This window comes from Rana temporaria, chromosome 9 (genome assembly GCF_905171775.1).
Source record: "Rana temporaria chromosome 9, aRanTem1.1, whole genome shotgun sequence".
In the NCBI taxonomy this organism is placed as follows: Eukaryota; Metazoa; Chordata; class Amphibia; order Anura; family Ranidae; genus Rana; species Rana temporaria.
Window position 1 is genome coordinate 49,550,779 of NC_053497.1, and position 282,846 is coordinate 49,833,624.

Genomic DNA, 282,846 nt, shown 5'->3' on the forward strand with positions numbered 1-282,846 from the left:
AATACACATTTACAAGAGCCAATGAATGAGACTTTAACAAGCAGCAGTAGCTGACAAGGTCTTTGGAATAAGAAGTCCCAGCACAGAGCAATCTAACTTACTCCTAAAGGGGCGGGACTACAAATCCCAGCATCCTCTGCTGGCAGAAAAGGAGAGACTCCATTTTGATTCCTTGAGGAGATTTCAGTCAGCAAGAGGTGGAAGAAGAGATCACATCTGAGGGAGAGATGCTGTCTCTCAGGTGATTTTCCACGCCTGATTAAGGCCTCCGCTACCAGTCGGGGCATCCATCCTGAGTAGAGTTGCCACCTCATCCCTGTAAACCCGAACACATATGAATTACACAGGTTCTGAGGCTAATTTAATGCAGGAAAGGCACCAAGTGAGTTTAATTACCACCTTAATCAGCCACAGAACCTGTGTAATTAATATGTGTTTGGGTTTAAAGGGATGAGGTGGCAACCCTAATCCTGAGAGAGGGGGATCCCAGGTGCACATCCAGGCGCACCTGCACCGATGGTGAATCGCTCCAGTGTGAGGTGACCAGTCGGGTTACCAGGAGAGCCTGCTGTTCCAGGACATTTCATCACACTGCACCACAGAAGAAGTTAAATAAACACTGTATACAGACATCATTGCTGGTAGTCATCTTGCTGACACTTGTAGTGCCACAGAGATAAAGGATAAAGCCATCCATTCCTGGGAAAACTGTATACAAACATCATTGTCCTTTCACCTTGCTGAGAAATATCCTGCCTGCTTCACTTGATAATCTGGGCTAGTTGTGTTGTTTGGGACCGCTAACCAGAAGTTTAAGTGCACCAATGAAATTGGCTAGCTGAAGACATAAAGTTTTATCTTTAGCTTCAAAGGGACTGAAGCTACTAGTGCCATACAGATCCGCACACACATAATCAGGGCTCTGTATATGCCGTGGGTGTGTGGGGGACAGTTTATCTAGGAAGTTAAGCCATTACATGTTGATATAAATAATGTGTTGGGCCTGTGGTGTCAGGGGACAGAAGAGAGAGGCCTGACACAAAGGGGGTTATTCCTCTGCTCTCCTTTTGCCTGGACTCATAGAGCCAGCCTGAGTAAAGGTAACCAGTCTGATTTAATGTGTCATATTGTGTTTTATTTACCATTTAAGTGTGCCTCTGCTCTTGGGGACATTCTCAGGTTTGGAATCCCCTGAAAGCAGCTTGAATATAGGATTGAGAGCTATATTGCTCTTAAAACTTGGTTATTGATCTCTAGTTGATGAATTGAATATATACTGTTACCGTCTGTTATTCTTCCACAGAAATATTGCTGTAAAGACAATTTCTGTGTTTTATCATAACGTGTGTGTTTTATATATATATTTGAAGGACGTTGTAGCTGTAATATATTCTGAAGAGTAATTTGAACAAAATACAATATTGATTTATATATATGTAAATGGATAATTCATGGTCTATAGGTTGTTGATGCCTGATATAAAGTCTCATATTTTGGTTTTGGCTATGTTTTGGGGATGAGGAAATCCACAACCTAAGTGCATTATTGTTAGCCCTACCTAAAATGGGCCCCTCACCCTTATTGGTTACACCACTGCAGCTTACTGCCAAGCATTCTCCAGCAATGAGGATGGTGAAGATGATGAGGTGACAAATCTTACATAGGAGCCAGAAATTAGAGAGGGGGGGAAATGAGGGTGAGGTAGAACAGCAGCAAGGGAGGGTTTCTTCCAAGGGAAGGTTTCCGAGGACAGGAGGGAGCAGAAATACTATTCTACCAGATGGCACTGCTCCATAAGTACAGATCACTGCTATCTCTAGGGCACTGGTCTCCAAACTGCGGCCCGAGGGCCAGATGTGGCCCTTTGCTAGCCTTTATCTGGCCCTCGGGCACTATCTCTCTCACTGATATGAGGTACTATTCCTTCCACTGACACCAACAAGGAGGCACTATTTCTTCAACTGATACCAATAATGGGATGCTATTCCTCCTACTAATAGGGGCACTACTCCTCCTCCTACTGACCACCAACCCTGAGGCCATATTTATTCTCACTGATGCCAAGCCCCCCCCTCACTGATGCCCCCCCCCCCCCCCGGCTGGCCACAGTCTGGCCCTTCTAAAGTCTGAAAGACAATAAACTGGCCCTTCGTTTGAAAAGTTTGGAGACCCCTGCTCTAGGGCTTCTTCTTGTAGTACTTTGTCCAATAATTCTAAATGCCATAAAAAACTAGCTGTGATGTTGAACAAGCTCATGATGCACAGCTGCCAAAAACCACAGCTAGCAAGGAGGCTGCTGCTTTACTTTGTGGTACCTGTCTCCAGCTCCCAGCACTTACCTGAGACAATCACTGACACATATCATCTCCTTCTGCATTCTTTATGCTAGTGGTTTCTTCAGGCAAGAGGTGGGAGGCAGATACAGGTGCTCATTATCAAAACAGCCATCTTTTTGCTCGCTGCAGTGTAAGGCGACCATATGACAAAGAAGGTGCCCTGTCTGACATCACAACTAGAGTTTTAGGGAACCTAGGAAGATAGGACAAAGTAGTATATGTACTTTGTCCCATCAGGAACCAATCAATGTCAACAAATAGTGATAATTCTTCTTTAAGAGACACATAAATCTGCATCTCAATGGTACATGTCATCAGCAAAAGATCCCCACTCCTCTTCCTTGTTCCTCACTTTTCACACCTCCCCTGCCCACAAGATGGCCTATGCTGCACCGCAGTAGCAGATATCACGCTGCCATTTTTTTTTACCAAAAAGGAATTATAAAGGAATCACTGCACTTTACCAGCACGTGGACTCTGCTGTCACTGGCAGGGTCCAAATGACAAAAGACATGACATCCAGAAAGCAAGGGCAAAGACATTACATCCTTTTCACAGCACACTGGGTACATTTGCTGACTGCTAATAAGGACGCAGGTCAAGGCACACTGCTGGAGCTGGTGGTGCTGCCCCATGCTTTTCACATTTGGTGTATGTGTAGGTGACAGTGCAGCCACCCTACCCCCCCCCCCCTTAATGGCCTATACAGTCCCCCCAAGCACTTCATTGCCTATTCATCAGCCCAGGGAAAACACTGACACACTGTTTTTTCAGATGATATGCCTGGGGGACACGGGAAACCACACTGGGACAGAGATTACAGCATCTCTACAAGAGTAGGATGGGAGGTTGCTGACCTCATGCTATCTAATGCGAGGCAAGATCATGTGTGGCAAAGGCACCAACCTATTAGCTGCACTTCAAAAGAAAAACTTCAAACATGTGCTTTGCCTTACATATATACAGGGAGTGCAGAATTATTAGGCAAATGAGTATTTTGACCACATCATCCTTTTTATGCATGTTGTCTTACTCCAAGCTGTATAGGCTCGAAAGCCTACTACCAATTAAGCATATTAGGTGATGTGCATCTCTGTAATGAGAAGGGGTGTGGTCTAATGACATCAACACCCTATTTTAGGTGTGCATAATTATTAGGCAACTTCCTTTCCTTTGGCAAAATGGGTCAAAAGAAGGACTTGACAGGCTCAGAAAAGTCAAAAATAGTGAGATATCTTGCAGAGGGATGCAGCACTCTTAAAATTGCAAAGCTTCTGAAGCGTGATCATCGAACAATCAAGCGTTTCATTCAAAATAGTCAACAGGGTCGCAAGAAGCGTGTGGAAAAACCAAGGCGCAAAATAACTGCCCATGAACTGAGAAAAGTCAAGCGTGCAGCTGCCAAGATGCCACTTGCCACCAGTTTGGCCATATTTCAGAGCTGCAACATCACTGGAGTGCCCAAAAGCACAAGGTGTGCAATACTCAGAGACATGGCCAAGGTAAGAAAGGCTGAAAGACGACCACCACTGAACAAGACACACAAGCTGAAATGTCAAGACTGGGCCAAGAAATATCTCAAGAATGATTTTTCTAAGGTTTTATGGACTGATGAAATGAGAGTGAGTCTTGATGGGCCAGATGGATGGGCCCGTGGCTGGATTGGTAAAGGGCAGAGAGCTCCAGTCCGACTCAGACGCCAGCAAGGTGGAGGTGGAGTACTGGTTTGGGCTGGTATCATCAAAGATGAGCTTGTGGGGCCTTTTCGGGTTGAGGATGGAGTCAAGCTCAACTCCCAGTCCTACTGCAAGTTTCTGGAAGACACCTTCTTCAAGCAGTGGTACAGGAAGAAGTCTGCATCCTTCAAGAAAAACATGATTTTCATGCAGGACAATGCTCCATCACACGCGTCCAAGTACTCCACAGCGTGGCTGGCAAGAAAGGGTATAAAAGATGAAAAACTAATGACATGGCCTCCTTGTTCACCTGATCTGAACCCCATTGAGAACCTGTGGTCCATCATCAAATGTGAGATTTACAAGGAGGGAAAACAGTACACCTCTCTGAACAGTGTCTGGGAGGCTGTGGTTGCTGCTGCACGCAATGTTGATGGTGAACAGATCAAAACACTGACAGAATCCATGGATGGCAGGCTTTTGAGTGTCCTTGCAAAGAAAGGTGGCTATATTGGTCACTGATTTGTTTTTGTTTTGTTTTTGAATGTCAGAAATGTATATTTGTGAATGTTGAGATGTTATATTGGTTTCACTGGTAAAAATAAATAATTGAAATGGGTATATATTTTTTTTTTTTGTTAAGTTGCCTAATAATTATGCACAGTAATAGTCACCTGCACACACAGATATCCCCCTAAAATAGCTAACACTAAAAACAAACTAAAAACTACTTCCAAAAATATTCAGCTTTGATACTAATGAGTTTTTTGGGTTCATTGAGAACATAGTTGTTGTTCAATAATAAAATTAATCCTCAAAAATACAACTTGCCTAATAATTCTGCACTCCCTGTACTGAACCTGGTGGTGCAGTGGTTTCTGGTTAGGTACCCTGACTTGTAGGATGTGTCGCATCAAGATAGCCACTTTGCAGACATTTTAGGTGGCTATGCCGTGCAAGTTTTCGTATGGCCAAACTTAGTGGCAACACAATCTGTATACCAACCTTCTGACATATGATACACCCATGTGTTGGATCTTGCTGTTAGCCATGCTGCAGCAGTTGCACCAGCAGTAGGAGACCACCAACAAGTATGGGTGTGAGTATGGGAAAAGGGAAAGCTCTGGGGAGGTAGGATTCTTTTTGCGATGTCCGTGATTGCTGATTCAGAACACGTGCAGCATTTAGTCACCATTCAAACAAAAAACAGAACAGTGAGCCACAGCATTTTTTATTGACATGATCCCTCTAGTTTTGCTGCTATACACACATTGCTTGTTGTGATAGAATACTGGAGGCACAGCATCAGGAAGAAGAGGAGGCCTTCCTGCTGTCTCAGACCCAACAGGTTCCTTTACCTTCTACTTGATCCCTGTGAGGCAGAGGCAGGCTTTTTTACCCCCCCCCCCCCTCAAAGTCACATTATAGGGTGGGGACCCTTCCTGCTGTACAATATTAAAAAATATATTTTTGCATTGGCACATGTACCCGATGGCAGTGCTCAGCTACTCATGCCCTTTTTTGACAATGTACTGCAAATTAGCCATCAATGGATTTTAATTATGGTTCTGTTTCAAGGTTTTTAATTTTCAGACTTCTTGATGGGTTTGATAAAAGCCTTGAAACTAAATCCAGACACATGCACTCATCCCTAATAGTCAATAACAACTGATATTTCCAAGTAAATAATTATATGGTAAAGTGATTGAGGGTCAAATCTAATTCTGGAAAAAGATTCCAGTCATTCCAGCTGTATTGAGCTTTTACTGGCTACAAACTGGATCTAGAAAGTCTTGATTAAAATGTGCAGAGACAACCCAATCACTGGGGGTAAATAGAAGAAGCATAATGTTACACAAAATATTAATGCAGTCATGTAAGCAGGTGGTAATACCCCTTTTAGAGAGACCTCTTCCCAATGATATTTGGGTGAAATGTTGTGCCCCTTTTTTTATTTAGGTGTGGGTCTTTATGTAAGAAATTCGACCTTGTGCCAGAAAACTGTGAGTACTGTGATGGGAATGGGTCTCAGACCCAAATTAAGTGAGACACAAAATGGCAGAGTAAGTTCTCCAGAACAGGTATTTGAGTACCCTATCTAAAGAAGATACGTGGGTGGAGCCCCTGGTCAGCTTGGCAGGAACCAGCAGCTAATACAGCTTTCCATTGCCAACAGTCATAAATAAAATATTATTATTATGAACTATGATATCATCCCCACCAAACTGCTGAAGGAATGTGCCGACATCCTGGCACCACCCATCACACAGCTTATAAACCAGTCATTTAAGGAAGGCACAGTGCCATCCCTGTTGAAAGAGGGCACAATCCAGCCCATCTTGAAAAAACCTAACCTGGATCCCAAGGACCCAACTCACCGCCGTCCCATAACAGGCCTAAATGTTCTCTCCAAGATAATGGAGAAAGTAGTGGTACAACAGCTGCAACAGCATCTAGATACCCACAATCTACTGGATCCATTACAATCAGGCTTCCGTCCCGGACACGGGACAGAAACGGCCTTACTCAAAATATGGGACGATGCCCTCGAGGCCGCAGACGAAGGAGAATCTTGTCTCCTGGTTCTGCTGGACCTAAGCGCAGCCTTTGACACGGTAGACCACAAACTGTTACTGATGCGACTAGCCAAGGTAGCAGAAGTCGCAGAAGGTGATTTACCATGGTTTTCTTCCTTTCTTGAAAACCGATCACAAACAGTTAAATTGGGTTGTTTCACGTCGGAAAAGCGCACGGTGTCATGTGGAGTCCCCCAAGGATCCCCCCTGTCACCGGTGCTTTTCAACATCTATCTTCGCCCTCTCTTTGATATTATCAGTAGCCAAGAACTACTCTATCACTCTTATGCAGACGATACGCAACTGTATTTTCGCATCTGCAACAAAAAGGATCATCATCCCAGTTTAGAGAAATGTCTCTCTTTGATAGAAAACTGGATGACTAAGAGTTATCTTAAACTCAACAGTTCAAAAACAGAACTCCTTATGTTTCACGCCAGCCGAAAGAGTCAACTGGCAACAACCTGGACACCCCCGCCCATTCTGGGCCAAATCATCACCCCTAGCTCCAAAGTCAAAAGTCTCGGGGTCATCTTCGACACCTTCATGACAATGGACGCACAAATAGGGTCAGTAGTCAGCGGAGCGCACCATCTGTTGCGCCTACTACGCAGACTTATTCCATTTATCCCCAAAGAAGACGTAGCAGTCGTGGTGGGAACAATCGTGAATTCCAGACTGGACTATGCTAACGCCCTGTACCTCGGACTCCCAAAGTACCAAATCTCCCGTCTGCAAGTCGTTCAGATACGGCCGCCAGACTGGTGACTGGGAAAAAAAAATGGGAATCAATCTCACCTTCGCTGAGATCCCTTCACTGGCTGCCAGTAAAGGACAGAATTGCATTTAAAGCACTCTGCCTGACACATAAGTGCATCCATGGGAAGGCTCCGCAATATCTTTGCGACAAGATAGAACCTCACAATTCGAATCACGTTCTGCGATCCACCGACCAAAATCTGGTCAGGGTACCAAAAACCAAATACAAGTCCAAAGGAGAAAGAAGGTTTGCTTTTCAGGGTCCTAGACTATGGAACGCTTTACCAACCAGCATTCGGTTGGAGGAAAACCACCTGACTTTCAGAAGACGAATCAAAACTCTGCTCTTTTGATGTCATGAGACACGAACAACTAGCGCCCAGAAGCGATTCAGTTCGCATGCGCCGCGCTTTATACGTTTTTCATTCATTCATTCATTCAACTATCATCCTGATTCCCACTAAGCTACCAGCACCCAACACAAATGTATTTGCTAAACTTTAAACTCCACCATCACCTTTGCCTCTATAAGGCAAATACACAACTCACAGAGACATAATACATGCGATCAGAGCCTGTAGGTTGAGGTTAATACACCAGATGTGAGATTCTCAGGGGTAGCCCTGAGGAAGTCACAGAGACGTAATGGTTATGGCAGAGTCTGTGGAGTGACAGTATTATGCCAGATATAGGAAGAGGAATAACCTGAAATCTGAGCAAGATACTGGAGGTTAATTACGAAAGGCAAATCCTCTTTGCACTACAAGTGCACTGTACAGTCGCTGTAAATCTGAGGGGTAGATCTGAAATGAGTGGAATTTCTGCTGACTTTATCATCCAATAATGTGCAAGCAAAAATGCTGTTTTTTATTTTCCTTGCATGTCCCCCTAGGATCAACAGAGACTTGTAGTGCACTTGTAGTGCAACATGGACTTCCCCCACAGTGTTGCTTACTTTTCTTTTGTCAAATGTTGAGTAATTTTCACTTATAGTACACAGATTGTGTAAGTGATTTTTTTGGTGTATATGTAGCGCTACCCCCCTCAGGAGCCGCTGGTTAGATTTGGGACGGCATGATTATGTTACCTCTGTGATGTGTCTAGGGATGATGATGAAGGAGAGGATGGTGATGAGAACAAATGACGGAATGTCCAGACGTCAGGGTGACGTTTTCTGTGCTTTTATTACTGGTCCAACATGACCAACAGTCAACTTGAGGTAGATAGAATTGGTGAAAGGAGAGAAACTTGCAGATTCAGGCCTTTAGATAAGCGAAGCAGTCCTGCTTCAGGATAATAGCTCTTGCTTCGTCGCCACTCCAGCCGGAGTGGGTGTAGTGCCCCTGGACAGGTCCCTCTCACAGGCCTGGCAGCCAGGGCATCACTTAGAACTTCTGGGAAGGAACAAGTCTCTGCCACCGACTTGGCTCCAGTAAGATTTAGATTTGCAGTGAGACCTCTGCCACAGGCCCAATGCTCATGAACATGGACGATAGAGCGAATCCTCCCAGTAAACACAATTTCGCCTGAACCTTCCTCAGGTAGACTTGTTAGCTTGGGGTCACCGACCGACAGTTTGCAGCATACAACCTGTCAGTGTCTGGTCACCCAGATCCCCGATGGATTGTCTAAGCCCTGTTGGATCACCTGCCTCCGGGTTCACCTCAGACCGACTCCCCACCGAACAGCACAACTCGCTTGGGATCTTCTTAATAAGAGGTGGGGGACCCAGTAAGTCACTGGGGCCCCTTGGCAGCATCAGTCGCTCCGGGCCATGAGGGCCCAGAGTCAGGAACTCTGCGTGGCACGTGCCCCCCGGCCTGGTAGGCCATATCGCCGGGGCCCATGATGTGCGCACACCCTAAAGGTGGGTGCCACACCTGGAACCATGAACGGTCGAAGAACCCCACAAAATGGAGTCTGTCACAGAAATACCCTCCCCAGCATGCCCCGCGAGGGAAACACTCCTCTCATTGGCTGCTGGAGAAAGGCACTCCGCCTGGACCCCTCCGGCGCCACCTGCTATCCAAAGATGGGAAGGTATCCTTGGAACACATTCTGACACCACAGGACAGCCCAGGGCTGACAGAAACCCAATTTAACAGATCAACACGGATGAAAGCAAGGTAACTCTCTCATCCCCCAACTAAATTTGACATAGCACCTGTACTGAAAAGTACACAGGCGCTACATGTATTAAAAGATTTTTAAATGGAAAGCACTATTGTCCTGTGTATTTGCCCTGAAAGGCAGATGATGATGAGTTTAAATGCAACCTTGGCCATTTGATGATACATTTCTCTAAATATTAAAGCATTATATGACCTTGCATACGTATAAGAGAGGGAAGGTATGTGTCCAATAAGGGTGAGAGCAATCACTGAAGACATAGGGGGTTATTTTTCAAAAGGCAAATCCACTTTTCACTACAAGTGCAAACTACAAGTGCAAAGTGCACTTGAAATTGCACTGAAAGTGCACTTGGAAGTGCAGTCGCTGTAGATCCAAAGGGGGACATGCAAGGAAAATAAAAAAACAGCATTTTAGCTTGCACATGATAAATAAATAAATAAATAAAATTTGGCATGGAGTTCTCCCTCTCAGGATGCATACCAAATGCCGCAGCTAGAATTGGCGGGAATCCAAGTCGGATCTCCCGTCGCTTCTATGACGCGCTCGCTGGAATGTGCTTTGTCTATTCCAGCAAGTGCGAGATGTCGGCACCCTGTCGCCAAGAATCATCGCGATGCTGTCGTGCTAGAAACACATTCTCGGCAACATGTACTGTAGTTCTCCTTCACTTACCTCATCCTTCAATTTTGCTTTTAAATGTCCTTATTTCTTCTGAGAAATGCTCACTTCCTGTTCTTCTGTCTGTAACTCACCACCGTAATGCAAGGCTTTCTTCCTGGTGTGGAGAAAGCCTCTTGAGGGGGCGAGCAGGAGTGTCAGGACGCCCACTAACACACAGCTCCTTTCTCTATCTGCAAAGTAGAGAGTGTCCTGACTTGCCTGCTCGCCCCCTCCGCCCTCAAGAGGCTTTCTCCACACCAGGGAGAAAGCCTTGCATTACTGTGTGGAGTTACAGACAGAAGAACAGGAAGTGAGCATTTCTCAGAAGAAATAAGGACATTTAAAAGCAAAATCGAAGGATGAGGTAAGTGAAGGAGGACTGCACTAAGGTAAAGGAAGCTATTTAGGGGGAAAAAATGTTTTCCTTTACAACCCCTATAAGACTGTTTTGACACTGAGGCCCAGATTCACCAAAGACTTACAACGGTGTATCTCCAGATACGCCGTCGTAAGTCCGAATGGCCGCCATCGTATCTATGCGCCTAATTCGTAGAATCAGTTACGCATAGATTTGGCCACGATATGAGCGGTGTAAGTCTCCTACGCCGTCGTATCTTGGGGTGCATATTTACGCTGGCCGCTAGGTGGCGCTTCCGTTGATTTCCGCGTCAAATATGTAAATGAGCAAGATACGCCGATTCACGAACGTATGTACGCCCGTCGCAATTAGTTACGCCGTTTACGTAAGACATACGCCGGCGTAAAGATAAAGCTGGTCTCTAGGTGGCGCAGCCCATGCAAGGTATGGACGTCGGAACAAGCGTATCTTTTTACGTTGTTTACGTAAGTTGTACGTGAATGGGGCTGTGTGTAGGTTACGTTCACGTCACAGGCATTGAGCCAGCGTATCTTTGGGCGTAAATACGACATGATACTGAGCATGCGCGCGCATGCGCCCTTCGTTCGGCCATGCATCTACATTGGGTCACGCTTAATTTAAATACAACACGCCCACGACCTGCCTACTTTGAATTACGCACGCTTACGCCGGCCGATTTACGATACGCCGCCGTAACTTAGGACGCAAGTGCTTTGTGAATACAGAACTTGTTGCGGCGGCATAGCGTAAATAAGATACGCTACGCCCGCACAACGTTATGCCGCCCTATGTGAATCTAGGCCTGAATGTTTTTTGCACAGAAATAATCATATTTAAATTCACTTTGCACATTATTGCTGCACTGCTTGTGCCTGAGTTTGCACTTTATTTTGTATTTTCTTGTTTGCACTGAAGAAACTTTAGTACTTTTATTACTTTGCACTCATCCGCATTTGCTTTTATGCACCAAGGAAATTTAATATTTATTTATTTAAGATTAATTGTATTTATCAGATTTTTTGCACAGGTTTTTATTTGCGCAGGGACAGCATTTATTTGCACAGGAATCTTTGCCATATATTTATTAATAGATTATTTTGAGTGAGCGCCATTTCTCCCCTTCTTTCACATCAGCTGATGCTTCTTATAAACAGCAATCTTAAAAAGTGTGAGTGCCTTTTATCAATCAAAGTAGCTCATAACCGCACCTCCAAACTCATTTCATTAATTGTACTGCAGGTGTGCAAACACATGGCTCCAATAAGCTTTTGTTGAAGTAATTATTATATGGGTTCTCTTACTTTTTCCTCCAGTACTGTGAATCTTTAATGGATGTGTTCAATAAAGACACGAGAAATTAGAAATGTTTTTGTGTTACTAGTTTAACCACATTGGGCCGGATTCAGGTAGATCGGCGCATCTTTCTGCCGGCGTAGCGCATCTCATATGCGCTACGCCGACGTAACACAGAGAGGCAAGCAGAGTATTCACAAAGCACTCGCTCCCTACGTTGGCGTAAGCCCGCCTAATTCAAAGTAGGTGGGCGTGATCCATTTAAATGAACCGTGACCCCATGCAAATGATGGGCCGAACGAACGGTGCATGCGCCGTCCCGTGGACGCTTCCTAGTGCGCATGCTCAGAATCACGTTGGAACGAACGCCTAAGATAAATCGAATCACTGAACGTAACCTACGCCCAGCCCTATTCACGTAGTCCTACGTAAACGACATAAAATACGACGGCTGTTCCGTCGTCCATACCTTTGCATGGGATGCGCCTCCTTTAGGTGGAATAACTTTACGCCGGACGTACGCCTTACGTAAACGGCGTATAGTTCTGCGCCGGGCGCAAGTACGTTCGTGAATCGGCGTATCTCCCTCATTTGCATATTTGCAATGAGGCGGCCAGCGTAAATATGCGCCCAAGATACGCCGGCATAGGAAAGTTACGTTGGTCGGAGGAAGCCTATTTTCAGGCGTATCTAGTTCTATGGGCACATAGATACGACAGCGCACATTTACACTTACGCGGTGTATCTGTAGATACGTTGGCGTAAGTGCTACGTGAATCCGGGCCATTGTGTTTGTCTATTGTTTTGATTTAGATGAGGATCAGATCACATTTTATGACAAATTACTGCAGCAAACCAATTAATCCCAAGCAGTTCACATACTTTTTCTTGCCACTGTATATGTTTGAGTTTAGTGTTGAACAGTTATAATAGCTGTTATCACAGGTAATGCTCAATTTTGCTAAGCTATTATTATGCATGTGTTATTTGTCACAGGAATCCATATTTCCATATTTTCAGCCTTGACTGTTATCTTCAACTCTCATTGATATTCATTGCTGATTATAAGAACCTTAATGGCAAATGTGGACCCTAGTAGCTTAGCAAATTATATCTCTAGTGATATGTATCGGTCATTAAAATTCCTCCAATTAGTTGATTTGTTTTCCTATGAGAAAAGTCTGAGAATGTAGTTTACACTTGAGAATAATTTGAAGGTATAAAAAAAAACGAAAAACCAATGAGCCGTCTATTATATGGAAACAATTCATGAAGAGCACATACGTAGATAGGAGGTTTAACATTTATTACAAGAAAAGTAGTATCATTTAGAACAAAAACATTACTTGAGATAAGATTTTTTTGGGGTCATACAGTTAATGTCATAGTATTTTATTTTTTTATATTTATTATTAATTTTAGGGGAGAGCTAGTTGAGAAAGCTTTTATTGCATGGTTGAGTTGAAAACAGTTTATGTCAGTTAAGCTCAGCCTTTCTAGGCTAGGCTAGGTTAGTTCCACAGATTTTAAAGTCCCCCAGTTTGCATCTTGTAAGTATATTTATAAACTCAGATGTATTGTATTTCTGGACTTTTTCATGCCAGTATGTTAAGCCCTGTACACACGATCAGTTTGTCCAATAAAAACAGACCGATGGACTGTTTTCATTGAACAAACCGATCGTGTGTGGGCCCCATTGTTTTTTTTTCCATCTGTGAAAAAAATAGAACATGTTTTAAAGTTTTCCTATGGATAAAAAAACGATAGAAAAATCCTATCGTCTGTGTGGAACTCCATCGGACAATAATCCACGCATGCTCAGAATCAAGTCGACGCATGCTCGGAAGCATTGAACATCATTTTTTTTGGCTCGTCGTAGTGTTGTGCGTCACCGCGTTTTGGCACGGTCGGATTTTTGACTGATGGTGTGTAGGCAAGACTGATGAAAGTCAGCTTCATCGTATATCTGACGAAAAAATCCATCGGATCAGATTTCATCAGATATCCGATCATGTGTACAGGGCTTTATGCACCAAATTTAGTGGAGGTCATGCTTTATTATTTTGTGTTTTCAACAGTATATTTTGGCAGCAATTATTTCATATACACTTTTTTTCTCAATTCCTGTCAAATCCAACTCCTTATCGTCTAAGCTATATTATATTACAAAAAGTATTGGGATGCCTGCCTTTACATGCACATAAACATTAATGGCATCCCAGTCTTAGTCCGTAGGGTTCAATATTGAGTTGGCCCACCCTTTGCAGCTATAACAGCTTCAACTCTTCTGGGAAGGCTGTCCACATGGTTTAGGAGTGTGTCTATGGGTATGTTTTGAACATAGACAAGGTGTTCTGTTGGGTTGAGGTCAGGCCATCGCCAAACCGTTCTCACAAAGTTGGGAGCATGAAATTGTCCAAAATTTGTCCAAAATTTCTTGGTATGCTGATGCCTTAGGAGTTCTCTTCACGGGCCAAGACTAACCCCTGTAAAACAACCCCACACTATAATCCCCCCTCTACCAAATGATTTCGACAAGTGCACAAAGCAAGGCCCATAAAGAAATGGATGAGCGAGTTTGGGGTGGAGGAACTTGACTGGCCTGGCCTCAACATGATGAATTAGAGAGGAGACTGTGAGCCAGGCCTTCTCGTCCACATCAGTGTCTGACCTCACAAATGCTCTTCTGGAAGAATGGTCAAACATTCCCAAAGACACACTCCTAAACGTTGTGGACATCCTTCCAGGAAGAGTTGAAGCTGTTATAGCTGCAGAGGGTGGGACAAATCACGACTAAGCACTAATGTAGTGCGAAACATGTCGGCTATCCCTTTCTGTGGCTGTGTCTTGCTGTGTATGCCTGCTTTTATTGAATAAAGACAACTTTCCGAAGTTCATCTGGAGTGCGGCTGTCCATTTTCTCCCGAATTTTCTTCATGGGACAAATCAATATTGAACCCTACGGACTAGTTGATATGCGTGTAAAGGCAGGCGCCCCAATACTTTTGGTATTTATAGTATATGTTAGTTGTCTGCCATTTAAGAGCCATCCAGCGGTCTTCTCATTCACCCTGAAGCACGGATGTGTCCCTCGCTAAGGCTCTCAATTGGAGGAACTGTTTAACGCTGTTTATTCACCTTCACATGTGAGTTTATTGATTGATTTTATTATTTTATATCCAATAAAAGACGTTATTGCACCATGAGCCTGTGCGCTCTTATTCCCTTTTTTCACAGCTATTAATTTCCCGTTGATCACTGAGCTACAAAGAGTATGGTGCTGGACAGATAGTTTCACATTAAGCATTCTCATTAAGGGATTCCTTGGTCAGTGTGTTATCACTTTGGATTGGGCATTTCTAGCGCAAAGACTATTTTTGTTGTATTTTTTTGTTGCCATTTAAGTGTTACAGCTGACAAATGAGAATGTCATTAGTCACTGACTTGTGATATTAGTTTGATGGATTTAAAGTTTTACTAAACCCACAACAGTAAAATCAGTCTGTTTATACAGTAAATCATGCTTGTTATACTTACTGTGGAACCTAAAGGGTTAATCGTCCACATTGTGTAAAAAGGCTGTTTGATCCTGTCTACTCTGATTCTCCCCTTCTTCCACTGTCCTCATACATCTCCTGATATAGCAGGGGGCACTCTGCACATGCTCAGTTTGATGTGTATTGCTAGAGAGGTTTTTTTTTTTCTTGGGAGGGTGTTTGTGATCGGCACAGGGTCAATCAGCACTGCCCATACAGAGGGTCAAGGGTCCTGTGGCCTCATAGGACAATCAAGATAGAATGAAAACTCCTTCTACAAGCTTTAACCAGATACTGATAGTAGTCATAAGACTGCTGTATACTGCTGATGTGAAAAGGCATTGAGCAGTTTATATTTACTAAAATAATTGCATTTCCATGTTCTGTGTATTATGGGAGACCAGATAAAGTCAATGCAGGATCCTGGGTTTAGTAACACTTTAATTTCAATTTCTTTTTTTTTAATACCTTAAAAATGTTTATTCAGATTCAGTACATATACAGCTGAAAGCCAAAAAATCTATCCTACGGATTAAAGTGATTGTAAATGATCACCTTGTAAAACAACCCAATCAGTTTAAAGTAGAAAAGATGCGCAAATTCTTTTTGTATAAATGATCACAAATCATATGTTTTTTTTATAAATGATCACATTCCCTCTGTTCTCAGATGCATAAGAGCTGTGGGAGGGGGAGTAGCAGCACACTGAGCTTCCTAGGGAATGCTGTGCAGCAGGGGCGTGTCAGGATATGTCTGATCATTGGTGGAGAGCACAATGAGTTCCCACCATAGCTAGAGAACTGACCATGTTGTGCTCTTCTGCTTAGTGTGGTCAGTTTTTAATAGGAAAGCAAGGGGACTAGCAGGAACACAGGGATTTCACATAATGTAAGCAATACAAAGAGGACAGGATACATTCTCATACAAGTACATGGTACAGCAGGCACAGATCAGGAATATGACATGTTGGAGCAACAAACTTTGAAGTATAGCTAAAGCCCAAACATTTTTTTTTTCATTTTGGATAAAGTATGGAATTTTTTTGTATCATTGATGTTATCAAAACAATTGTCCCCATTTCTCCACAATTCTTGTTCTGGTAAAAACCTAAAAACTTTGGGCCAGATTCACAAAAGAGATACGACGGCGTATCTCCTGATACGCCGTCGTATCTCTGTTTTAGGGTCTTCCTAACTATGCGACTGATTCATAGAATCAGTTACGCATAGTTAGCCCTAAGATCCGACAGGTGTAATTGAATTACACTGTCGGATCTTAGGATGCAATACCTCGGCCGCCGCTGGGGGGAGTTTGCGTCGTAAACCAGCGTCGGGTATGCAAATTAGTAGTTACGGCGATTCACGACGGTTTTTCACGTTCGTTACGTCGCTGCTAGTCTAGTTTCCCGTCGCAAAGTTAGTCGTCGTTTTAGCTGCCCTAACTTTACACAGCCCACGTATGTGCTGTATAAAGTATGGCCGTCGTTCCCGCGTCGAAATTTAAAACATTTTTGTTCTTGCGTAAGACGTCCGGGAATACGAATGTATGCTACGTACGTCGCCATTCAAAAAAAATTACGTCACTTCGCGCAAAATTTCAAAATTTCAAAACGGAGCATGCGCAGTAGGTCCGGCGTGGGAGCGCACCTAATTTAAATGGCACACGCCGGCGTAAGTTTTCATGCAAGTGCTTGGTGAATCAGGCACTTGCGATGAAAACTTGCGGCTGTGTAACGTATCTACGATACGTTACGCCGCCGCAGTTCTATGTGAATCTGGGCCCCATCGTTGGTGTTAGTGAAAGGAATGTGTCACATCATTGGTGTGACAGAACCCACTTTCACTGTGTGTTTTGGAGGGGGTTGTGGGCTGGCCTTCTACCCACAGACTATGGCCCAGCAGAGAACCGGAGATGTGGAGTGCTATTTGCCATCTCCAGCAACCAGGAGAAGACATTTCTTCAGACATTCATGACTTTCAGACATTTGTGTCCCCGGTCACAGGTTCATCGGAACCGGGTAAACGTGTCATCTGTGGCCGCTTTTACTTTTATTCCACTGTACTTTTAGGTGATAAAGGCATATACAAGATGGCGGTATGCCCAAAGCATAAGACTACGAGACTTGGGGATAAAATGGTGTTGGGATAATGTAATGATGTCCCTATGTAAGTTGCATCCCTTCTCCACATCCCCCCCTCTTGTTACTGTGTTTAATCCTGTTATGTCATGGGATGTAGACAAAAGGTGTGGAGATGCATCCCAGCAGGGGATGTGTTAGGAGGTTCTGCCTGCTTGTCATAATCCCTTTGTGTTTCAACTATAGTTTCTGTTTGAATGTACAAGCGTCGGGTTCCCATTGGTTCTTCCTTGTCCCCTCTATGACAAGGCTAAGGGGAGTGTCACTAACTGTGTTTAAAGTGGATGTAAATCCCAAATTAAAAAGAAAAAAAAATTGCTGTCACAATGTACAATGTAAGATTTCCTATCATCTGTGCCCAGTCTTGCCACAAAGAGTTAATCCAGCTCTGAGTAATCCTCTTATCTTTTTTCAGTGAGATAAAACAGACAAACAGAGAAAACCTTGTCCGTTCTCCCCCCTGCTGTGAGTAACAGGTGATTTACATATCTCATGCACTAGCCTAAAACAGGCATTATTTTTTAATTCCCACCCCCACTCCTTTTCTGAAGTCATGTTGTCACTTTTCTGGGTTCTGACTGGGTGTTAGTGATCATAGCAGAATTAAGTGTAAGAAATACACAGGAGAAAATGCTGACAAGGGGTGTGTAGAGGAGGGCGGGGAATCTACTGACATCACAACTCCACCCACGAGCTCCGGGCAACAGATCCACTCACAGAATCTGCAGTTTTTCAGTTCTTATAACAGACAGAGGGGAGACATTTGACAGGTAAGGAGTCATGCAGGAGGCATCTATATCCTTATAGATCAGCACTATGGCAGTAGTTTAGAAAGAATGGGAGTGGGTTTACATCCACTTTAACCACTTCCGGACCGCCTCCTGCACATATACGTCGGCAGAATGGCACGGCTGGGCACATGTACGTACAGGTACGTCCTGTACTAGTACCCAGCCGTGGGGCGCGGGCGCACGCCCGCAGCGCGCTCCCGTGACCCGGTCCGAAGCTCCAGGACCGCGGGTCCCGCGGACCCGATTGCCGCTGGAGTGCGGCGATCGGTCCCCGGAGCTGAAGAACGGGGAGAGCCGTGTGTAAACACGGCTTCCCCGTTCTTCACTCTGGCGGCTGCATCGATCGTATGATCCCTTTTATAGGGAGACACGATCGATGACGTCACACCTACAGCCACACCCCCCTACAGTTGTAAACACACACTAGGTGAAACGAAACTCCTTCAGCGCCCCCTGTGGTTAACTCCCAAACTGCAACTGTCATTTTCACAATAAACAATGCAATTTAAATGCATTTTTTGCTGTGAAAATGACAATGGTCCCAAAAATGTGTCAAAATTGTCCGAAGTGTCCGCTATAATGTCACAGTAACGAAAAAAAAACGCTGATCGCCGCCATAAGTAGTAAAAAAAAAAAATTATAAAAATGCAATAAAACTATCCCCTATTTTGTAAACGCTATAAATTTTGCGCAAACCAACCGATAATTGGTTTTACCAAAAATAGGTAGAAGAATACGTATCGGCCTAAACTGAGGAAAAAAAATGTTTTTTTATATATTTTTGGGGGATATTTATTATAGCAAAAAGTAAAAAATATTGCATTTTTTTCAAAATTGTCGCTCTATTTTTGTTTATAGCGCAAAAAATAAAAACCGCAGAGGTGATCAAATACCACCAAAAGAAAGCTCTATTTGTGGGAAAACAAGGACGCCAATTTTGTTTGGGAGCCACATCGCACGACCGCGCAATTGTCTGTTAAGGCGACGCAGTGGCGAATTGTAAAAACCCCTTGGGTCATTTAGCAGCATATTGGTCCGGTCCTTAAGTGGTTAAAGGTGTATGTTTTGTACTTAATAAACAGTTTATGCTCTGCATGTTTAACCCTCAACATCTGTGTGGTTCGCCACATGATTGGGGGATTAAGGGCTTGTTATGGCTAGTCTGCCAGCTGTGGGTGTGTTTGGAGAACAGAAGACTCTAGTTTCAGAGGAAGGAATTGTGCCCCATCGTTGGTGTCATTGGAAACAATTGTGCCCTTTTGTGAAGTCAGTGGGAGGAATTATGCCCTATCATTCGTTTAAGTGGGTGTACTAGTGCTCAAAGGGCCAGATAATAGAAAGTAAAGGGCTGTATCTGACCCCCCCCCCCCCTCGGTCACAGTTTGGAGACCACTTATATAGAGGATAAATATCTTTTATCAGATCACAAACAACATTAAAGACTTGGCTGGGGTACTAACCACTTATGCACCACATACGTTTTGGCTTCATACTCACTTCCAGTTTGTAGAGATGCTCTTTATAATTGCTCCTTTAAAGTGCCAAATATAACCCAGATAGCAAGAAATTGTGCTGCAAGTTTGAAAATGACTTGCTAAGCTATCGCTTGACTTGCCAGGCTTCACAAGTTTGTTGCACAATTGCAGCAAGTTCTGGTTCAGTTATGTTGTACAATAGTCATTCCACCACAGGGGTCACTGTGGCTGAATTTTCATGCTGTAGACTAGACATGTGCACAGCAAAAAATGTTGTTTATTTCTGTTTCGTTTCTGTACGTTTATCGTGATTCGTAACAAGTCGTAATTTCGTAAGACGTTAGTTATCGTATTCGTACTCTTTAGTATTTTCGTAACACTCTTTTTTCCGTTTCCGTTTTTTTCTGTTAGTTTATTTTTCGTTGAATCGAGATTCGTATTTTTGTTATATTTTGTATTCTGCCGCGTTCGTATTTTTAAAATGATTTTATTTGTTCCTTCGTTTTTACGTAAGTTTAATTTTCGTTGTTTTGCTATTCGTATTTACATTATATTTTCTATCATGCCGCATTCGTATTTTCGTAAGAAATATATTTTCGTTGCTTTATGATCATTCGTATTTTCGTGTCTAATTTCCTTTGATTGTAAAAACGTACTTTTGTAGATTTTATTGCATTTGTAATTCTGTTAGAATACATTTTACGTTTATTCGACACGATACTCGTCGTAATTTTGTAATTCGTACTTTACTGTGATTGACTTGACTGTCTTAGTTAGCACGCACACCCTGTCTAGAATGAAGTCTGACGTAGAAGAAAACTAAAATATGTCAGATATTACAAATACAAATCTAGAAATTAGATGCACTGCAGTCTAACACAGAAAAAGACACAAGGAGCCAGGAGGTAATGAGAAAGAAGCTCATTGGGGGAAGGAACAAACCTCTTCAGAGGAAAGGGACAGCGCTCAGTGGCTATTGGTCAATGTCCAGAAATATTTCAGTACTAACGAAAGCTAATTTACATTATTTCGTATTTTCGTTGTTTTCATTTCTGTTTTCCGAAGATTCGTAATTTATTTTTCGTTAGTTTTGATTTTCGTTTTTTATTCTTTATTCGGCATTTCGGTTGTTTTCTTTTCGGTCTTTGAATATTAGTAAGTTTGCATTTTCGTTCATTTTGTTTTTCGTAATTATTATTTTTTTTGGGTTCGGTATTTTCGTTGTTTCTATGTTTTCGTTTCTTTCATCTTTCGTATCTTCGTTGTTTTTCATATTCGTTATTTTGAAAATATCGTTATTCGTTATTAATTGCGCTAAACCGTTCGTTCATTCGTATGTTAACGAATCAACTAAAATAACGAAAAATGACAGAAAACGTATTCGTAACTTAAAAAATTGCACATGCCTACTGTAGACTTGCAGAATTCTTGCTGTAGACTCACCACTGCAACTTTGCTCTTTCTAGACACTTGCCCTGCAACTTTGCTACAAATTGGAAAAGTGTCAACTAGAACTTGTGCTTCAAGTGCTCTGCAAATGTACAACTTGCCAGTGAAAATGTGCAGCAAGTTAATAGACTTACAATTCAACACTTCCACAAATTTGTGGCAAGTTATCCTTGCTATCTGGGAAGCTGACAAATGTATTAACCACTTAAGGACAGAAGTCGTTTTTCAGATTCAGCATTTACAAGACTAAAACAGTTTTTTTTGCTAGAAAATTACTTAAAACCCCCACAAATTATATATTTTTTTCTAACACCCTAGAGAATAAAATGGCGGTCATTGCAATACTTTTTGTCACACCGTATTTGCGCAGCGGTCTTACAAGCGCACTTTTTTTGGAAAAAATTCACTTTTTTAAATAAAAAAATAAGACAACAATAAATGTGGCCCAATTGTTTTATATATTGTGAAAGATAATGTTACGCCGAGTAAAATGATACCCAACATGTTACGCTTAAAAATTGCGCCCGCTCTTGGCATGGCGTCAAACTTTTACCCATAAAAATCTCGATAGGAGACGTTTAAAAAATTCTATAGGTTGCATTTTTTGAGCTACAGAGTAGGTCTAGGGCTAGAATTATTGCTCTCGCTCTAACGATCGCGGTGATACCTCACTTGTGTGGTTTGAACACCGTTTTGAACACCTTTTATTCACTTTTATTCCTATTACAAGGAATGTAAACATCCCTTGTAATAGAAAAAAGCATGACAGGTCCTCTTAAATATGAGATCTGGGGTCAAAAACACTTCAATGCAAGAAAAAAAAAAAAGGAAAATTTGTCATTTAAAAAAATGACAACAAAAAAAATGTCTCTTTAAGACGCTGGGCGGGACTGACGTTTTGACGTCACTTCCGCCTAGAAAAGCTATGAGGACAGGTGGGGGCCATCTTGCCCTCACTCAAGTCCTCACAGACAAGGCAGCAGCATCCGATCTCCTCCGCCGCTACCGACGGCTCCGGTAAGCGGCGGAGGGCACGGAAGAGCGGCGGGAGGGGGGGCCCCTCTCCCGTCACCGATAACAGCGATCTCGCGGTGAATCCGCCGCGGAGACCGCCGTTATCGTTTACACGCCCGCCCACAGAAGAGATGGATATCTCGGTTGTGGCAGCAGCTGCTGCCGTTACCGAGATGTCCATCTTTAAAAAGAGGACGTATATATACAGTGGGCGGGCGTTAAGTGGTTAAACTTTATCAGCCAAACCCTAGTTAGCACACGGAACTAAGGAAACTTTGCTACTAAACCGTTAGTAAGACCTCATGTGGAATATGCAGTTCAGTTTTGGGCACCAGTTCACAAAAAGGATTTCGGGAACTGGAGAAAGTGCGTCTAGTGCGTATTTACGTCTAGAGAAAAAGAGGATTTTATCTTAAAAACAGATATGTGAAAATGTGGAATAGACTAGAAATGGTTCCGGCCAGCTCAGTAGATTGCTTTAAAAAAAGGCCTGGATTATTTTCTGGATACACATAATATAACTGGATACCTATATTTATAGGTAAAGTTGATCTGTGGAATGTCCTATTGTCTCTCGGGGGATCAGCAAGGAATCTTTTCCCCTGCTGTAGCAAATTGCAGCATGCTTTGGTGGGGTTTTTCGCCTTCCTCTGGATTAACTGTAGGTATAGGATTGTGTATATGGGATTGTATGTTGTATTGTATGTTTTTTGCTTGAACTAGATGGACTTGTGATTTTTTTCAGCCTGACCAACTATGTACCTGTAACTATGTAACTATTTAAAAATTCTGTGTACTAATATTTGTTTGAATAAAACTGAGAATTGATTAGCTGTTTATATTTAACCAGGGACGTGACAAAACCAATGTGTCTTACAAACTACACTACACTAAAATACTTCATCATAAAGGGTATTACTGATGTTCCTGAGTTACAAGTTACGATGTTCCTCTTGGTGTTAACAATGTACCTTATCACACTTATAGGTAACTTGACCATTCTACTACTGATTTGTCTAGAAAGCCATCTGCACACTCCTATGTACTTCTTCCTGGGAAACTTGTCTATCCTAGACATAACTTCAACCACTATCACACTTCATAAGATACTTGTTATTTTTGTATCTCATAATAGAATTGTATCTTTCATTGTTTGTATGATCCAAATGTTTATTTTTTCATCATTTTCTTGCAACAGTTTGTTTGTCCTGACAGCTATGAGTTATGACCGTTATGTGGCCATCTGCAAACCTCTACACTATACCATGGTCATGAGTCGTAAGGTCTGCATCATCTTGGCCTTCGTGTGCTGGGTTCTTGGCTTTTCTCAGATTATTCCTATACTCATCTACTTATCAAGATTTACTTTTTATAAATCAAATGAAATCAACCACTTCTTCTGTGACATTGTGCCCTTAATAAAACTTTCCTGCAATGACACATCATCGCTAGAACTCTACATTTTAATCAATGGACTTTTCCTCTCTATTTTTCCCTTTCTTTTGACTTTCTTTTCTTACGTCTTTATTATTCTCTCCATACTAAAAATCCATTCCAGCACTGGCAGGCATAAAGCCTTCTATACATGTTCCTCACACCTCACAGTTGTGGCTCTTCTGTACATCACTTTGGGCTGTCAGTACTTAAAACCAACATGGCAAGGCAATTTGGACTCCAATAAAATGTTTTCACTTTTCAACACAGCTGCTGTTCCAATGCTAAACCCTTTGATTTACAGTTTAAAGAATACAGATGTGAAGTCGGCCCTGAGAAAGACACTAAACTATCAAAGAAATATGTTTCAAAAAATCTTTAAGGTCTGACAAGATAGATTGCCCTTGATCTCTAAATGATTACATGACATAATAAATCTGTACAGCAATAAGAGTTGCTGGCTTTGAAGGAAATCTAGTGTCTTTATGGAAAACGTTAACTGTTAATGATAATCAATGGTGCATTACACTTTGGTAACAGCGATCTTATGCTGCCAGGGGCATGCAATCAGGTCCAGAGGATCCTATACTGCCAGGGGCATGCAATCAGGTCCAGTGGCTCCTATGCAGGCAAGTTACATGCAATCAGGTTCAGGTGATCAGGTCCAGTGTAGGTATACATAAGGCAGCATCAGATGAACAATGCAGGCTGACGCAGGGATCAGTGCAGAGAGATCAGCAAGGGCTGAGTACACAGAAATGCAGTCAGAGAGGAGCTGAGCTGGAGACATTGAAAAAGAAGAAGAAAGGAAGATTGGCACTTAAGGGTGGATTATTGCATATGAACTATTCAGAATCTGTGTGGAAGAACATCATTTTATTATTGTGTGGAAAGAGGACTACATTACTTATATTGATGTATTGTGTGGAAAGAGATTTATTTTGATATTTGCACAAGGATATTGTTTTGCTTTATATCAGGGGCAGCCTGTCCATTAAAGGCGCATGGGGGTCTATCGCTGCCTCCCCCTATTTAGGCGTCCACCCCAGTTTTTTGGGGGATTTTAGAGGTGCCAAAGACTACACAGTGTAGTGTCACGCAGAAGCGTTAATACATTTTTTTCTTTCACAGAAGTGGTGACGATGGAGTATTTATCATGATATGTTTAGCCAGTAGGGGCTTCCTCGGGGGATTTTTTTAGATAGTCAGAAATGAAAGAGGAAGTAAACCCTCATGCATGCCGGAACGGCACAGTACAACTGAAGCAGCGGCACATAGTGCCATTGCTTCAGTTGGCTTAAGTGCGCATTGTGCCGCATGACGTTGGCACATGAAAATACAGGGATATCTCCTAAACCGTGCAGGTTTGGGAGATATCCTTGTTAGCTACAGGTAAGCCTATATTAAGGCTTAACATAAAGTTGTAAACAAGGGTGGTTACAACCACTTTAACTTCCAAAGCCGCTATACAGGGGCCTAAAGAGGAGCGATGCATATGACACAAGGGGTGCCATGCGGCCACAGTGGGTACATAAAGACCAAGAGCATAAATTGCTGATCAAGAGATAGCCAAGGGTGCCTGGTTGAAATTCTAATTATCAAAAAGCAGCCCAACAAAGGCTGGAAAGAGCTTGCAGGATAAGTTAGCACTATTGTGATCACCCTTGGATTTCCAGCGCACATCAGTTCTGTTTTTATAGTTAAATAGAGACATCCAGTTCAATCTGTTTGTGTGCATAGCTCCCAACCTGATTTGACGTGACTGTCCCTTATTTGGAACAAAGTCCCTCTTTCCTCCTCATTTGTCCCTCATTTTTGTCTGATCTATAGAGTTGTATATAAAATGCACTATTTTTTTTTCAATAAGTGTTTCCCAGTGTTAAACTTGTCCTTAAATTTCTTAATTGCTGCATTTGTACATTTCAAAAGCCTGTATAAAGGAATAGTAATGGTAAAAAAAAAAAAAAGCACTTGTGAGTTTAACTAATCTTTTTTTTTCTTTCAGGGGGCATGGCAGGGGTGTGTGTCCTATGCCTACATACTTGCTAATAGGTGATCCTTGTTTTTATCTCTAAAGGTTGGGTGGTATGTGTGTATGTGTATGTTTGTGTTCATGGCAATGGCATTTTCACTAACCCCATGCATTGTGTTTGCTAAGAAACACATCTAAAAGTGTTTTGAATTTATCTACACATCCTGCTTTGCAAATAATACATTATTGATACTCCATTCAATTATATCATAGGTTATAAGTTCTGTTTAGTTCCCTAACATTTCAGATAAGGGTCCAAATAATCGGCAGCCCATCCATACAGGGCACCGCCCCCTTAATCCATGCACCCGGCCCCTAATTTACATGCAGGGAGCTGGATGCATGAATTCCAGTGGGTTTTCTTTTTCTAGAAGCACGTGACTAGAGCCTGAGGCTGTAATTGGCTTCCAAAAAGGGTGGGCTCATCCAGTTGTGTGACAATAGCAAATTCATTTTTGCTATTGTCTTCCTGATTCTGATGCAGGTCCTGAAACCTGATTGGCCAAGAGGATAAGTGATCCTATTGGCTGCCGAGGAGAAGGGAGGAGACGCAGTGGAAGCCGCACCTGCGTGAAGCTGAGGAAGGAGGAGACCCAGTGTGAAGCCACCACCCGAAGGATGCCTAGATGGGGTAAGTGCAGTGACCGATTGACCAACCGACCAGAGGGGAAGGTGCGGGAGAACTGACTGACCACTGGGGGGGTGGCGGCAGACAAATTGCTGCCCCCCCCCCCCCCAAGAAAATATACCACCAGCCGCCACTGGTCCTAAAGTTTGGTTTTACTCCTTTAGAAGAATAATATGTTGAGCACATGGTTCCCAGAGATCTGAAGAAGAAATGCCGGTCTTCTATTTAGCACATAAGAATTTTCTACAATGATTAAAAAATTAATAGTGTACTGTAGATAGAATATATCTAAGCATAAAAAAATACAGAATGCAAGTTTTACAAGTCTTTTTATTTAATTAACCTGGGGTCCCGGGGCCACATACAGCTTTTGGCAATTTCTTCTGTGGCCCTCGGGGCCTCTGCAAACACTAATCTGTGTTTCTCTATCTCCCTGATATAACAGTAATTTCTAGCAATATCGTGTAATGTGTCTTAAGTCTGTGACCATCTCCTGCAGCATGTCCCCAGTCCTGACAATCTCTTGTATCATGTCTGCAGTCTCCGACCATCTCCTGAAATGTACTGGAAGTCTATGAGCATCTCTGCTGTCTCTGAACATCCCCTGTATTTTATCCCGTTTTTGGCAATGTTATGTATTAGTCTCTGATCTGTTGTATTATATCCACAGTATTTGTCCATCTCTTGTATCAGTGGATTAGTGAGAGAGCTTGGAGAAGATTTGTGAGAGAGCTGGGGGGCACCATTGGTGAGAGAGCTGGGGAGGATTAGAGAGAGAGCTGGGGGAAGCATTGGTGAGAGAGCTGGGGGGTTAGTGTAAGAGCTGGGGGGATTAGTGAGAGCTGGGGGAGATTAGTGAGCAAGCTGAGGGGATTAGTGAGAGAGCTGGGGGAAGAATTGGGAGGATTAGTGAGAGAGCTGGGGCAGCATTGGTGAGAGAGCTGGGTGGGGATTAGAGAGTGAGCTGGGGGGATTAGTGAGAGAGCTGGGGGGGACGTGTGAGAGAACTGAGGGGGGATTTGTGAGAGAGCTGGGGGCACCTAGTGAGAGAGCTGGGGGGAGATTTGTGAGCGAGCTGGGGGCACCATTGGTGAGAGAGCTGGGAGGATTAGTGAGAGAGCTGGGGCAACATTGGGGAGAGAGCCGGGGGGTTAGTGAGAGAGCTTGGGGGTATTAGTGAGAGAGCTGGGGGGAGATTAGTGAGAGAGCTGGGGGCAGCATTGGTGAGAGAGCTGTGTGAGGATTAGTGAGCGAGATGAGGGATTAGTGAGAGAGCTAGGGGGAGATTTGTGAGAGAGCTGAGGGGGGATTTGTGAGACGGCTAGGGCAGCATTGGTGGGCATTAGTGAGAGAGCTGTGGGGCATTGATGAGAGAGCTGGGTGGGATTAGTGAGAGAGCTGGGGGGATTAGTAAAAGAGCTGGGGGGATTCGTGGGAGAGCTGGGAGCAGCATTGATGAGAGAGAGGGGGCCAGCATTGGTGAGAGAGCTGGGTGGGGATTAGTAAGAGAGCTGGGGGCATTAGTGAGAGCGCTGTGGGCATTAGTAAGAGAGCTGTGGGGCATTAGTAAGAGAGCTGGAGTGATTAGTGAGAGAGCTGGCTGGGGGGAGCAATAGTGAGAGAGCTGAGGGGGCAGTAGTGAGAGAGAGTGGCATTGGTGAGAGAGTTGGGGGGGTGGCACTGGTGAGAGAACTGGGGGGGCATTGGTGAGAGCAGAGGGGACATTGGTGAGGGAGATGAGGGGCATTTGTGAGAGATGAGAGAACTGGGGAGCATTTGTGAGAGGTAAGAGACCTGGGGGGCATTTGCAATTATGGCATACCTGTGTATGATCTGGAAAAATATGATAATTTACAAATGCAATTAGGGGCGGGATTAGGGGTGGGGAAACTGGTGGCGAGTAACTCTTAAGGCCTGGTGAGTAGCTCAAGACCTTGAAATTTTGACCCCTGTTAATACTGTATATACTAAACTGCCTGCACGCCACAAACTAACCTGCCTAATCTAGCTCAAGTTCTCAATCTGCACGTATCACACTACATACGACCGCTGTGTAAGCAGCCTTATATAGTGTGGGGCGTGGACTTAGCCCCCCAAGGCACTCTGCCTTGGTCAATCATGGCTCTCACAGCATATTGCGCTGTGATTGGCCAAAGCATGCAGGTCAGGTGCATGCTTTGGCCAATCAGCAGCCGTCAATGCACTGTGATCTCGCTGTATTGCTGTATTACTTTTTGATGGAGCAATAAGTTATGCTCACTGTGCTGTAAACCCATTGTATTTTATATATACTGTATATCATGCTACTGCAGTCCACTTTACTACAAAAAATCACCACAGTGTCAAGTGACCCAAACACTACATCCTCAGTCCCCTTAGTGCCATAGCTACTCATAAAATTACGCAATCATTATGCCCCGAAACTTAAATGAAAATGTATTTGTTCTTCACTTACAGCTAATAAACCTTGTACAGCTAGCAGCAGGTTGTACACCCATAGGGCAGTGGAGTAGTTGGTGAGGCATTAAGAGGCAGAACACATCTGCCTTTCTTTTCTGCCAATGGCGGTGCTTTAACCACTTTCCAACCGTAGGCCATCATACGAGGTCCTTGGTTTGCAGTGGATATACTGGGATAATGCCTGCAGCTACAGGCATCATCCCCGTATCAGAATCTTTAGCTGCAGATTCCCTTCAAGGCAGAAGTGATTAGAGTGGCTGAACATTCAACATCCATATATTAAGAAAATTCCACAAAGCATATAAACTTGTGCCAAATGTAAATGTATTGAATAAACACCACCAGCTGTTCATGTTACACCTCTGTGCTCTATATGACCCAAAAATAAATTCTGGTCATATAGCGCTTAATGTTAGATTTAATGCAACAATTTCCAGTCTCTCTCTCTTCAGACTTCACCAGGCCTTTTTCCGGTATCACCAGATATACAGGTGCATCTCAAAAAATTAGAATATCATGAAAAAGTGGATGTAAACCCATTTGTTTTTATTTTGTTGGCTGTCACAATGTAGAGTATAGGATTTCAAATCATATGTGCTAAGTCTTGCCACAATGATTTAATCCAGCTCTAATCCTCTTATCTTTTTTCAGTTAGATATTTCAAACTTACGGAGAAAACCCAGCCCGTTCTTCCCCCTGCTGTGAGTGACAGGTTATTTGCATATCTCATGCACTAGCTCTGCCTCAGCTCTTTATCATCCTTCTCTTGCGATTGCTGTTTCTTCTGCACATGCACAGGATGTCAGGTATGTACTCACCGAGGCAGAGATGCCGAGAGCAGCTCACCTTTGCCACTTGGAGCTCTCCGCCCCCTGGAGGTGAGACAGAGGGAGGATGGCGCGAAGAGGCACCAGTTACCAGCAGGGAAGCTGAAGCTTGCTAGCAGATCAGGTGATGCTGGACAGAGAACCAAGTTGGTTGGAGGTCGCTGAAGACAGGCCGTGGGTCAGGTACCAGAGACAGTTCAGTAAAACTGTGAGCAAGTTCAAGGGCAAAGACTGTAGACAGATTTGAGATACAAGCAGAAGGTCTATGGCTGGAGAAGGTAGCAGGTCCTAGGTGCAAGCCAGAGGTCAGGGGTTGGAGACAACAGCAAATCCAAAGAAGCGAGCCAAGGGTCAGGTTCAGAAGAGAGAGCAGAGTCGTCAAGTCAATCTGGGTCAACCAAGTTCAGGCACAGGTACAGGAAGTCTGGTAGGCATGAGTTGACAACAAACCAGCAACCCATCATGGGTTTCGGGTTGGTTTAAATAGGCTGGTCAGCATTCTGATTGGTGCGCGTGTGTGCGCGTGCCCGTGCACGCGCCGTGCCGCCGGACTGCGCATGCGCACGCTATTCGCGCACAGGCATGCGCCGAAGCGCCGTTCCACCACGCATGTGTGCCATTCGGCGGCTGGTCATGTTGATTCTCTGACACTGGAGTAACATGAGCGCGCCCTAGTTCTTCACAGGAAGCACTTTGTCACTCCTGTACATGCAATTCAGTCTCCCCTGGCACGAGCCTGGTCCTCGCAAAGCTAGCTGGCCAGGGGAGTGTAGTGGTGGGCGTAGGAGTCATCTGATGTCACGACTCCGCCCACCAAGTGCCGGAAAAAACATACGCCCACACATTCGGCAATATTGTGGGGCTCAGGACAGCTGAGGGGGTGAGTTTAAAAAGAAAAGGATACATGCAGAAGGCATGTATTTCCTTATAGATATACCCTGTGTTAATGAATTAAAAATGATGACAGTGGGTTTACATCCACTTTAATTAATTTTAGTAATTCAATTCAAAAAGTGAAACTCATATATTTTATATAGATGCATTGCACACAGAGTCATATATTTCAAGCATTTCTTTTTTTTATTTTGATGATTATGGCTTATAGCTAGTAAAAACCCAAAATGCTGTATCTCAGAAAATTTGAATATTACATAAAACTAATAAAAACAAGGATTTTTAATACAGAAATGTTGGATTACTAAAAAGTATGTCCAAGTACAGTATTTGTTTGGGGCATCAATGTGGTGTGGCATGGAGGCGATCAACCTGGGGCACCGCTGAGGTGTTATGGAAGCCCAGGTTGCTTTGCGGCCTTCAGCTCGTCTGCATTGTTGGGTCAGCAAACTCGCCTGACCTTAACCCCTTAGAGAATCTGTGGGGTATTGTCAAGAGGAAGATAAGAGACACCAGACCCAACAATGCAGAAGAGCTGAAGGCTGAAGGCTGGGTTTCCTTAACACCTCAGCAGTGCCGCAGACTGATCCCCTCCATGCCACGCCACATTGATGCAGTAATTCATGCAAAAAGAGCCTCGACCAAGTATTGCATGCATACTATACTTTACATGGACATACTTTTTTGTAAGCCAACATTTCTGCATTAAAAATCCTTTTTTTAATTGGTCTTATGTAATATTCTAGTTTTCTTAGATACTGAATTTGGCGTTTTTACTAGCTGTAAGCCATAATCATCAAAATTCGAAAAAATAAAATGCTTGAAATATATCACTCTGTGTGTAAAACATTTATATAAAATATATGAGTTTCACTTTTTGAATTGAATTACTGAAATAAATAAACTTTTTGATGATATTCAAATTTTTTGAGATTTACTTGACATGGCAAGATAACAAAAGAACCGCCATAGTGTAATAGATAAAACCACCTATATTTATTCAACAAAAAAAAAACGCACTTACAAGCATTAAATGAAATCAGGCATACCATCAGGTAATGTATCTTTAAGAATACCAGCTCCGGAATGCACTTCTGGTTCCACCAATGATGTCAGCTGGCTTCATCCAAGAAGATTGTTGACATTGCTGACATTTTATTGGATTTTGTTTTGATTTACCTGATACACTGTTGAACTGTGAATGGGATACATTCTTTAAATTGGACACTGTTTTTCATTTTTTATGTTATGTATGATTTTTACTAAGTGCTGTGTATTAGGATTAGCCTAAATGTAATTTATTTAAAAAAATGTAACAGTAGATTGGGCCTAATTACGGGAAGCAGAATCGGGTGTTTTTATTAAAATCAATGCAGTACTTACCTTTTTTGAGATAGATGTTCTCCCGCCGCTTCCGGGTATGGTCTTCGGGACTGGGCATTCCTATTTGATTGACAGCCTTCCGACGGTCGCATACAGCACGTCACAAATTGCCGAACGCCGGTGCGGCGCTATACGGCGCCTGCGCACCGACGTTCGGCTACTTTCGGAAAATGGCGACGCGCTGTATGCGACGGTCGGAAGGCTGTCAATCAAATAGGAACGCCCAGTCCCACAGCCCATACCCGGTACCGGCGGGAGAACATCTATCTCAAAAAAGGTAAGTACTGCATTGATTTTAATCAAAACACCCGATTCTGCTTCCCGTAATTAGGCCTAATCTACTGTTAAAAATTGATTTTTTTTTTGGGTGAACCTTCACTTTAAGTTGGTAATAAACTTGGAAATTTGCATATTTTACAGTGAGTTCACAGAACATCATCATTACTGCACATAAGCAGATTCACAAATAAACTTCTTTAATCTTTTGGGCTTCTATTGAAGAGATTTCTGCAGCTTATTTTCTAAAATTAGTTCACCTGCCAAAGTTTTTTCTAAGCCTCATTTTACCTTATAAGTTTTATTTTATTTACATATATATTTCTTCTACAACCAAATTTACCACTGCTTATATAACTTAATCATGAAAAGTTTAATAAGGTTAAAAAATGTTTAGGTTCATTGTTTTACTTTGGATAGTTAAGTCTGTACTCATGAGATTTAGAAATCTCAGGTGCCATTAACTCATCTTGTCCAAGAGAGGATAAGTAGTTGAATTGTTTTACTCATTGCCTGTATATTATATAAGGAGAGAAGCTGAATATCTATTTTAGTCTTTAATCATTCTTCTCTCTATGATAATCAACAGGTACATTAAAAATTAAAAGAAGATAGAATATAAATGTTAAATGTAATATTATGAGATATTTGTTAGGGATAGCGCTTTTGTTTTAGTACCATGTGATACTTGTAATATGTCAGTTGAATGTTTTTTTTCCGTAAACCTTTAAAAAATAATTTGTTTAAATTAAGTGAAGAAAAATTATGTGTAGAATATTTGGATTTATAATCTAGTTAAAACACATTTCACAATAGTAAATAAGTATTTTCTCTTGTCTTTTTGTCCTTAGATATAGAATTTACTTTATATAGGGGTAAGTTAATAGAGGTTATTGTAGGAGTTATCAGTCTTAAAAAACAACTAGGTTCTGCCTAGTGATAATTATAAGGTTATATAAGTGGTCTATTATTCAGAGCAGAAAATGAGAAACCATTTAAGGCAAAGATAAAATATTGATTCATGAAAAAAGTGGCTTTCCTAATTCGTTTCTGGAATCTCAGTGCTGGTGTCTGCCCAACTAGAATTTCAAAAGCAGCTCAGTCTTTAAAGTGTATGTAAACTCTAAGGCCCCGTACACACGGTCGGACAAAACCGATGAGAATGGTCCGATGGACCATTTTCATCGGTTTACCGCTGAATTGGCCTGATGGTCTGATGATGCGTACACACCATCGCTCCAAAAACCAATCGGGTCAGAACGCGGTGACGTCAAACACACGACGTGCTGAATAAAACTAAATTTAATGCTTCCAAGCATGCGTCGACTTGAATCTGAGCATGCGGGGGTTTTAAACCAATGCTTTTCTGTACTAACCATCGGTTTGGTCCGATCGGGCAGCGGTCCATCGGTTCGGTTTTGAAGCATGTTTTAAAATTTTGGACCGAAGGAAAACAGACCGATGGCCTATACACACGGTCGGTTTGGTCTGATGAAACTGAACTTCGGTTCATTCTCATCGGTTCGATCCGACTGTGTGTACGGGGCCTTACAATGCATTTCTCTTATTTACTCACCTTTTGGTCTGACAAATATATAATTGAAAGTGTATTTTTATATCTGTTTAACAAGTGCCAGAATTCTTTTAGCTATCTACGTGATTCTGATCTATCCTGGTTCTCATCCTACCTCAACGCACCTTTAGTGTCACATACAATACCATCTCCTCTGCTCCTCTTCGTCTTTCTGTTGGGGTACCCCAAAGCTCCATCCTTGGGCCCCTCCTATTCTCTCTCTATACCTCTTCCCTGGGTCAGATGATAACCTCCCATGGCTTCCAATACCACCTCTAAGCAGACAACACCCATATCTATCTCTCCACTCCTCAACTCACATATCAGTATGGATGTCACACCACGTCCTCAAACTCAATCTTTATAAAACTGAGCTTGTGATATTTTCTCCTTCCCAATCTCCACCTTATTACTTTACTAGATCAACTGCACAACTATTGGTCCCTCCACACATGCCAAGGTGCTATCTGTAATCCTAAACTATGACATCTCCTACATCAAATCAATCGCTGCCTCTTGCTGCCTCAACCCCAGAAACATTTCCAGAATTCGCCCTTCTCGACTAACGACACCACAAAACGTATTTACTCCTTGGTTATTTCCTGCCTTGACTACTGCAACTCCCTCCTCACTGACCTACCTTTACACACCCTTCAGTGTATTACGAATGCTGCTGCTAGACTAATACACCTTACTAACTGATCCGTGACTGCTGTTCCTCTTTACCAATCCCTTCACTGGCTTCCACTACCCCACCGTATAAAATTCAAAATACTAACCAGAACATACAAGGCCATCCACAACATCACCCCCAGCTACATCTGCAGATATCACCCAAATCATCCTCTCCACTAACAGGGCCCTCCTATTCCTTCTGTATTAAACTGTATTGTAATTGTTCTGTCCCCCTCTACATTGTAAAATGCTGCGTAAACTGTTGGTGCTATATAAATCCTGTATAATAATAATAATATTGTGGTTAAATATATGCCCAATTCAATATTTAACATCCCCTAGAAAATTATAGAATGTACCAACCTTATCCCTGTATAGGGGCACAAATAATTATTCAATATACATTTTGATCACCTTAGACAAATATCTTAATGTGCATATGAGTTTAAAGACCAGTTCAGCATGCCCTAATAATACAAATATGTTTTTTTTCCATCATTAGCTTAGGACAACATGTTGGCATACATGTGGATTATATATGATCATTTGCTGAAACTTGCATATTGAAGAAGAAACCATTTCCTAATATCTGCTGCTTATGTGTTAGCTAGAAATTCAAAAAGGTTGACATTCCAGTCTAGACTAAAATCTAGACTTCCCTCAATTGTCCACACCCTAGGTGCAGAATTTGAACAAGGAAATCACAGAGGATGGGATTAAAGCCTCAAGCCCTGGTGGACTGCCATTAGGGTATAGAGAAGGTATCTGGACATCATTGCTTCTGTTTTAAACTGGTTTGTATGGAGTTTTTTTTGCAAATGGAACATTACCAATAACTCTGTAAAATGCTACTGTTATATTCCTGCCGAAACCTGATAAAGACCCTGTAGAGTATGTACATATAGTAAATGGAACATTTTAGAGTCATTACTCACTGACAGACAACTGAAAGTATAAGCTATTTCTTTATGATGCAGACCCTTCTTTATCCTTGGCTATTCAAACTATCAAAAAATGTTGGTGACCTCAAAATGAATTGGAAAAAGTCTGTCCTGATGCCTTTAGAGCCATACCCTCTACCCAACTTTAGCCACCTCTTACAACGGTGTCCCCCTATAAAGGTCTTGGAATTGTAACTACAAAAAAACTCTTACAGGCCATCTCAGAAAACACTGGTCTACCACTGCAAACTATTAACAATGCTACAAGAGCCCAAAGAAGAAGCCAGAATGGCTCTACTAGATACATATGTTTTTATATTGCTTGGCAAGGCAACTAAGATACCTAATCACATGGGTCTTCCCTGATGTTCCTCATAACTCAGAGGTACACTTTGCACATGAATGGAGATTGAACAATTTTTAACCCTTCTGGAGGACCCTAAATAATTTATCATAAACACCATCTGACCATCCTAAGACCAGTAAGGGCAGTGTGGGGTTGAGTTACTAAAACTGGAAAGTGCAGAATCTGGTGAAGCTGTGCATAGAAACCAATCAGCTTCCAGAATTTTTGTCAAAGCTTAATTGAACAAGCTGAAGTTAGAATCTGATTGGCTACCATGCACAGCTGCACCAGATTTTTTACTCTCCAGTTTTAGTAAATCAACCCCTGTATGTGGGCTAGAGATAAATGAACTACAGTAAAACCTTGAATTGCAAGCATAATTCGTTCCAGAAACATGCTTGTAATTCAAAGCACTTGTATATCAAAGCAGATTTCCTCATAAGAAATAATGGGAACTCAAATGATTTGTTCCACAATCATTTACTCATAGGTCCTTGAGTTTATAGTCCATATAAAAAGATCATAGCACTGTGATAGGTTGTGTAACCATAAAATGTCCATCCACAAATAGAAGCCTCCACAAGGGGATTAGAAGCAAAATCCAGCAGGATCTACCGAGTATAAAAGAGAAGAGAGGTGCCTCTAAGTGTAGCAATATGTTGCTAAATGTTGTACCTTCATTAAATGTAGCCATATTGCTACACTTAGAGGTGCCTCTCGTCTCTTTTATACTCCATTGTGGCATGACGATATAAAAAATGTTGCTTCTCTTGCAAAACGCTCTCAAACCAAGTTACTCTCAAACCAAGGTTTTACTGTATATTATTCCAGGACCTACCAGACAGTCTATTCTTATGCTAAAACCCTATATTGGAACAGCTTATTGCAGCACCTAACACTGCCTTATGGAGATTCCACAGTATTGTAACCCTCTCAGATTGTGTATGGCGTGTAAAGCCATTAAATGGATGAACAAATTCTTCCCTACTGTAGCCCGGTGGATATCATCAATCAGTCAGGTGATCCCCAGATGATCAGGAGATTAAACAAATTTATGGATGGAAAGAGGAACTTTCCCTTTAAATTCCAGAAAATTCAGGTCCCATTGTGTATTTCCCACTAAAAGATTGGGATGATCTTCCCAGTCTATAAGTTGCAACTAAAACATAACTAATACTGCTTTGTATCATGTCACATAATGTGTGTATGTAACAAAGACATTGATTTACTAAAGATCAATAAGTGGTTCACTTTGAAAAGCAATTTTCACTAGAGCTTAGCGAATGAAGTTTTACTTTGCAAGAAATATCCAATAACATGCAAGGAAAATACAAAAAAATGCTTTCTGTTGCACGTGATTTGATAATGGAAGTCAGCAGAGCTTCATCTCATTCACTAAGCTCTGGGGCAAATTCCCTTGCAACGTGCAACTTACAAAGTGAACAGCCTGATTACCTTTAGTAAATAAACACCAAAAACTCACAAAAGACTATCACTGTTTTTATTTCTTTCTTTTTATGCTGCATTTCTGTATCCAGATGACTTCCTATACTCAGCTGTAACTGTGAATATTTTTTTGCCTGTGTACTACAGTTTGAGTTCGATAAACAGAGTGTCAATTTTTTTTTAAATCCATGGTACCTTGCAGAAGTATGCTTGGGCACATCAAACAAATGTTAGTTTTGGGATTGTTTTCTAAACCTCATTTGAGACATATACACAGTACACAAACATATATAGGATATATAGGATCTCGCTAATTAAACAAATTATAGTAATACATTCTGATTAAAAAATAATAATAAACAGTCCACAAGTGTTGTGATAATATGATATATACCTTGTAGCAGGCCTCAAAATTTCAAGTCCTGAGCTACTAGCCAGGCCTTAAAGTTACTAGCCACCTGTTGCCCCACCCAAACCCTACCTTGCCCCGCCCCTTAAACACGCCCTTGTAAATGATCAGTGGTGACAATTGATGGCACAGTGGCTGTGTTTGATGGCATGGCACAGTGACTGCGTTTGATGGCATGGCACAGTGGCTGCGTTTAATGGCATGGCACAGTGACTGCATTTGATGGCATGGCACAGTGGTGCGAATTGATGGCATAGTGACTGCATTTGATGGCATGGCACAGTGGTGATGATTGATGGCACAGTGGCTGCATTTGATGGCATGGCACAGTGGTGATGATTGATGGGCACAGTGGCTGCATTTGATGGCATGGCACAGTGGTGACAATTGATGGCACAGTGGCTGCGTTTGATGGCATGGCACAGTGGTGACAATTGATGGCACAGTGGCTGCGTTTGATGGCATGGCACAGTGGTGACAATTGATGGCACAGTGGCTGCGTTTGATGGCATGGCACAGTGACTGCGTTTGGCATGGCACAGTGGTGCGAATTGATGGCATAGTGAGTGCATTTGATGGCATGGCACAGTGATGATAATTGATTGCACAGTGGCTGCGTTTCATGGCATGGCACAGTGGTGACAATTGATGGCACAGTGACTGCATTTGATGGCATGGCACAGTGGTGCGAATTGATGGCATAGTGACTGCATTTGATGGCATGGCACAGTGGTGCGAATTGATGGCACAGTGGCTGTGTTTGGCATGGCACGGTGGTGACAATTGATGGCACAGTGGCGCGAATTGATGGCACAGTGGCTACGTTTGATGGCATGGCACGGTGGTGACAATTGATGGCACAGTGGCTGCATTTGATGGGCACAGTGAGGCTGCAATTTTTTTTTGTTTGCGCCCCCCCAAAAACTCCAATTCCGTCCACCTGCCCCCATTCTATCACATCTATGCCTCCAATTCCGTCCCCCTGCCCCCATTCTATCACATCTATGCCTCCAATTCCGTCCCCCTGCCCCCATTCTATCATACCTATGCCTCCAATTCCTCCCCCATCTATCATATGGTATGATAGATGGGGGGGGGGGGCAGAGTTGGAGGAATAGGTATGATAGAATGGGGGGAGGGGGACGGAATTGGAGGCATAAGCATGATAGATTGGGGGGAGGGGGGGGCAGAATTGGGGGCATAGGTATAATGGATTGGGGGGATGATTTAGTGTTAATCTGCAATTACCAATACACCACCCCCCCCATTCCAGCAAATAGGTTCCTTGTGCCTCCAGAACATCACATCACACCGCACATCTGTTTTAAACATACCATTTACTGCACGGTGCACTTCCTTGGATGTGTGGGAGCCTGGGAGGTGGAGGGGGCGGTCCGAGGTGGAGAGGGTCGGTCCCGGGTGGCGTCTAGTATCGTAACGCTGTGAGAGGTCGGTTCCGGGCAGGAGTTGGAGGCACATTTCCATTGGACAGTGGGCGGTGAAGAGGCGGTCCCGGGCGGCATGGTAACGTTTTTACTGGCCTATGGGAGGTGAATAGGGGGGGGCCCGGGTGGGCGCTTGTGTCCAATCAGCTGCTAGCCTGTGCTAGCATGTGAAGGGACGGCGCGCCAGCCTGTGAAGAGACTGGCCGCAATGTGTGTGTGTCTGAGCGGCGCTCGCACGGGACATAAAACTCCTCGCCAAATGCGAGAGGCGACCACAAATTTTGAGCCCTGCCTTGTAGTATTCTTAAACATCAGTGCCTCCACCAACAGCTGAAAAACTTGCTAACTAGCTCCTGTGAACCCCTCATTACAAGGGGTCATTTGTACTTATGGGTTTAGCCCAGCCAAGGCCTTTCTCCAGATCCGGATACTCTCCTACACAGGATCACCACTTGGCACCATGTTACATGTGAGGATTTCTCAACAAAAATGAATGCTCCACATGGTGTAAAATTCCTTTAAAATTTATTGGAATATAAAATATTGTACTTACAGCATCAGCTGATTACATGAGTCTTAGGTTTAATGTGTCGGCCGGCACACAAACAGAACCCATCCTTCTAGGACACGTGTGGTATTGGCGACGTCAGTGAGTCACTCCGCCCTACACGTTTCATCATAAGTTGACGTCACCCTGGACACGTGTAATCAGCTGATGCTGTAAGTGCAATATTTTATATTCTAATAAATCTTAAAAGGATTTTACACCACATGGAGCATTTTGTCTTTTTGGAGAAATACTCACATGTAACACAGTGCCAAGTGGTGATCCTGTGTAGGAGAATAACTGGATCTGGAGAAAGGCCTTGTCACAAATTAACCCCTTGTAATGAGAGGTTAACAGGATCTAGTAAGCTAATTTTTCAGCTGTTGGTCGAGGCACTGATGTTTAAAGTGATTGTAAACCTTCTTTGTTTTTTGTTTTTCAAATAACAAATATATCATACTTACCTCCACTGTGCAGTTAGTTTTTGCACAGTGTGGCCCCAATCCACCTATTCTGGGGTCCCTAGGCAGCACTTGCGGCTCCTCCTCGCATCGGTAAACCCCCTGGGAGAAGCGCTATCCCTGGGGGTCACCTTGCTCCTGAGTCCAGCATTTGCGTGCATAGACACAGAATGCTGCTGGACTCGGCCCCGCCCCTGGCGGCCAATGCTATCAATCTATCTAATCAAGAGCCAGTCAGTGTCAGTTTTTTCACTTTAATAGGGTGCGATAAGGGGAAAAAACACAAGGGTTTACAACCACTTTAAGATCACTACAAGGTGGTGAAGATCGACACTTTTGGACTGTTTATTATTATTTTTAATCAGAATTACATTTGTTTGATTAGGTAATAGACCTGAATTATTTCTGCTGCATTTAACACCTTGTTCACACAGGATGGTTTGATCTGTGCCCCGTGCAGGGATGTGTTTTAAGGTGTTCTATGCAGCCCTATGCCAGCAGTCCCACGGCTGTCTAATGAGATGCAGTGACTGCAAGTACACAGCCTCTGCTCCCTGCCTTATGGCATCCGTGTAGGTGCATATCCCCAAACTCACCCTGGATGTGGCTGCGGCACGCATGTCACATTCGGAGCAGCAACTGTATCCAGGCAGCTGCTGCGTCCCAATAGTGAGCTATGGGACTGCCAGAAGAGGGATGCACGGAACACCCTGTGCATGCTTGTTCTGGTAAACATGGCTCTGCATGGGGTATGGATCAAATCACCTCATGTGAATGAGGTCTAACTCTTACAGACCTTATTCCTCCCCAAACCTTTAACTGGACAGTTAAAAGAGAAGCAGCAGACTAATGCCCTGTACACACGACTGGATTTTCCATCAAAAAAGTTGGATGCAAGCTTTCCGCCAGCAAAAGGTTGAGAGCAAGTTCTCTATTTTTCCGACGGAAAAAGTTCTTGTCGGAAATTCCGCTCATCTGTATGCAATTCCGACGTGCAAAAAAAGACACATTCTCGGAAATTGAACTTCATTGATGTCGGCTCGTCATACGTCTTGTACGTCACCACGTTTTTGCCGGTTGGAATTTCAGACAAGATTTGTGTGACCGTGTGTATGCAAGACAAGTTTGAGCCAACATTACGTGAGAAAAAATCCACGGTTTTCTTATCGGAATTTCCGATCGTGTGTACGGGCATTAGAAACTCTCTCTGTAACTCTGCCCTATTCTGCTAGCAGTATGTCTGCTGTTAGAACATGAGCTGAGTCTGAGCTCTGCTGTATAGAATATTGCAAAAGGCTGATAAGGTAAAGTAAGATTCAAAGTAAGATTCAACTACTTGAATGGTTCGCATTTAAAAAACAGTTTTAAGGATATATTAATCAATATGGAGCTGCATTTAATTATGTTTTTTATATCTTAATAGAGTTCAATTTAAATGTTATCTATGAATTTTACGATATGGACTTCACCAGACTATTTTGTCATTAAAGGGATTTCAGTCACTCCAGAACTGCAGGTTCCAATCTTCTTTCTGGTTCTTTTTATTTATGTAATCACACTTGGTGGAAATATGACCATTCTTCTCTTGGTCTCTATAGATCATCATCTTCACACGCCAATGTACTTTTTTTTGAGTAATTTATCAGTGGTGGATATTATATCTGTTACTGTTACATTACATAAAATGATGTTCACCTTCATAACAGGCAACAGGAGGATGGCTTTCATACCATGTGTGGCACAGATGTATGTTTTTATATCATTGGTATGTGTTGAGCTGTTACTTCTGACCACCATGAGCTATGACCGATATATGGCTATATGCAACCCATTACATTATCATTTGGCCATGAACCAAGTAGTATGTGCTTTGCTGGCTATGTTTTGTTGGGTGCTGAGTTTCCTAGAAATCATTCCTCATCTTGTAGTCATTTCGGGGCTTACATGCTTTACATCAAATGAAATAGACCATTTCTTCTGTGACATTATGCTTCTGGTGAAACTTTCTTGTAGTGATACTTCGATTATAGACCTTCTCATTTTTACCTATGCCCTAGTCCTTTCAACTTGTCCCTTCCTTCTAACTATTGTGCCTTATGCTTTCATCCTTAATGCCGTAATGAGGATAACATCCAGCAGTGGAAGACGCAAAGCTTTTTATACATGTTCCTCACACCTTACAGTCGTATTCCTGCTCTATGTGACTCTCGCCAGCCAATACCTAAGACCAAATTCCATGAACAACTTGACTTTTAATAAACTTTTCTCTTTGTTCAATACAGCTGCTGTCCCATTACTGAATCCCCTCATCTACAGTTTAAAAAATGAAGATGTAAAGAGGGCTATGAAACAAGGATCTAAATGTTGTAAGATTAGTAGATGAAAAATATTTCAGTATCTTTGTTTGCTCCTTAACTCAACAGATTTCAGGGAACACCCTAAAATGTTCATTCACATAACAAAAAATTCCAACTGTAACCAAGATTCTGTGGGTACCTTGCTACACAGAATAGCTTTAAATCCCATCAGGAATACTATCTACAAGGAGTTTGTGAGCTTTATTCATGTGTGTATGGAGATTACAAAAATGCTTATATTGACCGAACATGGCTGTATATGAGCATGCCAAATGTATTAGATTTTATGCTCCCTCATAGGCATGGAGTGATGTGTGCATTTCTATGTAACCTATAAATCACTAATAATAAAATGTTTCATAATACTTAGAAGCCCCCTTTAACTTCGTATTTTATTTAACCTCCCTGGCGGTATGATATTTCAGAAAAAAAGTGCTGAAAGCGATACCATTATTTGCAAGGAAATTTGGCGTTTTATACTGTAGGCCTGTAATTCTTAGGAATAACTCACTTAAATCTGACCAAACAAGAGTCTAGTAGGCATCCCGGGTATGAAATTTTTTTTAAAAACAAAATTATAAATTATAATATAATAAATAATTATAAATAATTATAACAAATAATAATATAATTATAAGAAAAAATTATTCAATAATGTAATCAACTCAAAATCACTGACATTTGCTCAGTTGCAGAATTGTCGCTGTCATTACTTTTATTTTTTTATGACGAATTTCCCCACAAATCACTATCGCTCAATTCTGCAAGTGATTATAATTTATTATCGCTGTTTTCTAGCTGCTCTAAAACCATTTTTGACATAAAGGGACACTTTTGGTTGCTATGGACAATCTACAGTTTGCAGGCAGAAAGAACAGTTTTTATTATATAAAAGTACATGTAGGGCACTGGACAGACCACTAGGGACAAGGGGGGTGTGTATTTTTTACATACAGTACTGTAATCTATAAGATTACAGTATACTGTATGTATTGTGTTTGTTTACCTTTTTGAGATTGGCACCGTTCTCCGCTCCCATGCGTCGTAACGTCGCAGGGAACGGAGATCGGCGGCACACAGAGGCACTGTGTGAATCGAGCAAAGGTCCCGCTCGCTCACACAGCGCGGTGGGATCGCTGGATCCAGGGACAAGGTAAGTAAACCAAGCCTGTGGATTCAGCTAGGCGAGCCCGAGTCTGACTCAGGGTTACCGATCGTAGCCAAAAAATCTCACCCCGAGTCAGACTTGGGAATACCGCCAGGGGGGTTAAAGAATACAAACTTTAAGCAAAGAAACCCAAAGAAAGACCTGTGCCCGTCCCAGGGCATGTGGCTAGGAATTTGCTGAAGGCGTTCCAGACGGTGCGGTAGGCCTTCAGCGTGCTGGGTGACAGTGACCGGTTTATGAGCAGCGTAGCATTGTGAAGGTGGTCTCTTAGCCCATCGCTAGCTGCGAACACGGTGGGATAGAAAATGTGATTTGGATGGCTCCAGGTGAGAAATACAAAGGAAGATTGAGGCGGGATATTGTGTCTGCTGTGAGATTGCACTTGCCAGGTATGTAAATACAGTGCACATTGAAATTGTAGCAGAGGAATATCTGCACCAGTCTGAATAGGAAGGAAATGATGGCCAGGGACTTGGACCTGCCTTTGTTGACAATCTCAGCCGTGGCTAAGTTGTCAGTGGAGAAGACCATGGTGTGACCCCCTACCTGAGCTGCCGCAACGATTGGGTAAAGCTCAAACAGTGAGGACATCTGGCTGAACCCAGGGACCAGGAGGATTTCCTGTGGCCATGGGCCTGTAAACCAATGGGTGCCAAAATTGGCAGTGAAGCCTGTGGAGGCTGCTGTATTTGTTACTATATGAAGTGAGGAGGCTGAAGCTGCTGGGATGAACATGGATAAGCCGTTCCAGTTCTCAAGGAAGTTGTTTTACATTGATAGATCTGCAGCAGCTGCCTGGTCTAGCCTAATGGTTTGATCGGGGCCTGTGCGTGGGAAAGAAGACCAGGAGGCGAGTAGACATGTGCAATTCGTTCTGTTTCTAATTCGTTTTTTTACGAAAATTCGGAAATTCGTGAATTACGAATTTTCGTATTTACGAATTTTTTATTTACGAATTTTCGGACTTCCGAAAATTTTGAATTTACGAATTTTCGTATTTCCGAAAATTTTGAATTTACGAATTTACGAATTTTCGTATTTCCGAAAATTCGAATTTACGAATTTACGAATTTTCGTATTTCCGTTTTTTTACGAATTTCGGAAATTCGTATTTTCGGAAATTCTGAATTTTCGAATTTTCGAATTTTCGAATTTTTCAATTTTCGAATTTTCGAATTTTCGAATTTTCGAATTTTTCAATTTTAGAATTTTAGAATTTTCGAATTTTTCAATTTTCGAATTTTTCAATTTTCGAATTTTCAATGTTTCAATTTTCGAATTTTTCAAATTTCGAATTTTTCAAATTTCGAATTTTCGTATTTCCGAATTTCGAAAATTCGAAATTTCGGAAATTGAAAAATGTTTCAAATTTCGAATTTTTCAATTTCCGAATTTCGAATTTTCGAATTTTCGTATTTTCCGAAAAATTCGAAAATTGAAAAATGCTAAAATTGAAAAATTTTACAATTTTCGAACTTCAATTTTTTAAATTTTCGAACTTCGATTTTTTCAATTTATTTTTTTTTAATTTTCGAAATTTCGAATTTTCGAGATTCGTAAATACGAAAATTCGAAATTTCCAATTTCTCCATTTTCGAATTTTTCAATTTTTCAATTTTTCAATTTTCGAATTTTCCAATTTTCGAATTTTTCAATTTTTCAATTTTAGAATTTTTCGAATTTTCGAATTTTTCAATTTTCGAATTTTTCAATTTTCGAATTTTTCAATTTTCGAATTTTTCAATTTTTCAATTTTAGAATTTTTCGAATTTTCGAATTTTTCAATTTTCGAATTTTTCAATTTTCGAATTTTCCAATTTTCGAATTTTTCAATTTTTCAATTTTAGAATTTTTCGAATTTTCGAATTTTTCAATTTTCGAATTTTTCAATTTTCGAATTTTTCAATTTTCGAATTTTAGAATTTTTCAATTTTCGAATTTTCAATTTTTCAATTTTCGAATTTTCTTTCTAATTTTCGAATTTTTGAATTTTCGAATTTTTCAATTTTCCAATTTTCCAATTTCGAATTTTTGAATTTTCGAATTTTTCAATTTTCAAATTTTTCAATTTTCCAATTTTTGAATTTTTGAATTTTTGAATTTTCGAATTTTTCAATTTTCGAATTTTCAATGTTTCAATTTTCGAATTTTTCAAATTTCGAATTTTTCAAATTTCGAATTTTTCAAATTTCGAATTTTCGTATTTCCGAATTTCGAAAATTCGAAATTTCGGAAATTGAAAAATGTTTCAAATTTCGAATTTTTCAATTTCCGAATTTCGAATTTTCGAATTTTCGTATTTCCGAAAAATTCGAAAATTGAAAAATGCTAAAATTGAAAAATTTTACAATTTTCGAACTTCAATTTTTTCAATTTTCGAACTTCGATTTTTTCAATTTATTTTTTTTTAATTTTCGAAATTTCGAATTTTCGAGATTCGTAAATACGAAAATTCGAAATTTGAAAAATTCGAAATTTCGAAAATTGAAAAATTTGAAAATCGAAAAATTCGAATTTTAGATTTTTTCAAATTTCAAATTTCTCCATTTTCGAATTTTTCAATTTTTCAATTTTCGAATTTTCCAATTTTCGAATTTTTCAATTTTTCAATTTTAGAATTTTTCGAATTTTCGAATTTTTCAATTTTAGAATTTTTCAATTTTCGAATTTTTCAATTTTCGAATTTTTCAATTTTCGAATTTTCGAATTTTTCAATTTTCGAATTTTCGAATTTTTCAATTTTCGAATTTTCTTTCTAATTTTCGAATTTTTCAATTTTCGAATTTTTCAATTTTCCAATTTTCCAATTTCGAATTTTTGAATTTTTCAATTTTCGAATTTTTGAATTTTCGAATTTTTCAATTTTCGAATTTTCAATGTTTCAATGTTTCAATTTTCGAATTTTCGTATTTCCGAAAAATTCGAAAATTGAAAAATGCTAAAATTGAAAAATTTTACAATTTTCGAACTTCAATTTTTTTCAATTTTCGAACTTCGATTTTTCGAGATTCGTAAATACGAAAATTCGAAATTTGAAAAATTCGAAATTTGAAATTGAAAAATGTTTCAAATTTCGAATTTTTCAATTTCCGAATTTCGAATTTTCGTATTTCCGAAAAATTCGAAAATTGAAAAATGCTAAAATTGAAAAATTTTACAATTTTCGAACTTCAATTTTTTCAATTTTCGAATTTTCAATGTTTCAATTTTCGAATTTTTCAAATTTCGAATTTTTCAAATTTCGAATTTTTCAAATTTCGAATTTTCGTATTTCCGAATTTCGAAAATTCGAAATTTCGGAAATTGAAAAATGTTTCAAATTTCGAATTTTTCAATTTCCGAATTTCGAATTTTCGAATTTTCGTATTTCCGAAAAATTCGAAAATTGAAAAATGCTAAAATTGAAAAATTTTACAATTTTCGAACTTCAATTTTTTCAATTTTCGAACTTCGATTTTTTCAATTTATTTTTTTTTTAATTTTCGAAATTTCGAATTTTCGAGATTCGTAAATACGAAAATTCGAAATTTGAAAAATTCGAAATTTCGAAAATTGAAAAATTTGAAAATCGAAAAATTCGAATTTTAGATTTTTTCAAATTTCAAATTTCTCCATTTTCGAATTTTTCAATTTTTCAATTTTCGAATTTTCCAATTTTCGAATTTTTCAATTTTTCAATTTTAGAATTTTTCGAATTTTCGAATTTTTCAATTTTAGAATTTTTCAATTTTCGAATTTTTCAATTTTCGAATTTTCGAATTTTTCAATTTTCGAATTTTCGAATTTTTCAATTTTCGAATTTTCGAATTTTTCAATTTTCGAATTTTCTTTCTAATTTTCGAATTTTTCAATTTTCGAATTTTTCAATTTTCCAATTTTCCAATTTCGAATTTTTGAATTTTTCAATTTTCGAATTTTTGAATTTTCGAATTTTTCAATTTTCGAATTTTCAATGTTTCAATGTTTCAATTTTCGAATTTTCGTATTTCCGAAAAATTCGAAAATTGAAAAATGCTAAAATTGAAAAATTTTACAATTTTCGAACTTCAATTTTTTTCAATTTTCGAACTTCGATTTTTCGAGATTCGTAAATACGAAAATTCGAAATTTGAAAAATTCGAAATTTGAAATTGAAAAATGTTTCAAATTTCGAATTTTTCAATTTCCGAATTTCGAATTTTCGTATTTCCGAAAAATTCGAAAATTGAAAAATGCTAAAATTGAAAAATTTTACAATTTTCGAACTTCAATTTTTTCAATTTTCGAACTTCGATTTTTTCAATTTATTTTTTTTTTAATTCTCGAAATTTCGAATTTTCGAGATTCGTAAATACGAAAATTCGAAATTTGAAAAATTCGAAATTTCGAAAATTGAAAAATTTGAAAATCGAAAAATTCGAATTTTAGATTTTTTCAAATTTCCAATTTCTCCATTTTCGAATTTTTCAATTTTTCAATTTTCGAATTTTCCAATTTTCGAATTTTTCAATTTTCGAATTTTTCGAATTTTCGAATTTTTCAATTTTCGAATTTTTCAATTTTCGAATTTTTCAATTTTCGAATTTTCGAATTTTTCAATTTTCGAATTTTCGAATTTTTCAATTTTCGAATTTTCGAATTTTTCAATTTTCGAATTTTCTTTCGAATTTTTGAATTTTTCAATTTTCGAATTTTTCAATTTTCCAATTTCATTTCGAATTTTGAATTTTTGAATTTTCGAATTTTTCAATTTTCGAATTTTCGAATGTTTCAATTTTCGAATTTTCAATTTTCGAATTGATTTTCAAATTTCGAATTTTCGTATTTCCGAAAAATTCGAAAATTGAAAAATGCTAAAATTGAAAAATTTTACAATTTTCGAACTTCAATTTTTTTCAATTTTCGAACTTCGATTTTTCGAGATTCGTAAATACGAAAATTCGAAATTTGAAAAATTCGAAATTTGAAAAATTCGAAATTTGAAAATTGAAAAAATCGAAGTTCGAAATTTCGAAAATTGAAAAATTTGAAAATCGAAAAATTCGAATTTTAGATTTTTTCAAATTTCCAATTTCTCCATTTGCGAATTTTTCAGAAATTTCGAATTTCGAATTTTTCAATTATCGAAATTTTGAATTTTCGTATTTCCGAATATTTTCGTATTTCCGAATTTTCGTATTTCGAAATTTCGAAAATTGAAAAATTTGAAATTGAAAAATTTGAAATTCAAAAATTCGAAATTTTGAAGAATTCGAAATTTCGAAAAATTCGAATTTTCTTTCTAATTTTCGAATTTTTCAATTTTCGAATTTTTCAATTTTCCAATTTTCCAATTTCGAATTTTTGAATTTTCGAATTTTCAATGTTTCAATTTTCGAATTTTTCACATTTTGAATTTTTCAAATTTCGAATTTTCGTATTTCCGAATTTCGAAAATTCGAAATTTCGGAAATTGAAAAATGTTTCAAATTTCGAATTTTTCAATTTCCGAATTTCGAATTTTCGAATTTTCGTATTTCCGAAAAATTCGAAAATTGAAAAATGCTAAAATTGAAAAATTTTACAATTTTCGAACTTCAATTTTTTCGAAAATTGAAAAATTCGAAAACTGAAAAATCAGAAAATTACAAAATTCGAAAACTGAAAAATTCGAAATACGAAATTTCGAAAATACAACATTTCGAAATTTCGAAAATTGAAAAATTCGAAATTTGAAAATGGAAAAATTCGAAATTCGAAATTTCGAAAATTGAAAAATTCGAAATGTCAAAAATCGAAATTTCGAAAATTGAAAAATTCGAAAATCGAAATTTCGAAAATTGAAAAATTCGAAATTTCGAAAATTGGAAAATTCGAAATTCAAAAATTGAAAAATTCGAAAACGAAAAATACGAAAATACGAAATTTCGAAAATACAAAATTTCGAAATTACGAAAATTGAAAAAATTTGAAATTTTTCCGAATTTCCGAAAAAAAAAATTTATTCGTTTTTTTCGTTTTTTACGTTTTTTTGCTTTTTCGGAAATCCGAAAATTTCCCGAATTTACGAAAAAAGCAAAAAAAAGAAAAAAAAAATTTTTTTTCAAAATTTACGAATTTCCGAAAAAATAAAAAAAACGAATAAAACAAAAACGGAAAAAAATAATTTTTCGAATTTCCCGAATTTACGAATTTACGAAAAAATAAAAAAAACGAAAATAACATAAACGAAAAAAACGATTTTTTTGGCAGTGCACATGTCTAGAGGCGAGACATGAAGGAACGCCCCTGAGGGACAATCCTCATAGCAAAGTTCAGCATGCCTAAGAGGGACTGCAGGTGTCTCTTGGTGCAACTTCGTAAGGTGGTGAAGGCGTGAATCAGGGACAGGGGGTAGGCTAGCCTACATGGAGCGAGTGTCAAGAGTGATGCCTAGGAAGGTGATGGACTGTGCTGGGCCTTCCACTTTATGCTCTGCTATGGGTGCATTGAGATTGCCACATACTACTCTTAATTTGTCCAAGTCTGATGGGAGATTGCCGGGTGGTTCGATCAGCAGAAAGTCATCAAGGTAGTGGATGACTTTCTGGTACTGCACTTGATGAGACAGGATCAGGACAGGACAGGAGAGTGTAGAACAGCCACGGACTGCTCTTAGAGCCGAAAGCCAGTTTGGTAGCAGAGTCATATGAGCCTTTCCATTTGTTGCCATGCCACTGCCAGAGGGAGGGCTCGATGGGTAGCAGTATGAACGCTTGAGAACTTGCCCTTTACAGATCCACACACCCCCCAGTGACAGGACAGGCCATCCCAACTTGTCCATCTTGGGCAGCCGCATGCCCTGGAGAGCACTAGAGGTGGAGAGGAGGATCAGGAAACGTCTGGACTCCACATTGGAACACCACTATGCTGGCACTCAACTGACCTAAGAGAGGAAAGACGGACATGCAAATGGATGGCCATGAACGTGTGCCACTGGTAGATGATTAGCGGCCGTGAAGACGAGTTGCAATAACGTGTTGCAAAAGACACCTCATGAGGGAGGCAGAAAACAAGAAAGCAGAGAAACTGGACTCTGTGTGGGGAGGAACCATAGACCATGCTAGTCATTTGTCTTGATTGTATGTTTGTAACATGAGAACGGAACGTGCCGACTTGTTTCGGAACTGTGAACCGAAGTGTTGTATGAGTTGCAAGTGAGCGTGAGCGTATGAATGAGTGGTATGAGTAGCAACTGAGTGCTTGTGGCAGGTGCCTCAGGGGAAGGCTGAACTGTGGAAGCGTGTGGTGTATGTGTAAGACAGGATGTGTTGAATCGTGCCAAGGATTCAAATCGATGTGCCGCAGAAAAGACCGGGATTCAAATCAGGCTATGGTGGGTGAGCGGAATTGAATTTTATGCTCTGCATGTTTAACCCTCGACATCTGTGTGGTTTATCTCGTGATTGGGGGGGGTTAAGGGCTGGTTATGGTGAGTCTGCAGGCTGTGGGTGCGTTTGGAGGACAGGAGACACAGGACTGGTGGAGGTGCCCAGCCAGGGTATCTGAGATCTGTCACAGTTCCATAGCAAGTTTGGGGATGGCCCACCCCCTCAGGGGGTTAGTGCAGCCATGCTCTGAACCTGCTGAGGGTGACAGAGGGGCGGAAGCATGTGTGTAAGAAGAGCCGACTGGATGCCATAGTTGCAAAGTCCTGGTTGAGGCCGAGAAACCTAGTCGGCCGAGAACCTGTAGAAAAGGTGACATAAAAGTCTAGGTTTTAACCTGGAAAAATGTAAAGAAACTGCGCTAAAAAAATACCAAAAAGATGAGAAAAGGGGAAAGAGAACTGCAACGTGGTCACAGTCTAATCCCTCTAGGTGCTGCGATTATCATGTAAACAATAACTACAAGAAACAAACATAGGAAAAATAAGAATGGAAGAAGTAAGTTTATTAGGAAACGGACGTATGGCGAGCGGCGTGCTGTCGTCACCCAAGAAGCTCCCGACGTTCCCCCAGTGGACGGGTGCCTGAGAGTTTTGTGTACCGGCCGGCACATTAGATTCAAGGCAAAATTTAAACTGCATAATTGTAAGTGCAATTTTAACTTTTTTAAATAAATTTCTACACATTTAATGCACTATGTGTAGCTGTCACTGTTTTTACATGGTGGGCATTGATACTGTTGAAATTTCTTGAAGAACGAGATCCAACAAGACTGCATATCTGAAACTGCGAGATTGGGACCTATTACATGCTGTTTCTGATCCCCTGTAAAAAGGGATCGTGGGAATTCGGTAAGAGGCCAATTTATAAGGTTGGTGGAGGAGATATCACGTTTTCCTTTGGACACGTTTACAACCAATCTGTAATGTGGCACAGATTCACGGGTGTTTGACATACTACCTGCTATCTAATGGACTTTCTGCTGTTAATATTTTGGACTATTAACTCATTCATAGCCAAAGTTTATATCTAGCTAATGTCTTTTCGATTTAAGTGTTTTTTGTTTGTTTTTGGTTTTCACTTGTAAATCACCATCACCATCACTGGTGTGGGATTCTGAGGTGGCTGCATGCTGCACCCTAGTGGCCAATATAGGTCGCTCCTGACATAGCAGCCAGCTTTTTATTTATATCACCATAGATCACCCACTTGCATATGCTTGTGTCCGGCAAGAAGGGTGGTTGAGGTAGAGCGATTTATATTTTTCCTAGGTTTTAACCTGGCCTGGAATGAATCCTGATCCACCGCCTAACATGTGACTGACCCCACTGGGTGAAGATGCAGACCCTATGCTTGTTGTGTGTTTTTATTTTTATTTTTTAAAGTTTTTTTTTATACTGTATATATATATATATATATATATATATATATATATATTTTTTTTTTTTTTTTTTTTTTTGAGAAAACAACATCCAACCTGGTGCAGGATGGAACAACCTGAACTTGACTTACCTGATGGAGAAACGACAGACAAGAAAAGCGTGAGTGGCCGGGTTGTATGCCACTGGAAACGATGAGTGCCCAGATTGTGTGCCACTAGATACGTGCTTGCAACAATTGCAAGATGTGGCCTCATCAGGGAGGGACAGCAGAGAAATTTGAGCCATGGTCGTGTGCAACCATGAGTCGTGATCGTATGTTTGTGGAAAGGAACGAATCATGCCAACATGAGTCAGGGTTACAAAGTAGGCTTATCGTATGCGTTTCTTTCTGTTTGTTTTTTCTTTTTTATAAAAAAAAATTGACACTGAAAAGAGTGTGTTGGTTCATGTCAGAGTTAGCGACCCATGAGTTGTAAGTGTGAATGGGTAAATGAGTGGTATAAGTGGCGACTGAGAGCTTGTGGCAGGAGCCTCAAGGGGGAGGCCGTATTTGAAGAAGCTTGTGGTGCCTATGAACGGGTAAATGAGTGGTATAAGTGGCGACTGAGAGCTTGTGGCAGGAACCTCTATGGGGAAGCACTATTGGCCCATATTGGGTGTCACATGTCTGGTAATGAGAGTTCTGACCTATGTGTATTTAACTGCATGCTTGCGTCAGCTGATCACATCTCTGAAGACGGCCTATTCGCTGAAATGCATGAGGTGGCCTGCTGATGCCATAAGCACACTACAAACCGTGGTATTTTGGGATTTTTATCTGTGATTTTTATGAAGACAGTTGTATTTTGCATTGGATTTTAATAAATCACTCATGACTACATACTTCACTATGAGAGTTTTATTTTTATGGTGGTGACTCTTTGATCCATCAAGTTTTTTATGATCTGTGAAAACTCTGGAGTCCTGGAAAGAGGAGGAAGAATCCTGATGTCCATCCTGTGGCTGGGTTTTCTGCTCTGCATTAGAGGGTGTAACGGGAGGGCCTGTGGAACACAAAAGCTCTTGAGAAGTATGAGATACCCTTGTTTCAGCTTCCCCGACGCCTCTTATGTCTAAAATCATCCTATGTCTACTAGGGGCATAGGATGACTGAGAAATTATATCTTGGACTACCTGAGATGGGGCAGTAATGATTATCCGCAATATACTCCAGGATATCTTTAAAGAACTAATTACTGTTTGTTGATTCTGAACTCAACAGGTTAATTGAAAGATGTTAATGGCATCACCTCCAGCTACCTGGCTGCCTGTGTAATGTAAATTGAATCCAGACTAACTTCTAAGGATCTTTCATTGTAGCTTGTACTAATTCACCCTGTATTGTGTGAAGGAGTCCTGTGATAATGTGTATTGTAAGTTAACAGACAACCAGACTGGGAAGCCTAAAGGTTAGGTGTCTGAGTCATCAGCTGTGGTTAATTATCTCATGTAAATTAGGTCAGGTCGTAGAGTCAGGGTGTCTGCTAAGAGATGTATTGAGGATGATGTGTATTGGGGGGGCTCATTAGGTAACCATTGGCTGATGTTGTGGGTGGATCCGGGCCATATCTCTTGCGGTATCCTTAATTATATATAAGAGCCTGTATTTCTCATTAAAGTCATTCCTGTTGAACCTCAAACAGAGCAGTGTGTTTTGTTAATGGGGGGAAGTCTTATGGGTCTTGTTTGCCTGATTGTGGAGTGTCGGCAGCTTCCTTGTGTTCGGAAAGGAAATATCCTAAATGGCCTTAACCCCTTTCCCATTTGGGGTGCCGTTACAATTGGTGGCAGCAGTGGGATGATTGCACAGCCTTAAAGGATAGTTGTGTAAACGAAAATGCCTTGTTGATGTCCAAGGTCAAAGGAAAATGGGCAGACTGGTTCAAGATGATAGAAAGGCAACAGTAACTCAAAAAACTCGTTACAACCAAGGTATGCAGAATACCATCAAGGAATGCCCAACACATCGAAACTTAAAGCAGATGGGCAACAGCAGCAGAAGACCACAACGGGTGCCACTGCTGTCAGCTAACAACAGAAAACTAACGCTACAATTCACACAGGCTCACCAAAATTGGACAATAGAAGATTGGAAAAATGTTGCCTGGTTTGATGAGTCTCAATTTCAGCTGTGACATTCAGATGGTGGGGTCTGAATTTGGCGTAAAAAACATGAAAGCATGGATCCATCCTGCCTTGTATCAATGGTTCAGACTGGTGGTGGTGGTGTTATGGTGTGGGGAATATTTTCTTGGCACACTTTGGGCCCCTTAGTACCAATTGAGCATCATTGGAATGCCATGGCCTACCTAAGTATTGTTGCTGACCATGTCCATCCCTTTATGACCACAGTGTCCCCATCTTCTGATGGCTCCTTCCAGCAGGATAATGCCCATGTCAAAAAGCTCAAATCATCTCACCACTGGTTTCTTGAACATGATAATGAGTTCACTGTACTCCAATGACCTCTACAGTCACCAGATCTCAATCCAATAAAGCATCTTTGGGATATGGTGGAATGCGAAATTAGCATCACGGAAGTGCAGCCGACAAAGCTGCAGCAACTGCATGATGCTATCATGTCAATATGGACCAAAATCTCTGAGGGATGTTTCCAACACCTTGTTGAATCTCCAGTGTCAGAGGTGTGACATAAGATAAGGTAAGGTAAGAACGTTCTCCTCAGTGCACTCTGGACATTAGCTGAATCTGTGCAGACATAGATGGACCAATAAATCAACTGGAATAAAGTCAGTTCCACTTAGTCCCATGCCAGTGGATTGGAGTCACCTTAAACAATGGGGAAGGGATGCTACCAGATGGGTAAATTTGGGAGAGTAAGTTCACCAGTGGCGGCTGGTTCTCAAAATGTTTTGGGGGGCGCAAACAAATGAAAAAAAAAAAACATCAATTGCAGTCTCACTGTGCCCATCAAACGCAGCCACTGTGCCCATCAATTGCCGCCACTGTGTCCATCAAACGCAGCCACTGTGCCCATCAAACGCAGCCACTGTGCCATAAAATTCTCACCACTGTGCCATAAAATTGTGGCCACTGTGCCATGCCATCAAAAGCAGCCACTGTGCCATCAATTGTCGCCACGGTGCCCATCAATTGTCGCCACTGTGCCATGCCAAACCCATCCACTGTGCCATTCATTTTTGCCACTGTGCCATATCAAATGCAGCCACTGTGCTATCAATTGTCACCACTGTGCCCATAAATTGTTGCCACTGTGCCATCAATTGTCGCCACTGTGCCATGAATTTTCGCCACTGTGCCATCAATTGTCGCCACTGTGCCATCAATTGTCGCCACTGTGCCATGCCATTGTCGCCACTGTGCCATGCCAAACGCAGCCACTGTGCCATGCCATTGTCGCCACTGTGCCCATCAATTGTCACCACTGTGCCATGCCATTGTCGCCACTGTGCCATGCCAAACGCAGCCACTGTGCCATGCCATTGTCGCCACTGTGCCCATCAATTGCCACCAGTTTGCCCCGTAAAATGCCACCAGATTAGATTGCCTTTCTTGGTCAGCCATCCTCCCCCACGATCCCTCGATGTCTTCTCCCGCCCTCGATGTCGCTTCAGCCAATCAAATTACCGGTAACCAGACTCGGTGAACCTGATTGGCTGAGATGCGTGTCAGTGCCGCTGGCTCTGATAGACACTTCCACAGCCAACCAGCTGCCGTTATTCAGATGGCTGATGCTCACCAGGGGCCCGGCCATCTGAATAGTGGGCGGCAGCGACAATACATGCAATGCATGAATCTATGTATTGTTTTCGGTGGCGGTGCAGGAGCGAGAGGGGACGGTGCTCCTGCACCCACTATGGACGCACCGCCACTGAATCTCTGACTAGGTGACCAGGCCCCCTGTACCCCCAAAAACGCAAACAAAACTATATTTATACCTTAAAAGAAAGCTCTGATCAGAAAAACCTGAGTTATAAAGTCCAATTTCCTGTTGAAAATGCTAGTTGCCTGTCTGTCATATTGATTAAATAGTTTCAATTCTTACTGAGGCACAGACCTGGAACAACTATGCAGAATAAAAGTTCTGACTTAAGTGTGGAACTAAAGGCAAAGCTTTTTTTTTTGGATAGCCAGTTTTTTTGCTATCTTTATCCCACTGGGGAGATATCCCTTCACTATTTGGATTTTTTTTATTGTCTCCCCCCCCCCAAACACCTTCCCCCCTCCCATCCTTGTAATAATGGTAAACAGGACAAATAGAGAGGGTGAATCTCCCTTACAGGAGCGCCGGCAGCTATAAAAGCTGACAGGTGTTCTAATCCCTCTCCATTCTATCCAAAGCTAAAACAAAAAAAGTTTAGTCTTTAGTTATACTATAAAGCCAAAATCCAGCTTAGACAAAAAGCAAAAATTATCCACCAGCAGCTCTTAAAAACAAGAAAGCAGCTCTGACCATTATACTCACCCCCACTTATAAGCCCCAATGTAATAGTAGTAAATAGAAAGGAAAAATGTAAATCATTTAAAAATGTACAAAAGGAAATAGAAAATGTTAAAAAAAAACATGATCTCTCTTTCTCACGCAGGTTTAAGCACACGCACACACACAGTCATAACGCACATACATATACAGTATGTAGTACCACCCCCGAAGGAGTGACTTGGTAATTTGGGTTCTCAGTTTTGGTCCTTAACTCCAAGAACAACTTCACCCTCCTGACACGCCTGGTTAAACTTAAATCCCTGGAAGCACTTTTAGTAACAAAAAAGTAAAGTAAAAATATATTTAATTTGGCTGTGAATTAGTACCAGGAAACAAAAACAAGACAGTTTAGTGGTAAATTAATTGGTACGGGTTAGAATGTATGGTTGAGCATAAATGAGCATACAGAAGGTAGGTTCATACACAGTATAATCACCATGGCAAAGTAACTTAGAATAGAGTTCTGTACCACTACACTGGAATCAACACATAAATCAGCAAGTCCGTTATAGGTAGTGCATATAAGTATTAACTGCAAAGTGTATAATAACCCTATAACTAGTCTAGAGTGCACTCTAGGAGAATGGCTAGAATATAATGCAATGTCTCCTGAACAGTACCTGTGGGGCCCCGTACACACGGTCGGACAAAACCGATGAGAATGGACCGAGGTTCAGTTTCATCGGTCCAAACCGACTGTGTGTATAGCCCATCGGTCTGTTTTCCTTCGGTCCAACATTTTAAAACATGCTTCAAAACCGAACCGATGGACCGCTGCCTGATCGGTCCAAACCGATGGTTAGTACAGAAAGCATCGGTTCAAAACCTGCGCATGCTCAGAATCAAGTCAACGCATGCTTGGAAGCATTGAACTTAATTTTATTCAGCACGTCGTGTGTTTGACGTCACCGCGTTCTGACCCGATCGGTTTTTGGGGACATTAGGAACATTGCGGCTCCTTTATCATCCTTCTTTCTAAATAGGCACGAATTTTGTGCCTCAATTTAAATATATAATATAAAAAATAGAAGATAAATGATAGTGGAGCTTTCCAACAGGTTCTGCCCTTGACACATACCGCTGCGTCATTTCAGGTTTGGTTTTTGTTCATCATGTAATTTTTTGAAGAAAGGGTTTTTTTTTTTTTTGGAGCATATATATTGCTTCCTTTTTTCTTTCTTTTTATATAGACATTACAATGACTATATACGTTTAATAATGACATGCAAACCAGAAATGCGCAGTGACATAGTGCATGGTATCATAATCACACATATAGCATTTTAATTAAAATATTGTATTTTTATACATATAAATGGTGTTTGTTTTTAGACATACAAAAGGCTGCAGTCTTCAGAATCTCCACATTCTTTATTTATTGCCTATTTCACCCTATAGCCACATATGTCTACTTCACAACCTTTTTATAATGTCACACAAAATGTATTATTATTTGTTTTATTTGTTGTTGTTCATTCATCCTTTACACTGGTTATGACATATATATGTGTCTCACACATGGGGTCTCCCCTCTTTTTTTCTTTCTCTTGTTTGGTTTCACCATCAAGAGTTTGAGAAATGAGATATTTTTTCATTCACAAATCTTTTTTAATCTCATACACAGGAGCACCTCATGTGTGATACATCAAGGAAAATAGTGTTCCTTTGACTAATGATCACCTGGGAGTGTTTGGTGAAACGCCCCATTCACCTCTTTCCCTCCCCTATTTAAGCACATTTTGGTCATTTGTTCACTAGCTACGAGTAAGCATCACAGGATGCGAAACATGTCAGCTCTTTTTTCCTAATCCACTTCTTGGTTGACTGCATGAATTTTGGCTGTTTTTTCCATTTGAATTTTTGTTGTTTTTTCATGTTTTGAATAAAGACATCGTTTTTTGAGGAGTGCGGCGATCCAGGATTTTTCTTTCATCCGATCGTTTTTTGGAACGATGGTGTGTACACACATCAGACCATCAGGCCACTTCAGCGGTGAACCGATGAAAACGGTCCGTCGGACCATTCTCATCGGTTTGGTCCGACCCTGTGTACAAGGCCTTAGTATATGCAATAGGTAAAGGTCTCTGTGTAGCAGCTGTAAAGGTGAAGACTTTAGTCCTAACTCTAGCCAGCTAGCATTGGGGCCCAGTTGTACTATTGGTGCACATATAAATTTGGGGCCATCTTTTTGGTTTAACTCTGAATTGATGGGCTGCCACAGCTGTTACAGAGTTGTTATGCAGTCATCCAATGCTTACTGAAATTGTGCATGCTGAATTTTGAAAGAAGTTTCATAGACTCATGATCATGAAAGTGCTAGGAAAACAAAAAACACTAGCTGCTAAAGTCACAAAAACTGTTCTTTAGTATCCACTGCCCTTTCTTCAACCAAATACAACATGTTAAGCCCTAAAGAAGGCAGTATGGTTTAAGTTCCCAAAATGTGTTTGATTTTTACAATGGACCTCCATGATGGAACAAATGTCTTTAGAATCAAGAACTATTGGATTGGCACCTTTATTTAGTTACTATATCTGGACCAGTGTGTGTATGATACTAGTTTGCATGTGTTGCGCTTTACAAGTTTCTCACTCACTCACTCACTAGTAAGGTAACTATCAGGTCTGTCCACCTCTGGTCCTTTCCACTAAATACAAGCCCAAACTTCTGGGCAGATAGAGTGACACTTTCACCTTGATAAATGTTCCTTATGTGGTGATAAAACATTAGTACCCTTTCTAATGACTACTATGCTGATTAGATAAAAGATGTTCCTTTTTAAAGCATGGTATGCTGGTGTGTTCCCATCTCTTATTTAATGGTCATCTTTTAGAATCAGGAAGCAAGTTGGACACCTTTGTACAGATGTAAAAGCTCTGACTAAGAAAAGTATAAGAAGTTTGTAAAAAGTTTGTTAAACCTACCGAATACGTTTCAATAGTTGTCTAAGTTTGAGCTCAGGGGATTCCAGGATCTCAGGGGATATTGACTCAACTTAGCTAAGAGATCATAAATAATTCATAAATAATTCAACCACTGACTGTGCATCACAGAGGAAGAGTTGCTGAATAGGTTTCAATTGTATTTGCCAGATTTCTGCACAAATACAATAGATGTGATATGGAATATATTGCAAATGATTTTTTTCTAAATTTGTTTTCTAAATCCAGCCTTTTTACCATCATCATTTTGTCTTCTTTTAGTAAAGCATATTAATCATAATACTCATACCATACTGTATCTTTTTTTTTTTTTTTTTTTTTTTTACTTTTCTTTAGTGGTCGGTAAGTGCTTTTAAAAAAGTTTCGCAAACGTAGTAATTTTCACAGCTTTAAAGAGATGTTATTATTATATACTATCATTAATCATGAAAATCTGTGCTTACATATTCATTTTTATAAATTACATCTTAGCAAATAATACCTCATTAGCAGCTATACATTTTGCTTCCAGAAATCTTATTTGTAAAGAAATAAAGATTACCTGGATGTTTAAAGTAGATCACTTAACTGTATGCTTTAATTTCAAGATTTGTTTCAGTCTTTTTTAATATACAGATTTAATTAAATGAATATCTAGTGATCCTGCCATTAAGGTCCAGGCACTTCCAGGTTTAGGGTCGCAGCTGTCTCTCATTTAAACCCCTGCATTGTTACCTGTCACATGTGATTCTGGTTGGGAGTACAGGTGGCTGTGCTTCCACACATTGAGCAGGCATGGTCCACCTTAGTCACATAGCCCATTGTGGGCTTCCTTAATGTCCAAGCACAGGTTCTCATTTACTGCTGCAACACACCAGGAGCATGTTTAAGAAATCTTAAAGAGCTGAACAATGTTCGTATCTAGGTTAAAGCTGGAAAAGGTCCCAACTCCATCTAACAACTCACATCAAGTATATCTGTAGATGGACCCCTGAGATTTAGGCTGGCCATACACTATACAATTTTCTTGTTCAACTTTCCTTTAGATTCACTAAAACAGGGCCGTCTTTAAGGCAGGGCAAAAGGGGAAGCTGCCCTGGGCCCTGTCATTGTTGTGGGGCCCAAAGCAGTTGCCTCATACTTGCCAACTATCCCAGTTTAAATTCCTATGTCCCCACTCCCTTGAAGTTTAAGTCCTTTGCTGTGTTCTGATATCTCAGTGTGAAGTTGCTGCTCAGCTCTGCCCTATTGTTGTGTACAGATGACTCACCTGCAGACCCTGTGTTTACATGTAAATTACCACCATTCATATGTAAATTACAGGAGCATTGATATGTAAATAGTTGAGACTGGCGGCATTGATATGTAAATAAAGGCGGCATTCATATGTATATCATGCCCCTCTGCAGTGAAGAGATGATGTGCTGTAACCTCTAGCAACCAATCAGTGAGTAGTATTACTGTACAGTAATCTCTAGCAACCAATCAACAAGAAGAAATCGTGTGCTATTACCTCTAGCACTAATCAGTGAGCTGTAATGTGTGCTGTAACCTCTATCAACCAGTCAGTAAGTGGTAATGATATGCTGTAACCTCTGGCAACCAATCACAATCACTGATCAATCTGATACAGTAAACTGATTTTAAGTATAGCTGATATTTATTGTATGTCTCAGAGCAGATGGAGAGCAAAATTGAATGGGGAGCCCCAAGAAAATTTTTGCCCAGGGTCAAATCAACATTAAAGACAGCCCTGCACCAAAACCATATAATATGAGGTCAAAGCTAAACCCTTTCAATTTGTATGCAGTCAGGCGGGCCTTTGCACTACATAGTTGAAGGTAAATCTAAAGAAAATTGAACAAGAAAATTGTATAGTGTATGGCCAGCCTTAGAGAGCCCTGCGCAGCTTCACAGTCTGTGCAAATAGTATGTTTGGAGCGAGTACATATAGACAAGTAAGAATCTGCAGAGGATCAGCAGTGCTGTGATGAATAAAGGACGGAAAAGAAGTGAAAATGTGTTTAATTTAAAAGAATTGACAATTGTTTATGATGTGTTTAGAAAACTAAATGTCATCCAGTTTTGAGTTTGGATCTGTTTGAACGGAATCAGTCAGTTGGGAGGCTTAAAAATGAAGTAAACAAAGAATAATCTTTATTTTGTAAAGTGCTGCACAAACTGTTGGTGCTACATAAATCCTATATAATAATAATAATAATAATAATAATAATAGCTACTTTCTATACCACTTAAATAGACCTAGGCCTTATTCACATAAGTGGCACCTGCCAGCTTTAAAGGCTAATTTTAACTTTAAAAAAAATAAAAATAAACAAGACAGTGGTTTACATATGTGCGGGGCTGGTTTTAGTGTGATTTTTCAAACAAGTCTGGTGTGGTTTCGTTCACCAGTTCTGATGCGATTCAGGTGCAAATTTTTAAAGTGTATGACACTTGAAATCGAACCTGAACCGGACTAAAAATCGTAAAGGACTTTTTTTAAAAATGCACTGCTGTTCGCCTACAAATATGTAGGCGAATAAATAAATAAAATGAACAAAACGTGGCGCTAATGAAATGATTGTGCACATACCACTATACAAAGGAAGGGGGATATGTGTCCGGTAAGTGATGTAGATATGTGCAAACAAATAGTACAAGTAAATATATATAAATAATGATTCTAAAAAATATATACTGCATCAAAAAAATCGCATGATTAAAAAAATCGCATCGCACTAAGGTGCATAAGTGCATAAATATGCATAATAAGTAATAGTGGTAAACTGTCCAATCCTTAAAATTGACACACAAGTCCATATAAAAGTATTCGAAGGTGCTTCAGTGTGGATAAAAAATGGATGAAAAATTCCACAGTGCGTTAGTGCATGTAACCAGTAGCAGCAATCCAAGGTGATGTATAATATAGTTCATACAACAACACACAGCCCAGTGAGTGATCCAAAAGTCGTGCCAAGGTGTAGTCACACAGTTGTTCTCCTATGGTAATGTACGCTCACCTTAGACCATAGGGGAACACCTGTGTGACTACACCTTGGCATGACTTTTGGATCAATTTTAAGGATTGGACTGTTTACCACTATTACTTATTATGCATGTTTATGCACTTATGTACCTTAGTGTGATGCAATTTTTTTATGTGATTTTTTTGATGCAATACATTTTTTTAGAATCATTATTCATATATATTTACTTGCACATATCTACATCACTTACCAGACACATATCCCCCTTACTTTGTATAGTGGTGTGTGTGCTATCATTTCATTAGCGCTGCATTTTGTTCATTTTATTTAGTCTTTGGCACGATTTATGAGACGTGTTTCACGCTAGCAGCTTTATTTCTATACCTTAGCTGATAGGAGTGATGGCTCGCAGGATTGTTGCATTTTTATCAGCTCTATAGAAAGCCGGTTTGGTTCACATGTCATGCAAATCAGATTTGGTTCAAACCGCATATGTGTGAACAGGGCCTTAATCCACATTTTTCTGCAGGTAAAAAGGTGCATTTATTCTTTTTTTTTTTCTAAGAAGCTTGCAGAACATTGCACTAATGATCAGCAAATCACGGGTGAAATCTCAGGCTCTCAGGATAGCTGTCTGCCTGCACCTTGTACACCTTGTTGCCTGAGAACATTATGATCAATGGACTATGAGGATGCTTACCAGAGCCCTGATAGTTCATCGAGAACTTCAAGCCATCAGCCGCAATGGCTGCTAGTACTTGTAGTCTATCCATTTACAGGAAACTTTGAATAAGCTACACAGCCATGTGGGTGCAGCCCCACTATTTTAAAATTGTGACAGCAGGGCGGAGAAAAGATCCCCCACCCGCTGTCACAGGGAGAGGGTGATCAGGGGGAGATGTTACATGTTACATCCTAAAAACAGGAGGAACAAGTGACATGTACCAAAGGTGAACTTGACCTTTATATATTAATATTATGTAGCGCCCCCTTACTTTCAGTATGGGCACTACGCTAAAGTTGGTAGGGAATGGGAGAGTTACTTTGCTCCCATTCACAATTTGCCAAATTGCAGGGCTGCTGTCCTTTCAGAACTGTCTTGTAGGTCAGTCTGTGTTTCAGGGGTGCGTTTCCATCCTGATGATGAAAGAGTCCCCAGCGACTTGCTGGGTCCCAACCTTTGCTTAGAGGATCCTAAGCTGAGAGCTGTGCAGTGGAGAATCGGCTCAGGGAGAACCCAGAGAGAGGTTATCCAGGAGGCCTGAACGAACCATCGGGGATTCGGTCAATACGATACTGACAGGTATATTGCAGCTGGGAGGATTCGCTCAATCCAATTATTGCACCTTGGATCGCTAGGCCTGTGGCAGAGGTCCAGAGTCAGGCCTGTGGCAAAAGTTCTGTTCCTCCCAGCGATTCACAAGTGACACTTCGGCTGCCAGGCTTGTGGCAGAAGTCTGTCCAGGGGCACTTTGCCCACTCTGGCTGGAGTGGCGACGAACTGATCTTATTATTCCTAAGAGCAGGACTGCTCTTTTCATATCCAAGACCTGATACTAAAGTTGTTCTTATGCTTCATCAACCTTTCCTATCTTGTCTTATGTTGATGTTGGCCATGTTGGGCCTTGGAATAAAGCATTGAAGAAAACCAAACTGATGACTGGACCTTCGCTCATTGCCTCAACTCACTAGTATCACCCCTAGACACCCTGCAAGGTAACTCAATACGCCGATCCCACAAACAAACCAGCGGCTCCTGCGGGGGTAGCGCTACAATTAAAAATAAGAACTGGCGCAATTAACACTCCATTCTTCTATGTGCAGTGTGCCTACCTACATTGAACATGCCTTCTATCAATGTTTTTCTTATTGTACACCAACTGCCAAGCATGTTGAGTTCAGTGAACTATCCCAGCATCTAAAGGCCTGTACACACGATCGGTTTGTCTGATGAAAACAGACCGATGGACCGTTTTCATCGGACAAACCGATCGTGTGTGGGCCCCATCGTTTTTTTATCCATCAGTGAAAAAAAATAGAACCTGTTTTAAATTTTTCTTATGGTTAAAAAAACGATAGAAAAAAACGATCGTCTGTGGGGAAATCCATCGGTCAAAAATCCATGCATGCTCAGAATCAAGTCGACGCATGCTCGGAACTTAATTTTTCTCAGCACGTCATAGTGTTTTACGCCACTGCGTTGGACACGATCGGATTTTTAACCAATGGTGTGTAGGCAAGACTGATGAAAGTCAGCTTCATCGGATATCCGATGAAAAAATCCATCGTATTAGATTCCATCAGACATCCGATCATGTGTACAGGGCTTAAGAGTTCTTTGCTGAGAAAAATGAATTCCTGTGCTGTGCCCAGCCAATGGAGAACATTAAGTGAAGGCTGAAGACTCTGAACCCACAAGAAGACGTAGAGAAAATTGCAGTGGTGGCAACAGAGCATTAAGGGGAAGCACAGGCATTGTATCATTGGAGGAGGGTGCAATAAAAGGTAGGTCTGTTACAATATTTTTGCATACTTACACATTATGGCAAGAGCCCTGTGGGATCTCTGCAGCAAAGCCACTGATAGGAAGTACAGCCAGCTTTGCAGTACCTAACCGGGCTCCATTGGATCAGCAAAGGGACTGGGTTTGGCTTTGAAGCAGGATGAGTCCCACACAGTGCAGAGCATAGACTGTATATCAGTGGTTCTCAACTCCTGTCCTCAGGACCCACTAACAGGCCAGATTATGGGCTGTAAGTATTACTGTGGGACATGCAGACTAGAATACTGCAATCACTGAGCAGCAAATGATATCACCTGTGATGTATTTCAGTTATATTGCAAACCCGGCCTGTTAGTGGGTCCTGAGGACAGGAGTTGGGAACCTCTGGTGTAGAGTTTAGGCACCTCTCTTGCAGCTGTCGCACGATTGTAAAGGGAATGCTGTACATCCACCTAACTCGTTAACTGTCATTGGAGCATCGGGGACAGCCAGTGAATAAAGTGGACATGCAGCATTCCTTTTTGACCCTCCTATGACAGCCTACCTCACTATGCTCTCAAGCTCATCTCTTTTTTATCTAAAGGCAGAGGGAGAGAGCCACATGCTCTGACTGGTCAGAAGTGCCTTCAACTAGACTCATGCCGCCCATACCCCTGCTTCTCACTCAGCAGCTTACAATGTCTCAGTGAGTGTCTGGGACAAGAATCGTTGCATTCCCTGGCCAGAGATATCATCATTTTAGTGTCCCCATCCAAGAGATGGGGGAGGAACCTAGGCTTTGGGTATTTAGTTGGGTCACCTTCTGGTCTCCCTCTGATTAGCTGTCCAGCCCCCTGATTATCTGGCCTGGGCTTACCTGTATCTTGGTCACCCAATATCCCTATCATCCAAGCAGATGTCTGCACTGACATCTAGGGCCTGTTCACACTATGGCATTGCAGCAACATATGTTACGTGCCTTGGTGCCATGTGGTGCAATTAACTTTGTAATGGATGTGTGTTGCGCTACTAAATAATGGTCCATGCAGTATATTTTGGGTATGCATAACACATCAGTTGTAATGTGTGTTGGGGTGCCATTCAGAATATATTGTGTTGCATTGCACAAACTCATAGAATGTGTGTTGCGGTAAAGGACGCTATAACGCTGTGGAGGGGGGATGGACAGCTTCCATGTATATTTCAATGTATAGTGGCATGCAAAAATATGCTTTTTTTTTTTCTTGCTTGACCAAAAGGAAACTTCAAAAAATTCTATGGAATTGGTAAATACCAAAGCCACATATAGTTAATATTTCGTGTAGCACTGCTTAGTTGAATCACCATCACATACAGCAGGTTATGTTTGCTACAAAAGGTAAAAGCTATGAAAGATCAATTCAAGAAGGACACTATTATTATTACATTATGCAGAATATATCTGGAGGTGTTACACCACTACTTGGTGCACCTGGGGACTCTGATGGGGACATCCACAGTCTCTAAGGCCTTGTTCATACTTGCTCATAATACAGACGCTGAACAAACACACCTATAGGGTTAATGCACGTTGTTTGGCGCATTTAACGTGCTGTAAAATTGCTCCCCAAACACCCTATACTTTTTTGTCGTGTGTTAAAGATAGGTTAAAACACACCCCAGACGCCTATTTTTTATTTATTTTTGTAGTTGTGAGCAAGGCCTATTTATTGTGCATAACCATAGACTTGAGTAAAAGGAGTTGAGATGCTTCAGCTCCTTCAAAAACTTGACATGTAGCTTCATTTTTGAAGCACAGCAACGTGTTGCAATGCAAATGTTTCATGCTTTGATAATGTGAGCATCTCTGTGTGCTATCCATATTATCCAATGCAGACTTCTTTACTAGGTGTCTTAGGAATGTTAAATACGCTTTTAATGCCAGTGTTACCAGGGCCAAACAAGTATAAAATATCTGCATGTAATTTAACTTTGCAAAAATTTATTTATTTTGCTTATTGGAAATGACCATAAAAGTGACCACAACTACATCCAAAAGTTTTATTTTCCTTTGTATATAGCAGGTATGCATTACAGCCTTTGTCAGGTTTTAATTGGTATCATTATATGGCTATTTAGAAGATTTAGGGCCCTATCAGTTGCAGTGTGTTGTGGTAACAGCAATGCAGGATAACACATACTGTAACAAACATAACATAAATGAGTTCATATGATTTGGTGCTATTAATTTTCACTGGTACCCCAATACACTAAAGAAACACACCAATTGCATTGCACTACAACAAATGATAAAGCACTACTGTATGTGGCAATGCACTGTGTCAGATGTTTGGGCAATTTTAGTGCATTGGCAGCCCATTTGAATGGGCCATTTTAATGCAATGCATGTTATTTTATGACCTAATGCAGATTGAAGCATCGCATTGGACAGCCTAGTTGTGAATTGGTGCTTACATTAACCACTTGACCACTGGGCACGTAAACCCACTTAATATCAGACCAATTTTCAGCTTTCGGTGCTCTCACAATTTGAATGACAATTACTCAGTCATACAACAATGTACCCAAATGACATTTTCGTCCTTTTTTTCACACAAATAGAGCTTTCTTTTGGTGGTATTTAATCACCGTTGGGTTTTTTATTTTTTGCGCTATAAGAGAAAAAAGACTGAAAATTCTGTAAAAAAAAAGAATTTTTCTTTGTTTCTGTTATAAAATTTTCTAAATTTAGTATTTTTCTTCATTCTTTTGCATAAATGTGAAAGATGAAGTTACACCGAGTAAATAGATACCTAACATGTCACCCTTCAAAATTGCACACGCTCGTGGAATGGCGCCAAACTTCGCTACTTAAAAATCCCCATAGGCGACGTTGCAGGGTATTGCAGAGTATTGTGGGGTATTGCAGAGTATTGTGGGGTATTGCAGAGTATTGTGGGGTATTGTGGGGTATTGCGGAGTATTGTGGGGTATTGCGGAGTATTGTGGGGTATTGTGGAGTATTGTGGAGTATTGTGGGGTATTGCAGAGTATTGTGGGGTATTGTGGGGTATTGCGGAGTATTGTGGGGTATTGCGGAGTATTGTGGGGTATTGCAGCAGAGTATTTTGGGGTATTGCAGCAGAGTATTTTGGGGTATTGCAGCAGAGTATTTTGGGGTATTGCAGAGTATGGCTGGTACTGCAGAGTATTGCACAGGGAGGGATAGATGGCTGGATCTGTGACTGCATGTGTCGCAGATCAAGCCCGCAGCAGCTGCTGCTGCTTCCGCTCTCTCCCCTCTCCTCTCTCACACTGTACCGTTCGGTACAGAGAGGAGAGGGAGGAACCGGCGTCATCACATGACGCCGGTTTGTTTACAAGTGATCGCTCCGTCATTGGACGGAGCGATCACGTGGTAAACCGCCGCTATCAGCGGCGATTTACCGTGATGCGTGATCAGCCGGGTCCGGAGGACCCGGTGGTCACGGAGATTCCCGTGTGTGCGCCCCAGAGGGCGCGCGGGAGCGCGATTCTGGGAGGACGTACATTGACACCTTCCCAGGGTTAAGCAACCGCCTTGTAGACGTATTTCGTCTATAGGGCGGTTGTTAACTGGTTAAGGAAGGGTTAGAACGGTCAATATTTTTATTGTTGCTAGTTTTTCCGGTCTTGGTGATAACTGCATCCCTTATTTCTTGTACCTGTGTCATTGGGAAAGGAAATTAAGGTAAAAATCATTATGGGTCAGAGATAAGAAAACCTGGCAGGAATGTTAACTCTTTCCAAAGCTAAAAAAAAAAAAATTGTCTTAAGTTAGGTTTTAAACACAATTTATGAATTTAATGCTTGGTTTGCACAGGTATTTCTACAGTAAACAAGTATGGGCCTGATTCTCAAAAGAGATACGCAGACTTAACTGCTGTTCAGCCTGCGTATCCCTGTGCCTAACTTTGGAAACGATTCTCAAAAGGCTTTTTCCAAAGTTAGGCAGAAAATCTGACATGTGTAAGACACTTACACGGTCAGATTTTAGGATGCAGTACCGCATCCGCCACTGGGGGCATTTCTCATTGAAATGCAGCTTTGCGTATGCAAATGAGGACTTAAGCAGATTTTCAAAGCATTTCATCACTGTGATTTCTGCCTAAGTTCCGAATTTGCCTGCGCAAAACTAGGGCTGGTTTTATAATGTGGAAAGTTAGTCACACATTGTAAAGGCCCATTCCAGCGACGGCATTTGGTATGCATTCCCGAGGGAGAACTCCACGGCAATTTTAAAATTCAAAACCGGCATGGGTTCCCCCCCAGGAGCATACCAGGCCCTTAGGTCTAGTATGGGTTGTAAGGAGACCCCCCCACGCCGAAAAATCGACGTAGGGGGTCCCCCTACAATCCATACCAGACCCGTATCCAAAGCACGCTACCCGGCCGGTCAGGAAGGGAGTGGGGACGAGCGAGCGCCCCCCCCCCCCTCCTGAGCCGTGCCAGGCCGCATGCCCTCAACATGGGGGGGTTGGGTGCTCTGGGGCAGGGGGGCGCACTGCGGGCCCCCCCACCCCAGAGCACCCTGTCCCCATGTTGATGAGGACAGGACCTCTTCCCGACAACCCTTGCCGTTGGTTGTCGGGGTCTGCGGGCGGGGGCTTATCGGAATCTGGGAGTCCCCTTTAATAAGGGGGCCCCCAGATACCGGCCCCCCACCCTAAGTGAATGGATATGGGGTACATCGTACCCCTATCCATTCACCTGGAGGCAAAAAGTAAAAGTTAGTAAACACACAACACAAGGCTTTTTAAAATAATTTATTATTCTGCTCCGGATGCCCCCCCTGTCTTCTTTATTAGCTCTATTTGCAGGGGGGGCTTCTTCTTCCGCTCTCCGGGGGTCTTCTTCCACTCTCCGGGGGGGGTTTCTTCTTCCGCTCTCCGGGGGGGGGCTTCTCCGCTCTCCGGGGGGCTTCTTCCATCTTCTCCCCTCTTCCGCTGTTGACTCGGCGAACCCCGGTTCTTCTCCAGCTGTCCGGTGCCTTCTTCTTCAGCGCTGGCTGCCTGCTATGTTTGTGTGTTAGCTCAATTAGTAACAGGCAGCCGGCGCGGTCTTCTGTGACGTCAGGGTCTTCTGTTCTTCTCCCCTCTTCCGATGTTGACTCGTCGCCTGTTGTCGCTGTAATGATGGAAGCGCGCCTTGAATCCCATTTATATAGGCATCACCGTCCCATCATGCTTCGGCAGGTACCCACGTGGTGGGTGCACGTGGGTAGGCACCCACCACGTGGGTACCTACCGGAGCATGATGGGACGGTGATGCCTATATAAATGGGATGCAAGGCGCGCTTCCATCATTACAGCGACAACAGGCGACAAGGCAACATCGGAAGAGGGGAGAAGAACAGAAGACCCTGACGTCACAGAAGACCGCGCCGGCTGCCTGTTACTAATTGAGCTAACACACAAACATAGCAGGCAGCCAGCGCTGAAGAAGAAGGCACCGGACAGCTGGAGAAGAACCGGGGTTCGCCGAGTCAACAGCGGAAGAGGGGAGAAGATGGAAGAAGCCCCCCGGAGAGCGGAGAAGCCCCCCCCCCGGAGAGCGGAAGAAGAAACCCCCCCCGGAGAGTGGAAGAAGACCCCCGGAGAGCGGAAGAAGAAGCCCCCCCTGGAAATAGAGCTAATAAAGAAGACAGGGGGGGCATCCGGAGCAGAATAATAAATTATTTTAAAAAGCCTTGTGTTGTGTGTTTACTAACTTTTACTTTTTGCCTCCAGGTGAATGGATAGGGGTACGATGTACCCCATATCCATTCACTTAGGGTGGGGGGCCGGTATCTGGGGGCCCCCTTATTAAAGGGGACTCCCAGATTCCGATAAGCCCCCGCCCGCAGACCCCGACAACCAACGGCAAGGGTTGTCGGGAAGAGGTCCTGTCCTCATCAACATGGGGACAGGGTGCTCTGGGGTGGGGGGGCCCGCAGTGCGCCCCCCTGCCCCAGAGCACCCAACCCCCCCATGTTGAGGGCATGCGGCCTGGCACGGCTCAGGAGGGGGGGGGCGCTCGCTCGTCCCCACTCCCTTCCTGACCGGCCGGGTAGCGTGCTTTAGATACGGGTCTGGTATGGATTGTAGGGGGACCCCCTACGTCAATTTTTCAGCGTGGGGGGGTCTCCTTACAATCCATACCAGACCTAAGGGCCTGGTATGCTCCTGGGGGGGGGAACCCATGCCGGTTTTTTCTTTGAAAATTGGCATGGAGTTCTCCCTCAGGAATGCATGCTGAGCGACGCTGTCATTTTTTTTTATAATTATTTGTTTTCCCGGCGCGTCTTTTTTTTTTCACCCGTCGCAACTTTAGTGTCCCGTCGAAATTCTCAAAGCCGCCCGGCGTTAATTACGTTCGCGCGCTGCACGTCGGGAAAATTACGTCACACGCATGCACAGTACGGCCGGCGCGGGAGCGCGCCTCATTTAAATTTTAAACGCCCCCAGGAGAGGAGGACCGCCTTACGACGGCGGCACTTAAGTTACACGGCCTGAAATTTCTAGGTAAGTGCTTTGACGATCGGGCACTTAGGTAGAAATTTTAAGTCTGTGTAACTTAACTGCTGAAATTTAAGTTAGGCAGACTTTTTGAGAATTTGGCCCTATATTTCAATAAGTACACAGAAATTTAAGCATTTCTAAATACTAATACTAAGAATGTTTATCTGCGCTGTGCAGATTTTTTGTGCTTTTGTTGCATGTGATTAAGGTCATATATTTATTTTTTGTCAACTAATTCAACACTAAAGTCTTTTCTTGAATGTATGAACTACACAATAGTTGAATTTATACAATGAATACAACAGGATCTCAGATGTTCCCAACTAAGGTTCTGATCTTTCTTCTTGTTCTTCTCTCACCCCCTTGATGGTAACATAAAAACATAACCTCCCTTTTACTGGTGTGCCTAAATTACCACTTTCATACTTCAAAATACTTTTCTTCATCAAAATATCCACTATGGGGTCACAGATGAAAAATAAAGATCCATAGAAAATTGTAACTTCTTATAAAAAAATATATATATATATATATATTTTATAGTTGTTTTCCACAAGAATTTCTATAGGAAATAAGCATAATTAATAAAAATACAGAACAGAAATGATCTCACCATATTAAAAAAATAAAACATGTATTGTTAACAATTTCTGTACAAATACTCTGCATGATTTGTTTTTTACCCTGTTATCAGGCAATAACTATATTCTGGTGAATTGATCCAACAATAAACTAATTCATTTATTTAAATGCATTTTTAGATTGTGAAATAAGGAGAGACTATGGCTTTTGAAAACCACACCATAACAGAATTCATGCTAAAAGGGATCTCAGATGTTCCTGAGTTACAATTTCCGATCTTCCTTTTTATTTTTCTCATTTATCTCATCACACTTGGTTGTAACATCAGCACCCTTTTGCTGGTTTGTCTAGATCGCCAACTTTATACTCCAATGTACTTTTTCTTGGCCAACTTATCTATGTTAGACATGTCTTGCTCTACAACTGCTCTGCACAAGATATTTACAATATTTATTTCCAAAAAAAGATCGATTTCATATATTTCCTGCTTATCCCAGATACATGTTTTATGTTCATTAATGTGTGATCAGTTTTGGATTTTGGCAGCCATGAGTTATGATCGATATGTTGCCATCTGCAAGCCTCTATACTATTACGTGATCATGAGTCGGAGATGTTGTGTCCTCTTGGCCTCTGTCTGTTGGATGTTGGGTTTCATAGAAATGATTCCTCTAACTCGTCTACTATCACTCTTCACTTGCTACAGGTCCAATGTCATCAATCACTATTTTTGTGATATTTTTCCACTTCGAGAAATTACATGTAGTGATGCAACCTCTTTAGATCTTTATGTATTTATAGTTGGACTTTTACACCTGTCCATTTCATTTTTCTTGACCTATATCCCATACGTGTACATTATCTTATGTATCCTCCATATAAGCTTTGAAACCAGAAGACTCAAAGCCTTCTATACATGTTCCTCGCACATAATGGTAGTTCTAGTGTTCTATATAACAATTATCTTTCAGTATATTGCATCAGCCTCAATGAACAGTAAAACATACAACAAACTATTTGCCTTGTTAAATACAGCTGTCGTCCCTATGCTGAACCCAATGATTTATAGTTTAAAAAATAACGATGTAAAATCAGCTTTACAAAGAATGTTTAAGAGAAAATAAAAGGCTGACATTTTTTTTATCTGAATGTGTATCCAATCATAAAACAAAAAACAAAGAACAAAATCAACTAATACTATTTGAATGTAAATAAAACATTATTCATTTATAGGAGAGATCCATGGAGGATAATTAATTAGAAGAGATGGTAGGGAGTTAAGTTTAAAGAATTAATTACATTTACCACCAAGATGCAATTTACGCAAGTTACGTCTCTGAAAACTGTGAAGCATTGTGGCACTCCCACAGACTTTCACTGTAGTGACTAAATCCATAAAAAAAAAACAGCAAGGACAGTCCACTTAAACATTGGGCCTGCCTTGACCCTACCAAGGGGTCCATGGAAGCTTAATGCTTTTTGGCTAAACCTCTTTACCACTCACGACAGGGTTGCAGATGAGATTTCTGCTTACTGACAGAGCAATAGAGATCACTCTGATCCTCTTGGTGCCTAAGATGCTTTCAAAGTATTCCTGAGCGGCAGATTCATAGATGAGGTCAATAATATAAAAAAAAATACTCAGGTACAGAAAGAACAGCTGGTACATCGACTGGAGGCAGAGTTTATTGCCAACTCCTCTGATGCCACTAGAGAGTCTTGGATGGCCGCTCAAGCTACAGTGGGCTGCTTAGTGGCATCATCGGCCGATAAGAAACGCTTGTTCAGCAAACTGGCCTTCTATGAGGAAGAGGAACAGATGGGAAGGTTGTTGGCCAAAATGGTGCAATCAAATCAGAGTTCCCCATCTATCGCGGCACTATGCACCCATATGGGGAAGGTGGTAAAAAAAAACAAATTCTATTACACAGTAGCTGGTGGAGTTTTACTCTGATCTGTATTGCTCTAGCAGGGCTACATGTCAGCGGACTTATAGGATTTACTACAAGGGATTGAGTTGCCCTGCCTGTTGGCATCCCAGAGGCAGCTTTTAGATTCCCCCCATAACCATGGAAGACCTGCATCTGGCAGTCAACTCCTTTCCTAATGCTAAGGCCCCCGGGGATTATAGGCTTCCAGTGGAGGTAATTTTTTTTCTTCTTTTTTTAATGCTGTTTTTGGGTATCCTGTGCCCCCAATTCGCTCTCCCTTGGAACACTGAGCCAATAACATAGCAAAAAAAAAAAGATCAATACGTTTGAAGTCTGTCTATTGCTGTCGGTAGATTGGCGAGTGTCTGGGTGCAGCAAAGGGGCATATTACCAGTAAAAAGTCTAGAAGGGCCCATAAATACCAGCAACAACTTCTACTGTCATTGCTACATCTGTATAGAATTGTTCCCATGTGTTTTTGAAATAGTTTGTTTGTAGATGATAGAATTCACAAGCACAAGTGATTTAATAGATAAAAGAGTGCGGTCTGCGAGTGCATGTGTATTGTCTTGTTGAGTGCATGTGTATTGTCTTGTTGAGTACCTGTATATTGTCTTGTTGAGTATTAGTGTCAGGAAGCTAGTTGTTAGGTAATTTGGACAAGGTATAATTCCTTATCTGCATTAAATTAGTAGGTACAATGCCCGGCGGGTGTTGAGATGCAACTCAGTGTACATCTTGCGGCATGTATGCGTTCCTTGATCATCCAATCAAGGGCGAATACTGCTGTGCAAAATGTAAGCACATTGTTTCTCTGGAAGCCCAGGTTCTGAATCTGGGGAAGCAACTGTCAGCACTGAGAAGACCCTCCATACTAAAGGAGAGCCAGGAACGTACATGGAAGGTTCCGGAAGGGGCCAGCACAGAGGCAGGTGGAGACAAAGGGGTGCAGGCACTAGGAAAGAGCGGATGGGTGACAGTCAGGAAGGGTAGAGGGGGAAGTGCCAGGGAGGCTGATCCAGGGCTGGAGCATCCCAATAAGTATGCTCCATTGAGTGACATTAGTGAAACCAGTCAGGGACCAGCACTGCTGGAGCTGAGGGACTCTCCTAGCTGCCATGGGAAGAACTTCACCAGTGAGAGTGGGGGGAAGCGAAGGGAAAGGAAAGACAGATTCTGGTGGTATGGGACTCAATTCTTAGAAGGACAGGGGGGGCAATCTGTAACAAAGACCTGAAGCGCCTAACTGTATGCTGTCTACCTTGTGCTTTGGTTCGGCACATCACGGATCTGGTGGACAGATTACTGGGAGGGGCTGGGGAGGACCCGGCTGTCATGGCGCACGTTGGCACCAATGACAATGTCAGTGATCCGAGGGGTTCTAATTAAACATGGTTCCCGAGTTAAGAAAGCAAGAGAAAAACAAATAAAAGAAATATTAGAAAAGATACAGAGATTGGAAATACAACATAAAAAAAAGACAGAAACTGGTATAGGAACTGAACTAACACATTTAAGAAGACAGGTAGCGGATCTCCTTAGATATAAGGCTGAAGCGGTTTTACAATATGCAGAGAAGATGACGTATGACTCAGGTGATAAATGTGGGAAGTTACTAGCAAAAAAAATGAAAAAATTACAGTCAAGGTCATATATCCCATTTATTAAAACTAAAGAAGATCAAAAACTTCATCTTTCAAAAGAAATAGCACAGGAATTTAGGAAATACTATGCCTCGTTATATAATCTAAAAGGGAAGGAGAACCCCCCTGGGTCTGTGGAGAAATATATATCCTCAGCAGGTCTGACTAGATTAACATCCCCAGAACGAAGGGACCTAGAAAAACCAATTACTATGGAGGAAGTGCAATCAATAATGAAAACAATAAAACATGGTAAAGCCCCTGGCCCAGATGGGTTCACTATACAATATTACAAAAGTTTTAGTACACTACTGGGGACCTATATGACTAAATTATTTAATACAATAGGACAAACTAGACCGTTACCCCCGGAGGCGTTATTAGCACATATCACGGTTATCCCAAAAGAAGGGAAGGACCCAGGGGCATGTACTAGTTATAGACCAATATCATTAATAAATGTAGACATTAAAATTTTGACAAAGATTTTGGCATCCCGCATACAGCCCTATCTATCAAAACTGGTACACTTAGATCAAGTTGGGTTTATACCAACTAGAGAAGCGAGAGATAGTACCATTAAAGTGTTAAATTTAATAAATCAAGCTAACAAAAATAAGATATCGAGTGTTTTCCTGAATTCAGACGCAGAGAAAGCATTCGACAGAGTGAATTGGGAGTTTATGCTGGGAACATTAAAACAAATGGGGTTGGGAGAACGGATGTCACAATGGATAGAGGGGGTGTATGCGGGATCCAGAGCCTTGGTAAAAGTGAATGGTGTATACTCTGAGCCTCTGGCAATTACAAATGGTACTAGGCAGGGCTGCCCCCTGTCGCCTTTACTATTCGCCCTGACGTTAGAACCACTATTAAATAAGATTCGACAGAACAGAGATATAGTGGGTATTTAAGTAGGAGGAAGGGAATACAAAGTATCGGCTTACGCGGATGACATGCTCTTCTCCCTAGTAAAACCACAGATATCCCTTCCAAATTTAATGAAAGAAGTAGAACTTTACGGGAAGATGTCAAATTTCAAAATAAACTATAGTAAATCTGAAGCGATGGGGGTCGCTCTGCCGGAGTCGATTAAAAACAGTTTAGAATATAGCTTTAAGTTTAAGTGGACGACGAGGGCATTGAATTATTTGGGGACACAAATGCCACCAGATTTAAAGGATATTTTTGAGTTAAACTTTAAACCACTACTGGGTACAGTTAGAACAATGCTAGATGGATGGAGTAGAGGAATGCACTCTTGGTTTGGGAGATCTAATATTTTAAAAATGAGTGTAGTGCCAAAATTTCTCTATCTCTTTCAAGCTCTACCAATTCAGATCCCCATGTCGTACTTCAATCAAGTCCGGGCTTTATTCACAAAATGTATATGGGGGAGTAAAAGGCCAAGGATCGGTAGGAAACTATTGATCCTGCCCAAGAAGGCTGGAGGAATATCAGCACCGGATATGCTAAAATATTATCAAGCAGTTCAATTGGGAAGGATAGCAGACTGGAGTAGACATGGGGATTATAAATTGTGGATCACTATAGAGCAACAAATGTGCCCTGTACCGTTGAATAGGGCAATATGGTGTTATTCAGCATTACCCCTTACAGTTAAAACCCATCCAAAGATAGGCCCAACTTTATGGACTGGAAATAAAGTATGTCATAACTCGAATTTTTCGACTAAAAACTCCCCCCTCTATCCGATAATAGGAAATCCAGAATTTCAGCCAGGCATGGATTCTCAAATATTTAAGAAATTAAAAGAAAATGGTAGATTTCAAGCCTCCCACTTTTTGGGAGAAAGTGGGTGGATGACAATAGGAGAAATAGTACAAGGGGGAGGGAGTTGTGGGATACCGATATGGCAATGCGACAGGTACGACATTTTCTGGAGACTCTGGGTGGTGCAGAAAAGTACAAACGGGCACTCACAAAATTTGAGGAGTACTGTGGAGGAAAGGAACCATTAGCCCATATGGTTGCTAAAATGTATACACTGCTGACTGCACCACCAGAAGACTTTAGAATGTCGAGCCTGGTCAAATGGGAGAGAGATTTAGGAGAAACCTTCTCCCCAATACAAAGCCAAAATATTATAAATTTAGCACTAAAATCTTCAAGATGTACGAAAATACAAGAATTAAATTAAAAAATATTAACAAGATGGTATTATACGCCAGCGTGTCTAAATATATTTTTTCCTGAAATGTCAGATAGATGTTGGAGAGGTTGTGGGGAGAAAGGGACAATGTTGCATACATTCTGGGGATGTCCAATAATACGACAATTCTGGGAAACGGTACGGAGAATTACACAAGAATTTACGGAATACCAGATTCCAGATGACCCCTCGTTTTTCCTTTTACATCATACTGAAATTCCTCCGGTAGGATATATGGGATCAATGATATGTCATTTGATAAATGCGGCAAAAAGTTGTATCGCAACAAAATGGAAAGACTCCATGGCACCTCCAATATCTATGTGGCTGAAAAAAGTAAGGAAAATAGGGATAATGGAGAAACTCCTCCCAAGAACAATAGATAAGAAAGAGCAAATTAAAATGATATGGGCACCCTGGGAATTATTTGTACAATCGGAGGAAGGCAAAAAGTTATTAGGGGAATAAGGATAAAGATTAACAGATGGAAGAAAGAAGGGAAATAGAAGAGAGATTATATTGCGTTCGGGGGGAGACAGCGGAGGGGGGGGGGGGGGGGGGGGGTATGTTTTTTTTTTTTTTTTCTCTCTCCTTTATTATTGTTATAGTTATATTTAAAAAAAAAAAGATTTTTTTTTTTTTTCTCCCCGGTCTATGGATATCCACGGCCGGAGGAGGAGATGAGGTGGAGATGGGGGTCTAGAGGTGGGGATAAGAGGGGAGGGAAAGGAGGGGTTTAAAATGAGGAAGGAAGCGTGACAGGGATACTGAGGGAATTAGTCCATTATATAGAGAATATATGGATAATTAGGGTGGAGATGGAATACTTGGGGAAGTCGGAAATTTAGTTAAAAGTAGTGAGTATTTTTGAATAGAAAATAAAGTTGAAGAGAGAGAACAAATGTAATATCCATATATATGTTGATGTATAGGACTGTGCCTAGTGCTTTTCTTATGTTTTCTGTATCGCTTTCTTGCTCTTTGTTTTTCTTTTTGAAAAGAAACAAAATGAAAATAAAAATATAGAATTTAAAAAAAAAGACAATGTCAGGGGCAGATGGAGTGTCCTAAAGAACGATTTTAGGGACTTGGGAGCTAAATTGAGGAAAAGGACCTCCAATGTAGTATTCTCAGGAATACTACCAGTACCATGAGCCACACCAGAAAGGCAGAGAAAGATTAGGGACTCAGACTTATCCAAAGCGACTTGGAGCTGTGATAGCCACAAAAGGTTGCTCTGCAAAGTGTTGACTTTAGGGGGGGGTGAATAGTTATGCAAATTGACTTATTCTGTTATTTTGTCCTATTTGTTGTTTGCATCACAATAAAAAAAAACATCTTCAAAGTTGTGAAATGTTCTGTAAATTAAATGTTACAAATCCTCAAACAATCCATGTTAATTCCAGGTTGTAAGGGAACAAAATATGAAAATGCCAAGGGGGGTGAATAGTTTTGCAAGGCTCTGCATGTGAAAAAAATCCTGCCCACGGGCTGATCATCCAGTTTTGTGATCAACATTTCTGTGCCATGAGGCAGATGATGCCAGCACTTCCTGGCAGAAAGGTATTTCTGGCAGTGCAGATCACGAGACTCGCTGAACAGAATAAAAAGTCCTTGGCAGTACCCCTGCATGTATTCCCAGTTGTGCACTTAGTGATTTGCCCAATGTTTCATTTGAACTGAAAGGCTTATTATGTCACATCCAATGGCGGCCAGCTGCCCGGCCACCAAACAATTTATATTTTATATTTGACCATTCCACAAAGATATACTAATAATCTGCTTGAGAGGGCATAATCATGTAGCAGGATAGTTAAGGGGCTAGATGCCTCTGGTGCTGTCTAAAGGAACAAAAAAAATAGTCTGTTGCTTAAAGATCCAGGAAAGGATTGGGCTGGGTTGTCCACAGTTCCCATGGATATAGTGACTGTCCCATTTTTCATGACCACCTTTCCTCTTTGGCAATCAGGAAAAATAAAAATGAGAGCCCGGAACCTGCACTGTTAAATCAAGTCACCAATGGTAGCTCCCATATTTCTACCTTGATACCTTCCTTTCAAGACTGCCCTAAATGTTTTCAGGTAATGGAAAAAACATCCATCAGTATGAACTTTGAGCTGGCAATACATGGTTGGATTTTGATTGGGCAGCTCAACTCTACTATTTATATTAAAATATATGAGAATTATTTACTGGTTCTTAACCAAATGGACTATATGAAAGATCAATTGCAATTACATGCTAGCAGTAAAAGCTGGCCATACACTAGTAGATGTCAGTTCGAAAATTCTCAGTACATTTGATGGTTTGATGAATGTTATTCGAAAAAACTTCAAAATTCAATTTGCTTTTAACATTTGAATTTGCAACGATTGGACTTTATCAAACGAAAATCACATTCACCGTTAGAAATTGAGAAACAAAATTCATTCTGTTACTTTGAATTTTCTCATAACTGCAGTAAAAGTGAAACGTTGATTTGGCCCAACTAATGTAAAGAAAAAGCCAGCAAACATTCTAAAAATTTAGAATTTTGAACAAAATTCTACTAGTGTATGGCCAGCTATAATTTGAAGCAGTGGCCCATACAAATATTTCTGTGCAAGACCACCTCTGTGACCACACTAAAAGCTGATTTCTGATGTGGATGAGTATGAAAAAACATAAAAAGCAAATGACACAGTATCTGATTAACCATCAATAGTCTGACTCCAATGAAAAGAGAAATTTGATTGGCTGTTGCACTTTGCCCCTCACCACTGTGCTTAGCACATTCTTATAGCAAGTGCCATTTTCACATTATCTACATCCCGGCTGTTCCAGTAAAACGATGTGTATTATGTGCTATAAAAAAAAATTCAGATGAGATGTAAATGAGGAACAGCTCATCAGTCCATGACCTGTAAACTTAATTATTGGTGGAGTGAACAGATCTTCATTATGGATATAGAAATTGTCCAGAGTTTGCAAGCTCAGGATAAGGCTGAGAGGATCCTCCCCAGATGAAAGAGGATGGAGTCTCAGAGCAGGGAGTGCCTTCTCTTCCTCCTCCAGCTTCAGCTTTTCACCGGGATCCAGCAGCTGCTGCATATAACACAATGTACCTGGGAGGACATGGCCCGTAGCCTGCATAGTGTAGAGAGTCCAGCGTAGTCCTTCTTCGGTCCCCCTTCATTACTCGCTTTGCACTGTAGCACTGAAGATCATAGGACAGAGTGTACTTTCTATAGAGTGTGGCTTTGATATTGATGCATCCAATCAAATCCTGTGGGTGATTCTTGTACAGGTCGAAGCTAATCCAAAACATTGATCTTCAACTGTGGCTTGCTGGACAGGGAAATGTGGTAGCCTGCTGTCTGGGAAGGTTTCTATGTCTGCCCTTTGATCAGTGCCATGAAGACAACTCTGTTATCCACTGACTGAAAGAAGTCCTCGGTGTCTACTCCGGTTCCATCTTCCTCCAGAACCAGCATGATAGCATTACTCAAGAGCAGAGCCTACTGATCGGGGTGGTGCAACTTACGATGGCAACTCTATACGCCCCTAATGAACACCAGGACACGTTTATTAAGGCCACCCTGGACAGGCTGACAGAGTTTGCTGAGGGCCAGTTAATCCTAGGAGGGGACTTCAATGTCCCCTTGATCCCCACGTCCGACACATCATCTGGCCACTCCTCCATTCCCCCGAGCCACAGGAAGCGCATAGCCAACGCGCTACATAAAGCGCAGCTAGTTGACGTGTGGCGTTTGCAGCACTCGGGCGAGCGTGACTTCACGTTCTACTCGTCTCCACACAAATTGTATACCAGGATTGACTTCTTCCTGGTCCCCCACGGCCAGTTGCATTCAGTAGTGAACACCTCAATCGACCACATCACTTGGTCCGCCCATGCGCCGGTCTCCCTCACTTATTCACTCGCAGGAGGCGCCTCGCCACGCTCCCGCTTTTGGCGGCTGAACGAGAGCCTTCTTCAGACTCCAGAGGTTCTAGCAGAGGTAACCAGAGAACTAACTTGTTACTTCCAGGAAAATGACACCCAAGATTATGAGCCTGGCTCACTGTGGGAAGCACACAAAATGGTCATCCGCGGGGTGCTTATTAAGCACGGAGCGCGTATAAAGAGAGAGAGAACTGAGCAGCTGGTCAAGCTGCTTGATAAGCTAGCCTCTTTGGAGGCCCGACATAAACACGCCCCGGCGCAGGCCCTGGAGGCTGAGCTGGGGTTACTTCGTGGGCAGATCACAGATCTTCTGCACTACAGGGCCAAGGCGGACCTACAGAGATCCCGCAAACTCACGTACGAGTCAGGGGACAAGTGTGGGAAGACGTTGGCTAGAGCGGTGAGGGAACAGAAACAAGCATCTTATATTCCGCATATTCAGTGCGCAAATGGTCAGATAGCCACACTGCCGGAGCAGATATCGCAAGGGTTCCGCGACTTTTATTCTTCTCTCTACAACTTACCAAGCAGTTTACCTTCGCAGGCCACTGTGGAGGAGTACATTGCTTCTTCGCAGGTCCCCTCCCTTCCAGCGGATATACGGGAGGAGCTAGACGCTCCAATCTCGCTTGAAGAGATTCAGAGTGCGGTGGGGACCATGAAACCGGGCAAAGCCCCAGGCCCAGACGGGTACACCACTCAGTACTACAAGACCTTTCTCCCCCTGATTGGCTCACGCATGGCGGCCTTCTTTAACGCGGTGGGCTCAGATGCCGCCTTCCCTGGGGACACGCTGCGAGCCCACATCTCCCTGATCCACAAAGAGGGCAAGGACCCGGCATCCTGTGGGAGTTACAGGCCCATTTCCCTCCTCAATGTGGACTTAAAAATCTTTACGAAAATCCTAGCCTCCCGTCTGGCACAACACCTCCAGTCGCTGGTACACCTGGACCAAGTAGGTTTCATCCCTACAAGAGAGGCTAGGGACAACACCATTAAGGTGTTGAACCTTCTCCACGTGGCGTCCTCGGGAGGTACTCCCTGTGTCTTCCTCAGTACAGACGCCGAGAAGGCTTTCGACAGGGTGAATTGGGCCTACATGTTCTCAGTACTTCGCCACATAGGGCTGGGAGAGAAGATGATCACCTGGATCAAAAAGATTTACTCTAACCCGACGGCACAAGTTAAGGCGAATGGCCTGCTCTCATCTCCGTTTCCGATTGGAAATGGAACACGACAAGGGTGTCCTCTCTCTCCCCTCCTCTTTGCCTTGTCACTTGAGCCGTTCCTTTGCAAAATCAGGCTGAATCCGGACATATGTGGGCTGCCAGTGGGGGACTCCCAATGCAAAATCTCAGCGTACGCGGATGATCTCCTCTTTTCGCTGACGAATCCCTTGATCTCCCTGCCAAACCTTCTTAAGGAATTCGAGGTCTACGGGGCCCTTTCGAACCTAAAGATCAACTTCGCAACATCTGAAGCTATGGGAGTGGCTATGCCCCCCCAAGCTCTGCGATCACTGCAATCTAGCTTGCGGTTCAAGTGGACGGAATCGGCGTTATCTTACCTCGGAACGTACATACCAAAAGACATCACACGTACGTTTGCACTGAACTTCCCGCCTGTCCTTGCGAAGGCTCGCTCTCTGCTGGAGAGGTGGAGCAAGGGCCTACATTCGTGGTTCGGTAGGGGAAGCCTAATAAAGATGTGTATCTTACCCAAGTTCCTTTACCTATTCCAAGCCCTCCCTATAAACATCCCACTCTCTTTCTTCAAACAGGTTCACGCGCTCTTCACCCGCTTTGTCTGGGCAAACAAAAAGCCCCGCTTACGGCGCGACTTGCTCTCGCTCCCCAAACAAAACGGTGGCCTGGCCCTACCTGATATCCGACAATACTACCAAGCCACCCATTTAGGCCGGATTCTGGACTGGAGACGTAACAAGACGACTAAATTGTGGGTGCACCTTGAGCAGTCACAGTCATCGGTTCCCCTGGGGAGCGCGCTTTGGTGCCAGGACGGCCTACATTCAAGACTGAAGTCGCATCCAACGATAGGGGCCACCCTGAACCATGGCAATAGGGCGGCCATGAGAGCATCCCTTACGTCGGGCTCCTCGCCGCTCTATCCGATTCTGGGTAATCCCAACTTCACGCCGGGACTGTGTTCCGCGGGATTTGCCACTTTTAGAGAAGAGGGCGTCGTGTGTGCCTCCAGTTTTGTATTGAGGAATAGATGGCCAACTATTGTGGAACTGACAGAGGAGTCAGGGACTTTTCGGCTCCCCTTCTGGAGCGCAGTGAAAATACACCACTTTTTACATTCTATCCCCGACCCCCAGGCTTACACGCGTCAATTGACGACGTTTGAAGAACTCTGTTCTGAATCTGGCCCGGTATCGCGGGCTCTCTCTACAATGTACTCTTTACTGAACACTCCGCCCACGCAGCCTCACCTACCCTTCTTGGAGAAGTGGGAGAGAGACCTGAACCAAAGCTTTTCGGCGGCACAACAGCAGCACATCATTAGCTGCGCACTTAAAACGTCAATCTGCGCCAAAATTCAGGAGACAAATTATAAAGTCCTGACAAGGTGGTACCTCACGCCGGCCAAACTCCGTAGATGCTTCCCGTCCGCCTCGGATTGCTGCTGGAGGTGCGGGAGTGAGGTGGGCTCACTCCTGCATGTCTTCTGGTCGTGCCCAAAGCTGAGGGGCTTTTGGGAGGAGGTGCGCCGCATATCTCAATCCTTCACGGAATACGAAATCCCAGACGATGCAGCGTTCTTTCTGCTTCACCTCTCGACGATTTCCTTCAAATCATACAAGAAATCGCTGCTACATCACCTACTAAACGCTGCCAAGGCCTGTGTCCCTCTGTTCTGGAAACAGCAGGCTCCACCGACCGTCTCTGGTTGGTTGAGAAAAGTGGAGGAGATAAAAAAAATGGAAGATCTGGTCCTCACTGCACGGCATGAGCACGAGAAATACTCTGAGACCTGGACCATCTGGAACGTATTTATTTTCTCTGATGAAGGGATGGCCCTGATGCGACAGTGACTCGGCGGGGGTTTCCCGCCTGATATTGGCGTTTTTACCGGCACCGGCGCCCTCTCTCTGGTCTGACTCCCCCTCCCTTGTGTGCCTACCCCCCCCCCACTCCCTGTCCCTTGCTTTCTCTTTTCTTTTCCTCTCTTTCCCTGTTTTTCTTTGCTCTCTTACTTCTCTTCTCTTCCTCCCTCTTCTTCTTCCTACCTACACCTTACTCGCTCTGAGACTCTACGAGGAAAAATTAAAAGGAAGTGGAGAGGTCCTATATTTTCAGTCGTCCTTTTTAAGATGATAACCTTCACCCTAGCTGTTAGGGTACGATTGCGCATAGATCCACGTTCGTACACTGTTTTGCCGACACACTTGTAACTTGTTTTATGTGACTGTAATGGCTGTAATGTGGAGACCTCTCTCCTTGGTGTTATTCAATAAAATTTATATTTGAAAAAAAAAAAAAGAGCAGAGCCTACTGGGCCTTGTTCAGTATATCTCCCACACTATCCACTTTAATGCCCTTGAAGATGCTGCGATCCCAGTTACACACTCTGAAGGGTCGAAGCTTGGACGCTGGGTAAGAGAGGAACTGTTGAGTTATAGTAGCACTGATCGAGACACATTTGGAAAGAGATCTGGAAGAGAGGAGACTCAGTGACTTCATGGTGTATGCCATATTTGTAAGAACGATCTGTTCTACTCGTCCAACTTCTCTTCCACATGCTAAGGATCCCCCTCTGAACCACTTCTGGATCCCAGCAGCCTGCGATACGACTTTAAGGATGGATTAGCGTCAGTCTGTCCTCCTTCAGCTGGCTGTCAGCTGTTCTCTATTACCTGGCTGGTCAGTTTTGTTTGTGTGGTGGGTCGCCTCCCCTTCCTAAAACTGCTCAAATGTAATGAGTGAGCTCAGGTCATGACAATACAGTGCTCACCCACCATCAGGGTGGAAATAAACAGGAAGAGAGGTCAGTAGTCATTAGTCCATCCCTGCATTGCATTCCTGGTTTATTGCCACAGGCTCCTGCCTATCTCCCACCCCCATCTCAGCCTGCTATCACTGGGATGTTGCAATGGCTGCACTCATAGCCGAATCATAATTGCATCATTATCATCATCATCAGGCTGCATATGTGACGGGTGTGATTAGCTTCTGCTAGGTTTGTAGGGGAAAGGTCACCAGGATCTAACAACTGCCATGCCCTTTGGTTACACACACAGAAAGATTGGATTGGGCTCCAGTGGAGGTATTTAGGTAGTAGGGGGAAGTAATATTGCTGCACATATTCTCAAGGTTTTTAATGCAGCCAGGGAATGTCAGACCCTCCCTGACTTTGTGGCTAAGGTTAACATAGTCCTATTACTCAAACTGGGAAAAGATCCGCTGGACCGGAGCTCCTACATATCCCTTTTGCAGGCAGACATTAAGATTCTAGCCAAAGTGCTGGCCCTGAGACTTAATAAGGCCATATCGTCAATTATCCATCTGGACCAATCAGGCTTTACACTTGAGAGGTCAACTGTGATTAATTTGCTTAGGCTATACATTAATATACAGTCCCAGGCTGACAACAAAGGAGATAGGGCCTTGCTGTCGTTGGACGCCCACATGGCTTTGGACAGTGTAGAATGGCAATACTCGTGGACAACGATGCACAAGAGGGGAACGTAGACCCAACTAAAGCTCTGTTACACTACGTCATGAGGATGCACATTGTGGCCATGGGATTAGAGGCTCTTGCCTACACTAAATCCAACAAGCTTTTTCCCACATTTGTATTGATGCAGAAGGTATGTAATAAAGTCAGGCATTTACAGGATATCACTGGTTACAGCCCTATTTGAAACAATGGGTACTACAGGGAGTTTCAATCCTTGCCATGTGGTACAAGATGGAAACGGTATGGTGTCACACGTCTTGTACACATCTTTTCCATCGGCAAACTGAACTCCTTTACAGCATTGCAGACTAAATTCAGCCTTCCTCAATCAATGTATTTCCCCTATGTGTATCTACATCATGCTGTTAGGTCACAATCAGATGAAGTATTGTGGGTACAATCTCCGGCCCCTATTTCTCACTATATGACAGAAGTCTCTTACTACAAGAGATTTATATCCCAGTGCTTTGCCATGCTTGTGTCCACATACTTAAAAGGCTTTCCGTCCGAAGTGGTACCTAAATGGGAGAGTGATGTGGGCATATTTGAGGAGCAGTGGGAGGAAGCTCTGCAGGCAGTTCAGCTGTGCTCTCTTTATGTAGCGCAACTTCTGTCCCAATTGTATATCATCTTGCGGGTGCATCCCACCCCTGCAATATTGTATAGCATGGGACCAAGGGAAAATTCTGAGTGTACTAGGTGCTCTAGGGACCATGGAGACCTTATCCACCTACTGTGGTTTTACCCCAAGCTACATCTCTACTGTTCGGGAGTTGTTGCCACCATTATTAGGGTATTTTCGGTCAATATCCCGATGGACCCTAAGCCCTGCATATTTCAAACTCTAGATGACCTTCCAATTGGAGACAACCCTAAACAAGCCATAGCCAAGGCACTTTTTCAGGCCCGCAAGCCTGTTCTCAGGCATTGGAAGGGGACAGAGCCTCCAACCCTACGAGAATGGACTACTCAAATGGGGGACACCCTGCGGCTGGAGAGGTACATTTTCCAGCACCAGGAAAGTTCAATGCTCTATGGTCTCCATGGTTAGATACTCCCGGCCTTTCCCCCAGTGGATTTGGTCATACTACACCTATCTAAAGGAGTTAGGTGTAAGTCGGGGGAGGGGGGCAAAACAGGGCAAGAAAAACATTAAATGTACAAGAATTTTTGAACAGGTGGATTGTGATGACATGTCGGATTGTGCATGACAAATTTTTATCTGGAACCTAGAATGTTTGCTTGTATGTCTTGGTTTGTCAAAATATACTCTTTTGAGGGGGGAAAAAAAGCACAAGGACAGGAAGTAAAGTAAAGCACAAGGATTTGAATCAGTAAATTTAAAGTGACACTAAACTCTTCTTAGAAAAATCTATTCAAGTATTTATTCTTAGTTCATAAATACATTAACTTGCTCTCAGGCTCCAATTTTTTATTTTGTTTAAGTGCCAGGGACTTCTTTCCCCATGTTTCTGAACCAAGACAAAATGAAAACCCAAACTTAGCACAGAACCCCATTGAAGTTTATAGGAGGTGATCTTGACTACCACTTTCAAGGCTAATAGGCAAGCAATTATCAAAAAGGGTATAGGGGGCTTGGCATTGCCAATAGACTACAAGTACCAATACAATTTTTTTGTTTTTAATAGTGTGCAGATTGGTCCCATATCCAGATCAACACTAAAGCCAGCTTGCATACAGTACTGGCTACTGAGACCAACTACAAGGTCCTTACACAATGCTATATAGTACCTGTTAGGATCACCTACTTTGTACCTGTATAGTCTCCCCTTTTTTTTTTTTACAAGGTTGCAAACACTGGATAAATATCCAATAAATTGGTGGACATGCCCTGCGGCTTAGCAATTTTGGGTAGAAGTGCTCCATATATTCACAAAGTTGCTTGGAGCTGACATTTTCCCTTTGCCAAATATGAGCTTTTGACTATCCGATGGCCCAGAATTCTCACTGTACAATTTCACTTATTCGCCAAATTCTCACTGCTGCCAAGCAAACTATTGAAGAGCATGGAACTCAGTTACCCTCTCCATTGCTGGGGCCAAATATAGAGTCACACAAGTCATTAATGAGAAAACCAAGGCTGGAGTCTCTGACCAAATAGGTAAATACACGGCAATGTATGTATGGTACCCCTTGAGTATGCAATTTCAGGATAGAGACTTTGCAAGCCTGTAGGAGCTTTAGGGGGAGATTTTCTAAAACTGATGCACACAGAATCTGGTGCAGCTTTGCACAATAACCACTTAACTTCTAACTTCAGCTTGTTCAATTAAGCTTTGCCAATAAAACCTAGAATGTGATTGGTTACTATGCACAGTGGCACAAGATTATGTGTGTTCCAGTTTTAGTAAATCTCACCCTTAGGGGGTCATTTACTAAAGGCAACTCCACTTTGCACTACAAGTGCACTTGAAATTGCACTGAAAGTGCACTTGGAAGTGCAGTCACTGTAGATCCAAAGGGGACATGCAAGGAAAATAAAAAACAAAATTTTAGCTTGCACGTGATTGGATGATAAAATCAGCAGAGCTTCTCCTCATTCCAGATCTACCCCTCAGATTTACAGCGACTGCACTTCCAAGTGCACTTTGCACTTGTAGTGCAAAGCTAATTTGCCTTTCGTAAATAACCCCCATGCTATCAGAAAACAATACAAATTGTATGAACAATCTCAGCAACATACACTGGCAGTGCATATTTGGCTGTGCAATTGTTATTGATTTTATTTTACAAAGAGCTTGCGCATGAGCATCACAATATGATTAATTTCAGTTTGAACATAGTAGTTAATTATTTAATTAATTAATTTTAAATAAAACAGCATGGGGTTCCCATTAGCATCCCAACCAGACCTTCTCCAGGCATGCAACCTATATGACAAGGAAAGGAGGGAAGCAAGCATGTGGCCTCCCTTCCTGTACAAAACTAGGCCATATGTCATTCAACATTGTGGGGCGAGGGTCATTTCTAACTCTATACAAAATATGGAGGGCTCTATTTAAATAGGACACATGCCTAATTTTACCTAGCATTTATTTGTGGGTCAAATATATCAGGTGAGAGCACATTCGTTGGAGGTGGACCACTTACAGAACCAGAGGTGGAAGAGTGGAAATGTGGTGGAAATATGGTTTATATTTAAAGTGATACACAGAAAGTGGCACAGAGACTGATGCACATGAGACATTCTTTTGGCATTTCTATGTATTTGGTGGTAACATAATTTTATATGTTGTAATTGACAGCACAACAATGGTTATATAAGCGCTACACTAATTTTGTTATTGCAATTATGTAACATATATAAGAGTGTTATATGGTGGAAGCTGTTAAAAATTCCCATAAATTAAATGTTGACCATAGCAGCAAACAGGTTTGTGTATATATTATTTTTGAGGTTGTTAGATACTGTTTATCAGGAGAACAAAAGTCACCATTTTGACACATTTTCTAAGCTCTCGGAATGCCCATTCTCTGGCAATGTCTGCATGCCCATGCTCAAAGGCCAAATCTGACTAAAAATGCAATAGGCAATTGCCATGTATTGGTAAATTTTTCTATTTACTCCTTAAATTTTCCTTTATTTAGCTTGTTCTTCTGAGTATACCAATCCCCTTGTGAGATCATCCCAAAGCATTATTTAGTTATATAATCCTCTACGTGCTATGATAAAACAAACACTGTGTTCTGTGTTTTATGTTTTGCAACACTAAGAGGGAAAACTGCAAAATAAAAACCAAACCTTATCCATGGTTGGTAAAACCAAACCTTATCCTTGGTTGGTATTGCTATCGCCAGTTGTCCCTGCTATTTTATTATTTTCCAAAAAATACTGTACAATATTTTATCAGGATAAAATAATGTGCATAAAAAAAAAAATTTACGCACAATTATATCTACAACATTTGTAAATTATCATATGCTTCTTAATTATTTTAGGAAATATGTATATTTTTTTTTAGGATACATGCATTTTTGATTATTTTAGGATACATGCATTTCTAATATGACACTGTAATAAGTAGATACAATACTTGTCCTTGCTGTGTGTTTTTTTTTTTTTTTTAATCGTTAAATTAATTAATAATAATGCAGCATATATCCACTCAGGCATTCAACAAAAAGTTAATTTGTTAATGTGATGTTAAAAATGCACAGCTTTAAAATTTCATATTGAAAGCCAGAAAACAATGTTATGTTCCAGTTAAAGGGCAAATCTAACAAATATTTGAGAGGGGCACAGGTAAGTTGAATAACCTCCTATGTTCTTGGACATCACAACTTCCTAAAAAATCTCTATAGATGGTATCGTAAAAGCTAGCTTTTTTTTCTTTTTTTCTTAAAACCACTTCAGACTCAACCACAAGAGACTTGTTCATGATTTTATTCATTAATATCGTCTCTACTTCGGGTTTGCATCATTTGTGGTTTTCCACATGCAAATTTATATATTTATCTATTACTTCATTAATTTTATTGTTTGTCATTTTACCTGTCAAAGTTAATTATAAATTAATTATAACCCCCCCCCCCTCCCTCCCCTAGTGGTTTGTTCCCTCCTTTTTATCTTATTTCATCTTCTATTAGTATTTCTCTGTTGATTTAAAATCTTTCCACTGTCTCCATCTCATGTTATATTTATTGAGTTGGCCCACATCGCAACTACATAAATATTCCATTTTATTATAATTTTCCACTCTTTCGAACCATTCTGTTTTCTTGTACTTAGCCAGTTTTTTGGTATCAATCCTTTTGGTGGGATTATTGTTTTGCTACAGTTTGTATTTGGTTCTTTTAATTCGTGGAACAAACAAGCTTGTATGGTATTAGATATCTTTTCTCCAGTTATCGCTTCCACATATTCCTGTATTTCCTGCCAATATTCCTTTATCTTTGGACAGTCCCACCATATGTGTGTAGTTGTTCCAATCTGACCACATTCTCTCCAACACAGTGGAGTTTTATCTTTGCTAAATTTATAAATCACTTCAGGTGTCCTATGCCATCTCAAAATGCATTTATAATTAATTTCAATTGTATTCATATCAGTTGCGGTGCTATGTACGGCTTCTATTATTCTTTCAACTTGTTGATCCTCAAATTTCTTGTTTATTTCTTTTTCCCCATTTCTCTATAAAGTAGGTTTTTCCTTGTACCTCTAGTTCTGTCAATATCCGATATACTCTTGATATCACATGTCTTAGTGGTGTTTGTATAGTACATGATTTTTCTAGTGCTGTTAATTTCTTTCCGTCTCTGATAGGTGAGGGTATTGAGTTTACCAGATGTTTTAATTGTAGATATTCCCATTCATTGATATCCCAACTGTTTTTTTCCTTTATATCCTGGAGTGTTTTTTTATCTTTCCCTGTTCTGTGATATCCTTTATTTGTGATGTCCCCATTTTATTTGCAAACCGAGTGCCTTTCCCAGGTTTAAAAAAAAATTGTTTCCGTGAGTGAAATTAAAGGTGAATTTTAAGTCCATTTATTCTGTCTGTAAATTAAATTCCATATCTTGAAAACATTTTTTGTTAGTTTGTGCATGTCTGAGTCCAATACTCTGTGTTTTCGTGGTATCCATGTGTTTTTGTGAAGTACTGCTTTACTTTTAGTATTTTCCATTCAAACCCATTTTTTCTCTTTCTCTTTATCTTTATTTTCCCATTCCACCATTCGTGCAATAATCGTGGCCTTGTAATATCTATTTATATCAGGTGCTGCTAATCCTCTGTGTTTTTTTTTTTCTCTCTCTGCTTTTTATTTTTCCATATGTATTTTATCAGCATCATTTTAATAATCTTAAAAAAACTCTGTGGTATGTCTATGGGTACCATCTGGAATGTATGTTATTTTTGGCAGAATAGCCATCTTGAAAAAGTTTATCCATCCTAACCATGAAAATAGTCGTGTTGTGCTCTTTTTTAGATCTATTTTTATCTCATTTAGTAGAGGAATATAGTTAGCGAGGTACAGGCTATCTACTGTTGATGTAAATTTAACTCCCAGATAGGTCAACTCTCCTCTCACCCACGTAAATGGATATTCTTTTTGCAACACAAGTTCTTATTTTTTCCCCACCCCTATATTTATAATTTCTGTTTTTATAGGATTTATTTTGAAATTTGGAAGTTCTTCGTACTTTTTTATTTCCTTAATTATATTTGGCAAGGTCACCCTTGGATAGGTTATATACATTGAGATATCATCGGCATATGCCGCTACCCCCTTTGTGTTCTTCTTCACCTATTCTCGCCCCCTCTATATTTTGGTTATTTTGCAACGTTGCCAGAAAAGGTTCCAGCGTTAGTACATATAGAAGTGGCGAGAGCAGGCATCCTTGCCTAGTCCCCATTATGCATTTCAAAAGGCGATGACATCTTACCGTTGACCTTGACCATTGCCATTGGTCCACTATAGAAATTTTGGATCTAATGTCTAATTTTAGGTCCCATTCCCAGGTGATAGATAGTGTCCCTCATAAATCCCCAGTCTACCCTGTCAAATGCTTTCTCAGCATCTATTGACACGACTTTGATTTTCCACTCTTATTTTTCTGCAACAGTAATATAGTTTTTAAACTATTGTCTCTACCTTCTCTTCCGGGTATAAACCCTGTCTGGTCTGGGTCTACCCAATCTGGCATTAGATTCTTGGGTGGCAAGGATTTTTTCATATAACTTTGTGTCAGCATTCAGTAATGCTATGGGCCTATAACTAGAGCATAATGTCTTGTCTTTTCCTGGTTTTGGTGTTATAGTGATATGGGCCATTAAAGATTCACGTCTTATTTCCTCATCTTCCCCTATTTTATTAAGGTAGTCGCATAGTCTTGGGATCAGTTGGCTCTGAATTTTTTTATTAGTATTTGATGTTGAACCCATCTGGTCCAGGGCTTTTCCCCGTAGGTGTATCTTTCAATGCTCTTATAATTTCTTCCTGTGTAATTACTGCTTCCAAAGCTGTCAACCGTTCTTCATGTATTTTTGGCAATTTTGCATCCTTTAAATATTCTTGTATTTTTTTCCCCTCTTCTCCTTCTATGTATCTTCCTTTCTAATTGCATATAATGCACTATAGTATGTTTGAAAGGCCATTGCAATATTGGCTGTTTTATTCACCAATTATTCTCTTTCATTCTTTATCCTCTCTATATAGTTTAATGACTTATTACGCCTTAGCATTTTTTCAAGATATTTTCCAGGCTTGTTTCCTCCTTTATATCTCTCTTTTCTAAGTCTGTTAAACTCCTTTCTTATTTCCTGCTCTATGAGATCTTTCAGTAGTTCCCTTTTTGATATTAAGGCTCGTTAGGTTTCCTTTTCCATATGTCTTATGTTTTTGTTCCAGGTCATATATTTCTTTTAAGATTTTTTTCATATTAATTTCTCTTTCTTTTTTCTAGTCCTAATGGCTATCAATTGGCCCCCTTATAACGACCTTATGTGCTTCCCAAATTGTTACTTTAGATAGTTCTGGTGTGTCATTAATCAGGAAATACTGGTCAATTTCTGTTTTTATAATCTTCTCAACTTCTTGGTCTTCAATTGTATCTTAATTTATTCTCCATGTTCCTCTCCCCGGCGCTTTCCTTTTTAATTTTAGTGTCATTGTCACTGGAGCATGATCTGATAGTGTAGCTATTTGTATTGATGTCTCCATAACTACCTCCAGTGCTCTGTGTTCGATCAATATATAGTCCAGTTTGGAGTACATTCCGTGTGCTATTGAATGGTATGTGAAATCTTTTACACTAGGATTTTCTTTTATCCTTCTTAGTTATTTTTTTTCTTTATCTACAGCCCCGGTAGTGGAATCTAATTTACTATCCATGGTAAAGTTTAGATCTCCAGACAATATTAAATAGCCTTTCTTAAATTCATCCAATTTCTTTAAAATCTATAATGCCGATCGGTCAAACCGATGAGAACGGTCTGATGGACCGTTTTCATCAGACCAAACCGATCGTGTGTAGGCCCATCGGTTATTTATCCATCGGTTAAAAAAATTCAATCTTGTTTTAAATTTAACCGATGGATATCTAACCGATAGAAAAAACAAACAGTACCCCGCAAACAGTCTCTCGCTCACGGTGAACAAATCTCAGATGGCCAGCACATAATTAGACCCTTTTATTCATAAAAAAAAAATACTCCAAGGGTGGGGGCTTCTCTTTTATAGTAAGCGGGTGGAGGCGAGGGCTACTGTGATATTAATTCCCCGGGCACACATCCTAATCTTGCCCACTCTTCACCTCCTCTTACCCCCCTTATAGTGCGGCTCCACTATTCCTCTTTTGCTCCCTTCAGTCTGATCTTTAGCCGTTCTCGACTATTTTCGGCCACCCTCGGCAGAACGCCGTGGTCCTCGGCCAGCTTCGTTACTCCCTCCCACCTATTCCGCCTGCTGCCTCTCCAGGCTTCCCACTTACTGTCAGAGGCACCCCCAGCTTACCACCGCTTCCTACGGCTCCCAGGGTCGTCCACTCACCCCTCCAGCAGCTGTCCGGCAGCCGTCCAATGCTTCCTTCACTCCGAACCACGCACGGACACAGATAAAAGCTAGCTTTCTCAGTTATTTGTCTATTATATACAGTATCTCACAAAAGTGAGTACACCCTCACATTTTTGTAAACATTTATTATACCTTTTCATGTAACAACACTGAGGAAATGACACTTTGCTACAATTAGTGAGTGTACAGCTTGTATAACACGGTAAATTTGCTGTCCCCTCAAAATAACTCAAAACACAGCTATTAATGTCTGGCAACAAAAGTGAGTACACCCCTAAGTAAAAATGTCCAGTATGGGGCCAAAGTGTCAATATTTTGTATGGCCAACATTTTTTTTCCAGCACTGCCTTAACCCTCTTGGGCATGGAGTTCATCAGAGCTTCACAGGTTGCCACTGGATGTAAGAGACCTTGTGCTCCTCCACCTTCAATTTGAGGATGCCCCACAGATAATCAATATGGTTTAGGTCTGGAGACATGCTTGGCCAGTCCATCACCTTTGCCATCAGCTTCTTTAGCAAGGCAGTGGTCACCTTGGAGCCCACTCTCCGAAGGGAGGGGATCATGCTCTGCTCCAGTATGTCACAGTACATGTTGGTATTTATGGTTCCCTCAAAGAACTGCAGCTCCCCAGTGCCGGCAGAACTCTTACTCCCACCACCATGCTTGACTGTAGGCACACTTGTCTTTGTACTCCTCACCTGGTTGACACCATCTGAACCAAATAAGTTCATCTTGGTCTATTCAGACCACAGGACATGGTTCCAATAATCCATGTCCTTAGTCGGCTTGTCTTCAGCAAACTGCAGGCTTTCTTGTGCATTATCTTTAGAAGAGGCTTCCTTCTGGGATGACTACCATGCAGCCCAATTTGATGCAGTGTGCGGTGTATGGCCTGAGCACTGACAGGCTGACCCCCCCCACCCCTTCAACCTCTGCAGCAATGCTGGTAGCACTCATACGTCTATTTCCCAAAGACAACCTCTGGATATGAATCTGAGCATGTACACTCAACCTCATTGGTCGACCATAGCAAGGCCTGTTCTGAGTGGAACCTGTCCTGTTAAACCACTGTATGGTCTTGGCCACCATGCTGCAGCTCTGTTTCAGGGTCTTGGCAATCTTTCTATAGCCTATGCCATCTTTATGTAGAGCAACAATTATTTTTGTTCAGGTCCTCAAAGAGTTTTTTGCCATGAGGTGCCATGTTGAACTTCCAGTGACCAGTATGAGAGAGTGAGAGCGATAAAACCAAATTTAACACACCTGCTCCCCATTCACACCTAAGACCTTGTAACACTAACGAGTCACATGACGCCAGGTAGGGAAAATGGCTAATTGGGCCCAATTTGGACATTTTAACTTAGGGGTGTACTCACTTTTGTTGCCAGCGGTATAGACATTAATGGCTGTGTGTTGAGTTATTTTAAAGGGGACAGGAAATTTACACTTTTATACAAGCTGTACACTTACTACTTTACATTGTAGCAAAGTGTCATTTCTTCTGTGTTGTCACATGAAACGTTATTATAAAATATTTACAAAAATGTGAGGGGTGTACTCACTTTTGTGAGATACTGTAGTGAGGATAAAATTATGTGATTTTGGGGGTTTGTAAATCCTGGGCACCACAGGAGTCCCCAGGAGCTAAAACCCATTCAAGATGTCAGTAGTCAGTAGTCAGTAGTCATTCAAAACATAAAAAAAACACTACAAAAATATTCTGGTAACTATGAGGTTAATATCTGTAATATTTTTTAAGCACATGCTATTATTTATTAATTTATAAGATTATGTTTACTAGAAAGATACCATCCCCAATCAATGCAGGGATGGACTGGCCATCGAGACTACTGGGAGTTTCACGGTGGGCCGATGGCTCAGTGGGCCGGTTTGAGTGACAGCCTGTCAAAGTAATGGCTGCGTGGCTTGCACAGCCATTACTTTGAGCACCGCTGTACTACCCAGGGATGGACTGACCTATCGGCCGGAGAAGTTGCAGAAGGAGGAGTTTTCTCCACTCAGCGAAGACCACCTACAGACAGTACCCTCAAGTGGTCATTAGGAACGCTGCACCTCGCTTGCCTCTTCCTTCTGTGTGCTCAGTGCAGCAAGCTGTGCCCTGTGTTTCTGTCAGCTCCCGGGAAGGTGGCCAGCGAGGAGGGGAGTTGGATGTAAAAGCGGAGGAGGGAGAAGCGTTCCACCCCCTTCCTGACCACCGAAGAGCTGAACAGGAGCGAGCGTGGCCACCCTCGCGCTCCCAGAACTTGGATTCCTCCACCTCCTCTCTGCTCCATGAACCGTGCGGCTCGGGCCGGAGGACAGGCTGGGAGCCCAGAGGAAGACAACATGCAGGAGGCAGAAGGAGGTGCAGAGCAGCAAGAGAACCCCCCGATCAAGAGAGACTTGGTGCTGCCACTGCTGGCCATCAGGTACCCGGCATCCTGTACATACATGCCAGCACACTGAGAAGGGGGAGGGGCTGCAGGAAGGGACAGTGCAATCTGGTCTGTCTCTCAGCCCTCCCCTCCTCTGTCTATCAGCCAGCCCCCCTCTTTTGTCTCTCAGCCAGCCCCCCTCCTCTGTCTCTTTCACTCCCTGACTCTTAGGTTGCTTTCACACTAGGGCTGGCGTTGACGGTAAAACGCTGCTAGTTTTCTGCTGCTGAAGTGCTTTGCAGACGCTTCAGCAGTGGTGGCCATTTATTTCAATGGGCAGGAGCGGCATATACACTGCTCCTCTACCGCCCCAAAGAAGCTGATTTAATGACTTTTTCTTAACTCCCTGCCAGCACACTCTGGCTTTCAAACTGGGTCTGCAGGGGAGCCGTTTTTCAGGTGCTTTACAAGCGCTATTTTTAGCCCAAAAGTGCCTGAAAAATGCCTCAGTGTGAAAGGGGTCCTACACTTACTCCCTTTTCCTCAACCCCCCCCCCCTTCCTCTCACCCTCTCATGATATACAATATTGGATGCAAGGGCCTTTTGGTGGGCGTGATTTTTTTTTTAAAGGGGGGTGGGGGGCAGCATTTTTTGTAATTAAAGTGGGCCGGTCTGGATGAAGTCCAGGACCAAATTTTTGTCCCAGTCCAGCCCTGAATCAATGTCACCATCAAAGAGGCTTTAGATGTTCCTGTTACAGGTTTTGCTTGTGACGGTTCTCATTCAACTCATTATTTATTTATTTATTTTTACTTATATGAATGCATTTGAAGCTACAACAACACAAAGAGAATTCATGTTTCATCTAAATCACACTCCAACAGACTTCATCATCGAAGGAATCTCGGATGTACCTGAGCTACAGGTTCTGATCTTTCTTCTGGTTCTTCTCATTTATCTTGCCACTCTCGGTGGTAATGTAGCAATAGTTCTACTGGTGTGTCTGAACTCTCATCTTCAAGTTCCAATGTACACCTTCTTGGCCAATTTATCCATCCTAGATATGTCTTGCTCGACAGCTGCTCTACACAAGATATTTACAATGTCTCTCTCAAAAGAGATCTCATATCTTTCTTGCTTGGCTCAGTTATATATTTTTTCTTCATTAACCAGTGACCAATTTTGGATTTTGGTTGCTATGAGTTATGATCGATATGTGGCCATCTGTAAACCTCTATATTATCACATGGTCATGAATGGTAGACATTGTGCTCTGTTGGTTTCTGTCTGTTGGGTGTTGGGATTTTTAGAGGTTGTTCCTCATATAACTACACTGTCACGCTTCACTTGTTACAGGTCCAATAAGATAGATCACTTTTTTTGTGATGTTTTGCCAATTAGAGAAATCACATGTAGTGACACCACATCTTTGGATCTTTGTCTTGTTATAATAGGACTTACACATCTTACATCAACTTTCACCTTGACCTTAATTCCGTATGTGTTTATTATCTCATCCATCCTCAATATAAAGTCCAACACAGGGAGACAAAAAGCATTCTACACCTGTTCCTCACACATAGCAGTGGTCCTCATATTCTATATGACAATTATTATTCAGTATATAGCATCCAAATCAACCAAAAGTAACGCATCCAACAAAGTGTTTGCCTTGTTAAATACAGCAATTGTTCCCATGCTGAACCCACTGATTTACAGCTTGAAAAATAAAGATGTAAAATTAGCTTTGAAAAGAATGATTAAGAATTGATGGAAAGGCTGCATTTTCTGTTATATAAAAATTTTAATCATGTTTTGTTTTGTTTTGTTTCATGCATTTGGAAAAAATAAAATTATACAGTTTGCATTTTCATATAGAAATGTATTAATTTACCCATGTTTTATTATTTGAAACGGTTAGTCAAGCCAGGAATTACAGTATATAAAATATACCTTTCATTCTTTTCTTTTGGGGAGGGGGGGGGAATAAAAATGTAGAATGTGATGGGTTTGTGATACAGAATTGTGCAGCAACATAAAAGAATCTTTAAATAAAATATGAGAACACCTGAAAGGTGGAGGTATAAATGGGTGGGGTCGCCTGACTTTAAGTGTGCAAATCAGGAGTTTAAACTTTTTATAACTTTAAAAAATTGCAATCTGTTTTCCAAATGTATTAGTGTGAAGTTGGTTTTGACCAGCTTCATCAAACCTGCATTTCTTCACCCACTAGACCCTATAGCTAAATTATCACAGTGTATGTAAACTCTAAATCAGTTATTTTTAGTAATAATTGGCATTGTATGTTTCCTTAAGGAAATCATCTTTTGGTGTTGCAAAATTTCTTACCCAGAGTTCCTGCCAGTAACATCACTTCCTTTTGCATGCTGGCAATGTTAGGTCACAGCCTCAAAATTAGCATCAACATTGCCAGCCTGCTGTGAGAGTTATTTGTATTGGCTCTATATGATAGGCCCGATACGCAGGTCAATAGCCAACCGAAGGAGCACACACGGCAGGTTGGCAACACTGCTCCTAATTGTGGGGCTATGGCTTAGCATTGTCAATCTGAAACAAGTAGTGGTATTAGCTTACCTCCCAACTGTCCCGGATACTGTGGGACCTTCCCCGAATATCAACCAAGTGTTGGAGACCGGTCTGGGCAATATTCCGGAGCCCAATGCAGGAACAAGTTCCGGCACTTGGCTCCCCTAACTAAATAATCCAAGCTGTCTATAAATCAATATTCTTGGCCAGCACTGCCTGCAACCTCTAGGATGCTACACACAGAACGGCCCTGCCCTGAGGCTCTAATGAGCAAACAGGAAAGCAGGGCAAGGAAGGATTCAAGGAGGGTTTGGGGTGTAGAGGTTAGCACAGAGAGCGTGGTGCATATGTGAGCCAAGAGGGGATTGGGGTGTGGAGGTAAGCAGAGAGGGGGGATCAAAGGTGCATAGAGGGGGGTTTAGGGAGAGAAAGAGAGAGGTGGGTGCAAAGTTAAGCTCGGTAGGGGGGTTGGAAATCCAACCTTTAGCAGGACAGGGTCAGGTTGCAGAGTTTAGTAGAGAGAGTGGGGTGCAACAGTAAGCAGAAGTTGTGGTGCAGAGGTTATCTGAGAGGGGGGTTGAGGTGCAGTGGTTAGAAGAGAAAGGAGTTTGAATGTACAGGTCAAAAGTGAGAAAAGAGGGGTAGGATGCAGACATGAGCAGAAAGGGGGGAGTCGAGGTGCAAAGGTAAGTGCAAGTAGAGAGGGGGTTTGGAATACAGAAATTAATCGGGGGGGGGGGGGAATAGGAGTTAGCAAAGGGAAACGATTTGTGGTGCAGAGTATAGCATAGAAGGGGGTTTTGGGTGTAAAGGCAAGCACATACCTCCCAACCATTATGGAATGTGCGGGACCATCCCAGGATTTCAATGAAATCCTGGGATCCTGGCCAGCTTTACTTTACACAGTGGGCCAGATTCATAGAGAACTGCGGCGGCGTAACGTATCGTCTTTAAGTTACACCGCCGCAAGTTTTCCTCGTAAGTGCTTGATTCACAAAGCACTTGAGTATAAACTTGCGTCGGAGTAACGTAAAGACGTCCGGCGCAAGCCCGCCTAATTCAAATGGGGCGTTCTGCGCATGCTCCGTTAGCAAATTTCCCAACGTGCATTGCGTGAAATTACGGCGCCCCGACGTGTTTTTTTGAATGGCAACGTGCGTAACATACTTTCGTATTCCCGGACGTCTTATGCAAAAAAAAAAAAAAAAAAATAGAAATTCGACCCGGGAACGACGGCCATACTTTAACATGGCTCGTCTAAAGTTAAGCCATGAAAAAGCAGGCCTAACTTTGAGACGGGAAAAACCGGCTAGCGACGACGTAACAAACGCGCGTACCTTCGTGGATCGCCGTAAAAGCTAATTTGCATACCTGACGCTGGAAAACGACGCAAACTCCACCCAGCGGCGGCCAAAGTATTGCATCCTAAGATCCGACGGTGTAAGTCAATTACACCCAGGGCCGGGACAAGGCAGGGGCGGGCGGGGCGAGTGCCCTGGGCGCTACCATTCCGTATAGGAGGGGGGCGCAGTTCTGACAAACAGGCAGCCACGAGCGCCGCCCGCCAGACCAGTACACTTGTGTGTCACTGTCTAGTACTAGTAGTAAGCGCGGGCAGCGGCTGACGAGTGCGCTCCTCACCTCCTGGCTCCCTTTCCTCTTTGTTTACTAACTCCCCCTATGGAGTCAGTTGATCCATTCCAGCGCCGAGAGCCGCGTGACGTCACGGCCGGAGGCGGGCTGAGAGAGGGAGGACTCGGAGCAGCACTGCGCAGGGAGCTGTGTCTGCTGAGCTGGCTGGCAAGGACTAGTCACGAGGGGCCCGAGCGTGCCTAGGAACCTAGCAGCAGTGTGCTACGCTACAGTCAGTACTGCAAAGAAGACTACTGACTACTAAAAAGTAAGCAGAACAGAACCTGTTAAAGCAAGTAATTAAATGGCTGTATTGGGGGGGGGGTAAGCTGACTGAGGTGATCAGCACTTTGTGTTATTTTGAGCCATGCCTTCTCTGACTAGCAAAAAAAAAAAAATCAATTGCAGCCTCACTATGCCACCAAACGCAGCCACTGTACCAACACACGCAGCCACTGTACCAACACACGCAGCCACTGTGCCATCAATTGTCGCCACTGTGCCCATCACACGCAGCCACTGTGCCATAAAACTACCCCCTATTTTGTAGACGCTATAACTTTTGTGCAAACCAATCAATAAACGCTTATTGCGATTTTTTTTACGAAAAATATGTAGAAGAATACGTATCAGCCTAAACTGAGGAAATTTTATTTATTTTTTTATATATTTTTGGGGGATATTTATTATGGTAAAAAGTAAACAATATTCATTTTTTTCTAAATTGTCGCTCTATTTTTGTTTATAGCGCAAAAACTTAAACCTGCAGAGGTGATCAAATACTAGGGCTGCAACTAACGATTATTTTCATAATCGATTAGTTGGCCGATTATTGTTTCGATTAATCGGATAATAGCCTTAAAAAAAAAAATTGCATTTTTACATTTTTTGGGGCCAATTTGTTGTTGGGCAGATTACAAAACACAAATTGCCGCAAAAACACATTACATGCTTTTCTGCAGCTTCTCCATTGAAGTATATTGAACCAAAAAATAAATAAAAATAGCACCGTTTTGCGTTAAGTCCTCGCCCTTTCCAAATATGCAGCACCTGAAAGAAAATCATGGATGTGAACGTGTCCCATAGGAAAACATGTAAATGAACTGTAGTGTGTTTCGGCAAAAAGCACCAAAAAACAGAGGTGTGACCCAGGCCTGAGATGTTTAGTAACATAATGGGGTTAAAAAAAACAAAAATAAGTACAAAAAGAGCAAATAATCGCTAGCTGTAAGGGGTTCATTTTTTTTTTTACTGTGGGACAGTGAAAGTAATATTTACAGTAGCGATTTGCTTTTTTGTACTACAAAAGGCTATTTTTTTTTTTTTTTAACCCCATTAGGTTACTGGCCGATTAATCGATTATGAAAATTGTAATCGATTCATTTCATAATCAATTAGTTGTTTCGACCCTATCAAATACCACCAAAAGAAAGCTCTATTTGTGGGGAAAAAAGGACGCCAATTTTGTTTGGGAGCTACGTAAACAAAATCTATAAAGTCAATCTACAGTGATCTCCCCGCTGACAGGGGGACTGTCCTCTCTGCTAGATCACACCGGTCAGTGCTCGCAGCCATGGACTGAGAGCACTGATCGGATGCCAATCGTCAGACGTTTTTTGAGCATGCCCCTTCAACAGAACCCGAACATGCTGCCATATACACAGGCCAAATGTTGTCCGGTTTCTGTTGAATCAGCGGATGTTCAGCCCGTGTGTAACTGTTACTTGCCAGATTACCAGGTGGAAAAAAAACTAAAAACATATAGCTTATAAAAAAAGGCGAAAAAAAAATAAATAAGCCACATTTAAGGATTGGTAAACTGCAATGCATTTAATTTCTGTTTTTTGATTTAGGTACACTTAAAACTTTTTTTTAATAAAAGGCTGGCCACAGAACAGATGGGGTCAGTGTCTGAATAATGTATGTTTATTTGTATTGAAATATGTAAAAGATTGTAGTTTTCTTTTTCTTAACAGCAGTAGCATAGGAAGGGTTAGAAAAAGCTTGATAATTGAGGCCCTTGGATATAAAATGCTATTATTGTTATAAGCTCCCTTATGACTACTGAATAATGCTTTTAGTCTTGTAAATAATTAAATCCGCAGACAATTCCTGTATTCCCTACTTGGAATAGTAGAGAATAATGAGAGGTAATGAGATCTCACTCATTAAACATCATCTTACCAAAAACATTGGTAATTAAATCTGTAGATACCATCCCTGCAAACACTGATCCACTGGGATTTCTAATAAGGTAGTATGCTAATAACAAGAAGAGATTTAGATTATGTCATCCAGTTAGTTAAATTTACTTTTTATATGTGCCATTTTGCTTTTTGTCTATTATTTTTAAAAGTTCTGTTTCTAATGTGAGCACATCCTTACGTATAGTACTTAAAAAGGTATGCATGCAATTAAGTAGACATGGCTTTGGATGTATTCATATGTATGAAAAGAAAAAATATTGTAATGATTTTTTTTCTGAAGGGTCTCCAGGTCATGGTATAGCTAGTAGTAGTTCATTACATACAACTGGACAATCCACTTTAACTGATACAAGCTACTTCTTCAGTTGTAACGAGTGTCAGGAATTCAGGAACATGCCCCAGCACTCATAGCGACATGCGTAACTCTCCTACATCCAATCAGCATAGAATGAGTCCAAGGTGCAACTTATTGTGCATTACGTCTTCCACATGCACTTATCCTACTGATTATAGGTTGATGAGCTACTTGCTGTATATTTTCAGATGCATGCTATAATTAAAGAGGAGTAACGCCCCCCATCTAAAAAAATTTAAGTCAGCAGCTACAAAGACTGTAGCTGCTGCCTTTTAATATTAGGACACTTACTGTCCCGGGTTCCCGCGTCGCTGGCACCCCAGCTGATTTTTGGATCAGCTGTCAGGTGCCGACGCCACCGCCATTTATGGTAAGGGAAACCAGCAGTGAAGCCTTTTGGCTCCACAGCCGGTTCCCTATTGTGCATGCGCAAAGCTGGCTAACTGGCCCAGCAGCGGAGGAAGGAGGCCGAACTTCCAAGGAAACTTCCAAGGGACGGTTAACCATTCCCCCTTCCCTGAATAAAATGGCGGTCATTGCAATACTTTGTCACACCGTAATTGCGCAGCGGTCTTACAAGCGCACTTTTTTTTGGGAAAAATTCACTTTTTGAATTAAAAAAATAAGACAACAGTAAAGTTAGCCCAATTTTTTTTTATATTGTGAAAGATAATGTTACAAGTAAAATGATACCCAACATGTCACGCTTCAAAATTGCGCCCGCTCCTGGAATGGCGTCAAACTTTTACCCTTAAAAATCTCCATAGGCAACGTTTAAAAAAATTGTACAGGTTGCATCTTTTGAGTTAGAGGAGATCTAGGGCTAGAATTATTGCTCTCGCTCCAAAGATCGTGGCGATACCTCACTTGTGCGGATTGAACACCGTTTTCATATGCAGGCGCTTCTGCGCGCGAGCTCGTCGGGACGGGGCGCTTTAAAAAATTATTTTTTGTTTTCTTATTTATTTTAATTGATTTTATACATTTTTACACTGTTTAAAAAAAAAAAAACATGGGTCACTTTTATTCCTATTCAAAGGAATGTAAACATCCCTTGTAATAGAAAAAACACGACAGGTCCTTTTAAATATGAGATCTGGGGTCAAAAATACCTCAGATCTCATATTTAGAATAAAATGCAATAAAAAAAAAAAAAAAATTGCCTTTAACCACTTAAGACCCGGACCAAAATGCAACTAAAGGACCCAGCCAGGTTTTGCGATTCGGCACTGCGTCGCTTTAACTGACAATTGCGTGGTCGTGCGACGTGGCTCCCAAACAAAATTGGCGTCCTTTTTTTCCCACAAATAGAGCTTTCTTTGGGTGGCATTTGATCACCTCTGCGGTATTTTTTACTTTTTGCTATAATAAATATCCCCCAAAAATATATAAAACATTATTATTTTTTTCCCCTCAGTTTAGGCCGATACGTATTCTTCTACCTATTTTTGGTAAAAAAAAAAAAAAAAAAACACAATAAGCGTTTATCGGTTGGTTTGCGCAAAATTTATAGCGTTTACAAAAAAGGGGATAGTTTTATTGCATTTTTATCAATTTTTTTTTTTTACTACTAATGGTGGCGATCAGCGATTTTTTTCGTGACTGCGACATTATGGCGGACACTTTTGACAATTTTGAGACATTTTTGGGACAATTGTCATTTTCACGGCAAAAAATGCATTTAAAATGCATTGTTTACTGTGAAAATGACTGTTGCCGTTTAGGAGTTAACCACAGGGGGCGCTGAAGGGGTTATGTATGACCTCTTTTGTGTTTCTAACTGTAGGTGGGTGTGGCTGTAGGTGTGATATCATCAATTGTACATTTATGTGGATGTGCCCAGCCGTGCCATTCTGCCGACGTATATCGGCGTGAAAGGGTCCTTAAGAAGCATGGGCGGAAGTGATGTTTTGACGTTGCTTCCGCCCTGCTATGGAGACGGGTGGGGGCCATCTTGCCCTCACTCGTATCCCAGCAAAGCAGTTTGAAGGACCCGATCGCCTCCGTCGCTCCTGACGGCTCCGGTAAGGAGGGCATGGGAGAGCGGCCCCTCTTCCCGGCCGATAACGGTGACCAAAGCCCCACCATTTTCAGACACTGAACAGTATGGGGAGTATTGACTACTCAGGGAAAGTCAGTTACCAACACACACACACCCACCACCACCTTCCTTCCTTGCACAACCCTCTCCTCTTATGGGAGGGTCCGATTACTATCTGTGCTGACTCAGTTCTTCAACCCGACCCCTTACTGATAGAACTTTTATTTTCATACTATATAGAAAATCATGGCTATAGCAGTCAGGAGTGTGTTTAAAATCCTGTTCACAAGCCATCGTTCATACCGTCACTGGTAGACAAGTTTTTAATGAACATATATACTTTTATAGGTAGATTGTTAAAGTGGTAGTAAAGTCAATATCTTAACTTATACCTAAAGGTTAGCTTACAATCAGGCTTACTGTACCTGTAGGTACAATGAATATCTCCATATGTCCATTGTTTAGGAGATAGTCACATCGGCAATAGCAGATAACTTTACCTCCGCATGCGCAGTGATGCTCTGCATTCCAGGGCACGCAGTATGCCATGGAATGCAGAGTGCCGTGGCTCCCGTGCGTGGAAGTGACATCATTGCAGCCCAGGCAATTCAAACAGCCAGAGCCTTCAAATCTGCAAGGAAGACCGGGTGAAGATGGAAGCGTTAGGGAAAGCCATGACAGTGCTGCCCCGGAGGGCTCCATTTGCAGGCAAGTCTGTCATAATGTGCTAGTATGCAGTGCATAAAAACAGAAACTGCTTCTTTACCTTACATCCAGCAATAATGTTCATTTATCTTTACCAGGGAAGAGCTTTGTTTAAACATTGGGTCAAGTAATGATACTATTGCGTCCTGTACAAAACATTGGTATGGACGCAGATTTCAACTTTAAAATTGCGATTTTAATATTGCTACAAAAAAAACAAAAAACAAAAACAAACAAAAACAAGACAAAATTACATAACTTTACAATATCAACACTTAGACTGGCTTTTTAGAAACGTCATATAGACATGATAATGCTATAAAAGGATATTAGAAGTGCAATTAAAACAGATAGACCTTACTATTTAGCATACAGAAATACAAGGTAAAGTTATCAAGCAACGCCACGAATGTAGAGCATTGTGGTTCAAGTGGTTTTTATTTAAAGACTGAAAACGTGGTCATACATTGCTCAAATTTCAGCTGAATCATCAGATAACACGCAACAATTATTTGATCAATGGATAACCCTCAGCACCCTACTACCCAATAGTCTTAATAAAAAAATAATTAAGGAAATGGGTGGACACCTCTCAGTCAAGCAGTGACAGCACCCAAATTACTTGCCATCATCGTTTGGTAGCTCCCACTGTATCCTCGTCTCTGCCAGTGCTGGCTATCAGAATATAATAAGTTCAATGGGAGATTCGTCCATCTCAGCGGTTAGATTTCTCCATGGCCATGCATAGGCAGCTTAACTTCAGAACTGCGGGCATTCAAAAAATAAAACAAAGACCTAATAAGAGATAAACTCAGGCGGTTTCAGACACAAGTCCAAACCAACCTGAGCTATCCTGCCAGAAGGCAGTCAAAGACCACAGCCAATCACAGGCAGCAGAGGGTCAACAGGGTCATGGGCATCCAAGGCTCATTGATGCACGTGGGGAGGCAAGGCTGGCCCATGTAGTCTGATCCAATAAAAGAGCTACTATAGTTCAGATTGATGGAAAAGTTAATGCTGGGTTCCAATAGAAAGGTGTCAGAACACAGAGCATCACAGTTTGTGGGGCCAAGTATCCACATACCGGTCAGTGTGCCCATGCTGACTCGTGTCAGCAGCCAAAAGCACCTACAATGGGCACGTAAGCATCAGAAGTGGACCACAAGAGCAATGGAATAAAGTTGGCCGGTCTGAAGAATTTAAGAATGGTTTGAACAACAAAACAAGTTTAAGGTGCCGACTTGGCCTCCAAATTCTCCAGATCTCAAGCCAAATCAAGCATCCGATTCATGGAAGCATTCACCTCACAACTTAGGGGACCTAAAGAATCTCCATTGATGGCTACTGATGGCTTGGTGCTAGATACCACAACATACCTTGAGAGGCCTAGTAGAGTTCATGCCTCCACAGATTATGGTGGATGGTCATAATGTTATGGCTGTTCTGTATTAAATAATTATAACTGGGCAGACATAAAATTATAAAATATTTTCCCCTTTTCTGAGCCAGACACTTTAGCTGGAGTGTCAAGGGTGAGAGCTCACTTGAAATGTGTAACCTTTACATTTGTAGGTAGCAGATGGTTGCCAAAGAGCTGTTTGTGTGTGTGTGCGCGTGTGTGTGTGTGTGTGTGTGTGTGTGCGTGTGTGTATATATCTATATTCTATGTAGTGCAAATAAAAGCAACCACCAAATACTGGATCATCTTCTTTTTTTTTTTTAAATACAAAGCAGCCTTGGTGGACAGCTTTGGAAAGCAGTCATGTTAGTTGTATGATAAATTAATGAAACAGAAAAACACACACACACATACACATATATATATACACACACACACACACACACACACACACACATACACATACACATACATATATATATATACACACACACACACACACACACACACACACACACACATATACATACACACATATACATACACACACACACACACATACACATACACATATATATATATATATATATATATATATATATCTCAAACATGCAACGTCAGTAAGGAGCTAGTGCACAACATTTTCAATGGTGTGTTGATGCTGAAGGGTTGAAACAGTCTTCTACAATATGGATCTCAACCAGCCCTTTTTCCCTCACTAGGTAACATAGTTAGAAAGGAATGACTAACAAGTAAAGTGTCACCCCTAGAAATGGTCATAGCAGGTGGAAAGACCCCCCAGAAACTGGTATAAGCAGGTAGGCAGAGCTGGAAAGCCAATAGTTGAGATTATACTAGAATCCAAGGGATAATAAAATATGGCGGATGATTCAACACTGACATCTATCAAAACTATCAGTTGTGGTAAACAGGGCTTTTACGAATACAATTACGGTAGAGTGAACAGCCCAACAGGATCGTAGTATGGTCATAGGAGGCCCAGGCTTTCCGAAAAGGTGTCACAGTGCAGTGCTGTTAATCTTCTCCTTTACGATCTGCAGCATCATTTCTGAATAATGTTCCAGCAAGTGAAGAGAGGCACTGGTTGTGGCACTGGTTGTGGCATTTAGTTTGCCATTAGGTGCCATTCTCTGGCTTATTCCCAACAACTCCATTTCGCTTTGAATATGGTTGAAGGCATCAAAGAATATCGATTTGAGATGTGACTTTTCTTCATGAGATCCATTGAAGTTTTCAATCTGCAAGAGAAAAAAATATATACATTAAAATTAAAAGATGGATTCGTTTTTTTGGAACTTTCTAAGATGATATATGGAACTTTAAATTTTTAAAAATATAATAAATATCCCCAAAAATGTATTATGATGTATTATGTAAAATGAGCTCTCTTGTTGGAAAAAGATAAAGAGCAGGATCTCACCCCCCCCCCCCCCCCCCCCCCATCAAGAAAAAAACTGATTGGAATTTCCAAAACTCGCAAAATTCCCACGCATGCTCGGAAACAATTCGATGCATGCTCAGAAGCATTGAACTTTATTTTCTTGGCTTGTCGTAGTATTGTAAGTCACTGCGTTCTTGGCAGTCAAAAGTTCACCGAACTTTTGTGTGACCGTGTGTATGCAAGGTAGGCTTGAGAGGAATTCCGTCGTAAAAACCATCCAACTTTTTTTCAGACGGGAAAACCGATCATGTGTAAGAGTGGAAATCTTCCAATGGGGATCTGGTGTCAACCAGGAATTTCAACTCACTTCTTGTGTGTCTATGGGACAGGAAGGGAAGGGAAATCTCCTCAATGGGACACACGGCAAGAATAAAACTGACAGGGGTTATAACCAGGGCCATCTTAATAGCATCATGGGCCCCTGGGCAAAGTAATGCACTGGGCCCCTACCAGCCTGCCCCAATTTACGCACTTACTCTCAAGAATCAGTTGATAGAATTAAAACATATACTAGTATGTTCAATAAAATACATTTTAAACAATGTAAAAACCATTTGATAAATCAAAAACAAATCATTACACTGGGCACTTAAAAAAAAAAAAAATATTTAAGTCAGTAACTACAAATACTGCTGACTTTTAATATAAAGGACACTTACCTGCCCAGGTATCTTGCGATGTCGGCACCCCTAGCCAATCCGTCCATAGCCTTCGGGTGCAGGGGCCGGGATCCTTACTAAGGGAAACAGGAAGTGAAGCCTTGCGGCGTCACAGCCCGTTTCCTACTGCGCATGTGCGAGCTGAGCTGCGCTTTCTGAATAGTCCCGCTGTCTTCTGGGACCTGTGTGTCTACTGGAAAGCAGCTGGGGCTGAGGGGTGGGGATAGGAGAGGCCAGACATTTCATAGATCGCTGTGTGAAGATCTTATCCGGAAGTGGGAGCGGGTACCTGCACACCTCCACAGGTGTCTACCCCCCCCCCCCCAAAATGTGCCAGAAGTGGCAGTGGAGGATGGGGGGGGCTGCTTTAAATATCATCCTGTTGAAAAATCTCATGTGAACATATTTACCTCTTTATAAGTCTTCAGCGTCTTCTGAAAAGTGCTGTGCAATTCCTCAATCATCGTCTCACACTGCCCCATGAGTACCTTCATACCCTGGGAGGAAGCATCTAAAAAAAAACACCAGAAAGAATGGAAGTCAATACTAAAATTTGCAGCAAGACCGAGTTAAATTATGGTGCGAAATTTGCATTCAAGTTATATTTAAATCAAAAAAGGATTGCCAGCATCTGACACAAAAAAAAAAAAAAGTCCCTTTAACTACTTGCTGACCAGCCGCCGCAGTTATAACTGCGTGCGTGCCCCCCGCTCGTCCCTGACTTCCGTGCGATTGCTCGTTACAGAGCGAGGACCGGGGGCTGTGTGTGTAAACACACAGCTCCCGGTCCTGTCAGGGGAGAAATGCCTGACCGTCTGTTCATACAATGTATGAACAGCGATCAGTCATTTCCCCTAGTGAGGCCACCCCCCCTACAGTTAGAACACACCCAGGGCACATACTTAACCCCTTCCCCGCCCCCTAGTGTTAACCCCTTCCCTGCCAGTGGCATTTTTATAGTAATCCAATGCATTTTTATAGCACTGATCGCTATAAAAATGCCAATGGTATCAAAAATGTGTCAAAAGTGTCCGAAGTGTCCGCCATAATGTCGCAGTACCAAAAAAACAAAAATCGATGATTGCCGCCATTACTAGTAAAAAAAAAATATTAATAAAAATGCCATAAAACTACCCCCTATTTTGTAAACGATATAACTTTTGCGCAAACCAAACGTTTATTGCGATTTTTTTACGAAAAATATGTAGAATAATACGTATCGGCCTAAACTGAGGAAAAAAATTGTTGTTTTTTTTATACATTTTTGGGGGATATTTAATGTAGCAAAAAGTAAAAAATATAAAAAAAAATTAAAATGTCGTTCTATTTTTGTTTATAGCTCAAAAACTAAAAACCGCAGAGGTGATCAAATACCACCAAAAGAAAGCTCTATTTGTGGGGAAAAAAGAACGCCAATTTTGTTTGGGAGCCACATCGCACGACCGCGCAATTGTCAGTTAAAGCGACGCAGTGCCGAATCGCAAAAAGTGCTCTGGTCTTTGACCAGCAATATGGTCCGGGGGTTAAGTGGTTAAAGCCCAGCTCAACCCAAAAGACTAGTTGGTAGCAACAGGATAGAGCATGGGAGATCGCTGGAGAAAACTTACTAAAACCAGTGCACACAGAATCTGGTGCCGCTGCGCTAGATTGTATTGTCAAAAGTAAATTGAGCAAGCAAATTAAGTTCACTTTTCAGTATTCTTTATCTGAACCCATCTACATGAGGATAAATTAAATGCATTTAACTTACTAGGCTTTTCGACATCATTGGAACAAGGGGTTGGTGAAGTGGACAGACGCCTGCTTGGTGAAAAAGCTCTTTCACTGCCGTTTCTGGTGGGAGAGACACTTAGAGCTGTATGAACTGTACACTCAGCTATAGAAGCTCTTCTGGGCCCATTATAGACATCTTGTGACTTACAGGTTAGAGATAATAAGCCTTTCCTATCCTGAAGGTCAGAGGCGATTCCACACTTCTGAGCATCTAAAGCTTTCGACTTGACCACAGTGCTAAAAAGTTCCTCTTTTCGCGATGTCTTTGACAGATTATTTATAGACTTGGCTTTTTTCTTTAGACGTGGGATAACTCCATGACCTGCTGGAGGTGGCATCAAAAGTTTATCCGATATGGAGTTTAAGCTGGTGGTAGATTTAGTCTTGGCTTCTTGCGGTCCTGAAGCGACCTGTCCACAGAGTGCAGAGGAAGAAGGCGATTTGTTGAGTTTTTCCTCGGAGGCTTTCAACTTAATGTTTTCTGAAGGCAAGTCAGTAGTGGAGAGCGGCCGGAATAAATTAGATGGGCTTTTTTGCTCTTCCCCTGTATTAATGCCTTCTCCCATTGATGCACTTCTTAGTATTTTTGCCTTTGAACTAGCAGTGGCCTCCATGTAAGATCGCCCTTTGTTGGACTTATTTATTGAATTGTTCTTATTTGGCCAGCAGCCAGGGAATGATGATCGAGAGGCAGATTTATCAGCGACTTGTGCCTTCTGTAAATTTGGGACCAATATAGCGATATCTGCATAGATCAAAGAAATATAAGCCATTAGAAAAATAGGAAAAAAAAAAAAGTGGTGTTCAAGTTGACAACAGTGTTGGATTTAGAGATGTACAGATACCGGTGCCAATATCAAGCAGTGCAATTTGAGCCCATACAAATTTAAACGGGCTCTAATCCCACATGGTTTAAACAGGAATGCAGGGCGATTAGGTTCACACAGGAGCAGTGTGGGAAATGGCATATGATTCAGACAGGAATCACACCCAATTCCTGTTAAAATCACATGCAATTCCTTGCAGTACAATTTGAGCCCATTCATTTTGCTCAACCAGCCCCCCCCCCCACCCCAATGGCTTATGCACCCTTTAGTGATGCAAGAAATACAGAGAGCAACATACCAGAGGTTTCAGATTTCTGCAGTATCAGGAAAGCAGCAAAGTGTCAGAATTTAAAAATTGGACTGCAGTAAAGCGGAGTATACACGATCTACAGCCTTGGCATGGCAGCAAAATGCAGTACATATCATAAATATTTAGACCGATGCGTTTTATATTCACTTGCTGGTCATTGACAGGAGCGCTGTCATGCTGATGATGAGCATGCGTCTATACAACACATCAGTCCAAAGATTTACTACATTTTGCTCTAAAGTCCAAAGCACAAATGTTCCCTTTTTTTCAAGCTCCGATGAAGACCTGAGATTCCCAAACGTATCAGGGTGTATGCAACGGTCATCTGATTTTACTCTTAAAATATACTAGATTTTAGTATTCTGGTGTTCTGCTTCAATTTAAAATTTACTCTATAATTTCTTTACATGAAGAATCTCTCAGCCCAGTCTTCAAACAGCATGCCAAATGAGTTTAACCCAATTGGATGCCAATAACGGCTTCAAGGAATCCAGTGCCATCTATCCACTTCCTGAAGAAGTTCTGGAATATGCAGGTTTTCATCCCAAACATCTTGCTATTGTAGAACTGGTCACCAGTACTCCATTATGCTTTTCTGACTTCATTCAAACATCCCTGCCACTATAATAAAAAATAAAAAACAAACAAACACACACACACACACACACACACTACTATACTACTATACTAGTACACAAACACACACAACAACCACATATAAAGTGCAAAGAAAAGTCATTGCATTTCTTGCAAAAAATGTTGGAGTATGGCCTCAGATAAATAAGGTAGTTAATAATAAAAGTGTACCATCATCCCGATTAATATATGAAAGAGGGGATGGGGGTTACCCCACCAGGGTTGCCTAATACCACACTTCACCACCTAATTATGGGTGAGCTTTTTTCTTTTGTTTTACCTTTATCTTGTTATTGCATTGCATTACTATGGCTATTGTTGAATTTATCATATTTGCATAACATTAATTGTATTTAATTGCTTTATAGATTGGTTCTCTTGAGAAAGCGGTTTCACCGCGAAACTAGTCGAGGCATAGACCAGTCTATATGTTTGCAACAACAGAATTGCCCGGGGGTACTCCCTGAGGTCCTGTTTTTTCAATTTTACCATGTATTCTTTGTTCAACAATTGTATGTAATAAAAAATATTTTTATATTATATGTATGTTATTTTTTACCCAATACCGAGATAGTCCCACAAACGCCCCCTTTTTGGGGGGAGGGGATTCTTAGAGGACCAGCCCTAGCCACTGTCCCTCGTCCCCTGTCCCCATCCCCTCTTTCATTGCATTTCTTGCTAGTTTAGTACTTGCTCATAAAACAAAAAAATCATAAAAATATAATTATTGTATATCTTCATTATGAATATAAAAACTCACCAGCACTGGTTGAAGATTTTCTCCTTTCTGTTCCAAGGGTAATTTTTTCCATTGCTTTCTAGGAAAAAAAATAAATGTATATGAATCTTTGTAAAAGACACAAACAACTTGCATGAATAAAAGGGAAAGAGAAAAGTTCAAAAGTTTTTCACCCCCTATTTTTTTTTATCATTAGGCAAATGCAAACCGATGCCAGCAATTTTCGGTGCAGTGTTGCTGATCTGCCTGTAGCAACGGTGGCAAAGTATCTAAATGGGCAAAAATATAACAAACTCATTACATCTTTCCAATACATACACATTTCCCTCTTGTTTTGTCTCTTTAAAAAGGCAGCACGTAAAGAATGCGGTGCATCTCCTAATTTACAGTAAATATGCTGACAAACCGTACAATAAAATCCCAATGTTATCAGCCTCTCTTTACCTCTCCAACCCCCTCTGTATATCTCTATAACCTAAGGCTGGCTATACACTGTGCAAATTTTAATTCTCTGAAAGGGGAATCCCTCCTGCCGAGCAATTGTTTGCTCCCGGAGGGGGAAAGCTGTCCCCGCCAAGAGAAGACCATGATAGCAGCCGCTAGCGAGAATCGTTAGATAATCCGGCAGGCTGGTTTTACCCAAGTTGATCGACCAACTTGCTCTATTCAGCCTACCCATTAACGGTTCCATTCTCAGCCTGTCCCTGCTGAACCGGCCGAGATTTGAACAGTCTATAGCCTCGTGCACACGATTGGATTTTCCGACAACAAATGTGCGATTGCAAGGTTTTGTCGGAAAATACGACCATTTGTATGCACCATCGGACAATTGTTGCCGGATTTTCCGTCAACAAATGTTGGATAGCATGCCTTCAATTTTTAAGACAAATAAACGTGTGCCGTAGGATTATCCAATCGTGTGTACACAAGTCCGTCGGAAAAATATCCAAAGTACAAACATGCATGCTCTGAAGCAATGTTAACCATAGCACAACATTAGCAGAAGTTGCCCAAAGGGGGTGCTAAAGTGCTGAAAAACCAAGTTGTTTTGCATTTGTTGGCTGACAAAGTTTTGCTGTCTGTATGCAGAACAAGTTCACGGCCAACGCCCTTCAAACAAAATTACATGGCTTTGTCCGATGGAAACCCGATCGTGTGTGTATGAGGCTTATGGCCGACCCAAGGGTAAGAAAAAAAAAAAAAAACACACCTCCTGCGCATGACGACACGCGTTGGATGGAGCCGACGGAAGCCTGTCAATCAAATAGGAATGCCTAGTCCCGAAGACCATACCCGGAAGCGGCGGAGAACATCTCTCTCTAAAACGGTAAGTACTGCGTCGATTTTAAAAAAAAAACACCCGATTCTGCTTCCCAAAATGAGCCTCAATCTAATGTTAAAAATTGAGTTTTTGGGTGAACCACCACTTTAAATTGCACCAATAAATGGAAGATTGCACTGGAAGAAATATGTGATCACTGGATGTATACATAGCCGTTTTTTTTAAAAGACTTATTTTGACCTCACTTTATAAAAGACTAATGCAATGGAGATACAAGTTTATATATATATGAATTGCATTTACGTACAATTTGCACATGTTATGCACTTTAGATGAATGAGGATTGTAAAATGTTATTATGTTAGGGTATATACAGTGGGGCAAAAAAGTGTCAGCCACCAATTGTGCTCCCACGTAAAAAGATGAGAGGCCTGCAATTGTCATCATAGGTATACCTCAACTATGAGACAAAATGTGGAAACAAATCCAGACAATCACATTGTCTGATTTGGAAAGAATTTGCAAATTATGGTGGAAAATAAGTATTTGGTCAATATCAAAAGTTCATCTCAATACTTTGTTATATATCCTTTGTTGGCAATGACAGAGGTCAAACATTTTCTGTTAGTCTTCACACACTGTTGCTGGTATGTTGGCCCATTCCTCCATGCAGATCTCCTCTAGAGCAGTGATGTTTTGGGGCTGTCGCTGGGCAACACGGACTTTTAACTCCCTCCAAAGGTTTTCTATGGGGTTCAGATCTGGAGACTGGCTAGGCCACTCCAGGACCTTGAAATGCTTCTTACGAAGCCACTCCTTCGCTGCCCGGGCGGTGTGTTTGGGATCATTGTCATGCTGAAAGACCCAGACACGTTTCATCTTCAATACCCTTGCTGATGGGAGGAGGTTTGCACTCAAAATCTCACGATACATGGCCCCATACATTCTTTCATGTACACAGATCAGTTATCCTGTTCCCTTTGCAGAGAAACAGCCCAAAAGCATGATGTTGCCACCCCATGCTTCACAGTAGGTATAGTGTTCTTTGGTTGCAACTCGGCATTCTCTCTCCTCCAAACACGACAGATGGTTTCATCTGAGCATATGACATTCTCCTAATCCTCTTCTGGATCATCCAAATGCTCTCTAGCAGACCTCAGACGGGCCCAGACATGTACTGGCTTAAGCAGGGGGACACGTCTGGCACTGCAGGATCCGAGTCCCTGGCGGCGTAGTGTGTTACTGATGGTAGACTTTGTTACGTTGGTCCCAGCTCTCTGCAGGTCATTCAGTAGGCCCCCCCCCCCCCGTGTGGTTCTGGGATTTTTGCTCACCGTTCTTGTGATCATTTTGACCCCACGGGGCGAGATCTTGCGTGGAGCCCCAGATTGAGGGAGATTATCAGTGGACTTGTATGTCTTCCATTTTCTAATTATTGCTCCCACAGTTGATTTTTTTCACACCAAGCTGCTTGCCTATTGGAGATTCAGTCTTCCCAGCCTGGTGCAGGTCTACAATTGTGTTTCTGTTGTCCTTCGACAGCTCTTGGAGTGTCACTGTTTGAACTTGTTATCAGTATAAAAGACATCTGTCCACAACCTCAAACAGGTGCCATTAATACAGGTAATGAGTGGAAGACAGAGGAGCCTCTTAAAGAAGATACAGGTCTATGAGAGCCAGAAATCTTGCTTGTTTGTAGGTGACCAAATACTTATTTTTCACCATAATTTGCAAATAAATTCTTTCCAAATCAGACAATGTGATTGTCTGGATTTGTTTCCACATTTTGTCTCTCATAGTTGAGGTATACCTATCATGACAATTACAGGCTTCTCTCATCTTTTTAAGTGGGAGAACTTGCACAATTGGTGGCTGACTAAATACTTTTTTGCCCCACTGTATTTGTAATCACGCATGGTTTTGAATTATTGTATTGCTGCGCATGAGTGTAGTGGTCTACCATCAGATCTTCCTACACATCCATTTCTTGGCTGTAGATATAAAAGCGTACCACGCCATACTGCTCTCAGGACTGGAGGGGTCAGCATACTGGGAAAAAATAAAAATAAAACAGAGGGTGCACCAGACTAGCGCATTATCCCAATAACCATTGATCTACTTAAAACTAAAACAGATAAAGCTCAAAGTCAAATGCCACATACACACGGTCGGAATTTCCGACAACAAATGTTTGATGTGAGCTTGTTGTCGGAAAATCCAACCGTGTGTATGCTCCATCGGACATTTGGTATCGGAATTTCCGACGACAACAAATGTTTGAGAGCTGGTTCTCAATTTTTCCCACAACAAAAGTTCTTGGTCAGAAATTCCGATCTACTGTAGCCAATTCCGATGCACAAAAATCCTACGCATGCTCGGAATCATTGAACTTAATTTTTCTTGGCTCGTCGTAGTGTTGTACGTGACTGCCTTCTTGAGGTTCGGAATTTCCGACAACATTTGTGTGACCGTCTGTATAAAAGACAAGTTTGAGCGAACACTCTGTTGGAAAAAAATCCACGGTTTTGATGCCGGAACGTCCGATCTTGTGTGAAAAAGCTGTTCTGTCCATTCTGCATGCCCCTAGGTTTGGGAGGTCTCCAGATGGATTACACATTTCAAAGGGTAGTACCCTCTTCCTCAGAGCCAAAACCAGAGGAAGAGAATACTATTCTAGAAATGCGCAAGCACAATTAAATCTAGGCAATGTCCACCGAGGCCTAGGAGATCACAGAGAAGACAGAACAACTGTTACTTTGATGATCTTTGTCCGTTTTATCGTTTGTAAGTAGATAGACGCTTATTTTTACAAATAAATGGTTATTGGGATAATGCGCTAGGCTGCTGCACTCTTGTGTTATTTCCAGGGCCGACAACACTGCTGGGGGTATCAATGTAGTATGGACACACTACAGGAATTTAGGAGCTTACTGAATTTATGGCAAGATCAACAGGTATTTTTATGTAGTTTTTAAATGAGAAAAAAAAACACCACCACAGGAAATGTATATGAATTGAAGAGATGTACTGCATATGTTTTTTTCCCCCCAGACATACACTTTTGGCATCGTAAGTACAAAAGTAAAAAACAAGTTTATTTAGTACGTTGGACACATCTTGTCCTATTTTAGGGTGTACAGAGCTTGCATTATTTATTCTTACATCAGAGAGTTTCCTGGTAAGATGTGGTCTGGTCGATTCCTCATTTGCCTCTGGATCCATCGACATACACGTTATTTGGGGTGGTAGCACATTTTCTAGTCTAAAAAGGAGAGCATAAATATATATGATTTTATACATGACATAACCCAGTTACATATTTCTAAACCAAAATAAATAAAATGAACATAAAAATTGCTTTCGATGGTCTCTCACTGCAGATATACAAGGCACAGGGCTCAAGGCACAGGAAAAGTAGTTCTAACTGAACATTTCTCAATGTTCCTTAGAAGATGCCAAAACTTTACTTCTTGAATTCAGGCCTACTAGGATTGAGAGAATAATAGGATTTTTATAACAGCTTACCTGTGAAATCCTTTTCTTGGAGTACATCACAGGATACAGAGCATCCATAGTAATTACTATGTGGGTTACACGCCACCTATAGGTGAATGGACACTGGCACACCCAAAGACCGGAAGTCTCCCTCTATATAACCCCTCCCATACAGGAAGTACCTCAGTTTTGTAGCAAAGCAATACATATCCCAATAAGAGGGGAGGGACCTCTGTGTCCCGTGATGTACTTCAAGAAAAGGATTTTACAGGCAAGCCGTTATACAAATTATATTTACTTTATCGTACATCACGGGACACAGTAATTACTATGGCTGCTCTATGTGGGATGTCCCAAAGCAAAGCCTCTGAGGGGAGGGAGACACAAATAAAAGCAGGCCGCCATCAGACGTAAGGATCTATACTGCTGCCTGCAGTACACTGTGCCCAAAAGCGGCATTCTCTTGCCTCCGGATGTCCAATTGATAACATTTTGTAAATTTATGTACAGGCGACCAAGTCGCGGCCTTCCAAGAGGCGTGGTGATGCACTGCCCACGAAGCACTCACTGCCCTGGTATAGTGCATCAACTTGAAAGGGCGGAACCCTTCCTTTCAAACCATAAGCCTGAATTATAACCTGACAAATCCACTTTGAAATAGTTGATTGCGACGCTGCCTGCCCTTTCCTGGGGCCTTCTGGCAACACAAAGTATCAGTTTTCCGTATCTAAGCTGTCACCTTCAGATTGTAGTGAGAGCTGTTAGGCTCTCACTACATAGAGAGAATGCAATAATTTTTCCTCCGGAGAACAAGAATATGGAAAAAAGGAAGGCAGGGAGACATCTTGGTTCAGGTGAAAACTGGACACTACCTTAGGCAGAAAGGTTGGGTGAGGACACAACACCATCTTGTTCTTATTAATAAGTATGAATCTTTACATGAGAAAGCGGCCAATTCTGATGCAGGTGTTTTTTTTGACACAAAGTTGTCCAACTTCTTGTTGAACCTGGACACCGATAGATGTCCGGGGTGCCCCATTTTTGGCATATGTCTGAAATGTTTTCTGGGATGGAGAGACTATTCTACCGGGAACAATTGAAGGCAGCTCAAGAAATTCACCTGCCAATTCTCCACTCCTGGAATGAAGACTGCAGATAGGCAGGGTACATGCTTCTCTGCCCAAGCCAGAATATGGTTCACCTCCCACTTATGGTGCCCCCTTGGTGGTTGATGTAAGCCACTTCTGTGGCATTGTCGGATTGTATCCCAACAGGACAACCATGCAACCTGAAAGTCCAGGCCATTAGGGCCAGACGCACCACCCGAATCTCTAGACTGTTGACGGGCAAGGCTTTTTCGGACTCTGACCACTTCCCCTTGACAGTGGTCTCCTCCAGAACTGCTTCCCAGCCCAAGAGGCCGGCATCCGTTGTTACTATTTTCCAGATTACTGGTATGAAGGATTTCCCCTTCTGCAAATTTTTGGCCATCAATCACCAACTGAGACTCTGGCGCACCCTTGGGACCAGATACATTGGGTGATCCAAGGCTTGGATCCTCTTGTTACAAGCAGACAGAATACTGTTTTGCAACAGTCTTGAATGAAACTGGACATAGGGAACCGCTTTGAATGAAGCCACCATCTTTCCCAACAACCTCATGCAAAGGCGAATGGAAGGATCCTTCTTTGCCTTGACCACATGGACCAGATCTCTTCTAGCCCTGACTTTCGTCTGAGGCAAAAATATTTTCTTGGGCTGTGTCTATAACCAGACCCAAGTACTCCAGCTTTCTGGCCGTAAGGTCGACTTCTCTAGGTTGAGAATCCAACCCAGGTGAAATAAGTACTTGACCGTGTTGGACACAGTCTGGTCTAGCTGTGCAACCGACTGGTCTATCAGCTGCAGGTCATCTAGGTATGCCATTACTGCTTTAACCTGGACCCTTAGTCTTGCTAGTACAGGTGCCAGAACTTTTGTAAACACCCGGGGCGCGTGGCTATCCCAAAGGGCAAGGCCATGAACTAAAAGTGACGCTGTTCTACCACAAATCGCAGAAACTTCTGGTGAGCGGGGGAAATTGGCACATGCAGATATGCATCTTTGATGTCAGAAATGTATGACTCCATGCGAAAAGAGCGGATGGTCAGGAACCGACTTCCCTTGAGCAAGGACACTTTTAATAACCTGCTTAAGCTGGTCTTTTAGGGATTGATAAATGCCTATTGCCGCTACTACAGGCTGTGCTGCTGCACCTGCTACAGCAAACAAGGCTTTAAGCAAAAATTCCAGCTTCTTATCGGCTGGATCCTTAAAAACCGGGACATTGTCCACTGGACAATTTAGACTCCTTAGTGAATTTTTCCTAAAAAGGATAAAGATCTTTATCTTCTAGGAGGAAGAAAATAGCTATCTGGGTCATCCCAGTCAGCAAATATCAGCCACTCCAGCAATGGGTGTACAAGGAAAGCATGTGGACCCTGTGGAGACCTTAAAAAAACAAACAAAGAGGAAAAGGGGGCCTCAGCCACTTGCGCTGGGGGCAACTTGTATCCAGAAGTATCCGGATAGACAAGCCTACGAATAGACACTTGGCCTTCCAAGCCCTCAGCAGGACGCTGCCTTAATCCCAGCCTGCGTTCCATGGTCAGGGAGTAGGGATAGGCTTTTTGTGCCCTGACACCCCCCCCCCCTCCCCTCCCTTTTATATATTTTTTTGTCTGTTCCCCTCTTTTTCTTAGATGTCCTAGTTTCTTCTTTTTGCTCCTGGGAACTGGATATCCCCAGCTTGTTGGTAAGCGCTTCGACGCAAGTTTCACAACACGCATTCGGTGCTCTATAAGCATTTATTCCAATCCAATCCAATCCAGAATGGACCAACTCCATAAAGGATTGAACTAGCAATTTGAGATTGCGAGGTTGAGAGGGGCTCTTCTGAGACTGAATTCTCAGAGTCGTCATCATCTGCCTGCCCTTCTTCCCGGTTACCCAATGGTATGGCAACATCATCTTCCCATACCTGTTCCAATAGAAGAGGAAGAGACCCATCATGTTTTTTCCCTTACAAAGGACAACCTTTTTGTAACCAAGGACCTGGATCCCAGGATCCAGCGCTCAAAAGAGGAGCATTACAGGCAATAGACCTTGCTTTCTTCCTTGAGGCTTGGGTACCATCCATTTTGGTCATTCTTTTTTGGCATCTTGAATGGATCTGACTACATAGCCCCTTGATCCTGCCAAGGATTTATCCAACGGGGCTCTTCTTTAGAATAGCACCTTGAGACACTGGCGAAAAAAAACTGAGGTACTTCCTGTATGGGAGGGGTTATATAGAGGGGGACTTCCTGTCTTTGGGTGTGCCAGTGTCCATTTACCTATAGGTGGCATATAACCCACATAGCAATTACTATGGCCGATTTTTGTCCCCGTGATGTACGATAAAGAAATGGACATTTTCCTTCAGTAGTTGACGCTGGGATTATGTGCCCCAGCCCAAAAGCTTGGTATGGCCAACAAAAATCATGGACATTCCCCAAGTATAAAGCAGAGATGAGATTCTTTACCTTTTTTTCCCTTGGCTTCCAGACAGAAATTTGGCAGAGAAACTAAGCCGATGGTTTAGAAATGGATCATTTTCATCCTCATTGGGCATCAGATCCTTCAGACAGTTATCAAATTTTTCTGTAAAAATAGAAGCAAATACCGTATTTATCGGCGTATAACACGCACCCTAACTTTAATAGGGAAGTTTTAGGAAAAAAACTTTCCACAGCCCCCTGCGTATAACATGCAGGCACAGTTTACCCTCTATTTTCAGGGTAAAAAAGTGAGTGTTATACGCCAATAAATACAGTACATTTTTGATCATAAAAATTGTTAGTAAGCTGTAAAGAGAGAAGAGTGAAGGAGAGGAGAGGCCAGGAGAAGGAAGAAAAGAGGCCAGGAGAAGGAAGAAAAGAGGCCAGGAGAAGGAAGAAAAGAGGCCAGGAGAAGGAAGAAAAGAGGCCAGGAGAAGGAAGAAAAGAGGCCAGGAGAAGGAAGAAAAGAGGCCAGGAGAAGGAAGAAAAGAGGCCAGGAGAAGGAAGAGGAGAGGCCAGGAGAAGGGAAAGGAAAGACAGGGAGGGAGAGGAAAGGAGAAAAAAATATATATTATTATAATAATAATAATAATAAATAATAATATCATCAATTTTCAGTTACCAGGATTTAAAGCAGTATGCATACCGATTGATCCTTCATTAAGGAAGGAAGGAACTGGTACAAAATATCATTCTAGGTGTCAGCTTTAGGACTGCATGCAAGTTGCCCTCACTGTACAAGGAACTATGAAAAGGTCTTTACTGCAATTTTTTAGAGAGGTCATAACCTCATTTTAACTACTAGACACCCACATAGGGTTTACCACAGGATTTAATGACTGTAGTCTTTCCTCGTAACGGAGATCCTCCAGCCCTCTTTATTAGCTTTGTTGCCCTTCTCAGGACTCTTTCAAGTTCTAGTACATCCTTCTTGAGAACTGGTGACTGGAACTGGATGGCAGACCTAAAGATGTGGCCGACCCAGAGTTTTGTAAAATTATAGACTTATACTTTAATCTCTCAAGTAAAACCTGGAGTTTTAAGAAAGCAGTGTGAAACACTTGACTCATCCATCCCTCCCCGCAATTGCATAAGTGGTGCGATTATGTACTGTTTTTTTATACAATAACGCATTCCTCTGAATTTACATGGGTGTACAGTTGTCCAGAATGTTTTTTTTTTGGAACTAGGATTTTTGCTTTACTGAGCAGGGCATTCTGTCTTTTTTGTTTTTGCCAGTATCCATTCACCTGAAGGTGTCAGAAAACCAAGGTAGTCATGAACAAGTCATGTCATGTCCTGTGATGCTTAATCAAAAGATTACATTTTCTTAATGCAAAGTGGAAGAGTCACTAGGGCAAGAAGGGATAGGATTTGTTTCCAAAAAAAAGGAAGAGGACTCAAGTTATAACTTTTCCCCCATTGTATGCAACATTTTGGCTGTAGGGCCATTTAATAGTAGGATTTCTTTACAAAAAAATAAATAAAAAAAAGGCCCCCTTGTTTAAAAAGATGTACAAACCATCAACCCAACCAACAAAGTCAAAAGCCTCGGAGTCATCTTTGACTCAGACATGACTATGGACGCACAAATAGGAGCAGTAGTCAGCGGTTCTCACTACTTTCTCCGCATGCTACGTAGACTCATTCCCTTCATCCCGGAAGAGGATAAAGCAGTAGTTGTTGGCACAATCATCAATTCCCGACTCGACTACGCAAACTCCCTCTACCTAGGACTACCCAAATACCAGATTTCGTGTCTACAAGTCATCCAGAACACGGCAGCCAGACTGGGAACAGGTAAAAAAACGTGGGAATCTATCACCCCGGTCTTGAGGTCCCTCCACTGGCTAGCCGTAAAGGATCGGATCACATTCAAGACACTATGCCTCACCCACAAATGCGCACAAGGAAGCGCTCTGCAATACTTAAAACGAGAAAATTAAACCCTACATCACCAATCGGGTGCTACGATCAACTAACCAAAACCTTCTCGAAATCCCCACAGCCCGATACAAATCTAAGGGAGAACGTACATTTTCAGTCCAAGGACCTCGGCTTTGGAATGCTCTACCCACAACCATTCGCATGGAAGAAAACCATCGGGCTTTTAGGAAAAAACTGAAGACCCATCTCTTCTGAAGGATCAGCACGACTCTGGATACAAGCGCCTTGAAGCGATTTGGTTTTCATTTGTCAGCGCTATACAAGTTACTCACTCACTCAGAGAGCCACCTCTGTTTTCATCTCCTATTCCCACCTCAAAAACCAATCACATGTACAGCAAATCGAATGCTTAATTACCTTCTGCAAGTGCATCTGTTAAGGTGTCGAAATGCTTCTGAATGAAGGATTCTTCTGCACTCTCTGGGTGGAAATTCTCCTCACCATCACTCCCTTCCAGGTCAGAGCAATTACCAGAAGTTTGCGAGTCCTCATCTGTCCAAAATTGGAAAACTTTTAGTAACTTATCAATCAATATATATTTAATTATATAAACTCCTTTCTTGGAGTACATTGAAGGATGCAGGTCTGACCCGTTTATGCGAATGATCAAGTTCTCAGTACTACTTGCTGCAAATCTGAACCTTTATTAAGAGGGGTTATCCTGTGCTGGTCTACAGGGGCTTTTTTCCATGCCAGTGTCCAATCTTCCTGTAGGTGGCAGTTTAACCTGAAGGTCAAATACTTTGAGTTCCATATTGGAAAGGTTTTTAAAGGCGAGTACAAACATTATATATTTTCTCTCATTCATTCATTGAGGGTCATTGGAAATATTTCACTATTAGGACACCCAATAGAGGTCCTGCTGAGGAGGGGGCAACACCTGATAGAACTTAATGAATGTGTGAACAGAAGACCAGCTGGCAGTCTAGAAAATCTGGGAAACAGTAAGCAAGGGGCAGTAAGGGCAGTGCCAGGAGCTGGAGTGACAAGGAGTCCACGTGAGGAGCCCTGACCAATCCCCATCTGTAATTGGCAGGGGGCAGGCCTCCTACATAAGCTCAGGTCCATTCCACTGGAGGGGAGTTGTCGGGCTGGGAGACGTGAAGAATGGAGTGCTAGATCACAGCAGGAGGCCCATCCCCATCTGAGGGGGGTAGGAGCCGGGAGGGAGCCTCATCCTTACACGGTCATTGAAGAGGCATCCTGGAACAGAGGGGCTGGAGAAGTGATTGGAACATATGTCCAGTTAAGTTCTTCATCATGGACTCAGGGCAGAGAGTGTGGCACAGTGGATATCTGGAAGAGGCATGCCAGGGGAGTTGAGTGTGAGGCAGGAGGAGAGACTGGGGTTTTGTGTCAAATCAATGTGGCCTGCGGGCACAGTATTTGCAAGTCGGGCTAGCTGGGATCAGTAGTCCACCAAATAATACATGCTGCTAAACTACTAGGCCACAAGAAGGGGTACTGCAGGCCCCTGGCCTATTAACAGTTCAGCAAGCATATAGGACCAACGCTGTATTCTGGCCTAGGCCAACAAGGCCCAGGACTAGAGCAGCACTTTGCAGGGGGGCAGCACGGAAAGAGTACACCGTTAGTGTAGCGCCAGTCTTATGGGGCGAACTGGGCTGAGAGGCAAATAAGTCTAGTGCCCCCATAAAGCGGCCAAACTGCTTCCAGAATGCGGGCAGCCGGCATTCCGCAACTGTGTGAGGGAAGAGGGTGCTTCCAATTTTGACTGTCCTATCATCCTGGACCACAAAAGTTCCTCACTGTGCTGTATGTTTTCTGCTGTACCATTGGCATGGTTATATCTTCTTAGTCTTCTCCATAAAATTAATCAGAAATTTCTGCTTAAAGTAGAACTATAGGCAACACCCCCCCCCCCCCCATTTTGGATTGAGTAAGGGAGGGTTATTAGGCCCTGCCAGTTAATTTTTTACCATCCTTGTCCCATTGCAGAGATTTTCCTTCACTTCCTGCCCCATAGCCAAAACAGGAAGTGAGAGGAAATGTATGCAAATTAAGGGAATCCATTCCCCCCCAGGCCCTCAGAACTAGTGTCCCCACTCAAAAATGTCAGGGCAGGTCTGAAACAGGAAGGGGTGTGGCCTTGATATGAAGGAGTGGGTCATATTTAAATTAGGGGGTTACTCAGGCCTAGGGCAGCACAAAACCTAAATACACTACTGTATAGGACTATTCATAGTAATCCTTTACGTAAAGTAAAGATGAGGCTGGAAGACTAATAGTTCACAGTGAAGTTATGTGCAGGAGGAGAGGAGTGCTGGGAGCAACAGTCTGCAGGAGTTAATACAGAGGAGGAGCAACAGTCTGCAGGAGTTTATGCAGGGGATGTGACCGAATATTAGAGTCTCAGTTCTTCAAAAGCTCAATTCTTTAAACCAATTAATCAAATATGATGGCAAAGTGATTTGATCTATGGGCATCCCATATCCCCAACCACGTTATATCCCCAATAAATGAAAACAAAACAAAGCAAATGACTGTTCATTGTCCCGGAGAGTGATGTATGGAGGTCTGGCAGCAGGGTGATATGGTGGATGTTCGTATCTAGTGGCAACCATCTGCTAGAATGAATATATATATTTATTTATTTTTTTATTGCATTTTTAGGACATACATGAACAAAAAACACAGTACTGAATGATCCTATTTCCGTGCATAATTGAAAGGGAACTGTGCATTGTACAAACATCTTGAACATGTCAGAAATCAAGAGAACAGAATCTTCATCCCCGAAAACAGTCAGCAGAGGGGGATAGTCCCATTTTATATATTCTGGCAGGGGTAAGGTGCAAATGATGGACAATATTAAGTTGAATGACCCTGTCCCTGGAGGAAATAAGAGGTTTTAAATGTGTCACAGAATTCAGACCAGTCTTCTTCTGTAATAGTAATATCTAGAGAGGCCCATTGCTCTTGAGTTGTCCGAAATCTAGGGTTGGTGCCTGTCATGAGGGCAGAAAAATAAGTGGAGACAAGTTTTGTCTGGTCCAGGGATCTCAGGAGTTTTTCTAGGTCTGGTGTCCTGATAGGGCTATCAAGGGTGCCAAACTGTGCACATACAGCATGTCTAAGCTGGTAATAATAAAATAAATCGTAGATAGCAAATCAAAGTCTACACGCAGTTGATAAAAGCATTTGAAACCCTGAGATAGATTATATATTATATATATATATATATATATATATATATATATATATATATATATATATATATATATATATATATATATAATAATATAGGTACAACTCCCCTGGACACCCATCTCATGGGGTTAGGCAGGGAGTACAACTCCTTAAGGATAGGAATAAAACCACAAGGGACTATTGGGAGAGGTCAGCCAGGAGTCTGTTGAAAGCTTTGCTACCACAGTTTGGAATAGGGAAAGGGAGGTGTGTATAATTGACATGCCCGGTCTAGGTGGTGTGCATCTTCTCTAGATAATGTTGTGGAGCGTTTCAAATGAGGAAACTACGGCTCCCTCGGTAGTGGTACAGGCATTATCAGAATTGGGATGAAGCCAGTCATGAATATGAACCAGCTGAGATACCAGGTAATTAAAAAAAGGTAGAAGCTGGGGAAGGCCAGTCCCGCTATGTGCAATGGGAGGCGCAATATTTCTAGTGCTACTCTAGGGGGTTGCCCGTTCCAAAAAGGAACGCAATGCAAATAGACTCAATACTTTTAAAATGGATTTGGGAATTTTGCAGAGGGAATTGGCCATGACATCTAGTAGTTTAGGTAGGTAAATCAAGGACATTGGCTCTTCCCATGAGATCCAGGGGCAAATCTTTCCACTGTTTTGGTTTGTGTTTGCAATTGGAGCAGTAAGGGGCATAAATTATTGGTTGTATATAAAGATAGTGGTAGTTGAATTGCGATACCCAAGAAGGAAGTGGCGACTTGCAGTCTAGAGTCCGTTTGAATCACCGGTATAGCGGTTGGGTCTAAAGGAAAAAGGATGGATTTATCGAAATTTTCACCCAGAACAGTCACCAAACATGTTAATTTCAGATTAGAGGTTGATAAGGGAGTTGTGGGGATCTGTTAGGTAGACTAGGGTGTCTTCTGCATATAGGGAGATTCGCTCCTCTATATTGTTTATGGGAAGGATTTTAATTCATGCAAAGCTACGAATCCGTACAGCCGTAAAGGGTTTCATAGCTAAAGCAAATAGAAGGGGTGATAGAGGTCATCCATGCCTGGTGCCCCTGGTGATTGGGGAAGGTCTTCGCAACATGAGAATGAATCAGTATTCGTGCCAGAGGTGAAGTATAGAGAAGACGTATCCATGCTACGAGTCGGGGGGGCCCAAACCCATATAAATTGTAATACACAAAATAGATAAGGCCAATCTACACTGTTGAAGGCTTTACAAGTGTCTAGGGACACAAAAAACACAGGTAGATGGACAGTCATGGGGGTAGTTCAGTTTGTGGACTATCCTGCGGATATTCAGTCTGGTTGAGTGGCCTGGTATAAACTGTTTTGCATTTTAGTTTATGGTTTTTAATGAAGAGAATTGTTCAGTGCAGCAAAAACAAAAAACAATAATGAATAAAATAAGGAAATCGTGTACAATTGATAATTTCCTTGTATAACTGGTTAGCATTAGAGTAAGTAATTGGAGTTACCTTGGTCACAGGCTGATAACAGTTCATTAGTGTTGGCGTCATGTCCTTTATCAAAGGTGTGCTCTTCAACAGCAAAGTCACTATGGGGAAACAAAAACACAAAATTATATGCATGCATGTAAAATAGGACTACGTACAAGGGTTTCATGTTACGAAGGCATGGCAAGAAGAAATTTTATTTTTTGCTCCTAAAAAAAAAAAAAAATTAAATTCGAAAGTTTTTTGTTTAGAGGCCTGAACTATAGAAATTAGTGTTTGAAGACAATTGGTTACTCTGCTCACAGATCCTCTGCTGATTGGGGCAGAGCATGCCATGTAGAAGGACCACATTCTGTCACAAACTACGGTGAACGAGAGTGAACCACAACTGTGGGTTAGGAAAGATTTCAATGCAGCTCTCTATGCGATGCGAATATCAGTATTGGACCCCAGGCGTCACTCCAATCAAAGAACAGGAGTTTGGGGGGTTCACTACATCATCTTTCACATATAAGAATGCATTGAGCTACTAAGGGTGGAGGTATTACAACATGCCTTCAACCCCTAGCGTTGAAAACGTACAAGGAACATGTTCAGTATTTTAGGGCGTAAGCCCGTATACAATTAACAACAAATGTCAAGCACGTAGGATATGAAAATACTGTATGCAATTACTTGAGAGAGGTAACTTTAGCTTAAATGATCTGAAAGTGTATGTGCCTTTAAGATATTCCACAACGGTTACTCGAAAGCACAACAAGTAATGCCAAGCAGCATAGTAGTATAAAGTAGAGGCAGATTCAAATACAGTACTTAGTAAAGCTATATGTGAACAGGTTAATTCCAGAGCAATAAACACAACGTAGTAATGGCACTTATCGGTTTGCAGAGGATGAGAGTAAGCAGAGTATTGTAGCAGCAATGGGATTCAGTCATGGAGGGTCTCCTGGTGCAGGATATCTTAGGGTGGCCCCAGCCACAGCAGTAAGATTGGCAGCGTGGATGGAGGCAGTGGATAACTAAGAGGTAGCATGGATCCAGGTTGCACTACTATTCTGTTGAGGGGATATGCCAGTAGTTTGTATGTAGCGTGGTCCGGCTATGGCCGACAATAATAGGACAGCGTGTACTATCCACGCTATCCTGTTTATAGGAGGGAGGCATGTGTAACAAATGAGCGTCAATTTTCGCTCGGCACTTCCGCGTTCCACGCGGCGCCGGGCGATGACGTCAGTGCGCGATTGCCGTATGCATTCCAGTGTGTAACGGAATACGGCGACAAGCGCCGTTTACACATTCTCTGCAGGTTTTTTTTGCCTTCCTCTGTTAAAACTGTGGGTATAGAATTGGGTATATGGGATTGTACCATATTTTATATTTTATTTACTAACTATGTAACTGAACAAGCTGCTCCAGACTGGGTCTGTTCCAGATTTGATAAAAAACACCCATACTGTGTTTTCATGTCAAAGAAGGTACGAGCATACTATATTTCTAGCACATCACCAGTTATTTTTCTGAACTTGTGCAATCTTTTTACCCTTTTTGAAAACACATTGACATGTGCTTTAAGGCTGAATTCCAGATGAACAGCTAAATGCACATATAAAATACATAAATCGGGGCAGAAGACCCAATTTTTCTCTGCTGCAAATTATGTAAATCTGGCCACACACACGCACACTGTAAGACTTCACTTGTTACATGGAGTCATCTCCTCTGCTGGCCATTGTAGTCTGATAGCCATCACCTACAATTGTCAGAATACCAAAAGCAGTGCCTGCATCTAAATGGATGCAGCTGCTGTTCTGTTGACAATTTTCCACCTGGCTTCTTTAATGTTTAGAAGGATATTGGGCAGGAGTGTACCGACAGGGCCGCCCACCTTGAATTTCTGTTCATTGAGAATCAGCATTCCATGTATAGCCAGCTTCAGGCCCGGATTGGCCATAGGGCAAACCGGGCATTTGCCCGGTGGGCCGCGGCCGCCGGGCCACTGTTCTGACTTGCGGGGCCAAGGCAGGCTGCTCTTTAAGCCCGCGCCGGTCCTCCGACCTTTCCGCGGCCACCCGGCTGCCTGTTTAGCTTCAGGCTCAGCCTTCGGCGTCGGCATCAGCAGCTCCTGAAGGGGGAGGGACTAGAGGAGACACCGCAGCCACCAGTGAAGTTCAGCCGTTGGTGCCGGGGGGCGTGACCAGGAAGGGAGAGGAGCCTGTTACAGCCTGTGTTCTGCCGATGGGATCTCTCAGCAAAAACGTAAGTGCAGCCCCTGTAACCTGAATAGGAGGAGCGGTGGCTGCATATAGAAGAATAATTCTCTCCATCGTTCCCCCCTCGGTCTCTGAATGCCTGCTTCTGCTCCTCTCCCTCTCGCAGGTATTCAGGTACTGCGGGAAAAAGATGGAGAGAATGATTCTTCTATATGCAGCCACCCCACCGCTCCTCCTACCCTGCTTATCTCTGCTGTCCCCCCAGTGCTCTCTAGTCTCTACCCCCCACAGTGCTCTCTAGCCCCCCCAGTGCTCTCCACCTCCCCCATGCTCTCTGCTGCCGCCCACCTCTCTTCCTGTGATATCCACCTCCCCCATGCTCTCCGCTGCCCCCTGTGCCCTCCACTTCTCCCCCAGTGCTATCCAGCCCCCCCTGTGCTCTCCACCTCCCCCATGCTATAGGCTGCCCCCCTGTGCCCTTCACCTCTCCCCTTGTGCTTTTTACCTCCCCTTGTGCTCTCCACCTCCCTACATGCTCTACGGTCTCCCCCTGTGCCCTCCGCCTCTCCCCCTGTGCTCTTCACCTCCCCCAATGCTCTCCAGTCCCCCCAGTGCTCTCCACCTCCCCCCATGCTCTCCACCTCCATCCTGTGTTCTTCACCTCCCCCCTGTGCCCTCTGCCTCTCCTCCTCTCCCTATGCTCTACACTTCCCCCTGTGCTCTTCACCTCCCCCCAATGCTCTCCAACACCCCCAGTGCTCTCTAGCCCCCCCCCCAGTGCTCTCCAGCCTCACCTTCTCTCCACCTTCCTCCTGTGTTCTCCACCTCCCCCATGCTCTACGCTCCCCCCTGTGCCCTCTGTCTCTCCCCCTGTGCTCTCCACCTCCCCCCATGCTCTACGCTGCCCCCTGTGCCCTCTGCCTCTCCCCCTGTGCTCTCCACCTCCCCCCATGCTCTACGCTGCCCCCTGTGCCCTCCACCTCTCCCCCTGTGCTCTCCACCTTCCCCTGTGCTCTTTTCAATTCCCCCTAATTCTCTACAGAATCCCCCCTCCTCCATCTCTCCCCCTGTGCTCTCCACCTTCCCAATGCTCTACGCTGCCCCCATGTGCCCTCCGCCTCTCGCCCTGTGCTTTTCACTGCCCCCTGTGCTCTCCACCTCCCCATGCTCTACGGTGCCCCCTGCCTCTCCCCCTGTGCTCTTTTCAATTCCCCCTAATTCTCTCCATCCCCCCCAGTGCTCTCCAGCTCCCCTCTTCTCTCCACCTCCCCCCATGCTCTACGCTGCCCCCTGTGCCCTCCATCTCTCCCCCTGTGCTCTCCACCTTCCCAATGCTCTACGCTGCCCCCCCCCTGTGCCCTCTGCCTCTCCCCCAGTGCTTTCTAGCCCCCCAGTGCCCTCTAGCCTCCCCCTGTGCTCTTTTCAATTCCCCCTAATTCTCTCCAGCCCCCCCCCCCCAGTGCTCTCTATCCCCCTCTCTATCCCCCCAGTGCTCTCCAGCCCCCCTCTTTTCTCCACCTCCCTCCTGTGCTCTCCACCTCCCCCCATGCTCTAGGCTGCCCCCTATGACCTCCATTTCTCCCCCTGTGCTCTCCACCTTCCCAATGCTCTACGCTGCCCCCCCCCTGTGCCCTCTGCCTCTCCCCCAGTGCTTTCTAGCCCCCCAGTGCCCTCTAGCCTCCCCTGTGCTCTCTAGCCTCCCCTGTGCTCTCTAGCCTCCCCTGTGCTCTCTAGCACCCCAGCCCAGTGCTTTCCACCTCCCACATGCTCTACGCTGCCCCCCTGTACCCTCCGTCCCTCCCCTGTGCTCTCCACCTTCCCAATGCTCTACGCTGCCCCCCCTGTGCCCTCCGCCTCTCCCCCTGTGCTTTTCACTGCCCCCTGTGCTCTCCACCTCCCCCATGCTCTACACTGCCCCCTGTGCCCTCTGCCTCTCCCCCTGTGCTCTCCACCTCCCCCTGTGCTCTTTTCAATTCCCCCTAATTCTCTCCAGCCCCCCCCCCCAGTGCTCTCCAGCCCCCCCCAGTGCTCTCCACCTCCCCCCATGCTCTACGCTGCCCCCTATGCCCTCTGTCTCTCCCCCTGTGCTCTCCACCTCCCCTATGGTCTACGCTGCCCCCTGTGCCCTCTGCCTCTCCCCCAGTGCTTTTTAGCCCCCCCTGTGCTCTCCACCTCCCCCATGCTCTACGCTGCCCCCTGTACCCTCTGCCTCTCCCCCAGTGCTCTCCACCTCCTCCCATGCTCTACATTGCCCCCCTGTGCCCTACGCCTCTCCCCCAGTACTCTCCAGCCCCCCATTGATCTTCACCTACCCCCTGTGCTCTCCACCTCCTCCCATGCTCTCTGCTGCCCCCCCTGTGCCCTTCGCCTCCCCCCAGTGATCTTCGCCTCCCCCAATGATCTCCGCCTCCCCCATGTGCTCTCCTGCCCTCCCTGCCCCACCCTGTGTTTTTGCTTCCCCCTGTGCTCTCCAACCCCCCACTCCATGTGCTCTCCAGGCCCCCATGCTCTCCTCTTCCTCCCTGTGTTCTCTGCCTCTCCCCCGTGCTCTCACCCCACCCCATGTTCTCAAGGTTCTTCCCGGTGCTCTCTGCCCCCCGCTCTTTCCCTGTCATCTTGCCCCCTGCACCTTTGCAGGGTTTCCCCCTCCCCTCTCCCGGGGGATCCCTCAGGATGAAAAGTGGAGAAGGAGCCGGTTAAGATGTCATGGGCTGCTCATTTCAAAATGCCCGGGCCTATTTTTTGTGCCAGTCCGGGCCTGGCCAGCTTGACACCTACAGGTCTTCTCTCACCCTAAGCTTGTGACTGGACAGTGAAAGTAGAAGTAGCAGAACGATTATCTCATCTCTCCCATTAGCATGTTCCTAAGCAGCATTTGAGCAGTACAACAGAACTGCCTGCTTGTATGGCTTCTCATTCTCGCAGTATAATCTCTATGGTAGGGGTCCACAACCACTGGGCCCGGGCCCATCTGCAGTCAGGCCGCAGGTGCAGTGTGAGAAAGAAAGGCAGACAGGTGCACAGATGAGAGCCGGGTGGATCAGAGAGGTGGGCGGGGGATGAGAGAAGCGGGCTGCCTGCCCCACATCTCTGCTCTTCCCCTCTCACAGCGCGGGCCTCTTCAAAGTCGGAGCTCCAGTGGGGAGCAGAGAGATGACATCTCTCAACGCCTGGCCCGCATCACCACTCTTCCACCCTCACTCAGAAACTACCACTGCACAGAGCCCTGCCTCTGTGCTAAATGGACCAGTGCTGCCATCAATGCAGTGACAAACCACATCTGGTGGCACTGGCAGATGTGGAAAGTGACATTCCTCATCGGGTGGTGTAGCAAGTAACATTCCTCATCTGGTGGCAGGCAGCGTGGCAAGTGGCACACTGGGGGCTCCCACGGATTCTGCATTATGATGAGTTGAACTATTTTAATTTTATATTACAATGCAATAGAAATAATGCGCTTCATTCATCCTGACACCATATGAACCATGGTGATGCGATGATTGGAGAGCCAACCATTGCCCCAAAAAATTGCCAGTGAAAATTCGCTTAACCCCCCCCACGTTTCCAAACCCCGCCCAGGCACAATTTTCTTCCACGCAAAGTTTGGGGACCACTGCTCTAAGGGACTGCAAGAGGCCGATACCGTGTCCAATTCAGGGACTTACAAATGCTTACATTTAGGAAAAATTCATCTAATGCTGTATTATTAGGCTTCTCAACCAAAGTTCCATCGAACCCTAGAGTTCCTCCAGAGGTTGCTAGGGGGTTTCTTGAGAAAGGACAATTTGTCTCTCAGATAAGTTCCCACTGACAGAATTGATCTTTTTAGCAATCTGTAAGGGGGAATTCTTCCCAATGACCACACGTGTAAGGAACATTGCTGTGATGTTCAGTGGGAACAATGTATCATGAGTTGTAGATAGTAATTTTTAGCAGGGGGTTCCCTGAGACGGGAAAGTTATTTCAATGAAATAAAGAAAAAACTGCGCTAATATGGAAATAGGTGCTAAGCTGCTACATACAAACAAAGCCAGCAAGATGATAAACAGAAAATGTAGCGCTAACAAACTCAAAAATATATAGTACCAAATAAGGTAACAACTCTCATTGTGTAAGAGCATATATGTAAACCATTGGCATGGATGAAAGTAGCTCAAACAGTGCTCAATATAATACAAAAAAAAGTATAAAGAGTATTAAAGTCTATATTTTGAAGATGAGTGAACATCAATGGAGTGATTGGTGCAGGAAAACAGGTGAGCTGCTATCCAGTGATTAAGATGCAACAGGTGTACAAGTTGTCTGTAGAACCCCGTGAAGATCACAATCACATCAAGGTACGAAATGGGTAAAACACGCTTACCAGATGGTGTTGGACTCTACTACTGTACAGCAAAGAGTCAGCCAGACATTATGGTCTTTGGAAGCCGGGACCACTAAAAACCGGACTTAGATCATGTGCAGGACTGAAACTCCAATGGAATGGACAACAGGAACCAGCAGTGCTTGAATTATGTATTGCGTCAATGCCACAGGCTCTGAATACGATCTTTGGACCATCGATCAGGAGATGCAGGCAGAGGACGTAGCTAGAGCTCCAAAGAAGCCATAGGATGGATGATATAAAAAAAAGGCTCAGTAAGCCTTCAACAGGGGCATAAAGATGCACCCCCACATTGCTTGCTTAAATACACATAATGGTTACAGGGCCCTCCCCCAACAGGGTGGTGCCCTGAGACAGGATATGATGTAACAAGTATGCATTGTAACAAACATATAAATAAATAAAAAAGCAATAGATCTCCAATCTAATATGCATTAAATACCGATATCACATGCAACACATACAGTAAATCTCAACATAATGCATATGTCATGTTAGTCAGAGCAAATATTCTGCAACACTTTATAGTTCAGCAAGAGACAGCATGACTTATACTGTGTCACCAAACAGGGAAACTCTCTAATTGGTGTGTGTGGGGACACTACACCATCGAGGTATATTATGAATAATTCACACTCGATAAAGCGCCACGATAGAGCATCAACAGACTGCCACCTATGTATAGTAGCCCTCGTACTTGAAGCTATAAAATTCCCCATAAGTAGATTCACAAATGAAGACATTACATACTACGACATAATGCAACTCTGAATGATCTGCAACATTTTATAAATCAGCAGAAAGAAACATGGCTCATAATTGTGTCACCAGACAGGGAAACTCTCTGATTGTTATGTATGGGGACACTGCACCACCATGTTGTGTTATGGCCATTTCACAATCAATGTAGTGTAATAACGGACCATCAGCAACCTGTCACCAGTGGATGACGGTGCTTATACGTGAAATTATAGAGTCCCCCATAAATGGATATATAAATGGGGAACAGCCCCGCATTTTCTCTGATCGGTGCAGCGTTGGTACATGTAAACCGCGCGTGCACCAATCAGACGAGGCGGGGGCGTGGCCAAAAGCCGCGCCGGCCATTCGGCAGATGCCTCCCGATGGCCTATCAGATGTGAGAAGGCGCACATACCAATAGGGTGTCAAGGGGCGTGCCTTGTAATCGTACTATCCGACAGGGGGCCAGGCAACTCACCATGCCAACCGAAGGGCGGGTATACGTCACGCAGCCGCGGCCTCCAATCAGCATACGCCGTGGGGCTGACAGCATGTCACGCGACGAATCACCGCCAACCGATCGGATGAACCATAACAGATCGCTCAGACTAACAGGCTGTGACAGCCCAGGACTACCAAACACACCCAATGGACAAACTCACACCAAGACTCCGAAACGGAGTCATAGATGCCAAGTGCTAAACAAATCAGGCATTTAGATGAATATGTCTCTAACTTAGGGTGGGGTATCAACCAATAGGGCATGGAGGAAAGTGCTCTGGATACTTTCCCATATAAAAAAGGGAAGTGTCAGAGAGGTGGGTGACAAAAAAAAAAAAAATTTAATTTTTTTGTAAAAGGAAATTTGCATGCAATACAAAGGTGACCTCGAATGTCCCGCCCAGACTGGGACAACGCAGGCCACCAAATAGCGCAGTGCTGAAATAAAAAAAATTATAAAAATAGTCTTTACGGCGGAGAAACAACATGGATAATAATTATCAACCACATTGAGTCTGCACCAACAAATGTTAAAAATGAATAGACCTGAACCCGACAATTATCTAAAAATCTAAAAAATGTGGAACTCTCTCCATGGATCCATGACAGATGGAAATAAGCATGGAAACGAGTGTAAAATTGAAACACATATGGGAGGATATAAAGGATATATAAGAGATATCAAAAAATATTACTATATAGAATGGATACAAGAACTCAAAGTGCTCACCCCTGGTTGATGTAACAATTGACGTCCCATTCGACGTTCATACCATATGGGGTATAGCACTTGAGCTTGTGTATCCAATAGCTCGTGTCGGATAGTACGATTACAAGGCACGCCCCTTGACACCCTATTGGTATGTGCGCCTTCTCACATCTGATAGGCCATCGGGAGGCATCTGCCGATTGGCCGGCGCGGCTCTTGGCCACGCCCCCGCCTCGTCTGATTGGTGCACGCGCGGTTTACATGTACCAACGCTGCACCGATCGGAGAAAATGCGGGGCTGTTCCCCATTTATATATCCATTTATGGGGGACTCTATAATTTCACGTATTAGCACCGTCATCCACTGGTGACAGGTTGCTGATGGTCCGTTATTACACTACATTGATTGTGAAATGGCCATAACACAACATGGTGGTGCAGTGTCCCCATACATAACAATCAGAGAGTTTCCCTGTCTGGTGACACAATTATGAGCCATGTTTCTTTCTGCTGATTCATAAAATGTTGCAGATCATTCAGAGTTGCATTATGTCGTAGTATGTAATGTCTTCATTTGTGAATCTACTTATGGGGAATTTTATAGCTTCAAGTACGAGGGCTACTATACATAGGTGGCAGTCTGTTGATGCTCTATCGTGGCGCTTTATCGAGTGTGAATTATTCATAATATACCGCGATGGTGTAGTGTCCCCACACACACCAATTAGAGAGTTTCCCTGTTTGGTGACACAGTATAAGTCATGCCGTCTCTTGCTGAACTATAAAGTGTTGCAGAATATTTGCTCTGACTAACATGACATATGCATTATGTTGAGATTTACTGTATGTGTTGCATGTGATATCGGTATTTAATGCATATTAGATTGGAGATCTATTGCTTTTTTATTTATTTATATGTTTGTTACAATGCATACTTGTTACATCATATCCTGTCTCAGGGCACCACCCTGTTGGGGGAGGGCCCTGTAACCATTATGTGTATTTAAGCAAGCAATGTGGGGGTGCATCTTTATGCCCCTGTTGAAGGCTTACTGAGCCGAAACACGTCGGGTATTGCCATTGAGCACCCCACATTGCTACCCTTGAACGTGATCACTTTTATCTTTGTCATATTTATGACTTTTACAAATAAACCTTTTGGTTTTAATTGACCTGCACTATTGGAGTTCCTTTTTCCATTTTTATATCATCCATCCTATGGCTTCTTTGGAGCTCTAGCTACGTCCTCTGCCTGCATCTCCTGATCGATGGTCCAAAGATCGTATTCAGAGCCTGTGGCATTGACGCAATACATCATTCAAGCACTGCTGGTTTCTGTTGTCCATTCTATTGGAGTTTCAGTCCTGCACATGATCTAAGTCCGGTTTTTAGTGGTCCCGGCTTCCAAAGACCATAATGTCTGGCTGACTCTTTGCTGTACAGTAGTAGAGTCCAACACCATCTGGTAAGCGTGTTTTACCCATTTCGTACCTTGATGTGATTGTGATCTTCACGGGGTTCTACAGACAACTTGTACACCTGTTGCATCTTAATCACTGGATAGCAGCTCACCTGTTTTCCTGCACCAATCACTCCATTGATGTTCACTCATCTTCAAAATATAGACTTTAATACTCTTTATACTTTTTTTGTATTATATTGAGCACTGTTTGAGCTACTTTCATCCATGCCAATGGTTTACATATATGCTCTTACACAATGAGAGTTGTTACCTTATTTGGTACTATATATTTTTGAGTTTGTTAGCGCTACATTTTCTGTTTATCAAGTTATTTCAATGGTTCCTCTGTGTTGAAAAGGTTGAGCAAGGCAACCAAGCTGTTGTGTTCAGCTGGGATCTCATAGCAGAATTAGTATGTGTCTGATAATTGCATCCTGTAAGTACAGTGTTCACATTCCCTTACCTTTCCTCCTGCTGGGAGGTCTGCTGAGATGAAGGGTAGTATATACCATTCAAATCATTGGGACGAGCATCTATTTCTTCTAGAGCGGCAGACATATCCATGATAAATGTTGTATTGCTATGGTCCTCATTTTTTTCCTCGGATTGCTGAGAGACAAAAGTATTTACATTTTTCAATAACTTTAAAAATTTGTCTTAGATTTCTGTAGCAGAGTACCCATATTTTCCATAAGCACCCATGCTCCCCTGAGTATATCCACCCATACAGATTGAGCCAGAGAAATCTTCTATATAAACTAGGGCCTAATCGATTAATCGACAACTAATCGATTAATTTTCATAATCGATTACAATTTTTATAATTGAATAATCGGGCAGTAACATAATTGGGTTAAAAAAAAAAAAAAAAATAGCCCTTTATAGTACAAAAAGAGCAAATCGCTACTGTAATTACTTCGTCGCATAGTAAAACAAAAAAATAATGAACCCCTTACAGTAGTGATTTGCTCTTTTTGTACCAATTTTATTTTTTTTAACCCCATTATGTTACTAAACATCTCAGGCCTGGGTCACACCCTCTGTGTTTTTTGCAGAAACACACAGTGCATTTACTGTCCATGTTTTCCTATGGGACACGTTGACATCCATGATTTTTTCAGCTGCTGCGTATTTGGAAAGGGCTAGGCTTTTTCTTTAATGCAAAACAGTGCTATTTTGGTTCAATATACTTCAATGGAGAAGCTGCAGAAAAGCAGGCAACGCATTTTTGCGGCAATTTATGTTTTTTAATCTGCCAAAGAAATTGGGCAAAAAAAAAAAATGTAAAGATGCAAATTGCAGCAAAACATACCTTTTTATAAAAAAAAAAAAAGTTATTAACCAATTAATCGAAACAATAAATCAGCTAACTAATCGATTCTGAAAATAATTGTTAGTTGCAGCCCTAATATAAACTACCAGCAACATTATTTCTACTTGGCATTAATTTACATGCTGCCCAAGTTGCCCATGTATACATTTTGCGGCATAAAAGAAAAAAATGTAAAAAGTCCCTAAAACACATCATTTTGTGGTTTGTTCTAGAACATTTAAAAGGGTTTCAGTGTTGCAAGTAGAGCCTAATTAAAATGCCGCTACCCCCCCCCCCTTCCAGAACCCTCACCATATGTGCAAAAACTGCTCACCCTAGTAACTGCCATGGACATCTTCTCCCATTGTTGGTGGGCAGTAGGTGCCCTGGGTGAGAGCATTTAATGACAATGGGCAGAGCTTAAAGGGGTTGTAAAGGAATTTTTTTTTTTTTTCATAATAAGCATCCTTTTACCTGCAGACATTCCTCTTTTCACTTTCTCATTGTTCGTTTTTGCTCAGAAGTTGCTCTATTTCTTCTCTGTTCACTTCCTGCTTGTCTGATTTTACTGACCACCGTGAAGGGAGGCTTTATTGCGGTGGTCAGTAACGTGCTCGCCCCCTCCTGGGAACTACATCTGTGCGGCAGGACGCTCTCTACGTGTTAGAGACTTCAAGGAGGTGTGAATTGCTGGGCGTGCCGCAATGCATACTGGGAAATGTAGTTCTTACATGAACGAGCGATGCAAACCAGGAAGTGAATGAGAGAACACAAACTAGAATGCCAGAGGTGATATAGATGAAGGAATTTAAAGCGGGGGTTCACCCTAAAAAAAATTCTAACATTACAATGGGCTGACCTGTGACACGGACATTATGCTGGTCGTTTTTTTTTTTTTTCGTACATACCGTTTTATCTGTATTTTCTCCCCATATTTCCCACGGGAGTGGGCGTTCCTATTCACAGGGTAAGTGATTGACGTTCTTCCGACCAGCGCATACAGCGCGTCACGAGTTGCCGAAAGAAGTCTATACCGCGCCTGCGCAACGAAGTTCGGCTTCTTTCGGCAACTCGTGACGCTCTGTATGCGCCGGTCGGAAGAACGTCAATCACTTACCCTGTGAATAGGAACGCCGACTCCCGCGGGGAATCCGGGGAGAAAATACAGATAAAACAGTAGAAAAAAAAAAAGGCAGCATAATGTCCGTGTCACAGGTCAGCTCATTGTAATGTTAGAATTTTTTTTTTAGGGTGAACCCCCGCTTTAATAGGTATTTACTCATTTTGTTAACAGAATCATTACACTATTCTGTCTGTCTACCTTCCAGACATTAATTTTAGGCAAAAAAATGTTTTCCTTTACAACTCCTTTAATCTCAAAGTCTGGGCCCAAGATCCAAGTAGGGTTTACAGGGATCAATTTGAAAACCTGCAAAAAGATAATTGCAGGTACAACACGACACCCACATTTCCACACTGTTTTAGGCCTATTTTAACTTTGATGACGTGGCTCTCAAAAATAGTGGAGCTGTGTCCGCACTGCACAGGCCAACTGATTTTGGTCTAGGAGTTCAGAGAGCCAAGATCTAGTCACCTAATACTTTGATCCTCCCAGTGCAAGACAGGTCCTGCGGTCTTGGAAAGTGGACTGTTTCACAACGACATAATCACGCCCATAGAATGGCTCCGGACATGAAGACGTTAGGAACAGTCCACCACTGGACATAGAGGAGCACAGTTTTTAGGAGGATCGAAGGTTCAAAAGAGTATAGGTGCGGTGTTGACCCCTAGAGAAAAACGAGCAGTTAACACATACAGTGCATCTACCTGCTTTTTCTGAGCTTTTTTTTTTAAACTATTTTTTTTTTTAAGTGTATTTTTGTGCGTGTACTCGAGAGAGGAGCCGGACTGCAGAAGTTGGGAGTAGGCAGGCCTCCCCCAGAGGCAATCTGCCACCTTTCTCCATGCCCCGGGTGGAAATGGCGGGTGTGTGAGGGGGTCCTCCCACACAGCCCGCCCTACCTGCTCTGCTTTGAAGCCCAACGGGGTAGAGGGACTCCCTATAAGGGAGTGAGAGGATCTAGCTCGCTCAACCAGCCCCGTTAGTCCTTCGCCTCTCTTTTTTAGAGACCGCGTGGTCAAAGTGCGTGCATGTTAACCCAATTTCGAGTGCGTGTAAGTGTGGTGTTTTTTTTGTGGGAGGGGGGTGGGCGTACTAAGCGCAGGCTTACCTCGCATAGCGCACCCACCGGGAGCCGGGCTGAGACCACCAAACTCAATTCACATGTAGCCGAGACCGGCTTTAGTTGGGCTTGAATGGATGTAAATTCAAAGCCCCCAAGTCAGCCTCTATTCCACTAGCCAGTGACAGCACTCAACTACCAATAAAGACACTCCAAACCCTAACCAGAATACAGTCAAAAAGAGCTTGAAAGGAAGCCTGTCACAGTCCCTATGTTTCAGCACGGTTTAAAAAGGATTTGGGACAACAGAAGATTGCTATTTAAAAAAGACAATTAGACTTCGCTTCTCTAGACAAAAGGCCTAGTTTACTGGTGCCACTCACCTCCAGCATGTGCTGGAAACTTCTTGGCTCCACACATTCCATGTCTACTGTGTCTTCCAGAAAGGAATTCTCCGATTGGCACGGGGTACCGCAGTAACTCAAATCATTACAGTGCAGGTATTTCCGAAGGACATCTGAATTGTCACTCTGAGCCCAGCGCCCTTGAGGCTTGTAGTGATTTTGTGAAAGGACGATCAATGGTTCATTTGCTTCTCCCTGCTGTAATACAAAAAATGATAAACAACTGTAGTGAAACAAGTAGTGCTTACATCCAATGTATGCGTTTTAATGACACAGCAAGGCCCATTTTCAGGCAGATAGTTTTCAAGCAGAACTCCAGGAGAGATATATATATATATAAGAAATAAAAAAATTGTAACAGAGTGTCTGTCTCACGCTGCATTCTCATTAACCACTTAACCACTTAAGCCCCGGACCAATATGCTGCCTAAAGACCCAAGCGGTTTTTACAGTTCGGGACTGCCTCGCTTTAACAGACAATTGCGCGGTCGTGCGACGTGGCTCCCAAACAAAATTGGCGTCTTTTTTTCCCCACAAATAGAGCTTTCTTTTGATGGTATTTGATGACCTCTGCGTTTTTTATTTTTTGCGCTATAAACAAAAATAGAGCGACAATTTTGAAAAAAATGCAATATTTTTTACTTTTTGCTATAATAAATATCCCCCAAAAACATATATAAAATATTTTTTTTCCCTCAGTTTAGGCCGATACGTATTCTTCTACCTATTTTTGGTAAAAAAAAAAAAAAATCGCAATAATCGTTTATCGGTTGGTTTGCGCAAAATTTATAGCGTTTACAAAATAGGGGATAGTTTTATTGCATTTTTATTTATTTGTATTTTTTTACTACTAATGGCGGCGATCAGTGATTTTTTTCGTGACTGCGACATTATGGCGGACACTTCGGGCAATTTTTACACATTTTTGGGACCATTGTCATTTTCACAGCAAAAACTGCATTTAAAATGCATTCTTTATTGTGGAAATGACAGTTGCAGTTTGGGAGTTAAACACAGGGGGCGCTGTAACATTTAGTGTTCACTTAGTGTGTGTTTACTACTGTAGGGGGGTGTGGCTGTAGGACTGACATCATCGATCGAGTCTCCCCTATAAAAGGGATCACTCGATCGATGCGCCGCCATAGTGAAGCACGGGGAAGTCGTGTTTACTCTCCCCGTTCTTCAGCTCCGGGGAGCGATCGCGACGGAGCGGCTATAAACAAATAGCCGCGCCGTCGTCCCGGATCGCTCCCCGAGGCTTACCGACCGCCGCATGTAGCGGGGGGGTCCCGATCGGACCCCCCACCCACGTCAAGCAGAGCACGTACAGGTACGTTGATGTGCCTGTCCGTGCCATTCTGCTGACGTATATCTACATGAGGAGGTCGGCAAGTGGTTAAGGACCGCCTCCCGCAGATATACGTCGGCAGAATGGCACGGCTGGGCTCGAAGCTCCGTGACCGCGGACCTGATCGTCATCGCCGCCAGGGTCCCACAATCGGTCCCCGGAGCTGATGCATTAAGGTGAAAAAAGACAAACCTTTACAACCCCTTTAGGCTTTTTATATGCAATAGGTAATCATTATTGCTATTGGGCAGTAACTAGTATCAGGGTTCACCCAGGGGGTTTCTTTTAAAGACAGCCATAGATATATATGTTACCACATTCTTACATTTCGTAGATCTTTGTATGGACACTTTGTTCCTTCTATGACCTACCAATATCCTTTTAAATGGCGGCCCATTGACCCGGATAGGTTTTCATACTGACCCAATAGCAGCTTTTGGAGTATTTTCAGTTGACTCATTTTTTTTATGTTACATGAAGATGCTTAATTGATGACATCTGTTTTTTGTCACTATTGCATTTTTGTTATATGTTTTTTTTTCTATACATTGCAGTAAAGACGCTGTACAGACAGCTATAAATCTCCTGAAGAAGCTATACATTCTAGCGAAATATGTCGAGAACAATGTTTATGTACAGTAGATACATCCATAAATACGTAAATTTGAGATTGTCATCTTTTTAACCGGATGTATGAAATAAAAAAAATGAATTACTTTTACCATACTCAACATAGTTTTTTATTTTCGGCACCTTAAAAGTCATCTCATTCCTGTTCTTACATTTTTCTAATAATTTGGAGCCTGGTTCCACCTATCCTTGGCCGATTCAAATATACCTCTTTCATCTTCAGGTTATAGTTCCACCTAGAGTATGATTGGACACTGGGCAACAAAACAAACTTTGTGGGCGAAATTAGAGAGGAATGTCTAATGCAGGGATATGCAATTAGCGGACCTCCAGCTGTTGCAGAACTACAAATCCCATGAGGCATAGCAAGACTCTGAGAGCCACAAGCATGACTCCCAGAGACAGAGGCATGATGGGACTTGTAGTAATTGCATATGCCTGGTCTAATGGGTTTAAACAGCAGCTTCTGAAGTGCAAAAGAACCAGATTCAGATCCCATGGAGTCACAGAGGAATGGACAAGGATATCACATGGTAGACCTCCTGAACAAAGGTCATAGTTAAAGAGCGAGAGGCCTCTTACCCTCAGATTATGGCCCAGAAGAGACTGAGAGACTTGGGGACAAGCTGGCATTGAGATAATGTAATACTACATCCCTTCTCTCCCCCCCCCCCCTTGTTATTGTGTTGGTTCATGGCACATAGACAATGGTCTGTACTGGAGACATCTCTCCGCAGGGGATGTGTATTGAGGGGCTGCCAGCTTACCATAATCCCTTTATGTTTAACTGTAGTCTGTTTCAGTGTACAAGTGTTCAGTTCCCATTGGATCTTCCTTGTCCCCTACCCCCTCCCCTCTATGGCAAGGCTAAGGGGAGTGTCCCTAACTATGTGTAAAATTGTACGTCTGTAATTTTTAACCCTCAACACCTGTGTGGACTGTCTCGTAATTGAGGAGTTAAGGGCTGGGTTTGGCGAATCTGCAGGCGCGTTTGAAGGACAGGAGACACAGGTCTGGCGGAGGTGCCCACCTTGGGTATCCGAGATCCGTCACAGGGACCATTCACATTTATACAGCGATCTGTACTATAAAAATGCATTGATTACTGTATAAATGTGACTGGCAGTGAAGGGGTTAACACTAGGGAGCTAAATGTGTATCCTAGGGAGTGATTCTAACTGTAGGGGGTGGGGATTTACAAGGAGAGGAGACCGATAAGTGTTCCTCTGTACTGGGAACACAGGATGTGGATCTGTGCTTTTACACACACACACAGATCCACGTCTTTGGCGGTGTCTCCGGCAATCGCGGGTGCCCATACATCGCAGCTGCCGGGCACGCGCACCGTGTCCTGGGCGGCGCGCCGAGCACGCGCCCCTAGATGGCAAGGATCCCAGGGCGTCATGACGCCCACCCAGGATGGGAGATCCCTCATGCGAACGTCATAGGACTATAGCTGGGATGGGCAGTGTTTTGCCTTTCATTTCCATTTTAACTACTTGCTTACTGGGCACATAAACCCCCTTCATTCCCAGGCGAAATTTCAGCTTCTGGCACTGCGTCGCTTTAACTGACATTTGCGCGGTCGTGCGACGTGGCTCCCAAACAAAATTGACGTCCTTTTTTCCCCACAAATAGCGCTTTATTTTGGTGGTATTTGATCACCTCTGTGGTTTTTATTTTTTGTGCTATAAACAAAAAAAGAGCGACAATTTTAAAATATATATATATATATATATATATATATATATATATATATATATATATATATATATATATATATATATATATATATATATATATATATATATATATATATATATATATATATTTTTTTTTTTTTACTTGTTGCTATAATAAATATCCCATTTAAAAAAAAAAAAAAAATTTTTTCTCAGTTAAGGCCGATACGTATTTTGACGTATTTTTGTAAAAAAAAAAAAAAAAAAAAAAAAAAAAAAAAAAGCAATAAGCGACTGGTTTGCGCAAAAGTTATAGCGCCTACAAAATAGGGGACAGAATTATGATTTTTTTTTTATTATTTTTTTTTTTTAATAGTAATGGCGGCGATCTGCGATTTTTATTGGGACTGCGATATTGCGACGGACGTATCGGACACTTTTGACACAAATTTGGCGCCATTCACATTTATACAGCGATCAGTGCTATAAAAATGCACTAATTACTGTATAAATGTGACTGGCAGTGAAGGGGTTAACACTGGGGGGTGAGGAAGGGGTTAAATGTGTATCCTAGGTGTGTTCTAACTGTGTGGGGGGAGGGGGGTGACTGATGCTGTGTCCCTATGTACAAGGGACACAGATCGGTCTCCTCTCCTCTGACAGCACGTGGAGCTCTGTGTTTACACACAGAGCTCCACGTCCCTGCTGACTTACCGACGATCGCGTGTACCCGGCGGACATCGCGGGCGCCAGGTACACGCTTCGGCTTCCCAGCGATGCGCCGGGACAGTGTTTACCCGCTGCGCGCCCCCCAGAGGCGCGCGCGGGTAATGCTTTTAAATGACGTCCAAAGACGTCCAGTTGGCACTTGAGAGCCGCGCTGTTGACGTCTTTTGTCAATAGCGCGGGTCTCAAGTGGTTAAACTGAATAGGTTATTTTACAAGGTGAGCGTTTACAAAGTCTTACAATCTTAAATAAAGGAAAAAAATATTCTAGACAGGTTACAAAGATTGTTAATATTAACAAACTAAGCATGCCGGTAGAAGAGGTTATTCTGAGTTGGTCTATAGTTTATTTTTTTAAATGGCAGTAACCAATCCTGTTATAGGTAGCAGTAAAACTTCCTGTGTGCCTCAATGAAGAAATAAAAGTTGATGTATTGAGTACAGAATTGCACTGTGTTTATGTGTTGGTTGTTCAGTTTTAATTGAGCTTAGGTGTTTCTATTAATATACAAAGCCCACATGAGGGGCATTATCATACAGGAATATAAATACAAAATAATCATTTGGTCTTACCAGTTTCTTGGCCCAGAGAGGCATCCTGCCATTAGTCTGCAGGCATGGTAGATCTAAAGAAAAAAAGAAAATATAAAATATGAACAATAAACACATAAGTGAAGGAGATGCCAGTGAAACACTTACATTATGGTGTCACTGCCCAATCATGTATCATATACAGGACCTAATATTAAACTAGCCCTCCTTGTCCAGTTAACTAAAAACCTAATGCAACACGTTAGTCTGTTACATGCAGTTAAGCTGATTATTCCAGGATATTGGAACACAAACAAAACACGGATTTTAACAAACTTTGTTGCAGATTCCTACTTTTTGTCATTCTGAAGAAATAGCTGTGGCTGTGTCATGTGCAAAGTGAACGTGAATGCGGGTGACTTTTTCATTAAAGAGGAGTTCCACCCAAAAATGGAACTTCCTCTTATCCCACTCCTCTCCCCCTTACATGCCACATTTGGCATGTAATTTTTTTTTGGGGGGGGGGGAGTGGGGGCTTCAGGAGAAGGGGACTTCCTGTCCCACTTCCTCCTTCCGCCGAGGGGCTGCAAAGGCGATACGTCATATCGCCTTTTGCCAGCCCCTCCCTGTAGGCGATCGCCTGGGACACATGACAGGTCCCAGGCAATCGCCTGTCCAATCAAACAGCGCGTCGCCGCTGTTTGATTGTGATTCAAAAACGGTGTCACATATGCATGATTTAAATTTAATTTATATTTATATATTTTCACAGATTGTTTGTATTTAGGTTACTCATATTTAAGATTGGGCACATTGTGGCCCTGATATATATATTCCACTTATGGTTGAGGGTGTATTATATTAAGTCACAGCTCACATTTCCAGAGACTAAACCCTCTGGATAATTAGATCAGCGCAGTAAAAATTTTTCCTATGCACTATTAACCCCTACCAAGGGCACACAGTACTGCAGCAGATCACGGTTTATATTCATATTCATTTTATTTTCTTTTGCGCCGGTGACACTCACAACCAAAATCTGACTTGTGTCTCAGAGCAGTCTGGGAAATTCAGTGAGCCAATCACACAAGCAGGAAATTACATTTCTGGGGGACATTCTGTACTCTCCAGTTTGCCATATTGATTTGCATTTTACAGAAAATTAGTATTGCAGATTGAAAAATACATATGTCATTTTTAAGAACTTTATATTACACTTTAAACCATAAAACCATATAAAAACTGAAAAAAGTAAAAAAGGAGAGAAAACACAACTACCCAAGTGTAACATTTATTTTTCATTTCACCAATACGTTTTAACCACTTAAAGGACCGCCTCCTGCACATATACGTCGGCAGAATGGCACGGCTGGGCACATGCACGTGCAGTGCTATTGTTCAGCCGTGGGTCGTGTCCGCGGTGTGCACCCGCGACCCGGTCCGAAGCTCCGTGACCACGGGACCCGATCGCCGCTGGAGTCCCGCGATCGGTCCCCGGAGCTGAAGAACGGGGACAGCTGTGTGTAAACCCAGCTTCCCGGTTCTTCACTGTGGCTCCGTCATCGATCGTGTGATCCCTTTTATAGGGGGACACAATCGATGACGTCACACCTACAGCCACACCCCCCCCCCCCTACAGTTGTAAACACACTTCAGGTCACACATAACCCCTACAGCGCCCCCTGTGGTTAACTCCCAAACTGCAATTGTCATTTTCACAATAAACAATGCATTTTAAATGCATTTTTTGCTGTGAAAAGGACAATGGTCCCAAAAATTTGTCAAAATTGTCTGAAGTGTCCGCCATAATGTCGCAGTCATGAAAAAAAAAAAAACGCTGATCGCCGCCATTAGTAGTAAAAAAAAAAAAAAAAAATTAATAAAAATGCAATAAAACTATCCCCTATTTTGTAAACACTATAAATTTTGCGCAAACCAACCGATAAATGCTTACTGCGATTTTTTTTTATACCAAAAATAGATAGAAGAATACGTATCGGCCTAAACTGAGGAAGAAAAAAAATGTTTTATATATTTTTGGGGGATATTTATTATAGCAAAAAGTAAAAAATATTGCATTTTTTTTCAAAATTGTCGCTCTATTTTTGTTTATAGCGCAAAAAATAAAAAAACGCAGAGGTGATCAAATACCACCAAAAGAAAGCTCTATTTGTGGGGGAAAAAAAAGGACGCCAATTTTGTTTAGGAGCCACGTCCCACGACCGCGCAATTGTCAGTTAAAGCGAAGCAGTGCCGAATCGCAAAAAGGGGCAAGGACCTTTAGCTGCGGTCCGGGTCTTAAGTGGTTAATAAATGTGCACTCACATTTACAAGCACATCAATAAATCTCCAGCAGGTGGCAACTTTCCAGGGCGTCAATGGTTTTTCACGGTACAAAAGAGGGGCGAGCAGAAGCAGCAGACTGACTCTGTATTTCACATTAATAAGAACCACTGTAGACAGCAGGGGAGTGTTGCAGGCCCAAGATGATGTCATGTGTGATGCTGATAGGCGTGGTTATGCATTTCAAGGTTGTTTGACACCCCAAAATGCATAATCACACATGACATCATCATGGCTATTTTGTGGGCTTCAACGCTTTCCTGCAGTCCACAGTGGTCCTCATACATGCAATATACACTCCTTCTGCTGCTTGCCCCTTTCTTTTGTACCCCTCGGAAACATTGACCACCTGAAAGGTTTTTCCTAGTTTTGGATATTGTGTGGCAGCCGTTACTGGGCAAAATAACAGATTTACTGCATATAAAAAAAGGACAATAAGGGCACTGGGGGCATTTACTTAGCTTCCCTTCACTACTGCTGGATAAGAGACAAGTAACATCCCCTGTCCCTTCATTATGCAGCACATGGTAGCTGGGCAGCTTATTGTCTGACCAGAATGTCGTGACATGAGAGGAGAGAGGGCGCCCTGCAAGTCCAAACATACACAGAAATCTTGAGCAGAGGGGGAAGGCAGATTTTTTTGTGTACCCAGGGTTGCTGCCTATGTACCACCACCCCCTTCCCTTTAGAATGCAAACTCTACGAGCAGGGCCCTTCTGTATTCAACTGTACTGTAATCGTGCTGTCCCCCCTCTAGATTGTAAAGCGATGCGTTAACTATACAAATCGTAAATAATATTATTAATAATAATATTATTATTATTTCCCCCATGCTTCATACTTGGTATATGCAATCTACTGTTGAGGTGCAGCACCTACCTGTGTCAAAGCAATCTTTAGAAGGGGTGTCCTCTGATGGCTCATCAGTATTCCCACTTTTATCCAAGAACAAGTCATCCTGAGAGCTCTCATTCAAAAAGTCCAACAAGAACGTTTCTCTCCTAGAAAAAAATGCCAATATCTACTGAACATTTTTCATGTACAAGCCTTATGAAAGTTCCCACTGCCAATTATTTTTAAACTCTTTACTTTTGACGAAAGGAAATTATTACATATATTCCCTAGCCATTTTCTTTTTTTTCAAAATATTTTTTCATGAAAAACAAAAAGGAAGAAGACATTCAAGAATATGAGCACTATGTTCATTACAAATGTAGAGCACTTTGAAACAACCACAAATAGCATGTTATCGCTCGTCCCCACCCCCCTTCCTGACCGGTCGGCTGGGCTGCGTGCTCTGATAAAGGTCTGGTATGGATTTTGGGGGGACCCACGCCGTTTATTTGGCGTAGGGGATTCCCCTTGGAATCCATACCAGACCCAAGGGCCTGGTATGCTCTTGGAGGGGAACCCATGCCGTTTTTTTATTTAAAATTTGGCGTGGAGTTCCCCCTCATGATTCATACCAAATACCAGCTCTGTGGGAGGGAGGGGTTTGCCTTAGAGCCGGATCACACTGGGGCGACTTCCTGTAAAGTTGCCTCACTATGAACGGGGATCCGACTTGATTGAAATCAATGGGTGCAAGTCGCCTAGAAGTTGGATTGAAGCAGTACAAGAACCTTTTCTGACATTAAGACGGCTCCCATTCACTTCAATGTAATTTGACATGTCGCGCCTCTTGGGACAACTTCAAGTCGGATCCCAAGTCGCCCCTGTGTGAACCGGTTCCAACTCTAAATAGAGTAATTTATTCACAGGTTTGGTCCAATATTGATCAGTGTATATATTGCAGTTAATGTTTGTGGTTCTTTAGCTATGAATAAGCACTTTTGAAAGTGTGAAACGCATTGGATCCTGTATTCCGTTGTTTGCTGCGGCTTGCATTTTTTTGGGATTATTACCTCTTTTTAATAAAGGCATTGAATTTGAGTGCGGCTGTCCAGAATTTTCTCCTCACCCAATTGCCCGTGCTTAGTCTGCAACTGCTGTTCCTATTCTGAGGAGAGTTACAATTCCAGACACCCTTCCTAGACTGGCATCTCTTTTCCCTTTGCTCCTGGACTTCGCATAATGGTTGTTTTTTTTTTTTTTTCTTGTTTTCAAAATAACAGACTTTTGTATCTCGTTAAGGCGATATGTCATTCCATGCTGTGCTGCATGACTAGGCAGCAAGGAGGCCAGAGCTTTTTGGTCCATTTACAATTTTGCATGAGGTAAAAAAAAAAAAAAAAAAACACAACACCACACACACACACACACTGAATATGGCTACTTACCGAATGTTACCCGGACTTTGGTCATTCATCACAGCAGTGGTTTTCCCTACCACAGAATTCTCATCTATGTGTTGCCTCATACATGTAGTCATGTTGGGATCCAGCCGCCAAATGAACACACAGCTGCAGGAAACACAAGATGTCAAACAGGGTTTGTCAAGTGGCTAGTACTGTGGTCTGCGGTCCTAAATAGAAGTCACTGGATGACCTCTCAGACTCATCATTTATAGTTATGACCAAGTACATCAAGTTCAAAAACACATCTGGTTATGTTGCCTGTATGCTGAAGTTGTAAATAAAAGATTTATTTTGCACACCGGAGGTTCTGCTGCTTTCTGCGATTTCCAATCAATGCAGAGCAAAGAGGACTGTACTGCCTGAGAATTTGGTGAAACGATTAGTAGAGCTAGTGTCCACACTGGAAGATTTCCCCCCTATTACTTTACTGGGGACAACTCAAAAATTTGGAAAACTTTTAAACTTTTTTGATAATAGTAAATGGGGCAAATAAAAATAAAACAGGTGTTCTGTGCAGATAGTCCCATGCATGTCTTCTGGGACGCAACTGCACAGACAAAGATGCTTAAAAGATAATCCAGGAATTCTGATATTATAAAAGATAAACCATGTCAAGAAAAAATAAATAAAAACATTTCAGGCTGCAACTAACCTGTCACCAGAAACTGTAATCAGCCTTTTGCAGTCATGTGTGAACTTCATATCTGTAACAATATCTGAAGAAGAAGCATAAATATACAGATTTATTGCACAGAGCGACTACAGAATCCACCAATTCAACACCGACAAGAAAAATGATTTCCTTTACATAATTACTAGGGTTGCACCTATACCGCTTTTTTAAGACAGAGTACAAATACCGATACTCCCTTCAAGGGGTATGAATACTTTTCCAAGGCACTGTATGCACGTCTTAAAAGTTGTAGCAACTTCAAAGTAGTTCATGTACTACTTTGGTCTGACTTTTATGCAGCTTCCAAGGGTTAACATTGAAGTCTATGGCCCTCAAGTTGCATGTTGAATGTTGTATAATACAACAGTTGTCCATTATCACTGGTCAAAGCCAAAGTCGTATCCAATTTGCACCCATTCAAAGTTGCACTCCAAAAACGGCACAACTTTGGAGTTCTACAAGTGTGAATGGAGCCTTAAACTGGTTGCAAAAGCAGAAGGTTTTTTATCTTAATGCATTCTATGAATTAGAGTAAAAAGCCTTCTGAGTGCAGCAGCCCCCCTAATACTTATCGGAGGTCCATCTCTGTCCAGAGATGTCCACGAGTCTCTCAACCATCCAAAATTCTCCTTCCCGAATTAGCTGGAGCACAGCAGCGGTGCATCTGGCTCCCGCTGCTGTCAAAGTCAGCTAGCCAATCAGGTAAGGGCTCCATGTCTGAATGGACACAGGGAGCAGCAAATCATAGTAAGCTGCTTGCGGTGTGGGCACTCAGCCTGAGGGATGGGCCAGGAGCACCATCGCCGAGAAGAGGAGGATCCGGGCTCAGGGCTGTCTTAATGAGAGGGCACACCAGCTGCATGAGGGGCCCCTTTACTTTCCCCAAAGCAGCTGGTCTTTGAGCCCACGCTGCCCCGAAATTTGGGGGCCCATGATGGCACCGAGAGTGATACACAGGGGAGGCAGTCTGCCTCCTACATACTTGATGTCTGTTTACCTGCACTGTCATCATTGTAGGGGCCCCAGAGCATTACATTGCCCAGGGCCCCTTGATGCTATTAAGACGGCCCTGTCCGGGCTGCTCTGTGCAAAACCACTGCACAGGAAAGTATAACATAACATGTTTTTTTTTATTTATTTTTTTAACAGGGGAAAAAAAAACACGAGACAAGACTACAAGGACTTTAAAAGCAGAGCTCCACTCAGAAAGGAGAAGCTCTGTTTGTCTGCCTCACCCCCCACCGGCTTCACTGCCGGTTTCACTTATCCAAGATGGCGGCGCCAGCACCCAAGACCCGATTCAAAAATCGGCTTGGGTGAGGACACTGTGGAATCCCTGCATAGGTAAGTGTCCCAATAGTAAAAGTATCTGTAAGTTATCAGTGTTTGCAGCTGCCAACTTTCATTTTTTGAAGGGGGGCTGGAGCTCTGCTTTAATTTAACTCCACATTTGTGGAAGTTCCAACCCCCACCCTCCTATAATTGCAAGGCAAAAGGTTGCGTTTCTCCCACTTTACTTGTGTAGGACCCTAATGTTTAGGCAGGGTTGCTAGTAAAATTTACCTGCCAAGTACAGCGGCTTCGGCCAATTATTAGGAGATCAACTGATTCACCTCAATTGTGGAATTGCTGCACTTCTTTTCGTCACTAGATGGCCAGGTATCTGGTGACATTAGATAAGACAAGGGCATTGCAAGGACAGATTAGGAATGATGGGGTGTCTCAGCCAATGGGCAGGGATTTTCTTGGGTCTCTTTGCCGGCTTGGAGAGCCCATTTATTTGAGCGAGATCAGGTGATCAGGGTTCTGTGCCACCCGGACAGCTGTCTGGCTGGACATGTGTTGAACTGCCCAGGGCTGCTAGGCCAGAGCCAAAGGCCTACCCTGAGAAGAAAGAGCAGCGCAGAGTTGGGACTGCAGCTTGCAGTCCAACCAAAAGTAACGGTTCTGCCGGAGAACCTGTCACAGTCGGAGATAGAGGGGAAGCTGTGGCCACTAAGGGACCATCCACCTTGTTACCAGGGACCAGGTGAGTAGCTGAAGCAAGTACCAGAGCAGAATTCCCAACAAAAGGGGGAAGTGAAGAATTGAGAAACTTCAGCAGGTGTCAAGCCAGGGACCCAGCCAGTGGAGGCGACGCTTGCAGAGCAGTCTTGTGTGTCAAACTAGGAACCAAGCAGGCCAGCGGGGTGACGCTTGAGTAGTATTTGAGTGCCAAGCTACGGACCCAGCAGGGGATGACGCTTGAGGAACATACTCAGAAGGTTAGAAGAGATCAGGAGATCCAGTGACAGTGGATTAGCAGGTCCAGGTGATAGACTGGGAGCTCAGTTGAGTGAAGGTCTAAGGCTGCATTTACATCTAATCGCGTCGTTTTGTCCCGCGAATTGCGGCGACAAATTGCAGCGTTTTGTACCGCGATTTGCGGCGACAAAACGCCGCGATTTTAACCACCATTAACCCCCAGGTCCACATCTCCTATGCCGAACGCCGAAGCCGCCTGAAAAAAAGGGTCCGGGACTTGTTTTGAGCGTCAGGCGTTCGGCGTGGAGATGTGAACCATCTCCATAGAGGGCAATGGTATTTCTCCCCTCCAGCGTATCGAGCGTCGGGCGTAAATACGCCTAGGTGTGAATGGAGCCTTAAAAGGAGATTGTGGAGGAAGTGAACGAGTTTATTGCAACCTTTGTTAGAAACTGTTTAAGATTGTTGCCATAGGAGACAGCATGTCTACACAGGAGTCTGCTAATTAACATTGCAACTACTAAAGGGTGTCCTGGCCTTAGCCCTCTCTTCCAAAGTTCTGTTTAAGAGAAAATAAATCTCTTTGCATTCAAGAAGTGTCTGGCGCCCATTAATCTACCTTACATTGCACCCACCACTGGAATATTTCACAGTTCGCAACAGATAATAAATGAAGTAGGTGAATCAATATTTAACAAAAATATTGGGAATTATTTGCTCAGGTCTTATAGGCGACATTAAAGATATGACATGATAACGAGAACAAACATCCACTCCACTCCCTCCCCAAAAACATCCAAGTAACAGATAGAAGACTGACCAGAGTGTCCGTACATCATGGCTACACTCTCCCCAGTTTGCATGTCGAACAGAGATATGGTTTTATTGGAACAGCTTGTCGCATAGAATCTTCCAGAGGGATCCATCTGCACCTGTAATTGGAAGAAAAGTGATCAGTATTGATATAGAGATGGCAGCATGTTACTTATTGAAAAGAGCCCACTCACACTTGGGCCGGGCTCACATATGTGCGAATTGGTTGTTTTCACCACATCCAATCTGCATGACATGCGAGTGAGACCAGCTCGAAATGGAGCCTGCCGGTTCACGCATGTCCAAGGCGGCCGCAGTGCAAGTTCCAAAAGGGTTCTGTGCATTTTTGGGTCCGATTCAGGTGCGAAATTCAGGCAAATAATTTGGACCCAAGTCGTACCTGAACCAGTGAACAGAGCCGCACTTATGTAATAAACATGGACAAGGAAAGATCCAAACTTACTCACCGACCAGCCCGCTGACAACAGAATCAACCTATCTAATAGTATGCGTTAAAAGAGGGGTTTAGGGCCCTTTCACACTGAGTGGATCAGTAATGATCCGCTCCGTGTGTCCGCTTTGTTCAGCGGGGATCCTCCGTAAAATCCCAACTGAGCTGGCAGCTGACATGGCGGTCTCCGCACACTGTGCAGGGACCGCCCTGTGTTTCCTCCGCTCTCCCCTATGCGATCCGATCTGGCAGACGGAAGAAAAATAGTATTTCTTCCGTCTGCAAATGCGGATCTTTGCGGAGGCGGACAAATTACAGGTGTCAGCGGATGTTTGTCCGCTGACACCCATAATCACATAGGGACCCATGTATGTCCCGTTTTCATCCGCAAACGGACGGATGAAAATGCGGACATACGGTCCGCTAGTGTGAAAGGGCCCTTGGTCTGCACACATTTGCAAATACATGCGTAAGCCACAGAGCCTTGTCACGGCACCCTGGTAATATTAATATATATTTTTTGTACTAATATTACCAGGGTGCCGTGACGAGGCTCTGTGGCTTACGTATGTATTTGCAAATGTGTGCAGACTAAACCCCTGTTTTAACGCATACTGTTAGATAGGTTGAGTCGGTTGTCAGCGAGCTGGTCAGTAAGTAAAGCTTGGATCTTTCCCTGGATTGATCCTTGGCCTTGTTTATATCATATGTTGCCTTCCAATGCTACTTGCTGCAATGGCCAGTTATAGGTGGGGGTAGTGGACACCTTTGTAATAATATCACCACACATATGTAAACCTGGCCTTAGGCTGCATTCACACCTAGGCGTTTTTACGCCCAACGCCCCACGCTATTGCAGCCTGCAATACGCTGGAGGGGTGATTTAACATTGTCGGCTATGGTTCACATCTCCACGCCGAACGCCTGAAGCTCAAAACAAGTCACGGACCCTTTTTTTCAGGCGGCTTTCGGCATAGCCGACAATGTTAATCACACCTCTGGCGTATTGTAGGCTAAAAAACGCTGCGTTTTGTTGCGGCAAATCGCAGGACAAAACGCCGCAATTTGTCGCGGCAAATCGTGGGACAATACGCCGCGTTCAGGTGTGAATGCAGCCAAAAAGCAGGACTACACTGTATCTGAGCACCACAAACTGAAAAGCCATTTAATTCATTTTATTGTTCAAAGTAAACTCCCCCATCAATCCAATGTCTCCATGCTTTAAGTGATTGTAAAGTCTTGTTTTATTTTCCTATAAAGATAACATGTTATACTTGCCTGCTCTGTGCAGTTGGTTTTGCACAGAGCAGCCCAGATCCTTCTTTTCTCGGGTCCCTCTTCTGTGCTCCTGGCCCCTCCCTCTTGTCGAGTGCCCCCCACAGCAAGCAGCTTGCTATGGGCACACCCAAGCCAAGTCACAGCTCTATGTCCATTAAGACACAGAGCCCCGCCCCCCTCGCTCCTAAATGGGTGACCGACTTTGACAGCAGCAGGGGCCGATTTCACCGCTGCTGTGTCTCAGCCAATGAGGAGGGAAAGTCTCGGACAGCCGAGATACTCGTGGACATTGCTGGACAAAGTTGGGGCTCTGGTAAGTATTAGAGGGGGGGGGCTGCTGCTGCACACAGAAGGCTTTTTATCTTAAAGGGTTGTAACCCCTCGTGTTTTCACCTAAATGCATTCAGGTGAAAAAACACCTTGCAGTGACCGCCCCCCCCCCCCCTGTTTTACTTACCCAAGCCCCAAATGTCCTTCGGCAGGGATGCGCCATCCCAGCTCTTGATTGGATAGATTGATAGCGGCGCAGCCATTGGCTTTCGCTGCCGTCAATCAAATCCAATGACGCGGGTGCTGGGGGCGGGGCCAGGTCATACATTCGGCAGCTATGGACGCCAAATGAATGACTCGGGAGCGTGCCCGCAAGGCAACGCCGGGGATCCCAGAAGAGGATGTTCGGGGCCGCTCTGTGCAAAACAAGCTGCAAACCATGATATGTTTTGTTTTTGTTTTTTTAACAAATGATCCTTTACAATCACTTTAAAGCATAGAATGCATGAAGATAAAAAAAACTGACTTTACAATCAATTTTATTGAGAAATCACTTTGAAAAACACCCCCTAGCATTTCTAGATGCAGCCATCCTGAGTAAGGGCAGATGATTCATGTAGCATTTGCTTCCTGGAATCCATTTGCCCTTAGCTCAGGCATGCAGGCAGTAGGGTGTGCTTCGCCAAGAAAGACCCTCTCCAGATTAAATAAAAAATAAAATGTCCATGAAGACTTCTGGAATGTAGAAGGTCATAAAAATTGTTCAACCTATAGAAGGCCACACATTGCCTGTGTTGCATGGATACAAACTTTAGTGTAATAAGAGTGGATGGCAGAAGAGTTATAGTGAGATGAAGGCTGGAGGACCTCTATCTGGGAAGCACTACAAAAGCCAGCCAAGAATCACATAACCAAAAAAAAAATCTTTATCAGCCACAGCGGCACTTTGAACCCTTTTTCGGCTGTTAGCGGGGGAAGAAAGTGATCCCGCCAGCGCCCAAAAAACAACGGTAAAGCGCCACTAAAAATAGTGTTTTACCACCAAGGCCAGGGGGGCTTTCAGTGTAAAAGCACTCTGTGTGGCTATATAAAAAGGAGCCAATATGAATCTTTAAAAATAGTTAATATGCAAATACAGTGCTACCTATTATAAGTAAGGTACCAAATGTGATATTAAACAGCGCTCAGAATGATACGTGAGAATAAGAATCAACACATATAATATTGGTACAGTGACATAGTGAAAAATAAATAAATAAATAAATAATCCACCCTCTAAGTGAGACAATATATAAGTGTCCAAAAATACGTGCAAAAATTACGTCAAAAAATACCAGGTTGGCAAATATAGTCCATAAACTGCCTAAGTGAACAAAAAATATAGTTCATAGATGGAGAACAGAAGAAAAAATCCTTCCCGATCTTCAATACGTGCTTTCACCACACCACAGTGACTGCGTGCTTCCACCACCCATCAGAAATGCAAACTCACCACAACAAATGGCCTGACACTTTCGTGTTTAGGCACACAGGCTTGTTAACTGACCCCCTCAGTTTAGTTGATGAAACTCCTTTTTATAGAGTGGAGCATTCAGTTAAACAGATGGAAATCCGAAGCAAGAAGAAAACTCCAAGATAACAGCCATATGCAATGAAAAAAGAGAGTACAATAGTGTGATACTGTGACACAACTTTTAATAACACACTACAAATCTCCCAAAGAATGCACTCACAAAGGTAACTCTTGTTAAAAGCAGTGTATAAATCCAAAAAATTACACGGTGTAAAACAAAAATGAAAATATCCTCCAGGTGAACTAGTGGTCACAGCGGACCAACGAATAGCCCAAGTGTTACTCACAGCCCTTATGCAGGTGTACTGGAGCCGCTGCTTAGGTGATTAAGCTGGTGGCAGATTAGACCATTCCACGTTCAAACTTAGCAAGTTAAGGTGTGCGGTTGTGACTTTAGTAATCACTCCCCGACATGTTTCATCGAAATGATTTCTTCATGGGGTTGAAATCATTTCGATGAAACATGTCGGGGAGTGATTACTAAAGAAGGAGTTTCATCAACTAAACTGAGGGGGTCAGTTAAAAAGCCTGTGTGCCTAAACACGAAAGTGTCAGGCCATTTGTTGTGGTGAGTTTGCATTTCTGATGGGTGGTGGAAGCACGCAGTCACTGTGGTGTGGTGAAAGCACGTATTGAAGATCGGGAAGGATTTTTTCTTCTGTTCTCCATCTATGAACTATATTTTTTGTTCACTTAGGCAGTTTATGGACTATATTTGCCAACCTGGTATTTTTTTACGTAATTTTTGCACGTATTTTTGGACACTTATATATTGTCTCACTTAGAGGGTGGATTATTTATTTTTCACTATGTCACTGTACCAATATTATACGTGTTGATTCTTATTCTCACGTATCATTCTGAGCGCTGTTTAATATCACATTTGGTACCTTACTTATAATAGGTAGCACTGTATTTGCATATTAACTATTTTTGATTTTATAATTTTTAAAGCAGCAGCTCTTGTATATTTATTAATTTATTCATTTAGTTTATAAATATCACCATAGTTCACATTCATTCTCCAGCTACGCGCAGTGAGGGTGGCTCAAAATAGACGGCCCTTATCTCCACCCCTTTTTTTCAATATGAATCTTTCACAAGCCTGCATTAGTTTACAGGTTCTGGCATAAGCTGGGTGGTGTCTGGTACATTACATTGTGGACAATAGGGCTATCCAAGAGAAACAACCGCAGCCAACTTGATAGCCAATATTCACCAAAATATACATTTGTACCACGAATGCCGACTGTGGGAGTTGCTCAGTGTTTAGTAAATTTGAGTGCATCTACCATTCAGGACCAACATAAAAGCTGGCTTACCTTTAATAAGGCTCCCGCAGTCTGAGAACTTTTGAGAGTCTTCTCTTGCTTACCACTTAGAACATTGTAGAACCTATAAATGTACAGAATAAACGTGTAATATTCCATGTGCCCCATTCTCTACCAATCAGTACCACTGGCCATACAAAATGGAACCAACTGACAATTGCGTGGTCTTGCGACACTGTACCAAAAAAAAAAAGGGTCTCCCCCCCCACAAACAGAGCTTTCTTTTGGTGGCATTTGATCACAACAATTTCTCCAAAATATATATATATATATATATATATATATATATATATATATATATATATATATATATATATATATATATATATATAAATATATATAAATAATAATAGACTTTTTGCTATAATATAAAAAAAAAAAAAACATTTATTCGTCAGTTTACATTCTACATTTTTTTTTTTAAACCACAAAATTTGTAATAAGTGGCCCAGATTCAAGAAGCACTTGCGCCCGCGCAACCATAGGTGCTTACTTGCTCCGGTGTAACGAGTGCTCCTGATTCAGGAACCTTGTTACACAGACTGCAGGCTAAAATCTGCGCGGCATAAGGCTCTTATGCCTCGCAGATTTTAGGCTGCATTCTTGCGGGGGCCGCTCCCATTGTGTATCAGCGTGTAGTATGCAAATTGCATACTACCACTGATTCACAAGCTTGCGCGGGCCCCGCGCAAGCCAGGTACGGAGTTTCCGTACGGCTACTTTTAGCGCAAGGCTGCCCCTTCCAATAGTAGGGGCAGCCAATGCTAAAGTATAGCCGGCCTTCCCGCGCCGTGAAATTTGAATTTCACGGCGTTTGCGTAAGTGAAACGTGAATGGCGCTGGACGCCATTCACGTTCACTTAGAAGCAAATGACGTCCTTGCGACGTCATTTGCCGCAATGCACGTCGGGAAAGTTTCCCGACGGAGCATGCGCTGCACGCTCGGCGCGGGAGCGCGCCTAATTTAAATGATTCCCACCCCCGGCGGGATCATTTAACTTGCGTGCGCTTACGCCGGGCAAATTTGCCGGCGCGCCCTCGCAAATCACGGAGCTACTGCTCCGTGAATCGAGGGCAGCGCAAAATATTTGCGGGGGCGCAGGGCAAAATCGTTGCCCTGCTCCCCCGCAAATATCGCGCAATTCTACTTGAATCTGGGCCAGTGTCTACAAAATAGGGGATAGATTTATGGTATGTGTACTGTTTTTTTTTTAATTAGTAATGAAGATCTGCGATTTGTACCGTGACTGCGACATTGCGGCGGACAGATCGGACACTTTTTGACACCATTGCCAGTTATACTGTGATCAGTGATATAAATATGCACAGATTACTGTGTAAATGTCACTGGCAGGGAAGCGGTTAAACACTAGGGGGCACTAGGAGATTTTTTATATATATATATATATATATATATATATATATATATATATATATATATATATATATATATATATATATATATTTTTTTTTTTTTTTTTATATATATATATAAAAATATGACATTTTTTATTTGAGAAAAAAAAAAAAAAGTACTTTATTTTATATATTTATATAAGCAACAGAATTACCCCAAGAGTCCGATTAAAGTGCGTTAACTATCCTCCTGATTCAAGAAGTCTAGTTTGCTTCAAGATTTTTGAATCTAACCACTCACTGTATTTTGTATAAGAAACGCCACAAGTTACACAGAAGGTGATAAACACTTACCTTACAGTTTTATCCTGACATGCCACAGCTGCGGTCTTCTGGGTGGCATCAATATCCAAGTCATACAAGGTTGTTTTCTCCACAACATGGTGTAAACGCAAGAAATTAATCCCTTCTGGGAGCTAAACATAAGAGAAAAGGTGAATGAGAGAAAAAAAAAAACAAAAAAAAAAACCTTCTCCATCCTGTAGAGACAGAAAGGAGCATTGCTTTCTAAAATTCGTAGGCTCTTATTTTACCGTGGAGTCATCAGCAGCGAGCCCATCAAATAATTTGGTTTCTCTATTACAACATTTTATGATTGCTCACTCTCTATCAGAACAGAAGTGTCAGGCTGAGTGTAAGGTCGACATATCTTCCTCCTTCAGAGACTCAAAACTCTCATTACAAAGTTGCTGACTGAAATACACAAAGCAAAATTAAAGATTTTGCTAAAATTGTCAGTTTACCCTCCATAGAAAGCCCATACAGAGGGTTCTATATTGAGTTGGCCCACCCTTTGCAGCTATAACAGCTCTATCTCTTCTGGGAAGACTGTCCACAAGGTTTAGGAGTGTGTCTATGGGAATGTTTGACCATTCTTCCAGAAGCGCATTTGTGAGGTCAGGCACTGATGTGGACGAGAAGGCCTGGCTCCCAGTCTCTACTCCGATTCATCCCAAAGGTGTTCTATCGGGTCGAGGTCAGGACATGGGGGAAGACTGCCACATGTAGACAGTTCTCCCTGAAGACAGCGGTGTGCTTATGGGCCCTTTCACACGGGGCGGACCGTTTTCAGGGTTCCGCTTTGCTCAGCTGGGATCGTTCCGTCGATCCCCACTGAGTCGGCAGATGACAGGTCGGTCTCTGCACACTGTGCAGGGACCGACCTGTCAGAGCGCCGCTCTCCCCTATGGGGGAATCAGAGGACGACGGACCGTAAAGTCCGTTGTCACCCGATCGACGGATGGAAAATAGGGTTTTCCTCCGTCACGCGTTGGCGGATCGGAGCGGGTCGGATGTCAGCAAGCATGTCACCGCTGACATCCGTGGCTCCATAGAGGAGCACAGAGCGCCCGTTCAGGTCCGCCTAAAAAATGGTCCGCCCGTGTGAAAGAGCCCTAAGTCTTTGCCCTTCCACAGGAGATCGCCTGAGAGTCAGCCGGGTGGGTTGGTAAAGAGTTAGTGAAAGGGGCAGCTGCAGCCAGGTGGTACCCGGGATCAGTGACGTGATAGTACAAGCCGTGTCACTCTACTGTTCTACACTCATAGGGGCTGCAGTCCCTTCCTGTAATGGGCCGTTGCTAGAGACCGTCAAATCTTCCTCCAGCACACACTTGCTTGGTCCAGATCTGTTAAGAAATTGGAGCTGTATATAGGAAGAATGTCTCTAAAGTTTGTTGAAGGGGTCATCCCATAACCTCCCATCCCCATTCAAGTTATTACCCCTCAATAAATCACCACTGTTCTGTCTCTGGGAGTGCCTGGCTTTGGGGCATGCATCAGCGGCTCCCTAGGGAGAGCACAACACATGCAATTGACATTATATGGACATTGATATCACTTGGTTGGTAAGTGAAAGGGTCCAAAAGGTCACTTTAAAATTGTTAGTTTTTCCTTGAAGCTGAACCTGGACAAAAATACAAGTTCCTCCCTTTTATGCCCCCCCCCCCTCCATTACAAAACACTTGATTGAAGCAAGATTTAGGATTCTTAAGGGGTTGTAAAGGTTTGTTTTTATTTTCTAAATGGGTTCCTTTAAGCTAGTGCATTGTTGGTTCACTTACCTTTTCCTTCGATTTCCCTTCTAAAAATTTTTTTTCTTTGTCTGAATTTCTCACTTCCTGTTTCTCCTCGGTAAGCTGTTCTGGCAGACTAACCCCCAGCCAGAACGGCTTGGATGATGGGGGCAAGCTTACTGAGGATAAACAGGAAGTGAGACATTCAGACAAAGAAAAAAAACATTTATAAGGGAAATAGAAGGAAAAGGTAAGTTAACCAACAATGTACTAGCTTAAAGGAACCTACAGTCCTGATCAAAAGTTTAAGACCACTTGAAAAATGGCAAAAAATCATATTTTACATTGTTGGATCTTAACAAGGTTCCAAGTAGAGCTTCAACATGCAACAAGAAGAAATGAGAGTGAGACAAAACATTTTTTGAGCATTCAATTTAATGAAAACAACGAATAAACTGAAACAGGCTGTTTTGCAGCTGATCAAAAGTTTAGGACCACACCTCCAAAAAAAACTAAACCCCCCCAAAACAGGAATCCAACTTCCAAACATGAACTCAGTAGTGAGTAGCTCCGCCGTTATTGTTGATCACTTCAAAAATTTGTTTCGGCATGCTTGATGCAAGCGTTTCCATTTGGTGAGTGGGAACATTTCTCCAAGTGGTGAAGACAGCCGCACGAAGGCCATCTACTGTCTGGAACTGTTGTCCATTTTTGTAAACTTCCCTTTCCATCCATCCATCAAGGTTCTCAATTGGATTTAGATCAGGGGAACACGCAGGATGGGCCACAAGAGTGATGTTATTCTCCTGGAAGAAGTCCCTTGTCCTGCGGGCATTGTGTACTGAAGCATTGTCCTGTTGAAAAACCCAGTCGTTACCACACAGACGAGGGCCCTCAGTCATGAGGAATGCTCTCTGCAACATCTGCACATAGCCAGCGGCCGTTTGACATCCCTGCACTTCCTGAAGCTCCATTGTTCCACTGAAGGAAAAAGCACCCCAGTCCATTATGGCGCCCCCTCCACTGTGGCGCGTAGAAAACCTCTCAGGTGGGATCTGCTTGTCATGCCAGTAACGTTGGAAACCATCAGGACCATCAGATCTGCTTGTCATGCCAGTAACGTTGGAAACCATCAGGACCATCAAGGTTACATTTTTTCTCATCAGAGAATAAAACTTTCTTCCACCTTTGAATGTCCCATGTTTGGTGCTCTCTTGCAAAGTCCAAAAGAGGAGTTCTGTGGTGTTCAAGGAGACGAGGTCTTTGAAGACGTTTTTTGTTTTTGAAGCCATTCAGTCTCAGATGCCGTCTGATGGTTATGGGACTGCAGTCAGCACCAGTAAGGGCCTTAATTTGGGTCGAGGATCGTCCAGTGTCTTGATGAGAGACCCTGCTTATGCAATTCAGCAACTACGTTCAAAAAGGGAGAGTATTTTTGCCTTTGCCATCACAATGTGTGACTACCTGACAGAAAATGACAATGAATCCACATCTTTGCACAGATTTGGCCTTTTAAAGGCATGTGGTCCTAAACTTTTGATCAGCTGAAAAACAGCCTGTTTCAGTTTATTCGTTATTTCCAATTAATTGAATGCTCAAAAAATGTTTTGTCTCACTCTCATTTCTTATTGTTGCATATTGAAGCTCTACTTGGAACCTTGTTAAGATCCAACAATGTAAAATATGATTTTTTGCCATTTTTCAAGTGGTCTTAAACTTTGAGTATTTAAAAAAAAAAAAACTTTTACAATCCCAAGATCCTGGATGTGAGGTCCAGTGATATCAGTTTCAGGAAGCAGCTTCAGATCCTGGGGAATAGGGCAAGTCATTTCGCAAACTGTAATAAAAGGATGGGGGCTTCCATCAAAATGGACCTTATTTTTTGCCAGTTTCTGCGTCTTGTGTCGAGCAGCTGTCCTGCTGCTTTGTGAACAACATTCATCACAGCCGTCATTCAGAGAACACTTTGTATTTTATCAATGGATTCAAAGCATTCTCTGACTGAACAAGGTGGAGATTTTTGATGTCACCACCTTCCCTCTCCCCTGGTCAAATAAGAGAATGCTTTGCATTCATTAAGAAAAATTTAAAATGTTCCCAGATTGGCACCTGTGTGAGCAAGAAACCTCCTCTATTCATTAAAGCGGTGGTTCACCCTAAAAAAAAAAAATTGTTTTTTCTAGCGTGAGCTACAGTATGCCTTTATTTTTATTTTTTGCGCCGTACTCATAGTTTAATTCGTTTCAGACTCCCTCGGGGAGTAGGCGTTCCTATCAAGAGGGGAACATGATTGACGGCCAGCTATGGCGCGTCACACTTCCCGGAAATAGCCGAAATAGGACTTGGCTCTTCACGGCGCCTGCGCAGTCAGCTCCTAGTCTGTGCGCAGGCGCCGTGAAGAGCCGAGACCTACTCCGGCTATTTTCGGGAAGCGTGACGCGCCATAGCCGGCCGTCAATCTAGTTCCCTCTGCATAGGAACGCCTACTCCCCGCGGGGAGTCTGAAATTTAATTAAGGGATTAAACTGAGTACGGCGCAAAAAAAATAAATAAAGGCATACTGTAGCTCACGCTAGTATGCTGCATGGCATGGTAGAAACTTGTTTTTTAGGGTGAACCAACGCTTTAACTTCTTCCAGCCGACCCAGTGCATATATGTGGCTTCTTGGCAGGTGGGCTTTAAACATGGCTGCATATATGTGGCCTTAGGTAAAAGATTTTGCAGTGCAGAGAATGCGCTGCCTGCACAGTAAAGAACGGGTACCAGAAAGCTCCAGTTTCAAACATGCAATCAGGAACTTTCCGATCATGTGACCGCCAATCACATGATTGGAATGCCAGCCTTCACCTCCCTACACAAGAAAAAAAAAACACACACACACACACAAACACACTTTAGATTTAAGGAGTTCAGAATCTCAGAAAAAAACAAGATAAAAAAACAAATCAAGAAAAGATTACTATTTCATTAATTACCACTTGGGCTGGGCGGAAATAAATGCTCTTATCCGCTCCACAGCTGATCATGTGCATCTCCTCCGCATTACCTTAAAGAAAAAGCGAGAGATCTAAAGTTAGTGTATACAGCATGCTGGATGCAAAACTGATAGGGCCCCATACACATTAAGGTGCAGTACGTATGAAAGGAGTTGTAAAAAGAGAGATCCAACTTCTTGACATCATTTAAGTGAGGGAATAATTACAGAGTGCTAATCAAAAGACACAGAGTGTGAAGTGTGAACCTGGGAACACATAGCATGAGCATTACTAAACCCCGGACCCTGCATTCACTATATCTGGTCTCCCACAGTACACAGAACAGGGAAACCCAATTATTTTAGTAAATATAAACTGCTAAATACCCATTATCAGCAGTATATGGCAGTCTTATGACATCTATCAGTGTCTCATTAAAGCTTGTAAGAGAAGTTTTCAATCTCCTGACTGTCCTATGAGGCTGTATGACCGGCTTGCGCACTCGGCTGTGAAGCCGCAAGATGTCAAAGCTGGGTGCCAGCACTAATGATGCCGGTGCAGAGGAGGTGGTGGGGGGGGGGGAGAGAACCGAAGCTTCGGGCAGCAGCATTGCTGGACCGTGGGACAGATGCGTGTTTATTAAAAAAGTCAGCATCTGCACTTTTTGTAGCTGCTGACTTAACCACTTAAGGACCACCTAACGCCGATATACGTCGGCAGAATGGCACGGCTGGGCACAGGCACGTACAGGTACGTCGCCTTTAAGAGCCTAGCCGAAGCTCCGTTACCGCGCCCTCGATCGCCGCCGGTGTCACGCGATCGGTCACAGGAGCTGAAGAATGGGGAGAGGTGTGTGTAAACACACCTTCCCCGTTCTTCACTGTGGCAAGGTCAGTGATCGTCTGTTCCCTGATATAGGGAACGACGATCACTGACGTTGCACGTCCAGCCCCGCCCCTCTACAGTTAGAAACACATATGAGGTCGCACTTAACCCCTTCAGCGCCCCCTAGTGGTTAACTCCTAAACTGCAATTGTCATTTTCACAGTAACCAGTGCATTTTTATAGCACTTTTTGCTGTGAAAATGACAATGGTCCCAAAAATGAGTCAAAATTGTCCGATGTGTCTGCCATAATGTCGCAGTCACAAAATAAAAAATACAATTTTGTGCGACACGGCTACTCCACACCGAGTGGTTGCCCTGCTGCAACCTGGAGGTTGGCCAGGTTCTATGATCAAGGTGGAGTGTCAGTGACATCACCACCCGGCCTCTCCACCTTGTCCCAATCAGGGAACACTTTGCATTTAGAGAATGCAAAACTCTAAAATGGTGTCCTTGCCGATCAACCAACCTCAGAATGCAGCAGGCCAGTCACTCAGCATGGGGACGCAGAAGCAAGTGGAAATACCCGGAGTAGCCGTGTCTACTTCAAGTATTTCCAGCTTCCATGGACATTGGACAGGTATGGTAAATACATAGCTACATTGGTCCAAGTTTTTTGTTTTGTTTTTAAAGAAGAAGAAAGTCCTGCCCAGTTCGTTCAAAAAAAATAAATAAAAAATTTAAGTTGCAGTAAAGCAACACAAGTTATTGCATCATCCCCTCTGTAAAGTGTTGAAGTGCAATATGTTTTTTTTTCTAAATTCTATATAAACACATACATGCATACTGGTATACATGATTATTTCATGCCAATTTTTAAAAATGGGGCAGTGTACTAGTGGTCATGATGTTTGACAGTCCAACTGGAAACACTCCAAATCATGGAGATGAAAACCTGAAACATGGTCCAACCATTTTTTGGTTCTTTGGTACGTAGCACCAGGGACACGACTTCTGCTTAACCACTTTAATACAGGGCATTCCCCCCCCCCCCCTTCCTGCCCAGACAAATTTTTAGTTTTCAGCGCTTTCGCACTTTGAATGACAATTGTCATGCAACACTGTACCCAAACTATACACCAATTCCTGACTGCCTGTGCACCTGGCACTTGCAGTCACACACAGTCCTGCCTCCTGGCCTGGAACTGGACCACTGTTCTGTCTATCACAGGAGCCAGACCAGGTGGCGGGACTGAGCACCGGGTACACAGTTCTGTGTAATATGGCAATGGTGAGGCTGCAATAATGGGCAAAGGTGAGGCTGCATTGATGGGGCTGCAGATGGGCACTGGAGCAGGCTGCATTGATGGGGCTGCAGATGGGCACTGGAGCAGGCTGCATTGATGGGGCTGCAGATGGGCACTGGAGCAGGCTCCATTGATGGGGCTGCAGATGGGCACTGGAGCAGGCTGCATTGATGAGGCTGCAGATGGGCACTGGAGCAGGCTGCATTGATGAGGCTGCAGATGGGCACTGGAGCAGGCTGCATTGATGAGGCTGCAGATGGGCACTGGAGCAGGCTGCATTGATGAGGCTGCAGATGGGCACTGGAGCAGGCTGCATTGATGGGCTGCAGATGAGCACTGGAGCAGGCTGCATTGATGGGGCTGCAGATGGGCACTGGAGCAGGCTGCATTGATGGGGCTGCAGATGGGCACTGGAGCAGGCTGCATTGATGGGGCTGCAGATGGGCACTGGAGCAGGCAGCATTGATGAGGCTGCAGATGGGCACTGGAGCAGGCTGCAGATGGGCACTGGAGCAGGCTGCATTGATGGACTGACTCTAAGGGCTAATTTACCCTTAACTTCAGCTTCAACACACATGAATGGCTAGTTTGCACCTGCTTCAAACAGGCTTTGATAAAGCTCTCTGAACACTTGTCAAAGCTCCTGTCACTAAATAAACAGTCCTGTGTATACCTTGCTTTTGCTTTGCGTGTCCAAAGCCATGTTTTGAAGCAAGTGTAAACTAGCCCTTATTTGCTTCAAGGTTTGCTTTTTTAATAAAAAGGGGAAACTTCCCTCCCAAGATTAAAGGTGTGTGTATATGAAATAGTATATAATAAAACACACACACACACACACACACACACACACAGACACTGAGGTCAACCATAGAATATAACACACCCGCAAACTTCACAGCTGTTATGGACGAAGAATGGTCATCCATCGTCTGCAGCAAACTGTAATTGCGCTCCACACAGAGAACATGGATCAGACGGTCCCTGCTGGCCGATGCCAACAATGTCACACCTGCAGGGAAGGAGGAAACACAAATTGAGATTTAAAGTTATGCAAAATAAATACAAATTCTACACACTAATGGGACATTTCTTACCAGCCAAAGGACGGGAGTATTCCAGACATAGAACCTCTCCATCATGAGCCTCAATCGCCAGCAACTCCTCAAAGTTCTGCAGATTATATATCCTAAGTGGATTTCACAAAAGTAAGTCTTTAGACCACACCAGCTATAGACAAGGCTGTTACTGTTCAGAAATACAGTAAATCGGGAAAAAACTGTTTTAGAGTTACATGTACACAATAGAAAACCCTCCAACAACGATTCCTAAAAATTGAATTTTGCTGGTTCATACATACCCAGGTACCCAAAATCCTTTTTCCTGAAAGAATAATATAATGGGCAACTGCCAGGGGCAATAGTCACCAACTCACAAGGTTTAAATCCTTACTTGCTCACAGCAGTGTTGGGACCTGTTCACACCATGCGTGATGACCGAATAATGCAAGTCAATCAAGGGAACATGGAAAACAATTGTTTTCCCATTTGTCCCGGTCACACCACGACACATGTGTGATGGATGTTTGTGGAAATATACAGACTCTAGGTTTCCACAGTACTTCGAAATGGTGTTGCCGCACAGCAAGGAAGGAACTGAATTGGAAGTGCAACAAATCAAAAAGAGGGAGCAGCACATTACACCGCCCCCCACTTACAAAACGGTCGCCAGTCTGCACACCAAGATTTTATGTTTTAGTGTTCGACTAGCCCTTAGAGAATTTTTACCTTTTTCTTTTTATGAAAATATCCACATACCTAGGAGGTGCATGAAGCAGCTTTAACCACTTCCCGACTGCCGCATGTATATGTACGTCCACAGAATGGCACGTACAGGCAAATGGGCGTACAGGTACGTCCTTGCCTTTCCGTGGGTCCGATCGGGACCCCCCTGCTACATGCGGCGGTCGGATTCCCGCAGGGAGCGATCCGGGACGACGGCGCGGCTATTCGTTTATAGCCGCTCCGTCGCAAACGCTCCTGTAAACACGGCTTCCCCATGCTTCACTGTGGCGGCTGCATCGATCGAGTGATCCCTTTTATAGGGAGACTCGATCGATGACGTCAGTCCTACAGCCACACCCCCCTACAGTTGTAAACACACACTAGGTGAACCCCAACTCCTACAGCGCCCCCTGTGGTTAACTCCCAAACTGCAACTGTCATTTTCACAATAAACAATGCAATTTAAATGCATTTTTTGCTGTGAAAATGACAATGGTCCCAAAAATGTGTCAAAATTGTCCGCCATAATGCCGCAGTCGCGAAAAAAAAAAATCGCTGATCGCCGCCCATTAGTAGTAAAAAAAATAAAATAAATAAAACTATCCCCTATTTTGTAAACGCTATAAATTTTGCGCAAACCAACCGATAGACGCTTATTGCGATTTTTTTTACCAAAAATATGTAGAAGAATACGTATCCGCCTAAACTGAGGAAAAAAAATGTTTTATACATGTTTTTGGGGGATATTTATTAGAGCAAAAAGTAAAAAATATTGCATTTTTTTCAAAATTGTCACTCTATTTTTGTTTATAGCGCAAAAAATAAAAACCGCAGAGGTGATCAAATACCACCAAAAGAAAGCTCTATTTGTGGGGAAAAAAGGACGTCAATTTTGTTTGGGAGCCACGTCGCACGACCGCGCAATTGTCTGTTAAAGCGACGCAGTGCCGAATTGTAAAAACGCCTTTGGGCATTTAGCAGCATATTGGTCCGGGGCTTAAGTGGTTAAAGAGCCTGCAGATACAGCCAAATACATGACCGTTTCATGATGTTGCAGCTTGGACACCATTTATTTAATTTATTTTGCCACTCACACACTCCTATTGGTAAGTAAGGCAGTCCATCATAGTAATGGACTAGTAGAGATATGATGGGGCAGGACTACACCAGAAATGGCAGAACATTGCCTGTCAGCTAGCCATATCTGCATGCTTTTCGAAGCAGTTGCAGGTATGTGCAATTTGTAAAGCAGGAATGTCCAACCTGTGACGCAAAACAGCTATAAATACAGCCCAACACAAATAACAAAAAAAAAAAAGTATAAAATATATTATATATATAAAAAATATTTTCTTTTTGTAAAAATGCATGTAAAAATTGCAAGAAAAAATTCACACCTACATTTGTGAGCAACTATTTTCAAGGATGAAGCACACGAAGGGCAGAATTAAAACGAAAATATCTGATCATTGAGAATTGCTACTACATTCACCCAATCAGATATTGATGCATTCGTTTATCAAAAAAAATAAAAAATAATTATAATAATTTCAACTCATTTTATGTTGCCTTCTTTTATACTTCTGAAGTGAAAAAATAAATAAACCTGAAGTTTTATTACTCAGATAGGTACGTTATCCATCCTTGTGATCTGCCCGACTTTCAGCTCATGAACTATCCTTATAGTTAGTGTATTTTATGTGCCGCCCAAGACGATTCCCCCCCCCCCCCCCCAACGTGGACCAGGAAGGTCACATGTTTGGACTGGCAAGCTTAGTCTGCATTTAACCTGCCTGGCGGTGTTCCCAAGTCTGACTCGGGGTTAGATTTTCCTGCTGCGAGCGGTAACCCCGAGTCAGACTCGGGCTTGCCTCGCTAGATCCACAGGCAAAGTTACTTACCTTGTCCCTGGATCCAGCGATGCCACCGCGCTGTGTGAGCGAGCAGGACCTCGCTCGATTCACACAGTGCCTCCGTGTGACGCCGATCTCCGTTCCCTGCGACGTTACGACGCACGGGGACGGAGAACGGCGCCAAATTCAAAAAAGTCAACAAACACTATACATACAGTATACTGTAATCTTATAGATTACAGTACTGTATGTAAAAAAAACACACCCCCCCCTGTCCCTAGTGGTCTGTCCAGTGTCCTACATGTACTTTTATATAATAAAAACTGTTCTTTCTGCCTGCAAACTGTAGATTGTCCATAGCAACCAAAAGTGTCCCTTTATGTCAAAAATAGTTTTAGATCAGCTAAAAAACAGCGATAATAAATTATAATCACTTGCAGAATTGTGCGATAGCGATTTGTGGGGAAATTCGTCATAACAAAAAAAAAAATAATGACAGCGACAATTCTGCAACTGAGCAAATTTCAGTGATTTTGATTTGATTACATTATTGAATAATTTTTATTATAATTATATTATTATTTGTTATAATTATTTATAATTATTTATTATATTATAATTTATAATTTTGTTTTTAAAAAAATGTCATACCCGGGATGCCTATTAGAAGCTTGTTTGGTCAGATTTAAGTGAGTTATTTCTAAAAATTACAGACCTACAATATAAAACGCCAAATTTCCTTGCAAATAATGGTACCGCTTTCAGCATGTTTTTTCTGAAAGAATCATACCGCCAGGGAGGTTAAAGGGGGTGATGTAGTGTTGATATATACCTTATATTTCCCATCCGGTCTCCAGATGCCAGCTGAAGCCCGTCATTGTGGATTTTCAGGACACGAATTCCGCTTTTTGAGTCTTTGGGTTCAGTCTTTTCATTAGTGCCAGAGATGTCCTTCAAATACTGAATATTGCCCTCAACATATATCACTTTATGCAATTCCTTAAAAAAAAAAAAAAAACAACTATGGGCTTCTGCCAAACACATTATTAAACACACACATTTACCAAAATACTCATTACATTACTATAGATGTTCCTCTTCTGAGCCGGGTACAAGCTCCTCTCCAGGTTCCACAGACGAATAGTGTTGTCAGAAGAACAAGTAAAAAATGAGCCTTGGCTTAAATGCGATTTCTTTCCAATGTCAGGATACACCTAAATGACACATATAGACTCAAGCTTAGTCTCAGATCCGGAAGGTTGCTATGCACAGATAGCTTGCCAATTGTAGAACAGCATTAGACAAAACTTGCCTCCATATTCCAGATGTAGGAGCTGTGATACAGAGCCGAGTACACCTTCCCAACCTTTCGGGTGTTGCTGACATCCCACACGTATATACTGTGGTCATTATACACACAGCACAGCCACTGATTGCCTTCATCATATACCAGGGCGCAAGTGTCCGCATAACCGGAATCTGCCTGCTTTACAAACAGAGAGCTGCAAGAGAGATAATACACTGAATATTACAGCTAAAGCATAGCGAAAGCCAAGAACGCATATTGCGGCTTACCACTCCTTAGAGGACAGGACTGCATTCATTTTTCCCCCCTTTTTATCGGTGGATCTTGCCAGTGACAAATTTCCTGTTCCTGGGTGACAACGCTCACTCACTGCACTGTATCTCTGGAGGAGCAGCACTGCCACCCTAAAACAGGACTACCTCTTCTCAATAACAGAGGGGGGAGTGGTTATGCAGTCCTCAGGAGATGACTGAGAACAATGCAACTGCTAAGGGTCCTTTCACACGTGCGGACCGTTCGTCCGTTTACGGACTGCAATGCTTTCCAATGGGAGAGCGTACGTTAGCGAAAGAGCATCCGCTAACGTCCCTTAACATCCGTCTCCGTTAAGCTCCGTTTTTTTGAACGGAAGAAAACACTATTTTTCTTCCGTCAAAAAAAACGGAACGGATGAAAAACGGATGTTAGCGGACGATCCGTTTAACATCCGATCCGCTAACATCCGTTTTTCATCAAAATATGTAATAAAAATAAAGTTCTAACAAAAAAAAAAAAAACGGATGAAAAAACGGATGAAAAACGGATGACAACTGATGAAAAACTGATCAACTGATGATAAAATAGGGTTTTCTTCCGTTCAAAAAAAATGGAGCTTAACGGAGACGAATGTTAACGGACGCTATCCCATTGGAAAGCATTGCAGTCCGTAAACGGACGTATGAAAAAACAGACGAACGGTCCGCACGTGTGAAAGGACCCTTAGAGTGCTGCAGAGCACACAGGGTATTACCAGATCTCTGGCAGGATCAACGGGTATTTTTGATACTTGTCGAACAGATATAGCAAAAGTTTTATAGTGGTATTTTTCTTTAATGCTATTTAATGTTTTGTTAATAAACAGTACAACACAAATAAACAAAAATTACCAGGTATGAAAACAAACGCTGCCTGAAAAAATTGTATTGGTACATCTAAACAGATCAAAATAGTTATAAGAGGTTTGTTGTAAATCAGGCCAAAAATGAATTGAATCTCGGCCAGTTCAGCACGGACAAGCCTAAATTCAGTCCATCTATGGGCAGGCCGATTGTACCCAAGTTGATCCATCAATCGGCTTGGGTACAACCAGCATGTCACTTTAGTATGTGATCACTGTCAGCAGCTATAGCCGCTAGCAATAATCCCTGTGCTCTCCCCGTGTTCTCCCAAGCCCCCCCCCCCCCCACTAGGAGGGGTTCGTTTTCCCCAACAACAGATTGTTTTGATAAGGGAATCTAGCGATTTTCTTTCCTGCAACAACGGGCTGCAGGAAAAAAAAAAAAAAAAAAAAAGATAGATTCCCTTATCAATATTGCATAATCTATGATCTGCTTTAGGGTTTACATGCCCTTAAATAACCCCTCACCTCCTTCCTATGTGTGGCTGGGAATCCAAAGAGCAGAAGCCTGTAAAAGAAGCAGGATTCTACTTACCTGTGCAAGTAATGATTCCCGGCATGGTATGACTAAGCAAGCACTAATCTTCCTATACAGGGGATGTGAACCATATTACAGTGGGGGAGATGTCTGTGGACATTACAGTGGGGGCTGTATATGGTGGTATGTAATTAATCAAAATTAGTTGATTATGTTTTTTTAATCGAACACGAAAATTTTAATAAGCTACAGCCCTAATATATATATATATATATATATATATATATATATATATATATATATATATATATATATATATATATATATATATATATATATATATATATACATATATACATATATATATACACACACATACATACATAAAATTGATTTACTCTTTCACTTTAGGGATGTCAATTTTAATAAGTAACAGCCCTAATAAATTATATATATATATATATATATATATATATATATATATATTAGGGCTGTTACTTATTAACCACTTCTCTACTTTGGGTGTTTTTCAGATTTGGTGTTTACAAGACTAAAACAGTTTTTTTTTGCTAGAAAATTACTCAAAACCCCCAAACATTATATATTTATTTTTTTCTAATACCCTAGAGAATAAAATGGCGATCATTGCAATACTTTTTGTCACACCATATTTGCGCAGCGTTCCTACAAGCGCACTTTTTTTGGAAAAAAATCACTTTTTTGAATTAAAAAATAAGACCGCAATAAATTTTGCCCAATTTTTTTATGTATTGTGAAAGATAATGTTACGCCGAGTAAAATGATACCCAACATGTCACGCTTACAAATTGCGCCCGCTCGTGGCATGGCGTCAAACTTTTACCCTTAAAAATCTCGATAGGCGACGTTTAAAAAATTCTACAGGTTGCATTTTTTTGAGTTACAGAGTAGGCCTAGGGCTAGAATTATTGCTCTCGCTCCAACGATCGCGGCGATACCTCACTTGTGTGATTTGAACACCGTTTTCATATGTGGGCGCTACTCGCGTATGCGTTCGCTTCTGCACGCGAGCTCGTCGGGACGGGGCGCTTTAAAAATTTTTTTTTTTTTCTTATTTATTTTATTATTTTTTTACACTGGAAAAAAAAAAAAATAATAAATGATCACTTTTATTCCTATTACAAGGAATGTAAACATCCCTTGTAATAGAAAAAAGCATGACAGGTCCTCTTAGATATGAGATCTGGGGTCAAAAATTTCATATTTAGGCTTAAATGCAAAAAAAAAAAATAATATTGAAAATGTCATTTTTTTCAAATGACAAAAAAAAAAAAATGTTGCTTTAAGAGGCTGGGCGGGACTGACGTTTTGACGTCACTTCCGCCCAGCAGAGCCATGGGGACGGGTGAAGGAGATTTTTCCTTCACTCGTAACCCCGCTCAGCTGCCGAGCGGTTCCGATCTCCTCCGCCGCTACCGACGGCTCCGGTAAGCGGCGGAGGGCGCGGGAGAGCGGCGGGAGCCCTATATATATATATATATATATATATATATATATATATATATATATATATATATATATATAATTGATTTACACTCACTTTAGGGATGTCAATTTAGCTGCAGCAAAACACATAAGGGATTTAGATTTCCTTTACTCATTGTTTACATGGTTTGTAAACGCACACCACACAGGATTCTACTTGCCTGTCTAGCTGCTATTTTCAGAAACTTTGCTCTCTTGCAGAGCATGCCCTCTATTGGCTGCTGTGGTTCCTCCCAACAAACTATGCTATGCTGTGTCCTTAAATAACTATGGGTTGGGTCGGCAGGAGGAACAACAGCTGTCAGTGGAGGACACACTGACAGCAGATCAGAGGACTAGTTTTCTATAAATGTGATTTGTAGTTAAATTAATTTTATTTGGATTTTTCCCAGGTCGGGATACCTATAGAAATTTTGGCACACTCAGTTTTACATCACAGCTTTGCACTTGCTGATCGAGAAAAATAAAGAAACGGGTTACAGTATGAAAAGTCTTCTGGCCATTCAGGGCAAAGAAACAGGTTTTCCTTAACGTGTGCGAATCATATCACATGACAGCACTGGTGCTTGGTGTCTGGCCTAGTTTATTACATGGTGGTGGAGGAAGAATCATCAGTCACATGCAAGCTAGATGCAATAGGAGCTTACACTGGTTTGATTCCATAGCTCTCCAAGGCAGAGTGGATTGACGGGAGTGTAAAGCAAAGCAAAATACAGGATGTTGGCATTAAAAAGGTAAACTTCTTGCTTTGTCCAGCATGAGCAAATCACAGGTTCCCTTTCAAAAGTACAAAACGTTAGTAATTGCATTACCTTGGAGCAAGCCCCAGAGCAACGTCCACACCCAGGTGATGAGGTCTAGGTAAATCGGTCACGTACTGGAGATTGTGAGCGCTAAAGATTCTGACAACGCCCTCCTCGCAGCCGCAGAACACAAGCTGCTCTGTGACACACAGGCAATAGGACGCAGACACCTGACAATGACAGGAATGGGAGAGTAAAGTTGGAAAACCATTTAACAAAAAATAAATAAAAAAAATTTCACTGGAAAAAAAAATATTGGAAATTGTAATACAACCAAGCGCCTCACAGCAACCTGTCACCCATGGTTTTATTTTCTTGAGCAATCAATTTAACTGGAAATCCATCATTGTAGCGGAAACTTACCTTCCCCGTTCCAGCAGTGTGTCCGCTAGGGCTTGTGGCCATGCACACCCCTGGGTTTTATCCCGAGTGCCACAGCAGAGAGGACAACGTATCACTCAGCTGCAGCCGCAAAGGGCCAGCGCACTCAGTGGAAAGACTCCCAAGCAAGGTTTGTCCCACAAGTTTTTCAAACCTACCCTTGTGTTCCTCTTACGCCTCTTGGTCCATGCAGTTCAAAGCCAATACTCAAGGTTTGGCCTGTCACCGTTTCTGGTACACCCCATCTGTTGCTGCTGGCAATGTTCCCGATACACCTCGTCTGTTGCGCCTGGCACTGTCCCCCAATACACCCTTCCTGGTACTCCTGGCACTGTCCCCAATACACCCTTCCTGTTGCTTCTGGCTGCCGACGCCGTTCCTGATACACCCTTCCTGTTGCTCCTAGCTGCTGGCACTGTTCCTAATACACCCTTCCTGTTGCTTCTGGCTGCAGCCACTTCACCAGCCGCTCCTGCCTAAAGGCACTGTTCATGGTACGCTCTATTCACCCAACTCTACTCCTCTAAGCATTTGCATCTGGGCACAGCTATTCAGGGTACATTCCATAAACTCATCTCTTCTTCAAGAATATGCGAACATTTCTCTTCGATGCTCCCGCTAGCTTCCTCACCAGTCACCTAGCTACTTTCCCCGATGGTCCTATTGCATCTTTCTGGTATGTCTGCCAGTACCCGGGGAAGTGAGCTTGAAGCAGCCAAGTCCATACCATGCGAGAGATCCTTGATGAACACCATCTGTCCCTTAAGCCGGCCACAGATGGTTAAAAAACCCTCAAATCCGGTTCCTGCTGAACTAGCCGAGATTTGATTAATGTATGGGCAGGCTGAACGTACCAAAGTTGATCCATCAATCAACTTCTGTACAACCAGCATGTCTTATATTTTGGCATGCGATTGTCAGCGGCAACCCATGGTTGCAGGAAAGAAAATCTGACCATCTATGGCCTGCCTTAGATTCTGTTGCTCAGCAAAACCAGTGGTAGTTAGGGTCGGGTCCAGTTTGCATCGTTTAACGCCACTCAAATGTGTGTATGAAATGTCTGCTTTATCCTGGTCATGGTATAGCCAGTAAAAAAAACACCAGAAAGAACTCTGCGCTCATGAAAGTTCACCAGTTTGAATCAGCTCAAAATTAATAAAAGAAAAAATAATAAGAGGAAAAATGAACATATAATAGAATCTCTATTTTTAGGAAAGTCCAGTCCTTTTAATCAAAAGCAATTTCCAAAATATCCACAGTGCACTTCAAAATGTATAGTATGCAAAGTAGTTCCCAATACCTGTATAACTCTAGCACACTCTCAGGGCTTCAAAGGGTTAAGACTTGCGGTTTCAGTTTCAGCTGTCTTTCGTGACAGATTCAATGAAGGCAATAGCAACAGTACATTACCCAGCCAGTGCGGACGTGGAGCGAATATCACTCCCCTGAGTGGTGCCAGACAATCCGGGATCCTGGTCGCTTCTCTCTGCGGGTCTGGGAGCGCTGGCAGATCCGATGGTTTCAGCCGCCGGGGACACAGTACAGAGAGGCCAATGACCGGCGACGCTCTCCCTGAGTGAGCGCGCTGACGTCTCACGTCTGAAACGCCGTTCGGATCAACAGGTTGTGATGCAGGGAGATGCTGGACGCCCTCTGGTGGACAGGCTGCAGAAAGCACTTTCTCTAAAATTCATGAACAAAAAGTGGAGTTTTGATGGAAATGAAAAATGTAAAATTCTTATTAATGGATAGGAACTTCCATGATGAGGAGAGGGTAATTAAAAGTGTCCTAGACGACGCGTTTCGCGCTAACAAGCGCTTTGTCACAGCTGTGACAAAGCGCGAAACGCGTCGTCTAGGACACTTTTAATTACCCTCTCTTCATCATGGAAGTTCCTATCCATTAATAAGAATTTTGAATTTTTCATTTCCATCAAAACTCCACTTTTTGTTCACGAATTTTAGAGAAAGTGCTTTCTGCAGCCTGTCCACCAGAGGGCGTCCAGCATCTCCCTGCATCACAACCTGTTGATCCGAACGGCGTCTCAGACGTGAGACGTCAGCGCGCTCACTCAGGGAGAGCGTCGCCGGTCATTGGCCTCTCTGTACTGTGTCCCCGGCGGCTGAAACCATCGGATCTGCCAGCGCTCCCAGACCCGCAGAGAGAAGCGACCAGGATCCCGGATTGTCTGGCACCACTCAGGGGAGTGATATTCGCTCCACGTCCGCACTGGCTGGGTAATGTACTGTTGCTATTGCCTTCATTGAATCTGTCACGAAAGACAGCTGAAACTGAAACCGCAAATCTTAACCCTTTGAAGCCCTGAGAGTGTGCTAGAGTTATACAGGTATTGGGAACTACTTTGCATACTATACATTTTGAAGTGCACTGTGGATATTTTGGAAATTGCTTTTGATTAAAAGGACTGGACTTTCCTAAAAATAGAGATTCTATTATATGTTCATTTTTCCTCTTATTATTTTTTCTTTTATTAATTTTGAGCTGATTCAAACTGGTGAACTTTCATGAGCGCAGAGTTCTTTCTGGTGTTTTTTTTGTGACTGGTACTTCAGGGTACTTGGAATCCTGCAGCACTGACTGTTCACAGCCCATACGAGGGTGTCTATGTATGTTATTGGACAAAAGTTTTTTTCCCATAGAGCGCCAGTGATTTTTTTGTATCATGGTATAGCCAGTAGTAGCGCTAGCCGCTAGTAGTAATACTAGAAACTGAATAGCACAGGATCCTGTGCAGTTTCTGTACGATACACAAGTAGTTCTGTGCAGTGCAATTTCAGTCCATTCATTTTGAATGAGCTGAAAAACTGCTTACACTACTTTTGGAAACGCACTGCAAAAATGCCATGTGAGCCGGTGTGGGAAAACGCACAATTTGCAGCCTGCGTCTGAGGCGTCGTTAATTTTGCACCGACAACCCAGGCAGATCACAAAGGCAGTGCGATTGAAATGCAGTGTGGGAAACCAGCAAGAAACGTGGGTTTCACACAGCATTCTACTGTGAATGGCCCCTAAATGTTGGAGTTTTGCAGTTTATGAAAACTTGTTTGGTTTTAACCAGTGACAGGAACATACCATCACATTTCATGGTGATTAGATTAAGACGACAACTAAAAAAAGGTACCCACGTGGGTGTAAAATATTGCATTATGCTCCCTACACTCAGTAAAACCAAAGAATCAGCTTTAATAAGTAGCTAAAACATCTTCATCCTTGCAGTCCAGTTGAATGTGACTGACTAGCTATCATAAAACGTCTTTGCAATGGTTTTGACCGATGTCCTTTAGTTTTAATTGTAAAACTGCTTCAAACCACTAAAAATCGGGATGGCAGATTGGCGCGGACCTGTGTCAATGTATAGGCCTCGGCCCACAATCAAGGCTGATGGACATAACACGGCTATGAATGAGGAGACCATACTGTATGTGGAGCTTGTGACATTGTCCTTGAGGTTATCACCTCTCCCTCATGACCAAATCGCTAAATTTCTGTACAACAAAAGCAGAAAATACAAAAAAAAAAAAAAGTTCATAGCAGTTATTCGTCTCACCTTTAATTTCAACCATTTGTCTAGGACTCTTTTTTCATTGAACTGACAGAGAACTCCAGAAAACGATATACAGAACGTGCTGCCAGCATTCTTGCCTTTGCCACACGCAACACCACCGAACACGTTATTGTGGAGGTCACCGAGCAATCCAGAGCGGCCCACCAGAGGAACCGTCCCAACCTAAAACACACACACACAGTTAACATGCTGTGCAAGTTCAGATCGGACTATACAAGTGGTTTCAAAGATTTTATCAGATCATAGAGCAAGGTAGTGGGGGACATATTGTGTAACAGACATACATTTTGCATTTACAATTAAACTCTAGACAATGAGCACCAGCATGAGAAGTAGGGTTGTACCGATACCAGTATCGGTATCAGCACCGATACCGAGCATTTGCCCAAGTACTTGTACTCGGGAAAATGCTCCGATGCTTCACCCGATACCTAGGCAGTTAGTGGTGATCGGTACGTGGGGGAGTTACAAGCTTCTCCCCCTGCGGCTTTTAGCTGCTTTAGTGAAATCTACCCGGGTGATCGGCGTTTGTAACTCTCCCACTGATCACCGCTGAATGTCCCCGCATCCTCCTCCTTTTCCGAATGAGTCAGTGATTTATAGTTCCAGAGCTGCACTAATGTTTGCCTTTTATATCTGCCTGAAGTTTAGCTCTTGGGAAGGATATGGATACATAGGCACATCTAGACGTTATAAAATAAAACAAGCGAGAATGAATTTGCACTGTGACGTTTCTGTGCCTGCAGGATGATGCTTTACATACCTGAGATTGCTTGGAAGTCTCCAGATACCAGAACTTGACATGACGGTGGCCCGCGGTTACAAAATAGCTGCTGTCCTCAGAAAAAGACACAGCGCTGACCTTACTGGAGACTTTGTTCTTGGCAACTACATTATTGTTCTGTAGAGATATTGAAATGGCATAGAATGGTTATATATCTATATATCTATATATATATATATATATATATATATATATATATCTATATCTATATCTATATCTATATCTATATCTATATCTATATCTATATCTATATCTATATCTATATCTATATCTATATCTATATATATATATATATATATATATATATATATATATATATATATATATATTAGAGCTGTGCAAATTAACTTTTAATTAATCGATTAATCTTTAATTTTTTTGATCGATCAAAATCTTTTTGATCGATTAAAATTCTTTTGATTGGTACTCGCCTCTCCGCCGGCTTCTGGGCCTTCAGGGAGTTCCGTCGGAGATCCGGTGACGTCACGGACACCGGCGGGGCTTGCCGTGTCCATCTGAAGGGCTCCTTTGCTGTGCCTTCATATCTGCATGCCGGCGGGACCTTACTATCTGCCAAACGCAAGGGCTGTTACACTTCCCTCTATCACTTCCCTCTATCAACCTGGGATTCTACAACCATCCACTGGGAGTTGTGATAGTTCCCTTCATGGGACATCTACATGCCGACTGACTGATGTTAACCTCTCCTCATCTGGATTCAGCAGTGGTATTGTTGTACACATTTTTATACCAGTATCATACTTAGCTACATGTTTTTATGACTGATTTTGGTACCGTTTGGTATTACTCGCACCATTTTTACAGTTTATGTAGCTACATCGATTTTATCTCCAGTGCAATATTTATTTGGTTACCTACTTGACTATAAAAGTTTTAATGCTATTCCCATCGAGTGCTGCCTTTGTGTGTTTTTTGTATCCCGCTATTCATTTTTCCAGTTGTTGGTAGCTGCACAAGGAGATCAGCTAAAAGTAGTTGGATCTGTATGTGCGTTATAATTAATCAAAATTAGTCAATTAATCGATTAAAAAAAAAAACGATTGATCGAACAGAAAAATTTTGATCAGTAACAGCCCTAATATACATATACATATATATATATATATATAATTTGGGGAAAAATTAAAATAAAGAATCACATTTCTAAATCCTCTAGGCTATGGGTGCCCCTAGGACACTACAGGGTCAAAGGCTTCTAATTTTTGGCCTGAAGAAGAGGGGACACCCCTTGAAAACACGTTATCCTTCTAGACCTGCTTGGCTTCTTCCCGTCATAACAAGTTGGTGCAGAGGACCATGGGGGAAAAAAAAAGGGGGGGGTGCACCCCTTTTTTTCCCAGTGTAAAGAATTTTTGTGTTTAGTACCCTTAAAGCGAGCCCATGCTTTTTCAAAGCCACCAAGCCCAAAGCCCATCAACACAGACTCTTAGCCAAATAGTCATGGGAGGAGAGAGCTCGGCCGTGTGCAAGCTCCAAGCTGTTCTCTTCTTCTCTCAAAGGGGGACTGAACAGAGCAGTGAGGGATAAAAGGTATGTGCAGCTGTTTGGACCAGCACCATATAAAAAAAAAAAAAAAAACACACACAGGTTCACTTTAAAGTAGACCTTCACCTCCTTTTACTTGCCATCCTATCCCCCCCCCCCCCCAACTCAATTTCTACCATGCTGGGTACACACTTGGCAATGCCCACTGCATTGCGCCACATCCGGGGGCTGGCTGTAAGAACCAGGAAAAGTCAGACGGCCTTCTGAATATGTCAGATGAGATTATAGCAGCACAGGACCCAGAGTGCTAGGATGGAGCGGTGGCTTACAGCAGATCATGCTGGATAGGCATGTATTTTGCGAACAAACCAGTGGATCAGGTAAAATAATATTATTAATAATAATAAATAGTGTTATATAAAAATTAACACCAGCTTGTCAGCAAGACCAGGAAACTAGAGAAAAAGTCAGCCATAAATGGCAGCCTGATATGTCTTATGAAACTTTTAGTTTACCCTCCACTATAGATATTCCCAGTGCTCAGCTAGCAAGTTTCTTACCTTCCAGTCCCAAACATTGACCACCATGTCATGCTGGTATCCCACAGAAACAACATATTTCATGTTGGGGGAGAAGCAGACGCAGGACACTCCATGTTTGTGTCCAAGTAGCTCAGAGACCTGAACCTTCTCTGCCACATCCCAGATCCGCACGGCTGGCTTGTGGCCGCTCTGAAAATAAATCAAACATACAACAAAAGAAGAAGAAGAAAAGAAAAAAGTGAGCAAGGCTTTTGAAAGATTTTAATAAAAAAGTTTGATTAGGTTCACTGTAACAGAAAGATAGCGTTTTTTTTTTTTTTTTCTTTAAAGCTCAACTCTGGGGGGGGGGGGGTTAGCACTTTTATTCATCCTATGGCTCAAACTTATAACCTAATCTGGCCATATTCTACAGGTATCAGTATATATGCGTTTATAGGAACCGACTTCTATAGGTGGCTTACGCAGCATTTGTTGTCTCCTGGGCAGGAAAATATGCCGGAATTTACATTATACGGTCAGATTCGGCAATGTGACTGAACCTTTATACATCGTTCTCACAGGCCCCTTCTTTCATGCTACTGGTCTCCCGAAACCTCCGTCATCATGGAGTACAATGCAGGAACAGCAGTCCTGCACTGTAAGTTGGAGAGAGGAGGGGAGCACCAGATTTTGATTTTATTAAAACACAGGTGCCCCAGGCACAAATTAGTATTTAACCATTGCAGTGCAGGTGGGAAAAGGGGGACCCCATGGCATGGGTACCATTTTGTATGTCCCCAGGACTTCAGCTTTGGTGCATTCAAAGCGATTCGACTCCAGTGTTATATTATATATATATATATATATATATATATATATATATATATATATATATATATATATATATATATATAAATAAAACACACACACACACACACACACACACAGTAAAACCTTGGATTGCAAGCATAATCCATTCCAGGAGAATGCTTGTAATCCAAAACACTTGTATATCAAAGCATTGTTTTTTTTCAAAGTGTAGCAATAATTTGCTAAATGTTGTACCTTCATTAAATGTAACCATATTGCTACACTTAGAGGCTCCTCTCTTCTCTTTTATACTCAGTTGTGACATGATGCTACCCTTGCATCAAGACATCGCTTGTATATCAAGCCAAAATGTAGTAAAACATTTTGCTCATCTTGCAAAATGCTCTCAAACCAAGTTACTCTCAAACCAAGGTTGTACTGTATTATTAAAAAAAAAAAAAACACACACACACACACACAAAATAGGTTGCTAGAGAGGTTGAGGTAAAATGTATTTCATTGGCTCCTTGGTGAACATTGGAGCAGTGTGTGAATATGTTTGACTGTTCTGGGTCCCACAGGCTGCAGGCTCAACTACTTCTCCCCCTTTTTTTTTTTCTTTTTTTGTGGGATTCTAGAATGTACTGTATTGGAAGACCTAAATATTTGTGATCTCAGCCAATCCCGGGGGCAGGATGCCCAGTAGGTGGCTGAGAAGGGCATAAGTAGTTTAGGGTCTGAAACAGCAGGGTTCTTTTCCAGGAAAAGAAGATCCCAGTCTGAAGGGCTGCTTCCCTTCTGGGCAGTTTAGCTGAAGTCTGCAGAAGTTCATCAAGGTCCCAGTATAGGGCAAGCTGGGGGGGGGGGGGGGGGGGGGGCTATATTTGCTGGAAATGATTGGAGCTGGATCAAGGCGATTCACTGAGCATCTGGCCTGGGGATTCAAAGGAGAAGCATTGTATAGTATAGGACAGTCCTAGAGACTGTCTGCCGTTTAACCCCTTGAGCAAATGCTCCAGTGTTGCTGAATTGGAGTTTGGACTCCCAGGATTGTCTACTCCCCTAGTGTCTGGCAAGAGGGAAGTTACACTGTAGAGAGTAGACATGGCAGAGAGTGTCCTCTGGTTACCGGTTTCCTGTGCACTAAACCCAGACTATCCAAAGCTCATTCTGCACCCCAACCAAGTTCAACAAACATTAAAGCACAAAAAGACATTTCCTGCCCGATCACCAAGTTGCAAGACTGTTGGGAGCTGTTAATTAAGAGATGGGAGAAAGTCCAGCACTGGTAAGGCCGCGTACACACGGTCGATCCATCCGATGAGAATGGTCCGACGGACCGTTTTCATCAGTTCACCGCTGAAGCAGACTGATGGTCTGATGTGCGTACACACCATCAGTTCAAAAACCGATCGGGTCAGAACGCAGTGACGTAAAACACACGACGTGCTGAGAAAAACTAAGTTCAATGCTTCCAAGCATGCGTCGACTTGATTCTGAGCATGCGCGGGTTTTGAACCGATGCTTTTGTGTACTAACCATCGGTTTTGACCGATGGTCAGCCGTCCATCAGTTCGATTTTAAAGCAAGTTCTAAAACTTTGGTCTGAAGGACAAAAGTCCGATGGGCCGTACACGCGGTCGGTTTGGACCGATGAAACTGGACTTCGGTCCGTTTTCATCGGTTTGGACCGGTCGTGTGTACGAGAATCTAAAACACAGGAATTTGACCTACCTCTCCACTGACTATATACTTCCCATCCGGTGAGAAGGATAAAGCACTCAGGGTCTTGCTAGAATAAAAAAATAAAGCATAATTAGGATTAGAATCTCTAACAATTACATGTACCTTACAGACATATTCCACATAAAGCAGAAATACAGATCAATCTCTGGCACCCAAACCCCAAAAAAGAACGAGCTGTTGTTCACCTGCATGTATTGACTATATGACCTTGCTTGTTTTTTCTTGGACATAGAAGGACAATAACACATCTAGAAAGGAAAAACAAATATTCAATAAAAAAAAAACTTCTCTCATTCATGTAAAAATCATAATTATTTTGCTAGAAAATTACTCAGAACCCCCAAAGATTAAATAAATATATATATTTATTTATTTAAGCAGACATCCTAGGGAATAAATTGGCGGTCATTGTAACTTTTTATCTCTTGTATAATGTGAAAGATGTTACGCCAATTAGATACCCAACTTGTCACTCTTTAAAATTGCGCACACTCATGGAATGGCAGAGGAGGTCTAGTGATAGAATTATTGCTCTCACTCTAACACACGTGATACCCCACATGTGTGGTTTGAATGGCGTTTACATATGTGGGCAGGACTTGCATGCGCGTTCGCTTCTGAGTGCGAGCTACTAGGGACAGGGGCGTTTAAAAAAAAAGTTTTTATTTTACTCTTTTTTTTTTGATCACCTTTATTCCTATTACAAGGAATGTAAACATCCCTTGTAATAGGAATAGTGTCTGACAGGTCCTCTTTATGGAGAGATGCGGGGTCAATAAGACCCCACATCTCTCCTCAAAGCTGGAAAGCATGAGACTGGGAAAAAAATATATATATATTCACGATCTCATGCTTTTAGCCACGATTGCGGCTTTGTTTAGTTCTGGGTACATTCTTATGGTGCGCAGAATCACTGGCTGAAGAGAAGGATATCTGAATGATGCTTGTAGCTGCAGTCATTATTCTGATATCCCCCACTAAAGTCCAGGACGTCATATGACATACTATGGTACGGAAGTGGTTAAAGGAACCCATTTAGAAAAAAAAAAAAACCCTTTACAACCCCTTTAATTTTTATTTCATTTTTTTTTTTTTTTTTGGGGGGGGGGGGCACCCTGGAGCGCCTCCAAGTATAGCAGCTTGCTCAATTAACCATAGCTACTATTGATTTTACAAAAGGTTCATTCAGGGCTTGCTAAGAATTAAAAATACCAAGAAAGGGCAGGTCACAAGCCCCCAATATTTTCATAGACATTCGCGTTTCTGTAATACAATATTCACATTCATTTTACAAATAGAAGGTCTTTGTTACCCTGCTGGATAGGCAATCAGTCCATTGTTGGGATCACAAGTTAAACTGCTGCTGCTTGAAACGGTTATTCCCATTACATTCTCTAGCTCCGCCTATAAGAAAAACACATTACTTGCATTTAGGTCAGACTAAAGGTGTGATCAGCACATACTGTAAAATGTTGTTTAAGCCCCCATTGATTGGTGTCTTCTTTGTAAAACAAATGTCACCTTTTCCAGTCTTAGTAACACAAGGGCTTTAACATTTTTGGTCTATCTTCACAGAGTGCCACCTACACAGGGGCAGTGGCACACGCCATCCCACACCCCATACTTTCAACCACCAGTATTTGCCCAATATATACGGCATTTCCCAGCGTATAAGATGACCTTTTATGCTTAAAAATATCCCTCCCAAAAAAATAAAAATCGGTGGTCGACTTATACGCCTGTTGTATTACCCGTATATACTGAGAAGCCGAGACATGCAAAGTCAGACTGCGGGCGTCCAGTTTTAAAAAGCCACGCCCCCGCCGCGTCCTGTTCCGTGATAGGCAGAACACTCAGTTTCCCAGTAAGGATGAGCTCCGGCGTGTTCGCACACTCCATGTGCAGAGCCCGCCAGGAAGTCAGCACCGCGCTGCGCTAATCACAGGCAGGGAGACATTATCCCGATGCTCGGCTGCAGAGCTCGGGAAATGTCTCCCTGCCTGTGATTAGCGCAGCGCCGTTCCGACTTCCTGGCGGGCTCTGCACATGGAGTGTGCGAACACGCCGGAGCTCATCCTTATTTCCCAATAGAGACTGTGTTCAGCCTATCACGGACGTCCTCGGCCGAGAGGACATCCGTGATAGGAGGAACACTGAACACAGAGGCCCGGATTCAGATACAATAGTGTATCTATCGGCGGGCGTAACGTATCTCAGATTCCGTATCCGAGTTCCGTATTCAGAAAGAACTTGTGCCCTAAGTTTCGGCGGCGTAGCGTATGTTGTCCGGCGTAAGCCCGCCTAATTCAAATGTGGATGATGTGGGCGTGTTTTATTTCAATTAATTGTGACCCCACGTATTTGACGTTTTTTACGAACGGCGCATGCGCCGTTCGTGAAAGAATCCCAGTGCGCATGCTCGAAATTACGCCGCAATTCGTCAATGCTTCAGACGTGAACGTACCTTACGTACAGCCCTATTCGCGAACGACTTAGGCAAACGACATAAAAATTTAAAAATTCGACGCAAGAACGACGTCCATACTTAACACAGGATATGCCTCATATAGCAAGGGTAACTTTACGCCGGAAAAAGCCTAACGTAAACTACGTAAAAAAATGCGCTGGGCGGACGTACGTTTCTGAATCGGCGTATCTACCTAATTTGCATATTCTTTGCGTAAATCTACGGAAGCGCCACCTAGCAGTCAGCGTAAATATGCAGCCTAAGATACGACAGTGTAAGACACTTACGCTGGTCGGATCTTAGGGAAATCTATGCGTAACTGATTCTACGAATCAGTCGCATAGATACGACCCCGCAACTCAGAGTTACGACGGCGTATCCGGAGATACGCCGTCGTAACTGCTATCTGAATACGGGCCAGTCTCTGCTGGAAAACTGACTGTTCCGCCTATCAAGGAACAGTACGAGGCAGGGCTTTTTTACACTGGACGCCCGCAGTCTGACTCTGCATGTCACGGTTAATCAGGTATGGAGAAAGTGAGGCATGCAATGGGCACAGTGAGGTGAGGCATGCAAATGGGCACAGTGAGATTTTAAAAAAAGCTGAATAAAGCCTGTTCCTGTCATTGGTTGTACCGGCCACCCCCTCAGCTTCTAGACAGACTAGTCGGAAGGGGATCGTCTTATATGGCAAGTATATCCCAAAACCAACCTTTTAGCTGGAAAATTAGGGGGTCATCTTATGCGCCGGCAAATACAGTACCTTTGTGTAGGAGAAAGGGCTGGGTTAAAATTGGGGGCATCAATAGCAAGCATAAAGAGATGCCTTGTGGGCATAGAACCCAGACCTTAGGGTGCTCTCCCAGGATGCACTTAGTACTATCTTAAATTAGAAAATCTCATACAGCTCATTATTTTCAAATGGTAACCCAGGGAAAGTTATATGATTCTCCAAAGCACCAGTTATGACTTGGCAGGAATTTGAATACTCCAGATCAAAAAGGTATACAGGTCCAGGAAATGGGCAGTTGCCGAGGAAAGCAGGACAGAGAAATCTGGGTGAAGAAGAGAGACCGCTGGGCAAAAAAGTGGGGTGGAGGGAATGCTGTATAAAAAAAAAAAAAAAAACACAGGACAGAGGGTTCTATTTGAACTTCCACGATGTAGAGAAACAGTCACGAGTGGACTTTGACAAAAGTTTGATCACTCCAAAAAGCATCTGGGTTCACCAGTGGAAAGGGGGAGTTGAATCTGGACCCACAAGAGGAAAAGCTGTGATGGTGTGTAAGGCAGAGGCATCTGGGTCCAGTAGAGGACAGCCGTCAAGGAATTTAGGGCCAGATTCACGTAGAATCGCGGCGGCGTAAAGTATCCTATATACGTTACACCGCTGCAATTTTTCATCGCAAGTGCCTGATTCACCAAGCACTTGTGATGAAAACCTACGCCGGCGGCCTCCGACGCAAGGCGGGCCAATTCAAATGGGCGTGTGCCATTTAAATTAGGCGCGCTCCCGCGCCGGACCTACCGCGTATGCTCCGTTTCCAAACTCCCGCCGTTCTTTGCGCGAATTGACGTAATTTTTTTGAACGGCGACGCGCGTAGCGTAATTCCGTATTCCCAAACGGCTTACGCAAACGACGTTATTTTTTAAATTTCGACGCGGGAAACGACGGCCATACTTTACACAGCAATACGATTGCTGTGTAAAGTTAAGGCACCAAAAAAAAAACGACTAACTTTGCGTCGGGAAACTAGACTAGCGGCGACGTAGCGAACGCGAAAAACCGTCGGGGATCGCCGTAACTCCTAATTTGCATACCCGACGCTGGTTTACGACGCAAACTCCCCCCAGCGGCGGCCGCGGTATTGCATCTTAAGATCCGACAGTGTAAAACAATTACACCTGTCGGATCTTAGGGCTATCTATGCGTAACTGATTCTATGAATCAGCCGCATAGATAGAAACAGGGATACGACGGCGTATCAGGAGAAACGCCGTCGTATCCCTTCTGTGAATCTGGCCCTTAGAGGCGAGGGATCTGGGTCCAAAACAGGAAGGGCTGTGGAGTATTGTAGAGCAAAGGAATTTGGGTCCAGTAGGACAGATATTAAGAGAGGAAAAGGTGGATCTCAGCAGGACAATGCTGGATCCACTGGGAGGGCGAGTACCTTAAAAGTGTGGGACCCACAACCAGGTAAGTGGGGGTAAGAGGGGGCAGTAGGGAGCGTGAAGATCCACTTCAATACTGAGAACTTTTACTTCCTGCCCAGGCCAATTTTCAGCTTTCAGCGCTGTCACACCATGAATGACAATTGCACAGTCATGCAACACTGTACCCCTAGGAAATTTGGGGAATTTTTTTTCCCCCACACAAATAGAGCTTTCTTTTGGTGGAATGTAATCACTACTGGGTTTATTATTTTTTGCTAAATAAACAAAAAAATAAATAAATGTAAAAACACATTTTTCTTTGTTTCCACAAACTGATATATTGCAGGGTCCCCAACCCTCGGAGCGGTGCCGGTGACTTGTCCTTAATGTTCCCCTAACGGGGAAGTTCCTTCAAGGACTGCGCAGGCGCAAACTTGCCGACGGAAATCTCCGAACCTCGCCCGGCATCCAGGCTCATTCTTTAACATCCCCGTGGATTAGAGTATGATGGCCACTTACCTCGAAATCCATGTCGCCCTGGATGCCGGCCGAGGTTCGGAGATTTCCGTCGGCAAGTTTGCGCCTGCGCAGTCCTTGAAGGAAGTTTCCCGTTAGCCGGAACCATCTCGGCAGATCAGATTGCGCAGGAACTTCCACGATAGCTGGAACCAGCTCGGCAGATCACTGGTCTGTGCTCTGCTTGCAGCCGGGCCACAAAGGCTGCACTAATCAAGGTGCGGTGGGTGAGCAGAGAGAGGAAATCTCTCACCGCCCGCCCTGCATCACTGCTGTTCTGCCCTCTCACTCTAGGATAGGATGGAACACAGTAGCAACTGCGCATTTGACTATTTCCCGCTCTCTCAAACGCTGTAGCGCTGAGGAGAGGCTGCGAGAAAGACAATTTATTTCACTGCAGAAAAAAAACAAAAACGTAAAATTGGCATAAAAAATTCTTAAAGTGACCAGCTGCATCTAGTAATTTTTGCCGGCAGGCTACAGTGGCATTCTACATCTGGTGGCAAGATAGTGGGAAGCTGCAACTGGTGGCAGTCTAAGGTGGCAAGCGACACGCTGCATCTGGTAGCAGGCGACGGTGGCAAGTGACATGCTGCAGATGTGGAAGGGTACATGTCCAGAAGGCCAGAGAGATCTGGGCCCGGAAGGACAGACACTAAGCAGAGATATGTGGGGTCAGAACTCAGATGTAGAGGGATGCAGAGAGGAGGGGGGGACTGAAGGACATGTGAGACAGGTCAAGGATAGATGTGGAGGGATGCGGGGCAGAGGGATCCGGGTCCAGAACAGATGTGGAGGGATCCGGGACCAGAAGGACACATGTGGAGGAATGCGGGGCAGAGGGTTTTCGGGACCAGAAGGACACATGTGGAGGAATGCGGGGCAGAGGGATCCAGGTATACGGGTACACGCGTGCAGGGATCCGGGTATACAGGAGACACGCGCGCAGGGATCCGAGGACACACGGGCAGGGATCCGAGGACACACGAGCAGGGATCCGAGGACACACGAGCAGGGATCCGAGGACACACGCGCAGGGATCCGAGGACACACGCGCAGGGATCCGAGGACACGAGGACACACGCGCAGGGATCCGAGGACACACGCGCAGGGATCCGAGGACACGAGGACACACGCGCAGGGATCCGAGGACACGAGGACACACGCGCAGGGATCCGAGGACACACGCGCAGGGATCCGAGGACACACGCGCAGGGATCCGAGGACACACGCGCAGGGATCCGAGGACACACGCGCAGGGATCCGAGGACACACGCGCAGGGATCCGAGGACACACGCGCAGGGATCCGAGGACACACGCGCAGGGATCCGAGGACACACGCGCAGGGATCAGGGGACGCGAGGACACACGCGCAGGGATCAGGGGACGCGAGGACACACGCGCAGGGATCAGGGTCCTGCTGGGAGTTGGGTGTCATTCTGCAGCTCATATAGAGCCAGACATGGAAAGTGCTCGGTCAGGGTCTCTTGTATTGCCCGGCTCTACCTGTCTGTTGGCCTTTCCTTGGCCGGCCATGAGTCCCCGGGCAGACCTGCGGCGCCCAGGCGGGGAGTGTTGCGGGAGAAGGCCGGGCTGTAAGCTTAGATATGCGTTCTCTTCCCACATCTTCTGTTCAAATCTCCCGCTAAACCAGCCACAACTGTCAGAGCATTAATTGGCCAGGCGTATTTAGAGGCGGGTATAAGCTGGATAACCTGCAGATACGATTGGTTAGTACATAGAAAAGGCGGAAATCGAAAGTAACAGTAAAAATCAGGGGCGGAGAAAAGATCTTACGTAAAGTGGGCTGTGCTATCAGGCATATGACTCCGAGGTGGGCTTATAATTGGCTGAGAGGCTGGGGGAGCGCTCTACGCTTAGCATGACAAAGGGCGGGGCTAGTCAAGTCAACTCGCGATTGGCGCTTCCAACCGGAGAAGGGACGTTCTAATAATCAATTGAGGGCGGGGTTTCGTATCAACACAAGAGCCGCACTTCCCATTGGTAGAACGGGTTCTGCGCTGTGATTTGCCAGCTGCCAGCGACGTCGCTCTACAGACGACGACCACCGGGGACCTGTGCCGCTGAGGTCACGTGACGGCGGCGGAGCCAATCAGCAGCGAGGCCGTTTCCAAGGAAGGTGAGAGCCCTCATTTGTCCGGCGTCTATCAATTGTGAGGAGAAGGGAAGGTGTGTGACGGAGGGCAGCCTGCAGGGGGTCACACCGAGCTGACAGGGGCTCTACAGCGGTTGTGGAACTACAAGTCCCAGCAGGACAGAGCACACAGGCTGACAGGGCCTGCAGCACCATAAGAACAGGGACAAGCCATAGGTCCCCCTTCCAGTATAACAGTGCCAGGGGGACCTATGGAGGGAGAAACCTGAAATGCCAATGGCTTCTGTCATAGAACAAGCATGCAGCAAGTGAAGGCATTAGGAGGAACTCTGGGCCAGTGATGGAGCCAGCCAGGTCAATAGAGGGAAGCAGGGGCTGCCTATGTATCCCCCTCATTATAGAACTACAGACAAAGCTGTTTGTAGACTAAGGGAGGATTATAACCCTGCCAGGTGTTCTCTTCCATCTGTGTCCCATTGGGGAGATTTCCCTTCACTTCCTGTCCCATAACCAGCACAGGAAGTGAGAGAAAATCCCTGCAAAATAAGGGGATCCCTTGGGGCCTCCCAGGTCACCAGAACTAGTGTCCCCATTGGAAGATTCCCCCCCCCCCCCCCTGTTATTTTTCTTGGGACAACTCAACATTTGAGATTTCCTTTACTTTCAATGATGATGGTAAACAGGACAAATACAGTAAAACCTTGGTTTGAGAGTAACTTGGTTTGAGAGCGTTTTGCAAGACAAGCTAAATGTTTTTTAATGTTGCCTTGATATACAAGCGATGTCTTGATATAAGAGTAACGTCATGTCACAACGAGTATAAAGTAGAAGAGAGGAGCCTCTAAGTGTAGCAATATGGTTACATTTAACCACTTAAAGAGGAGTTCCACCTAAAAATGGAACTTCCGCTTAACCCACTCCTCGCCCCCTTACATGCCACATTTGGCATGTCATTTTTTTGGGGGGAGGAGTGGGGGCTTCAGGAGAAGGGGACTTCCTGTCCCACTTCCGCCGAGGGGCTGGAAAGGCGATTAGCCTAATCGCCTTTTCACAGCGCCTCCCTGTAGGCGAGCGCCTGTCCAATCGGACGGCGCCGCTCGCGCATGCGCAGTGGGTGCCTGGCCGTGAAGCCGAAAGCTGTCACTGCCGGGTGCCCACACTAAGAATGAAGACGCCGGCCGGCGAGGAGCGGAGCTCTGGCCGGCGCGTCGCTAGAGCCGTGGACCGGATAAGTGTCTGTTTATTAAAAGCCAGCAGCTACACTTTTTGTAGCTGCTGACTTTTAATAAACTTAAAAAAAAAAGGTGGAAAACCCCTTTAAGACCCGGACCAAAATGCAGGTAAAAGACCTTGCCCCTTTTTGCGATTCGGCACTGCGTATTTTTTTACTTTTTGCTATAATAAAAATCCCCCAAAAACATATAAAACATTTTTTTTCCTCAGTTTAGGCCGATACGTATTCTTCTATCTTTTTTTGGTAAAAAAATCGCAATAAGCGTTTGTCGGTTGGTTTGCGCAAAATTGATAGCGTTTACAAAATAGGGGATAGTTTTATTGCATTTTTATCAATTATTTCTTTTTTTTTTTTACTACTAATGGCGGCGACCAGCTATTTATTTATTTATTTTTCTTCTTTTTTTTTTCTTTTTTTTCATGACTGCGACATTATGGCGGACACATCAGACAATTTTGACACATTTTTGGGACCATTGTCATTTTCACAGCAAAAAATGCATTTAAAATGCATTGTTTACTATGAAAATGACATTTGCAGTTTGGGAGTTAACCACAAGGGGGCGCTGAAGGGGTTATGTGTGACCTCATGTTTGTTTACAACTGTAGGGGGGTGTGGCTGTAGGTCTGACGTCATTGATTGTGCGTCCCTATATTAGGGAACACACAATCGATGACAGCGCCACAGTGAAGAACGGGGAAGCCGTTTAGCCGTTCTTCAGCTCCGGGGACCGATTGCGGGACTGTAGCCGCGATCGGGTCCGCAAGTCCTGCGGCCGAGGTCACGGAGCTTCGGACCAGGTCGTGCACGCGCACCTGCGACCCACCGCTGGGCTTTATACAATCACGTACAGGTACGTGATTGTGCCATTCTGCCGACGTATGTCGGCGTTAGGCGGTCCTTAAGTGGTTAATGAAGGTACAGCATGGCCAGGGCCGTCTTTACCGCAGGGCAAATGGGGCAGGTGCCCTGGGCCCTGTCACTGTTGGGGGCCCAAAGCAACCCTCCTTAAAAAAAAAAAAAAAAAAATTTTTTTTTTTTTTTTTTTTTTTTTTTAGGGGTCCGGAGGCCCCCAGGGCCCCAGATGGCAACCCCCCAATTTTTTATTTATTTTTAAATAAAAAAAACATTTTTTTTTAATATATTTTTATTTTATTTTTTATTAAAGGGCCATTTTGGTCCCATTAATAGGTCTGGGGGTCCCCAGGGGCATGTAGTTCCCCAGGGCCCCGGATGACAACCCCCCTTTTTTTATAAAAATTTTTTTTTTTATATATTTCTTAATTTCTTTTATATATATATATATATATATATATATATATATATATATATATATATATATATATATATATATATATATATATATATATATATATATAAATATTATTATTATTAAAGGACCCAGAGGGCCCCTGGATGGCAACCCCCCTTTTTTTATAAAAAAACATTTTTTTTAAATTTGTATTTCTTTTTTTTCTATATATATATATATATATATATATTTATTAAAGGGCTCAGAGGTCCCCAGGGCCCCATGTGGCAAACACCCTTTATTTTTTTTATAAATGTTTATATATTTTTTTTTTATTGAAGGGCCCAGAGGTCCCGGATGTCAACCCCCTTTTTTTTGTAATTTATTTTTATTAAAAAACAATTATTAAAGGGCCCAGAGGTCCCCAGGGCCCCAGATTGCAACCCCCTTTTTAAAATATATTTTTTATATATATTTTTTATTTCTTTTTTTCTTTTTATTAAAGGGCCCAGAGGATGGCTACACCCCTTTTTTTTATATATATATTTTTGTTTATTTCTTTTTTCTTTATTTCTTTTTTTGTAAAGGGCCCCCCCGCTTCTAAATTCGCGGCAGCCCCCCCCCCTGCTTCTCAATTTCAGGCGGCAGCACCCCCCCATCCCGTTTCTCTGCTCCAGGAGGACCATGCTTGAAGCTGTGTAAGTGGCCCCATAATTCCTGATGGCGGCCCTGCCGCCCGTTAAGCCCCTGTGCTGCCCACAAATCAGGCTGAAAATCATCAGCGGCACGCAGCCAGTGACAGTACTGCTTCCCTTCCCAGTGTTTTAAAATGTACAGCACCCCTGGCTTCCCTTTAGACGTGCACTTCTCCCTTCCTGCCACTGGGTGCTGCTTGTATATAAAAGTGAATTAGAATGTGATTTTATAACATCCCCAGTTTGCTCTTCCCGAGGCTGACTTCTTCATGTCCTGCTCCTCAAGGTATGTCACTGTTTGCTAATCTATATTGTAAATAGAAGTTTTCTGTAGAGTGTGCCCAAAGTCTTTATAATATTTGATGATTCACTGCAGGTCTGGTCAGTGTTTTAAAAAGTTCCTCTATTTTACACATGGCATGGCATGGGGTCACAGCACCGTCTGTCCATTCTGCTTTAGCACCATGGGACCCCATGCCATGCCATGTGTAAAATAGAGGAACTCTTTAAATCACAGACCAGACCTTCAGTCCAGGCTGAGTAAGGCCTCAGAGCACATGGCATTACTGTCTGTATTTAACTGCTTGATGGGCTTATTTTGGGCCTGGCTGGTTCACATGTATGTGTTTTGGCGGCCCACATTTGCGCAGGCATAGCAGCCCATTCATTTGAATTGGCCGCCATGCCTGCGTTTCCTGCAAAGAAAAGCGCATGCCTCATGTATTAGGCTGCGCACACGGCACGCCTATGCCCATCAAGCACTGAAATACAGCACTGTCTGTCCATTCTGCTGTCTGCTGTGACTTATCTGCAGTTCCCGCAATGTCAAACTTGCTGCATTTTTAGACGTTTAGGTCACGCTTTTAAAAACACAGTGCGTTTGTGTGTGCAAGAACTGCAGGTAAGTAGCATGGTGCAAAAGCAAAAAAATGGATTTCAAGGCAACTGTATTTTTAAAATGCTGAATGCACCTTTTTTCTGCAGGAAACAAAGGCATGGCAGCCCATTCAAATCAATGGGCTGCTGTACCTGCACAAATGAGGACCGCCAAAACATACATGTGAACCAGCCAGGCCCAAAATAAGCTGGAGGGGGGCCCAAAAAAAATGTTTGCCCAGGGCCCAAACCATATTAAAGACGGCCCTGAGCATGGTTGATGATTAAGAGGCACGTCTAAGTATGCAGGCATCTGGGGTAAAGCTGTCCACCATCCCCCGCACCACCATTGATGTCGTCCCTTCCACAAACGGTTCACGCCTCGCTTTCAGATCGCTCTACTGCAGGGTAGTCTTCCCGGTCACGACTGCAGACTGATAAGGGTGAGAGCTGGCGGTGCAGAGGACGATCTATGTGGATCTCTTTACCCCGGATGCCTCCATACTTCGATGTGCCTCTTTTAATCATCAACCATGTGAGTTGCTAAATGTTGTACCTTCAATAAATGTAACCATATTACTACACTTGGAGGCGCCTCTCTTCTCTTTTATACTCTGTAGCTCCTGCTGGATTTTGCTTCTAATCCCCTTGTGGAGGCTTCTATTTGTGGATGGATATTTTATGGTTACACAACCTGGTCACATTGCTATAATCTTTTTATATGGACTATAAACTGAAGCACTTATGAATAAATGGTTGTGGAACGAATCCTTTGCGTTTCCATTATTTCTTATGGTAAATTTTGCTTTGATATACAAGTGCTTTGGATTACAAGCATGTTTCCGGATCGAATTATGCTCACAATCTAAGGTTTTACTGTACAGGGTGATTCTCCCTTAGGCCCCTTTCACACTGGGGCGGGAGGCGAGGTGGCAGTATAGCGCCGCTAAAAATAGCGGCGCTATACCGTCGGAATTGCCGCGGGATTCGGCCGCTAGCGGCCCATAAAGGGTTAATACCGCCTGCAATGCGCCTCTACAGGACCTAATGCGCAAAACCACACTAACCAGAGAAATAATAAAGGGCCTAAGAACAAAAAACGACATCAAATATGCTTAGCAGCAGCCACAACTAAATAGTGTTCACACACGGATAATGATATAAAAGGGGTAATGGCGCTCGCTACTAGAACACTGCTAAAAAGCAGAGTATAAAAAATATACAATATAAAATTAGGCTCCAACTAAAATCCAAGAACTGAAGATAACGAGCCACAAGGAGCAGAAAGGATGTTTCACTCCCAATGTCACCCACCAGCGATCCACGGCATGATGAGGGGGGTAGGTAATAATGATAATTAGTATGATGAATGAGTACCGCCAACTCATAGTGCAAAATAGCAAATAATAAATCACTAGTAGGATCTAAACTAAAAACACACACAAGATTAATATATTAACCACTTAAGACCCGGACCTTTAGGCAGCTAAAGGACCCAGCCAGTTTTTGCGATTCAGCACTGCGTCGCTTTAACTGACAATTGCGTGGTCGTGTGACCTGGCTCCCAAACAAAATTGGCGTTCTTTTTTTCCCACAAATGGAGCTTTCTTTTGGTGGTATTTGATCACCTCTGCAGTTTTTATTTTTTGCGCTATAAACAAAAAGAGAGCAACAATTTTGAAAAAAATGCAATATTTTTTGCTATAATAAATATCCCCCAAAAATATATATAAAAAAAAAAAATCCTCAGTTTTTAGGCCGATACGTATTCTTCTACCTATTTTTGGTAAAAAAAATCGCAATAAGCGTTTATCGGTTGATTTGCGCAAAATTTATAGCATTTACAAAATAGGGGATAGTTTTATTGCATTTTTATAAATTTTTTATTTTTTTTACTACTAATGGCGGCGATCAGCGATTTCCCCTTTTTTTTTTTTTTTTTTTTTTCATGACTGCGACATTATGGCGGACGATTCGGACAATTTTGGCACATTTTTGGGACCATTGTCATTTTCACAGCAAAAAATGCATTATAAATGCATTGTTTACTATGAAAATGACATTTGCAGTTTGGGAGTTAACCACAAGGGGGCGCTGAAGGGGTTATGTGTGACCTCATGTCTGTTTTTAACTGTAGGGGGGTGTGGCTGTAGGTGTGACGTCATCGATTGTGTTTCCCTAAAAAAGGGAACACACGATCGATCACGGCGCCACAGTGAAGAACGGGGAAGCTGTGTTTACACACAGCTCTCCCCGTTCTTCAGCTCCGGGGACCGATCACGGGACTCCTGCGGCGATCGAGTCCCGTGGTCACGAAGCTTCGGACCGGGGCGCACGTCCGCGACCTGCGGCTGGGCACTTACAGAGGACGTACCTGTATGTGCTTGTGCCCAGCCGTGCCATTCTGCCGATGTAAATGTGCAGGAGGCGGTCTTTAAGTGGTTAAAGGACAATACCTTAAAAAACATTACATTTAAAATGTGTGAACCATCAAGTGACAATAATGATCTGCTGACCACAATAAATAAAGTGCAGTATGTTAAGAATGCAAAAACAAAACATACATAAAAAGTGAGTCTCTGTGCACAATCCACACTCAAAAAATCCGTGCAAGAAAAACGATTCATCCAGTGTCCAGAAGGGACAAACAGGGTGCTTGAATCCACAATGGTTCCCAAGGTGCATGTGTGCTCCAAGTGCTCTGTTTCCCCAAGCCTCTCACCTCAGAAAGGCTTTATAAAAGCCTGTAGGAATCTCCAATATTGCCTGCTATATTGCATTACCGCGGTTTCCCATTGTTTTAAATGGGAAGGAGTGGTATACACACCGCTCCAAAGATGCTGCTTGCAGGAGATTTTTTTCTCTCCCGCCAGCGCATCGCCCCCTCGGGCTTTCACATTGAGAAGGCTGGGCAGGAGTTTTTCAGGCGGTATAGCAGCGGGTTCTAATCCTTCTCCACTTCGTCCAAAATTAAAATAAATGTTTTGCGTTTATAGACACTTCCAACATAGAACCCGTTGTTTTCATTTTGGATAGGGTTAAGGGTTATAACCCCTGTTAGGTGTTTTCTGCGTCCCATTGGGGGGGATTTTCCATCACTTCCTGTCCCATATCCAAAACAGGAAGTGAGAAGAAATCTCTCCAAAATTAGATAATCCCTGGTTGTTACCAGAACTAGTGTCCCCAAGACAAAATGTGGGATTTTCTTTCAGTCTGATAATGGTCAGCAGGCCAAATAGAGGATGGGGGGGGGGATTTACTACAACTGGGGAGTGCAAAATCTGGTGCAGTTCTGCAATAGAAACCAATCAGCTTCCAGGTTTTAGCCCAGGTTCAGCTGAACTCACACGATTTCAAACCCGCCTTTCAAGGAGAGTTCAGGGGGGATTTGAAAGACATCTGTGCGATGTCGACAGCTGAAGCCGATCAGTCTCGGTGATGGAATCGGGAAGTGAAGTCCTGCGGCTTCACTTGCTGGTTCCCTACTGCGCATGCGCGTCCTCACTGGTCCCTTCCGTCTTCTGGGACAGTGTAGGTGCAGGAAGTTTCGTAGGTTACCTCAATCACTGAGGTGATCTATGAAAAATAGGAAGGGATCCGCGCTTAGGATGTAAATTAGATGCTGCTGCCTCCCTAAAAAACCTCAGTGATGAGATCAAAAAAGATGTAGCAAAGATTGGGATAATGGCGCTGCAAAATGGGTCACCCTTAGGTTTTCCGAGTTTCTGTGTGTTCACAGGTGTTGGGTAATCTGTTAACAGGAAAGATCCAATCCGATGGACCTCCTTAATAGGAAGCACGATCCTTCAGATACCCTATTTGATGATGGCAATAGTAAAACTTTGTCAGAGAGGATTAGTGTGGGAGTGTCCTATTGTAGGATCTATTATTCAGATGCCTAATGGTCTAAGTTATCCAATAGACAGCTGATTAAAATATATTGTCACTTAAAGATATAAATGTTTCTAGTTGCCAGAAACAAAATAAAACGAAGCTGGAATAAATATACACCTTCTATGAGGTAAAAACACCGATCTCAGGGGGCAGGTAATAATCGCAGGTGAATGGTGAGAAGTGCTTTTTAAAAAAACAATTCTAATGAGCTAGAATGTGTGTATATATATATATATATGTATATATTAGATGTCCTCTGTGTTGTGGCGAGGTGACAAAGGGGCACTAGCCGCCCTGTATAGTGAATATATAAAATGTGTTCTTATTTTAGGTGTCTACTACCATTAGAAATAATAATATTATATTGCAACATTTAGTAGCAAGGAAAAAAGGGTATCAATACAAATAGTGCAACAAAGTATTGCGAGGAATTGAGAGTTAGTGCAAGTCCTCACAAAAAAATCCAATGTGTAAAAATTAATAAGTAGAAATATATGAATGATAAAAAAATTCATATATATACAATTATTCTTTGCAACTTCAGTGAAAAAAATAGGAAAAAGTGAAGGATTACTCCAAAGGCTTAAAGGCCAACACAATTATTAAACAAAATAAGACAGTCTTAGGTTAACGTTTCTTCAATCGGGTTAACCCTCAATTAGCTGGTGACTTGAAGTGCCATTAACGTGCTTTGAAATAATAGTGACAGCAGTGCTTCCCCACATGGGTCCCCACTCACCAGATGTCGTCACCCCCCAGGGGGCAAAAAGCGGGTGGTGGTGGTACCTCGATACCTGCAAGATGATGGTTTCCTGCGATCAGTCCTCGAGTGTCTCCTTATTCCAGGGATCACGGGGTGCTTGAAATGGTTTTTCAGATGCTCACGTGGGATCATTCATTAAGTAAAAAATAAAAAGAAGAAACGCATAGTGTAATACGTTTTGATAGTGTTAGGATATACCCAACAAAGTAATTTATTTAAAAAAAGGGAAAACAATTGTTGATCAGTTGGAATAAAATGTCCAAGTGGATCCCTGCGCAAAGGGAGTTCCAACGAGCAATATATTTAAAAACAAGCACAGAATAAAAAAATTGAATAATTAAAAGAAAAAGAAAAAACAAAGAGCCACAAGTTGCCCTAGCACTCTGCTCTCCGCTGTTAGTAGTTACTTCACTGCTGGGATAGCCAATTTGAAATCCTCCCTTGGCGCCCGTGTGTACTAGAGCAGTGATCAGCTGAGGCAGATAGCGTGCTGACAGGCAGTGTGTGAGCGAGTGTATGAGCGTCTGTCTAGGTCACCTGACGCGTTTCGTCATGTGACGTTCTCAAAGGCGATGACAGACTTCATACGTTGAAGGTTCATATAGCTGCTTCAGATGTGTCCCGCCCCCAGATTGTGGGAGGATTAATTTTGATTGGTGTTATCAATCAAGGGAAATAGCATGCCTGGATGTAATTTAACCCCTTGGCCATCTAATTTTTTGGAACAATACCGGATTCCACACCCACTAGTAACTCCTATCATCCTTGGGGTCACATAGGGCTCTACATATATAGCCCAGAGTTCTAGAGACTGATATCGCATACAAAAAGAGAAAAAACATTATTATTTTTTCTTAGCCGTTTGAGCTGCAATGTGATATCCTCTCCCAGACAGCACAATGGTACATTATATTTATAGACTGCTTTTTGGATAGGTCTCCTAGACCTCAATACCCATGGGAACCTTGGACTTGACTACTGCAGTCTACATACTACTCCCCTAAAAAATAAAAAATATAGATTCGCCTCTTTTTCAGACCAGTACGGTTAATATACTAAACCTATGTTTAAAAATTAAACTAATACACCATAGTGGATGTTTATCTGGGGCCCTGGCTATGAGGGACCTCAGAGGCACCCTTCTCAAGAGTTGTTATAGGACGTTCTTGAATTTGAATTTTATATAATTATCATTCACCCAGCACATTAATACTACTTTCTTCTTTGAGGGTTAATAATAAAAATGCCACATTGGGGTTTTATGCGTTTGTAGACGGATACTGTACCTGGAAACCCATTTTTGGCATTCTTTAGTCATAACGAGATACCCTCTCCTAGTTAGTACAACAGCTTCGTGCACATGCTAATTGGTCCTGAAATATATTTTCTTTGGACCTTTTTATAGTAAACGCATATGGGCATAAAAATTGAAGATATACAACCCATTTAAACATCATATACTAATTAACATATATCCTTTCCCAGATAGTATAATGGCACAACATTTCTCCTTTGACCAATTATAATAGGGTCTTCTACCAATATATTCTTATAATTCATTTACATACAGGTTTTACTATTTGGAATCCTTTGACCTCACATATATCGGATTGTCCTGGGAATTAATTATATTCACTTATATTTTCATAAATATTTCCTTTGTAAATTAACACCTATTTAAAATTTAGCCAGGAGTATCGTTCTATGAGATCTAACTCCAAACTTACTGGTATAAGGTTTATTCACCCTTCGAACAACAGCTAATAGCATATACATTTCACATAAGACTAGAATTTGGGGATACGTCTAAGTCTTGACATTGACCTATTTTTAGATATAATATGCTTACTTCCTTTTTTGTTCCTGAGACAAAATTATACAGCAATACTATCGGATAGAGATTAATGCATAAATGAACTTTTGTTTCACTTGTATTTCACGGCCGCAGCATATGTATATCCCGTCCCCAATATTAGATGGCCAAGGGGTTAAATTACATCCAGGCATGCTATTTCCCTTGATTGATAACACCAATCAAAATTAATCCTCCCACAATCTGGGGGTGGGACACATCTGAAGCAGCTATATGAACCTTCAACGTATGAAGTCTGTCATCGCCTTTGAGAACGTCACATGACGAAACGCGTCAGGTGACCTAGACAGACGCTCATACACTCGCTCACACACTGCCTGTCAGCACGCTATCTGCCTCAGCTGATCACTGCTCTAGTACACACGGGCGCCAAGGGAGGATTTCAAATTGGCTATCCCAGCAGTGAAGTAACTACTAACAGCGGAGAGCAGAGTGCTAGGGCAACTTGTGGCTCTTTGTTTTTTCTTTTTCTTTTAATTATTCAATTTTTTTATTCTGTGCTTGTTTTTAAATATATTGCTCGTTGGAACTCCCTTTGCGCAGGGATCCACTTGGACATTTTATTCCAACTGATCAACAATTGTTTTCCCTTTTTTTAAATAAATTACTTTGTTGGGTATATCCTAACACTATCAAAACGTATTACACTATGCGTTTCTTCTTTTTATTTTTTACTTAATGAATGATCCCACGTGAGCATCTGAAAAACCATTTCAAGCACCCCGTGATCCCTGGAATAAGGAGACACTCGAGGACTGATCGCAGGAAACCATCATCTTGCAGGTATCGAGGTACCACCACCACCCGCTTTTTGCCCCCTGGGGGGTGACGACATCTGGTGAGTGGGGACCCATGTGGGGAAGCACTGCTGTCACTATTATTTCAAAGCACGTTAATGGCACTTCAAGTCACCAGCTAATTGAGGGTTAACCCGATTGAAGAAACGTTAACCTAAGACTGTCTTATTTTGTTTAATAATTGTGTTGGCCTTTAAGCCTTTGGAGTAATCCTTCACTTTTTCCTATTTTTTTCACTGAAGTTGCAAAGAATAATTGTATATATATATGAATTTTTTTATCATTCATATATTTCTACTTATTAATTTTTACACATTGGATTTTTTTGTGAGGACTTGCACTAACTCTCAATTCCTCGCAATACTTTGTTGCACTATTTGTATTGATACCCTTTTTTCCTTGCTACTAAATGTTGCAATATAATATTATTATTTCTAATGGTAGTAGACACCTAAAATAAGAACACATTTTATATATTCACTATACAGGGCGGCTAGTGCCCCTTTGTCACCTCGCCACAACACAGAGGACATCTAATATATACATATATATATACACATTCTAGCTCATTAGAATTGTTTTTTTAAAAAGCACTTCTCACCATTCACCTGCGATTATTACCTGCCCCCTGAGATCGGTGTTTTTACCTCATAGAAGGTGTATATTTATTCCAGCTTCGTTTTGTTTTATTTTGTTTCTGGCAACTAGAAACATTTATATCTTTAAGTGACAATATATTTTAATCAGCTGTCTATTGGATAACTTAGACCATTAGGCATCTGAATAATAGATCCTACAATAGGACACTCCCACACTAATCCTCTCTGACAAAGTTTTACTATTGCCATCATCAAATAGGGTATCTGAAGGATCGTGCTTCCTATTAAGGAGGTCCATCGGATTGGATCTTTCCTGTTAACAGATTACCCAACACCTGTGAACACACAGAAACTCGGAACACCCCTAAGGGTGACCCATTTTGCAGCGCCATTATCCCAATCTTTGCTACAACTGAGGTGATCTATGCCCAGAAGTGGGAGCAAATACCTGTATTACACAGGTATTTCTCCCCCCCCCCCCCCCTAAATGTGACACCGGAGAGGGGGGGACGGTTCTGAAAAGCGGAAGTTGCATTTTTGTGTGGAACTCCGCTATAATGTGGGGACACACTGCAGGTGTTCGCTGCAGCTCAATAAGCCCAAAGGGTGTTTGTTTTTTGTTTTTCTACACATCTAGTGGCAGTGCAGGAGTATACCTGATAGTTTTTATCAGGGCTGTGGAGTCGGAGTCGGGGGAAATTTTGGGTACCTGGAGTCGGAGTCGGCAAACAATGCACGGACTCCGACTCCTACTAAATTTAGATTGGAATAAAAAAAAAAAAAGCAAGTTTAAATGTCCCAATTCACAAAAAGTTATAATTAATGACTTCTCTACTGTAAGAATAAAGACCAATGCATGCAGTGCCTCACGTAACCGCAAAACAAACACGTTAAGTGACCGTGAAGAAGCATGCTTTTCATGTGCTTCACTATATGGCACGCAACGCACAATTAGGAGCTGCAATACTTATACTTTCCATAGTGTTGTGTTCTGCTTTTACAGGGAACACAGCATCCATGTGTAACCTAGCCTCTCACTGATAAGGGATTAAATAAATATGTTTTTTGCAGGACTAGAGAGTGAGACACTTGTATAAGTGAAGGGAATGGAGGGCCAATAGTTCAAGACTGAAGCTGTAAACCATTGGGAAAACTGCTGTCATTTAGCTAAGGCTATAAAAACTTGTAAACTCCGATTGTTAGCTTAAACTTTAAACATGACTATGGGATTCTCCTAGGAAAATCATGTTTTAGAATAAATGCTCCTTCCTTTGTCTTTGTCTTTTGCTTAAACTGTGCAATACAGTAGACTGTTGGCTTCCCAGCCAGTAGTCCTGTGGTAGGTTGCGTTTCTTTCCCTCAAGGAATGTATAAAATACATTTGCATATTAATACAGAGGAGTCGGAGTCGAGAAGTCGGAGTCGGAAGTACATAAAACTGAGGAGTCGGAGTCGGAACATTTATCTACCGACTCCACAGCCCTGGTTTTTATTTAGTTTACTATTTACACTTTACATACTCTACCATGTGAAAGACACTCTTGTTAAAAGTCATCTTTTGTAGGGCTCATTCGGACATTGCCATCCTGGGGCATTGCATTAGGGTTCATTTTAATCAAATGGGCAGCCATTGCACCATTATGGGAAAAAGTATGTGCAGCATTTTGTTTCCCATGCAGTGCAGCACAACGCACAGGAGTACATTACCATGCATTCATTGTGATGTGTCAGGACTGTGTTGCCTTGGTGCTTTAGGGTGCCCATCAGAATTTATGTCCGAGCAATGTGTTACCGTATGTAATGTGAGCTTTACTTCCAAAGCACCTCAAAGGGGTTGTAAAGGTAATCCCCCCCCCCCCCCCCCTAAATAGCTTCCTTTACCTTAGTGCAGTCCTCCTTCACTTACCTCATCCTTCCATTTTGCTTTTAAATGTCCTTATTTCTTCTGAGAAATCCTCACTCCCTGTTCTTCTGTCTGTAACTCCACACAGTAATGTAATGCTTTCTCGCTGGTGTGGAGTGTCGTGCTCGCCCCCTCCCTTAGACTACAGGAGAGTCAGGACACCCACTAACACACAGCTCTTTTCTCTATCTGCAACGTAGAGAGCGTCCTGACTCTCCTGTATTCCAAGGGAGGGGACGAGCACGACACTCCACACCAGGGAGTAAGCCTCGCATTACTGTGTGGAGTCGCAGGCAGAAGAACACCCTTCTGAAATGGAGTGATCCTTTTACTGCATGAGTACCAAGATTTCTCATCAAACCAATCAGACTGAAAGCCTGTTATGAGTGTCACCCTATCTATGTACACTCTCATCTGCCCTTCAGGGATCTCTAACATGTATACATACTCTTGTTTTGGCAGCTTTTAGTTGTTACCATGTTGGACACTTTGGCATCCTCGGCTATGACAATGGGCCACACCAAGGAACAGATATCTGAGAAGATCCTGAACCACGCTTTAGAAATTATCTACCTGCTGACAGGAGAGGTGAGCTTCACTTTGGACTACATTGAAGGTGTTTGAAGGAAACGTATTGTCTTACAATTGTTTTTCAGATATACATAAATAGATCTCCATGATAGAAATCTTTATTTTCCCTATCCGTCTTTCAGGACAGCCACAACTTGAGAGATAGGCTCCTCCTCTTCCTTAGGAAACACTGCCCAGCCTTTAAAATCTCTCCTCCCCCTGCTAGACCTCAGTTCTTAGTGTTTCCTCCGGTGGGGAGACACTGCTAAGGAACCAGGCAGGGCAGTCAGGGGACTGTGGCCATTATTTTTCCTATGTGGGAGGCAAGGGCTTCCTAAAGGAGATTGGGCGAAAAACTTACCGCCAAAAAACGCACCCCAACCAGGTCGAGCGCGACAGACGGTTTGTGGGGGGGTCCCTATCGTGTCCACAGGACCGCGGCGGGGGAACTCGGCTCCGGGCACCCTGATTACAGGCCGCACATTGTTTTTTTCTTTCAAAAAGTGCGGGCCGAGTGGCGGGCGACGTCACTTCCGGTGCGCCTCGGAAAGGATTCCCTGTGACCCGCGACTTCCGGTTCCGGGTCGCGGCGCTGATAAGAGACCCACGCGTCCTGCTGGAGGTGTCGGATACTCGTTGGGACGAGTTAGACACAGCGCAACCACCCCACTATGTCGGTGACCTCTCCGGAACGGGACCCGATTAGGGACGCTACCTCCAGCCAGTCCAAGGTAAGGGTTCCTGGGGAGGGTTTCCCAAAACTTTAGACTGTGTCTTTTTTCCTTCCTCTACTTTCCCTTGGTGGTTGGGGGAGAGGAGGGATAGGCAGCAAGGGCACCTAGCAGTAGTGTCTGTCTAGTGCTTCCCAGAGGGTTGTAACCATGTTGTTGTTTTTTAAAAAAAAAAAAAAAAAAAACTTTTTGTATCTTTGCTTTTTTAAATGTGGGTCCTTATGTCTTCTATTTTTCAGAAGAGCCTAGAAAAGAGCCAAGAAAAAACAGGAAGGACACATAGTTCTAAGAAGAAATGTGCTTCCTGTAGGGACTCCCTTCCTGATTCTTGGGCAAAAGTTTTGTGCAGAGACTGCATAAACTCTCTAGTTAGGGAAAGGGATGCAGAACAGGAGGATAGTCTAGCTGCTTCAGTTAAGGAACTAGCCTCTACCTTTTCCTCTTTCAAAACCTTGTTTGAAAGGGTGCAACCCCCCCTGGTACCCACACAGGTTACAGCCCACCCTGATGTTCAGGGTCCTGCACCTGCCTCTCCTGATCCTTCAGCGGAAGCAGTTGATTTTGCAGGCCCTTCTCAGGGGCAGCACTCCTTAATGGAGAATGTTGCTTCCGACTCGCAGGCAGAGTCAGGTGAAGAAGACCAGGACAGTGAGTCCAAGAAGTCTTCCAGATACAAGCTATCTCTTGATGAGGTTGAGGAACTGCTAGGTGCCATTTACACGACCCTAGGCATTCACACGGATATTAAACCTCTTAGTCTCCATGACCAGATGTACAAAGGTCTAGGGGAACACAAGGGCAGGGTCTTCCCAGTGCACGAACTTCTGGTTGATACTGTTAAGAAGGAGTGGCAGGACCCTGAAAGAAAGCCTTTCTTTTCTCAATCCCTTAAGAGAAGATTTCCCTTTGCGGAAGATTCCACGTCCATTTGGAATAAGAACCCTAAGTTAGATGCGGCCTTTTCACAAGTCTCTAAAAAGACTGATTTAGCATTTGAGGATATGGGCAACCTGACGGATGCTATGGATAAGAGAATGGACTCGTTGTTGAAGAAAGCATGGGAGTCCATAATTGGCAATTTAAAACCAGAATTAGCAGTTACAGTAGTGGCCCGTAATTTAGAACACTGGCTCTCAAAGATCCAGAAACATATTGAGGCAGATACGGACAAGGACACTATTTTGGCTTCCTTCCCCACAATTTTAAAAGGGGTAGCCTACATTGCGGATGCCTCAGCAGAATCCGTCCGCATGTCAGCCAGGTCAGCAGCCCTGGCTAATTCTGCCAGAAGAGCTCTCTGGCTCAAGACTTGGTCAGGAGACATTGCGTCCAAGTCTAAGTTATGTGGGATTCCCTTTACAGGAGATCTCCTATTTGGTCCTGACCTGGAGTCAGTCTTAGACCGCACGGCGGATAAGAAAAAATCTTTTCCGTTTAAACGTAAAACTCCACAAAAAGGGAGAGGGTTTCGTCCCCAGAGACAAACAGGGGTCCCGAAACCAGAGACTCAAAAAAGGATCTGGACACCTAGGGGTAGGGGAAGAGGAGCGATTTTTCGCCCACCTGACCAGCCCCCCAAAAAACAATGACTCCCAGATCAGAGTGGGGGGAAGGTTGGGGGCCTTCCTCCCACAATGGGAGTCTTTTTCCCCAAACAGGTACGTATTGGCGATAGTGAGAAGGGGGTATTCCCTAGAGTTCTCATGCCTTCCGCCACAGAGGTACCTGGTCACTCAGCTTCCCAGAGCCAAGGAAAAAGCAGAAGCTCTAGTGGGGGCCTTGAGGGATCTGGAGGTCCAAAATGTTGTTTGCAGAGTCCCAAAAGGAGAGGAGAAAAGAGGGTTTTACTCCCACGTTTTCGTGGTAAAGAAACCCTCTGGCAAGTACAGGTTAATCTTAAACCTGAAACCGCTGAACAAGTCAGTAACATACAAAAGATTCCGTATGGAGTCAATTTTCACGGTAAGGGCCCTCCTACCACAGAATTGCTTTATGGTCTCCCTGGACCTCAGGGACGCGTACCTGCACGTACCCATTGCAGAGGGGTCTCAGGAGTTTCTACGGCTAGCGATAGACTTGGGAACTTCGGTGGTGCACCTACAGTTCCAGGCCTTGCCATTCGGTCTATCCTCCTCACCCCGCGTGTTCACAAAGGTCCTGGCGGAACCAATAGCTTTTCTGCGTCTTCAGGGAGTGGGTATAATAGCGTACCTGGACGACCTGCTTCTTTTTGCAGCCTCTCCGGAACAAGTCTCCAGGGACCTGGAACTAACCAAAAAGACCCTTATGGACCTAGGTTGACTGTTAAACCTGGAAAAATCCAGTCTAATACCATCGCAGCGCATTCCTTATTTAGGGTACACCCTGGACTCCACCCTGCTAAGGGTCTTCCTTCCATTAGAGAAGGCTCTAAAGTTAGAAAAGTCAGTATCTGCCCTCCAGGGCAGCCATCAGGTTTCAATCAGATTCCTGATGTCAACACTAGGACTGTTAACTTCCACTCTACCGGCAGTCCAGTGGGCAGAGATTCACTTTCGGGCCCTGCAGGCCTTTGTACTCAGAATCTGGGACCACAGCTCAGAACACCTAGACGTCCTGGTACAGGTCCCAAGTCAGGTAAAGAGATCCCTCTGGTGGTGGAGAAAGATCACCAATCTGTCGCAGGGTCGTCTATGGCATATCCGGTCTCCACTGATTGTCACCACAGACGCCAGCGGCAGAGGTTGGGGGGCTCACCTGGGGGTACTTCCAGCACAGGGTGTTTGGGAAGTGGCAGAGCTGAAACATTCCTCCAACTGGAAGGAGCTGAGGGCGATCGGTTTAGCTCTCATCTTCTTTCAGGAGAGACTTCGAGGACACCACGTCCAGGTGAGGTCAGACAATGCGTCGGCCGTGGCCTATGTAAACAAGCAGGGTGGCACCAGGTGTGTAGCCCTGTCGGCCATAACAACAAGAATCTTTCGCTGGGCCGAAACAAACACCCTGTCCTTATCAGCAGTTTTTCTAAGGGGGATAGAAAACAGTACAGCGGATTTCCTCAGTCGAAGTCAACTGAGGGAAGACGAGTGGTCCCTCAATCAGGAGGTCTTCCATCTTTTGGTCAAGAGATGGGGGTCTCCGGAGATAGATCTCTTCGCATCCAGGGAGAACGCAAAAACACATTGGTTTTTCTCTCGGGGCAGGGGAGAGGGAGCAAGAGGGATAGATGCCCTATCCCAGAGCTGGCGATTCGGGATTTGTTACGCCTTCCCACCCCCAGCTCTTCTACCACTGGTCCTGAGAAAATTTCAGCTGGAGAACACCTCACTTATCCTTGTGGCACCCCACTGGCCCAAGAGGGCTTGGTTTTCGGTTCTCAAGCAACTGACCACAGAACCCCCTCTTTTTCTTCCTCTTCGAGAGGATCTCCTCTCGCAGGGTCCAGTTCTATGCCCTCAGGTACACAGGTGGAACCTTGCGGCGTGGTTACTGAGGAGTCCTTGCTGAGGTCCAGAGGTTTTTCGGACAAACTGACTGCCACCCTTCTTAACAGTAGGAAGAAGGAGACACGTTCTATTTATAGAAAAGTTTGGCTTCGTTTTAATACTTGGTGCCAGGAATTTTCCTTTCCAACACAAAGCCACAAGTCCGTTCTGGAGTTTCTCCAGTGCGGAGCGGATAAAGGCTTGTCAGTGAGTACCCTTAAAGGCCAGGTCTCAGCCCTCAGTGTGTTTCTAGAGAGCCCTCTAGCATCCAATCCTTGGGTCATCAGGTTCTTTAGGGCTTTGTCCAGACAGAAACCTACCCAGGGACCTCCCTTCCCCAAGTGGGATCTATCACTAGTTTTACAGGTGCTAACAGGGTTGCCCTTTGAACCCTTAGACAAGTGTTCGTTAAAGGATCTAACATTTAAAACAGTCTTTTTAGTTGCAGTGACTACTGCCAGGAGGGTCAGTGAATTGGAAGCCCTGTCCATTCGTCCTCCTTTTTGTGTAATTTTTCCGGATCGAGTTGTTTTTAAAACCGATCCGGCCTTCCTTCCGAAAGTGGCTTCCAAGTTCCATAGAAGCCAGGAGGTTGTGTTACCTTCATTTTGTTCCAATCCCTCTGGTGAAAGGGAATTTAAGTTTAGTACACTAGATGTTAGGAGATGTATCCTACAGTACTTGGAGCTGACTCGAGCTTTTAGGAAGTCAGACTCTTTGTTCGTTTTGTTTTCTGGGACCAGAAAGGGACAGAAAGCGTCTCGGCGCACAATTGCTAGGTGGCTTAGACTAGTTATTGGGCAGGCTTACTCCTTGACTGGTAGGGAAGTCCCTACAGGAATAAAGGCGCACTCTACCCGAGCGGTGGCTACTTCTCAGGCTGAAAGGGCTGGAGCGACGCCAGATCAAATATGCAAAGCCGCAACTTGGTCCAGCTACGCCACTTTCATCAAGCATTACAGAGTAGACTTGGTGTCAGCAGGTGAACAAGCCTTTGGGAGAAAAGTCTTGCAAGCCGTGGTCCCACCCTAAATTGTAAGTACTCGATTATCCTCTCAAGTTGTGGCTGTCCTGAAAGACGGATAGGGAAAAATGGAGTTACACTTACCGGTAACGTCCTTTCCAGTAGTCTTTCAGGACAGCCCTAGTTACCCTCCCGAAAAGTAGGAAGAAGGGGTTTCTAATCCAGGAACATAGTATGATATTGATGTGTTAACTATGGATTACTAACATGTTCTTGTGTCTCCCCAGCGGACCGGAGTGCTCGTATAAAAACTGAGGTCTAGCAGGGGGAGGAGAGATTTTAAAGGCTGGGCAGTGTTTCCTAAGGAAGAGGAGGAGCCTATCTCTCAAAGTTGTGGCTGTCCTGAAAGACTACTGGAAAGGACGTTACCGGTAAGTGTAACTCCATTTTTTTATATAATTTTCTGTGTTAGAGCTGATCTATGTTGTATTGGGGCATTGTAATCTGTACAATGCACCACGTTGCATCTGGAAAGTCTTCACAGAGCTTCACTTTTTCCACATTTTGGTATGTTACAGCCTTCAGAGTTCCTGTAAAGAAGAATGGGAGAAACTGCCCAAAATAGGTGTGCCAAGCTTGTAGCATCATACTCAAAAAGACTTGAGGCTCTGATTGGTGCCAAAGGTGCTTCAACAAAGTATTGAGCAAAGCAAAGATTTATTTTCAATAAATTTGCAAAGATTTCAAGCAAACTTCTTTCACTTTGTCATTATGGGGTATTGTTTGTAGAATTTTGAGGAAAATAATGAATTACATTTTGGAATAAGGCTGTAACTAGAGCTGCAGAATTTTGGCTAAAATGAGAATCACAATTTTTTTTCTCAGAATAAAGATTAAAATTTTTGCGGCGTAACATCTTTAACATTATACAAAAATATTGGGCTAACTTTACTGTTTTTTTTTTTTTGTTTTTTTTTATTATTATTATTTAAAGTGTAAAATTGTGAGATACTATATGTGAACCAGGTTAAGAGGCCTGTCAGATACAAGCCCCATATTCAACACTGGACTGGATGTGACATGTGTACTAAGAAAGCAACTTGCATGTGACCCACAACCTTGGGTACATTACCAAACTATATACAACTGAAATTTTTGATCGCAGAACAAGAATTGGTACATAAGAAAATTTAAACGAGGCATTGCCCGCACATTGCATTAGTAGATGTGTGGGCAATACGTGGAGACACCAACCAAATGCTCCCATATGAATAGTGCATATAATGTTCAAGAGACTTAAAGTGGAGTTCCACTTTTTGGAACCCTCCCCTCTTCGGTGTTCCATTTGGCCCCTTTCAGGGGGAGGGGAGAGCTCTAATACAGGTAAGAATATAGAGAAAAATACCCAATCAAAAGAGTGGGCAAAGTCAGACTTTGAGGCTCGTGGAAGTATAAAATATAATTTATTACACAAATTTACAAAATGTACACTGACAATGGTATAATAGAATGCAACTGGTTACAATCACAATACAACCATCCGGAACAAAAATAAATGAATAGTGAATGAATCCTATTGAAGTCGCCCTCAATCCTATATTTTAATATATATTTTTTTTTGTGGGACCTCCGCTTTAAGAACGGAGTGCTGTTGTAAGCAGTAGTGCAATAAAAAAAGAACTAAGAAACCAAAGATCACTGTTTACTATTACCGCCATTCCAGTATAGTTTACAGAAGATGCAGTCCAGATTTCTATTATATAGTTATAGCTGCCAGAACACAAGCATTCCCACTGTAAAGTGCTGAAACGAAGGAAAGTTCAAAACCAAAAAGGTGGCCTGTCTCAGCCTCAGCTAGAGATCTCAATTTATAGTGTACTGTCACTAACCATGAGATCATATCCAGTGTAACATCCATCTTTTGCTGCTGAGGCAGCAAATGCAAAGCTTAAAGAGTAGCTATAGTGTGGATCATAACCATTGTAGAGTTAATGCCTGGCACTTGGTATGGAACAACTCAAAGTATCAAGGCAAACGGGTAGATCCCACTGCAAAACATTCACGATGGACGATTCTTCATGATATACCAGTCGTGGGCAGCATTAGTGGTGGTAAATAAGGTGACCTTAACCCCACTGATCACCCTCAAGCTAGCTGAAAAGGACATGGAATAGATGATTCCATTCTCCCTCATCTTCCTCTTGATGTCATTTGAAGGAGACTCTGCTTTTGTAATTTTACAGTGAAATCTGGAAAAATTGAAATCTGTCCCTTTTTTGTCTAGCCTTGCGAAGGATGAGATTTCGATCTTTACAATTCAGCTTCCTAGCAAGTAGTGGCCATGGTGCAGTGCCTGGTGAGGGAGGTTTTGCTGGCACCCTGTGCACTCTTTCCATCACAAATGCAGAGGAGAACTGGGCCTCGGGGAGCATGGTTTTCAGCCAGGCCTCAACAAATTTCCCAGGGTTCTGCCCCTCAGCCTTCTCTGGTAGGCCCACTATTCAGAGATTGTTCCTTCTGAGGCGATTTTCTAGGTCATCTGCTTTTAGCACCAGAATAATATTTGTTTTTGTGCTGCAGCCACCCTATTAAAGATAGGAGAAAAGTCCTCCTCCCCAGGGTAGAGATTCTACGCTCAGTTTTGAACACCCGCTCTGTGACACACTGCATGTTATGGCGCAGTAGCCCTATGTCCACCTTAATCTCTTCTGTCTTTTCTGGGGGAGAGGTGTTGAGCATTAACTTGCTCCAAGTTAAGCTTGCCCTGCTTGTCCCGGCCTTTAGAAGTGTCCAAGGCAGCTGTTGCGGTTCTCCTCGTATGAGCTTTAAAAAAAACTGTACTTTAAATAGCTGTAGAGAAAAGAAGACTGCATATAAACAGTTACAACTTATGTAGGAGGATTTGTTTCATCTCTGTGTATCACCTAAGGCCAGCCACTTTAAATATTATCGTCAGACCATTTTGTTCTCTCATCTCGCACTCTGTTTGTTTCAGAAATACGTCATTGTAAAGAAAAAGTTTCCACACTGCTGTGTCCACCCAAAATCTGGAGGGGTAAGTATACCATTTCACCTTTTAGTTGGGTTTTCCTCTGTTCAGTTCTACCAGACGACAATCTTTTATCGAACAGTGAGAAACCTTCCACTCTTCTACCCTCTACTTCTTCCCAAAAATGAGCTGCTAGTACATCATTCGGACATCACAACAGAAGTAACAAGTGTAGTGCTTATTCTTTATTACATACCCCTATACAATATACAAGTGGAAACTACAAAGGCAAGTTTATCATCCTCCCCTCCAAGAGCTTGCATACTATTGATGTTAGGCTAACTGGTCTGTAATTCCCTGGGATGTATTTTAGGCCCTTTTTAAATATTGGTGCTTCATTGGCTTTTCTCCAGTCCGCTGGTACCATTCCAGTCACTAGACTGTCAGTAAAAATTAGCCCGAAGCTCTTCCTAAATAAGGCTTTCCACCTCCTTCAACTGTAGTTATCCCTACAGGAGCAGGAAATATGTTCCATCTAGCACACTGCATCTCCTGCTTCTCCCACAGATGTCAGGACCAGGAGAGACACCGATTGTGTCACTCCACCCCTCCCGCTAATCTGCATCCTGACAGGGGAGACTAAAACTTGGCACAAGCCATTGTGATGAGAGTTTTATATGTTTGTTGTTGTCTGTGTTGGTTTTGAAGCCACAAATGTCATTCCTGTTACTGTGCACCAACACTGTTACAATGCTGCAGGTACCTGTGAAGTGTGATGATGTTGCCGTGTACTTCTCTATGGAAGAATGGGACTATGTCAAAGGGCATAAGGAAGATTACCAAGATGTCATCATGGATACTGATGTACCCAGCAATACAGTGGAGATTACAGAAAATACTGACCTGGGTAATTGTACATTTTGTAAACTTATACACTTTGAATGTAAAAATAAAAACATTTATAAAAGATCCATATTAAATTCAGATATGTATTCCTTAAAAAGTAAAAAATAAAATAGAAAAAGTGCAGCGCAAAACTCAAATATATAAATGATACTGGTATACTCAAACACCAATACCATAAGTATGAATATGCAGAAAAAATGGAAAAAAAAAAAAAATTATTAAAAATTAAATACAATTCAAACAAACAGTCCAAAAGTCCATAAGTGTCAGAAGATGAGTGAATTAAACGAAAATAAATCTCCAACACGTGACAATCCACCAAAATTTTGAAGTGATCCCTCCACCGTTGTAGATGGCTACTCTCACCTTCATATATGGACCACTGAGTTAACAGATGGTCAATAAAGCAAATCAAATAGGCAGGTCATGAACAGGAACCAGGCTGATGTATTAGATCCTCATAAGACAACCAAACCGCAAAGGACAGGTGCATGTAAAGAGATAATCACAGACTAAGTGCTCACTGTTGCAATGTGTGGATTTATTCTTTAAAAGAAGCAAAAGTCAGGCTACTCACATTTGGCCAGACAAAAAACGGCATGAAGTAACAATCTTTAGGAATGAACAGCAGATGAGCGACGTGATGTTTCAGGCTCCTAAACAGTTCCTTTAAAAAGTGCTTAAATGCATTTCAAAGGATAAATTCACCTTTTTAAAATAAATGCACAATTTTTTTGCAGGTAAAAAAATGTGCATTTATTATTATTCTTACTAGGACCCTGGAAATCATTGTGCCCGCGATCAGCAGGTCACAGGTGCCATGCAAGTCTCCTGCAGACTGTTAGTGTATCTGATACACACTGACGGGAAGAATGGACAACCACATCACTCAACAGCACCCTGGTATTTCACCAAAGGCTGTACTTCATTCTCATGAATGACGCGGCCGGGAGAGAGGAGCTCCACATGGCCGCTTCTTTTTTTAAATGGTGAAAGCCAGCGGGGGGAGAAGAGCCCTGCTTACTGTCACTAGAGGCAGCGAATCAGGGAGAGGCTGCAGGAGTGGGAACGTGTTACATGCTCCACCCTAAAAACTGGTGTAACATGCTCTCAAAGGTGAACCTATCCTTTGAATATTATAAGACCCCAATGTATTTGCCTCCTGTAATCCTTTGTGCAGCCGCATTCAGATTGGGAAAGGACTGAGCCGCAGTGCAGTGGTCTTTAAAGCTAGATCTTTTAAATATATGGGTTTAACAGGGCTCAAAATTTCAAGTCCTGAGCAACTAGCCAGGCCTCAAGGCATACTCGCCACCAGTTGGCCCGCCCAACCCCTACCATGTCCCGCCCCCTAATACCAATCCTAGACACGCCCTCATAAATCTCATGAAATTACACTTAAATGTTTTATGTAGAATTAAGTTATAAAAATAAATATTAACAACAACTTTATCCGTGCCCAAAAATGCAGCCTACCCATGTCTACCAATGCAGCCAGAGTCCCCCCACAGATATTGCAGCCAGAGTCCCCCCCCCCCCCCCCCGCATCCTACCTGTGCTGGATAGGAGAGGAGCCTCCGCAGAATGGTTCAAACCACGGGGAACATTGCAGCTTTCAATTCAATAGCTGTGTTCCCCGCTGCAAGTGTCATATACAGCCCCTCCCCTCTTGTCCGGGAAACTTTGATAGACATATCACCCATCCAATCCTGGGATGGGTGATATGTCTATCAAAGTGCCCGGACAAGGGGGAGGGGCTGTATAAGACGCGCGCTGCGGGGAACACGGCTATTGAATTGAAAGCTGTAATGTTCCCCGCGCTTTGAACCCATTAGGTGGCGGCGGCTCTGCTCTCCTTGCTCCCCCCCCCCCCCCTTGCTCCTTCCCAGCCCTCAATATTTATTCACAAAATGCGAGCAGGCGAGTTAAATTTTGAGGGCTGGTTTTAGAATAAAAAAATAAAACTCTTAACTCTTGCATATGAGTTTAATAATAAATTCTTTAGTACTAGTTTTGCTCATGAAATTTTATTTTGAGATGTTGGTACATAACAATACAAGTATACACTCCCCATATACTCTTTATTACAATATCCATCATGGGTATGGAACCAGTGGGAGGGTGGGAGCTTGACCCCAGGAGCTCCAGTCCAGATTTGCATAATTCCATGTTTGAGGTTCCTGTGTGGCTCTACAACATATATAGCATTTCATGCAAGCGCCTTTAGGCCCTGTTCGCATGCGGTGTGGAATTCTGTGCGGTTTCCGCACTGCATCAAAATCGCAACCCGTTTATGCAAACCACTGCTGGTGTGTGTATATTGAGTTACCGTCACCCCAAAATTAGTTCACAGACCTCAGTGCGATTTGCAGAATCGGATCACATGGGTTTGAACACCCATGCGATCTGACTCTGGTGCGGCAAAGAAAGGGTCCCGCACGATTTTTGAACGGCTCAAATTGCACTGCTGCAGAATAGCATTTGATGATTTTTTTTTTTAACAGGGATGTGGTGCAATTCCTGTTCAAATCGCATGTGGTTCCCACACCAGTGTGAATCGGGCCTTATAGTGTGCAGTCATGTTAGGTTTGGACTGAACAAATGAGTTCCATTTTATTACAATTACAGGAGGTCCCCGGGTTACAAACAAGACAGGGTCTGTAGGTTTGTTCATAAGTTGAATCTGTTTGTAAGTCGGAAGAGGTACATTTTTTAAGTGTAGCTCCAGCCAAAAAAATATATATATTTTTAAGCTTTTTGGATAGGGAAGGGTTAGTGATGTTTGTTTTGCTGTCTGTGCCCCTGTTCAGAATATTTCATCTCCACTTTCTGTCCCAATGACAGATTTTGAGAATTTGTTTTTTTTGTGGAAACAAGGATTGGTGATAAAGCATCAGTGATGGTACTTTATTCCCATAATAACTCTTACAGGAGTGAATTTCCCTTCCCAGGGGTAGATTTCCTCTCACTTCCTGTTGCCTCCCTCCGCTTGTAAGTAGAAGTCGTTTGTAAGTTGGATGTTTGTAACTAGGGAACCGCCTGTATTCCTGTTTCCATATTGTAGAATTGCCAGACCTCCATGCTGGAGAGTTACAGCGTGACTCTTATGATGTCCCGGATGATAACACAGCTGATGCCACAAATGATGCCACGACTGAGGTCTCGCCTGGTGCCTCATCTGCTCCAAAACAAGATGAGGACAATGAAAAGAGTAAAAAGGACAAAAAGGAGAAGGATGAATCTGAAGACAAGGGTAAAAGTGACTCGGAAGACAGTGAAGAGGACACAGCTAGTGGTAAGTCAGCAGGAGTAACAAGTAGCTGTTTATAGACCTCATTCCCTTATTTCTAGTGAGATAACAGAAACATCTCTGCCACGTCCAGCTGTAAACTGGTACTGTGTAGAGATGTAAAAATTCCAGAAAATGTGAAGCCATGAGAAGGGGAAAAAATGTTCAGAAAAAAAGTGTGGCGTACTTTTACAAATTGAAAGTAATTTCCTTATTCAGTACAGCTTATTCGGTATTTTTCTTAATGTCTTTAGGCATGCCAGGATGTGTTTTGTCATCCTTTTCGTAGCATTTAGAAAATTTATATTTCTTCTCCCAATATTTGCAAATTGTAGCTTTGCTCTCAGCAGAAATTGCAGTGTGGAAATGATTCCAAACTCTAGATGTTGGTCTCTCCATTTTACTGACCATTCTATAGGTAAACATTATGCTGTGATGGAGGAGAACATTAATAGGAATCATTTAAAGGTTATACCAGGGGTGGGCAAACTTTTTGACTCAAGGGCTGCAATGGGTTCATATATTGGACCCGGGGGCCTGGACCAAGAGTAGATGGACGGTGTGTATGTGTGAATTAATATAAATTAAATTTGTAACATTAAATGTTTAGATTAATTTACGGTAGAAAAGCATAAAGAGTTATTTTACAAAATCTCTTTTTTGTTAAGGCATGATTTGGCTTTGTTGTTGCAATTCGCACCTCGGACCCCTTTACATTACACAGCACCTCTGGACCCCTTTTACATTATACAGTACCGCACCTCTGGACCCCTTTTACATTATACCAGTGGTCTCCAAACTGCGGTCCTTTGCTTCCCTTTATCCGGCCCTTGGAGCACTATCCCTCCCAATGATACGAGACACTATTCTGCCATCTGACACCGACAATGGAGCACCATTTCTCCCACTGACACCACTAATGGGGCACTATTCCTCCATATGATACCAGCAATGGGGCACTATTCCTCCCCCTAATACCAGATGTTTACTCCCACTGATGCCAGGAAAATTTTCAGTCCCGCTGGCCAAAGTCCGGCCCTGCAAGAGTCTGAAGGAAAATAAACCAGCCCTTTGTTTAGAATGTTTGGAGACCCCTGCATTATACAGTACCGCACCTCTGGACCCCTTTACATTACACAGCACCGACTGTCTGGACCACTTTACATTACACAGCACCGACTGTCTGGACCACTTTACATTACACAGCACCGACTGTCTGGACCACTTTTACATTACACAGCACCCCACCTCTGGTCCATGTTATGGAAACTTGCAAGTGGGTGATACAACATACACATGATCATACATGTAGGTACCTAGCCTCACCTGCTGCTGCAGTGTGTGCTGCTGCGACTGCCTGGGCCTGGCTTTTGGGTTCCTGGTTTCCCGTCACGTCACTCACCGACCCGCTCGGGGAAGAGATGAAGGCGTGCAGAGGAGGGTAGGCGGAGCTTTAGGCTCCGCCTACACTAGCTGGTTAGGATGGTGAATGAAGCAAGCATGGGGGCGCCTGTCACACTTGACTCCTCCATGCTGCCAGACACTGGGGACTGCTGAGCTTTTGTTGGAAGGTGAAGACGTGCCGTGCCACCGCCGAGGCTTGCGGGAGGCGGCCACAGCCGTGGGAATCTTTTTTTAAAGCAGGGATTTCTCTCTTTTTTTTTTTTTTTCTTTTTTGGGCGCCCCCCCTTCCTATAGCGCCGATGGCACTTCTTATGACTGAATGCAATGCAGATCATACACAGACACGCGGCGGTGGGAAAAAAAAAAAAAAAAACATGGTCAGTTTTCGGCCCTGTACCCAGGGCCGGATTAAAAGGTCCGCCGGGCCGTAGTTTGCCCATTCCTGGGTTATACAGATAAACAAATTTGTCAAATTAACCCTCTTACCTGTCAATTTAAAGGATAAGTTCACCTTATAATAAATGCACATTTTTTTTCAGGTAAAAAAATGTGCATTTACAATTTTTTTTTTTTTTTTTTTTTTTTGTTTGTTTGATCAGCCTAGAAAGTATTGCACCAGCTTTCATCAGATATTCTGATGTTATTCAGGTCTCCTGCAGACTGTCAGTGTAAGCTGTCTGCCCCGTACATCGCACATCATGCAGGCAGTTTTACACTGACAGGAAAAATCAATGAACTACCAGAGCGCTCAACAGCACCGCGGTATTTCTTGAGATCTGCAAGCCGACAGCCTCAAAGTTTTTATTTTATTTTTTTATCGTAGGGATCTGTCCAATCAGCTGTGCTCTGTTTGAATTAAAGCAATATTAAAGTCTTTGTTTTTTTCTTTAAAAATAACAATTGCCTGCTCTGTGCGGTGGTTTTGCACAGAGCAGCCCGGATCCTCCTCTTCTTGGGTCCCTCGTTGAAGCTCCTGCCCCCTCCTATCTGTTCGGTGCCCCCACAGCAAGCAGGTTGCTCTGGGAGCACTCAAGCAGGCGTGCTCCCGAGCTGCAGCTCTGTGTATCCATTCACACAGAGCCACAGCTTGGTCCCACCTTCTATGTCTCCTGATTGGCTCAATGGCTGTGATTGACAGCAGCGGGAGCCAATCAGGAGTGCAAGTCTCCAGAGAGCCAAGGCTTTTGTGGACATGCATGGAGGTAAAAAAACATGTGCCTTTCCAACCACTTTATGGCCTGAGAGGACCAGAACTATCATCTACTGTATCCCAACAATCACCCACCTGTAGGAGGTACAAGATGGAGTCCACAAACTAAGACTTTCCCCTGCAGTGCCACCAAGTGGCAGAAATGTATATATTTATCTTGTTTGAGAAGTACGGTGTTGCTTGTATTCCAGGATTTGATTGTCTTCAGCAGAGAGAACTTGCAATAATTTAAAGGGGGTTGTAAAGGTACGTTTTTTTTCACCTTAATGCATTAAAGTGAAAAAACATCTCATCATTAGCGCCCCCCCAAGCCACCGTTTACTTACCTGACCCTTCGAAAGTCCTGCGCCGTGAACACGCAGGCTTCTCGGATGGCTTTTCAGCTCATTCATTGGTAGATTGAAAGCAGCGCAGCCATTGACTCACGCTGCGGTCAATCATATCCAATGACGCGGGGGGGGCGGGCCGAGTGATACAGTGAGCGGCTATAGCCACCCGCTGTATCACAGGAGCGCACCCACACAAACTTTCCACCATGCAAGAGAGTGTATTTTTCCCCCCAATTTTTCAGTAGTGCGTGCGTGCGTGCGTGTTTTTGTTTTTTTGTTTTCTTTTCTAGGCCTTCCCATCTTTAGCTTTGTGTAAAAAGAGATTTTACAATTGATGCTTCTCATTCTAAACATTGTTTTCCTAGTTGTCATTCTGGTCCTCTGGCTTCATTGCTTTGAGTAAATAAACATGCAGTAAAAATCCTGGAGTTCTGCTTTTAAAGATTTTCTTTTGTGCACCTGAAGAACCCCTGATCCAAGGCAAACCTCAACTTCTGCCCCCACACTTGTTTTATTTTTATTTCAGTCTTTCCAATATAATGTGTGTGGTGTTGTGTTTTTTTTTTTTTTTTTTTTCTCTTTTACTAGCTGAATCCATGAAGATGGATGTGGCTAGAGACCGATCCTTTGGAGGCCCTTTCTACCGCGAGGCCATGCGGTTTGAGATGACAGAGGAGATACAGGAAGATGGCACAGTAAGACCCCTCAGCACTGAAGCCACCTTGTTGGATAAGCTCCATCCTGAAATATATCGATACGACCAGAACATCTGGAGCATCAGCCAGAGGTTTATATGCGGCACGAACAACAGACCTTACAACCAGCCTTCCATAATAACCGACGACGATGACAGTGACTTGGGACAGTCAGCGATTCAAGTGCCCAACCTGGCTGAAGAGAAACCTTACCGATGTGTCGCCTGTGATCAACTGTTCAAGTATAAGTCCAGCGTCACAAGACATTACGCCGTAGTGCATGGGGTGAAACCTCACCAGTGCAACGAGTGTGGCAAACGGTTCTCCACCAAATTTAACTCTGTAGTGCACAAGTGCCATCCGCGCAAAAACAAGAGCCCCTGGGGAAATGATCCTTCAGGTTTAAATAGTTAAAAAAAAAAAGCACCCGAAACTTGGAAAGTGCGTTGCCACCTGCTTGTGCGTATGCAAGTAGGCCCCGCCTAGGCGGCAGACAGACTGTTTGTGAACGTGTGTCATGATAGAACGCTTAAAGGGACTTTAGCCTAATTTTTATTTCTTTTCCTCTTTTATATTTGCCTAATGTAGATATTTAGGGGATTAGTGTAGCGGCATACTCCTTGTTACAAGACTATTACTACTTCCTTTAAGCAAGCTGGGAAATCCTAGGACCAGGTAGGAAATTCCTCCAAGAGAATGCAGCCGGTGCCTAACTTTTATTTTTTTGAGCCTTGTTTATTTACTGTTATAAGTGAAACTACATCTCCGGTTCCTTAGCTGAAGCCATCTCCTGGATGGGACTGACTTGCTCCTGAATTATTAATTTCCCCTGAGGATGTAATTTTAAGTTAAATTTCAGAGCTGGTTCTAATGTGTACAGTAGTTCCCTTTCTTCTCACCATGATAATCCTTTTATGTTCTTCTATTGAGGTGTGATTATCACTTCACAGTACAGTAAATTGGAAGATGTGACCAAGGATCAGGCTGAGCTTTGACACACTTGTGATTATAGTCGGGTCCATAAGTTTTATTGGTGTTGAATAGAGCAGAGAGAGGAAGCAAACTCCATCTCCAAGTTTGCTTAAAAAAATGTTCACAATTCATAAAAATGTATAAAGGTATAATATATATTTCTAGGTGCTTGATGCAAGGACGATTTGAGGTTGGCGTCCATTTTTTTTTTTTTTTTTTTTTTTTTTTTTTTAAATGAAGCAGAGAAAACTGAGAACATAAACAGTGATTGGGTCAGTCTCCAGTTGTTACAGAGGGACCAGTTGAAATGTGCTGTGAAATGAACAGGGAGTAAAATGATGGTAAAAGCAGATGTTTGCAAGTGTTTTTTTCTTTATTAGCTTGTGATATTAAAGATTTTGTTTCAGCATGTACACTAGTTTCCATGAAATCAATAATAAGATCAGAGGGCCAGATTCACAAAAGGGATACGACTGCGTTTCTCCTGATACGCCGTCGTATCCCTGTTTCTATCTATGCGACTGATTCATAGAATCAGTTACGCATAGATATCCCTAAGATCCGACAGGTGTAATAGTTTTACACTGTCGGATCTTAGGATGCAGTACCGCGGCCGCTGCTGGGGGGAGTTTGCGTCGTAAACCAGCGTCGGGTATGCAAATTGGCAGTTACGGCGATCCACAAAACTTTTTCCCGTCGTTACGTCGCCGCAAGTGTTAGTTTGCCGTCGCAAAGATAGGGCACCTTTTACAAAGTGTAAAATTACTACACCATGTAAAAGTATACCCGTCTTTCCAGCGTCGCTTTTGAATTTTTAAAAAAAAAATTAATCTTTTTTTTTCACGTCGCGATTCACAAAACGTTGGCGCGTCGTAATTTCGCGCAAAGCACGTCGGGAAATTTGCGTCGGGAGCATGCGCAGTACGTCCGGCGCGGGAGCGCGCCTAATTTAAATGGTACCCGTCCCATTTGAATTGGCCCGCCTTGCGCCGGACGGATTTAGGATACACCGCCGCAAATTTCCAGGTAAGTGCTTTGTGGATCAGGCACTTAGACAGAAAATTTGCAGCGGTGTAACCTAAATCGGTTACGTTACGCGGCGCCTGGGCTACGTGAATCTGGCCCAAAATGTCAGCCACACTTTTGAAATGCATACATTTGTCAAACACTTTATTGGGAACACTACAGTATACTGAATTTTGTGGCCAGCAAGGGATGAGCATGGTCAGCAACAATTGATAACAGGCAACAAAAGATTTATAAGCTAGGATAAAAGCTACAGTGTTCATTTATAACAAGTTAAAAGTATCAAAACAATCCATGCAAAAAGGTACAATAATTGAGTACTCTGTAAACCAACATGATATTGGTGCAAGTATCCTCTTTGTCCAATGCGTTTTTAGAATAAAATGTTTCCTTTTCTCTTATCACCTTCCAGGACGGCACCCGAGAGATGATGGCTCCTCCCTGCAGGAAACACAATCACATGACAGTTTAAAAAGCCCCACCCTTCCCCTTGCTCCCCAGTATTGATTGTGTTTCTCCGAACACAGCGACACGTTTATTTTTTTAAGAAAACCTAGAGACCGGGGAGGGTCGAAGGTACCCCTGTGAGACAGGTTTTAGGGAGGCCGGGGAGGGCTGAACTAACCTGTAGACTTCGGTCCAAACTCACAGGTCGCCCCCTATACACACCAGTGCTCTGAGCTGCGGGGAGGTGAGCCATCACTGAGTGCTGTTGAAACCACCGCCATCGAAAAGGCTGTTCCCGGGTCTTCAAAATTCAAACGCTGCGTTCCAAGCCTCGTTCTGGGAACAGGAACCGCATCACAGGAAGTGGGCGGTTCCCGGCGGCGTAACCCGGAAGTTCCTGTCGGCAACGTGACACAGCGCTGAGCGGTGGGCAGGTCGGCTTGTGGACGACTCGTGTAGGAGTATCGACAGCCAGGACCAAGTCACCCTCCTCATGGAAGAGGACGGAAAGCAGATGCGACCGCTGGCAGATCCAGGTCGGGGGTCGGTAAGTACGAATCCCCCTGGAAAGGGAGGAGGGAAGCAGTGAAGATTTCCCAAACTTTTAGGGAACGACCAGTGCAGGATCTGGCCCTTCTTCTACTCTGCTTTCTCTCCTCCCCAGTACAGCCAGCAGTCTTTGGGGAAAAAAGACAGAGTAATGTGTGTATACCTCATGTCTTTCAGAATCCCCCAGCGGAGCCCAGGAGGCCTCAGCTCAGTCTCCTGCCGCTACAGGGCATAGTTCCTCTAAGAAATGTGGGAATTGCAGAGAGAAACTCCCCAAATCTTACTCTAAGCCTTTCTGCTACAAATGTATTAATACTTTAGCAGGGAAGGAGGCTGCTGCAATGATGAAGAATTTTCTTACATCTATGCAAACAGAAATATTAGCAACAGTAAAAGCTTTCCGGGAGGCAGCTGGTCAGACAGCTCAGACTGGGACAGAGGATCTTACCCCCAGGGAAGGCACTTCCTCACAAGAAAACCCCTTTTCTAGGGGCCCAAGTGCCTTCTTCACATCACCGCAAATTCCCCCTCTGGGGGAGATAGAGGGTGAAGAAAGTGAGGTAGCAAGCTTACCCAGGTCCCGGCACAGCTCAGGAGAGGTAGAAGGGGACCCAATTAGTCAGTCTCAGGAAGACGCACGTCTTAGGAGACACCTCTTTGCCGTGGAAGATCTGGAGGGTCTCCTCCAGGCAATTTACGCCACAGAGGAGATACCAGAGACCCCTAAAGCAGCATCAGCACAGGATAAGGTCTATAGGGGTTTGGGCGACACCCAATCTAAAGTATTTCCCCTACACCAGTCCCTCAAGGAATTAGTCCTACAGGAGTGGAGAGATCCTGAAAGGAGGATTATCAAACAAAAAACCTGGAAAAGAAGGTTTCCCTTCTCCCAGGAAGACGAGGAGGTCTTTTTTAAACTCCCTAGACTTGATGCGGCTTTGTCGCAAGTCACTAAATTGTCTGATCTCTCCTTTGAGGATGCGGGTAACATCAAGGATCTGATGGACCGTAGAGCAGAATCTCTCCTTAGAAAAGCTTGGGAGGCCAACTCGGCAGCACTGAGTCCAGCTCTAGCAGCAGCATGCGTAGCTAGGAACACCGATATATGGGTGGAAACGCTCACCGAGCACATGGCTCAGAATACTGATGCAGAAGAAGTAGTTGAATCACTTACAGTGATAAGGAAAGCGATTGCTTACCTAGCAGATGCAGCAATTGAATCTGCACGAGCATCAGCTAAAACAGCAGCCCTCATTAACTCAGCCAGGAGGGCAGTTTGGATTAAAGCCTGGGAAGGAGATGTAACATCCAAGGGTAAATTATGTGGTATCCCCTTTCAGGGTTCCCTGTTGTTTGGCAAAGACCTAGATGATGTCCTGGCCAGGTCATCAGAAAAAGGCAAAAAATTTCCAGTTAAACCCAAAAAAGAAGTTTTCAAAAAAACTTTTCGAGGCCCCCAGGGGCAGGGTAAACAAAAATCCAAAAAGGAACCTTACAGGCGCTGGAACTTTGGTAAAGGGAATAAGAGGAACAACCTGCTTTTCCCTCCTCCAAAAGCCGGCGACAAGCAATCCAAGTGACGCCGAGATCAAAGTGGGGGGTCGACTGTCCCAATTCCTTCCCCAATGGGAAAAAATTTCGAACAGTCCCTACATTCGCCTAATAATTCAAAAGGGCTATCGTCTAGAATTTCTGACGACACCCCCCTCTATGGTCACGCTTACACATCTTCCCAGGGATGCTCTGAAGAGATCTGCCCTCTTACAGGGCATAAGGGAGTTAGCAGAACAACTAGTGATAGTGCCGGTACCAAAGGATCAGCAATACCGGGGATTTTATTCCCATGTATTCGTGGTTCGCAAACCTTCTGGAAAATACCGTTTAATAGTGAATCTGAGAAACCTGAACAAGTTTCTGGAATACAAAAAATTCACTATGGAAAGTTTTTTTTTTTTTTTTTTTTTTTTTTTTTTTCTTTTTTTTGCCACTTCAGACTTCACCACAGCGAGAGACTTGCTCATGATTTTATTCATAATTCCGTCTCTACATCAGGTTTAGCATCATTTGTGGTGCATTTCTTTTGCATATTTTTATACTTGTTATTTTTATTTTATTTATTTGTTTATTTTTATATTTTCATCTTTTTTTTTTTTTTTTTTTTTTCACCGTTTAGAACTCACTCTTTTATAGTAAGTACGGAATTTTTAAAAGGTTTTATCTGCGTGACAAAGAAATACCCAGCACCCCATCTCCCCCTCCCCAACTAAGTCCCCCCTCCCCCCCCTACCCCCCCCTCCCTTGACCATCCCACGACTCCACTGTAAGAATTCCTTCCCTTAATTGAAAAATGCGTTCCTATTCCTCTCTCAGGTTTTCTGCGAACCTCCAGGACTTTTTAAATTCCATCCAGGGTACCCATATATCCTTTTTCCCTACCTCGTGTTTATAGCTCCCGTATTTTAATTTCTCTCTCCTATAAGTGTCCTCTACGGAGTCGATCCACTCCCACATTTGCGGACTTTTCGCGTCTCTCCATTTGAGGGGAATCAATCGTTTCGCTGCGTTCAATAAATGAGGGATCAGTGAACCCTTGTACTCCTTCTCTGGAATCTCCCCCCCATGAAAGAGAACTACCCATGGGTTATCTTCCACTTCTTTTTTTGTTATTACCTTTATCAGGGCCAAGATTTTTTTCCAATAAGCTTTAATTTTCAGGCAGTCCCACCATAGGTGTGCCATTGTACCCCTTGACTCACAACCTCTCCAACATTTCTCTGACTCTCCCCCTCTGAATTTTGCCATTTTATCTGGAGTGGCATGCCACCTCGTCAAACATTTGAAGTTCATCTCGGCAGTTCTTACATCTACTGCCGAGGTGTGGGTCATTTTCAGGATTCTTCCTATGGTCGTTTTCCCCCTTGGGACCCCTAAGTCCGTTTCCCAATTTTGGATGTATTTTAGCGTGTCCAACTCTTCCGTTTTCTGCAAGTAATTATAGATTTTAGATATATTTCCCTTTGAGCTTTCGATGCTACACAATTGTTCCAATAAGGTGTAATCCTCTTGTGACCTCAAAGGGTGTGGTAGGCGCTTGACGAATGACACTAACTGCAAGTATCTCCACTCGTCGAGCGCCCTAATTCCAATCCTGTATTTAATATCGTGAAGTGTCCTAATTTTGCCATCTAGTGTTATATCTTTTAACTGTGTTCTATTTGTGATCCAATTTCCCCCTACTTCTTTTGTCCCTGGAATAAAATATTCGTTTTCTTTTAAATCAATAAAGGGTGAGTTGAATTCTGTTTTTAATTGTTTGTGAAGTCTATCCCAGATCCTCCATGCATTATGAGTAATTGTGTGTGTTGAAGTGTGTAAGGATCTGTGTTGTGGTGGATTCCAAATTAATCTCCCTAACTGTGCCCTTGCTAATGTGCATTCAATATTTATCCATCTTTTGTCCTGGGATTCTTTAGCCCATTCTATAACCCGTGAGAGAACCGAAGCATTATAATACAATCTGATGTCGGGTACAGCTAAGCCTCCCTTTTTCTTGGCCCGTTTTAGAATTTGAGCAGACACCCTGTGTTTTTTATTATTCCAAATATAGTTCATTATGAGGGAGTTAATTGTTTTAATGAATGACGGTGGTAGGTATATTGGGACCATTTGAAACTTGTATAGGATTTTTGGGATGAGAACCATTTTTACTACATTTATCCTCCCGAACCACGAAATAGGTCTATTGAATATGTTTTTAATTTCCCTTTTTATTTCGTTGAGCAGGGGGATAAAATTTATTCTATATATTTTCTTGATGGTATTTGCCAATTTTATTCCCAAGTATTTTATTTCTTTTTGCCATTTAAAATTATATTTCTTCCGCAGATATTGTTCTTCTTCTTTAAGAATATTGATATTTAAAATCTCCGTCTTTTCTGTATTCATTTTGAAGTTTGACACCTCACCATATTGTTTTAAAGTAGCTATTAACTTCGGGAGAGTGACTCTTGGACTACTTATATAAAATAAAATGTCGTCTGCGAAGGCGGATAATTTGTGCTCATCTTCTCCAACCTCTATTCCATATATTTCTGGATTTTGTCGGACCATTGCCAGCAGGGGTTCCAGTGATAAAACAAAAAGAAGAGGGGACAGGGGACAGCCCTGCCTGGTTCCATTTCTCATCTCGAAGGGTGCGGATAAAGATCCGTTGATCTTGATCCTAGCGCAAGGGTGAAAATAGAGCGTTTTGATCCATTTGATCATCCTTGGGCCAATTCCTATACATTCTAGTGTTTGTATCAGGAACCCCCAGTCTACCCTGTCAAACGCTTTCTCAGCGTCTACTGACAGGAATAGACCGGGGGTCCCTCTTTCTTTGATCTGCTCCATGAGAAGAAGTGCCCTGACCCCATTGTCCTTTCCCTCCCTCCCAGGTATGAAGCCAACCTGGTCTGGGTGGACAATGGTAGTCATCACCCCCTTCATTCGTTCAGCCAAAATTTTTGCATACAGTTTGGTATCTGCATTCAGGAGTGAGATGGGTCGGAACCCTGAACAATTCGTATTGTCCTTTCCCTCTTTTTTAATGACAGTGATCGTAGCTGTTAATGCCTCTCTGCTCATCTCGTAGTCTCGCCCCAGCCCATTGAAATATTGACATAGTCTAGGGACTAAGATAGTACTAAACCTTTGTATGTAGGCCGACGTGAAGCCGTCTGGTCCCGGGCTTTTCCCATTGGGAGTATTTTTTAAGACCTCACTTATCTCCTGTTCAGTAATACGTTCCTCCATTCTTTCTATCTCAAACTCTTCTATCTTCGGTAGATTAGTTTGCCGTAATACTTCCCTGATCTTATCCTGTTTTTCGGCAGGGTCCCTGGTCTTCTGTTGGACATTGTATAGTTTTTCGTAATAGCTTCTGAAAGATTCTGCTATTTTATTTGTCGCGTATACTAAGTCCCCATCCCCATTCCTGATTTTTTCGATAAAATTCCTGGTTTTCTTTTTTCTTATCATTCTGGCCAAGTTTTTGCTAGGTTTATTTCCCCAGACATATCTTTCACTCTCTATCCTGTCTATGAAATTCTTGGTTTCTTGCCCGGCAAGGGCTTTATATTCATCCCTTGTTAAGGTTAACTTACGGAGTGTTTCCCTCTTTTGGCCCTGTAATTTATGTTCCTGTTCCAGCCTATATATCTCCTCTTTTAGTGTTTTTAATTTACTCATTCTTATTTTATTTTTCTTTGCCCCTTCTGCAATAAATATCCCTCTTATATACGCTTTGTGGGCGTCCCACAGGGTTGCTCCTGTGATTCCCTCCTTATCATTCTCCCGAAAATACCATTCCAATTCTTTCTGTACTCTCTCGACCACAACCTCGTCTCTCAGCAGACCTTCATCCAATCTCCATTCAGGTGGAATGCATTTTTGTATGGATGTGCTTATTTTCATGGTTATAGGGGCGTGGTCTGATAGCGTTATGATCTCACAACTTGCTTCGACCACCCTCTCCAAAAGTCTATGGTCTACGAGGACGTAGTCGATCCTCGAGTACGTCCCATGCACAGGGGAAAAAAACGTATAATCTCGTGTCTTGGGGTTAAGGATTCGCCAGACATCCACCATTTGGTTTTGTATCATTTGTTTTTTCAGTAGCTTAAGGTGCTCACCGTTATTCCCCTGAGCATGGGACGTACTATCGAGGCTCGGGCACATACAGAAGTTAAAGTCCCCCATCAACACCACATGTCCCTCTTCAAAAAATTTTAATTTTCTGAGGATTTTACTAATATATTTAGCCGAATTCGCATTGGGTGCATACACATTTGCCAGAGTGTAGTCCTCCTCTCCTAGTTTTATTTTCAAGAACAAGAATCTCCCCTCCGGATCATTCAATCTATCCACCAGTGTGTATCTAACTCCTCTTGCAAATCCTATGGCAACCCCCCGAGATCTCGATGAGACTGTATCTCCATAATACCAGACGGGATATTCAGATGACCACAGCTTTATATTGGACTCTAAGGTAATGTGGGTCTCTTGTAAGTAGGCAATGTCTACTTTATACTGCGTAAGTTCAGCAAGAATTTTATGTCTCTTAATATGGGAGTTTAGTCCTTTTACATTATATGATAAGAACTTAATATCTGTCATTTATCTCTCTTTTTTTTTTTTTTTTTTTTTTTTTTTGAGTTTGAAAAGAATTCCTGTGGAGTCGTTCAGATGGTCTGTGGAGTCGTTCAGATGGTCCCCCTCCCCTTACCCTCTCTTCCCCCACCTCCCTTTTCCCCCCCTCCCAATTCCCCATCCTCCCCTCCCTCCCCCCCCCCCTCCCTGGCCCACTATTGGCCTGGGAGCCGCTGGTAGAAGACTCATCATCTTCATCCTCGGCTCCTCTTTCGTGGTGGTGCTCGATGCACTCCATTGACTCCTCCTCCCTCTCCCTCCCCCCCCCAATCAGCCCCCTGATATTCTAGGCTAACCCAAGCCCCACTAGCCCACCCACTCCGGTAAATCTGGAACGGTCAAGTCCATTTTTGAACAGAAATCTTTGAGTTCTTCCGGAAACCTAAGTCGTGCAGTTTTACCCCCCTTTATGCCTATAAGGCACGCAGGAAAACCCCAATGATATTTTATATTTTGTGCCCGCATCAGCTCTAAAAGGGGTTTCAGGTGTCTTCTCCTTTCTAGCGTTTCTTTCGACAAATCAGAAAATATCTGTAGTTCAGTCTCTCTATATTTCAGGGGGGGTTTCCCCCTAAGCCGTCCCCAAATTTCTGCTCTATCGATATAATTCCTGAAACGTACCACTACATCCCTAGGACCGGATCTTTCTGTCTGTTGGGGGTTCCCCACTCTGTGAACTCTATCGATCTTAAGGGGCTTGGATTCTACTGATCTCTCCAGTAGGGGATTAAAAATTGTGTTCATGATATCTCTGAGATCTTCATCCCTATCTTCTACCACCGATCTGATTCTGAGGTTCTGTCGCCTGTTGCGGTTCTCCTGGTCTTCGATCCTATATGCAGTCAATCGCTGATTTTCGGTCAGGGTCTTAACTTGCTTTTTCAGGGAGTTGATTTCCTGGTCCTGTTCTTCTATTCTCCTTTCCGTTTCGACCACTCTTTCACGCAGCCCACCGAGATCTATTCTTACCTTGTTAATTTCTGTCTTTATAATATTTTCCATAGCGTTTTCCATCCTCTGCAACATTGCGTTCATCTCTGCCTTTGTAGGGGGATGTGTATCTTGGGCTAGCTCCTCAGCATTTGTTTGCTCTTGTTCACTTTCTAGTGTCGTTTCACTTCTAGAGCTCTCCGCACTATCTACCCCTTTCTTTTTATCGCTCTTCTTCTTTTCAGTCTTCTTTGCGAGACCTGGACTTTTAAGGGTCCCTTCTTGAGTCATATATTGCTGAATGGAGCTATTCCCCGAATTATTCTTAGTTGGTTTAGTAGTACCGCCTCTCGTAGCTCTATTCATTTTATTGGAGGGTCTGATTCTCTTCCCCAGTTTGGAAACAGCAACTAGGGAGAGGTCCGTGAAGAGGGGTCAATGGAAGGGGGGGACCCCAGGTCGAGGGTGTCTCCACTGCCAGTCTACCCCTTTTCCCATTCAGGTTTTATCTGTACCAATCACTCAATACCTATTATGGTCGGGCCTGCCGTATCTTCCCGCTTATCCGCTTATCCTCTTATGCTGGGTATGCCAGCGGTGTAGTTTAGGGGTATTTTTCCTCCTTACTCAGGAGTATCCGCCCAACCAAGTGGTAGACTGCTATAGGCCAGCCACCTTTGAGTCCTACTCCAGGTGTATCCTGTAGGGTTGTATAGTTATAACCGCTAAACCGTTGTTACTTCGGGGACAGTATATAACATGTTCTCCCGTGAATCTCGTAAATCCCAGCCCAGAGTCTCTATAATGGGAAATGCTCCACAAATGTCCTGTGTGATTTAAAACTGTGGCTGCACCCTGTATGAGGGTATTACACTCCTTAATCAGTAAAGGCTTACTAGGTTTAATACCGGTAATACCGGTTTATCTCTCTTCCTCTTTAGTCGCAGCACATCATAGTCAGGACTTACTTATCAGAGCTCCCAAGATCGAGGTAATTATTTTATCGGTACTCCCAAAATCAGAGGGGCTCACTGCATTCCATCACAATCACAATTCAACCTTTTCCCTCTTTCCTTTTTCTCTCCCTCTCCCCTTTCTCAGTGTTCCCAAAGTCCAGGCAAGTATTACTCTATATCCCCGGCCAGATTTACTTATCCGTTCGCCCCAAGTCAGGACCGGTACTATATATATTACAGGGGAGACTCAAAAAAAAGCAAGAGAAAAAAAAACAAAAAAGAAGAGACGAAAAAACAGGGAGTTCTTAATATTTCAGTTTCTCCTTCCCCAGTAGCTTTTATGCCCTTTATGTAGCAATCTTCAATACAGGTACTAGATTCAATGCCTATCTCAGCTGATCCTTCATTACCACATGCAAGTTTAATATCCTGACCAATTACCACCTGTTTCTGTCAGTCCAACCAGGGTTTTTTTTTTTTTTTTTTCCAATAGGGGTTTGACCTAGTGCTGTGTCTTTAAATCATACCCGACTGGTTTATACAGTGGGGGGGGGGCGAGGATGTCCCCGGGGGAGAGGGGGGGGATCGGGACGGCACCCGACCCTGCTCGGCTCTACTGAGCGTCTCACCCAACCGGAGGACCCACGCTTTCTGCCCGCCTGACAGATCCGGCTTCCTCCGCTGCTCTCCTCCTCCTCATATGCAGCTGCTGTGTTCCAAGCCGCGCTCGCCTCTTCACACATCCGGGTGCGTCCTGGGTCTCGGCTGAGCAAAGGGTCGTGTTGCGCCGAGCTAGATCTGCAGCTCCAGTTTTCCGGATGTCAGCCTCTCACGCTGTCATCCTCCGGTCCTCCGGTCAGCTGCTGGTGTCCTCGGATCCCCGCCGCTCGCAACCTCGAGCCATGGAGCGCGCGGCACCTCCCACCCACGCACTCGTCACGTCCGCATCCGCATCACGAGGATCGACCTATGGAAAGTATTTATTCGGTAAGAAAGAACCTCATGAAGGAAGCCTTCATGGTGACCCTAGACCTCAAAGATGCCTACCTTCACGTGCCAATTCATGTGGATCACCAGGCATACCTGAGGTTTGCGGTTGTAGTGGAAGGAGAAATCCTCCACTGGCAGTTCAGGGCACTACCCTTTGGGCTAACTTCCAGCCCAAGAATATTCACAAAAATCCTAGCGGAAGCTACGGCATTCCTACACCTACAGGGCATATCCCTTATACCCTATCTGGACGACTTACTGATATCAGGAAAGTCTGCCATTCAGGTCTCGTTGGACACCAACAGGGTAATAGCAGTCCTGGAGGGTCTAGGGTGGATAGTCAACAAAGAAAAATCCTCCCTCAAACCAGAGCAGGTCAAGACCTTCCTGGGATATATAGTGGACACTCGGCAGCAGAAGCTCTTCTTACCAGAAGACAAGGTGCTAAAGCTAGCCTCAGCGGCAGGGGCCCTAAAAAAGAACCCCAGACTCTCCAGAAGAAGTGTTCTGAGAGTCTTAGGCCTTATGTCAGCCAGCATTCCAGCAGTGGTCTGGGCGCAGCTTCATGCCAGGACACTGCATTTCTTCTTCCTGTCCTCATGGGACAAAAAGAGGGAGTCCCTAGACCAGGACATTCTGCTCACCCCCCAGGTCCTGACCTCCCTGGAGTGGTGGACGTTTCACCAAAACCTGAAGGAAGGGCGACCATGGGCACAGTGGAACCCAGTGAAGGTTACCACCGATGCCAGTTCCTGGGGGTGGGGCGCCCACCTGGAAAAGAAAAAAGCTCAGGGGCAATGGGACAGCTCACTAGCTCGCAGGTCATCCAACTACAGGGAACTCAGAGCAGTGGGGGAAGCCCTAATAGCCTTCCAGGAAGACATCAGGGGCAGAGAAGTCCTAGTAAGCTCCGACAATTCCACAGTGGTAGCGTACCTAGGCCACCAGGGAGGGACCAGATCCAGCCCCCTATTAGAATTATCCAAGGAGATCTTGGAATGGGCAGAAGGAAGAGTAGTCTCCATTTCAGCCATACACATAAAGGGGACGAACAATACAGAAGCGGACTTCCTCAGCCGTTACCAATTGAGGCAGGAGGAATGGGAACTGAACCCAGAGGTCTTTCAAACTTTGGTCCAGCTCTTCGGAAATCCAGAGATAGACCTATTTGCCAACCGACAAAACAGGAAGGTGGGAAGGTACTTCTCGATTTCCAGGGAACCACAGTCGGAGGGTCTGGATGCACTATCCCAGACCTGGGACTTCGGGCTGGCCTATGCTTTTCCGCCGGTGATACTTATCCCGCGAGTTCTCCAAAAACTCAGCAGGTCCCCGGGCCAGATTCTTCTGATAGCACCATGGTGGCCAAGAAGAACTTGGTTCGCAAACCTAAGATCCATGGCGATAAGGGAACCAATAAAACTCCCGTACAGGGCAGATCTCCTCAGGCAGGGCCCAGTACTTCACCCCAAGCCGGAATTTTTTCAACTAGCGGCCTGGTTAGTGAGCGCCAGATCTTAGAACGCAAAGGCTGCTCAGAGAGGGTCATTAGTACTCTCCTCATGAGCAGGAAATCAGTAACTCAAAAGATTTACCTTAAGGTGTGGAAGACCTTCTGTTCCTGGGGTAAGAAAAAACAAGTATCCTTAACTTCTATCCCGGTTATCCTGGACTTCCTCCAGGATGGGGTAGACATGGGACTAAAAGTCAGTACCCTTCGGGTCCAGATAGCGGCCCTCTCGGTCTATCTTGACAAAAGATTGGCTAAAGAGGACCTGATTAGACGTTTCTTGTTGGCCAGGGAAAGAGGGTCTCCAGTCCAGAAACATAGTTGTCCGCCTTGGGACTTAACTAGGGTGTTAGAGGCGTTATCTATACACCCATTCGAACCTCTGGAAGAGGTTTCCCTTAAGTTTCTAACTTTAAAATTGACTTTTTTGTTAGCCATTACTTCGGCCAGGAGGGTAGGGGATTTGCAGGCGCTATCCATGAAAGAACCCTTCCTGAGAGTACAGGCAGATAGGATCACTCTTAGAGCAGACCCCCTGTATTTACCGAAAGTGGCATCCTTATTTAATAGGACGCAAGACATAATATTGCCGTCCTTTTGTTCTGAACCAAAGAACGAGAAAGAAAAGAAATTTCATTTTTTAGACGTAAGAAGGTGTCTTCTTAATTACCTAGAAAGAACTAAGAGTTTTAGGAGATCCAATCACCTATTAGTTCTACATGCTGGGCCCAGGAAGGGACTGCAGGCATCAAAGGGCTCAGTCTCAAGATGGATTAGAGAGGCTATATCCATAGCCTACGTATGCACCGGAGCGACTGCTCCCAGTAAAATCAAGGCTCACTCTACTAGATCCTTGGCAACTTCCTGGGCTGAGAAAGCAGGGGCCTCCTGGGAACAAATCCGCAGCGCGGCTACCTGGTCCAGCCATCACACATTCCTGAAGCACTATCGTGTGGAAATGTTATCACAGCAAGACTTAGCCTTTGGTCGAAAGGTTCTACAAGCTGTGGTCCCACCCTGAAGGTAGGCCTGTGTATACTTGATTATCCTCTCGGGTGCCGTCCTGGAAGGTGATAAGAGAAAACCTACGTTAGGCTTACCGGTAACGGTATTTCTATGAACCTTCCAGGACGGCAGGCCTACTTCCCGCCCTATGTGGAGGGAAAAAGGTAAGTACCTATAAGGACTACGTCCCTTGTGAACCAGTTCAGGATTACTCTATTACATACTGGGGAGCAAGGGGAAGGGTGGGGCTTTTTAAACTGTCATGTGATTGTGTTTCCTGCAGGGAGGAGCCATCATCTCTCGGGTGCCGTCCTGGAAGGTTCATAGAAATACCGTTACCGGTAAGCCTAACGTAGGTTTTATCAGGGGCAGAGGAAGGATGGCAGAATGTCTTCATCTAAGGCCCCTTTCAGACGTGCGGACCGTATGTCCGCTTTTTCATCCATCAGTTTGCGGATGAAAAAGGGACATACATTGGTCCCTATGTGATTGCCGGTGTCAGTGGATAAATATCTGCTGACACCCGTAATCACCCGCCTCCGGAAGAAAACCCTATTTTTTTCTTCCGTCATCGGATCGGATGAACACTGACACACGGTCCGTGTTCATCCGATCCCCCCCATAGGGGAGAGCGGAGAAAAGACAGGGCGGTCCCTGCACAGTGCTTATGGACACACAGAGGTGGATCATTACTGATCTGCCCCGTGTGAAAGGGCCCTAAGGAGGACAAGACACCAAACTACTGTTTAAGATAAAAGCAGAGGGTTGTTGTCCACTATCACCATTTGGTTAACCACCAGCAACCAACTCCTAGGGGGGCTCTAAATATCTTGCACCTGGGACCACCCTTTAGCACACCGGCCAATAGTTGGATCAATAGTATCTAGGGGTCTAGTGTAGGGCACTGCGTAAGGTCTCAGATGTGTAGTGCAGGGGTTCCCCATCAAAATCCTGGAGCAGCTCTGCATAGAAACCAATCGGCTTCCAGTTTTTTTTTTTTTTTTTTTTTTTTTGTTAAAGCGTAATTTACCAATTTGAAGTTAGAAGCTGATTGGCTGCCATGCACAGATGCACCAAATTGTGCATTCTCCTGTTTTAGTAAATCGACCCCATTGTTTTATCTTAGCTTCTAAATCTTTTGTTGCCTGTAATGTCCCATTTTACCAATTTGCTATTGTACAATCTGGGGATGTTGGCAACAATTCAGGGGTTTTTCCTTGGTGGATACATTACTATTCAGTAGGGTTGCACCGATGCCGAGTACTTGTACTCGTGCAAATGCTCCCTTGCTGTGGGGGCAGTTACAAGCATCGATCTTCCTGTGTGTCTTTCAATAATGCAGCCGATCGCTTCTCCTCCTCTCCCTCAGCTTTCAGCTGCTTTATTAAAAACCACACGGGGAGATCGGAGCTTTTAACTGCCGCACCGCTGTCCCCTGTGTCCTCCGGGTTAATTAATTTCTTTGGCCAGAATAATCATTTATTCTGGCTATCCAATTGCATGAAAAAGCATATATATATATATATATATATATATATATATATATATATATATATATATATATATATTACATACACACAGGTGTGTGTTTGTGGGTGTATATTTAAACTATATAGATTTACTTGCCCAAATGATTTCAATTCTGTTGTGCCAGTATTGTGATTTACACACAGCTAGCACAGGCAGATCTTTGTGCAGTAAGCCAGCATGAATATTTTTTCCTCAGAGTGTCCTGAAGTAAAGACTGATTACTGCAGCTCTCTCCTTGTACAGAGTGACCGGTCTCGTTTCCACCCCTCTCTGTTGTTTTCTGCAGACATCCTGTTAGGCACCTCCAAGAGTTCTGCTTTTTGTACAGCCTATGCACAGAGTGGTGATACTGCCAATGCTACTCTTACAAGGTAATATGTGGGTTTGTGAAGGCATTTAGTATACACAAAGTGGAATGTGTGTAATATATAATATATATATATATATATATATATATATATATATATATATATATATCTCTCCTTTTTGGCTATTGAGTAAATTGATATCTTTGCTCAGTGTTCAGCTTAAGTCACTATGGGCCAGATTCATAAAGAACTGCGGCGGCGTAACGTATAGTTTTAACGTTACACCGCTGCAAGTTTTCAGTGCAAGTGCCTGATTCACCAAGCACTTGCGTGTAAACTTACGGCGGTGTAACGTAAAGCCGTCGGGCGCAAGCCCGCCTAATTCAAATGGGGCGTGTACCATTTAAATTAGGCGCGTTCCCGCGCCGAACGTTCTGCACATGCTCCGTGTGAAAATTTCCCAACGTGCATTGCGCGAACTGACGTCGCCCGACGTAATGTTTTGAATGGCGACATGCGTAACGTACTTTCGTATTCCCGGATGTCTTACGCCAAAAAAAAAAAAAAAAATTGAAATTCGACACGGGAACGACGGCCATACTTTAACATGGCTGGTCTAAAGTTAAGCCATGAAAAAGCAGGCCTAACTTTGCGACTGGAAAAACCGACTAGCGACGACGTAACGAACGCGCGTACCTTCGTGGATCGCCGTAAAAGCTAATTTACATACCCGACGCTGGGAAAACGACACGAACTCCACCCAGCGGCGGCCGAAGTATTGCATCCTAAGATCCGAATGCGTACGAAGCCGTACGCCTGTCGGATCTTAGCCAAAAGCCGTTGTATCTTTTTTGTGAATTACAAATAAAGATACAACGCGGCAAATTTGAAAATACGCCGGAGTATCAGTAGATACTCCGGCGTATTTCCTCTGTGAATCTGGCCCTATGTGACTATATAGCAAGAATGAATCACAAAACTGTTTGAACAGATTCAGAAGTCGAGAAAGCCGAGCCACTTTAGTGCCACAAACCTAATTTATAATAATGGGTGTATAGAATGTTGTAACTTTTGCATAGAAAAAAACAAATGTAACGGACTCCTGTGCAGGTCTTGCAGCTGATGTGGAGACCAGAATTAAAGAAATGCACTATTTTGTTTATAGCTGTTGACTTGCGTGATTGACTAATGTACACAAGTATACATTGTGATGGGCTGGACAGGTAGCAGAACTAATAATCCAGCAAATTTGTGGTTGGATGTTCTGCCTTGCAGCACTGGGATCCTTGGTTCAAATCATGGACAGAACACTACCATGGAGTTTGTGTAGGTTTCCTCCCACACTCCAAATACAGGTCAGTGGGTTAAATACAATGTACCCTGTCTACATTGTCCCTAATATGTTTGTATATATGTGTGATAGAGACCTTAGATTGTAAGGTCCCTGCTGAACCAGTGATTAATGCGAATGCTTAGTAGGTAAAGCATTTTGTAAACTGTGCTGTATATCACTGAAATAAACCTCTATACTACTTCCCCACCCCACTAGAGCTGAAGAGGGTATTGATTATAAATGTGGATGGTGCTGCGTGGCTACAGTAGAGAATCCTAATATTCCTCCTTCTGTCCTCCATTCATCAGTATGAGGCATAGTAGCCAAGCATAGAGGTTTTCCACTGCCAGATAGAAAGCTGGCCCTTTCTCAGTCACACAAGCCGCATCCTAGTTCCATGGCGGCAACTATGACATCACCACAACATTGTTGAAAGCTGCCGCTCTCTTTCTGGGCCAGCTATTAGTTTCAGATCAGTAAGACTGAACTTTAGTTGTACAGACGGTGAGTCTATACAACTGAAGTTCAGCCTTACTGACTGCAGCTTTCAACAATGTTCACATGTATGGTGCAAACCGTTTGCATATGAATGTCGGTGTTCTATCAAATTAGCAAAATCATCAGAAACCCCAACTATGTAACTTCTTGTTTTTTTAAACTATCAGTAATTGGAGTTTTTGGCTGCTGGTGTTGTGTCCAAACAGCAATTTGTCAAAATCTGCAATTACTGATGGTTTAAAGAAACTGGAAGTTACATAGTTGGAGTTTCTGACGTGTTGGCCATTTTGACAGAACACTGCACCTACATGGGTGTTTCTACATGAGCACATGGGTGTATTTTTTATTTTTATTTTTTTTTGTTTTTTCTCTCCAACTTTTATTGCTATCACATGGGATGAACAACATCACTTTGACAGTGACAGGTACTCTTTTAGAGCCCTAATCCCTCATCTGCCCTTCAAAACATCTGATTAAACACAAACCAGTCCCTGGTTGGTACACAGCACTGAACCTGGAAGTGACAAAGTCCTCATTGCTTCTGGCTTCATTTGTCACAGAGACGATGGGGGAACAGATGTTTTTTTTTTCATCTCCTTTTGTGAGCAACAAACACGACAGCTTGCAGCAGTCCTGGGCTCTGTGGTGGAATGAGAAAGCCTGAGAATGTCAGCGGGAACTCATATCTGGTGAGAGTGTCCCAGAATTAGATAATTTTGGAACAAAACATTTTTTATATGATTTTCAAGGTAACAGGTTGCCAGATCTCGAGATCTCTACCAATAGCTCTCCAGAATGTGCATTTATCGAAAAAAAAAAAAAAACATTCTCAAAAATTAATTCACTTTATTCTTACAGGAGCTAAGCTTACAATTGCCAAAAATTGGAAGAAACCTAAGCCCTCTTTCTCGGAAGCAAAAAAAAAATCTCTTGGATAATAACTGAAGAAAGGTTAGCTAGCATTTTGAATGATACTGTTTTGAAATTTGAAACGATCTGGGTACCTTGGGCCAGATATATAGGTATTTCTCTTACTCAGAATGCCTCTTCGAGTCCCGCAAACACTGTAAATTAGGTATGTAGCTTGTCTTATCCCCTTTCCTCCCTCTCTTCTTTGTCCCCTTTTTTTTCTTTTTTTTTAATCCGACTTTTTTCCCCGCTTTTTCTTTTTTTTCCTCTCCTTTAGGGGAGCCTAGTGATGTTTTGAATGGGGATTTATCCTTTATTATATAGATCATTTTTAGGGTTAAAAAGAATAACCTTTGATTTTAGATATTAAGGCCTGTTTATTTTAATCCAGTAACATAGGATTTGGTTCAGAGTGTAATTCAGTATGTCGAAAGGATTCTGCTCCTGGTGCAGTTTGAACCCGATAGGGGCACCAGGAGATAAGTATCCTTATTTCTATTGAGTTAGCTTATATAAGGAGTCCTTTCTCTCTCTTACATCAATAAATAAATATATATATATCATTTTTTTTTAATTGTTTAACTTTAATACTCACATATTTTATTAAAATGTATGATTTTTTTTTAATTTTATATTTTTCTCTCCTTCTCAAATCTCAAGGGGGGGGGATTTTATATCCCCCCTCTCTCTGAAAGTCTTTTTAGTTCCTGCTGACATTTACTAGGTTATGTCCATATTGATATGTATTGTAATTTTTTTTTTTTTTTTTTTTCTGAAAATAAAATAATTTGAAAGGAGAATGTCAGCTGGAGAGAGGTCCCCTTCTGAGCCATGTAAAAGTGATCAGGTGGCTATGTAGCAGCTTGGATCACTTTTACCTGAAAACCAGTCTTCGGCTGTAAAAATCAATACCAGGATCATGGCTGCAGCATGATCTCAATATAACAGCTTCCTGTCCAGGATGTTTATATACATTGTATAGGAAGTGAGCATTCATGTGATGTGCTGGGTCTTCCTCCTGTACACCTCTTTGGCTGATGTAGAGAGTGACACTGACATAAATCGGCAGCATCACTCACTGCTTCAATGGCATTTAGTAAGACACTCTTAGTATCATTCAACCCAAAAGACTATGGGCCAGATTCTCATACATTTACGTTGCTCCTGGGCAGCGTAACGTATGTGATTTACGTTACACCGCCGCAGGTTTACAGCCTGATTCTCAGAACACTTACCTGTAAACTTGCGGCGGTGTATCGTTAAATCGCTCGGCGCAAGCCCGCCCAATTCAAATGGGGCGGGCACCATTTAAATTAGGCGCGCTCCCACGCCGAGCGTACTGCGCATGCTCCGTCGGGTAAATTACCCGACGTGCATTGTGCTAAATGAGGTCGCACCGACGTCATTTGCTTAGACGTTAACGTAAATGGCGTCCAGCGCTATTCACGGACATCTTACGCAAACGACGTAATTTTTTAAAATTTCGACGCGGGAACGACGGCCATACTTAACATTGGTTGCCCCTCATAATAGCAGGGGCAACTTTACGCGTCGGAATGGCTACGGAAACGACGTAAATTATCTGCGTCGAGCGCGCGTACGTTCAGGAATCGCCGTAATTTGCTTATTTACATAAGCGACGGGGAAAACGACGTCCGCGACACCTAGCGGCGGGAAACAAAATTGCATTTTAGATCTGACAGCGTAAGAGCCTTACGCCTGTCAGATCTAATGGGTATCTATGCGTAACTGATTCTAAGAATCAGTCGCATAGATACCCGGGGCCAGATGAGGAGTTACGACGGCGCAAATGGTGTTGCGTCGTCGTAACGCCTTTGAGAATCTGGGCCTATGGGAATATTGTAGTACAACTTCAGATAAAGGGGGGAGTATTGCAGCCCAAATTGTAAGCTCCCTGAGGGCAAGGACTGATTTGAATGTACCATATATATGTGAAGCGCTGCATAAATTGACAGCGCTCTGTCTGTCTGTGTGTGTGTAAAATATAATAATATATATATATATATATATAAGTACCTGTAATAAATAATTCTCATTCATGATGGTTTCCTTTTAAAGTAAAATAATCCATGGTAGATCCTTTAACGCTGGAGTCAATTGAAGAAATGCATAGAAGATTTTTATTTGCTCTAGATTTGAACATAAACATGTAAGACTTGAGTCAAGCAGTGGTAAAACGCATCATATTAACATTCTAACAATGTATTTCCTGACAAGATGCTTCATATGATTATTCAAAAGAATGCTCTGCTTCCACAGGAGAGGTTTCCTCCCTAACTAATTAGATTCAGAGAGAGATTCCTGCCGTTCTGTATCAAAGTGCACATTTGGTGCCGATTAATTTATTAGAAGTGGAATACCCTTTATAGTGACTGAGAAGCCCAATAGGTGAACCTGTTCACTAGACTAATCAAATAACATTTGTGTCTGTATTCCTATCGCACACGTTCCTGGAAACGAGGCTCATCAATGGTGGGTGCTGTAGTGATTACTCGCTGGAAACATCAAGAAAGCATACACATTTGCCAGCACACAAATGATCATCAATCACCGTCCAAAGGTTTTTATTGCAGAGAGCATATCGCAAAGACAAGTGCAACTTTTCACAGTTTTGCAGGACCCCTTCATCAGGCATCTGACAAAGGGGTCCTGCGTGACTCCAAAACATTGCACTTGTATTTGTGATGTGCTCTCTGCAATAAAAACCTTTGGACGGTGATTGAAGATCCTTCGTGTTCTGGCAAATGTGTACGCATTAATAAATGAACATGTCTGTGGAATAGCCTCCACTGACCCAACATAAGAGATCTGTGAATCGGTCATTGGCTGACTGACTTTAAGTTTAGAGAAAAACCCCAATACCATCTTCAGCTACCCAATAAGGGCCGGATTCTTAAAGCACTTACGCCGACGTATCTACTGATACGCCGCGTAAGTGCACGGATGCACCGTCGTATCTATGCGCCTGATTCTGCAAGTAAGATACGCCTGAATTTTGGCTTCATACGACCGACGTAAGTTTCCTACGCCGTCGTATCTTGGGCGCATATTTACGCTGGCCGCAAGGGGTGCTTCCATTGATTTACGCATCGAATATGTAAATGACCTAGATACGCCGATTCACGAACGTACCTGCACCCGTTGCTGTAATCTACGCCGTTTACATAAGGCATACATCTGGCGTAAAGTTATTCCACATATAGGAGGCGCAACCCATGCAAAGGTATGGACGTCGGAACAGCCGTTGTATTTTACGTCGTTTACGTAGTACTACATGAATAGGGCTGGGCGTAGGTTACGTTCAGTGATTCGAGGTATCTTAGGCGTTCGTTCCGACGTGATTCTGAGCATTCGCACTGGAAAGCGTCCCCTCATTTGCATGGAGTCATGCTGCATTTTAATGCATCAAGCCCACTTCCTTCCTACTTTGAATTAGGCGGGCTTACGCCGACCAATTTACGCTACGCTGGCGCAACCTAGGGAGCAAGTGCTTTGTGAATACTGTTCTTGCCTCTCTAAGTTACGTCGGCGTAGCGCATATTAGATGCGCTACGCCCGCACAAATGTACGCCGCTCTACGTGAATCCGGGCCACAGGCTCTAATAGAGTGGAGTTTAGGAGCTTCGGCAAAAAATAAATAAAAAACACCACTAAACTCAGGTTTAGGGGCTGTAGTGTACACAAAGCTTAAGGGCTGCCAAACACAGGCAAATATCTTACAGAACAGTCAGACACCTGGCTGACTGCCATTGATGGAGCGATTTTCTTTCCTGCAACCCAAAACAAAATTGCTCAATTCCCTCATGCCTCAATTAAATACAGTGAATACTTCTAGCAGCAAACATATTCGCTAGCAATAATCGCATGTAAAATCCGACAGGTTGGTTGTACCCAAGTTGATCCATCAATAAACTTCGGTACATTCAGCCTGCCCATAGATGGTTCAAATTTTGGCCGGTCACTAAAGAACCAGCAGAGATTCGGGCCGGCTTAAGGGTTCATTCCTACCAAGGATGAGCCAAACTGCCCTGGGTATGGTTAAAGCACGGCTTGTAGAACTTTGTATTCCAAACCCCATTGAAATTTACGGAAATTGAATCTGTCAAGTTAAAAATCCTCATTTACTAGGCTAATAGTCAAGGGGTTGTCAAAAAATGCATGAGGGGGTGGGCACAGCCCAGGGGAACATGAACCAATGCATGAGGTCCATTTTCAAATTCATATCCGAATCGTAATCCGGGCATGCAACCTGGCTGGACGCAAGATGGGATGGGGGAAACGAGCGTACCCCCCCCTCCCTCCCATGTTAACATTCCCTTAACATGGGAGGGAGGGGTTCCCCCACAGCAAAGCACATTGTCTCCATGGTGATGGGGACCAGAGTCTCCTTTCCCACAGCCCTGGCCAATGGTTGTGGGGGTCTGCAGAAAAAGACTCATTGTAATCTGTAAGCCCCCTTTAACAAGAAATACATTTACGTTTCTGGTTGTAACAAAATGTAGAAAATTTCAAGGGGTGTGAATACTATTTTAAGGCACTGTACCATATACAGAAGGGGTAAATACCGTATTTATCAGCGTATACCGCGCACTTTTTTTCCCTGAAAATCCGGGGCAAAACCGTGGGTGTGCGATATACGCCCATACCCGCGCCGAGTTTTAATACTGCGCCGGCATATACCGAGCGCGGTACACTCGTGTATAGTCGGGCAGTCTCGGCTCGTACAGGACGTGAGCGCGAGAGGGGCCGAACCTGCCCGACTATACACGAGTGTACTGCGCCGGCATATACAGAGCGCAGTACACTCGTGTATAGTCAGGCAGACTCGTCTCCTCTCGCACTCACGTCCTGGACGTAGCCAGGACGTAGCCTGCCTGACTATACATGAGTGTACTGCGCTCGGTATATGCCGGCGCAGTATTCAAACTCGGCGCGGGAAACGAGCGGGGAGGACGCCACAGAAGGACGTCAGACCCGACGAAGAGGACACCCGAAGCCGCAGACGGACGCCGGACCCGACGAGGCCGCCGCGCAAGACACCAAAACTGTAAGTACAAAAATCTTTTTTCCACAGGAATGCGGGTCCACTTTAGGGGTGCGCGCTATACGCCGGAGCGCGCAATACCCCGATAAATACGGTACTGATTCTATATATGATGTTCGTCGGGGAAATGGGCAAAAGTTCGAACCCAGCTGTTCGTTAATTCCCTCTAGCACATTTCCTTGTGAAAATGGCATGACGACTCCAACAAAGTGTTAAACTTGTACCGGTAAGCGCTCTCTAGAATTAATGAATACACAATTGAAATCTTATTACCCGTTTTTAACTACCAAATGTTTTGCGATTTTTGCTCAGTCAATCCTGTGATCCAAGGATCCCCGCCAGACAGCCACACAGTCAGGTTGGTGACCTCATTTTCTTTTTTTCAAAGGTAATACAGTTTGGTCACCAACCTTTTTGATCATCCTGACAGGACAAATGAGCAGCAGCAAACTGATGAAGTCATCACTCTGCTCCCTCCACTAGTAAGTATAATTAAACCGTTGACTTAAAGTGCCGTGCAAAACAATCCTGATTGACTTAGAATGCAGCTCCTCCCTTTTGCAGTCTGAGGAATGCTTTGTGGGGATTTGCATATTAGCAGATATTCAAGTACTACTGTTTAGGTATAAACAATGCTTTTAAAGTGGTTGTAATGCCTCAGATATACCCCACAAAGTGACTGGCCTTAGGTGATACACAGAGATTTCTCCTGTACGTTCTTCTAAAACGCAGGGGCCAGGGATTTGATGTCAGACACTGTCCAGACTAGAAAGGAGGGCAAAAAGAATGGACAGTTGCAGTACCTTAGGAAAACATGCACAGCTGAGGCGGTCAATCATTTGTTGTGTGGTGGACGGAGGCTATCACCTGGGATTGACTAATGTCACCCAGTACTTTGGATTGGGGCAAGTACACACTACAGAAGCATATGCTTTGTTCATCTTCCCCCTAAGATTTTTACAACCACTATATATATATATATATATATATATATATATATATATATATATATATATATATATATATACTTTATAAATGGATAATATGATGTTTTTACATCTCTTATATGGTGCTAAAAAATGGATATATTGCTTGTGAATACAAAGCTCTTGAGCTCCAGTGTTCATCACGGGTGTCACTTAGCCCTGGTTCACACTGGGCTGCGGGAGTGAAGCCGTGAGAGTTCAGCTGAACTCGCGCGGCTTCACTCCCGCTGGCAGTCCCGATTTCAGCCGCGATTTAAGAGACATCTGTGCAGGTTTCTGCACAGATGTCAATGTAAATCGCGGCCCGAAATCGCAAAAAGTAGTACATGAACTACTTTTTGAAATCGGTGCAGCGTCGCACCGATTAGGACGCGATTTGACATGTGAAATCGCATCTCAAATCGAAGCAAATCGTACCCAGTGTGAACCTGGGCTTAAAGTGAGATACTGCCACCTTGCCCAATCAGGACAAAGTAACAGTGTCTTTGGAAAGGGCTCCCTCACCCATAATACCCAAACCCAACATGCAGTATTTCCTCACCACGCCAACCTCCATCGCAGGCTGTGACAATACCTGGTGTTTCCACGTATGGGTAAGCATATGACCGCCTCCACTGTGGCAGGGCTTGGGTCCAGCAGACAAATCAATTGGCTCAAGTTCGGTCACGTGACTGAGGAAGTAACCTCACCAACACAATGAATTTTAATGCCATGAAATGGGCTGGAGGTGATGGAGAGCTGCTAAGGTGAGTGTCAGGGGTTCAGGAAGGGGGTCCTAATTAGGCAATGGAGATCAATTCACTAAAGCCCTTTTCACACCGACCGCCTAAAAAAATCATGCCCTGCAGCCATCGGGGTTTCACACTGAAGCGGTGCACTAGCAGGACCGCTCCAAAAGTCCTGCTAGCCGCATCTTTTTGGCGTGGTATAGGAGCGGGGTGTTTACTGCTCCTTCCCATTGAAATCAATGGGAAACCGCGGTAATACCACCGGCAATGCGCCTATGCAGAGGCACATTGTAGGCGGTATTAACCCTTTTCGGCCGCTAGCGTGGGTTAAAACTGCACCACTAGCAGCCGAATATCGCGGTAAATACAACGGTATAGCGGCGCTAAAAACCGAGCTGCTATACCACCACCGCACCTCCCTTGCCCCGTGTGAAAGGGGCCTAAGAAGTAAATAACGGGGGGAGGAGAAACAATAGAACACTGAGCTTCCAGTGAGAGGCTGTGCCGGGGAGGCGTGTCAGGACAGGCCTGATCATTGGAGAATAGGGTGAGTTCCCAGCAGCGCTAGAGAACCTGACTACAGTGTGTTCTCCTGCTTGGTGTGGTCAGTTTTGAATAGGAAAGCTGAGGGACTGGCAGAAAAACTAGGAATTTCACACAAAGGAAGCAATGCAAAGAGAACAGGATATTTTTTCATACAAGTGCATGGTACAGCAGGTCCATATCAGGAATATGAAATGCTGGGGTAACAAACACTATAACTGCCTCATCTGCACATAACAAAGCATTATTCCTTTTTCATTTAAGCCTGCCATAGATGGAGTGATTTGGTTGCAAGAAAGAAAAATGCTAAATTTCCCCAACAACACTGACTGTGTTGATGGGGAAATCCCTACCATGGAAATATTGTGTTCTCCCAGCAGGGGGGCTCCGGGAGCTGTCCCTGCCAGCAGAATAAACCGTGCTCATCACCAGCGGCTATGGCTGCTGGTAGTAATTGCATAAAAAAAATCCAACATGTTGGTTGTACAATCAGCCTGCCCATACATGGTTTGAATGTCTTTACTTTCTATTTGAGTCTTTAGTACACCTATGTGGATAGGTGGTCAAGCAAGAATACCATTTTACACAATTGTAACCATAATAATTTTAAACGTAATTTTTAGAATTACATTTTGGATGTTCCTGCTGATTTTTGTGTATTCCAGCTACTCCTGTGATTTTCTCTATAAAATAAATATAAAACTCCAACAAGGAACCTATCACAATCACTGCAGCAGGTATGCAGACCAAGGAATTTAAGCCTAGATACCTTATCAACAGATATGAGCCGTACACACGGGCCGAATATCGGGGAGCATTGGCCGGTTTCTATTGAACATTCGGCCCATGTGTAGGCCATTCGGCATGACAGAAGTATGCCGTTCGGCCGGCTTCTGTTGAAGAGGCATAGCAGAAAAAAGTCTAACATTGGATAGTTAGTACAGCGGCTCCTCGGAGCTCTTTAGTTATTTTTTTTGGTTTTAGCCCTCTGGGTTGTGTACTAGGCCAGGGATCTCCAAACTACACATCCCATCCAAACTAAACTACACATCCCATGAGGCATTGTAAAACTCTGACATTCACAGACATCACCAGACATGATGGGAATTGTAGTTCCTGAACAACTGGAGGGCCATAGTTTGCACACACTTGCAGGAACCTTCTAAATCTTTCCTTCATGGCTGAACCGCAGGGACAGGCCCGTCGCTACAGGACAGGCAAAACAAACAATTGCTTGGGGCCCCCAACTTCCCCTTCCCAGGCTGTAGTGTGGCCGAGCTCCACTTTCTTCCTCCTGGAGTCCTGCTGGGTACCGCGCGTAGTACAGGATATTCAATTTCCTGTTCCCGGCCGGACTGACAGGAAGTGCACACTGAGTGCTCACTTCCTTTCAGTCTGGCCGGGAACACAGGAAACTGAATCTCCTGTACCGATTGGTACCCGGCTCGGGTACTATCTGATAGGGGACTGGGGACCCATAATGATAGAACACCGGACTGACAGGAGGAAGAGAAGCTCGACCACACTACAGCGACAGCCTACAGGGAAGAAGGGGAGGTGAAAAAAAAAATAGGGACTAGGGAGGGGGGAAGGAGTAAAAACATGGGTGTAAAAAATTAGTGTAGCGCTAACGTAGGCTTTGCGTGCGGGAGGGGGGGGGTGCTTGGGGGCCCCCCCATTTTGCTTGGAGCCCCCAAATTTCTTCAAACGGCCCTGCGCAGGGAGTTCTGGGAAGAAAATGTATGAAACATTCCACTAGTGCTAAAGCCAGCTGACTTCTTCCTACAGCCTGCAAATCATAGTGACTGGTCAATAGGAAAATCAGGCAGGAACTTCGCCACAAGCTCCAACACTACCCAAAAATGTTGGAACTTGATCCATCAGAACAGCCTGGCATTTGCCAGGTTTGGGAGGACAGTGTTATGTACAAGTACCTCCAACATTCCCCCCTCCCCAACCACCATGAACTCAAATCAACATACATTTTGGGCAGACTATTCTTTTAAAAAGTGCAAAATGGGCAGTGAACATAAAAAGCAAAGATCAAACAGATTCCAACCCTAGCCTGCCAGACTGGTTGGGCTCATTGTTATGTACTTTACGCTTGTGTTTAGAAAGGGTGGCATTGTCAATAAAGCACCTGTCACACTGAGGACACGGGAAGGGCTTTTCCCCCGTGTGAGCCTTTTGGTGCTTCAACATGGTGGCTTTACATGTAAAGGCTTTGTCACAGTACTTGCAGACAAATGGTTTCTCCCCGGAGTGCTGCCGCTGGTGGACAACCAGACTGGCGTATTGGCAGTAACTCTTTCCGCACTCGTTGCACACAAATGGCTTCTGTTCTGCATGCATCCCAGAATGCTTGACCACGCTGGATTGCCGAGTGAAGCCTTTCCCACACACAGGACAGGAGTATGGCTTTTCACCAGTGTGGACCACCTGATGGAGGACGAGGTGCTGGTGATTGATAAACCTTCGGCCACACTGGTTACAGGAAAAGGGTCGCTCTCCAGAATGACTTCTCTTGTGAGTGTTCAAGTGGTTCCTACAGGAGAATCTTTTGCCGCACTCATTGCAGGGAAATGGCCGCTGTCCAGTATGTATCTGCAGGTGTCTCTCAAGAGATGATTTGCTGCCAAATACTTTCCCACACACTTCACATGGAGGAGACATCGTTCCTGATTTTGACTTGTGTTTCCTGGCCCTTGTATAGTTGGTATTCAGTGGTAAATAGTCCTCGTCTTTGTACATACAACCTGCCGGAAGAAGGACAGTTCAGAATCTATATAGTAATAATGTGCATTATATACTGTACATGCTTTACAAGTCCATCCAGTCATAACTGTAAAGCCTCGTACACACGATCAGTCCATCCGATGAGAACAGTCTGAAGGACCGTTGTCATAGGTTAACCGATGAAGCTGACTGATGGTCCGTCACGCCTACACACCATAGGTTAAATAACCGATCGTGTCAGAACGCGGTGCCGTAAAACACAACGACGTGCTCAAAAAAATGAAGTTCAATGCTTCCAAGCATGCGTCGACTTGATTCTGAGCATGCGTGGGTTTTTAACCGATGCTTTTGCATACTAATGATCGATTAGGCATCCATCGGTTAAATTTGAAAGCAAGTTCCTATTTTTTTAACCGAACGTTAAATATCCTATGGGGCCTACACGCGATCGGTTTTGACCCATGAAAACAGACATTCAGTCCGTTGTCCTCTGGCTATCCTATCGTGTGTACGAGGCTTTAAAGGCCAGAAAAAAGATAGTTCTGTAATACATGGGCACCAGACAACCACTTAAAGTTCTTGAAAACTTCAATGTCACCTTCTCTTTCAAGGCCTTAACCCCTTTACACCGACGTAATGCAAAATATGTGGCCTTCTGCTCCAAGGGGTTGTATCGGGGTGATGCCTGCAGCTGCAGGCATCATCCAGGTACCCATTTTTTAGAGCCGACAGTTGGCTTTCTTGTAGTAAACAACCCATGCGGCTAATCAGCATCAGCTGCCTTCCATGGCTCGTCTGGGCTCTTCCAACCTACTGGGAGGCCCGAGCAACCAGCCGGCATGTCCGTCAGCTGGCTGAAGACCCGAACAAAGCCGGAATCAGCTTTGATCGGGTCTCGGATCTAGTAAGCTGGATGCGACGTCATGACATTACTTCTGGTTTACTGAAGCCTAAAAGGCGCCAGATTTAAAAAAAAAAAATGTCAGCATTCAAAAAAGCCAAACTTGCCATTTTGAATGCTTTTAAGTGCAAATGAGGGATTTGGGGGCTTATAGACCCCCAGATCCCTCCAAAACATACCTGGCATGTGACTATTGCTGTCACAGTGGATGTTTACAGCAATAAAAGTGATCAAAAAAAAAAAGTAAATAAGATTATAATTTTTTTTTTTATCAACACATCCCACCATGCTCGTGCGCAGAAGCGAGCACATGCGTAAATCGCACCCACAAATGTAAACAGTGTTCAAACCACACATGTGAGGTATCCCCGCAGTTGTTTGAGCGAGAGCAATAATTCTAGCACTAGACCTCTTCTGTAACTCTAAACTGGTGACTGTTAAAACAAAAAATGAAGACGTCACCTATAGAGATTTAAGTACTGTATTTTGTCGCCATACCACGAGTGTGCACAATTTTAAAGCTTGGCGTTAGGCTTCTATTTACTCTGTGTAACATCGTTTGGTGGAGTCATGACAGGGCTATGGACTCCCCATGTGACAGCACTTTGTTCCTACTCTGTACCACAGGAGTTGTGGGTGTATATTGATAGGCAAATGTACAGAACATCAACCCTCCTCTTCCTCCCATGTAGAACTACATTTCCCGAAGGTCAAAATGAGACTTGTGAAGCTGTAAGTGCTCCACAGAGGTACACTTGCGGGCAGAGGGTGGAATGCTGCTAGAATATGAGCAACAATCTTGCAGGAACTTATAAGTAAAATAAGGAATGGTGGCAGGATCAACAGGTAAGATCTGCTGCAGAAATATGGAGGCGAGTGTACATTGCCCATTAAAAATGAGCTGCCAACACATTTTAACCACTTACTGACCACCCCACAGCAGATTAACTCTCCTGTGCAGGATCATGTATAAATACGCGATTCTGCACCTCCGCCTACAGCAGTGGTTCTCAACCTGGGGGTCGGGACCCCCTTGGGGGTCAAATGAGGATTTGCCAGGGGTCCCCAAAACCTGGGCTGTTCCTGAAGCCTGTGGCCGCCCACTCAGCCTCTTCACAGCCGCCCAATCAGTTCACGGCATAGCTGGGAGGCAGGGACTAGAGGTCAGCTGACTGGTGAGGAATTGTGAGGTGGGAGGGGCTGGAGAAGACCGTATCTGCTGATTTCAGCATAGGTGTCACTGCTACGAGAAACCACAAAGTTGGAGACACAATGAGTAACACTACCTGTGATTAGAGTTGCCTTTTAAAGCCCCCACTACAGTTCTCAGATCAGCAGATGACCTTGATCAAGAGCTCCTTAGTTGGCTGATCCCAACTCCCCGCCAGCACTGCCACTGAATCCCAACTCCCCGCCAGCACTGCCACTGAATCCCATACTCCCCTCCAGGGAGTAAGAGAAGGAATAAAAATAGAGAATACATGGAAGGGAGAGGAAAAGAGTGGGAGAACAAAGAAAAAGGGAGAGAAAGAATAAGAGAGAGAACAAGAAAGAAGTCTAGAGAGGGATGGGGATAACAAACAAGAAATTAGGATAGAGAGAGATAAAAGGGAAAGAAAGGAGAAAAAAAAAAAGTGGTACATCCTAAAATGTACTATAAGGGGTTCTAATGTACGAGTGGAAGGGACTCAGGGAGCGCTAAATGTCCGTGGGTTAGGGGTGCAAATTACTTGTCTTGCCTTGGGTGCCGACAACCCACGATAGGAAAATTATTTTACCATTAGGGGTCCCCACAACTTGGGAAATTTTATCAAGGGGTCACAGCACTAGACAGGTTGAGAACCACTGGCCTACAGGGAGCACACACGCGCTGCTTCTGCTGTGAATAATCACAGGAAAAGTTGATCTGCGGGTGCCGGGCACTGGATTTCCTCCGGCACCTGACAATTATTGGGCAGAGACTCAGGATGGGGAGCTGCCTATATAAACAAGATCTCTCTGACTGGGGGGGATTGGGGGGATGGATTTTATGTCCCTGAATAAAATCCATCTCTTTCCCTAATAAAAGCAGCACATACAGCACACACAAACACTGGCTAAGCACACAGTTAACCCTTTGATCGCCCTAGGTGTTTAACCCCTTCCCAGACAGTATTAGTACAGTGACAGTGCATATTTTTTAGCACTGATCACTGTATTATTATTATACATTTTTATAGAGCCAACAGTTTGTGCAGCGCTTTACAACATGAGGGCAAACAGTACAGTTACAATACAGGAGGAATATGTGTCGCTGGTTCTTGCAAACTGTCAAAAAGTGTCAGTTAGTGTTCAATTGACCGCCGCAAACCAAATCAATATACGCTTATTGGGATTTTTCAACAAACATATGTAGCAGAATACATATTGGCCTAATTTTGTGAAGAAATTTGATTTTTTTTTAAATGTTATTGGATATGTTTAATAGCACAAAGTAAAAATAAAATAAAAAATTCTTTAAAAATTGTTGGTCTTTTTTTGTTTATAGCGCGAAAATGCAGAGGTGATCAAATACCACCAAAATAAATCTCTATTTGTGGGGAAAAAAAGGACATCAATTTAATGTATGTTTTGCGTTGCATGACTGTGCAATTGTCAGTTAAATAATAGTGTCGTATCGCAAAAAATGGCCTGGTCATGAAGGGGGAGGGGGGGGGGGGTTGGGGTACATCTTCTAGAGACCAAGGGGTTAATGGACATTGCGCCACAATATACAGATAGTTTACAAGCGTGCTGTGCTGCCCTCTGTAAGTGCATTGGAGGTGCCATTCGAAATTAAATGCCACTACAATGTTTACTTGTTAATACAATAGTGCGAACAGGCTCATAGAAATTATATGACATAAAAGATTATAGAAATGCAGACATTATATCAATTTAGAACACGGTCGCCTGGACATAAATGTTAACAAAAGGTGAACTATGCGCTTACCTGGACTGCTCCTGTCTCCAGATACCGAGGCATATGAATCTTTGCTTTCCTCTGGCTCCTCCTCTATGTATTCAATACCACTGTAAACTTGTTCCTCATTAGAAGAATGAGGGAACTCGGGAGATTCTGAAGGGACATAAAAAATAAAAATAAAGCTTTTCAATGTATGAAGAAAAGATTTCCTCTTTGTAGTAAAACAAACTCAACAAGGTTTATCTGTAGGTGGGCATTTTACAGAGTTCAGAAGTCATCATTCCTTCTATAGTCATACAAGTATACCCCCTAATGTACATACAGGGATTTGGTCAGTGGTGGAGGAGATTGGCTTCCAAGAGAAACTGACACATTTTCATGCATGGGCAAAGGCAAGTTTTACTCTAACCACTTCCATACCGGGCCTATTCTGGCACTTCTCTCCTACATGCAAAAATCTAAAGTTTTTGTTAGAATATTACTCAGAACCCCCAAACTCATATATATATACACAGCCCTCAAAATTTACATTTGCCTGCTCGCATTTTGCGAGTAAATTTTGAGGGCTGGCGAGTGTGGGCTGCCTGGGAGCAGGGGGGGCGAGCGAGGAGAGTAGAGTCGCCGCCTGGTTGTTTAGAGTGCGGGGAACATAACAGTTTTCAATTCAATAGTTGTGTTCCCGGGTCATGTGCCGTCATATACAGCCCCTCCCCCTTGTCCGGGCACTTTGATAGACCGATCACGCATCCCAGGATTGGACGGGTGATCTGTCTATCAAAGTTTCCCGGACAAGGGAAGGGGAGGGGCTGTATATGATGGCTAGCGGCGGGGAACACAGCTATTGAATTGAAAGCTGTTATGTTCCCCGCGCTTTGAACAACCAGGCGGCGGCTCCTCTCCTCTCTCTTACCCAGCACAGGTAGGCTGCAATATGGGGACTCTGGCTGCAATATGGGGACACTGGCTCCACTGGGGACATTTTGCTGCAATGGAGACATTTTGCTGCACTGGGGACACGTGGCTGCACTGGGGACACGTGGCTGCACTGGGGACACGTGGCTGCACTGGGGACACGTGGCTGCACTGGGGACACGTGGCTGCACTGGGGACACGTGGCTGCACTGGGGACACGGGCAGGCTGCATTTTTGGGCACGGATAAAATTGTTAATATTTCTTTTTATAACTTAAAGCGGGGGTTCACCCTTAGAGGGCACTTTTCCCCCTTAGATTCCTGCTCGTTATTACTAGGGGAATCGGCTATTTATTTTAAAATATGTGCAGTACTTACCCGTTTACGAGACGCATCCTCTCCGTCGCTTCCGGGTATGGGCTTCGGGAATGGGCGTTCCTTCTTGATTGACAGGTTTCCGAGAGGCTTCCGACGGTCGCATCCATCGCGTCACGATTTTCCGAAAGAAGCGGAACGTTGGTGCGCAGGCGCAGTATAGAGCCGCACCGACGTTCGGCTTCTTTCGGCTACGAGTGACGCGATGGATGCGACCGTCGGAAGCCTCTCGGAAGAATGTCAATCAAGAAGGAACGCCCGCTCCCGAAGACCCATACCCGGAAGCGACGGAAGAAGATGCAGCTCGAAAACGGGTAAGTACTGCACATATTTTAATATAAATAGCCGATTCCCCTAGACCGAACGAGCAGGAAGCTAAGGGGAGATTTTTTTTTTTTTTTTAAATGGGTGAACTCCCGCTTTAATTCTGCATGGAACATTTAAGTGTCATTTCATGAGATAATTTATGAGGATGTGTCTAGGGGCGGGGTTAGGGGCAGGACATGGTAGGGGTTGGGCGGGGCAACTGGTGGCGAGTACACCTTGAGGCCTGGCTAGTAGCTCAGGACTTGAAATTTTGAGCCCTGTATGTGTGTGTGTGTGTATATATATATATATATATATATATATATATATATATATATATATATATATAAAATTTTAGCAGACACCCTAGGGAATAAAATGCCGGTCATTGCAACTTTTTATCTCACACGATATTTGCGCAATCATTTTGGGGGGGGGGGGACGGAACGGTTTCATGAATTAAACAATAACAAAACAGTAAAGTTAGCCCAATTTTTTTGTATAATGTGAAAGATGATGTTACACCGAGTAAATAGATACCCAACGTGTCACGCTTTAAAATTGCGCACACTCATGGAATGGCGCCAAACTTCAGTACTTAGAAAAATCTCCATAGGCAACGCTTAATTTTTGTTACAGGTTACAAGTTTAGAGTCTAGTGCTAGAATTGTTGCTGGCGCCTTAACGCACGTGGCGATATCCCACATGTGTGGTTTGAACGGTGTTTACATATGTGGGGAGACTTACGTGTGTGTTCGCTTCTGAGCGTGAGCTACTGGGGACAGGAGTGTTTTAAAAAAAATTCTTTACTTCATTTTTTTTTATTTTTACACTTTAAAAAAAAAAAAAATATTTGATCACTTTTATTCCTATTACAAGGAATGTAAACAATCATCCCTTGTAATAGGAATCTATTGTGACAGGTCCTCTTTATGGAGATATGCGGGGTCAATAGGACCCCACATCTCTCCTCCAGGATGGAAAGTATGAGATTGTGAAAAAAAAAAATTCACTGATCTCATGCTGACAGCCGCGATTGCGGCTTTGTTTACTTCCGGGTACCTGGGCGTGACAACACAACGTTGCGCCCGGGCCTCCAACAGTCATAGAGATGACTGGTGACCATCAGGTCACCAGTCATTTCTATGCTTCCTATCCAGCACCGGCAGATTGTTTCCCTGGGTCCCCGATGGCACGGGAGAGCCCGGAGAAGCACCGGATGGCGGCGGGAGGGGGGACGGATGTCCCCTCCTGTCACCTATATGAATGATCAAGCGTTTGAACTGCCACTATGATCATTATTATGATGTACAGAATCGCCAGCTGAAAATAGTGATATCTGAATGATGCCTGTAGCTGCAGGCATCATTCAGATATCCCCACTGAAAGTCCAGGACGTCATATGATGTCCTTGGGCGGAAAGTGGTTAAAGCCCAACTTTGAAGTCCCAGTTGCCCCTCAAGATCTTCCTTCTCCCTGTGGGGACCACCTGCTTTATGTTATGCTCTACTCCAGGCTGGTGGCCATCAGTGATACAGAGTCCACTGCTGACTTGATGACGTCAACCATTATACAGTAAATGTAGGGTGCTGTAGTAACAGGGAGTCCTTGATGCCCTGCACTCACAGTATGTCCTCAGTCTTTCCCGTGCAGTGGTGGACTACAGTATACACAAGGACTGTTCTGCTCTGTCAGGAACCTGTTCCCAAAGGCAGAAGTGACAAATGTGAAGAGATCCATTTAAAATAACTGCTTACCTGCATCCACACTGTCAATGGTGTCATCTGAAGACTCTCCACCAGCTTCAGGTTTAATATCACATGAGGGAATAAAGCCGTATCCAGATGTAGTTTGGGTTTCCATAAAAGGTAGGTGAACATTTACAGTAGATAGAGGTTTTCTTTCCGGGCTTCTAGAAGTGAACTCTGAAGAAGGAAGGGCCGATGTCCCATCTAAAAAGAGAGAATGTACACTGCTCATGTTATGTGGAAATGGTTCCCCTCTACCATAGTAACTGTATAGATATATTGGACAAAACTGTTCTGTTCTCAATACAAACCCAATAGACAAACATCTCATGAGTGCAGTATGAGGTGGATATCTTCTATGGCTGTAGATTTGGACCACTGTAACCATCACCCTCCACCCAAGCAAGGAAAATATACACTATATTACCAAAAGTATTGGGACGCCTGCCTATACACGCACATTACCTTTAAAAGGGGTTGTAAGGGTTTGTTTTTATTTTCTAAATAGGTTCCTTTAAAGCGCGTTTTTTGCGGTCCGGACGATTTTTTTTTTTTTTTTTTGTGGTAATTTAACTATTGCAATGTTCTTTAAATTGTACTCACATGTTTCATGTTCTTAGTGCCCCGCATTCTTCCTCGGCTTTAAAGGTGACTTTTGAAAAATTTGTTCTGGCCGTTTCCATTTTGCTTGTGGGCAGCGTGTAGCCCACAAGAAAATGCTTCCGGGAAGCGGTGAATGCGAATATCCCAGCATTCACCGCTCTGCAGTGTTGACGGCGAGCAGCGCCGTCAACACTTCTTCCGGCTTCGAAAAGTTCACGCCCCGTTGTGACGACATGCACAACATCCTCATTTTGTCTTCTGAATCGTCTCCTGGGAAGCATGACGCTTTGCTCCCAGGAGACATTGCGCTGGGAGATGAAGCGACACGCCCACTTGTCTTTTGTCTTCTGAATCGTCTCCTGGGAAGCATGGCGCTTTGCTCCCAGGAGACATTGCGCTGGGAGATGAAGCGACACTCCCGCAGGAGGTAAACCAAGAAGTGCCTGTTACAGACTCCAGAGAAAGGTATTGCAATGATATTTAAAAGTATGGATAACGATCTGTGTATATACACACTGAGATAGTCTGATTAAGCAAAACTTTAGATTTAGGGTGAACCTCCGCTTTAAGCTAGTGCATTGCTGGTTCACTTACCTTTTCCACAAACCAAATCAGTATACTCTTATTGGGACTTTAACAAAAATATGTAGCATAATACATATTGGTCTAAATTTATGAAGAAATTTGATTTTTCAATTTTTTTTTATTAAAAATGTTTTATAGCAGAAAGGAAAAAATATTGTCTTGTTTTTTTCTAAATGATCATTTTTTTTTTTTTTTGGTTTAGAGTGCAAAAAAATTAAAATCACAGAGGTGATCAAATACCACCAAAAGAAAGCTAAATTTTTGTGAAAAAAAGGCCAAATTTTGTTTGGGTACCGCGTTGCATGACTGCGCAATTGTCAGTTAACCACTTAAAGACAGCCGTACACCGATGTATGTCGGCGTGCTCGTGAACGCGCCCGCGGGACCCGCAAACTCGATTGCCGCCGGTGTCCAGCGATCTGGTCACAGAGCTGAAGAACGGGGAGAGGCAAGTGTAAACAAACCTTTCCCCGTTCTTCCTAGTGGCAGTGATCGTCCGTTCCCTGTCATAGGGAACGACGATCAGTGACTTGTCACGCCAGGCCATGCCCCCTACAGGAAGAATCACACACTAGGGCACACTTAACCCCTACAGCGCCACCTAGTGGTTAATCCCTTCACAGCCAGTGTCATTTTCACAGTATCAGTGCATTTTTATAGCACTAATCGCTGTAAAAATGACAATGGTCCCAAAAATGTGTCAAAAGTGTCCGCCATATTCAAATCGCATGATCGTTGCCACTACTAGTAAAAAAAAAAAAATTATTAATAAAAATGCCATAAAACTATCCCCTATTTTGTAGACGCTATAACTTTTGCGCAAACCGATCAATAAGCGCTTATTGCGATTTTTTTACCAGAAAATATGTAGAAGAATACGTATCGGCCTAAACTGAGGAAAAAAAATTGTTTTTATATATTTTTGGTGGATATTTTATTATAGTAAAAAATATTGCATTTTTTTCAAAATTGTCGCTCTATTTTTGTTTATAACGCAAAAAATAAAAACCGCAGAGGTGATCAAATACCAATTTTTTGGGAGCTATGTCGCACGACCGCGCAACTAGTCAGTTAAAGTAATGCAGTGCCGTATCGCAAAAATGGCCTGGTCATAAACCTTCCGGAGGTCAAGTGGATATGCAAGATGGATGTAAGCAGTGTGGTTGGTAGAAAATGAAACCAGGACCCCTGCGCTTCAGCGCAAATCCAAGAAGTCACCAAATACAAAGACATGCTACTACTGATCTCTCGTTATAGTACACCTTCCCCTATTCTATGGAATCTACTAATTAAACACTTACCAGAGACATGATGAGGTTCTTCTTCCGGCTCCTCCTTAATGCAGAGATTGATGGGGTAACTTTTTTCTGTACTGAGCTGCAAATGGTCTGAAATGAAATAAAAGATAAAAGAAAACTTCACATTAAACTGTGATTTCCATAAATATCCTCCATCATTTGGAAGCTACTGCTAACATATATGTATATCTGCTGTGTTCACATTTATATATTGTTTAGAAAGTTCAGATTTTATTAGGAGATTTTCTCTTCCTGGTAAAGTCTGGGCATACAGCCAAGATAGCTAACACTGCTGATTGGAGGAAAGGCACACACCCCCTCTCATTATAGGCAGAGACTCTCAGAGCTGTTTTGTAATAGGAGCTGCTCTCTGCTAATCTATTTTAGCAACCTCTTTTGACAAAAGATTCAGGCTGCTTTTGTCTAAAAAGTCAAAAAATATGTCTGGAGTTCTCAGGCTGATAACAGAGGAACCATTCAGAAGAGAGCTAGAAGACTTAGCTCATTGAAAAGATATAACAAAATACTGCAGATATATGTGCCTAGCTCAAATTTCATGAACCAGGTTTACATCTATTTAAAGTGATATTAAAGCCTATTTTTTTTTTTTTTTGTGTGTGTTAAAAATAAAAAACATGGTATACTTACCTGCTCTGTGTAGTGGTTTTGCACAGGGTAGCCCAGATCCTCCTCTTCTTGGGTCCTTTCTGGCACTCTTGGCCCCGTCCTCCTGTTGAGTGACCCCACATCAAGCAGCTTGCTATGAGGACACCCGAGTCAAGCCACAGCCCTGCGTGTCTATTCAGACATGGAGCTGTGGTTCGGCTCTGCCCCTCCCTCTCCTCATTGGCTGAGTTTGGTTGACAGCAACGGGAGCCAATGGCACAGGAAGGTGCCGGCCGACCGAGGCATTTGTGGGCATCGCTGGATTTAGATGAGGCTCAGGTAAGTATTGGGGGGGCTGCTGCACACAGGTTTTTCATCTTAATGCATCAAGATAAAAAGCCTTCAGCCTTTACAATCACTTTAATATACTTATGACTTTAGAACCATTTTAATTCACATTTAGCTCTATATTTTTGAAATTTTTGAAGTTAGAGTTATTATTGTCCTCACCAATGGTAGAAGCGTCCCGGCTGTTCTTTGATTGCTCTCCATGTCCTTCTGGGTATTCCCATTCATCCTCAGAGAAAGAGACAGAACCATCCTCACACTTTACAAACGCCTAAAATAATAAAGGGGGGGCAACAAAACATTTTATATAAGATACGTCAACTTTGGAAGAACAAGCAGAAAGTAACATAAGGAAACCTGAAGATGCAGAATTTCCCCTCCAACCATAATGCCGCCACCAAGGCATAAAACACATTAACATGCATGCTTGGCCAACACAAGCAGAAATGTTTATACAGTAATAATTCCCTTGAACAACCATTCAAATATTTAAATACATACATTACAGCAAACATAGAGATATCTTTAATAAATAGAACTAAAACTAAATTTGAACAAATGTTAACAGAAGAACAGCCAAAAAATAAATTATCCAGGATATACGGATTATTACTTCCTTCTGGTCCCCTTAAAGAACCAACAGGAATAAAAATATGAAAAAGGAATAGGAAGAACAATATCAGAGACTGAATGGGAATTTTTTTTTTTTTAATAATTCATAATACATCTATAGCGGATAAATATCCAGAACGGAACTATAAAATAGCTATGAGATGGTATTGAAGCCCCGTAGCATTAAATAAAATAAATAATGGTCAAACAGAAATGTGTTGGAGATGTAAAATTTAAAGAGGAACTACGGAACATATATGGTATGAATTTCCCATGGTGAGAAAGTTCTGGGAAATAGTTTATGAAATATATCAGAATGTATCAAGAATAGAGAGGAGTCTAAATTTGGATATCTCACTATTATCTTTGATGCCAGAATTAATAAAGATATTTTTCACCATATGACATCTGCAGCTAGAACAATAATAACATGTAGAGAGAAAAATAAGAGCCTAAAGGTTGAAGATTGGATATGCGAAATGGACGAAATACAATAAATGGCAAAACAAATAAGAGAAGAAGGATATATTAATAGTCAAATGCCAGTAATATGGCAAACATGGGATGAATTTAGGCTTTCAAACGGAATGGAAGAATACTTATGAATTGAAAACTGGGGAACATTTGAATTAGTGTCACAAGGGGGAAGGAAAAGGAGTAAAATTGTACATGGAGAAAGGCAGAAGATAGGGGAATGGGGAGATTTTTTTTTTTTTTTTTATGAGTAACTGGGATGAATGAGGGTGAATGGTAATGAAAGTAGATTGGATGTTGTATATATTGTTTTATATCAAATAATAAGCAAGTATAGATATATAATGTAACAGAATCCTGGATAAATGCTAAAAAAATAATTGTATTAAAGAAAAGAAAAACTTATAATAAAGATATATTGAAAACAAATATTTTAGCCTACATGTTGTATTTATAGTAAACCTGGTATACAGCTTTATGCCAATGGTAACTATACAGGTAGTAGAATTATTTTATACAATTCGCAACCTTGGTCTTTTGGAATTTCCCAGCAATGACCCAGTAACACGCTAGTTAATTTGTAACCTAGATAACTTTTATGACCACTCGTGTTTGCTACAAGATATCTAGACCATCTGTTAGGAGGTCTCAAGGTCACCTCAAAAGCAAGGACTAAACGTTAGAGTCTGGTAGAGAAAATGTTATTGGATTTCCCACCTCCCTAGTCAACAGCCGGAGGATTTTGTTGGCCATTTCCACAATCATCCTTTGGGTCTTGTCCTCCATTCCCAAGAGTGTAAAGAAGAGCTCCGCATATCCTGAAGTGGAGTGACAATCATTGCTGTTGATCTCTGTGGCACGAATGCTGAATCGGGTCCCATCTGATCTCTTCACAACAATAAAATCCTGCACAAAAGAGAGGAAGAGATCTACTGGGAAAGGAAAATGACCACTCAATAAAATATTCTACTCACATCTGTGCCAAAGAAAGGGTATCTGAATGAATAAAGGCATGACCAAATGTTATGATAGCAGAAAGACAAACTCTCCTGCGCTCATTAAAAAAACATGCAGTTTTTACTGCACATTTTTATTTCTGTATTCAATGTATGTTGCAGATTTTCCCTCACTTCCTGTCTGATAAAATGTTGTCAGCAGGATAAGGAGTAAATTCCCTAATGGATAACAGTAAAAACCCAACGGAAGAAAGGAGGAGAAGAAGAATGAGGGAGGAGAAGAAGAATAAGGAAGATAAGGGAGGAGAAGAAGAAGAAGAAGAAGAAGAAGGAGACAAAAGCAAGAAGGCAGGAGACAAAAGCAAGAAGGCAGGAGACAAAAGCAAGAAGGGAGGAGACAAAAGCAAGAAGGGAGGAGACAAAAGCAAGAAGGGAGGAGACAAAAGCAAGAAGGGAGGAGACAAAAGCAAGAAGGGAGGAGACAAAAGCAAGAAGGGAGGAGACAAAAGCAAGAAGGTAAGAGACAAAAGCAAGAAGGTAAGAGACAAAGGGAAGAAGGTAAGAGACAAAGGGAAGAAGGTAAAAGACAAAGGGAAGAAGGTAAAAGACAAAGGGAAGAAGGGAAGAGACAAAGGGAAGAAGGGAAGAGACAAAGGGAAGGGAAGAGGGAAAAAGGGAAGAGACAAGAGACAACAGGAAGAAGGGAAGAGACAACAGGAAGAAGGGAAGAGACAACAGGAAGAAGGGAAGAGACAACAGGAAGAAGGGAAGAGACAAAGGTAGCAGGCAAAGGAAGAAGATAGAGGTAGACCGATATGGGTTTTTCTCTGGCCGATGCCGATATTTAGAAATTGGGGCGGTCGATGGCCGATATACGATGCCAATTTTTGTGGCCGATATTTTAGGCCGATTTAAAAAAAAAAAAAAAAAACAACCTCACTGATTTGCAGTGGCACTGGCAGGTTTCACACTAAGCCGAGTGTAACTGTAAGTGTAAAACTAACAGAGAGGAGAGAGAGAGAGGAGCGGTCAGCTCGATGTCGGGGGTGGGCGGGACCCAGCAGCTAAATTCCACCAGCCAATGATTGGGCTGCTTTAGAAAGGGGGAGGGGCCACATACACGTAGCAGTCCGCCCAGGTACCAACCCATTGGCTGGTGTAATATAGCTGCTGGGTTCCTCCCGCCCACCCCGGACATCGAGCTGAAAGCTCCTCTCTCTCTCCTCTCTGTTACTTGTCAGTTTCACAGCTTGATGCTGCCAGAGCCACTGAGTGTGGAGGAGGAACAGCGGTCGGTGTAAAATATCGGCCTAATTTCGATAATAAATCGGCCGATGGCGATTTATCAAAAATGGCCAAATATCGCCTGATATATCGGTCAACCTCTAGAACGAAAGAGACAAAAGAAGGATGGGAGGAGGAGAAAGAAAAAAGGAGAAGGAGGGAGGAGAACGAATGGAGAAGGAGGAAGGGAGGAGAAGAAGGAGGGGGTAGAAGAAAGGGAGACAAGAGAAGAAGGTAGAAGAACAGGAAGAAGGAGAGGAAAGAAAAATGTCTAATTCCTTTACTCCTTTACTGCTACATCAGCTGCGTGGGCACTAACAGCCATTTTGATTGTGGGGGGGGGGGGGGATAGGCTGTTAGTTCACCCTTTAATTTTTTCTGAAAAGATGAACTTGTACTTTAATTGTGGAACAAGAGAAGGGAGCTCTAAATTACAATTTGGACTCCAAGGCCTACTCAAGTGTTAGGTGAGCTTATTTTTTCAGTACGGCAGGCCCTTTTAATGCTAAATTATAACAGGGCCTGTTGGGGAAAGCACAGATCAGCAGAGACTTTGGGGGAGATTTACTAAAATGTTTACAATTAGAATCTGGTGCAGCTGTTTATTGTGACCAATCAGCTTCAAACTTCAGCTTGTTCAATCAAGCCTTGACAAGAAGCCCCCGTTTACACTGAATCTGACTTTGGAATTGTGCGACTTCAAAAGCACATGTCAGTGTGACTTCAGGTGTGGCTCGGCTGACATCTGTGCAACTTCATGCAAGTCTCACCCAAAATCTCCAAAAATAGTGCAGGAGCTTCTTTTTCAAATCAGTGCGGCATCGCACCGACTTGAACAGTTCCGTTGCCAACAATAGGGTGCAACTCGTCTTGCGATTTGGACCTGTCGGGGGCTAAAACCTGGAAACTGATTGATTACTATGCACAGCTGCACCAGATTCAGTGTTTACAAGTTTTAGTAAATATCCCATTTTAAGTACATTTTCATGCACAAGAAAATCCTACGTTGGGTTCTATTTGTATTCAATATATTGCACTTAAAGGAGACGTCTATTTCAGGTGCTGGTTCCCCTTTGTTACTCCTTCAGCCAACCCTCCTTACCTCCACCGTCAACAAGCAGATGATCTCCAGGGCATGATTTAATATGGCTTCTGCCAACTGCTCTCTCTCCTTCACCATATTAGTTAAGCTTAGCAAGTTCTCTCTCTGGACAGGTAAGGTGTATTTTGAAAAGCTTCATAGCACCCTAAAAAGAGGCAGAAGATAGTTATCTAGGATGTCTTTCCTTTTTTTGAGGGAGACCTCTGTGTCCTCCAGTACGATGTAGGATTGCTGGACCTGCATTGTACAGGATGAGATCAGAGAGCTGTGGTGACCAGTCAGGCAGTGAAGATAAGAGTTTAAGAGGAGGAAGCCTGCGAGAGCAAGGAATAAAGTACATAACTGCATTCATCATCCACTAGGCAAAACAAGTAGTCAACCTTCCAGAATGTTGCATAAACCTAGGTTTACTTTTTATTAAATTAGAATGTTGAGAAACAAATGGAAGAAGAATTACAAAAGTAAATTTTTTCTGAAAAACAACAAAAATAAATCTGCCAGTAGATGATCTGGATCTATGGTTGAAAAACAATGGAGTGAGTTGGTTCTCCCCGTGTGAGCCTCCTCCAGGTTCATCCCACACACATACTGGTGGGTTATCAATATCAGAACACCATAGTGTGAGTACCTGTGTATTTGTTGGCCATACACCGAGTGAATTTTTGCCAAGTCCCGATGAATAGCTGGATTCAGAGAGACAGGCATAACTTTGAGGCGGCGTAGCGTATAGCATTTATGCTACGCCGCCGTAAGTCAGAGAGGCAAGTGCTGTATTCACAAAGCACTTGCCTCCTAAGTTACGGCGGCGTAGCGTAAATGGGCCAGCCTAAGCGCGCCTAACTCAAATGTGGAACGGGGGGGCGTGTTTTATGTTAATCACTGGTGACCCAACGTGATTGACGTTTTTTACGAACGGCGCATGCGCCGTCCGTGGACATATCCCAGTGTGCATTGCTCCAAAGTACGCCGCAAGTACGTATTGGTTTCGACGTGAACGTAAATTACGTCCAGCCCCATTCACGGACGAATTTTCAAATTTCGACGCGGGAACGACGACCATACTTAACCACTTGCCGCCCGCCAATGACAAATTGACGTCGGCAAAGTGGTTGTAGAATCCTGACTGGACGTCATATGACGTCCTCAGGATTCTCAGCCGCTGCGCGCCCCCGGGGGCGCACATCGCGGCGATCGTTGTTGCGGGGTGTCAGTCTGACACCCCGCAACACCGATCTCGGTAAAGAGTCTCTCACGGAGACTCTTTACCACGTGATCAGCCGTGTCCAACCACGGCTGATCACGATGTAAACAGGAAGAGCCGTCGATGGCTCTTCCTCACTCGCGTCTGACAGACGCGAGTAGAGGAGAGCCGATCGGCGGCTCTCCTGACAGGGGGGGTTCGCGCTGATTGTTTATCAGCGCAGCCCCCCCTCGGATCGCCACATGGACCACCAGGAATGTCCACCAGGGAAGGGCAAAACAAAAAAAAAATGGGAAAAAAAAGTCCAAAAAATAAAAATAAAAGTCTGAAAAAAAAAAAAAAAAATGGGAAAAAAAAAAGATGCCAATCAGTGCCCACAAATGGGCACTGACTGGCATCAAGTAAATCAGTGCCGCCCCACAGTGTCCATCAGTGACGCCCCACAGTGCCCATCAGTGCCACCCCACAGTGCCCATCTGTGCCGCCCATGAGTGCCCATCTGTGCCGCCCATGAGTGCCCATCAGTGCCGCCCATGAGTGCCCATCAGTGCCGCCCATGAGTGCCCATCAGTGCCGCATACCAGCGCCGCCAATCAGTGCCACCTCATCTGTGCCCGTCAGTACTACCTTGTCGATGTCCATCAGTGCCATCTCATCAGTGCCACCATATCAGTGCCCGTAATTGAAAGAGAAAACGTACTTATTTACAAAAAAAATTACAGAAAAAAATAAAAACGTAATTTTTTTCAAAATTTTCGGTCTTTTTTTAGTTGTTGCGCAAAAAAAAAAAATCGCAGAGGTGATCAAATACCACCAAAAGAAAGCTCTATTTGTGGGTAAAAAAGGACGCCAATTTTGTTTGGGTACAGTGTAGCATGACCGCGCAATTGCCATTCAAATTGCGACAGTGCTGAAAGCTGAAAATTGGCTTGGGCGGGAAGGTACGTAAGTGCCCTGTATGGAAGTGGTTAAAGCGGGGGTTCACCCTAAAAAAAAAAAAAAAAAATGTTTTGTCCATCATGCCATGCAGCATACTAGCGTCAGCTAGAGTATGCATTTATTTTATTTTTTTCCGCTGTACTCACAGTACAGGCGTTCCTATCAAGTGGGGAACATGATTGACGGCCAGCTATGGTGCGTCACGCTTCCCGGAAATAGCCGAAATAGGACTTGGCTCTTCACGGCGCCTGCGCAGTCAGCTCCTAGTCTGTGCGCAGGCGCCGTATAGCGCAGTGAAGAGCCGAGACCTACTCCGGCTATTTTCGGGAAGCGTGACGCGCCATAGCCGGCCGTCAATCATGTTCCCCTCTTGATAGGAACGCCTATTCCCCACGGGTGTCTAAAACGAAACTATTGGATAACACTGTGAGTACAGCGCAAAAAATAAAAAATAACGGCATACTGTAGCTGACGCTAGTATGCTGCATGGCATGGTAGAAAGTCGTTTTTTAGGGTGAACCTCCGCTTTAACATTGGCTAGGCCAGCTATTTGTTCGACTAACTTTACGCCGGAAAAAGCCTTACGTAAAAAAATGCGCCGGTACGTTTCTGAATCGGCGTATCTAGCTCATTTGCATATTCTACGCCGAACACCATCTCCCCCAACATCCTTCCATTGAAAAATCAAAGAAGCCTGGCAGATAACTGTCAGCCAAACCGCGCCCACATCCAATCTGATTCAGCACCTTAACCACTTGCCGACCGCGCTATAGTTGAATGACGGCTACTGCGTGAGTGGCCAGTTCTGGGAGAGCGTCATGTGACATCCTCCCATAAATCGCACTTGTCACAGGTGGCGCACTCTGGGATCGCTGTGTCCTTAGGACACAGCTGATCACAGATAAAGGGCCAATCACAGTGGCCCTTTACCATGTGATCATCCAATCACAGCTGATCACAATGTAAACAAAAGTCGGTTATCAGTAGGAATGGGCTCTGGCGTGTCCAGATCGTAGTCCCAACCCACCTAAGAAATCCCACCAGGAAGCCGTCACTACACACCACCAATCATAGGTAGTGAGGCATTTCCTGTGCCGCAGCTGCAAATACCCATGCCCTGACTAGGCTGCTCATGATTGGTGGTGTGCAGTGATGACTTCCGGGCGTGATAGTTTAGGTGGATTGGAACTAGGATCCGAATGCACCTGAGCCCATCCCTAGTTATTAGCATGACAGCGTGATTAGAGGAGGGGAGAGCCGATAACCAGCTTGTGTGAAAGGGACATCAATGTCCTGATTATCAGTGCAGTCCCAACAGTGCCGCCAATCAGTGCTTCCTCACCAGTGCCAACTATCAGTAATGCCAATCAGTATCCATCAGTGACGGAGAAGAATTACCTGTTTGCATAACAACCTATGATTTTTTTTATTTTTTCAGTTTTTAGTTTATTTAGCAAAAAAAAAAAGGGGAAGGGGTGGGGGCAGGAGAAGAGGGGTGCAGGGTGGGGGAGGAGGAGAGGGTGCAGAGTGGGTGAGGAGAGAGGGGTGCGGGGGGCAGGGTGGGGGAGGAGGAGAGGGGGGCAGGAGGAAAGGAGTGCAGGGTGGGTGAGGAGGGTGGGGGGGGGAGAGGGGTGCAGGGTGGTGGAGGAGGAGAGGGGTGCATGGTGGGGGCGGAAGGGTGCAGGGTGGGTGAGGAGAGAGGGGTGTGGGGGGGAGAGGGGTGCAGGGTGGGAGAAGAGGGGTGCAGGATGGGGGAGGAGAGGGTGCAGAGTGGGTGAGGAGAGAGGGGTGAGGGGGGCAGGAGGAGAGAGGGGTGAGGGGGGCAGGAGGAGAGAGGGGTGGGGGAGGAGAGGGGGGCAGGAGAAAAGGAGTGCAGGGTGGGGGAGGAGAGAGGGGTGTGTGTGGTGGAGGAGGAGAGGGGTGCAGGGAGAGGGGGGCAGGAGGAAAAGGGGTGGGGGAGGAGGAGAGGGGTGCAGGGTGGGTGAGGAGAGAGGGGTGTGGGGGGAGGGGTGCAGGAAAGGGGTGGGGGAGGAGGAGAGGGGTGCGTGGTGGGTGAGGAGAGAGGGGTGCAGGAAAGGGGTGGGGGAGGAGAGGGGTGCAGGGTGAGTGAGGAGAGAGGGGTGCAGGAGGAGAGGGGTGCATGGTGGGGGCGGAGGGGTGCAGGGTGGGTGAGGAGAGAGGGGTGTGAGGGGGGGAGGGGTGCAGGAGGAGAGGGGTGCATGGTGGGGGCGGAGGGGTGCAGGGTGGGTGAGGAGAGAGGGGTGTGGGGGGGAGAGGGGTGCAGGAAAGGGGTGGGGGAGGAGGAGAGGGGGGTTCCGGGTAGGAGAGGGGTGCAGGGTGAAGTGGAGGAAAGGGGTGGGGGAGGAGGGGGGGTGCAGGATGGGGTGAGGAGGGGGGTCTGTGCCCCCCACTGATAGAAGACGAGAAAAGTCTACACAAAGTGTCACTTCCTCTTCCCCTCCATCCATCCTATGATCTGAGAAAGGGGGATCCAGGAAGAAATGGAGCTCCCCCTCCCCCAGCACACATGGATCATCCTATACACACCAAACACACAACTTTTACCCCAACAAAGCTCTTACCTGCTTCTACCATGTGAGTGGGCGGAGCTGCCGACTCTCACCTCTCATTGGCTCACCTCTACAGCGCCCCAAAGGCATTGTGGGACTTGTAGTGCTTACAAAGCAGAAATCTCTTACTGGCTACAAGTCCAGACAGCTCAATGCCGAGTCCCAGCTCTGATTGGAGGTTTGTCACCGAATGGATTGCAGGGCATGCTGGGATAGCTTGGCTTTGCAGGGAGGAGATCCTGAGACTACAACTCCCATCAGCCCCGGAGGCTAGGGGGAGGGGCCCCGGTCTGTGCAGCAGCCAATGATCATGGAGAGGAGGAGGGGTGATAGTGTGGGAGAGGTTGGTGGTGACATGTAAGGTGAGAGATGTTACATTGTAGATGTTTGATGATCGCGGTCCTTCAATAAAGAAATCAAACAACAAAGAGGAGCCCCCCCCCCTTACAGGAACCATCTCGATAGAGGAACCATACCGACAAGTCACCCGTATCTGCACTCATGTGGATTATTATTGTTTATTTATACAGATGAGAGAGATAATGCTCATCACAGTCTTATTAAAAAGAGAAAAAAAAACACCCAATAAAGTGTATACTGTACTGTATACTGTGTATAATCAATTCAACACCAACTTTACAATTATTATTATTATCAGACAGATCTGTCTGTTACTTGAAGCGCGTCACCCTGTTAAAGAACAATGGGCACCGTTTATTAAAAAATAAATGCACTTATATTTGCAAAAATAAATACAAAGTTTCTTTCTTTCTTTTTTTGCACCCAGGAGGGTGGATGGCGGCCGCGATGCGCGGGCTCCTGCAGACTGTTCCTCCAGCTCCAAGGTACAGACTTTCCATTAGGCCAGTGGTGTCACTAGGGTTGGTGTCACCTGGTGCGGTAAAACATGGCGTCACCCCCCCCCCCCTCTGTCTAGGCTGCCCAGCACCAAGCAGGCAGGGCACGGGGCGCACCCCAAACCAGCCCCTGTAAAGGATAGTATAGGGCAGTATAGTGGCAGGTTAGGGTAGTATAGAGTGGTATAGTGGCAGGTTGGTGTAGTGGGGTGGTATAGGACAGGTTAAGGTGGTATAGGGCATGTTGGGGTGATATAGGGCAGGTTGGGGTGGTATAGTGCAAGTTAGGGTGGCATAGGGCAAGTTGGGATGGCATGGGAAAGGTTGGGGTGGTACAGGGCAAGTTTGGGTGGCATAGGGCAAGTTTGGGTGGCATAGGGCAGATTGGGGTGGTACAGGGCAAGTTAGGGTGGCACAGGGCAAGTTGGGGTGGCATGGGAAAGTTTGGGGTGGTACAGGGCAGGCTGTGGTGGCACAGGGCAGGCTGGGGTGGTATAGGGCTGTTTGGGGTGATACAGGGCAGGCTGGGGTGGCACAGAGCAGGCTGGGGTGGCACAGGGCAGGCTGGGCATGTCAGCTAAAAAAACAAAAACAAACGGGATGGTGTCACCCCTCTAGCGGTGTCACCCGGTGCGGACCGCACCCCCCTAGCAACGCCTCTGCATTAGGCTACAACTTCAAATAGTGATCTGCGTTTGGATTGCTTTTCTGAGGCATTTGACAGGTGGGGAGGAGGCAATATGACACACCTTCTTAACACAGAGCCCCCCCCAAAAAAAAGTATGCAGCTATAAAAACTGTAGCTGCTGACTTTTATTATAAGGACACTTACCTGCCCCTGGATCCAGCGCCTGAAGCGACTCTTTAATCGGCTTTATGTGCAGGCGCTGGCATCTGAAGTAAGGGAACCAGGAAGAGAATCCTTGTGGCTTTACAGCCGGTTTCCTACGACGCATGCGCGAGTCGCGCTGAGCCTTGTGAATGGTTGCGCCATCTTCTGGGACCTGTGATGTGTCCCAGAAGACTTGTTGGGAGGGGCTAAACGTCCAGCTCAGTTTTTTCCCTTTTGATCTGATCTGCAAGTGGGGATGAGAACCTCTCAAAACCAGGAACCCCCCAAAAAGGCAGTGTGTGGGGAAGGGGGTGCAAACAAGCGAAGCTTTCCATTTTGGGTGGAGCTCCGCCTTAACCACCTATTTTATCCCTGTAAAAGCCTCACTAGAGTGCCACCACCATGTAAAATTGCACGCAGTTGCGGGCCGTTTGCTTGAATGTGTTGCGCGGAGCGGTGGCACTGCCCTTAGGGCTGGTTTAGACCCGCCATTGGGAAGGTAAATGCTGCACTTTTAGCGCCCCCTCCTTTAGCTACAAAGGCACAAATAGGGGTGTTGGCATATCACAGTCACAATGCCTGCAAAAACAACTGCCCATGTTGTGATCAGTGGGCATTACCGGTGACTTGTCAGTATGGTTCCCTTATCGAGATGGTTCATGTAAGGACTGCGCAGGCGCAATCCTTGCCGACCGAAATCTCCGAACCTCGTCCGGCATCCAGGCTCATTCCTTAACATCCCCGTGGATTGGAGGATGTTAAAAAAAGAGCCAGGAGGCTGAGCGAGCGGAGCGAGCCGTCCGAGCAAAGCGAGGACGTAAGGCCGACTTGCCACTTACCTCATATTCCAGGTCGCCCTGGAGGTTCGGTGATTTCCTTGGGGAAAGAATTGCGCCTGCGCAGTCCTTGCAGGAACCATGTCGATAGCCGGAACCATATTGTCAGATCACCGTCACAGAAAGACATCCATTCAAGCAGATGGGCAAGAGATGTATGCAGTTGAGGTGCAGCAGTTATTGGGTTAAAGCAGGCAGTGAGAAGATCTGGTGGGCAAGAAGGAGTGAGGGTGTGTTCTAGTAAATTCCATTTAGGCACAAAAATTCAGTGCATCAAAATTAACCATTTAACCACTTGAGGACCGCCTAACGCTGAAATATCGACATATTGGCACGGCTGGGCACAGGCACATACAGGTACATTGCCCTTTAGGTGCCCCGCCGGCGGTGCGCTCGCGACCTGGTCCAAAGCTCTGTGACCACGCCCGCGGGACGCGATTGCCGCCGGTGTCCCGTGATCGGTCATCGGAGCTGAAGAACGGGGAGAGGTGAGTGTAAACAAACCTTCCCCGTTCTTCTCTGTGGCTTGTCACTGATCGTCTGTTCCCTGATATAGGGAACAGACGATCAGTGACGTCACACGTCCAGTCACGCCCCCCACAGTAAGAATCACTCCCTTAGGGCACACTTAACTCCTTAGCTCCCCCTAGTGGTTAACAACCCCTTCACTGCAATTTTCACAGAAACAGTGAATTTTTATAGCATTTTTCGCTGTGAAAATGACAATGGTTCCAAAAATGTGTCAAAAGCGTCTGATATGTCCGCCGTAAAGTCGCAGTCACAAAAAAAAAAAAAAAAAAAAAAAATCGCCAATCGCCACCATTACTAGTAAAAAAAAAAAAAATTATTAATAAAAATGCCATAAAACGATCCCCTATTTTGTAAACACTAAAACTTTTGTGCAAACCAATCAATATACGCTTATTGCGTTTTTTTTTTTACCAAAAATAAGTAGAATACGTATCGGCCTAAAAACTGAGGGAAAAAAAAATGTTATATCTTTTTTGGGGATATTTATTATAGCAAAAAATATAGAATTTTTTCCCAAATTGTCGCTCTATTTTTGTTTCTAGCGCAAAAATTTTAAAACCGCAGAGGTAATCAAATACCACCAAAAGAAAACTATTTGTGAGAAAAAAAAAAGGACGTCAATTTTGTTTGGGAGCCACGTCGCACGACCGCGCAATTGTCAGTTAAAGCGGCGCAGTACCGAATCGCAAAAAGGGACCTTTACCTGCATAATGGTCTTAAGTGTTTAAGGACTGGAAGGATTTGTCCCCTTAATGACCAGGCCATTTTTTTGCGATTAACAAAATTGATGACCTTTTTTCCCCCCACAAATAGAGCTTATTTTAGTGGTATTTGATCACCTCTTGGAGATCATAAATATCCCAAAAATGTTAAAAAAATGTCTTCATCAGTTTAGGCCAATAGGTATTATTCTACAAAAAAAAAAATCGCAATAAGGCGTATATTGATTGATTTGCGCAAAAGTTATAGCGTCTACAAAATATGGGAAGGGGTTATTTATTTTTTATCAGTAATACTAGCACAAGTCTGATCATTGGAGGAGAGCAGGCTGAGTTCCCAGCACAGCCAGAACACTGACCACACTGTGCTTGAATGCCTAGTGTGGTCAGTTTTTAATAGCAAAGAAGAGGGACTAGCAGGAACACCAGGGATTTCACTCAAAGGAAATACAAGGAAAACAGGATACTCTCTCATATATTGTACAGCAGGCACATATCAGGAATATGAAATGTTGGGTTTTTAACCTTACCTGTCAGGAGCATTTGGTTGATGTTTCCTCAACGTTCCTCCATAGCAGTCCTTTGTTTATTCACCCAATAATGCCGAGAAGCATTGTAGGATTCTCACCAAATGTTTGTGCCGACATGACACTGCTCACTCATGACCAGCAGGGGTCAGAATCCAATCCAGCACATGTGGGTTCTACAGCAGACCCAAGGGCAGTATAGTGGCGGAGTAGATCGCTTTTTTACCTTGCAGCACAAGGCTCATCGGTTCGAATCCCAACCATGACACTACTTACATGGGGTTTGCAGGAGCCCTTGGGGGCTGGATATCTTTTTTGCTTTATAATACTTGGATTAAAGGTGTGACCTTTGATTTGCATATGATTAAAAAAGTTTGTTAACCCCCCAAAAAATACAACACAGTGCTTGTGCCGTGTAATCTGCCCTCCTCGAAAATGTCAAAAAATCTGAATCTGCCACTTCCTGTATGCCCTTTTCTAAACAGACCACGAAAATCAGGGCTGCTCCGCCCTGATCACCGTGGTCTGATTACATCCTTGCATCATATGGATCTGTCCCCTCTGCTCCCCTCTCACCCCCTCCGTGTCTGTCTATGGCTCGGCCCTGCCACTGCTATTCTTGTAAAATAAAAACTTTAAATTATCACTGCCAGTCTATCTATTAGAGGCTGGCATAGCACGCACACAATATCATTAGTTAAAAAAAAAAACGAGTGTTCTAAATACCAAATTTGGTCTTCAGGCCGGTCACGTGACTTGTGGCCGCTTTACAGCGCCGATACATGGCTTCTGTGGAGGAGATGAGCGGCCACGGGATCTCCCCGGCTGACTTTAGAGGGAGATCACGGCCCCTCACACAGAAGCAATCCATCGGAGCTGTAAAGCGGTCGCGAGTCACGTGACCGGCCTGAAGACAGCTGAAATTTTATATTTAGAACACTCATTTTTTTTCAAATTACTGACAAAGTGTGCTATGCCAGCCTCTAATAGAGGGGCTGGCATTGTTTTATATAGATGTGTTAACAAATCCTTTAACAAAGAAATCTTACAAGTGTTTTTTTTTTTTTTTAAACATGACTCTTACCTGTTTTTTTTAATACTGATCCCCGTCAGCTGCCGACATCTTCAGCTCAGCGGCTTCCGGGAATGGATTCCTGGCGGAGCCGAAAAGTACAGTGCGGTCAGGCTGGTAACTTGAATGTAGAAGAGACATAGGGCCAGATTCACAGACAAATACGTTGCGCAGCGGCGGCGTAACGTATCCCATTTACGTTACACCGCCGCAGGTTTACAGCGTAAGTGCCTGATTCACAAAGCACTTACCTGTATACTTGCGGCGGTGTAACGTAAATCCGCTCGGCGCAAGCCCGCCCAATTCAAATGGGGCAGGCACCATTTAAATTAGGCACGTTCCCGCGCCGAACGTACTGCGCATGCTCCGTCCGTCAAATTACCCGACGAGCATTGCGCTAAATGACGTCGCAAATACGTCATTGGTTTTGACGTTAACGTAAATGGCGTCCAGCGCCATTCAGGGACGACTTACGCAAACGACGTGAAATTTAAAATTTCGACGCGGGAACGACGGCCATACTTAACATGGGTTACACCACCTAGAGGGCATTCTTAGTTTTACGCGACGCATCTCTACAGAAACAACGTAAATTTAGATCGACGGGCAACGCGGACGTTCGTGAATCGCCGTAACTAGTCATTTGCATATTCTACGCCGACCGCAATGGAATCGCCACCTAGCGGCCGGCCTAGAATTGCATCCTAAGATCCGACGGTGTAAGTCAATTACACCTGTCGGATCTTAGGGCTATCTATGCGTAACTGATTCTATGAATCAGCCGCATAGTTACGACGGGCGGATCACAGAGATACGACGGCATCTTTCTTCTGCATTAAAGATCTTGCTTGTTTGCATTTTTTATTTAAATTTCCACTTTAAAAATATGTTTCTCTTTAACCCCTTATTAACCCTAATTCCCTTTCCCCCCTAGCAATTTCCCCCTCCCAATTCTTTTTTTACACCCTCTTTTTTACCATTTGCAAAAACATAATTTGACTGTAGTTTATAACAGGACATTTTATAGAATAAAAATTATATTTTTTATTCACAGCATTTCTTTTTAAACCGGCACCAAACAGAAAACAAAAATATTTGTGTCTATAAATTCCATAGAAATTAACATTGACAAAAGAAAGCCTGGTTTTCGTCCAAAAAAAATAAAAAATATAATTGTTTGTATCACTATATCTTTAGTAATGACAACGTTGGTTAGCGCCAAACAAAATAAGCTCATGGTGGATATAAAAAAATTGCTCTGGTCCGTAGGGGAATGTAGGTATGAAATTTGTCATGTTAAACTATAACTGAATGGAAAATGTTTCTTTTCGTTTTCGGTGGAGAGGAAACAGAACACGTATCAGGTTATTATTGTTATCTGTGCCCCCATTCAGGGAAATTAAAGGGGTTGTAAAGGTTTGTTTTTTATTTTCTAAATAGGTTCCTATAAAGTGGAGGTTCACCCCAAAAAAAATTTGTAACATTACATTCAGCCGAGTTGTAATAATGACAATCGGCTGTTTTTTTTTATCTTATCCCCGTACATACCGTATTTTCACCGCCGCTTCCGGGTATGTCTTCTGCGGGACTGGGCGTTCCTAACTGATTGACAGGCTTCCGACCGTCGCATACTGCGCGTCACGAGTTGCCGAAAGAAGCCGAACGTCGGTGCGACTCTATACGGCGCCTGCGCACCGACGTGCGGCTTCTTTCGGCAACTCGTGACGCGCAGTATGCGACGGTCGGAAGCCTGTCAATCAGATAGGAACGCCCAGTCCCGCAGAAGACATACCCGGAAGCGGCGGTGAAAATACGGTATGTACAAAAAAAATATATAAAAAAACAGCCAATTTTCATTAGGACAACTCGGCTGAATGTAATGTTAAAAATGTATTTTTTGGGTGAACCTCCACTTTAAGCTCGTGCATTGTTGGTTCACTTACCTTTTCCTTCCATTTCCCTTCTAAATGTTTTTTTTCTTTGTCAGAATTTCTCACTTCCTGTTCCTCCTCAGTAAGCTTGCCCCCATGATCCGAGCCGTTCTGGCTGGGGGTTAGTCAGCGTGCTCGCCCCCTCCCTTGGGACTACATCGTTGCGAGGAGTTGTGTTCACAGTGTTTCCC

General features: G+C 43.3%; 6 protein-coding genes and 1 pseudogene across 9 annotated transcripts; 4 read left to right on the plus strand and 3 right to left on the minus strand.

Moving 5' to 3' along the window:
* Window positions 1–23,080: 23,080 nt before the first annotated feature.
* LOC120914434 (olfactory receptor 146-like) lies at window positions 23,081–24,115 on the plus strand. The gene has a single exon (XM_040325130.1). The coding sequence runs from the start codon at window positions 23,081–23,083 to the stop codon at window positions 24,035–24,037; it is 957 nt and encodes a 318-aa protein (XP_040181064.1). The 3' UTR covers window positions 24,038–24,115.
* A 17,311-nt stretch (window positions 24,116–41,426) lies between these two features.
* LOC120914540 (olfactory receptor 8D1-like) lies at window positions 41,427–42,374 on the plus strand. The gene has a single exon (XM_040325218.1). The coding sequence runs from the start codon at window positions 41,427–41,429 to the stop codon at window positions 42,372–42,374; it is 948 nt and encodes a 315-aa protein (XP_040181152.1).
* A 10,722-nt stretch (window positions 42,375–53,096) lies between these two features.
* On the minus strand, window positions 53,097–85,755 carry LOC120914541 (annotated as a pseudogene).
* A 12,648-nt stretch (window positions 85,756–98,403) lies between these two features.
* LOC120914542 (olfactory receptor 6C3-like) lies at window positions 98,404–99,357 on the plus strand. The gene has a single exon (XM_040325219.1). It carries the CDS (start codon window positions 98,404–98,406, stop codon window positions 99,355–99,357), a length of 954 nt encoding a protein of 317 aa, XP_040181153.1.
* Window positions 99,358–109,217: 9,860 nt separating this feature from the next.
* LOC120913459 (WD repeat-containing protein 62-like) lies at window positions 109,218–195,563 on the minus strand. The gene is made up of 31 exons (XM_040323394.1): window positions 195,331–195,563; window positions 189,998–190,089; window positions 188,871–188,933; window positions 188,674–188,731; window positions 186,169–186,339; window positions 184,082–184,219; window positions 183,301–183,480; window positions 179,360–179,520; window positions 175,396–175,585; window positions 175,163–175,297; window positions 174,916–175,082; window positions 171,544–171,635; window positions 171,333–171,458; window positions 168,319–168,389; window positions 163,625–163,746; window positions 161,906–161,978; window positions 157,019–157,130; window positions 153,934–153,997; window positions 153,264–153,386; window positions 151,864–151,985; window positions 148,684–148,736; window positions 143,704–143,922; window positions 140,289–140,434; window positions 129,840–129,919; window positions 125,538–125,672; window positions 123,219–123,336; window positions 119,323–119,422; window positions 114,900–114,957; window positions 112,344–113,111; window positions 111,004–111,104; window positions 109,218–109,731 (listed from the first exon to the last, which is right to left on the minus strand). The coding sequence occupies exons 1-31, from the start codon at window positions 195,448–195,450 to the stop codon at window positions 109,492–109,494; spliced, it is 4,398 nt and encodes a 1,465-aa protein (XP_040179328.1). The 5' UTR covers window positions 195,451–195,563; the 3' UTR covers window positions 109,218–109,491.
* A 230-nt stretch (window positions 195,564–195,793) lies between these two features.
* On the plus strand, window positions 195,794–227,699 carry LOC120913460 (zinc finger protein 808-like). 3 transcript variants are annotated; one of them, XM_040323397.1, is made up of 6 exons: window positions 195,794–195,964; window positions 210,289–210,414; window positions 218,551–218,610; window positions 219,304–219,451; window positions 222,515–222,745; window positions 226,271–227,699. In XM_040323397.1, the coding sequence occupies exons 2-6, from the start codon at window positions 210,304–210,306 to the stop codon at window positions 226,789–226,791; spliced, it is 1,071 nt and encodes a 356-aa protein (XP_040179331.1). In that variant the 5' UTR covers window positions 195,794–195,964; window positions 210,289–210,303; the 3' UTR covers window positions 226,792–227,699. The 3 variants fall into 3 exon arrangements, with proteins under 3 accessions (XP_040179331.1, XP_040179329.1, XP_040179330.1); XM_040323395.1 differs by having other exon boundaries at window positions 195,799–195,964; window positions 226,268–227,699; XM_040323396.1 differs by lacking the exon at window positions 195,794–195,964 and adding an exon at window positions 195,991–196,014 and having other exon boundaries at window positions 226,268–227,699.
* A 27,135-nt stretch (window positions 227,700–254,834) lies between these two features.
* LOC120913461 (oocyte zinc finger protein XlCOF7.1-like) lies at window positions 254,835–275,650 on the minus strand. Of its 2 annotated transcripts, XM_040323398.1 has the most exons (8): window positions 275,363–275,650; window positions 270,641–270,785; window positions 268,016–268,204; window positions 266,375–266,483; window positions 265,262–265,348; window positions 262,782–262,976; window positions 259,460–259,585; window positions 254,835–255,607 (listed from the first exon to the last, which is right to left on the minus strand). In XM_040323398.1, the coding sequence occupies exons 2-8, from the start codon at window positions 270,716–270,718 to the stop codon at window positions 254,895–254,897; spliced, it is 1,497 nt and encodes a 498-aa protein (XP_040179332.1). In that variant the 5' UTR covers window positions 270,719–270,785; window positions 275,363–275,650; the 3' UTR covers window positions 254,835–254,894. The 2 variants fall into 2 exon arrangements, with proteins under 2 accessions (XP_040179332.1, XP_040179333.1); XM_040323399.1 differs by lacking the exon at window positions 270,641–270,785.
* Between the last annotated feature and the right edge of the window lie 7,196 nt (window positions 275,651–282,846).

Bases quoted from the DNA above. Each gene is read 5' to 3' on its own strand.
- LOC120914540 (XM_040325218.1), top strand. From the start codon at position 41,427: ATGTTATCTATGAATTTTACGATATGGACTTCACCAGACTATTTTGTC.
- LOC120913459 (XM_040323394.1), bottom strand. From the start codon at position 195,450: ATGTGGGAAGAGAACGCATATCTAAGCTTACAGCCCGGCCTTCTCCCG. The intron at 183,481-184,081 runs GTATGTAAAGCA...TGTGTGTTTTAG, and splicing joins AGACTTCCAAGCAATCTCAG to GTTGGGACGGTTCCTCTGGT. The intron at 123,337-125,537 runs GTAATTAAGCAT...CTATTTTTACAG, and splicing joins AACAGATGCACTTGCAGAAG to AAAAATTTGATAACTGTCTG.
- LOC120913461 (XM_040323398.1), bottom strand. From the start codon at position 270,718: ATGGTGAAGGAGAGAGAGCAGTTGGCAGAAGCCATATTAAATCATGCC. The intron at 259,586-262,781 runs GTAAGCAGTTAT...ATGTCCCTTCAG, and splicing joins CATTGACAGTGTGGATGCAG to AATCTCCCGAGTTCCCTCAT. The intron at 255,608-259,459 runs GTAAGCGCATAG...TTCTTCCGGCAG, and splicing joins TGGAGACAGGAGCAGTCCAG to GTTGTATGTACAAAGACGAG.
- LOC120914434 (XM_040325130.1), top strand. From the start codon at position 23,081: ATGTGTCTTACAAACTACACTACACTAAAATACTTCATCATAAAGGGT.
- LOC120914542 (XM_040325219.1), top strand. From the start codon at position 98,404: ATGAATGCATTTGAAGCTACAACAACACAAAGAGAATTCATGTTTCAT.
- LOC120913460 (XM_040323395.1), top strand. From the start codon at position 210,304: ATGTTGGACACTTTGGCATCCTCGGCTATGACAATGGGCCACACCAAG. The intron at 210,415-218,550 runs GTGAGCTTCACT...TGTTTGTTTCAG, and splicing joins TCTACCTGCTGACAGGAGAG to AAATACGTCATTGTAAAGAA. The intron at 222,746-226,267 runs GTAAGTCAGCAG...TTTCTCTTTTAC, and splicing joins TGAAGAGGACACAGCTAGTG to TAGCTGAATCCATGAAGATG.